Raw genomic sequence first — 255,126 nt, 5'->3', positions numbered from 1 at the left:
GGCCCAAATTGGGCCTTGAAATACAGCTGAGCAGGGTTCAGACAACCTCTACTCATCAAAGATGTTCTCGTGTAAAGGCACACATTGATTTGTTCTGTACCCTGCTGACGGGGCGGGCGTTTTATTGATGAGGATAGAGAAGACTCGGGGAACTGTATCTTTCTTTCCTCTCCAACAGGAGGTGAAATAAGATCCAGGCTGACACTTTGCAGGTCCCTTTGCTGCCTGGTGGAATATATGACAGCTCTCCAAGGATAAAGAGGGACAGGGGACTTATCATATACTTCGGTTCGCTCCCTGCAGTTCTTTATGTGCAGGTCAGGATGCTCCTTTGGAGCAGGGTAAAAACTAAAGGCAAAGTCTGTGCAGGCTGCTGCTGCTGGGTCAAACCATATTTGGAAATAGTTCTGAGTCTGTATAAACCTCAACAGAATGGAATATTTTTCATTTTTTTCCCAGTAAAAGCATGTCAAATCGAATTTCAAGCACTTTAAAACTACAGAAGCTGGCAGGGAAACAATAACTGTCTTGATATCAAGAAACAATGCTGCATGAATAATAGAAAAATACACAAAAACATGAATGTTTACTCGTGGCTTGGTTCTGTGGGTTGCAGTGTAAATATGTGCTTTGTCCTTCAGAGTGAAATATCTCAGCAAATATTGCACAGACATTTGCGGTGTCTCACTCTCTTGGTTTAGATCCACACATAAAAAACATCCTATTGTGATCAGTCTGAGCACTTTATGTTTTACTGCAACCGTCAAATGTCTTCATGCTAATGTGCTAAACTTAGATGGTGCTCGGCACAAAAAAAAGACTAGCTGCAGAACATCAACATGTTCAGATTATGATCATGAGCTTTTTAAGCTTAGAATCTAACCCTGAAGGAGCAGCTATTGGGACTTTTTTATATGCAGAAACATTAAACATGAAAATACTGAGTCTTCTTCATCCTGGCGTTGTTCCCGCTGGTGCAGGGTCCGCTCTTCAGCAAAGGTTTCTCCATTTGGTTCTGTCCAAGGCGTCCTCAGGTTGATGGTCTTAATGTCCTTCTTAATTTTGTCCATCCACCGTTTCTTCGGTCTGCCTTGAGGCCGGCATCCTTCTGGGTCGATCATCATAGCCGTTTTTGCTACAGAGTTCTCATCGCTTCGAATCACGTGTCCATACCACCTCAGGCGGGACTCGAGCATGTTTTCCTTAATTGGGGCTACACCTAGTCGCTTCCGTATGTCTTTGTTCGTAACACGGTCCCGTCTTGTAATTCCCAGGCTCCATCGGAGCATGCGCATCTCCATGGTGTTTATGGCCTGTTCATGTGTGGTCAATGCGGGCCAACATGCGGAGCCATACAGGGCTACTGGGCGGACCGCCGTTTTGTAGATTTTTCTCTTGAGTCAATCTGGCATTCTTCTGTCGCAAAGGACACTGGTGACCTGTCGCCATTTTAACCAGGCTGCATTTATTCGTGGTCGGACATCGGAGGTGATATTTCCATCGTAGCTGATGACTGAGCCCAAGTAGCGGAACTCTTTCTGTCTTCTTCAACTCTTCGTTGTCAATTATGATGGTGCCGTCAGATGCGGGCTGGTCCGGTTGTTGGAGGGCGCCGATGCTGTCCAACATCTAGGTGCATATCTAGCACTAGCAGCCAGTGTTGCGGGGCAACATTGTCAGATGGAATGACCTTTGCGTTTGAGATAAGGTTTATACTGCTTCGGCAAGTGAGCCAGTAATCAATCTGTGTGAACCGTCCTCCACTGGCATAAGTTATCATGTGAGACGGGCGCTTTTTGAAGTAGGTGCTCGCTACAATGAGGTTGTGGGCTTCTGCAAAATCCAGGATTCTGCAGCCTTCTTCGTTTTGCGTACCGTATCCTTGTCCACCGTGGTGTTGTTCATAGCCATCTCTTCTGGCCCCCACATGACCATTCAGGTCACCGCCTATGACCAAGCATTCTTCTGGCCGGACTGAACGTAGATGATCTTCAAGTTGTACCCAAAATTCATCTTTGGACTCATCGGAGCACCCCACTTGTGGGGTGTAGCAGCAGACCACTCACAGAGCTGTCTTTCCGGAGTGTATTTCAATTGACATGAGACGATCACACAATCGGTTGACGGTCACGACGCTGTCTTTGAGTTTTGCAGCGATCGCGATACCCACACCATTTTGGGTTTTTGTTTCTCCATTGTAATAAAGCTTGTACCCTTCGCCAATTTCCTTGGCTTTTGCTCCGCTCCATTTTGTCTCTTGGACACAGGCGATGTCGATGCGGCGGGTCTTCAGGGCAGCAGCCAGTTCGCGAATTCTTCCAGTCATGGTTCCGACATTTATTGTTCCAAGACGAAGATGGACTCGTCTCTTTAGCCCACTCCGTCCATGAGTGGGTAGCCCTCGCTGATTTCCCATGTCGTTCGGGCGAGAACGGCACGCGTCGCCTGCGGGGGACGCCCTAGAATTTCCCGAATTTTGACGTTCCATTGCGATTGGATGCGAAGCTTTGAAGCTTCGATCGACTTGTCGCACCGCCTGACCGCCGTTGGTTGGTTATCCAGGAGGCACCGCGAGGAGGTGGTGATTGGATTTTGCCCCCCATGAAAATACTGAGTCAAATCAATAAAATACTTCACTGCTCTACCTTTCTGACAGCATCCATACCTACGTCTGCAACCCGATGCTCCAACACTTGCCTCTTTCACTGCCCTACTTTGTGATTTAGGTTGTTAAGATGAGTGCTGTTTGAGTGCTTTGTTAAGTATATTACTTTTACATAAAATCTGTCGCCTAATGCATTGGTAAGGCACTCAGGGCACTCCAGTGTGCCATACTTTGCGGCAAACACCACCTACACATTTGTGATAAAGTCAGTTGAAATAAAAAGATATTTTGTGCACCTGCTGAAGTGCAATAAAATCTGCCCATGCAGTTTGATGCTGCTGCGCAAGTCCTGGCCAGCTCGTTCTCCTTTGTAGAGGTGATTTTTATTCATTCTCAGGTATATAAATGACAGGCAGGGATGGAAGAACGTGGGCTAAGAATGTATTCAGCTGTGACCAGCCAGCTGCCCCCGGGGACACAGACATTATTCACATTTCACCAAGAGGCTAAATTTGAGATGTGAATAAATCACTCAAGTCAGCAAAAGCTCGGAGGAGATAAATGACAGAGTGTGAAGAGGAAGCAAGAGCGAGCTAACTGGGAGAATTCATAATGGGCCAAAAGATATTTGAAGGGGGAGAAATAGCAGAAATTGCAGGAGAGGTGAAGATTTCATTCTAATGAGCTTGCCTCATTTTAAGAATTGATTACACATCTGCGTATTACAAAGACAAATACTCCACAGTCCACTGAATGGTAGCTGTTGAAAGGCCGGACTTAACATGATCTGTTTGCAATATGTGAATTATTGCTTTTCATATAAACAGCCATAATGTCATGATTCATATCGAATATTTCCATCTGCAGGCTCACTAAGCAACATGCCAATTACCTAGAAAACTGGAAGCAGTTCGCCTCCATCAGCGATAGAAAAACATCCCGGCTAGTTGAAAGAAGGCTCCGGAGGCAGGCAGGAGGAAATAAAAATGGTGATTGAGAATGTATTGCTTTTACTCCTCCCAAAAAAAGAGGCCTGATTGCACTGGGCAGAGCTGATGGCTTCATCTCCCGGTCACAATGCTGCTGTGTGTAGAAATGTCAAACATTTCTTCATCCACAGCATCTCTTACAGCCTGTGCATCTGCTTCGAGTGAAGAGCTCTCATAGCTGACATTTTGATGGTGTAGGTGTGAGATAAATGTGATAATACTTCTCCCAGATTTCCCATTAAGAGTTATGTTCGTGTAATCAACGAGCATTCGCGTGTATTGATTGTTTCGTTTACTGTAATTGATTTATCATACCTGATATAACCCTGCATGTTGTTCCCCTAAGTACTTTAAAACATTATTAGAACAAATGCAAAGCTACCAGCGGGTGAGCGCCAGACTGCAGAAACCAATACCTAAAATGTCTACAGACAGACTGGCCTGTCTGCCTTTTAATAACATGCTTTTGTCCAGCTGTAACATGTTTTGAATTTTGATATTTTGGGTACTATGCTGAATTCCTCGCCAGGAGTTAGAGGGGATTCAGACTGAATAGCCCTGCAAGGATGGTTTGTTGCTTAAGGATGATTTGTGTGGTAGTCGAAGTAATGTGCTTAATAGCTTGAAATGAGCATAATAAGGGATCTGTTATACTCAGTTCAACCTCCACATTTTTATTCTTGAACTCTACGGCTGTAACTTTTCTTGTTCAACATCATCTTTACCATGTTTCACTGGATCTTGGTGCAACCGCACAGTTCAATCACTCTCAGAAACAAGCAGGGTTTTTCTGTTTGTTTGTTTGTTTTATTCTTCTCCCTTTAAGTCAATTTTCCCCTAATTGGTTGCCTCAGGAAAATAGGAGGTTTGTACAGAAGGTGGGTGGAGCTTAGCTGTGTGACAGAGATTACTTTTTCCGCTCTGTTTGACATCAAAAAGAACCAAGAGCTACATCTCAAACTCTAGAGGCCTCTGTTGGTATATTAAAAATTAAAGTTCATAACAGTTCAAGATCTTTTTCTTTAGAAAAATATTGAATAAGTATAGCTTGTTTGGAAGGGCTACCAGGAAAAAGCCTCTTCTCTCTATAACAAAAAAGGATGGCAGCATGACTTAGGTTTGCAAAGCTGCGTCTAAACAAACCACTAGACCTCTGACACAATTTCCTTTGGACGGACGAGACAGAGTGGAGAAGTTTGGATATAATGCGCAGCACCATGTTTGGCAAAAACCAAGCATAGCACAAAGATTTCATACCATCTGTTGAGCACTGTGGTAGAAGGGTGATGATTTGGGCTTGTTTTGCAGTGACAGGACTTGGGCACCATGCAGTCTTTGAGCTGACCATGAACTCCTTTGTATACCAAAGTATCCTAGAGCCAGTGTGAGGCCACCTGCCTGGCAGCTAAAGCTCGGCAGGATTTGGATCCTGCAACAAGACAATGATCCTGAGGACGGCAACAGAATGGCTAAAAAAGAAAAGAATCAAACTGTTACAATGGCACAAAATCCAAACATCAAATATATACCTGAGCTGTGCATAAAGGAATGCCTGCAAATCTCACGAAACATAATCATCAAAAAATTCCTCCACATGTAAGATACTGATAACATTTTCCAGTTTTAAGTCCTGTGAAAACTTTCTGAAAGTCTGGCCTATGTCTAATATCAGCATGTAGCATCATGTATCACTACATAGCTGTACGATACAAATGCGTAATCAGTCCAACAGGTTTTTGCAGCTCTGGAAAGTGACTCCTGTTGTATTGTTCATCACAAAAATTGCCACGTAAATAATAGAAACACAACATTCCAGGAGGTATGAATGGGCACAGGTATACTCCAAGCACCGGGAAGCACATTGCTGCACAGCCTACATTGCAATTAGCTGCAGTAAAAGTTAGCCAGGTTACACTTCTTGCCTGATGACGCTGCATTATTTCATCAGAGGCTTTCGTACACTGCTGTGTCAACAGACTGGATCCTATTCTAATGAATAAATGCATTTTTTTTATGCAGCGCTTAAGTCAGTCTGCAAATCAATACAGTCTCATTTGTTCACATCATTTGTTTATTAGCAAAGCAAATAAACTGGAAGTAGTAGCCTCTTCCAGTAGCAAAATACACAAATCTATACAATCTCTAGAGTATGGATTTTATAAATAAATATGTGTCAAAAGAAATAACATTGAATTTTCAAAATCTACTAAGAAGGTAAAAAGTGCTAATTAATGACGTTCCAGCAAAATCTATTGGAAGTGTGTGTGGGAGGGTTGAAGAGCTTCAGAACCCACATCTGTCTGATTTTGGCTTTTGGGGAAATGTATCTGACAATTTCTGAAACTTTTTGAAACCAGTGTTCCATTATTTACCGATCCTTTATCCATACTTTATATAACATTAAATTTGGGTAAGGGTTTGATGTGAACTTGTTCTTTGCGTTTTCAAATTGTTATAAAGTTCTTTTTAAAGTTGAAAGCAGTCAATGCCAATACCTTCCAGGCCTTCTGCCTTCTAAAGTTATATACTCAAACACATCCTTGCCAGATTTTAAATGTTAGAAATCAATCACATGGAAATATCCATAAAGTTAGAATAAGATTAGGTGCCAAAGATTAGACTCAAGAAGTGAAATCTGCCTTTTAAACTCTCTTATATCCAGGGTCTGGTTTTCTGTTTGCTCTGAAGTATGTGGTACCATCACGCCAAGATCTAAAGAGCTCTCCAAGGATACTTGAGTCTGGCAAAGACTTTTAAAAGATCGCCAAATTATTTCAAATAAATCAATACGGATTTCAGTCATCATGCAAAATCAGTCCAAGACCAGACTGATGGAAAAAGAAGTTTGCAGGAACCTGAAAATTTAACAAGACTAGAGGTAACTCTTATAATGTTTGGTGCCAAAGTGCATTTTTGTTTAACAAGAAAGAAACTAGATGAGTCTAAACTGCTTTGGGAGGTGTGCCAGGGCAAAAAATAATTGCTGTCAAAACATGAAGATTAGAAGAAAAAGAACAAAAATATGTTAAAAACACGACGTTTTAGAAAACTTCTTTGGACAGACAGATTTTTAAAGTATTTAGCCACAGTGACAGGAAATAAACTAATATAATTTGAGGCCGGTTTGGTACTGCTTTGCCTCAGGGACTGGACAGCCTGCAGTCATTTATTCATCTGTGAATTTTGTCATATCAAGTCGTGCTTAAAAATAATGAGGCTGTCTGTCTGAAAGCTGAAGCTGAAGCAGAAGTGGAGCTTTCAACAGGATTATAAGAACACTAGAAAATCCACCAAGAAAAGCATCAAAAAGAATAAATGGAGGGTCATAAAATTGTGTTGAAATGCTTTGTTGGGAATTAAAATGCAAGAATACAACACCCTTAAAACATCAAACTTGCAGCTGAGGGGATCTTTAAAGCAAGATTGGTCAAAATGTCGAGTTAGCTGATGTCATGGAGCCATTAAAAAGGCAAGAAGTACAAGAAGTAAGGATAAAAGGTACAAACCTGCTACCAATTTTCATTGGTACCTTTACTTTTCACATGACTTCATGATGCAGGTCATACGAGTCCATGTCTGTGATTGAAATAACAAATTATACTAGGTCACTCATCTAAGACATGGAAGCACATGGCTAACCATCACTGACATCATTAAGAAACACTCTGTCTTTGACTGTCATATTAATGACTTAACAATAGTGGCGACATGTTTATTTGTGAATGTAGTCCTAGACAGTCAACAATTAACCCAATACAGGAAAGATAAAACAGTAGAAAGACACAGAAGGTTTCTCTGTGACTGAGTATGGAACAGCCAGCTTTGGTCAGAACAAGACACACTTCTAGAGGTTAAAGCAGAGACATCAAGAGCCACTCCTGTTTCTGCTGCTGGAAATGAAGTTGATTACAATGAAGTGCCAAGAACAGCTTCATCTCTGCAAATGCTGTTTAATTAAATGCTAATAAGGTCAGTGCAGTGTGCCAAAGGACAACAGATGGACAAAAAAAGCCAAAAAGTTTATAAAGGAGCACAGATGGTTGGAAAGAAAATCTGTCCCACTCTTCGCTGACTGACAGTTCAATGAAGTGTAATTATCATCATGGATTAAACCCAGCACATTTGGTACTCTATATGAAGACAATATTCTTCTTCTTAGCATAACATAGGGATTATCTTTCAATAAAGCCAGCGATGAAGGGAGGTAAAATGAGACACAATACCGTATCACAAAAGAAAGCAATAATAAATAAATATGTATAAGGGACAGCATGTATACAGTTTATAACACATTAAACACACAAAGCACTTTACAGTCAAAGTTTTGGGGGGAGTTTTTTGATACATGCACTTTGGGGTTTGTTTTGTTTTGCTCCAGGACAGCTGGATATGAAAAGTGGAGAAGGCAGAAATAAAACCAGCCAGTCTGAACCGGTCTATCTCCTGGACCACAGCACTCATGCTGTGTAGCTCTACATGTGTCGATAAATCCAAAAGGGAAGCACACAACAAGTTTCAAACTCATCTTGCAGAGAGCATAATGGTTATTGCTGTTGGTAACATAATGCATTTATTATTTGCAAACCTTTTTTTCCAGAAGTTTTAGGAGTGTATGTATGTTACTTTTTTTTTTAACCAAAGTGCATTTGTGAGGCACTGATGTTGGATGAGAAGGCGTGGATCTCAGTCTCCGCTCTAATTCATCCCAAAGGTTTTATAACAGGTTGAGGTCAGGCCAGTCAGGCCAGTTCTTCCACACCAAACTCACTCATCTATGTCTTTATGGACTTTGCTTCATGCACTGGTTATGTCATGTTAGATTGGAACAGGAAGGGGCCGTCCCCAAACTGTTCCCACAAAGTTGGGAGCGTGAAATTGTCCAAAATGTCTTGGTATGCTGAAGGATTAGGAGTTCCTTTACTTGAACTAAGGGGTCAAGCCTGAAAAACAAACCCACCCTCTTAGTCCACCAGATTTATACTTATATTTAATGCAGTGAGACAAGTACTGTTCTCCCGGCAATCGCCAAACCCAGACTCATCTGTCGGATTGCAGAAATAGAGAAGCATGATTTGTCACTCCAGAGAAAACGTCTCAACTGGTCTAGAGTCCAGTGTTAGCGTACGTTACAGCACTGCGTTGACTCTTGACATTGTGCTTGGTGATATAAGGTTGTGATGGAGCTGCTTGGCCATGGAAACCCAGTCCATGAAGCTCTCTACACACTGTTCTTGAGCTAATAAATAAAGTGGAAGCTAATTCCCAGTCGCTTCCAATTAACAGCTTAAGGGTATGAGAGCAATTGTGTGACTCGCAATTGTGACAAAACAACCAAAAATTAAGAATTTATAATCTCAGAGTTAGAAATTATAACAGGCAGCAGCATGTAACTAAATAAAACATCAAGCATACTGAACGTCAACCTCTCGAGACAGCCTGAATCCCTTCTACTAACGCGTCCTTGAACGAGACACTGAATCCCAGTCACTTCCTGAGGCTCAGTCTGAGCCTCTGACCTGTATTCTGACCTTCCTGCAGAGGGGCAAAGTGAAAAAGCAGCAGGACACATATATAAATAAACTATGTGAAAGATACTGCTGATATTCTGAGTGATCAGAGACTGGGAGAGTGGCACGGTAGGTTGGATGAGGAGACAAACTGGCACCGCAGCTGACAACAGAAAGAGGGTAACTAATGGTGCTGCTGTTTCTTTGTAATCTGCTACCATGTCAGTCGTTGAAGACAGAAATAAATTTACATTATGAAGGATCTTATTGTTTGCCATTCAAGTGTGTGCACTGTGCATGATTCTTAATTCTCCACAGAATACAGAATCAAAGCATTCTTTGTACATTTCCATGATAGTGACCAACCATGCAGACAGATGTGAGATTTGGATTTTTATCACTCGCACAGCCCTGCCTGTCGGACAGATGCAGCGATAGACTTTCTCATGAAAGTCATAAGGCGTTCATTCGGTAGAAAGTAAATTGATTTGCCTGGGGAAAGGTGGAGGAAGAAAATAGGCACGTCACTCAACAATAGACCCAGCACTTCTTGTGTCTCAGATTTCCATGAACTGTTCCAAGCCTGGCATATGACCAAGTCAGACACGTGAGTCTCCCAGCTCACCTGAGCTCACCAAGTGTTGCCATGCCAACAGAAGACACGGCCACATGGGTAATGTACAGACTGCACCAACCACTGGTCATACTCACATTAAGTTTTTATAGTTACAAAAATTCTATGGTTAAAATTCACACAGAAAAACACAACACAGAAAAAATGTTTTGAGGGAATGTGTGTAACTCATTAAAGATATTAAAGAGATATGTGACCAGTATTCTGCCTATGATGTTTCCTTAGCAGGTACTAAATTTATATCCTCAGATAAAGAGCTCATAACATATCAAACCATTATTTATTAGACAGAATCTAAGCCAAAATGCAGAAGCAGTGTGTGGAAAAACTAAGCACACCCTGACTGTTTTCATGGGAATTAAGAAGGGAAGTGGACTTCATTAACTGATCATTAGCAAATGTGAGGGGAGACATCAGCGATGATCTGAGAAACAATTCTTGCTGTCCATCAATTTGGGAATCCACAAGTGGGGGACATTCAAGACAACTGCCAATCTTTGTAAGAGTTCCAGACTTCCCAGCAAAATCACCCCAAGGTCAGACTGTACAATGCTTCAAAAAACCCAGCAGCTACATCTCAGACTCTATGGGCTCGATTTACCTTGCTGAATGTTGAGGTTCGTGGCAGTACAAGATTAAACAAGCAGTCTTTTTCTAATTGTACTAGAGAAAAACTTGCCTCTCAAAAAAGAAGCTGCATCTGAACAAAGCGGAGATGTGTGGGCATAATGCAGCGCTACATCTCATACCAACTGTAAAGCACGGTGGTGAAGGTGTGATCATTTGGGCTTGTTTTGTGGTAACAGGGCCTGGGTACCTTGATGTCACTGAGGTGGCCATGAACTTCCCTCTAGAGTCAATGTGAGGTCATCTGTCTGACAGTTAAAGCTTTGCCTAAAGTAGGTCAAGGAACAGAAGAAAGAACAGAAGTGAAGCAGCAAATATACAACAGAATGGCGGAAAAGAAAATAATCAAGGTCTTGCAATGGTCCAGTAAAGGGAGGTGTGCATTCCTGCAAACCTCAATGAACTAAAGCAAATTTCTTTCACAACGATGTGAGAGACTTAGAATATAATTAGTTTAAGTTATTGCTGCAAAAGGTGGTTACACAAGTTACTGAATTGTGGGGTGCACTTAAAGATGATGCAACCTATCCATGTATCATGACTGCACATCCAGTTCAGAGTAGCTGGACCATTTCGTAAAAATAAAAATGGTTTAAAGGTGACTTATTATAGTCATTTACATTGTGAGATTTTACTTCTTAGACTAGAGTAGCTTTGGATGATGGACAGATCAAAACCTTTCGAGTCACAATAACTACCTCCTGTTTGAAAATGTGGTCACATAATATGAACAGTTTTCATTGTAACAGCACAAAAATCAGTAACAGAGCAGAATTAAATACAATTTTAAACACAAGAATGAGTTCTTTAAGGTTAGCTTGATTCTTAGGATAAGACTATTTTTTGTAGTTATGCTCTAGTCTTTGCAGCCACTAGAGTAGCCAGTAGTGCATTCAATTAAAAAGAAGTTTATTCAGCCTGTTTGAAGGAAAACATCAGATCAAAGACTTTTTTAACGAGCAGCCCGTGACACACTTGTCTTCTTTACACCAAAACTGAAATTTAGTATCTTTGGCTACAGTAGCTAAAATGTTTAAATATAAAATAATCAGAGTATTTGATAGATGGATTAGAAAGCACAGCTGCACCTTGAGAACGTTTCTGTTGTAGAGAATAATTTTTGCATCCAGATGGTTAGAAGAGTGTTTGATAATTGAGGAAAAACCTTGAGAACAACAGTGAGTGCTGTTTCTCTGTGATTCATATTGAAAGGTTATACATAGGAAGTGTAGAGAGAAACCATAGAGACACCTAATTATGCCATGTTACTGTACCATAGATGTAGATTTTCATATGCTCCACAGAGCTACAGTATCCCCATCAGTATAATGAGAGTGTTTGACTTATCTTGAGCCAAGAAGTAAAGGTCGACTCAGGCACATTGCCCCATGAAAAATGCAAATTGAAGTGGTTACTGGTCCTAGCTCAGTAAATGAGGCAATTTGTGCTGCACGGCCCTATTATTTCCAGTTCCACAAAGAACAACCTTTGATGTGACCTAGAACAAATTTAAATGTTACCAAATATCAAACTTTGAAAGCGAGCTTGTTTAACTTTTAAGGGGGCTAGCACAAGGTCACCAGCAAGTAAAAAACAAAAAAAGAGAGGGAGACACAGCGGAGGAGGAGTGACATTCTGTGGCATTAAGAAGACAGTTTAAGTGGAAGTCTTGCTGCCTTCCATCTGTTTGACCATCTCTGACCCTCAATAATTTCATGCCATTCCACTTTCTTCCCTGACAATGATGACAGATAAAAGCTTGCAATAAAAAGGGAGAGCGCCGACTCAGAAAGCTTTGCAAATAAGACCTTTTTTAACCCACTTATGGTGCTACTTTACTATGAACGAGCAAAACAAAGAAGCATGTTCCTACATTTGCACTTTTCTTAATACTTCCCTGGGTTTAGATCTCTTCTAATTAAGTATTGATTTTAAAAGCTGATTTGAAATTGATTGTAAATATCCAGGCGAATGGCTTTCTTTAGTTTGTAGGTAATCTGTTCAGGTCAAAGAACTACTGGATACGAACAATGTGTTTCCCAAAGTAAGCTCATTACTTCCCAAGTGCTTATAGTCATTTCTCTGCCTTTTCAGTCACATCGACTGAGTAATTTATTACCGTGCACTGACATGCCACTGACATGGTAATTAAGGGATTTGATTCTATTCCCATAGACACAGCAGCCAGATATAGAAGAGGGGATCTTAATATGAAGACATTTTGACAAGTAGACACTTTGGCTGTTATGTTTTAGATGTGGGAAACAATGGGGATCATTAATGAACACCCTGTCCCTTTATTTAGCCACACAGTTTTTTAGGGCTTCACATCACATTCATTTTATTCCTTGAAGAAGATGTGCCACGTTGTTCTACACCAACATACTATGTGCTCTCAGCTCATCTTATTGAGGGATAACAATTCCAGAAAAGCTTGCTGAGCGTGGCTGACAGACCACTAGATGGACAGGGAGAGGAGAATTTAATTATCCCGACTGTTTAAGCCTCCTCCTCCTCTTGATCTCTCACAGAAATGTCTCGCATCCTGCCTCCGTGTGCAGGCTAGAAAGGAGTGAGAAATAAAGCAAAACCCACGCAGGGTTTGTGATTACCTTTGGATCGTGTGGCTGCAAGTGTGAAATTGCTGTCATGCTTGGCTGGAGCACCTGCTCAGATTCGGGTTTCTTAAATGTTTGAAATTACATCAATAAAAGTCAGAAGAAGCTGTTGACATTGTGGGGAAATGTTTTTGTTCAACTATGTAAGAATAACTGTAGCCGTTTTCCCCAGGCCCCATTTACACTTTGATTTGTTTTCAGTTATATTACATTTGCTACTTTAATAAGTTTGTATCCACTGTGATCCACAGACAGCTGTCCCTGAACCACTGGCATTCAGTCGCTCGACCAATCATCCAGAAGGAGTTTCTGTAAATACCACTTTGATCCCACTCAATGACGTCAACTGCGCAGAACCCTAGTCAGAATAAATGAGCCACAGACTTTGCAAAGAAAAGGACAATTTAGCATCTGCTTCGGTCTGCCATCCTATCAGGGGTTTGTGCCAAAGGCAGTGTTTGTTGTCAGTAAAGCTCTCATGCTGTGGGAGCAGTCAAATTTAAAAGTTAGCACGCCAACTGTCACCTGTTGTGGGGAAACACATCACCCACTCACACACCTGTGTTTCTATTTAAAGCCCCATGGGAAGAATCGTGGCACGCAGTAACGTAGCTTTGGAAACTCTGACAGTTTATTCCAGTAGAAAGACAAATGAGTCACAACAGGAGCAATAAGGCTTACAAAGATGAGATATGTAATCTGAAGATTTTAAAATCAAATATTCAAAATAGAAACACTATACAAAATATTTGCGTATTGATCATCATTGATAACTTGCCTACCACTTAAAAACGTTCTCATTTGTTGATACATCATCTCAAAACAAAACCATAGAAAATTCTGGTCTATTAAAAAAAATATACTACCAGTGATTGACTGTTACATGTAAGGCATATTGAACAGAATTTCTATTTATTCCAGTTCTTTCAAATGATATAAAAATCACATTTATAGATCTTTGCAGAAGTCAGGGAATGTACGCAGTGTAGGACAGAACTATCATCCATGAGAAAGTTACACAACAGCGCATTTTACTGAGATAGATTAACACTAAAAAAAGGCACCACAGATTGATGAAGTTTGTAAATTAATCAGCAGAACTGATATGGTGCTTCTGTGCAGTTTAAGACTCGAACAGATCACAGATAGACAAGTGTGTTTTAGACACAGAAAAGGCTGGGTAAAGAGGATTAGTAAACCTCTGCTTGTAGGAATGCATTAAAGCTAGACTGCCCCCTGGTGTCACATTAAAGAATGATAAAATACCATCTTCAAAGTCAAGGAACACTCCTACCCTTTGCAGTCCATCTGAATCCACAGGAACTGATACTTTATTATGGAGGGCTTCAACCTTCCTTTTGTCACAGGCCAGGCACCAGGAGTAACTGTTGAACCCCAGACGAGAGTTGTCCTTTTGGCCTTTCCTCTCTATCTGAGCCTCACACAACCCCACCTTCCACCGACCATCATCCACAGACACGCTCACCTCCCAGTACCAGCGCCCCCCCTCCAGTGCTAACGAGGAAAGGACCTGTGGGAAGGAACTGAAGCGAGCCTCGTGCTCCGTGTAAGCCTGCTGAGCATCGCTGTAGGTCACCGTTCTGTTGTTATCAGACAGCTGCAGCTTAGGATGGGCCGTATCTGAATCCAAGAGGGGTATGGTGCCATCTGTGTACACGATTAAAGAGGAAGAATTTAGATGAGAAAATTAAGACTAACTGAATATCCTACCACATGTATTTAGTGCTGTGGCGTAATTAGCTGTGTGAGCTGTATAAACAGGACATGACTTACAGAGGAGCCTGTTAAGATCTCTATCTTTGCTTTGTGTATTGACGACAACTGTGTCCAGTCGCTTCTCTGTCCACTGCTGCAGACACCTCAGCCGGGGACGATTCACTTCCTCCGGGGCCTCAAACTGCTCCACATAGCTCCCCATCTCACTACTCCTGATGAAGGAGAACAGAGTCAGTAATGAGCCCAAAGACTATTGTGCAGCGAATTGCACATATAAATCCAATCTCCATTTGTTAGATGTGTGTACTTAGTGTGTGGGATTTGTACCCACAGCACAAAAGTGTCACATCGCTTTCCAAATCAGCATCCCTGCTGATTGCATTGCAAAAGAACTTTTAAAGTCAGCTTTTACCAACTAGGGTGAGCTAACTAGTACTTTCATTAAAATAAAGTAAACGATTATGCAGCATGTTTACAAAACTGTGATTTTCTGGGAGCACATTCAGCTAGTGAAATGTTCAACAAGCGGACAATTTTACCGCTGCAAAGCAGAAGTTAAAAGCAAATTACTTACAGCTGGGCAATCTTGCTGTATTCCTGCAACGTCAGAAACAACAAAAGGCATTTTACTATGTGAACATTAATAATTCAGCAGTAAATATATGCATATATTTTTTAAGCCAACAAAAATGATCTGACCATGATGAAGGCCTGGTCTTTAATAGAGTTGTCTCCTCTGGTGTCAGCCAGACTCTCCAGCGTGTGAAGGCCTTGTTGGATGGATTGAAGGGAGCTATGGAGGTGGCAGAGTTTCTCCTCTAGTCCCCCCAAAACTCGGTTCTCTTCCTTCTTCACACACCGAAGAGCCAGTTGCTCCTCCTGCTCCAAGGCCTCTTTGATGGTACTGTACTGCTGTTTCACTCCTGCTTGTGCTTCACTCAAAAGCTCCTAGACAGACACAGTATACATATATGATATGTATTAACATAATCTAGTATTGCATTTCTTTACTGTTAGTTATTATGTATTTCTGATCACTAGTATACCGTACAACAATTCAGAGATGCAAAGATATCAACTTAAGATGCTTTTCCAGTTTATTTAAATTTCAAAAAATGACATTTTTATCTTTTCCTTTTTGTATTAACTGGTTTCCTCAGCTCAAAATAAAATCCAGATTGAGCAACAGAAACGACTATATCAAGGCTGCCTCCTAAGAATCCATGAGTAGAATTAAAAAACCTGCAGGAAGTGGCAACACTTGGTCAGTCGTAAACAGAATGGTCCCTGTGGTTAGTAAACGATACCTAAACATTAGTAAAGGGTGATCTAAGAAAAAGACATCCAATTCCTCAATTTCAAACATCAGTTTAGTCACTTAAGCCTTGATTGAACTCAGTTGCGGACACAGACATGGATGGCTGGAGACACCGTGATATTATACTTCTTTGAAGTTTGCTGTCTGCTCTGCATTGGAATGTAAAGTCTCTGCAGAAGAGTTTGTACGGTCACAAATAACAGGCAGGGAGACGGACATCTGGACCCTCACACTCATTAGCTGATGGCAGCATTTATCCCACTCAGACTTTAGCATATTTGGAGATGTGAAAAGTATTTCCCTTTAATAGTATTACGGCCACTCACTTCAGTGATAGATTCTATTTAAGAGTTTAAGACAACTATCAGCTAGTCAATTAATCACTTGAATGAATGACTACTACTCAAGGAGAAGTATTTAATTGGGGGCAGCCATCAACCATGTAACCATAACCTAAAAACTTTAAGCTTAATGTCTTTACATTTTCAATCAAAGCCACCTAATATTTGTGTTATCTGTATAAAGTCTTCCCATTCTGACATGAAACAAAAAACTGGAGAAGTTTATTAACAAATTTTAGCCAATTATATGTGCTTCTAAAAAACCCTTAAATTTCAATGCAATGGGTATGAGAGAAAATCTCTTGTAATTCTTAGCGGCTAAGCAGAACGTATGCATATTTAACAACAGACTTAGCCAACTCACTTTGAAAGTCTCTTTCTTTTGAGCGAGCTCAGTCACTCGGTCCTTCACTTGCTGCTCAGCCTCTTGCAGTTGTTTGATCTCCTCTTTCAGGTTTCCCTGAGGAAAAATGTCCACAAAGATTAAAAACAAGTCACGAGTCTATGGCTTTGATTATGTCTATATTTAGCCACAAGTGCTGTATGCTCACAGCTGGACAGTTAGATATTTTTTGTTCTTCAGGCTATGTTCCTCGCCACTTTGAATTTGAAGCAAAGTAGTTTGAGCAGATTCTCCAAAATATAAAGTCCTAAGACGTATTTTAAGAAAAGCCTAAAATGATGAGGGTTATTTAGAAAATGTTTAATAAGCTGGTAGCTTAGATCTATTGAAAAACATTATTATTTTGTACTAAATTAGATACAAATGGCTGTTGCTTGCAAAACCATTAAGATACCCCTCTAAATCTCTGATTGTCGTGTTTTAAGCTTGTGAACCTTATACATTTTCCATGTGAATAAACAGACCTGTGTTTTCTCTGCTAGGGGCAACAGTGTAAATTGGAGGATAACAGACTTCCTACAATACATCTAGAAGTTACATGACGAATGATTAGTTAAAAATGGCTGTCAAAATAGCAAGTAAACTCATAGGAAAGGTCATTCGATATTCAGATAATCCGCTATCATAAATGGTCAAACAAAAGACTGAAGATATATGACCAGACAGAAAGACAAGAGAGACAACTAGATAATTTTGAATAAAATCAAGAAACCAAATATCAGGAAACAGAAGCAAAGATTACTTTAGAGACCGGCTCACCATTGCCAAATATAACCCTGCTTACAGATCATTATGGGCACAAAAAGTGATTACAGTGGTAATGATTTTGTTTGTTGTCTATCTGCCTTGTGTTTGTGTGTTAGACTGCGTGTTATTCATGCAGTGTTTGTTGTCATGTTATGCTTGTCGGAAAAAGCAGATGAGTTGAAATATTTTTGGATGTGTGCTTCTTTTCTACTCCAGGGGCGCATTAACGCAACCAGTCCAAAGTTAACCCAGCTCAGCACCTCATCTTCTGATATCTATCAGATCAAATATTTCAGATGCTCGGTCACTGCAAAGAATTTCCCACAAAACACTGTATGTTTTTAACCCATGTGTATCTGTGTAATTATTTCTCATCCGATTATCTTCAGGTACCATGCACTGAAATCAGATCTCACATGCATTAAGTCAGCAGCACTCACCCTGAGCTCTCTCTCTGCCTCCCTGATGCTGACGCATTCATGGTCACGATGGGAACCTATGACGGTACACACAGTGCACACACACACTGCACACTGCCGACAGTAGATACGGTTCATCTCATGGTGATCCTGACACTTCCAGAGGGAAATGTCTTCCACTGGAGAAACCAGGGTGTGATTTTGGAAAACTGGGGTGTCCAGGTGGGGGCGCAGGTGCTCTGAACACATGGAGGCCCCGCACACCAGACAAGTTTTCACTGCAGACTGACACCGAGTTTTAGGACAATAATGACAGGGCACAGGGGTGGTGCTTTTGTTCTCTGCCCTGGAGACGACGCCAACATGACTTGAGGATCCTGAAGCAGGTAAATTAATTTTGCTTGGAATTGGAGATGACTTGCCAGCATGGTGCACAGGAGGCTTATCTTTTCCTGGAGTTGAGGTTGCAGGAAAACTGTGAGAGGTGGGAGTTGACAAAGGCTTCTTTGGTGTCACACATACCCCTGTTACTTGCGGGTCTTTCTTGGGGGTTGCAGGAGGAGGTGCTTCACATATGTCGACTTCATTGTCAGAGTCATCCAGTATGACGACCTTTTCTGATTTATGCTGGACTGAGATGGCTTGTGGCCCATCGCTTGCAGATGATCCACTGCTGTCAGAGTTCTCTTTGGAGGTTGAGCCATCACCCTTTTTAGATTGGGAAGATTCTGGTTGTACTACTTTCTTAGATGTTTCCACAGCAGTTGACTCCCCAGTGTTATTTGACAAGGAAGTGGTGGGAATCTCTGTGTCACTGAGCAATGCACAAGGGCTCTCGACAGTTGCTCTCTTTGTTTCAGGCTGTTCAGGTACAGGTGTGCTGGCCTTCCTCTTTCCAAGGAGTCGGCTGGTGAGCGATGGCCTCCTTAAACTTGCGTCAGATGTACTTTCTTCATTGTTACTGGTGGATGAACCTTAAAAAAACACAATAAAAGATAAGCAAAACTGTTTTTAGAGAAGGCTGACTTTGCACTTTCATAGCAATGTTTCATATAAACACCTGCATGCTACCTTCTGCAAGCAAGGAAGGTAAGCAACACAGATGTAACTGTTCAGTGCACTAAAGGTTTAAAGGTGCTGCTTACACTCATGATCACACATCAAAAATAGACTTTTAACCCTGCTGTCTATTTGCTTTAAAAGAGTTCAAACTTTGACCTCAGAGTTTTAATTGGACTTTGATCTGAGACACTGCAAACAAATGCCGAACACTGCTCCCATTAAATTACACAAGAGCTAATGTTTTGTTTAAGATATTCTGTTTTAAACCTTGTGACAGCAAGAAACAAGGAAGGAAATTTGCTCAAGCACTGTAATACAATCAAATTCCGAGGTACCTGTATTTCACTTGAGTGTTAAATGTTATACTACTTCATAATTAGACTTTATTTAAGAATGCATTATGGGTTTTCGATTCCCCAACTTTTATTTGAAAGGCATTTTACTGGTGATTACTAGGTGAATAAGTTAATTAATTAGTTATAGCTTTCTCTCTCTGTTAATCCTTGCAACCTATCCAGGATGTATCTAGTCTTTCACTCGTTGTCAGAAGGAATAAGACATTGAAATGCTGAAAATTGTTGCTTAGTACTCAAATCTAAATCTAACAGTCTCACAAAAAACAGTTAAAGATGAATATTTCTAACTACGACAGATCAGAAGATTAGAGCCCAAATGGTATAGCAGTTGGTGATGATGTATGATGTATCACAGATGGAGTGGTAGTCCCCTGTCTGTTGTCCTTTTTAACAACATAATATAACACCAAAGAAATGCTAGAAATAGTATTATTGATTTTCTTTCCTGCAGGTTGCATCCATTATTAATCACATGTATTTATTTACCAGCACATCCCACTGAGATCAAATTTCTTTTACAAATGAGACCTGGCCATGCAACATGATACAAAACGCAACAACTCAGCACTGTTTGCAGTAGGGATGTGCATGACTAGTCGACTAGATGACAAACAGACAAGTGGTGCCTTCTTCTGAAGATGCCAACTGGTACTGAAATGTATTAGTGGAATAGTATTGTTGAAGGTTCAACTGAGCTCTAAAACAAAGACAGCAAAAATATAGTCTTTTAACGTAAACTGCGAGTTTTTACACAATGACGCTTCATTGTTATCCATCAATAAATTAATACAATCGAAAAATATGTTAATTTATCTGTCACTGGTCATAGATGCACATAAAAAACAAAGTTTTGGTTTGCTAAAACCTTTTTTTCTCTCAAATTAAAGATTAGACCACCATGTGCTATTAGTTTTATAGCACTTTACGTCCCCTAAGGTTGATCAATTGGTATCTTCCATTTAGAAAGCGCAATCTATTTGGTATTTATTAAGGTCTTTGGATTAGAATTAAACTAGTGAACATTTACTAGCTACAGCTAGAATGCGATTATAAGTATGCAGTAGTCTGTTTAGTTGTCTAGTTTACAGTACTTAACACATGCCCATTATGCTTGTGAGCGGGAGACCTCTGACGTTAGCAGCTAGCATTAGTTTATAATCCCGCCTTCACGTTTGTCGTTTTAAGAGTCGTTATTTCACTCGTTCGGTTACAATTTCAATGTTAACCTAACCATCTTAACTGTACCTGCAGTGCTGCGAGGCGGTGCCTGTCCTCTGGGAGTTGGTGACCGTATCAAACTGCTATGAAACGGCAAAGTCTGGTACTCGGTTTTACACCTCCACTCCGGACAGTGGTACGGCCCGTTCGGGTTAATGCTCCACAAGTCTCCAATGCATCGCTGGCAAAAACGGTGGTTACACTTCAGAGTAACCGGGTCCCGGGTCAGCTCGTTGCAGAGAGGGCACCTCGCTGGAGTATCCAACGATGCTCCCATTTTGTTTGTTTAGTTTAGTTTCGATTTCCGCGACGACATGCAGTAGTAGCAGAGGCGGAGCCAAATATTTGAATCTCGCTTCCCCTCTTTGACAGTGAGTTAAAGGTACAGTCTGTCGAATGTAGATGCATGCAGATGTGATATCTGCTCTGAAGTTTGATCTTTCTTTCTTTTCTTTTTTTTAAAAAAAGGGGGAGGGGGTATATTTTTAATATAAATTCAAGTACATGGACTGGTTCTTTAGCACTTTTTTACTCTACTTAAACACTGAAGCGCTTAATACAACATGCCTCATTCACCAAGCCATCAACCTTCTAGATGGGCTGTTCTCCATCCTGAGCTACACCACCCCACTTAATATCTCAGCAGATGAATATGAATAGAGCCTTTTTATGCCAAACTCATTATGTGGGATATCTCTTCCACAGAAGCCCCAAAAGCAGATGGCTACACCTTCCAGAGCCTGGTTCCACCAGAGGTTTCTTCCTGGTAAAAGGGAGTTATTTAATTCCCACTGCTGCCAAGTGCTCACTCGGGTTCATCTGAATTTTGTTTTTTGCTTTTTCATTATTGTTATAGAGTCTTTACCTTGCAATATAAAGCGATTTAAGGCAACTGGGTCTTTTATGTTGTGCAATATTTTTTAAAAACTGAAATGAATTAAGCAGCGCTTTTTATCTTTGTCCAGAATATCTCAGATAGGATGCCTACGTATAGGACTGTCTAGCATTTTTGTCTCTCATCTCCCTGTCCCACAGTGTGTTTAAGACCTTTATCATGGTTTAAGTCCATAAGTCCAATTCTCTGCCCAGTGGGTGAAGTTGCAAGTTACCACAAGGTCAGAAGCTGTACTTGAGCAAATATGATGAAAACTACCTCGAAGAAAAACCATTGAGGTGACAATAGATACCCAGATACTGGTTATAACTGACTGAAGTTGGTGGAAAGAAATTCCACGGCAGGTATGTCATAAAGAAACACACTATATGCTCCAAATTGTTAGAAATGACAAATGTGTTGAAAAGAGATGTAACCCCCCCCCCAAAAAAAACCAAGGTGATTATCAGCCACTGGAAATAAGTTACCAGAATTCCTAACAGTAAGAGCATAAGAAAAATAAGACTATATGAAGAGCTCCTGTTATCCTTATTTACTTAGCAAGGGTGTTGGAAAAGTTGAATTCAAATGACATATACATGTCTTTGGCATACTAATGCAAAAACTACACACATACTTTGTTGTGTGTTTATTTTTCTGAGGTAGGGATGTCAACATTTCGGACTAAAGCACAGCACTGGCAATGTATTCCACATTGTCCCACACAAACACACGCTTGCCCTACTTTTAGCTTGTTGGGCAATTGCCACCCTAGTTCCTGTGCAACTTCCTTCCAGTTTTTCTCTTCGTTTCCTTCATGACTCATCCGGTTGCAGCAAGTTTGACAGAAACGATATTTTACATTAAATGATCTGTGTTTAAAAAAAAGAAATGTTCTGTCACATAAAAGCGCAACATAACACTTGATCATTCAGTTAAAATAAAAATTACTGCAGTGATTTTATGCCCTCACACGCTGAGCTGCATTGGAATATAATTAAATCTAAATGAAGCTATTCCTCATCTCACCCCCATATACCCCACAGATTCCCATAAGGCACATAAGCCACACGCAGCACAACTCCTGAGTTGAAAATCTGGCAGTACTGAGTGCTTGAAGTCTGAGCTGCCATAAGGGGGTTGTTGATGTTACTCCTTAAAGCACCAGATGGGAACAATAATTCTCTTTTTTTCTTTCTCTCTGCGTGGAATTTCTTTTGCTTTTGCGGTCAAAACATGTGACACGGATAAAAAAAAAAGGACTATTGTGAGCGAGAGGTTAATCTTTCATAATCTCATAGTGGTTGTAGCTCTCAAACATAACTGCATTTTTCATTCGGGTTGCCTACAATATGAAGTGAGACGTGGCCTTTTATGGCAGCTGAATTATTAAGGAAAGTATTTGGGTAAAAACTATAACCCTTTTACATTTATAAATAAATAAATAAACATAAATATAAATAAAGAAATAAATACATTTATTTTCAAATACTAATGCAACTGCTAAACACTTTATATTTTTCCTCTCAAATCTAAATTTGTTCTTTCAAAGCTTTTATTTTGTAGTAGCAGCTCATCTCATTCAGTGATAGAAGAGTTCAGTGTACTGGCTCCTTAACTTCGATTTGCATTTAGTATTTTTTTTTTTTTTTGGAGTGTAGCTGTTGCAAAGAAAATTTCCAGAAACAAGAAGTGACCCAAGTGTACCCCGTGCAATTGCAGATGTAGAAACCACATCACTGATGTAATTCTGTTTCTTTTCAAAAGAAAAGTAATAATTATGAAAGAAACCTCTATTGAAAAATGCAGTGCTTTAAAACTATAACAGTAGTTCGATATTAGTTCCTTGTAAGTCCCAATCCTTCAAACAGCAATTCTTTCTGCCACTCTGTGCTCCTGGAAAATGAAGGAATGATTGCACAACCAAAACAAGAAGATGGTGATTGTATGTTTTGTTAGTAGCTATTGAAAGCTTACCATAGATAGCTCAAAGGTTGGATGGTAAAACAACTGGAATAAGTGTGGAAATTCTACCTGCAAAAGAAGAGCAGCTCCAATATTGAGTGAATTAAGAAGTTTAAAGCACGTGTTACATTTTCAGTGTCACTGAGTTGAGCGAGTCCACTTGGGTTTGAGTAAATTTAATCACTAGAGCCTGAAAGTGAAACTGCATAGATGTCCATGTACCAATTAATTTTTTGTGACCACGCTGACTTTTCTGCAACACTGTACATTACAGTGCACCAATTATGCATACATCCATATCCCTCCAATAGAGCTCTTTGATCCTAGATTGCTGGCTGACTTGTACTTATGAGATTATCTAGTAGCAGAATTAAGGCCTGTCTTCTGTTTAAACAGCTCCTAGTTTGGATTCCTACTCTTCCACAGCATGTCTTCTGTCCTGCAGCCCTCCCCTCACCCCCAGCTGCTCACAGCAGATGCCTCTCTCATTGTAAGGTCTTTACCTTAGAATATAAAGTGCCTTGAGGTGACTGCTGTTGTGATCTGGTGCTATATAAATAAAATACAATTTAATTGAATCCTTCTTCCAAACTCCAAGCATATTTGAAAACGTAATAATGAAACCTACTAACCATCTGTGCTGTTTGCAATTGTCTAAATGTATACAATGCAACAGAGGAGCCCAAGTCCCAGGAGAAAAGATGCTCAAAAGTGAGCTAGTTTTAGTTTTATTAGTAACTAAATCGGCATAACCTAGAAGATACAGTGGGTAAATGACAGGACAGGGGGGAGGGTGCAAGGCTGCGTTTAGCCATTTAAACAGCAGAGAATAAACCATAATGTGTATTTTTTATTATATATATATATTTTTTTACAGTATTTGTGTTTACAGCTACCTTAAAGATAATCACAACTGTCACATGTCTCATCCATTTACATGGTTTGCCCTTTAAAAACTTCATAGCTTTGGTTGAAATAATAAATTTTAAGAAGCACAACAGAGATTTACAGTGAAAACCTTTATTAAGTGTTAATATTATTTTTTAAGGAATCTCTTTCAATGCTGTAAGTTAATCACCTTTTCCATATTTGCTAATTGGCATCTACAGAATATCTATTTACACAAGAACACACCCACAGGTGAGGCTGGGACAGGCCTTACTAATTCATTATTACTTGAGTTCAATACTCAGGCACACCAGTCACCCCACGTTATACTCCCACCCCCTTTATGTTACCCTGTATGTCCCAACAAAACAAAGAGACAAAAGGAGTCAAAGAGGGAGAAACAGAAAGACAGACCTGGACTAAGACATAGACCCACAGATTTAGATTAACAACAGGACAATTGTGTGTGAGGCTGGCATATTGGTTCACTAGACCAACAAACTATTGCACACACCACATTCACACCAGCACTCACATACGTGCATGCACTCGCTCAAATACCCACCGACCTCCTTACGGTATGCACTCATACAGAACCACACAGTCATACAGTAGCTAGGAGTCCTGCAGCAGTCCTAATAGCCACCATCACAGTGTAGATACACAAACTATAAAATATTAGATTTCTTCTTAAACTGAAGCGCTGTGCAAAGTTAGCTAGCGGGGCATTAAATGGACTTAGTTAAAATACCTATAACATCTTAAATATTTACTGTACATACTTTGTAATACAAGTTGTGTCTGTTTTAGGTGACAATATTCTTATAAAAGAGTCTTAAATATCTTTTTCTCTAGTAAAGTGAGGGGGAACAAGGGGGGTGGGGGCACATAAGCAAATAAAACTCTCTTTTAAGTGTCAAACCTAAACACAACAGATTTACATAAACCCGATATTATCTGAAAATGAGAAGTTTCTTTTTTTCACAAATAAAACATGATAGGCATTCTGACGGTGACACACACAGCTAAGTGTTAACATACTTTAATACTTGTAATTACAGAATTTTGTTTATGTTTTGTTTGAATGTAAAATCTTGTGTATGAGTTGTAGTGTGTGTGTGTGTGTGTGAGAGAGAGAGAAAGTGTGTGTGTGTTTGTGTTTTGTCTGTGCTCACACTGCAAGTGTACAATGTCAACCCTGTGTCTTTGCAGGTAGGTAGTGGGTAGTCCATATACTTGTCGACAGATTAACAGTCTCTGCCCCTTGCCATGGTCTATGAAATGTTGTGCAAGGCTCAGACACATTAGGATAGAAGTGCTTTGGGCTCCATCTAAATGCTGGGGATGACATAAGGACTGTGAGCACAATGGTGAGCACAACATCAAAGGTAGGTTACATTGGGGTTTTTTGGCAGGTAGTTGCAAAAGGCAGGCTGGCTGGTTCAACAGAATTCCTCTCCACCACACACTCGGACCGCCTCCCTCCTTTTTAAGCTGATGTTGATCGACTGGTACTTTATGAAAACAGACACGTGGATCTTCGGGAACCTGCAACAAAGAAAGTGAAAGACATAGTGTATTTTGCAAGTATCTGCTATTCCGATTTTTACAATTGTTAGTCAAGAGTTTTGCTTACGCATTCGTACACCATGACCTTGTTAAGATTAATAATGCTGGATGGGGAAAAAACATTTCATCTATACTTCATTGCCTTGCAGGGCAAATGTGTGCAAAATATGCTTAATTAGCAGTGTTGCTCATTTGTCTTTGTTCTGTTTTGCATGGCTGCATGTAGAGAATTGTGAATGTAATCACTGAGCTGTTTTTTTGCTCATAATTGTTACTCTGCATGCTTTGTGAACTGTTGCTTGCATGCTTCTTTTTAATCCTTTCAGTAAGGTATTACTCATTTTTGAATTGCTTAAACACTGTACATCGGTAGGACTTTATAGAACTTTATAAATGCAAACGACTGACATGCTGCAGTTGCGCTGATTCACTGATTTTTTTATATTCATAATTGCAGTGGTTGTATTTATGCATAAAGCATGGTTAATTTGTTTTACTGAGATTAAAACATATCAAGTCATTACATTAGAGCAATTTATGTCAGTTAATTTCTCAGTTGGCTGTCCTTGTGCTCTATATTGTCTGCACGTGAATCTTTGTCTTAAGACATTATAATGTTTTTTGAGTACCTTTGTACGGTACCGGGGTTCTTTTTGTCACAATGTGATTTGAATGTGGACCCAAATGCATATCTGAGTCCTGCACTATAAACCCTGAGGTTACCTAATTATGCTGTGATGCTAAACGTCTTTGGACGAGGTTATGTTCTAGATTAGACATCAATGGATATGAACTCACCACCTTGTGACCAGTAAGTCCTCTAGAAAATGCCATCACCATTCCTGGAAAGTCCCTTGGACCTTTGTATCTAATGTCTTTTTGTTTTCCTGATGAGTATCAGCAATAAAATATAGATTTTTGAATCCAACTTTATTTCTTTATTTTTTCTTTTTTTTGGCTCCAAACAAATTTACATCAGTTTTACTCTTTGATAAACAATATGATCTTCTAACAGGGCACCTATTTGTGATCACTCACCTTACGTTAAATTTGTAGACTAAGCTTACAATATAAACCTTGTACAAAAAATTAGGAAGTTTTTGTTTGATCAATGATTTCTAGGTTGTAACGATCCTTCATGGCGGAAAATCTTCTGTCATTGGAAAGTCTGTTTATTTCCCCTTAAATGGTGCCAAGTTTGTACGGAAAATACATTTGTGGGTTAGGCATCTGAAGGGAGCCATGGTACAATGTCCAAATTAAAGGAAAAGTTCCATATAATGAGTGATGTCAGAGACGGGCCGCAAAGTGGGCATCCTAAGAAGACCATTTCCTCACCCTGTTAGTACTTAGGAACTGCAGGCGGTCGTCTACAAATTTGCAGTCAAGTTTTGCAGAATGATGCAAGACTGCACAAAGCCAATCTCTGGTCTCATAGGACTGCCAGGAGACCTGTCATAACTGCCCTTCATTGTTGTGCCCATTTATGCTGGTGTCAGCAACATGTGCACTGGAACCTGAACACGTTATGTTCAGCGATGAGTCCAGAACAAGACTTGTTATCATTGGAGGCAATCTCTCTTCAGAGAGATATCAAGATGAGATTTTGCAGCCAGCAGCAATCCCATATCTCCACAGTCTGGGCCCTCAAAGATGACAAGTGTCCCCCACAGATCAGGGTTTAACAGAGACTACCTCCAGAATTGGAAGTGGAGAGGTTGGAATGGCCTGCCTACAGTCCTGACCTCAACCTCACTGAGCACTTGTGGGATCAGCTTGGGTGTGCAGTTCATGCCAGAGGGACCAACAAAGCCACACTGGCTGACTTAAAAACAAATGTTGGTTGAAGGATGGGATGCCATTTTAGCATGAGGAGGAGGTACCAGGCTGTTGTGGCTGTGTACAGTTCTTCCACATGCTACTGAGGCAGCTGTGTGGTAATTGAATAAAATTGTTAGGTTACCAACATCTCTTGTTTCCTCAGACTTCAATCGTCCTAACCCTAACCCATACACCATTTAAAGGGGAATAAATAGACTTTCAATGGTAGTTTTATTGCCAAGAAGCATTGTTACATCAATGATTTGTCAGCAGCAGCTGTGTTGCAAACTATTTTATGTGTTTAACCTCTTCATATATTACAGTTTTATCTTCTTGTGTGACATTTTTGGTTGATTAGATCAGGGGTGTCGAACTCCAGGCCTCGAGGACCGGTGTCCTGCAGGTTTTAGATGTCACCCTGGGTCAACACACCTGAATCAAATGATTAGTTCATTACCCGGCCTCTGGAGAACTTCAAGACATGTTGGCTGTGTCCCAATTCAGGGTCTGCACGCTTGAAGTACGCACACTACGCGTACTACGTACGGTGCGTACTATAAGTACGAGAAGTGCGGAAGCGAGAGGCTTGTGAAATGGGACGGTTTAGCCTCCGTCGAGCTGTTCAGGTTGCCTAGCAACCATGATACTAACCGCGAGAAACGTTTCATACAGCATTGTATGACATAAATGAAGGAGAAAAAAAACGTGTTGTTGGTCATTCATTTTTGTCATGACATCACTTTGATTAGTTGAGTATCTGAGGCTGAGACCACGGGACTGTAAAACATGATTGTTGGGCTTCATTTCGGTACTGAACAGTCATTTCAGGATCAGTTAGTAAATAACAATTAGCTTATGTTGTTCATGAGACTAAAATCATCTCACTGTAGTAATGTAAATATAATATGGCCAATATTATATGTATTGTCAGACTATTATGATATCTATCTATCTATATATATATACATATACACACACACACACACATTATATACATATATATATGTATATATATATATATATATATATATATATATATATATATATACATATATACATACATATACACATATATATATATATATACATATACACACACATATATATATATATCTTTGACAGTGTATAGATGCATTATACATAAGAGACAAATATTGTTCGTTTAATATGTTGGCATTATTACATTTGGCCCAATGCTTACATATATGTGTAAAAAGGAAAATGTACGAGCTGTGAAAACTGTTTCTGATAGAATGAAGAGTAGACTGATATATGAAATATTCCTTTATTGGGTGAGAAAATCATACCATGTCATAACTGCTTTAAGTCATACAGAATAGATATCAGAGCCTTAAACAGGCTGACTTCTGCTAAATGGGTCAAACTGGGCAGAAAGTATACAAACACATAACATCCTTATAGAATATGATGTAACACTATAGATCAACTTAGCTCAGAATATATAAAGCATATAAACAACTAGAAAGCGAAAATTTCAGAAGAAATTTTATGTGTGCCTATGCCGCTGCTAATCACTGTAGTTGCCATTCATACGGTTACAGAGAGCAAAACTCAGAAGAGCAGCCATTCTCCACCATGAACTATGGTAAAAACAAACACCGTTCACACTTCACAGATGACAGCTTACAGTTTTGTGTAAAGATGAAGTTACTTTGTACAGCGCCGATTTGCAGACGCTGTGCACACAGGTTCATGAGCAGAAGTCCCATTGTACCACGGCAGACCCGACAATGTTTGCATGAACACGCTTTGAAGCATTACATTATGGACCACTTTTCACACATGCATTCACTTTTTGTTTTTTGTTATTTTTACACAGTGTTCTGAATTATGAACAATGGTCTACAGCCAATCTTGTGTATTATTATACAAACTTTGGTTGTGAGATTCAGATAACTATTTAATAAAAGCTAAATATTTTATATGAGAGTAAGAAAGAAAAGTATATCTTTGTGTCCACCTTTCTCTGTTAATGCCCTAGCTGCCCCCCCCCCCCGGCAAAAGCTTTGCTAGATCCGCCCCTGCACAGTTACCAGCTGTCAGCTACACAAAAACAACTCATAACTTCCCTTCAACTCATTCATGTCACCTAAAGTGTAAACCTGTTTCTCCATCACCAGTTCAGCTCTGATGATTCAGTAAGGACATCTCCTGATTTCATCTTCATGCTCCAGCAAACATCAGCTGATACTAGAAATTAAAATCAAAAGAATTCTAACAACAGCTGATCAAGCTTAAACGTGCTGCTGTTGTTTAGCGCGATAAATAAGAGCGAACAGCCGATCATTGATCAGTTTCATGATTGACGTTTCAACACGCGAGAGAATGACAGGGGAGGCTTCGTAACGACAGAATAAATCATGTTTTCTCTGAATGTGGGACGATTCCGTTTGTACGGCACGGCAACTCTATGAACTAACCCTAATGAATAAAATAAAGTCCAATGTCAGTAACTTAGTGCGCACACAGCTGTATATAAACTCCCGTGGCAGTACGATTGTAAAAGGTCAACGAAAATAAATTACACCTAAACTCGGTTTATATCTGACCCAAATAGAGTGCAGGTCATAACTTCTTACCTGAAATTCAGTTCACCTCACGCTCCTGCCTTCGCTTTCCCTGATCCACGATTGACCTCCGCGTTAGCAAACACCGGTCAATCGGCGGTAGCCTCACCGCCTTTTATGTCTCGTTCGCGGCATGTCCTTTCTGTCACACACCGGTGGATAGCTGCCCTCTGATGTAGCTCCACCACCAAACAACTCAGTTATTTTTTCCACATCGACCAGCATCATCGGCCCATATAAATGAAAAATAAGTCCAGCTAAGACACAGACCCTTGCCGAGCGATCGGGCGATGAAACAAATTTTAGCCACCTCACTATCAGCCAAGCCTGGGTGGTTTTTCACGAAGGGTCGCTAGCAGCGCTAGCTGGCTAAGCTAGCGGCGCTAGCTAGCTAGCCGGCTATCAGCAACACGTAAGAGAAATGTTGCTAAATAAACTACACCTAAACTCGGTTTATATCTGACCCAAATAGAGTGCAGGTCATAACTTCTTACCTGAAATTCAGTTCACCTCACGCTCCTGCCTTTGCTTTCCCTGATCCACGATTGACCTCCGTGTTAGCAAACACCGGTCGATCGGCGGTCGCGGCATGTCCTTTCTGTCATACACCGGTGGATAGCTGCCCACTGTTGTAGCTCCGCATTATAGCACCACCAAACAACTCAGTTATTTTTTCCACATCCAGCTGTAACTCCGATTCTGTGCGAGCATTTGCGAGAGACCGGGGAGGTGAAAGGAGAGAGAGAGTCCCCTCGCTGTGCATTTGTAGCCAAGTGCGGCAGCTAGCTAGGTAGCCGGCTAGCTGTCAGGCAGGACCGAGGTCGTCAGAGCACTGTCGCTAATATGATAAAACAAGCAGATATTTGAAGTTTACACACCTACATTCTCGCCTGAAAATATCTTAAAAGTTTATTTTGTGACCTAGAAACACTAATAAAAGACATATAAAACGAAGTGGTGGCCGCCATTGTTTAACTCGGCAGAGGTGTGCTATGAATTGTGGGATATGGAGTTTTCCACCAAGCATAGAAGCCATTGTGTTTACCGTAAGTATTCAATGGTTCGCGCAACCTTAAAACCTCCAATGGTTCCTGAAAGCAGCGAGGATGTGCGCGCCATTGATATTGTCATCATTACGGTATCCAAATAAGGGTAGACAGGCTGTACCACTCCCGGCATACCACTAGAGAGAGCCAACACACCACAAATGAAGTTTGAAATTTGTTTCAATGGGACCAAAAGATGGCGCCAACACACCACAAATGAAGTCTGTTTATTTGGCGCCAAAAGATGAATTGGCCTAAATTTGCACTAAAATATTAATATTTAAAAAACTATAAAAGTCATAAACACCAAAAGTCATGACATAATAGTCCAGCTCCAGCCGCACAAAATGATCTAACATATGTAACCCTAATGTCAAAACTGTTCGGCAGAGGAGCGCGGGAAAATTTTCACTAAAATATTAATATTTAAAAAACTATAAAATTCCTAAACACCAAAAGTCATAGCACACCATTCCAGATCCGGCCGCACAAAATGAGGTAACATATATGAAGCTTGTCTCAAAACTGCGGGGCGAGATTCGCTGCAAAATTTCAGGCGGAAACTGGAGAATAATAATAATAATAACTAGAAAGCGAAAATTTCAGAAGAAATTTTATGTGTGCCTATGCCGCTGCTAATCACTGTAGTTTGCCATTCATACGGCTACAGAGAGCAAAACTCAGAAGAGCAGCCATTCTCCACCATGAACTATGGTAAAAACAAACACCGCTCACGCTTCACAGATGACAGCTTACAGTTTTGTGTAAAGATGAAGTTACTTTGTACAGCGCCGATTTGCAGACGCTGTGCACACAGGTTCATGAGCAGAAGTCCCATTGTAGCACGGCAGACCCGACAATGTTTGCATGAACACACTTTGAAGCATTACATTATAGACCACTTTTCACACATGCATTCACTTTTTGTTTTTTGTTATTTTTACACAGTGTTCTGAATTATGAACAATGGTCTACAGCCAATCCTGTGTATTATTATACAAACTTTGGTTGTGAGATTCAGATAACTATTTAATAAAAGCTAAATATTTTATATGAGAGTAAGAAAGAAAAGTATATCTTTGTGTCCACCTTTCTCTGTTAATGCCCTAGCTCCCCCCCCCCTAAAAGCTTTGCTAGATCCGCCCCTGCACAGTTACCAGCTGTCAGCTACACAAAAAGGAGCTTGGTCTTTGTCTCTCAGAAACAACTCATAACTTCCCTTCAACTCATTCATGTCACCTAAAGTGTAAACCTGTTTCTCCATCACCAGTTCAGCTCTGATGATTCAGTAAGGACATCTCCTGATTTCATCTTCATGCTCCAGCAAACATCAGCTGATACTAGAAATTAAAATCAAAAGAATTCTAACAACAGCTGATCAAGCTTAAACGTGCTGCTGTTGTTTAGCGCGATAAATAAGAGCGAACAGCCGATCATTGATCAGTTTCATGATTGACGTTTCAACACGCGAGAGAATGACAGGGGAGGCTTCGTAACGACAGAATAAATCATAATGTTTTCTCTGAATGTGGGACGATTCCGTTTGTACGGCACGGCAACTCTATGAACTAACCCTAATGAATAAAATAAAGTCCAACGTCAGTAACTTAGTACGCACACAGCTGTATATAAACTCCCGTGGCATTACGATTGTAAAAGGTCAACGAAAATAAATTACACCTAAACTCGGTTTATATCTGACCCAAATAGAGAGCGACCGGGTGCTGACACGAGTTTCACCCGCCTCAATATAAGCCAAGCCTGGGTGCTTTTTCACGAAGGGTTGCTAGCGGCGCGAGCTAACTATGCTAGCGGCGCTAGCTAGCTAGCCGGCTATCAGCAACACATAAGAGAACTGCTGCTAAATAAACTACACCTAAACTCGGTTTATATCTGACCCAAATAGAGAGCGACCGGGTGCTGACACGAGTTTCACCCGCCTCAATATAAGCCAAGCCTGGGTGCTTTTTCACGAAGGGTTGCTAGCGGCGCGAGCTAACTATGCTAGCGGCGCTAGCTAGCTAGCCGGCTATCAGCAACACATAAGAGAACTGCTGCTAAATAAACTACACCTAAACTCGGTTTATATCTGACCCAAATAGAGTGCAGTTCATAACTTCTTACCTGAAATTCAGTTCACCTCACGCTCCTGCCTTCGCTTTCCCTGATCCATGATTGACCACCGCGTTAGCAATCGCCTGCCCGGCCTCATATGTCTCGTTGGCGGCATGTCCTTTCTGTCACACACCGGTGGGTAGCTGCCCTCTGTTGTAGCTCCACCACCAAACAACTCAGTTATTTTTTCCACATCCAGCTGTAACTGCGATTCTATGCGAGCATTTGCGAGAGACCAGGGAGGTGAAACGACAGAGAGAGTCCCCTCGCTATCCATTTGCAGCCAAGCGCGGCAGCTAGCTAGGTAGCCAGCTAGGTAGCCGGCTAGCTGTCAGGCAGGACCGACGTAGTCAGAGCACTGTCGCTAAATATGGGATGTCTTGATAAAACAAGCAGATATTTGAAGTTTACACACCTACATTCTCGCCTGAAAATATCTTAAAAGCTTATTTTGTGACCTAGAAACATGAATAAAAGACATATAAAACGAAGTGGTGGCCGCCATTGTTCACTCTGTAGAGGCGTGCTATGAATTGTGGGATATTGAGTTTTCCACCAAGCATTACCGTAACTTTTGAATGATTTGCGCAACCTTAAAAATTCCAAGGGCTCCTGAAAGCAGCGACGCTGTGCGCACCGTTGAAATTGTCATCATTACGGTAATCCAAATAAGGGTACACAGGCTGTACCACTCCCGGCATACCACTAGAGAGAGCCAAGACACCACAAATGAAGTCTGTTTATTTGGCGCCAAAAGATGAATTGGCCTAAATTTGCACTAAAATATTAATATTTAAAAAACTATAAAAGTTATAAACACCAAAAGTCATAACATAATAGTCCAGCTCCAGCCGCACAAAATGATCTAACATATGTAACCCTAATGTCAAAACTGTTTGGCAGAGGAGCGCGGGAAAATTTTCACTAAAATATTAATATTTAAAAAACTATAAAATTCATAAACACCAAAAGTCATAGCACACCATTCCAGATCCGGCCGCACAAAATGAGGTAACATATATGAAGCTTGTCTCAAAACTGCGAGGCGAGATTCGCTGCAAAATTTCAGGCGGAAACTGGAGAATAATAATAATAACTAGAAAGCGAAAATTTCAGAAGAAATTTTATGTGTGCCTATGCCGCTGCTAATCACTGTAGTTGCCATTCATACGGCTACAGACAGCAAAACTCAGAAGAGCAGCCATTCTCCACCATGAACTATGGTAAAAACAAACACCGCTCACGCTTCACAGATGACAGCTTACAGTTTTGTGTAAAGATGAAGTTACTTCGTACAGCGCCGATTTGCAGACGCTGTGCACACAGGTTCATGAGCAGAAGTCCCATTGTACCACGGCAGACCCGACAATGTTTGCATGAACACGCTTTGAAGCATTACATTATAGACCACTTTTCACACATGCATTCACTTTTTGTTTTTTGTTATTTCTACACAGTGTTCTGAATTATGAACAATGGTCTACAGCCAATCTTGTGTATTATTATACAAACTTTGGTTGTGAGATTCAGATAACTATTTAATAAAAGCTAAATATTTTATATGAGAGTAAGAAAGAAAAGTATATCTTTATGTCCACCTTTCTCTGTTAATGCCCTACCTGGCCCCCTGGCAAAAGCTTTGCTAGATCCGCCCCTGCACAGTTACCAGCTGTCAGCTACACAAAAAAAGGAGCTTGGTGTTTACAGGGAGTGCAGAATTATTAGGCAAATCAGTATTTTGTCCACATCATCCTCTTCATGCATGTTGTCTTACTCCAAGCTGTATAGGCTCGAAAGCCTACTACCAATTAAGCATATTAGGTGATGTGCATCTCTGTAATGAGAAGGGGTGAGGTCTAATGACATCAACACCCTATATCAGGTGTGCATAATTATTAGGCAACCTCCTTTCCTTTGGCAAAATGGGTCAAAAGAAGGACTTGACAGGCTCAGAAAAGTCAAAAATAGTGAGATATCTTGCAGAGGGATGCAGCAGTCTTAAAATTGCAAAGCTTCTGAAGCGTGACCATCGAACAATCAAGCGTTTCATTCAAAATAGTCAACAGGGTCGCAAGAAGCGTGTGGAAAAACCAAGGCGCAAAATAACTGCCCATGAACTGAGAAAAGTCAAGCGTGCAGCTGCCAAGATGCCACTTGCCACCAGTTTGGCCATATTTCAGAGCTGCAACATCACTGGAGTGCCCAAAAGCACAAGGTGTGCAATACTCAGAGACACGGCCAAGGTAAGAAAGGCTGAAAGATGACCACCACTGAACAAGACACACAAGCTGAAACGTCAAGACTGGGCCAAGAAATATCTCAAGACTGATTTTTCTAAGGTTTTATGGACTGATGAAATGAGAGTGAGTCTTGATGGGCCAGATGGATGGGCCCGTGGCTGGATTGGTAAAGGGCAGAGAGCTCCAGTCCGACTCAGACGCCAGCAAGGTGGAGGTGGAGTACTGGTTTGGGCTGGTATCATCAAAGATGAGCTTGTGGGGCCTTTTCGGGTTGAGGATGGAGTCAAGCTCAACTCCCAGTCCTACTGCCAGTTTCTGGAAGACACCTTCTTCAAGCAGTGGTACAGGAAGAAGTCTGCATCCTTCAAGAAAAACGTGATTTTCATGCAGGACAATGCTCCATCACACGCGTCCAAGTACTCCACAGCGTGGCTGGCAAGAAAGGGTATAAAAGAAGGAAAAACTAATGACATGGCCTCCTTGTTCACCTGATCTGAACCCCATTGAGAACCTGTGGTCCATCATCAAATGTGAGATTTACAAGGAGGGAAAACAGTACACCTCTCTGAACAGTGTCTGGGAGGCTGTGGTTGCTGCTGCACGCAATGTTGATGGTGAACAGATCAAAACACTGACAGAATTCATGGATGGCAGGCTTTTGAGCGTCCTTGCAAAGAAAGGTGGTTATATTGGTCGCCGATTTGTTTTTGTTTTGTTTTTGAATGTCAGAAATGTATATTTGTGAATGTGGAGATGTTATATTGGTTTCACTGGTAAAAATAAATAATTGAAATGGGTATATATTTGTTTTTGTTAAGTTGCCTAATAATTATGCACAGGAAGTGTCACCTGCACACACAGATATCCCCCTAAAATAGCTAAAACTATAAACTACTTCCAAAAACATTCAGCTTTGATATTAATGAGTTTTTTGGGTTCATTGAGAACATGGTTGTTGTTCAATAATAAAATTATTCCTCAAAAATACAACTTGCCTAATAATTCTGCACTCCCTGTATGAGAGTAAGAAAGAAAAGTATATCTTTGTGTCCACCTTTCTCTGTTAATGCCCTACCTGGCCCCCTGGCAAAAGCTTTGCTAGATCCGCCCCTGCACAGTTACCAGCTGTCAGCTACACAAAAAAATGAGCTTGGTGTTTGTCTCTCAGAAACAGTTCATAACTTCCCTTCAACTCATTCATGTCACCTAAGGGTAAACCTGTTTCTCCATCACCTGTTCAGCTCTGATGATTCAGTAAGGATATCTGGTTTGGAACAGCCGTTTTTACAGCTGTGGCTGCAGCAAACATCAGCTGATACTAGAAATTAAAAGCAAATGAATTCTAACAACAGCTGATCAAGCTTAAACGTGCTGCTGTTGTTTAGCGCGATAAACAAACAAGAGCGAAAAGCCGATCATTGATCAGTTTCATGACTGAAGTTTCAACAGGCGAGAGAATGACAGGGGAGGCTTCGTAACGACAGAATAAATCGTAATATTTTCTCTGAATGTGGCACGATTCCGTTTGTACGGCAACTCTACGAACTAACCATTATGAATAAAATAAAGTCCAACGTCAGTAACTTAGCGCGCACACAGCTGTATATAAACTCCCGTCGTGCTAGCTAGCACGCAGTACGATTGTAAAAGTCAGCACAACGAAAATAAACTACACCTAAACTCTGTTTATATCTGACCCAAATAGAGTCCAGGTCATAACTTCCTACCTGAAATTCAGTTCACCTCACGCTCCTGCCTTCGCTTTCCCTGATCCATGATTCTAACAACAGCTGATCAAGCTTAAACGTGCTGCTGTTGTTTAGCGCGATAAACAAACAAGAGAGAAAAGCCGATCATTGATCAGTTTCATGACTGAAGTTTCAACAGGCGAGAGAATGACAGGGGAGGCTTCGTAACGACAGAATAAATCGTAATATTTTCTCTGAATGTGGCACGATTCCGTTTGTACGGCAACTCTACGAACTAACCATTATGAATAAAGTCCAACGTCAGTAACTTAGCGCGCACACAGCTGTATATAAACTCCCGTCGTGCTAGCTAGCACGCAGTACGATTGTAAAAAGTCAGCACAACGAAAATAAACTACACCTAAACTCTGTTTATATCTGACCCAAATAGAGTCCAGGTCATAACTTCTTACCTGAAATTCAGTTCACCTCACGCTCCTGCCTTCGCTTTCCCTGATCCATGATTGACCACCGCGTTAGCAATCGCCTGCCCGGCCTCATATGTCTCGTTGGCGGCATGTCCTTTCTGTCACACACCGGTGGGTAGCTGCCCTCTGTTGTAGCTCCACCACCAAACAACTCAGTTATTTTTTCCACATCCAGCTGTAACTCCGATTCTATGCGAGCATTTGCGAGAGACCAGGGAGGTGAAACGACAGAGAGAGTCCCTCGCTATCCATTTGCAGCCAAGTGCGGCAGCTAGCTAGGTAGCCAGCTAGGTAGCCGGCTAGCTGTCAGGCAGGACCGACGTAGTCAGAGCACTGTCGCTAAATATGGGATGTCTTGATAAAACAAGCAGATATTTGAAGTTTACACACCTACATTCTCGCCTGAAAATATCTTAAAAGCTTATTTTGTGACCTAGAAACACGAATAAAAGACATATAAAACGAAGTGGTGGCCGCCATTGTTCACTCTGTAGAGGCGTGCTATGAATTGTGGGATATTGAGTTTTCCACCAAGCAGTACCGTAACTTTTGAATGATTTGCGCAACCTTAAAAATTCCAAGGGCTCCTGAAAGCAGCGACGCTGTGCGCACCGTTGAAATTGTCATCATTACGGTAATCCAAATAAGGGTACACAGGCTGTACCACTCCCGGCATACCACTAGAGAGAGCCAAGACACCACAAATGAAGTCTGTTTATTTGGCGCCAAAAGATGAATTGGCCTAAATTTGCACTAAAATATTAATATTTAAAAAACTATAAAAGTTATAAACACCAAAAGTCATAACATAATAGTCCAGCTCCAGCCGCACAAAATGATCTAACATATGTAACCCTAATGTCAAAACTGTTTGGCAGAGGAGCGCGGGAAAATTTTCACTAAAATATTAATATTTAAAAAACTATAAAATTCATAAACACCAAAAGTCATAGCACACCATTCCAGATCCGGCCGCACAAAATGAGGTAACATATATGAAGCTTGTCTCAAAACTGCGAGGCGAGATTCGCTGCAAAATTTCAGGCGGAAACTGGAGAATAATAATAATAATAATAATAATAATAATAAATCCGACGAATAGTAATATGTGTGCCTCTTGGCATAGGCACACATAATAATAATAATAATAATAATAAATCCGACGAATAGTAATATGTGTGCCTCTTGTCATAGGCACACATAATAATAATAATAAATCCGACGAATAGTAATATGTGTGCCTCTTGGCATAGGCACACATAATTACAGTAATATGATGCAACAAACACAGCAGTGCTACTAATCCAAAATACTCAAAGCTTCATAGAACTGAAACAAACATTTATTTTTAGCTCCATTCTGCTGCTGATACATACTTTAGGTTTCTAAATATTAAACTTGTTGCTGCCTTTCATAGTGTGTAACTTGAAGGCCCTGAGTACTTTCTCCCACACTGAAAACACTGGAATGATAAAATTATTTGAACATTACCTAATAAGACTGATTCAGGACAGACAATTAGTTATTTTAAACTTTCCTAGCAGTCCTTCACAAACAGGGAACAGTCTGTCTATTCTTTCCATCTGTCAGCTGCTGCTGGCTCTTCCTCCTCCTCTTCCTCACACACTGCTGAGTTTGTCCTGGTGGATCATCAGGGGTGCAAAGCCTCACAGATGATGTGCAGCAGTGGGTCCCTCAGTCTGTCCTCACTCTGGACACTCGCTGTCGTCACACATGGAAACCAAATGTGTGATAAGCTGCAGGATTCAAACACAAGTGTAACTTATAAATACATGTTCATACTTTTATTCCACAATCAGAGAGAAAGAAACAGAGAGAGAGTGCAGGACAGACAGACAGGTGACAGTCTCAGGTGTATACACTGCTACAAAACAGCACAGAGAAGGAGGATTTAGTGTTTGTGTTATTACGAGTGCTAAACAAGAAGAGTTCCCAGATGTTGCAGTGGACACATGTGTGACTCCTGTGATTAAAGCATCTTTCTTTCAGCTTAACGAGTGAACCGTCAGCTCGTTCAAACACACGTTAAAGTCCGTTTGACTCGACACCACCGAACAGAGGCAGCAATATAACATAGCTAACATTAACAGTGCAGTGAATCCTGCTTGTGCCGTGATATTCAGGACTGCAAACCGAGCAGCATCACTGACTTTCAGCTTGTTGTGTTTGTGGATATATGACTGACTTTAATTATCTATAAAATCATCACATTCTCTGTAAGATTAAGGTCAACTATATGTATATTTAGAAGTAAAGGCTTTAAAACCAAGCTGACGCTGAAAGTACAAACATCACTAACGTCACACAACTTTGCCGACATGTGGCCAACAGTAATGTTTTAATGTTCTTCGTTATTAAACATTCGCACATAAATAAGTGACATAATATTCAGTACTTACTTTTGACAGTTCACTCTTCGGCCGCTCCCGTCTGCCGTATTTTGCGGCAAAATTATCCACACCCACCGCCGCGCTATGAATTGCGGGATATATGGGACCACGAAGTGTGCACCGGACCACGCTTGATATTTGGGGAAATCGACGGCGCATTTGGAGTACGCATTTGAAGTGCACTTTGAATTGGGACAGCCGTCGTCGCGTGGCGGTGACGTAATCGCACTTAAAATGCGTACTTCAAGCGTGCAGACCCTGAATTGGGACACAGCCGTTGAGGAGGTAATTTAGCCATTTAAATCAGCTGTGTTGGATCAAAGACACAAATAAAACCTGCACGACACCGGCCCTCGAAGCCTGGAGTTCGACGCCCCTGGATTAGATGTTGCCAGTGTCACCTCCTTCATGTGAATGTGCAGGAGAAACTCTGGGTTAACTGGGTTAACGTTATCAGGTTGATAACCAGCTTGAAAACAGAACAATGAGCACTTATCCTGATTGCCACTGTTAGACTAAGTGAATCCAGATAACAGAAAGATATCCTGGGTATGCTGAACTCACTTTGTGCCAGAGGACCCAGGACACAGCATAAGAAACAAAAAGCAAGCTATACTGCAACTCTCCTGAGAGTTCATGAGAAAGCACCACCAGGTAAATAAACAAAAAAATATCTTCAAACCTAACTAAATACAAAGAAACCCACAAGGGACACAGAAGGAATAAACAACACACAATCCAACAAAGGCCACAGAGAAGACAGGAATGATTAAACACAAACATCTGATTACTGATGGGAAACAGTAGGAAGGAAAATGCACTTAACAACAGGTAAAAATAACCAGGGAATCAAGGGAGGCAGTCAGGGAACAAAACTGATGCAGGAAATGAAAGAAAGCAAACCTTCAAAGTAAAATGGGAAACAACCAGGGGGGATGAATACCAACTTGAATACAAACACTTTACAACAAGTACAGGGACAGGGAAACACAAAGGGACTGACGCATGAACACCGAGCGGGACACGAGGGATCAGATAAGGACACACCGAGGAAACCAAAACACAGAAAATATAGCAACCTCAAATAGGGACCCACTGATGCTTCAAGCCAAGAAACATTTATAATCCAAGATCTTTCCATTGATTTGATACATCGTGTTATTGTACTTTAAATTAAGGATCCATTAAGGAGTGAGGTATAAATTACTTTTTATTTTATATTTTACACCTCTATGGTGCCTAAGGACACAGATAACATTTCAAACATTAAAGCACAATCAGTTCATTTAGGAGGCTTGTGCAATATAACATTTAAAGATGTATGTTTGTGCTTACCTATTGATTCGATTAGGCATTCCCTCCATCTGAAAAACAAACAAACCAAAAAACGAGAGAAAAATATTAAACACATCTAAAAATATATGAAAGCATGTCCAACCAATGCCATGTATATGATTTGATGCATTGCACACAGACACCAGTAGATGGCACCAGGGATGAGCTAACAGGTTAAAGACTATTGAGCTATAATGAAAATATTCTCCCAAGCCCTGAAGTAAGAGAGAAGTAAGTGGTGCATTATCATCATCAGAGTATTATTGGTGTGGTAAAGCTACTGATAACGCCAAGTTTTCATTTCTATGACTTTGTCTATAAATCTTTTATCATTTATAACCTTTAACTGTAACTCGAAGGTCACCAGAGTTTAGGAGAAGATAAAATAAATTGCAGATCTGAATCATTTATTATTATTGCTATTTTTATTATTACCAGCTGCATTCACAGGCCATCAAACACAGCACTTGATGTTACACACGCCAGTTTTTCCAAATCCCTTCTGCTCCTTAACAAGTCTTTTCTTTCACTAGTTCATGTCCATCCTTCCTCCTCACCTCTCTTTAACAGTTTGCCCATGCCTGTCTGGTTCCATTACAGACTACAGGGCATGGACATGCTAATCGCATTTCCCACTGGGAGACATTCCTTTACCCAGGCCTTTCCACGGTACCTCACTGTGTCGAGCTGTGATAGTGATGCAGAATTACATACAGTATGCATGCATGCTTACCAGTACAAGACAAGCCTTTTGTACATGTTTCGTAAGAAAGTGAGGTTATATTTTGATAAGAAGTTTGCCAGATACTCACACAGTCACAAAACCGTTGGAGACGCAGCAGAAATGTGACTTGCAAGTTTGACTAATTTGGAAATATATCTGACTGTATCCTGACACATGTTCAGAAGCTCAAAGCTCCTGTTATAATATCCCCAAAACAATAATACAGATCAGTTAAAAATAATTAATTTACCTTGACAAATAGGTGCAAAACAAACTAGCAAAAGAGATTACCATGGCATTCTCTTACAGAAGAGACAGTGTTCATAACTGTAATCAAAGGAGAACAGGAATCATTTTTTTTAGCTGCCTAACTCACAGGGATGTGGTGGGGGGAAAAAAAGCTTATTAAGGGGTTAAAATGGGTGCTCATTAATGGTTGTAATTATCCGAAAGAAGGCTTATGCCAGTCCCTTCGTTATATTCAAAGTGCGCATCTGAAGCTTTCTAAATTTAGCTTTGCTTTTAAAAAGGCTGCATCAAAAGCTCATTACTTCAAAACTTTCACTGGGCGTGAACGCAAGAGTGCACTGACTGTAATCCTTTCATGGATTTAGTTCATCTCATCTCTTTTCAAGCCTTGTTTATATTTTGTCACCTTGTTAATGAATGTGCATTTTCTATTTGCAGTCTGGTGAAAGTCACTTGGGCTGTGATGAATCGCGACTCTTGAAGTAAGCTTTAAAACGTTCTTGCTCTGTGTGTGTGTACATTTGGCAGTCCCCACCAACACAAACTGCATTAAGATGCACTTTCAGAGCAATTTATATGGCACCGCTCTGCCAAAAAAAACAACAACGAGAAAAAAAAAAAAACTGATTACTTCTCAATTAATGATAAAAATGTTAAAACCTAATTTTAAATTTAAATATTTGGAAATTTAGTGGGATCAGTGCCTAATTCTAGAAATATTTGCTGTAAGTTTAAATACATTTTTCAGAAAGGAAAAATGAGCTTCAGCTATTTGGTGCGTCATGGATGAGGAAACTTCTCCAACTATGATGGGTTTAATAACTTTTTTCACATCATCTTTTATGAGTAAGATGTTGCTTTAAGTTTTCAAATGAAGTCAGTCATGTCTTATTCTCACCCTTGCTTTCAGCCAGCAGCTCCTCTGTCATGAGGCCGTCCTGACGGTTCCCCAGGACGAAAGCCAAGAAGGAGAGGATGAGGGCGTCCAGGATGCCCATGATAGCCAAGATATAAGCCCAGCGAACGGAGCAGGCGCCCAGGCTGTACTTGTCAGTCTGCTCTCCGCACATTCGCCGGACCTCGTCACTGTCCCATCCATCAGGATAGATCATACAACCCAGCACCAGACAGACACCTAGTCGGAGGCAGAGATGGGCAACGTGAATCAAACGAGGAAAAATAAGGACAGGCCAAGAATACATATGGGCATAAAGGAGGAGAATATCAGGGTGGGAATAATGGTGTTTAACAGCAGTGACAGATTTAAAGTGTTTTGACTACTCAAAAACAACCCAGGACTGTGTGGCATTCGCAAAGTTTGCTTGTTTTTCTGCACAACATTATGGATTTCCCAGCCTCCTCAACCTTTTACAAATTATTGGTGATAATATTAGATTTGTGGCTCCTAATTCTCTGTTTTGGCCCAAAGTGTTTAACTTAATTTAACCTAACAGATTCTTCTCTAAGGTAATGCTGCGTCAGAAAAGCACAAGAAAATGAGGAGCCCGTCTAATTCTTTCTCAGTTATTGCCCAAAGGGTAAAATTTCTCTCATCTTCACTTTGAATGAGGTCCTCCTCTGAGGTGGTGCTGCAGCAGAGCAGCAGTAGACCTGGAAAAAAAAAGCTGACTGCACAATTATCCACAGCGCATTGCACATTAATAATAAAACAGACTCCCCACTTCTTTATTCCCTGAACACCTAGTTGCTTTCAATGTTTTGCCCCTGAATGCTGTTTGTTTGTGTATTAGGTTTGGGGTTTTTGAGCGTTTTTCTAGTTTATTACCCATGAACTTTAAATTTTCAAACACTTATCTGCTATATGTGTGTGCCACTGTTAGGTTTGGTATGGTATTACAATATACCAGGGTGATTTTTTCTTTTTTTACACTACAGGTAAATCAGGGGCACATCATGTCTTGATTTTTGGGGGGGCCGTTGTTAGCATTACGATTCACAACATGAAGAGTTGTTCAGTAGCAAACATCTCCGAGAGGTAGTTTGATGCTGATGGTGTAAAAGAAAAGAACTACAGCTGCCTCTGAGTTTCATTGGCTTGAATTTAAGACTCTTAGACTCACATTGTCTTAGTTGATTGATTCCTGTGGCCATTTTGGAAAATTCTTATCTTAATATTTTCCCCCTTAAAAAGAAAACACACAAAAAAATAACCCAATCTAGGGTACATGACACTTTGCTTTAACTCTTAAATGTTAACGCTTTGATGGGTTTGTTTGTTGTTTAACTGACTGATGTTGCCTTAGTGCAGAAAATATAATAATAGTTTGTAATAATATTTAATAATAGTTTGCCTGTGATTAGTATAAAAGACATAAGTAGCTACCGTGAAAGAGATGAGCATTGCTTACTTGGTTGTGAAAAACCAGATGTGAAAATGAATGGCAGGTCTGACTGGTAAACTGGACACTGATTGGCGATTCACAAACCATTAGCCAATGAGCGTGCAGTTTTGTACCACAGATCCACAAATCCTCCAATTTGAAATATTTATTTACTAACTAACTTCATTAATTAACGTTATTTTTCTAAACCAAAGCGACATCTATGTTTTTGTACCATTTGTGCTTATGTCAGATCTGTTTCCTGCATGCGGAGCCTGTGCACAGCAGCTAACAGTCACTCGCACAGCCACACGCTAAAATGTCGTTAGCATGGAAGCTTTTCACAAGACACACCAATTCACCAAAGTGAGCTAAACCCAATCAAACACCTAATGAAATCACCCCTAACCAGCCAAATTTAGCATTTTAAAGAAGCTAACTAAGGGAAAGTGGCTAAAGCTAAATAATTCAGAGTCAGTCAGAAGCTAGCAGGCTTGTTATGAGCAAAGGATCAAAAAAGGCATAAAGCAGAAAATAAAGGTGGATGTCAGTTATCTGATGAAGTTATAAACATACTGGAGAATGATGCAAGCAGATCACATCTGTTTTGTTGCATAAATCTGTTGCACCTGCTTTTGTTTGATAAGGTAAAATGTGCTAGGTACAGCGGGTGTACAGCAGCTTATTTTCCATCAATTATTTGTACCGCTTTCTGAAAGCCGAGCACTTTATTATCAATTGTATTTAAGTGAAAACAGATCATGTAAACTAGTGTAGTTTTGAGGGAAATGGTTAATCATTTATTTTACTATGAACCTTTTTGTTTATTTAATTGTACTTATTTTATATTGAAGAAATGTAGATTTTTGTTTGTGTACACAGTCAGCTATAGTTTTTTAGAAAGAAAATCAGTGAACTCTTACCAACTGTGCTTCTCCAAGCAGCATCAATATTTTGCATGTTAGGGGGGTAGGGGGTGTGTTGTGTACGTTATTCATCGAACAGAGGGAGTACCAGAGAAGGCCGTTTTCGATATTCACCCAGTCAATACACATTACTATTCTTTGTCTCCTTTTTGATGTATTTGCTACAAAGGTAGCAAACACTTTTCTCGATCTTTCTCGCTGTCTCCTGTGTCGCTTTGGCTCAGTTCAACAGGATCATGAATATTAGATTGGACCACAGGAGGATCCCTCTTAATAGTTTTGCTGCCAGTAAGATGGAACAGGAGACAAATACTGAAAGTGTGATGGGAAGAAGGATAAAAGATAACACGCACAGTAAAATATTTGTCTCAGTCACTACTGAACTCTATTTACTACAAAGTCTGCCTCTGCTGATAATCATCTCAGAGGGATGCACTGGACAGGATTATACCAACAGAGGGTGCCACATATGTCACTCTTGTTTCCAGAAACAGCTTGTGGTTAGAGGAGGAGCACATGTTCCCTTCATGCACTGTAACAGAATGCCTGCTATGAACTAATCCATAATCACACAACACTACAGAGAAGCCCCATCCAGCACAGCACTGCTTACATAATGAGACCTTTTCTGTGAATTTGGATTCCCATAAAGGTTACCATCAAGCAGTCTACACCCATATCATAATAACACCAAAAATAAGCAAGAGGGTTGACTTCTTTCAGTTAAGAGGCCTTTAATAATAAAAAAAAGATTATATGATTTACGAATGCTCTACAAGACATGTGGGAATTCTGTTAGTGGATCAATTATTAATCTGAAGTAATATGTAAATAATACATGTAATGGTGCTTTAACTGTAATTATGGGCATGCTGTAGAGTGACAGTGGATTCATTAACACAGGAATTCTAGAGAAGAGAGAATATATGGAAATTATGACATGGTCAAACTTTTTATCTACACTGACAGGCCAAATTCCACCAAACAACTTGCCAAACATGACAACATGTCAGTACATTAAGTGATATAACTTCTAGTACTGCCTAAGATAATCAGTGCTGAGTAGCTCATTGGGTTTTTTTTTACCCCCGTGCTTAGAAAAACTGTTGGTTAGCACTTGGGCCTTACAGCAAGATGGTCCTCGGTTCGGATCCACCTTTTCACATAAGATCAGGTCAACTGGCGATTGCAAATTTGAATATGGTACCCTGCCGCTCGCCCTGTGTCGGTTGGATGGGTTTCAACCCTCCTGTGACCCTGAACTAGCGAAAGAGAATGAATGGACAGACATAAAATGGTGGAGCAATGGAAGGTTTTGGCTTTCCCCAAAGGGACATCACCAGGATTTATTTTCCATATGCAAGTTACGTCCCCTCCTCTCAAAAAGAAAAAAAAAGTTGTTATAAACCACATGAAATAAATGAAACTAATAGACTAAACAGACTTATATACTATCTTGCAGTACCATGCAGTAAATGGCTGCCTGGTTACCTGGTTAAAGGTTAATTTGAAACTCAAAAATTACAATGGGTGTTCATTAGGTAAACTGAAAAAGAGAGGACTAGATAGCAAAGACAACACCCCCCCCCAAAAAGAAAAAAAAAGCTGATTGATTGTTTGTGTTCACAGTTTTATGTGATGCTAACTGGGTGTTGAGTGTTTGGTTTGTGTACTGTTAATGGTACAAACCAGTAAAAACACATCACCTTAAAAACTGTGTTTGCCATTTGTAGCCATGCACTCGAAGTTCATAAACGGTTAATAAATTCATTAAAAACAAACAGAGTTGGCTTGCGGATATATTAAAGTGGGTTAAAAATAAATTTGCTGAATGCTCATAAACTGCCCATGAATGATAAATAGGCTCTCATAAAGTTAAAAACAAGAGACAAAAACCATCTCATTATCTCTGTGAATCTGCTGGCTGCACCCGCTTGCACTGCACTGAAGCAGAACTTCATGCTGCAGTAATAAATGGTGTGCTCCGGCTCCTCGCCACAGAAATAGCAGCACACCTGACAGAATGCAGCTGTCAGTCGGAGCGGAGACGAGACATTAACTGACGGGCATTATCCTCCCTTTTGGCTTTTTTCCTTGTCTCCATCTCGTTCCAGCTCTCCAGAGGGAGCAGGAACGAGATGGAGCGGCAGACAGGCGCAGAGAAAGGGAGAGACGGATTATGAGGCAGGGCGAGGCAGAGGCACGCAGAGATATGTAGGGAGAGGATGGAGGAGGGGACGGGGCGAGAGACTGAACCCTTGCCATTCTCCACTCCTGTGTGCAGCCGCCAGCAAGTACCCAGCACCACTCCAACGTCATGAGCGCTGGCTACCATATGCTGGAGCCCCTCGGCAAGCAGAGCTATTCTCAGCATTTACTTGTTTTTTGTTTATTGGTTGGAGGGTTTTTTTTGTTTTTTGGGGGGGGGGTTTTTGCAGTTTCCACACAAGCACACACCTTCCTCTATTTGTCTTCTCCTTTTGGGGAAAATTGGGATCAGGCAAGTGTAAAACTGGACTGTGAAATGCTTGTTGGCTAACAGCAGCTTACGTAAGAGACTGTAGGTAGGGCAGATTAGGTGCAAACAGCACTACAGTAGAGTTTGAGAGCAGACCGACAGATGGTACAGAGCCGTGTGATGGCAGCAGATTTGTCAGAAGCACATTGGCTCATTTTCCCAAAGAGACAAGTAAATCCCATCTATACGGAAAGACCTTTTACTTATACTTTTCCCTTTTCATAATCTCTGCATGTCATTTAAGAGTAGTGAAGGTGAGCAGAGGTCTGAGCAGAGGTGTGACCACCAATGCAGCAGCTTCATTGGATTTGTGCATCTGGTTTGAGAACAAAGAAAAACAAACCTGTAATCTGTTTTGCTGTAACGCTGTCAGTGCAGCTGCATGTCTGACTGCATCCTTTCACTGTTACGGCATGTCATTGATTGACCTGGAACTAAACAGTCGTGTGTATCCCCGACTCCCTCCATCACTCAAACGCCTGCGACATATCTAAGCCATGAAAAGGGATTGACAATTTTCAGCTCCCACAGTCCTTTGTGGAATGTGTTTTCTCCTCTCCTCATTTAAACAGCTGCGACAAACTTAATTATGCATGCACGCATCGTAAACTGTGCTATCTGACGCTGCATATGGATCTGACGCTCACACATAATCGAACACGTGCACGCTTCTTTTTGTTTAACATAGTAACACTTCATGTCTTTTTCACAACGATCAAACCCCGATGATGAGTGTTGGTCCAGGTTGGTTTTCCTTGGGATACTAATAGGTAGGTTTGTTTTAATGTGATAAGTAATGCTGGAACTCGCATTAGTGAAATGGTGACCTAATTGTTGAGGAAATCTAGTTCAGCTCAAGGCGTTTATTCTACGCTCTTTTATGCTCTTTCATATAGAAATCAGCTATGTTCAAAGTGGAAGCAACATAGTGACTTAAATCCAAGCTGAACAATTTTATATCTTGTAATTGTCCTTCATTGGTTGAGAGCTACTATTTCTTAGGACATAATTTGTCTGTGTTGCTTCTCATCTACATTGCTGTTGTCAGCATTAAGCTGAAGACAGTGAGATTGCTGAGAAAATTGGGGTTGGTATGGGATGACTCACATGAGACCCAGGCTGAGGCTGGAGACCAAACTAAACACCACACTGTGTGTAGCAGCCCCAGGCTAAAGCTGATGGAGCACAAAGTTTGGTTCTATTTGTTTCCAAAACAAAATGTTGTGTATTTATTTTATCATATTTGTCATCAAAGAAATTGTAACATTAGACAAAGATAATCCGACTAAAGAAAAAATGTGGGTTTTGACTGATTTCATTTATTAGAGGAAAACAGTTCTCCAAACCTACCGAGTCGCCCCGTGTGAAAAATTAATTGTCCCTTAAACGTAACAGCTGACTGTGACACTGATTGCAAGGACAGCAATCAAGCATTTGTGAAAACTGGCAATGAATTAATTTTGGCTCGCACTCTTCTTTGCAGAATTGTTTTAATTCAGCCACATTGGAGGGTTTTTGAGCATGAACGGTCTGTTTAAGGTCATGCAAAAACAAGTCAGTCTGATTTAAGTCCAGATTTTGACCAGGCCACTCCAAAACCTTCATTTTGTTTTGTTTTAACTTCAGTGCTTGAACTCCAGGGCGTGAATTAATGGCTTGATATTCACCTTCAGGATTTTCTGGTAGAGAACAGAATTCATGGTTTAATTACAGCAAACCGTCCATGCCTTGTAGCAGCAAAGCAGCCCCAGATCATCACACTACCACCACCATGTCTGACTGTTGATATGGTCTGTTTATGAAATGGTGTTTTAGTTTTAAGGCAAATGTAACGATACCAAAACCTTCCAAAAAGTTCAACTTTTGTCTCATCAGTCCACAGATATTTTCCAAAAAGTTAAGCTCTTTTCTGGCTCACTGTTCTGGGCTGTTCTGTGACCTCCTGTGTTGTTTAGTTCTTGGAGTAATTTTGGCATGCTGGCAACTCCTGGGAAGTTTTACCACTGTTCCACGTTTTCTCTATTTCAGTGTAATGGCTGTCACTGGGGTTTGATAAGTCCTAAATCCTTAGAAATATCTTTGTAATCCTTTCCAGACTGATAGATGTCAATGACCTTGTTTCTAATCTGCTTTTAAGTTTCTCTTGATCTCGGTGTCATGTGTTGCTTATCTACTTCACTTTCACACAGTTTTTATTTAACTGACTTCTTGATTCAACGGCTCTGGCAATAATCAGACCCGGGCTTGGCTATTAAAATTGAACTCAGCTTTCCCCCAAAACTTGGTTAATCACAGTTAATTCATGATTTAACATGGGTGGAAATTGCTTTCCACACAGTGCCAGGAAGATTTGGTCAGTGTTTGTCCCTTAAATAAAATCATCATTTAAAAACTATATTTTGTATTTAATCAGGTTATATTTATCTAATACTAGAATTTGGTCATCTGAAACATATGTGTGTTGGTGTATCTGATATTCTTGTGGTGGTGTTGTTCCTGCCTTGTAGGGAAAAAATCCTTTGTTTATATAAAACTCTCTTATAGGATAAATAGCAACTATTTCAAGTGTTTTCTTGATTAATTTATACAATATAATGAATATATTATCAAGTTAGGTTTGGTTTTAGTCAAATTTACGTTACTCATCTTGGCTTTCTCGTGAGTGTTTTTAATAGCATTAGCCAGACTCTGGGCTAATGCTAACCGCATGCTCAGACAACGTTATTGGTCGTGGCAATTTTTTTCCTGGATCAACATTATTATGATGATAACAGCAATTGGATATCAGTGCAGCAAGAATGAAAAACATGCAGAAAGAAAAATAAATAAATCAGAAACAGGGTAAATACTTCTTCACTGCGCTGTATTTTTATTTGTAGTCTACATCTCATTTATCTCAACAGATTACCAATGCCAGAACTTCTACATCTGAATCCAAGAGCAAGTAAAGCCTCATGGTACCATTGAATGATCAGAAAGAAACATATGTAGGCCTTGATATCCATGTGACGATGATCTGCACTGTCATAATTTAATACTTAATTTACTCAGTCCAATTCTGTAAGCTTAATTTTCAAATGATGAGGTTGTAAAATGAGACTGATTAATACAATCTTTCCCATGGCAAATTCAGCCTCTAATGTGGGCATGATGAATCCCCTTTTCACACTTGACAATTAAGACTTTTCTCTGGCTCTATAGATGAGTGAATGAGTACCCAAGAAAGATGGCCCAAAACCATGACAATGATATGCCATAATTGCTATTAGATAAATGGGGTAATTAAGGGTGTATGATCCATACAGTGTGGCTAAACGGAGTGTGAAAGTGTGTCTCCACACAGTATAAGCTTACTTCATGATGCAGGTTTATGAGGAGGAATTATACATATAATGAGAGAGCTATTAATAATATATAGATAGAAAGTATTACTGTTGCGGCGTTTATATGTGGCTGTAGGAGAACTGATACTCTTATATCAGGATCTTGATATACTTTAAGACACCCCAGCTGGGCACAAATATAAGAAAGTTCTTTAAAAGCATATTTCCAAAGTGTCTGGGATACAGTGGAAAGTGGAGCAAGATAAACTTTTAAAACTTACTCTGACAAGCTCCCCTGGAAGATGAGGAACATGCTCATCGAGATGAGCTGTCTACAGTCCAAATCTATTTCTGCTTCAGTTGCTGGCAAAACTTGATGGTTGCTGGAGGGGAGCAAGGAGCTTCCAGGCACTCTGAGTATTCCCCTCTGTCAACATCTTCAGCAATTTTCTGCACATCGAGCACATAATACCCACAGCTTACCTATCAATTCATTTGAAAGGATTAGAAGGAGCGGGCGATGGCTTATTTCATCGCGTTATCTCCGTTCTGTGTCAGGGCAAGTCTTGCAAATACTTTTTAACCATCTTGTAATGTAGCAAATAACCTTCCTTCAAGAGCAAATTGCATTTACAGCATACAGGATATGCTACAGCAAGCACTCTGACTTCTACTACAGGGAATAAAACTCTACAAGAAGGAAATTTTTCCCAATATAATTTTGGCTACAGCTTCAGAATAAACCTGAATCCAAAAAAACTGAGATGGGGGGAAAAAAAGCATCTCTGTCTAAGCAGAGAGGACAAAAAAGATGCAGTGTCACTTCCACCACCTACGTGCTAATACACAAAAAAATCATTTAGTCAATCACTTACAACAGGCAGCTGGATTGCACTGAAGAATAACTCTATTGTGCGCATGTGTGTGTCTATTCCTCCCTAGAGCACTTGTTTTGGGTCAAGGTCAAGGTCATATTTGTTATATCAACGCATCATTTTCAAAGGTTGAACATTCCCATAAGAGGCTGCCCACTATTACTATGACTAAAATAGATGTATGATGCGCTTAATTTTCTGTTGCATCAAATCTGAAAGCACTGCAGTTCAGGCTCAATAACATCGGTGATGCAATTTTTATTAAATAAAGTAGATATACTAAACAATAGATGAGGGGTTAAAGGGTTCAGTTCTTAGTAACTGTTATTCTAGCTATCTAGGATATTGTTTAAATCCCTCCTCCCCGACAGAGTGTATGTCCCCTGATTCTTACGCCATCTGGTCAGAGCCTCATTATTACACATTGATTGAAGTTAAAAAGAAGATCAGCATGTAAATGCCCTGCAGCAAGCTAGACATACAGTAGAAAAGGCTTTTCTTGGAAATTATCAGTTGACTGCACTTAAGAGATATGGCAGCTTAGGTGAGGATACAGAGGTAGAGAATGCAGGCAGCGGGGGAGAGGAATCATGGGAGGAGCGCGGAGTAAACTGCAGTGAGCAGAGCAGGAGGGAGTCAGGCTGGGGTGATGGGCTTATGTAACAGGTCCAGATGCAGCTTGTACCTCCACAGAGGATAAAGATTGGCAAGGGCAATGGGGATCAAAAGAGACCTTTGAGTTCTCTGTGACAAATACTCACTGGGTCACCCGTTCGGGGACGATGGAGGCAAAACAGCAACGGCTTAGGCAGGACTGTGCTCTCTCAGTGAACATTTAACAATGGGAGCATTCACCCAAGACAGAATGAGAGTCCGGGACAGAGCATCATCCAGCCAGGAGACAGTGGTTGGAGTCCAGCTGGAACCTTTTTGTTTTGGGTATGCTTAGCTTTTTTCCTCTTGCTGAGTTGTTTAGGTTTTCACTTTCACTCACTGATTAGGATTAGGCACCAAAGTTACTGGTCAGGTTTTACTTGAGTTGGTCTAAGCAATTATGAAGCACTGATGAACTGAAAATGAAAATAGGCTCGTCAGGCCTGCTGTAGAGAGAAAAACCTGTTGATTAAAATATGCTGATTATGCATGGTCAGTGTTAATGTTATCATATATATATATCTGCTGCATCTGCACCTCCAAAGCAAATAGTATTTTTAGCTGTTAGACAAATGCACTGAGAAGTTACATGTGCATCACATATTCATCACTACAGCATGCAAAGTTTTTTTTAACACTCTAGGTCACTGTGCCCTTGCCATCCCACCTCATCCCCCCCCTGTGGAATAAATCAGCAGCCTCCCCTGCCGGAGCTCTGGCCTGAGCCAGGCCACTTCTGAGATCACAGAGATTAACTCCGGCAAATCTATACTCCACACCCTGCAGCGCTACAGGGACACTGAACACAGGGGAGTCATGATGATGACTTGGCTGGCATTTTGAGTTTTGTATTCCACGCTGCTACATTCAAACTCACAAAGTGTGGGCTAATTAATCAGCATTGATCTGCTGGTTTTTATCTCCAGATAGGCAGTCTTGCGGTTTTTAAATTAAACCAGCTGTTCTGTAACCACATAGTAGAATTAAATCAGCAAGTATGCATTACAAAAACAGCATAGACCTCGCTTTGGTATGTGCTGTAATCACTGCAAAGAGGAGCGCGTGCATTGCATGCATGCAAATTACCATGCTTCAATGTGCAATGTGCATGGTGGTGTGTAGATACGGACTGGCAGTTATATGGGGCTTTTATAGTCTAACTGACCACTCGAAGCACTTTAATCTATGCACTGTGTTCATCGCTCATTCACTGCCAGCAGTTAACCAAACATGTCTCTGGACTGTGGGAGGATATCAGGGCACCCAGAGACCACGTGGGCACAGGGATAACATGCAATGTCCACACTGGAAGGTCAAACCCAGAACACTTGTTTCTGTGAGGGAGCAGTGCTGACCACTGCACCACCACGCAGGATAATATCCTTCATCCATCTTCTTCGCCTGTCCACAATCAGCAGGAGTGTGAGCTGCATACATGATAGTTTAGTTGCCTCCCTCTGACTATAATTAGATGGTTCAAGTGACCGTGTGTTTTTTAATTACAAAACACTGAGAGATGGAACAGTGTTAACGGAGAGGTGATTTGAAAACAAAGTACCTGGGTGGACGTGAGAAAAATGGGTAAGAAAGCAAGCAGATCGTTCCTCGATTTTTTGATGTGCAAGGAGGACAAGTGTGCCAATTTCACCTTCGACTGTTGAGCCGGGTGCTGCAAAGGTGTGGATTAGTGCATAAAGCAGTGTTGAGCATCCAGTTTATTTTGCTGCAAAAAGGTTGAGTTTCACTGCTACGCTGAGAAGAAACAGCAAGAGGATAAATCAGTTCTGTAACTCCTGAGCCAGTTTATTTCACTTTACGACCTCACCGCTACTGCCAATGTTCCCACACGGCCATGGTAGATTTCAGCCAATTTTCAAGCCATTTTTAGCCTGAAAAAGATTCATATATCTGTTTCGAAATCTCTCAGATCTCCTCCTTTCGTTTGTCATTTCATTCCCGGTCCCCTGGCATAAAGAGGTATGCAGTTTTCCTTTCTCACCGGTGTTATAGTGAAAGGCACTACTGTGTGTTACTGCAGTAACAGCAGAGAGTACTGTCCTGTGTTGTTTCAAGTTGTTTCTCAAATCTGCCACAGTGGGTTTCTATTTTAATGTACTGTTGAGACACATTACTCTGTTTAGTACAGAGTTGCAGCAGTGCAAGTGACTGGGCACAGTTTCTGTTTCTGTCACGTGGGTAACAGACTGCAGCAAAATCTCAAAAAGGTCTAAAGAAGGATAACTTTCTGTCACAGCTGCAATCATAGTTACACAAATGGAGTTGTGTGGATGACATGAAATACTGATAGAAAAAAAGAGATGTCAAAAATGGACAAACAACAATTGCCTGGAGATGCTGGTGCACTAATAAGTGCAGGTAAAGTATAGCTGTAATATGCCATAAACCCAATTTAACCTGCTGTAACAAAACAAATTTCCCACGTGTAGGACTAATAAAGGTTATCTTATCTTATCTTATTTTAGCAAACAGTGATCAAACACTTTGAAAATGCTGAAAGTGAATGTATAATTTATTTTTGCTTGTTTCTTTCCTTTTCTTTATAATTTTGAAGAAAATGTATTATCACTTTTTGAAATTAAATTTAAATCTTCTAACAATTTGAATATAAATGTAGGTCGTTTATATGCTGTATGCTGCTATAGCATAGTGACTCATAACAGCAGCTTGAAGGAGTTGGACTTCTTTAGCAAAATGCTAAAAAAAGTGTACCAGTCCCTGAGGAGGGATGGACATGCATTAACATGTAGAGAAGTGGAACACATCTGAAATGTCTAGGAAAAGCATCAAAATCAGCCTTTTCCTCAGATTGCTTTTGAAAGTCTGATTTGTATCTGGACAAAAGTTCTCATTTGCAGCATTTACTCTAAAGAGCTGGAGCATTTCTGGTCCAGCGGCAGTGACAAGTGCAGCTTAATGACTGCTGCTCTCATGCTGAGCTCCAACCACTTTCCACCTCTACATTCAACCAGGATTTAAAGCTCCTTTCACAACAAGCCTCTCAATAGAGCAAATGGACTATGGGAGTAAAAGCCAACAACAGCGAACAGAGATAATGATACAAAGAGAAATATGTGGAGAGAGACTGAGGTGACCAGAAAGACCAGCTCGTCTTCGCTGAGCTCTGTCGTCTGATTTGTTTTCTGTCTGCCTTCTGTCTCTGACCTGGATTTTTTGTTTACCTCCAAACCTTTTACTATTTGGTCTTTATTATTTTTTCTTTTTCTCATCACCTCCGCTTGTTCCTAATATTCTCATTGTCCTTTTTCACCACCGCTTGATGCATAGAGGTTTGAAGTTTTGATGTGATGATCCTGTTTGATCTGTTTGAACTCGGTGACTTTGGTTTGATGAGAAACTAATCCCATATTCAACATGTGACACTTTGTTCCTTTTCTAGCTTTCTGTGACTCACGCTCAAGTACTGTGACTCAGTGTGCTTCAGTGAGAAAGTTATTAACGAATGGATCAGGAGTTACCAGTTAGTTAGGCAGCACGGTGGCATGGTGGGAACTCTCCGTGTACTCCGGCTTCCTCCGACATTCCAAAGACATGCAGTTAGTGGAGATAGGTTAATTGGTAACTCTCAACTGCCGATAATGGTTGTCTGTCTCTATGTGTTAGCCCTGCGGCAGACTGGCGACCTGTCCAGGGTGTACCCGTCCTCTTGCCTAAGACAACTGGGATGGCCACCACCCACCCCCTGCGACCCTGACAAGGATAAGCGGAAGAAAATGTCTGGATCAGGAGCTGAAAAATAAACTTGGGGTGTGGTTGAAAAAACACTTGCTAATAAGATTCCTACCTGAGTGAAGTGACCTAGAAGTCAGTCAGAGGAAGACGACCAGACTGCTTTGAGTTAATAATAAGCAGCTCAAATAACTGCTCTTTGCAACCAAGTCATGCAGAAAATAAAGAAAATCTCTGAATGCATAACAACTTCAAAGCAGACTGGCTATGGCAGCAGAAGAGCACAGTGGGTGATATATTCCTGTCAGCTAAGATCTAGAAACTGAAGCTGCAGTTCACACTGACTCACCAAAATTGGACAGTAGGAGATTGGAAATACATTGCCTGGTTTGATGAGTCTCGATTTCTGCTAAAACATTCAGATGGTAGTGTGAGAATTTGGCATAAACAACATGAAAGATGGATCTATCCTGCCTCGTATCAGTGGTTCAGACTGGTGTTGGTTCAATGGTGCAGAGGATATTTTCTTAGCATACTTTAGACTCCTTGGTAAAAAACTGAGCATTATTTAAATGCCACAGCTTACTTGAGTATTGATGCCTTCATGGCCACAGTGTACCCAAATTCCGATGCCTGCTTCTAGCAGGATAAGGCACCATGACACAAATCAACTCATCTTCATTCTTCATCTTTGAAGAAGGTTTCCAGCACCTTGTTGACTTCATGCCACAGAGAATAAATGCAGGTCTGAAGGCAAAATTGGGTCCAACCTGATTTCTATCTAATACAGTGTCCAGCGAGTGTATATATTAAATATTTTATCTAATTAAGCATAAACTGTCTTTTTATGGGACACTAACTTGTCATATTGGGAAAGCAGGAATACAAGCCTTTTACTATTATTTTTAATTATTGTGATATAGCAACATCTTAGGCAAAATAGGGCTACCTCAATATAATAGATAGCAACCTCTTGAAAACCTATGACTCCGGAAAGTCGGAAAAGTAGAAACCTGACCTCTATGAAATTGAAGTCCTTTGAAAACGAACCTGTTTGTATATTTCCAAATAGGTCACCCTCTGTCTGCCCATTATTTCCTGCTTTACAGAGCTTAGGTGTTGCTCATTCACGTGTATGACTCACACTGTTTCTTCTCAAAAACAGACACTGCAGCGCGAACTACAGAAAAAGTCTGTCAGCCCAGCCGACAAGGCAAAGTACGCACGTCAGTCTATAAAACAGTGAAGTAATTATTGCTGACCTCGCTGTATATGTAGTTAATTGGTGTGCAGACCCCTGAAGAACTGCAGTTAAAGGCCAGAAAAGAGGAAGTGAGAGGCAGCGGCACATTTTGCAGTTCTCAATGAAACAACGTTTTGAAAAGGAGACTGGAAAATGGCGTATTTGTGTTTGTGCGTGCATCATATATTTTGCTATCTTATGCTCTATGAGGGGGAGAAAAAGGTTGTACACACTTATATCTACATGCCATGAACCTGTGCAGGTGCACAGACAGAAATGGCTCTGCTGAGGAGAGTATAGAAGGGTACGAGCCCATCTAAGGCCGGCTGGATGCTGGAGCACTCTCTGCACTCAGCTTTGTTTGGCAACGGTGGGCATTTTGAGACTTCTAATGTGTCCTGCTGGTTCCCCTTCTCATCAAACATTCAACGTTTCTACCTGGACTTCACAGAAAAGATGGCTAGAGATGCGTTCTCACACGCTGATTCGCTGGCCAGGAGCATTGTGCAACAGCGTGAGTTTTCTATGTTAAGTGTTTTATCCACCAGCCTCTGACTTCAGCCCAAGGGGATTTATGAAAGCTGCTGCAAAACCGGCATACAGAGTATCACTTAAATTACGTATACGCATCAAGTATGACCTTGATTTTCAGTTAGTGTGCCTGAATAGACCTTTTACTCAATGAGGCATGGTACTGTTACATGCTGTGTTTTCATACCAGCCATATCACCCAGTAAAAATGTCTATAAGACACCCATAAGGATGATTGCTGAAGCAGAGAGAAAGGCTGGTGCCATGGAGCGGAGAGTGCTCTGAATACTGACTGTGTCCTTGGCCAATCTAGCAGCAGGGATGGGTGACAACAAGCTACCGCTGACCAGCTGACAGGTTTAATTTCACTTTGCTTTACAGGTATGAGATTTGTCATTTACCGAGCTACCAAAATGTTTTAAAGTGAAAAATATAAGATAAAGGAAAAGGAATTAATAAAGAACCCTTTTGTATTCACTTTATTTTGTACATACATACTCATTCCTGAGCTGCCATTCATCACCATCTATGACTTGCACTGTAACTGCCAGTGGGCCACCTGTCTTCTATAAGTGAAGTCAGCTGAAGGTTAAGCTGATTCTAAGTGTAACAAAGTTTGACAGTGCTAAACAGTCACGCTTGCTCATTAGGCATCGCTGTGCCAACTTGCTGTGGTCAGGGTCTCTACTTTTGGCTTTCTCTTTCATCTCTTAGCTCCAGAAGCACAAAGCCCAGCGGTCTTCTTATTAGACGGGTTTATTGCGTTAATTCAGCCCAAACATAACACACTGAGCTGGAGCCTTTCCAAATACCCCCTCCCTTCCAGTTTGCCTCATTTCTGTTTGTTGCAAACAGCAAGCCGACTGCTTCGACCACTAGTGCAGCTGAGCTAGAACCGATGTTTGGCAGCGTCTGAACTCTTCAGATGATCAAGGCCTCTGCTGCCACTGACATCAGCCCACCGTTAGTGAGAATACACTGCCAACAGCTGCAAGACTGACCTCGACTTATTTTGAAAACCAGCTCTGACATATAAGAACACACACGTCTTCTGGCTGTGAGGACAGGCTGAAGATCATTTGCATATAGCAAGTTACATTAAATTGGGCTGCATTGTAACTATACATGTGATATACTATATTACCAACATAGCATGTGATTTAATGCTTATGTTATGTTGTTCTGCGGCTTTCAGCTAAAAGAAACTTTTTAATCTAAATTTGTGTGTGCCCGGCTAGCTTCCTGCATCATGCTATCTAATGACTGTGGGAATAGGTGTGCACTTTCCATGTGGTTTTGCATTACAAATAAGACAAGATTGCATATAAACATTTTTGGCTGGTTACGCTAAAGCACTGGAGACTCTGCTGTGATTATATTATTACAATACATCCCATGAAATCCAAAACACTGGAGTTCTCATTGATGCAGGCACAAGGTTTTTGAAATTGTTCAAATGTAAGAAAAATACAAGGAAGAAAATCAATCAAAGTTTTTAATGGCTATTAATAATAAACAGGGTTTTTTTAAATTTATTTTTAATCGTGAGCTGGACGATGTTTCATATGTTACTAAAACTGTAATCCATGCTTTCAGAAAGAAACTTGTTCGGGCTGTAAATACACAAGCGATGTTGGTCATGCATTCAGCAGCCCTTCAGCACCATGGACAGCACGGTCTGCTCGGGAGGGCTGACTGCCAGCTCCCGGGGAGATCCTGGAGACTGTTTATTTTCACCCTGGCCGCTCCCAATTAATTTATCTCATCAACTCATCAATCAAAATTTGATCCATCCCAGTGTTTTGAGCCTAACAGAGCATACACAGAAAACAGTTGGCCAGCTTCTAAGCTCTTCCAGGCATTTTACATTTAGATAATATTCATACTTAAAAATACCTTTAAAAAAAAAGCAGTGGCGGTGAGCTAGCCTCCAAAAGGACACTTACCTGATGCTGCTTGCATCCAGCCACAGATCTTGTACACGGTAGATGTGCTGAGGAGGAAGAAGAGACTGAAGCAGCCGATGCAGGTGACGACCAGCATCATAGACATTCCAATGAAGAAGGAGGCGGCCTTGAACGCACCAGAGGGGATAGCGGAGAACTCGGTGAAGCTACCCTGGCAGGTCAGGTCTCTGGAGACTCCATCTCCAATACAATAATGAAAAAGGCCGAAGTAGCCGACCTGCGGCGTATCCATGCCATCTCCAATCCAATAGGGCTGCGAGAAGATGGTCACGTTAACAATACCGAACAGAATAGTGAAGATGGCCCACAGAAGTCCGATCACACGGGAGTTGCGGACGTAATTGGTCTGGTACAGTTTCGCGGCTTCTGCTGACGGTAGCATTGATGCGGCGGATCCAGGTATCATTTTATGCAATCACAAAGACTAAATGAACGCTGCGATCTGTCCGAGAGCAAAGCGAGGGCTTAACATTTAGAATATAATCAGCTTCTTCTTATTATTATTATTATTATTTAACCTAATCAACGCTTAAACAGCAGCGAGAAGAACGCGAGGAGCGATGCCTGTGCATCTGCAACACAGCAACATCTGTCAGGCGCGATCAACTCATGACGTCGCATAAAACCAGGCGGTGAACCAAGTGAGGAGCTGAAGCGGAGAGCCTGAACCCTGCCTGTGACCGACAGCTGAAAAGTCAAAGACTACAGTGGCACAAACGGTCTCTCACTGTGCTCGCTCCGTGTGGCCGTCGGACGTGCACATCGCTGCCGCACTTTTATAGCTCAGTACTGCCCTCGGAAAGCCTCCCGACATCTAAAGGCATGTATTCACATGGACCTTAGCTATAGCCTATAAAATATGACGCGCACGTATCCTCGAAGAAACGGCTTCAGCTTGTAACGAGCAGCCCGTTATGCCTCCGAAGGTGGTCGCACATACATACATAAGGCCCGTATTCTGCTTAGGAATCAATGCAACCCGATCACAGTTACCATTCAGAAAACACGGCAGCCCCTCTCTGCGTCGTCAACGATAAACGTGTTGGTTATGACAGCATCGCGGGGCTGTCGGTGATGCTGGGACTCGGAGAGGGAGGGGCGCAGATGGTAGACGACGCAGAGGCAGTCCGTGCACATAGTGACACACACCTTCTGGATAACGCTGCGTCAACGGCCAGTGGACTGATTAAATATGAGTGCGACTTTAATGGTCTAAAAGTGGAAAGATTCAACGCGTATAAATGTATTTTTATTGCTGGATGACACCCCACCGCCATCCTCCCGACCTCCCTCCACCATAGGCACCTGCCGTGTTGCAGGGGAGGGGCAAAGAAAGAAGAAAAACGACTAACACTCCTCGGTTTCATGATGTGTGCTGGTCTAATGCCGAGAGGTTATGTAACAGTTCATGAAAATGCAAACTGGGGGGTAATGCACAGTTTCTGTTTTGCTACTGAAAATGCAATAAAATTGCAAAGCCATGTTGACTTTCATGGATTTAATACTAAAAAAGGGGGGGAAATGGGTTACACAGTCCCCCTTCTTGGGAACTAAGGGAACGATCAATGATCAGGTGAAATAAACATAGAGAGCACATTGCCAATGATGTTTTTTTTATGCCACCCTTTGTGTAGTTTCAGGGTTTGGTAAGACAAAAAAAAGCAACTAAGCAACTAAAACAATTCAAATATGCGGCCGTGGAACTAAAATGAGCAGCAACATGCACAGCAAGCTATGTGTGTCATATACTGTTGGACACCTATAATAAACATGGCAGAATTATCAAATAAAGAGGCCAGCCTATGAAAAAGTCATCCCTGTGAGCCAAAATATGGTCATTTTTTCTTTCTTTTTTTCTTTTTTTATGGTCAGAACAACAGGCCCACACACCTGTTCAGCCAACCAATCAACAACCAATCAGAAGAAAGCTGACCTGAAGGGAGGAAGCTGAAAGGAGTTTATTTTTAGACAGTGGATGAGTTGATGGGCTACATCAAGGTCTAGTTTAAGGTTTATGAGGCTTACATTGAACTGTGAGTTTATGCAAAGCAACACTGTAAACCTGAAGAAGTTAGCAGAACTTCTTCAGGTTTTTTAAGCTGATGAACTTAAAAGGTGAAGCTTGTCAGAACTCCAATATTTTGACTATATTTGACATCCACTTTTTGACTAAACTAACTTAAAATGCAACCCAAAACAACAAAGCAAAAAAAGAAAGAAAGAAAACAATTTGTTAAACTTAGTGCATAATGTGAGCAACTGATAAAAGACAAGAACATTTAACTTTGACTCCACTGTCTTTTCTCAGAATTTAAGTCAATCCAGCTGTTTAATCGGAGTAAAAACTAATAACTTTTAGGTTTAGGGTCAAGTCAACCTCAGGAATCAAAACTCCCAAATATGACTGCCACAGTATTTAAATAAATAAGCAGTGTTGGGTAAGTTACTTTAAATTAGTAACTTAGTTACATTACTAGTTACTTCTATAAAAAAGTAACTCAGTTACTTCAAGTTACTCGTTACTTTCAGAGTAACTAGTTACTAGGGAAAGTAACTTTGGTTTTACTCAGAATTCTCTTGTTAATGTGTTGCTTCCGTAACTGGATACCCAGCAAGATTGCCAGTCTTCTAGCTTGCTTACTTGTCACACGTGCACTGTGCCACCTACCAATAGAAAGGAAAAAATAATGTGCATATTTCCACGAGAGAAATCCCACGCCTGGACCGTCGTTGACCGCCGCATGATTCTAGCCTGCTTTTTACATCCAACACAAAAACTGCAGTTGTGGTGCTTTCGATTGTACTCAGAACTCGGAAATTCTGCCTTCTGAATAGGAAGATGTAGGTAACACCAGACTGCAGATGAGCTGCATACAGAGCTGGACTGGGACAAAAAATTGTCCCGGGCATTTTAACTAGAGACCGGCCCCCATTATAGGAAAAATCATAAACCCTTTGAATGAAAACAAACGCTGTTGTGACAGTGATGTACACTGTTCTGATGGTATATATGTATCAATCTATCAATCGTTTGTTGTAAGACTCAGATAATTATTTTTTTTAAAAGCTAGACATTTTAAATGAGAATAAGAAAGAAAAGTATTTCCTTGTGCCCCCCTTTCCCTGTTAATGCCCTACATGGACCCCTGGCAGCACTTTGCTAGACCCGCCCCTGCACAGTTACCAGCTGTCAGCTACATAGAAAAGCATCCTGGTGTTATTTGTCTCTCAGAAACAGTTCATAACTTACCTTCAACTCATTCATGTCACCTAAAAGGTAAACCTGTTTCTCCATCACCTGTTCAGCTCTGATGATTCAGTAAGGACATCTCCTGGTTTCATCTTCATGTTTCCCTCTCACCAGATAACTAAATCGATATCATGACCTGCAGCTTTCACAGCTGTGGCTCCAGCAAACATCAGCTGATACTAGCAATTAATATTAAATAAATTCTAACAACAGCTGATCAAGCTTAAACGTGCTGCTGTTGTTTAACGCGACATCCGGCGGTTTCCTCTTTCTGGCGCAAAGTGGGCGATAAACAAACAAGAGAGAAAAGCTGATAATTGATCAGTTTCATGATTGAAGTAGAAACATGAGAGGGAGGGGAGAGAATGAGAGAAGAAGAGGCAGCTGTGCAGCGTAAACACAGAATAACTCCAGCTTTGTGTCTTTTTCCCTTGTAGCTGAAGTCCGGGACAAACTGTTCCTTTTCACATCAATACCAAACGCGTAATATTTTCTCTGAATTCGAGACGATTCTGAGACAGTTGGCAACTCTAATAATTAACCGTATGAACAAAATAAAGTTCAACATCAGTAACATAGCACCCACACAGCTGTATAGAAACTCCGTCATGCTAGCTAGTAGGCTACGCAGTACGAAAAAGTCAGCATAACGAAAATAAACTCCACCTAAACTTGGTTTATATCTGACCCAGATAGACTGCAGGTCATAACTTCTTACCTGAAGTTCAGTTCACCTGACACGGCGGCCGCTCTCCTTTTGCCTCCCTTTTCCTTCATCCACCTGCTGGCTTCCACCACTTGCTAATGTTATTGAATCTGTGGAAGCTCCGCGATGCCACCACACGAAGTAACGAGTAACGAGCCTATCTAAATCCCAGTAACGAGTAACGCGTTCCTGGTTTTGGCATAATAACTAGTTACCGTGCTCGTTACCACAATAATAACGTAGTTACTGTAACGCGTTACTTAATAACGCGTTAGTCCCAACACTTTAAATAAGTAAAATGAAATTATGCAAAAATAACTGTTGATCAGAGTGGTTTAAAAATAATAAGTTGAACTATTTCAAATGGATGAAAATGTTAGATGAGTATAAGCTATTTGAGTTAGTAGGCCTGTTTAAAAAAAAGTTTACATTACTTAGTTTACTTAATTACTTTGAGTATTTGGGTTCACAGTGTACTGTTTAGGTCAAGTGTGACAAATATGCAGAAAATAAGAAACCAGGAAGAGGGCACTTTTTTTTACAGCACTCTAATGATAGAGTAAAAAATAACATGAAGGCAGTGAAATTAAATTATGCAATTTTGGTTATTTTAAAGAAAACAATGAATAAAATCTACCAGGTTCAAAAAATAAAAACAAATAAACAACAACTCAAACTAGTGTAGATATTCCATGTTATGATCTATGCATTTATGCCTCTGTTTTTGAGTAAAATTAAATACATTAGCACTTCTTTACCGCTTTAACAAGGCTATCATGACTGCGTTTTAAGTCATTCTAGAATAAGGGCTACATTCTGCATAGAAATCATGGTCATGTTTTCACTTGGTGGCTAAGGGATTAATGTGTAAAGGATTTACTGTTAAATGCAGAGTTGTTGAAAGCACAGATGGAACGCTGTGCATTCATCAGGCTGAGATGCTGCCTCATGACATTAGTGGTGTCACGTCCCCGCTGATGTTTTATTCCTACAAAAAGGAAAAACACATAATTCAGCCACAATATAAAAATCTCTGACAGATGAAGTGAATAAAACCGATAGTCTTACATTATTATGATGATTGAGTGAAAAATCTTGGAATACATATAGATGTTGACGGTGCAGATCTCCTGTCCATACTCTGATGTGTTCAGTAGCACAAAGGGGATGTAGGTGGTTTTAATCTTGTAGCTAATCTGTGCATTTTCCACCTGTTGTGAAATGAACAGTGAGTATATGTGTTTTCATCTTGCATACCCCGTGGATGCTTTAGCCTAACACAGGCATCCTCTGAATGGATGCCAGAGAGATTTAAAAGCAATGATGGAAGAATGTTTTGTTAAGATTAAAATGCATTCTTGAAAGTTTTATTGAGAGATATTTTACATATATAAAACTACATACAGCATAAACGGCTAAACTTCACAGCAGCATAATGTCAGAGCATTGTGTAGTGAGGACTTAAAAGCAGGACACAGCAGACAGATTACCAAACCAAATCAAGCCTTTATTGTGGATAACTCAAAGCCCCCCAAACTGAAGTCTATATGGAAAGAGAAGCCAAAAACATACTGCAGAGATAAAATCCAAAGACCATCACAGAAAAAACTTGGCTGAAGGAAAGAGGGAAACAAAACAGACATCTTAACAAAGGAACCATGAAAGTCTGGGCTATATGAGACCAGACAGAGGGAACAAGCTGTAGAACCAGCTCCCAGGTTGGATTTGGGGGGCAGGCATCCTCTCTACCTCCTCTCGATCAGGCTTAAATCTTTCCCTCTTCATATATAGTTATTTAGCACATGTAGTCATGGCTGGATCAGGTGGCCCTGAATCCTCACTTAGTAACACTGCAGCAGGCCACAACTTCTGGGGGCTTCCCATGATGAACTGTTTCATCTTCACTCACCTTTTTCACACCTTTCTTCATTTAATCATTAGTTATTATTAATCTCAGGCTCTCTTCCACAGTATGTCTTTGTCCTGTCCTCTTCCCCTCACCCCCAACTGTTTTCTCTGTCACGCAGGATGTCTGCACCTCCCTGAGCCTGGTTATGACGGAGGTTTCTTCCTGTTAAAAGGGAGTTTTTCCTTCCCACTGTCTCCAAAGCGCTTGCTCATAGAGGTCACCTGATTGTTGGGTTGTTTTTCTGTTTTCTCTATGTTATTGTAGGGTATTCATCTTAAAATATAAAGTACCTCTGGGTAATCGTTGTTGTGATTTGGTGTTACATAGATAAATCTGATATCAATAAACAGAGGTGGACCAAGGCATAAATATAGAAATAAGACAAAGGGAAGCACAAACAAATATTAAGGAAACTAATGGCAGGCATAAACTAAAAACCAAACTCAACACCAGGATATATAAATGAACATAGTAAGAGCATTTCGCAGTTGCACAGTTGACATGAAATTGAAGGTTGAATTTGAACCTAAAGCCAAAAGTAGAAACACCAGTATGCTATTGCCCATCATCCACTTTAGTTCCTGTACCAAAGTCTTTTCCTTTTAAGATGATGTACAACACTGTGCACCTGGTCTTGCCCAATAGTTTCCCAGGCTTTCTGCAGGTCTTCCAAAGTTGGACAGTTGGAGATTTTTAGAGGACATTTTTGGCAAACCACTTAACTTTGACCAATAAATGACTCAAGCATAAAAAGGCACCTAACTCATCAGATGAAGCTTTGTTGTATTCACACATAAAAAAAAAAAAAAAAAACTTAGCAAAGGTCCAGTACCTTTAGGCACTGCAGAAACACATAATTTATTCCCATTTCTTTGCCAACTGAATCTATGGAAAATGTCAAAGACAACACCGTCTGACAGACTTAAAATAGTATTTATGTATCAACAAGGGGATTCTTCATCAGTGAAAAGATAAAAAATGAATTGTCTTAATACAACAACAACTAAACCTTTGTGCATCAGATGAACAGTATCTGAAATTCAAGTCTGTAAGAAATAGTTGAAGCAGTTGGGCATCAAATTCAAGGCCAGACAGTCTCTCTACCACATATCATGTGAAGAAGGCTGAAGATAAACGCAACCTAAATCGAGGCAATTGTTAAGCTGTGTGTAATTTTCCCGACCATCTCTTAATAACAGAATCGAATATGATGTAATGACCCAGAAACACAAAGCAGCAAAGTCAAAGTCAGATTTATTGTCACAAACCAAATGTACAGATCATACACGGAATTTGAAATTGCAGTTCTACCACAGCCCTCGGTGTTACACTGAAACAACATAAAGGATAAAAATCTTATATACAATACAGTCTTATATAAACACCAGTGTCCAACACAATCAGAGACGTTGTGGGCAAGTGGGGTGGGGGAATTAGTGAAGGGTGATGGTGGAGATTCAATTCAATTCAATCCAGTTCAATTCAAGTTTATTAAGTTAGTGCCAAATTACAACAAAAGTTACCTCAAGTAGCTTGACCACGTAATGTCCAGACTCTACAATATTGTGGAGAAAACCACAATAAAAAAGAAAAAAACATGACAAACAAAGACATGTTAAAAATTTAGAGCAACAAATTATTAAAGTTAGTTTGGAAATATTGATAGAAGAGGAAAAAGTCTAAATAATTATCAGCAGTTATTAAAGTAGCATTAAAAATGCTTGCACAGTAACGAGTTCCTTACTAAATGAGTTTAGAGGCTGAGAAAGTGCTTTGGCACCGTTTTGGTACTTATTAAATCAATCCTTATTTCCCACTGAGCACTACGGTTTATTTTGACCTCACCACCCGCTTTCATATAGGCCTGAACATCTCACCAGTTTTAACCCACACATTTGAATGCCTTATTACACTTTTTAATAAACAAGCAGTATTATATGTAACACGGAGAAAAGAAGAATATATATATATATAGATATATACATAAATGTCGTCCAGATAGAGTTGGTCTGATAACCATCTTGCACACATGACATAGTATTTGCCAATTTTAACTGCCATTCTCTCATATTGTGTACAATTGACCCTGATTTGCCTAATTTTTATATTGCTGTGTAGAAAATGTTTACAATTTAAGTGAGCTGAGGATGGGAATTTGCAGTGTAGGCCAGCCCTGCTGTACCACTGAAGTATCGAGTGGACTGGTTGGAGCAAAGCTTAGCTTAGAGTTATTTACGCATATTATAATACTGTACAATATAATTTTAAGTAAACGTTTTTTAATTACGTAAAAAAAAAAAAAATGCATTTACTATTTTTAATCCACGTTTTCAGCTTTTTATCCATCTGCAGAGGTTCCACCCACAATATGGAAACCACTGCATTTAGCTAACTTTTAGCAAGGGAGGGATAATCGCTTGTGCAACAGTGGAAATGTGTGTCCAAAATGTCTCCACAATGCAGGTAAGTGTTGTCAAGCCTGCACGACGTTTCAGAGTTTATATTAAAAAAAGAAAAACTAAACCAATCACAAAGAAAAACAAACATTTAAGCTAACTCAGCGAATGAAAATGTGTCAATCATGACTGTTATCAGCAGTGGAAATAGCCTGTGAGGGTAAGTATCACAAGTTTGTTTCTTTTGCCTAATTAATGGATGTTGACAAGTGTTTCCACCACACCAGATTTAAGCCACAGCTGCTGGTTTTCAGAACAACCGAATTAAGAGTTGGCCAGACTTTTTAGAGCAAGAAAAACACATTTTTTAGTTAATTACCTGATACCCTTATGTATGTATTTATTGTCTCGCATGTTAGTCTGCTGACAAAAATAATAATAATAAAAAACAAAACACAAAAGACTATGTTCTTTTGCTGCTATTTCTGACAGTTTGATGAAAAAGTCTCTTATGCTGGAGCAGATGAACACAGTTTTAAACAAATCACATTAAGCTAGACCTTTATCACGGCAATTATTTTGACATTTGAGGTGGTAAACACAGGTGTCTAACAAGACAAATCTTTAATTTATAGGCAAGGAGGCACATAGTGATGTTAACAATGAAGTAGGAAAAGACGAATCATGAGAATTTAAACAATTCACGAAACGGGGAACAAAATAAGAAAAACCTGGAAAGCTTTACTGGAGAAAAGCAAAAGGCAGTGATTGGCTAACAGGAGACAGGTGTGGAAGGCCACACAGGTGAGACTAATCGGGGTGGGGGCATATAATCACAAAAGAGCGAAAACTAAAAAAAAAAACCACGAGGTGTAAGATTAACAGGACTGTGGAAGAGTTATAAAGTAAATCAGTATACCCCTCCGCTCCTGTGCTCTCTTCAGCTGGCTCTGCTGTTTTAAGAAACTCTGTCGTCAGGAAGCTTCCTTCAGAGTGTCGTGTTTGTTAATGAACTGCTGAAAAACAATTGCACAGTCTCTGACGTGTCTCTCCGTTTGTGATGAAAGTCATTTTTTTTCACAGCTTTGGAGAAAGAACAGCTCTCATTTTAAGCCAAAGATAGTGCTTTCCTACTAAATCTGCCCATTATTTTTTAAATTACATTCCAAGGAAAAAATGTGTTGGGTTTTAGAGTCAATATATTTATTTAAATATAAATATACTGAAATGTTTTAAAGAGATTTTCAAAAATTATTTAAGATCTTCAATCATCTGAAGCTTGATGCAATACTTCTTCTTACCACCAGGGATCAGTATAGCCTAGCGTTAGATGGCTGCACACGGTAGACTCAGAGATTGCATATATACATTATTGCCAGAGCTCAAATACAGAATAGTTAATGTGCAAAACTGTTTGTGTGGCAAGCTTTATGAAGCTTTCTCTAGAAGATGATTTATGATGTCACTAATCTCTTGTAATCTATCATCTGATCTGTGTGAGAGTTGTGGCTCAGATAGAAAGGTCGTGCCCTTCGTGCTCTGTGCCTTCTGGACCATGACGCTTCTTTAAGCCTGGTGCGCTGCAGAACAATATCGGAATAAAGAAATTATTTGGTACCAGACTTGACTTTCCTTTCCATTGCATAATGATAATCGGCAACACAGAGCAGTTAATAGTACTGTAACAACGTGCAGGTGTTGACAACACGATTAGCATGATTTTGGACACATGTTGCAAAGCAAACATGCACTTTCAGATGCTCACGGGGTCAGAATTGTCTGGTATTGAGAAAAGTCAAGCTACTCACAAGGCTTCTGCAGTTAAATTAGATTACTTTAGTTGAAAAATGAAAGTGGGCTGAGACAAGGTAGAGAAAGGAAAGGATGCAAAGTGTGTTATGACTGTGAATCGGTCAGTGTTGGCTTGGAAATCGGGGAGAACTTAGAGGCAAGGCTGGGAACAGTGCCTGTGGGAGTTGAAGAGAAAGAATGGTTGGTGGAGGATAAGAGAGATCTGCATCCAATTTTAGGATGAAAGATAGGCTTGTGTGTGTGTGTGTGTGTGTGTGTGTGTTTGCATGTTTGAGAGAGTGAGTGAATGCCAAAAAGAGAGAGCCTGGGCATGCTGAGATAAGCATTGGTCGTTGGGCGGTTGTTGTTTTCAGGGCATATGAGCACATTATGGTTATGGTTAATTGCTGTGTAGTGATATGGGGCTGCAAACAGCTCTTTCTGAAATGTCGACCTACAATGGCGCCATTCTCGATAAGAGTCTTCCCGTACTCTGTCTCTCTCTCTCCCTCCATCTGCTGCTTCTCCTCTGCGTCCCACAAGCTCTTTTTTTCTCCAGGAATTGAGTTTGTTTTTTCTGCTGTTATTTACTTGTTATTTTTAAGCGTAGTCACAAATGTTTATCTTATCATCTTTATTCTGGGAATAGTGCATGTTCCTGATCTCTTGCGGCGGTGCTGCAGTCACTACTGACAGGTCCACTTCATTGCGTAAATCCTGTGCTGAGACTATTTTGGACAGTATTCCAGTGCTCTTGTTTTGCTGTGAGCAGGCACAAAACACTCAAAGTCATTTGCTCTGAATTGCCTCCTGTGCTGAGCCAAAAAAAACAAGGCAAATCGTCCTGCTTGTTGTCCTGACCTGTTGCACCATCTCTGGTGTGGGTTCTTCCAACTGTGGGTTCTTCCATTGGAAACTGCTGTTTGGTCTCTGATTTGGTGAGTCTGAGACAGAGTTAGCTGAACTCGAAGGGAATGATGTAAATATATGTATATTTTTTGCTGTTTTATGGGCAGAATCATGTTTTTTCTATCCAGGTATGCCTTTTACTGCATTGCCAGTGTGTTTGGGATCGTTGTCATGTTAGAACATGAATCTGTTGCCAATCAGACACTTTCCAGGTGGTACTGCATGCTGAATCAAAAATCTGATGGTACTTTACTGCACTCCATCAATTTTGACAAGATTCCCAACACCACTGACTTAAATGTAGCCCCAAACCATGACACATGACCGTGTTTTACAGATAGCTGTAGATACTCGCTGTTGTGCCTTTCTCCTCATCTCCTACATAGATATTAATTTGGCCAAAAATGTCAAATTTGGATTCTTCAAAGTCCTCTTGCCACTGATTTTCAGTTTAGTTCGTGTGTAATTTGTCAGATCTCAGACTTTCTCCCTGTTTTTCTTCCTTAAGAATAGCTTCTTGACAGCCACCCTTTGCACTGAGACCATTTCTGATAAGAGGTTGACAAACAGAAGATGGATGAGCTGAAGGGCCAGATGCATTTTTCAGGTCCCGTTAGCTATTTCTTAAAGAGGTACTGTTCATCTGCTGTAGATAGTTTGTTATTCCTGCTATTTATTTGTCCTTCACTTTTCCACTTTCCTCAGATGTTTTTGAGGACACACTGCACACTATATTGTTTTTGGCTAATAGCTCTTTGTGATTCAACTTTTTGGCGTTCAAACAGACTATTTTATGTCTGTCTAATTGTGTTTTCTTTGGCATTTTTGTAGATTTAGGAAAAAGGAAAAAGTGGTCTCTTTCTGTATGTGTAGACACAACATCAGTTCATCCCCAGAGTATGTTTTTTGTTTAATGCTCGAATGATTCATTGGTCAGTGTTGTGTGGCTTTCCAACAAACAAAAAAAATTCCTTTGGAAACTGAAAACTGGGTGAAAAAGCAGCCGGTGTCCAAAGAAAAAGACCTTCGGAAAGCTTGGAGAACCATTGCTCAAGACCACTTTAGAAAATGACAGGAAACTCTGGCTACTTGGAAGCAAAATAAGAAGAAAGAAAGTGGCCCCAAGACTTGGGGCCACCATTGCTTTTATCTACTCTGTGAGACAAAATATCATTAATGTTTAGCAAATCAGTTTTCTTTGTCCACTCAACATAAATATAAATTTTAAAAAATAGCTGTTTTGGTTTCTGAGAAAAGTTTCCAGACTTTTTGAACTCTCAGCTGAAAGTCAGACTCGTCTATTGTAGAGGTGACCCCCACTGTGTCACACAAACACTCCCTCGCAGACTGTTTACCATCACAATGCTGACACTGGCACTTTCCCTCGCTGTCAGCAGGACTCATAGTTATGTATTTTTATTGTAATTACATGGCAGTGTTTTTATATTTCCAAAATGCCCTTGTTTTCCCCCACTGGCTCTTTCCATCCACGACCGCAGATCAAACTGAGCTACTGCCAACACTTTGCTTCCCCGAGCTGCTGAGAATAAAACAAAAAACACCAGTAAACAAAAGATAAAACAGCGAAATGAAAGCTGGTGAGGGAGTAAAACCAACACAATGAGAGGGACTGTTGAATGATGGTGTTGGTAGGAGAAGGGAGGGGGGGGTGCTGTCTAATTCTGGCTGGTGTTGGAATTTTATGATTATAGACGAGGAACGTGTTTGAGAGCATGTGCATCTGCTATGTTGTCAGATAGACTCCTATGCATGTTATTCTGAGAAGAAGTTTTAGAATTTTATACATAAAGTTCTGACTTTACTTGGAATTAATTTACTTTGTGATGACAGACGTGGCAGGGAAAATGAAAAGCAATGACAGGTGTACTCTGGTGTTGTTGGTTTCATCTTTTCTGTTGGACTTGCTGACAGTTATAAGATGCGGCCTGGTTGTACTTTACGGGTTAAATATGTTCGTACCATTCTTCGCTGCCTTGTGTGATGAGGGAGTCTGCCTTCCAAGACGCTGTCTCCCTCTGATTAAAATGTTTACACTGGTCTCATTAGACTGATAACACTCTGTGCCATACTAATGAGTCTCGCAGCATCGGTGTGTGTGTTTGTGCGCTCATGATTGTGCAGTTTGCTTTTGTATGTGCGGGAAAGAAATCTATTTTTGCACTTTTAAATTAAAATTGATTTGGGTTTCATGAATAAGGGTAAGGACACCTTGATATAGAAGAGGTGTTATCAAAGTTGTTACCTCTCAACTGATTGCGGTTGATCAGAGTAAACGTGACGTGTACAACGATGGGTGTTTGTATAGGAAATTTAATTGCTCAACCCTTAGAACACTGTTGCCATTTACTATAGGCTTAGCATCTTCCATAGTACCACAGACATCAGCACATCATTAACAGGAAAAATAGTTTATGTTCAGTATCTCAAAAGTCCAATTCTCTGGATTCCTTCAAAGACAACAGAGTGTATGTCTTTTAATGTACCACTAGATGGCATCCCGAGAGAAGCCTTTGTAATCTCAGCGTCACTGTTTTGTTTGTAGTGTAGGCTACAAGAGGGATGTTATAAAATAGCGCTCATCTCCATAGGCGTATTTTTTATTTGTTCTTAAAACTGCTCGATTTGCTGTAGGCCTTTTCTGCCACTTTAATATATGATTGTAATATTGCCTTTATGTTCCTTTGCGTCTTGTGCAGCATTTTGTTGGATCTATCAAAGCACAAACACTTGGGAGTTTTTTTGTTTGTTATTTGCTTGCATTATTATAACGAGAAGTCTTTTGCACAGATTTTGGCAGTTCAAACGTCTACACATGAAGTCTCCATCTCCATCTGGAGAGTTAAGTGATAGAGATGAAGAAACTTGGCATTTTCACAGTAGATTTTTGCTGTTATTGACTGTTAAAGAAAAAGCGATTGTATTTTCTTTAACTACAAGTTTTGTTTTCTGTGATTATCTGCGCTTCCAGAGACGTACAAATCTGTGAAACAACTGCTGTTTATCAGCTCTCTACATTTGCGTGGAGGGTCTTCATCTACTCTAACCAACGAGGCTCTGACAATTACTGCATTTGGCTTTCAGGAATGTAATAAAGGGGGATTTTTAATGTTTTTCTGTGATAGATAAGCCCTTGAATGGAGGTTTCTTTATAGCCATAAACTCTGCGTATTTCTTTATATGTGTGTGTCTCTGTGTGTACATATGTGTATTTGATGTTGCACACCTGCTGTATGACTGACTAAGAGACAAGCAGTGGGAGCAGTCAGCTGTATGTGCCTATGGTTAAAGGCTGCATGTGGAACAGGAAAGTTTCATCACACCAGGTCAGATCACCTTGTACATACTTAGACAGTCCCCTTTCCTATTCCTGTCTATAAAACTGCAGGTCAGCAGCTTCTCTTTCCTCTCAATCTGTCTCTATCCTTTCTGCTAGTTACTTACATACATCATTCCCATCATACCTCTCGCTCTCTCTTCCCTTCAGCTCAATCGCACCGTACTGGCTCTCTTTTCTTAGCAAACCTTTCTCTCATCCATTATTGAGACTTGTTTTTTTTCCTTGGGTCTCAGAATAAAGAAGGGGAACAGATCTTTTGAATTTTTAATGCCCTGCATAAAAAATGTATCATCTGAGCGATACGAACTGGTAAACTTTTAGCAGGACACAACACGCCAAGTCACGAGATGATGCTAGACCGAAGAAGAAAACCATGGAGTGAAATCCTGTTTTCAACAGAAATCGCAAAAAAAAATATATAAAAATCTTTCGACAGTTAAATGGGAGTCCACACAAGAAGAAACAACTACCACCAGTGACTGTGGATGTCACCTTCGAGGAAAGGGGGTGACTTGTAGTGAAGCCGGGTGAAATAACTTCTAGTGACGCAAAGTGGGTGGGCCCTGAGTTAAATTTGTCCCAACTTCGACGCAGGGGATTGGAGTGACTAACAAGACGCTGCAATGGGATGCTGTTGTTTGACACATCATGGGGTGCTAAATACATTTCAGAGTTACCTACACAACCAGAACCGGAAATTTCCGTTCCGACTGTCGGATTAATATTTATCAGCAAATTTCAACCATGTCTACGCTAAGTGGGGAAAATTTATTCTACCCCCACATTTAGATATGTTTTTTCCTGTGGAGCTCTGAAAAACAGAGCTTTTTGTCTTTGCATGCAGTTCAAATTGTGTCCTTCCTTTGGATTCATAAGGTTATTTAATGAAACACTAAAACCTGGTATTTGATCTGTAGAATAACAGTTTTACTATGTCTCTAACAGGCATTTTCTACCACCAGAAAGCTCTCCAAGTGGCAGAAAAGAAACATGGCAAACTTCAGATTGTCACACTTAGTGGAACAGGTCTGTTATCAACATACACTTAACTAGAGATATCTGTGTAAACCTAAAGGCACAGGATGTCATTTCCACAGCTGGAAGTGTGTCTATCAGTTTGATGTTTATATTTGCGTCCATAAAACATCTTAAGCCTGGATTATCCTCTGTTGGACAGCTGTAGACCTGCTGTAGTCACTGCAGTGAGGTCACAAAAACTAGGCAGGCATGTGGACAGCTGGACGGACCGTCTTCTGATGAAATTTACCTTACTGGGATCCAAGCGGGCCCTGGTGGTCTGCCGTTAGAATGTGTTGTACCATGTTTCTCTCTTGTCATCTCTCCCAGCACCCACTCTGACCTCTCCTCTCACCAAATCAAATGTCAACCAAGTCAAGTTCAGCTCTATGAAATGGTGCCAGTCTTTGTTAAGAGACACACATTCCTGCGACTGAGCAACTCATACAAGTTCATGCTTTGCTGGTTGGCTCCAGGAAGACAGGAAACCGAGAGGAGAGTGGGAGTGAGTATAGTTAGGAAAAACAATTGAACAATCATGGGATTATATATATTAAGGTGTTGTCCTGCTTGCACTCCATCTTGGCTGTTTGCTACTAACAACTAGAAAAGTGGATTTATGGTTTGGCAAAATGCAGAAAATGCTGAACATATTTTCACGATGTCTGCCCTGCGGTGCATCACTCATTGCAGTTTGACAGCCAATAGACAAGCAACCTGAGGCAACGAAAAGAGAGCATGTAATGCGTTCTGTAGCTGCAGCACAGCGAGCTTAGTGAAAGATATATGTTGCCACTGTGGAACCAGTTGGGTAAACTGCTCTCATCTGGTTATCCAGATCATAAATTTGAGTCCATGGATGAAGCTTCAGTGCGTCTTCCTCCATCCTTTTCCATACATATGTACATCGGAAAGCTCAAGGTGGGGGAAGAAGCACAAATAGGCCTACAGCCTGAGGGAGGGTCATATATTCTCACCATGGAGCCTGGAGCATGTCATCTATATTTATGCTCTCGTTAAGCTTATTGTGTTTACAGATTGGCCACATCTTTTTGTTGTTTATAAATCCACCCTGGGCAAATTGATGTAATATACATTACCGTAATCTCAAATGTGAAGTTAATGCCTTATGTGTGTGTGTGTGTGTGTGTGTGTGTGTAATGTATATGCAACAGTTTACGTGTGAGTGTATGATCAGTAATGATTCCCACAGTGACATCGTGTCTGTAGTGCATATTTTTGCACTTTTAGTGCAATAAGTTCTGCATTGGTGGCACTTATGAAGAATGCCTAATGCTTGTTATTTGGTCCTCTAATGTTGGTTGCTTTTATTGTGTGTTTGCGGTCTCTAGTTGCCTTGCCCAGCTTATCGCTGACTGCCAGCCATCCATCAAGGCCAGCGAGGTAGTCTAGAGGACAGGGGCAGGGAGGGGTCCATTGCTCTAGTTTCAGGACTCAAACTGAAGGCAGTTTCCGCCACAGGCCTTGGCTGGTTATGACAGTCAAGAGGATCCATTAAGGGACCGACCCTCATCTATAACAGTGTCTCTGTGTAAACCCCATTTAGCCAGAGGCAGCAGAACTGAAGGACATTAGGATTGTGGTGTACAGTGTGGTTCACAAGCTAACTAATTGGACAGACAATGATCAATCAAGACGAGTAATAGAAAAATCACTCATGTCTTTCAGCTACACACCTTATCTTTAAATAATTAATAGTTTGCCAGGCTGTAAAAGAGATTTCTTCTTTTTGTAGTTCAAAAAAAAAAAACGTGCTGCAGTAAGGTCTCGTGCTGAATACAGTGTAGAAAGCAGGTGTTTCATATGTGGATATCTGTACACACACAATATGCAGAATGTATAGCCTGCGGCAATGGACAGAAATAGAACCGGCAGCCTGGCAATGAAGTGTCAGGAGACAAGGAGCAAGAGGTTCAAATGAAGAGGAGGAGGAGCAGTATAGGCCCAGAAAATGAAAGAGGGACTGAACCACTGAGATTCCTTTATAACAACAGGGGGGAACCAGAGAACATCCATAATCATATCTGACAAAGGTGAATGTCTTCTGTCTTCATTTTAGCGCCATTTCGTTCCTTCTCCCATGGCAATGAAGTTCTAATAAGGAATTGATTTTTGGCAGGCAGTTAAAAGGGTGACCTCCTGACCCCATTGCTCACTGTGGGTGTGGCAGGAGATGGTCCTCATCCACCGAGAATCGATGCGGCGTACCTCATAACCACCCTCGGCCGATTTCAGAGGCGCAAATGTGTCATCAATGTGTCGTAGAGCATACATCTTTGCTGGAGGCGACGGAACCTTCCCCACCTGCCCGCCCCATTCGGATGAGAGGGCGGAGAGTGGCATTTCTCCCAATTCTGTGAAATGGTGCAGAAAACGGGAAACAGGGACACGCCTCCCACTGTCTGTCAGTGCTGAATCTGAGGAGCTGACCTCCTGTGAAACTTCATTGAGATGCCCTCATCTATCTGTCAGTGAATAGGAAAGGAGGTGAAGAGAGGGGGGGTATCGGAGCCAGCAACCAATCTCCCCTCCCTTCTCAGATGCATAATTCAGTATTTCTCTCACAACAGCCTGAGCTTCGAAGGGCTCAGCTCCCCCAGCCATGTGGCCAGCAGTCTGCTAATATGAAAGAAGCTCAGAACCCACTCTGTTGTTCCTTCAGGCTTTCTGGGTGTACACACTCTCAGTCATACTTGTATGATTTATTCAGCTTGTTCATCCATGGCGTGAGACTCAGACCTCAGTGGACAAGTTGGGAAACAATTTTTTTTTGTCCTTGGCAGGGGAAGTGTGTCGGCTTCACCGCGGGTTGCCTGAGTGACACTGGAGTAGCTTAACCTCCCACTGGTGGTTAGTTTTACTGCTCATTCTGAGAGGCCTGCTGCTGAGCCAGTGTACAGCAACACTGCCTTGGCCTCAATAAGCAAGCAAGGAAAGAAGCATGGAGGACAAGAACACAGAGTGGTGCTTCCTGTTCCTCCACATCCATCCAATTTAAAATCCCTTCTTTGATGTTCAGTGAAAATAAATGAACCTTTGCTACTTTAAGCTCATCTTTTTTTGTATGTATAAACTTGAAACTTGCAGGTTGTCCACTGTATCCAGAATGTGACCAAAAATTTCCCACATGTGAGAAATTTTCAGACTGGGGCGGTTTGTCGGCTGTGGTAAGGAGGCCAGTTTTTATCGAGTGAGTTCTGCAGCAGGGGAATAATGTTGGACGAGACCCAAAACTCTACATAGAGTGCCTCCACACGGAGCCACTGGACTTTTTTTTTATCTCCTTGAAGGGGTATATTACTGAAACCTGGCACCACCACAGCGATGAAACTGAAACGGTATGGATAAGTTTGTCTGCTTCCACACTGCAGTGGCTTGGACGAACGCTTGCCAAGTACCAGAGGTGAATTTCTAGGACAAGGGTCAATAACCAGTCTACAGTTATTGGGAGGTGGAACATTTGTATTTTAGAAAAGACATTTGCAGGTGGATTTGACTAAACTGTTTTAGCTGAGTTAATCTTGCAACTGCTACTGTGCACACCACTGTCCCTTTCAGTTATAGGTGTATTGTTGCTTGGGGAGAGAGAAACAATGTGCTTTTGCTTTTTTTCTTCCTGTAGGGGATAAGGATATCTGCAGTTTGCATAATCCTGTTGAAAATGACATACATTTTTAAGCGCCAGCAGATCATACTACTAATTACATACTAATGTTAAAGATGTGGTGATTGATTGACAACAATTTAACAAATAATTATTGTGAAAATTTGGCAGTTGATCAGTCTATTAAATGAAAAAAATGAATTTAGATCTGGGCCAAGGCATCACTGAGCTCCTGGACAGTCAAAGGTGCAACATGGTGGTGTCAAATGGACCGAAACATAATGTCCCAGAGATGCTTTGTTGGCTTTAGCGTGAGGGCCAGGAAGTGGTATAAATCCTTTCACAGGTGAACTACCTGTGTGACCTCACAGGTATCACCTCATGCTACCAGTGACGTTGACCCTGGCCAAATGTTATAATTGTGAAAAAAACCAAACAACCCAGAAAAGATAAGGAGAAAAAAAATGTCAGTGGCCTCCACCTGTTTGTGGGGCTGTCTCATAGTTGCCCCCTTCCTGCACCTGTTGTTAATATCATTACCATAACTATAGCTAACTAACAATATCCTCTGCTGCTCAACTGACTAGATCAATATCTAACAGGTTTCACTGCCTCGATGCTATACTCTGATTAAAAAAATATTTTGTAATGTAATTTTTTCAACAGTCTATGACTTTTTAAATATGTTTGAAAGTCTAAAAAATACAGACTATGTTAGATTTGTTTTGGGGTTAAATAATCTTAGCTGCTTACACAATTTGGCTCCTAAGTAGTGATTTGTCTCTTTCTGTGTGTGGGCTGACCTTTAACCTCTCATTATGTGGTTGCTTCCCTTGTGCATACGAGGTATTACTTCTGTTTCTGTTGGGGCCTCGCTGATAATTATGTGGACAGATTTCTGGTTCTTATCTCTTTTAAAGAGAAAATGGTCTCTTCACTTGAGTGCTGCCAGTGTGTTTGTGTTTTGCTTCCGACTCTGGGGACGGTGATGATTCTTAAATTTTCATTCTAACCTCGCCTCCACGTGACGCTCCAGGTCGAACGTCCAGCCGTGACGTCAAGTGTAATAGCACGCTGTAATGGTTTGGTAAATAGCTTGGTTGTAAATGATGGCGAGCAGAGGGGCAGTTTGGGGTGAGTTAGTCTGGTCTGGCCCTGTGACAGCACCGCGCAGTCTCATGAGCGTAATCCATCAGCCTCTGCAGATGATGAGATCCCTTTTCCCAATTCATGATTGGAAATGTGGTTTAATTGCACGGAAAGTTTCCACCCCGGTCCAAGCAAATGGATTTGATCTCACTCATTGTTGTCTGAGCACTTCATATCTCTCTGTCTCTGGTGCTCTGTGTTGATCTTCTCTCTAATAGAGAGGAGTGTAGCTTGGGGAGCAGGTTAATTATGGAGGAGCTCATTATTCATGTTTAATTATTGTAACTAGATTTTTAGATTATTAAAATGTTTCCTCTTCTTTTCATTGTCTAAAGTGGAATTAATCATTTGTTTGTTTGTTTTAACCTGTTTTCTGAGCGCTTCACACTTTGTTATTCCACTTGTGCAAAATATTTCATTAAATATCTTCTCAGTAATATTCAAGGACTGTAAAGCATATCAAATAAATGTTTCATTCAAATTATATTAAGATATAAAATATTCAGTATCTACAGGTACTTCATAGGCCTATCTGTAGATGGACCTGCTGCCACCCACTGTAGCTTATGCAAAGTCTTTGCCCTGTATCGGCTGTCACTGAGCTGCCAGGGTATAACTTGGTCATTAGCTGGCAGTCATTAGCAACTTGTTTAATTGAACTCATTTACAGGCTGTGCTAATCTGCTGAGGTGACCTTGATTCTGCGTCTGCGTAATGTTTATGCCAGTGAAGCAGAGGGTGTCTCTTTCTGTATGCCATTATGAGCACAAATGCAGTTAGGCCCATGTTTGGCCATAAAAGTCTGCACTTCATTAGTCATAATTACCTTTGCTGTTGCCCAGAGAGGTGATGAGTTTTTGTGCTTGAGCTAAACTAATGCCAGGAGAGCAAAACTCATCAGCAGAGGTGCCGAGGGATTAGAGGGCTGAAATATCAGTTCTCCTCTCTTTCTCATTCTGCCTCTTCCATTTTTTTTCTTCTTTCACTGCTCACTGTATATCAGCCAAACCTCTGCCCATGAGCCAGAGCAGCTGTAAATCTCGGGCGTTCGTGCAGGATATGTAGCAAGTGCGTGGTGGAGGAGAGGAATGAGGCTGATGGGGGAGCTTGTTGGAGTGATGGATTAATGAGGCATGACCTTGTCTTTGTGGGGTGTGTGGTCGTCTGTATGGAGGAAATAAATTTTATGTTTTTTGTAGCCTTCGTGTGGCAAACTATAGGTCCCTTTACCCAAGATTGTAGATGGTTTTGCCATCAGTCATTTGGAATTTGTTATGTTTTAACTTATCTCTTGTTAAAAGTAATATACATTTAGGTGAGAATATTTATTAACCCTCAAGATGAGTCTGAGAGAGCATACCTCTGAAAAGACCATAACAAGCATGAACTGAATACCTGGTTCCAGAAGGATATCTGGGTTAGTTTGCTGTTTTTAACTGCAAAATGAATGTGTCCCTTTTTTTTTTCTTATTTCATTTTGATACAGTTCTGTACAAAAGTCTCAAGCCACCTCTCATTTCTTTATATTTTGTTTCCAAGGAGCCAGACTTTCTTGGATGTGTTTTTTAAAGTGGTCTTGGCTGCTTTTTTCACTAATTTTGATACCAGTCATTCTATTTCATGCTGACCCATGAATCATTTCAAACATAAAAAATGCACCTAACTCAAGAAAGGATTCAGTGTTTATTTTACACACATTATTTCCATTTGATTTTGTTGAATCTACAAAAATATGGCAACAATAACAGTTTGGCAGGCATAAAATGGTGTTCTTTTGCACCAGTCAGGTGATTTTTAGGAGACAAACCGGACATATCTCAGCATTTTGCGGACTGTGTCCGTAAAAATGGACAAGTAGAGGACAAAAAGAAGAAGTGACAGGCCTAAAAACTATCTACAGATTATGAACAGTTTTTGAAAGTCATGTCTTTAAGAAATAGGAAAAAATGAAGAAAAAAATCCCAACACAGGACAGAGATGTATCTGGCCCTTCAGCTGATTCCTCTACTATCCACTGAAGCCTCATTGGATTTGGTGTCAATGGAAGGGCAGCCAATATTAAGGAAGGGAAAGTTACACAAGAACTGGAAGTCAGTGGCAACAGAGTGAAAGACCCAAAGGTTTGGTTCAGTTTTTAGTGAGGGGTGCTTGTGTTGTGGATGATGTCAAAATGTAGTTATTATAACTGAATTATGAACGCAGAAAAGTGCTTTCACATTCTGATTCACCTGTCTGAAAAGTGCCTGATTGGCAACAGCTTTATTTTTCAGCACGACAATGATTTTAATGCATTATAAATCCAATACGCTGCATCTTTTTCCATTTTTCCTAACAAAACATAAAGTGCATGTGTTTGGAAAAAAATTAGGCTTAAAGTTGAATTTTGCTTGTCTTGCAGGTTTACCCCAACCTGCACCTCCAAAACATGGGCTAAGCCCCATCAATGGCAAGACGTTCATTGATATTTTTCCAGAACTTTCTGAATAATTTTGCTAACAACCAGGAGACAAACACAAACAATCACATATGATTTGTGGCAGAGGTAATAAATACCAGATTGGCCTAGGTTTGAAGATTATTTTTTACATACGCTGTACAATAAAGCCAGTCCTTTGTTGACACAGTGACACAGTAACATGATGACATCTGCTTACCCGGCTGGTTACCAGAAACAGATACAGTGCAGTGACACACGGTGTAGGGAGGAATAGCTTTTTGCTTTCTCTGGGTCCAGTGAGTTGAAAGGGAGAACTTCCCTTAGGGCGTAAGCTGGAGTTTTAACATGTGATAGGGAGCGAGAATAAGGAAAGAATAAAGGAGAGAGTAGGAGCGAGTCTAAGCGAGTAACAGTGGAGGAGCGTAGGAGAGAAAGCTCGGAGAGAGGGCAATCATTGAGAAAAGGGCAACCACAGAGAAAATAGATTAGCTGAGGAACTGCAGCAACAACACTGGGAGCAATATGGGATGCCAGAAGTTTAAAAATTTTTAAAAGAGATTTAAGATTTTTTTTTTTTTTTTTAATGAAAGCAACAGTGCTGTTTTTGTTTTATAAGATATAGGATCACTCAGAGCAGTGAGCCTGTGATTGGCAGACACATTTGTGATGGGGGACAGACAAAGAACGACAGCCCTGTGAGCACAGTCAATAGCCATTTAGAGGAGACGAAGTGAGAGATGACAGCTGAGCAGAAGGGTGTGAAGAGAGGAGGATAAATGAATGAGGGGAATGCTGGGAGGATGGGGAGAAGTGAGTGGGGGGAGGTCCTGTTGTATATTGTGGTAGGATGGGACCGTCTTGTGACCTCTGACCTGTAATTGGATCAGTGAGTGTGTGGAACACTGTGTTGAAGGACCTACAGTGGAGGATTCAGTGGACCATTATATTTTGTGTAAATCGTGTGCATATCTGCATGGATGTGTTAATTGTAACGTACGCCTAAACCTCGCCGTTAATTACAGTCTGTAGCCATCATGATGATGGTGGAGCAGGTGTGCAAGGAGCACTTTTCTCTTTGTCATTGGTACAGTGTTGCACATAAGTGATTGTCCTTGGTTGTTATGAGTAAACATTGAGTGCACAACATCATTTTAAAGCTGAATATAAAGTCAGGAAACAAAGGCTGCTGGTTTCCCTCTGTTTCCTGTCTTGCTTTGTAAAATTTTGTCTTGTAAAATGCTCATGAATGCGTCATTATTATGAGAGGAAATGGATTCACTTGACTGCATGCGTGTGTGTGTGTGTGTGTGTGTGTGTGTGTGTGTTGTATTTGCAATTTGCATTTCTCTTTTTAAAGCAGGGCCCCATCATTGATTGACTCGAATCAACTCGCTCTCTGTGTATGTCTGCATTTGTTTGACTTGTTGATACCCCCAATGTGGGACCACCAGCTCCTGGTCTGCTGACCCATATAATTAAGGCCACAGGGGTTCCTCCTTCTATTCATAGTGACAAAGATGAAGGTCACATTATCATCTGTATCATCTGGCTCACTCTGTCCTCCTCTCCATACAAGGGATGTTCCTTGTGACTAATTTCATTGTCAATTAAATGTTTGAGAAATGGTTAAGACTGTAATTTAATTACTTTTGTGCAAGTATTGTGTGCATAGCCATTTCACTCTGTTAATTCCACCCTTTTGCTATCAAATCATATTTAAAATGCCTCTGAAATTTGTGGAGCTGTCTGCTGTCTGTATCATTGCACGCACATGTCATTTTGGCTTGGCGAGTGTGCTGCCACCAGCAGCCTTCTTTACTTGCAGGATAATGTCCACATGGCTGTATTGGATGTGGGTGACAGATTGCTCTGGTTCAGTGGTTATAGCCTGACACAGCCTAGACCCAAGCATTTCTTTTCTAGATCAAAATACTGCCAAACCACACAGGTTTTACAAGATGTCATCTGTCTTTCCACCTTGCTGGTTTACAGTATTTCATCACAGAGAGAAAGGGGAAGACATTGTTGTAAGTGACTGCATGACATCCCACAGCTCGTTTTGTGCAATCTGAGCAATTAGTCGAACAAATGAGTATTTCTGGTACCGACTAGCGAAGGCAGCTTAAGCTTCTAGTCAAATGATTGTTCACATCCCTGGTCCGTATCTCTTCAGTTGTTGACAGTTGGTGTATGTGCACAGTTTAAAAGATATTGTGTCATGTCTGCCTCAGTACGTTTGGTTTAACCAATCCAAAGCAGGATTTTCATCCATCTGTGTGGGGTTTATACGCCAAAACAACCATCTATTGTGTCTCTCCAGCATCCACACCCACAGATCCACATGCCCACAGCCGCTACTTATATCTGTTTGTTTGCACAATCAAGCACAATATGGATATGGCGACAAATTGGCTTAAATCAGTTAGTATGCTGTAGTGTCTCAGCGGGCTAAACCTATGCGGTTCCCCTGACAGCCATGCCTTTCTCTAATTGGCATCATCCTACCTGCCATGAAGCCTGACATAAACTCTGGATTATAAAATGGAGCCAGGTGCATTTGTTACAGTAGATTTACACAAACAGATACAATGGTCTGACAACCTCTGGCCCTTTTGCCGGTTGATTGCCAGATTCTGGTGTGGTTGGGTACTGTCAGAGCTCATCCTGTGGAGGGGGGAAGAAAATGGAAAGCAGAGCACACAGCCAGCGCAGTGCTGCTCATCCATGTCTCTGGACCCCTACGATAGGTGGGATGGATGGAGTTGAAGAGATGGATGCTGGGCAGCCAGTCTTTGTGCTTCTTCAGAATGAAACCTTGATCTGGGATATGGAAAGGAGGAGGAGGAAAAGGAGGAGAGCTGGGAGGAGGAGGAGGAGGAGGAGGAGTGGGCTCCAAGAGGGGGTGCGAAGCTTCTGGTTTAAAATGAGATTTTCATTTATTTATTTATTTAGCTGAGCTCATAGCTCAAGGCTGTCTGCTTGCTTTTTGTTGTATGTTCTGTGGCCTCAGTGCCCCCTTCCCCCTCCTCCCGCCTTCTTCTGTGTTTCTAATGTGAGTGGATCTGCAAGTGCAAATATGTGTGTGTATGTGCGCTCATGCACATTTACACCTCTACTACTACTACTGCCAGTGTTTGTTTGACTGTGCACGTGTGTGAATGCTGTGTGAGTAAGACTTTTTTGCGTATCTCAACAGTGTTTACTGCTATATGCGACTGTTAGCACTGCATATGTGTTTATTTGTAAGAAGTGAGAGTCTGTGCTGGCCGTCCAGGGATGAATGGTATCTTTTGGAATAGATCTGTTTTATTATGTGTGTGCCAGCCATGCTGTGCAGCTCTCACACACACAAGCAAAAGCAACTTATCCTAGCTGCTGAAGAGCGCAGTGCCCGAAAACAGCTCGGATTATGCCACGGAGTGAGAACAAGAGCTGTTTTGTCTTACTTTTTTTTTTTTTGTTACAAGTTCACATTGGCATTTCCACCAACCACACTAAAATCAATACTGTATCTATTAGGCCATAAGAATGTATGTGTAGAGAGACGGCTTTTTGATGGCCTGCGTGTAGGATTTCAGTTGCTAGAACACCTCTCTATCATTTATCAAATTGATTTTCAGCCATGGTGATAGCCTATTTTCTCCCGAGTTCTAGACTCTGAAAAGCTTGTGTCAGGAGGTCGGCTCATTGATCTTATTTGTACAGTGAACAAGTCCGATCTCAGCAACAGACGAAGGAATGACAGTACGGGACCCTAAAGTACATGGATTCGCCTCCAAACAATAAAATCTGTGTCCAGCAAGAACTTCCACTCTGCTGCTGACTGCCTTGCAAATACTAGAAATCTTGTTTTTCTCGACTTGCTGTGTCCCACATAACTTCTGCCTCATGTCCTTCTTAATTGCTTGCATGCTGGATGTCAGGATGGGGAAATCGCTGTCTGTGGTGTCAAACCACTCGGCATTCTCTTCGTCTGTCTCTGTCACAATGTGGCCATGTGTCTGTCATCCTCCATGCCTCATATTCCTCAGCTTGTTCTTTCACAGCTCCGTTACCATGACTGCAGGAAGGGAGGGGGCTGCTGTGATGACAGTGAACTGGGAGCTGAACTGAAAGCGAGGAGTTTGGAGAACAGATTTTGTGTCTAACAAATGCAAAAGAAGTACGAAGCTAACTGTCTGTGGATGGAGGCAGCCCCGAGCGACGCACTTTACCTTGCTCAGAACTCAGAAAGAACTATGACTCACAGCTATTGAAAAATGTATCACACTTAAATGGTGCCAAGCCATGTGCCTCCACCATTTAAACTCACAGATATATAAAGACTGTATTCACTGCAGGCAGCTCAGTGTTTGACTATTTTATATATTTAAAGCAAATGTGCGGGATAGCATTATGCCAGAAAGTGTGCAGAAAAAGGACATCGGGACATGTGCACCTGCATTTCTTTTTCTTTGACATGTCTTTTTGTGTGGATTTTGTTCGGTGGAACGAAGCTCCTGCAGTTAATGCCAAAAACTGCAACATTGCATCATTAAGCTGTCCAGCTTGCAACCTGCTATGAGTCATTCTTATCACTCTCACAGCATTCATTTGCAGAAAACCACTGCTTTCATCAAAAAGCTGTAAAACCTTACTGCACACTACCTTCTTAGTACCAAACACTTAGCCGCTTTAATATTTCCGTCAGGCTTCAGTACAGACAGCAGTTATTACATTTACCATTCATGAAGATCCCAGAAACACAACTTCAAATTAGGGGAAAAGTTATTTTCCATGAGTACAGCCACACATTTACCTTTTATTTAAGCATGAAAATGCACACAGATTCAATTATTATTAGTTAAAGGCATTTTAGCTAAGGTAGCAGGTCTTTTGACTGTTTGCTTAAATCTCTGCTAATCATTAAGTTGCTTGTTTAAAAAAAAAAGAAAGAAAAGAAAAGAAAAAGAAAAACAGTAACTTGGAGCATTTGCCAGAAATGGTCTGAGCTGTCATGCAGCAGGCTGGCTCATGTGTGTCATTTGATCTAAACCCCAAATATTTCCAAACTGAAGCAGAGGCATTTATTATCCCCACCAGTATTTACCATTGAATTAGTTGCGTGCAGTATGTGCTGCACACGACAGTCTATTTGGTTTATAGCATCTCTGTATGAGTTTTACAGGACTGGGAGCATATGTTTGAACCTTTTAAAGCTTTGATTTCTAATCACTGTGATGTACCTTTATTCTGTGATGTCTTTCAAGCCAAACTGAAGTACCTTTCTTCACATTTCTCAGCAGCAAATGCTTAATGTGCAATTATTTAAAAAATACTGTATCTTACTGTTGTTATGATTGGAACATTACATTATAAACAAACCAACTGATGTCTGCTTTGAGTGTTAAAAATTAACAACGGTAATTTAGGGTACAGATTCTTGTGATATTCTTTTTGATTAATTAAAAACTTGCAACATACAATCTAACAGATCAAATCATTGTCATGTTCCTAAGAATTTTGCATTTTAATTGTTTCTTTTCTGATCTTAAACTCAGCTTTAAATGTTGACATTTCTAAACACCTCAGGTGCTCGGTGATATGTGTACATACACATAATGTGGTTCATAGTGTACTGTGGGAAAGTCTTTAGCTACACCTTATTTCTTCATGCTTTCCTAAAATATGGCAAATAGGAACAACAATTTATTTAAAGATGTGGAAACATACAAGGAAAAACAGAGTTTGTTCCATTCTAATGAGCTTAAACGTCAATATTTTTTACGACCACCTTTATCCTTCATCCTTCACAGCCTGAACCCTTAGGCATGCTTTCTTGTAGAAGAAGTTTACTTTCGGCTGCTCCCTTGCCACAAGGGGGTCGCATGTTTGATTTGGCAGAATTTTTTACTGGATGCCCTTCCTGACACAACCCCAAGGGGGATTTGTGTCTCCAGCTGGAAGCGAACCAGCAACCTTTTGCTTGCCAAGTGATTGACAAGCAAAAGGTCTCTGCCATTGGAAGCAAGCTTCCTCGCAATGTCTTTAAATAGTTTGCAGAAATAGTTCTTCTGGCTTCTTAAAGGACATTCAAAGTTCTTTTTTGGATGTTTGCTGCCAAGTCTGGGCTCTGGGGAGGCCAATCCACGACTGACTGCATTAGCGATATGTTTGTTAGCATTGTGTTGTTGAAATATGAAGCTGTTTCAATCAAATGCTTTCCAGATGGTGTTGCATGATATATCACATTCTCATGGATATTTTCTGTATTCATCTCAGTACTGGCAAGATCCCTAACACTGCTTCCTGAAATGAAGCCGAGAGCCTCCACCGTGTGTCAAAGATGGCTATAGACACGCACTATTGCAACCTTCTCCTGACCACATCTGTACATACTGATGATAAGGCCTGTGTGCACTGATTTTCAGTCCACTTCTTGGGTAATTTCTGCCTGTTTCCCTTCCTTAAGAATGACCATTTCAGATGAGGCTTGAGTGAACAGTAGATGGATCAACTGGGGGCCAGATGCATCTCTCAGGGTCCTGCTAATTGCTAATTCTTCATTTGTCATTTTTCAAAAATAAAAACAACTGCCATGGGGAATTTAATACCAGTAACTTGTTTAAAAGTAGGAACAGCGTATCTGTATATTTCATGTTGGATACTCTTGGCAATTCTTATAATTTAATAACAAGAAAAATAAAAGCCCAGCTTGAAATAGGCCAAGGTTTGCAAAGGGCACTGTTAAATTCTGATGAGCAATGACAGGTGTCCAAAACTGAAAGCTGCTTTAGATTAATGATCTTCAGGCTGCACATTTTTACCAAGTTCAAAGCCATACCTGCGTGTTTCCCCAACATGTTTTTAGTCATGCAACGAAAAAGAAAAATGTTTGTGCCAGTCGTTTAGCTTGAAAATGTACTTCACCTTGGTAGCAACAGTGTTGGGCTTTCTTCTCGCAAAGAAAAACAACTCTGCTGAGTCCCAGTGCAAAAACTAGTGTATACTGTATTTCTGGCTAATAATGCTTCAACAAGAATTCATGGAAACTGATTCACATGTGAGTATTGAAAGAGAAATTCTGGAGAAAGGGCACAACAGGAAAATCAAATGAAAGACTTTAATATAAGTTCCATGGTGTACAGTCTAGGAACCTATGCATCTAGTCTTGTATAACTGAATAATTAGTCTTAGATGTTTACTTGCTTTTAACCATAACAAATTAAATGCCATTTTACTTTCTTTTTCATTTTTGTTCTGTCCAGTGTTTTGGTTCGTAACATGGCCTCACAGAGTCCCACACATATTCTGCTACTCTCCACTGGTAGCTTGCAGATTAATGTGGCCCTAAAGTGGAAAGCAAAAACAACCGAGTCACCCCTGAACTGAGTGAATGAACTGAGTTCTTTTATCAAAGATCTTTTTTTTGCTTTTCTTGTTTTTCCTGTCACTTTTAAACTACATATAATTGTTAACTCATTGTGTCTGCAGACCCTCCATGAGCAGATGTTCCACTTAAACAAGTTTTTATACGTCAACTTTTATCTCGCTTTGTCCAAACAGCAGGTTTGAGTTTGGATTTTCAGTTGTTTATGTGGTAGAAGAGAACCATAGAATGCGGGGAATGTTGATCCCACTGTTGTTTAAAGGATGATGCTGTACTTACTCTGCATGGCTTACTCATTCATCAAGGTGTCAGTGTAGCCACTTCCAGAGGTTTTTGTCCTAATTGAGGAGTGGAGGACTGAGGACATGGGATTTTTTTTTAGCAGCCATGAGGACTTATGCTTGACTTTAAGAGGGAAAACTTCTGTCTTAGTGTGTGAACACAAACTCTGAGGATTTAATGCCTTCAGTCTGAGACTGCATCTGTTAAAGCAGAGGATGCATGAATGTTTAGATCTAAAAGGATGATTCTAGCTAGCTTAGCTTGTGAAATTTTCCTAAGAACATCAAGACGATTTTTCTTAGTTTGATTTTATATATACACCCACTACCCACTTCAGCACCCCAGTTTTCTTGGGGGGCATGTAGAAATGGTCAAGATAAAGTTCAAACCCAACGTGAGAATGGGCAGAAAACCAATTCAAGTGACTCTGAACATTGCATGGTTGTTGGTGCCAGACAGTCTGCTCTGAGTATTCCAGAAACTGTCGATCTCCTGGGATTTTCCCAGAAAGCCATCCATAGGGTTTACAGACAATAGTCTACAAAAGAGAAAATATCCCATGAGTGGTAGTTTACTGGGTGGAAGTTACTTTTTGATGTCAAAGGAGATTGACCAGACTGTGTTGAAACTGCAACAGTAACTCAAATAACTACTCATTACAACCGTGGTATGCAGAAGTGCATCTCTGGCTGCGCAACAGGTCGAACCTGTAGTAGAAGGGCTACAGCAACAGTTTCCCGTCAACTAAGAACAAGAAACTGAGGCTACAATTCAATTGTAGCATGAGAATTTGATATAAATGACACATGCCACAAAGCTCATGTCATCAAAAACTGTTTTCTTGAGTATGACAATGAGTTTACTTTACTCAAATGGTCTCCACAGCAATTAGATAACAGTCCAATAGAGGACTCCGTTTGGATGTGATGACAATGGAAGTTTGCATCATGGATGTGTAAGTGACACGTCTGCAGCCAACTGTGTGATACTCTCATGTCAATATGAACCAAAATCTCTGAGCACCTTGTTGAATCTATGCCATGAAGAAGTAAGGCAGTTCTGGATGCAAAACAGGGTCCAACCCAGTAGGAACAAGGTGTAATAAATATATATCTATATCCTGGATATAGATCCATATCAAATCTTTACATTTGATATGTTGATGTTGAGGCAACCTCCTCCACTGCTCAAGTTGCAATTCCATCTATAACTTAAAGAATAATCCTGCTAGCAAACAAATAAACCAGTTCAATCACGTAACTTCTTTGGCAGAAGCAAAATAAAACAATTTTCTGAGACCATTTTCTTATGTATCATTGTTTTTGGAAAATACTTTAAGTTGTTCAAAAACCAATGACAACCCAGTGCAATGAACAACTATAATGAAATACAAGATGAACTTTTTCAATTCAGTTCAGCTCAGTTGTCGTTAAATAGCAGTCACCTCAAGGTGCTTTATTTTGTAAGGTAAAGATCTTATAAAAATATAGAGAAAACCGTAATGATCTGATGTTCTTTGAAAAGACACACTGTGGATATTTATAATATTTCAAAGATAAGTCTAATAAAAAGTTTTACTGTAGGTGAAAAAAAATCAAGAGGAAGATTTTCTAAATATCAGATGGCTGAATTTTATCAGAGATCCATAAATTTTAACTGCTTAACAAAGACTACATTAGGATGATTGGTATAGATTAGATGGAAATAGATACAATTGCACACAGCAGTAACAGAACTAGACCTTCAAATGATCCAAAGGAAAACACCGCTTTTTAACCATTTTAAATTGATGAATATTTATTTGTAGTTGGAGCAGAAGTAAATCACTACATTGATTTTGCAGTCTTTGCACACTGTTATGGTCAGTTTATGGTTAAAGGTGCATTCATTTATTTAGTTAGTGTCAGCAGTGTTTTTGGGGTTTTTTTGGTTGTTTTTTTTCTTTTTTTTGTGCCCGCTGAACCTACGTGTAATATGTACAGTACAAATAACAAAATTAGTGTCATTAACAAAACAAACATGAAAACTGTGTTTTCATTGTACGTGGCCGCAGCTGAGTCCCAACAACCAGTGAAGTTGTTCCTTGTGCAGTGGCCCAGCAAGAGAGTTTTGGGGTGAATATGGCTGTTTTTATTTATGCACTGAGCAACTCACCCCTTCTTTAACTCCTTTCTAGGGAGAGAAGCTTTTCATGGGACTAATTGGAGTGTGCAAGCCATCACAGCGCCGAAGTGTTCCCGCAGGGCCTCGCTTTCAATTTTTCTCTTTCCTTGCCTTCTCCCCTCATCCAACACCCAGGCTGTTATTATCATTCGCCATATCAAGTAAACAACCTGTTAGTGTAAATTAGGGTCCGGTGAGTGATGAGGCGACACGTCCGACCCCTCCGGCTTCCCCTGTCGCCCCTCTCGCTCTCTGTCAAACTCTTTCTATCCCTTTGAGCTCTTTTCTTCTTTTGTTCCCCCATCCTCTGTTCTGCCTTGTTTGGCACGTAGCCTTTTCAAAGACACTGGTAGTGATGGTGGTGGTGGTGTGTGCATGTGTGGATGTTGGGGGCTGAAATGAAGATTGAAGCAGACAAAAAAGCCCCGGCGCAAGCTTGAGGTGGAAATTAATAATGATAAAAATAATTACTGCCCCACTCCACTCGCCCACTCCTCCCCGACCTAGTTTTCATAATGGAGAACGATAGCCCCCAGTCGCACTCTGTGTATGTGTGTGTGTGTTTTGTGTATTAATACATCTGTGTGTGCACATAGGGGAAGGGGCTGTACAATAGCCACGGTGTAATAGATGTGGGACAGGACCTACATGAGGAATATGGAGAGATCACCAGGTTCAGGGGTGTGAATTTTTGTTACTAAAGCCTGCTACAGGTAACAAATGGCTCTCCTGGAGCACGCCACCGGCATCAGAAACACTTGTTCCAGTGTTCATTCTGTCTTAGAGCGCTCTGATTTTAGTCATGTGTTAAATTCTTCATTTTGTGCAGATGTATTTGTGAGAGTATGAGCATATGTATTCAGTTTCTTTGTTTCTTTTCTTCATGAAAGTTAGTCAGTGTTTAGGATGAACTATGACACAATTTATACTTAAAGTATGCAGTTATTTAGACGGCTCTCATATAGTAGCGAGTTGTCAAGGTAGCCCTAAAGCATGCTATGATGTGTCATCCTTTTAAGTATGAACTTTATTTAGCGAGTGAACATTACATTGTATTAAATGTGAATTAAAACTACCAGTTGAATCAACAGGAAAGTGTTTAAGTCATACTGCGAGGCATCCAAGGGCAATTTTCATTTAAACTTCTGCACAAGCCTTTTTGCAACCAGAGGAGTCGCCCCCTTCTGGCTGGTAATAAGAATGCAGGTTTAAGGCACTTCTGCATTGACTTAACTCTGCATATAAAGCTAATGTTGTTGTTAATCTTTAATGTACAGTCTATGTTTTCAACCACAATACCTATTGTAGTACCTATAATTACAGTAAGAGGGAGCTGCTATCGCTAAACATCTTGTCATAAAAACGTAGTTTAAACTTTTAAGCTTCAATACATCATCAATTAATACGTCAACTAAAAGAGTTCCTCTCTACTTCACTCCTTACAAAACCACAAAGGGTTAAGTCTCTTTTTTCTGTTTCTTATAATAATTTGTCATAAAAAATTGATTTTAAACTTAAAGCAAGATACTACTATGAAACATGTTCTAATGATAATATATGCTAATGGTTTCCATCATAGTAACTTGTTCTTTTTATTTTACTGCGCTCAAAAAAGATGGTGTGACCAACTGAGAAAGTTTGTAGGACCAGTGGTACCAGTGGAAAATTTTGTCTGGAGCCTTTGCTAGACTGATTTTTTTTTTTTCCCTTGAGTCCACTGCATCAGCAAACCCATTGTGTCAATGCAGTCGTCGCAGTGAAATGAATGAAAGGGCTCGCACACTGTGCTTTTGTCTAAATAAGTGGGGCTAATTAAAAATAATGAGCTGCGTGGGCCGTCAGTGTACCGGTCATGTAAACTATACTGTGGAAAGAGCAGCCATCTACTTAATTATTTGTGTTGCATTATCCATCTAGGATATAAACAAGTTTTTGTATAAACCAAATAAAGAGGTTACACTTCATGAACTTTACAGTTTTCTGTTTACCCCAAACTGTTACCCCCATCCTGGCCCGCTGATGCTTTACTGGAACTTCTTTGAGGAAACCAGAAGACGTTTTCTTGGTTTCTTCTTGTTCTTATGCGATTCACTCCTTCTGCCTACCATTCCTCGAATACTCGAAAAGCAACATCTTGATCCAAGTGACACAGCAGTACAAACTGATTTGGGTTTTATTGGGAGATTTGTTCACCTCTTGTTAAAACTATAAACTTGAGGAGTACATTTTTGATTGCATACTTCAGGCTGGAACTACAGCAAAGCATCATTTTGTGCAAAATGCTAACTGCACTTAAGGAATTAAGTTTCTAAAAAGAAATCCCACCAGTGACTTAATGCATTTAGATTAATTAAAAGTGCTTCATTAAGCCAACACAGAGCTGTTGGGCAACTGCAGACTGTTTGAGAGGAACAGCATAGGAGGACTGTGATAACCTCTGATCTCACTCTCCAGACTCGGCAGACAGGTCCACCGAGCTGACCTTATAAAGAAACTGGGGACGGCACACGCTGTTTCTAAAAAGTTGCTGCCGTCCAGTAACTACCTGCACTGTCTTGATGTACTGGTTTTCCATCGCAGTTCTGCTGTGAATGTGCCAAAACAAAACATAACATTACAGTACAGCTGTTCATGGTAAAGTTGCTGCTATGCACTTTAGTCATCCTTTTAATGTGTTGTCCCAGCAGTGGTCTGGTCACATGATTATCTTGGATCCTATATGAGGGAAATTGTTTTTTGTGCGTGACTCCACAGCACTCAGTTTTTTAATGATTATGAGAGAGAGAGAGAGTCTCTGTAATTTGCCTATGCATTAAAAAAAAGAACTAAAACTCAAACACATGATCTCATCTAGCATGAACTATTCTTAGTGGAGAATTGACCGAGAAAAAGTTAAACTATGGCGAGGAGAGCGCTGAATTTAACAGAGAAAGAGGGTTTGTTGTTCAAGCCTGACAGTACAGTTTGTATTAAGCTTATTTCAAACCATGTCATGTTTTCCTTCATTATCAGGCTGGATGTAAGCGTAGCTGAAGCTTCTCTGGGATTTGTGGTTTTGTCTGGCACTTTTTCACAAGTTATTATAAATCAAACTGACCACTATAATAGAAATCCACAAAGTGAGTGAAGCTTCCCTTTACAGTTGCATAATATTTGTCTTTTTGCCCAGCCGTCTTGGATGTCTGGACTGCAATGTGGATAAACACGCTGACTGGAGCTGGTCTGTGAGCTGCAGCTGCCCTGGCAGGTGAATAACTTTGCAAGAGCCAAATATAAGTCATTAGATCAACATAGAGATAACAAGAAACTGATAGAACCACATACTATGTTTCTTAGTGTGTTTTTGTCTGTAAATAAGAGTACTCTTTAGTGCATTTTGATTCGTTGTGCAACTGTGTATTTGTATCTGTATATGTGCATACATATGTGTGTCTGGTGCAGTGTTTAAGCTGTGAAAGCAGCTGCCCATGCAGGACTGGTTGTGCGTTCTTGCTGTGGGTCACCCAGGCTGTTTGGACATGAAGCTGCTGAGTGTGAGTGTGTGTGTGTCTGTGTCTACCTTGCTGGCTTGGGAGTGTTTATGTCTGCAACAGGCACTTAACCACACAAACCCAGCAGGCAGCTAAAGAGAAACACCAGAGGAAATAATTGGTGGTGGTAACAACGGCTTCTTTGCCTCCACCCCCCCTTTATCATAATAATTTATTTCATGTTTCTTTTTTTCTTTGGCCGTGTGCCATGAAAGGAACTGTGCAGCCACTGGGACAATTTTTTTGTGTTTGTCATATATCTGGAAAATGTTTTTGTCTCCACAAGGTCTGAAGAAGGAATGCCTGTTGGGTGGGGGGGTGCAAAGTGTATCACTTACACACAGAGCAAGAGAGAGATGAGCAGAGAAAGAGAGTTGCATGGCTGAAATACAGGTTCTTTGTATTTACTCCCTGGTGAAAAGGGAAAAGGGAAGATATGCATGTGCTGGACGAATACTTATCCATCAGCTGGTGGTGGGATAATGCAGAGTGGAACGGTGGCGCGGGCTAGTCTGACAGGGGAAAAAAAGTTGGAGAATCTTGTGGAAAAGGAGATTCTCATGGAAAACCCATGAAAAAAAAGCGACAGAGGAGAAGAAGAAAAACACATCCTGAGCACTTCTAAAGATGAGAGAAGAGACGGAGAGGTAGAGGTTTGGAAGAAGAAGGAGAGGGAGATCGGGGGGCAAAGTGGGAGAACAGCAGAAAGAGAGAAAGGGAAGGAGAGGGAGGTGAAGAGAGCTTAATAGGGAGGGAGAAAGGAGGTGTGATAGTGGGTGGGAGAGGAGGAGACAGTCTGGTGGATGGGCAAAAAGACAAAGGAAGAGAAGAGTGAAAGGGATCTGTCAGAGGGCTGCTTAGGGATGAAGAAACTAACAGATGCATAGAGATAAGGCCGCCAAGGTCTCCAGAGAGGGATACAAGAGTGCAATATGGAGTAACAGAATGGTTTAGTGAGAGGTAAAGAGGAGGAGATAAGAGAGGGGGAGAACGAGATTAAGGAAAAATTCAGAGTGATAGACTGGCGGAGAAGAGGGAGGAGAGAAGAGCTGGATGAGAGAGAGGAGGGAGGCCGTCTTGTAGAGCGCATACAGCACGCGTGGAGCTGGTGTTGGAGCGAACGAGAGACAGAGAGAGGAAGGGAGGGAGGGTGGGAGGAGAGAGGGAAACAGAGGGAGGGGGTGAGGTATTTAAACGCCGGAGCAGGACAGCACAGGCGAAGCTCTGAACTCCCCGAGAGTGGAGGTAGGACAGGGAGAGGAAACAGAAGAGCAGTTTTCCTGACGACCAAGCCCACACACTCAGACACAGAAATACTGCACATACAAGCACACACAAGACGTGCACACTCTCACCCACGCACTTTTGGACTTTCGACTCATCTCTGGACTCCAAACCTGTCCTCTGGAGCTCTACCCGCGCCTCCCTTGCTCCCAGCCATCACTCTCCTTACCACTTCACCCACCTTCACTCCCTCAGCCCCTCGCTTGGTGTGAGGGCAGATGGCCATGGCGCGGGCCTCTCTTGGGGGTGCTTTAGGCTGTGCCCTGCTTGCCCTCGTCCTGGGGAGCAGCAACATGGATTTCGGGGCTCCCCCTGCGAGCTTCTACCCCCGTTTCAACCCCTTCTTCTTCCTGTGCACCCACCACGGTGAGCTGGAGGGAGCCGGGATGGCAGAAGGTGGGGGAGAGGTGCTTCTCACCCTCCAAATTACAGGCAACCCCACCACCTACACCCCTGGACAAGAGTATCAAGGTGAGCACACCCCTTAAGGTGTCCACTTTTTAAAAAAATTTTGCATGGAAAAGAGAATGGGATGTGTTTGTTTAGCAATGTTGATGTCAGTAAGGAATCAGTAAAATAGAAATGTCTTGAATTGATAAAACTGTGTATTTAAAAAAAAAAGATCTCTTTTTGATGATTCATTTCTACAAAAATGCAATATGCATAATATGCACTTTGCATTAAGACATAAAACCAACTTATCGAACAGAAATTATGCACACTGGGGGTGCAGTTAATTCCTTTTCGTGCAGGTGTTTCGTGCGGCTGTTGCGTGTGCACATGGGAGTTAACAGGTTCTGTGAGGTGGCTGTTGTTGGAAACCAGCATTTATGTAACTGTAATAAATAGTGATGCTGAGTGGGACTCCTCTGATCCCGATGCTCCATGTGTAGGTGGCTTCTCCACAGGACTAATGGCGAGATCCCTCCAACTGAATGAGAGTGAGAGAGAGTGTGAAGGCTGCGAGTGCGAATGGACAAAACAGAGCACCACAGAAAGAGATGCTCTGACTGATAGGGAGAAAAGATTAGGAAATCAGTGAATCATGCTTCGACTAGAAGAGGAGACAGATACTTGTGTCCCCTTTCCCACACTGATGTGCCGGCACCTGGTCCTGGAAAACAGATCCCCTCTGACCTCCCCAAACTCTGCTCACTCGCTCTCGCCTTACTTAACACTGGGGACAGTGACCCTAACAGGCCACCACAGACCGACTAAGGTTACATTCCCACGCAGCTATCGTCTTAACAGAGAATTGATGTATGCACATTTTAATGTGTCCACCATATACGATTTCCTAAATATACATGCATTGCGTGCACCTTGCTGATGTGTTTGATTTAATTTAATACATTATTGTTGACGACTGAATCTTAACTCTCAATTCAGAGTTTGTATTACTGTATGAAGAAAGGAAAAAAGGGCAGGAAAACAGATCAGGAAAGGATGAAGCAGTATTATTCTATGTCGGAAAAATAACAGCCCGGATCAGCCCTTCAGTCAAGCACCTTTAACTGGGGCCGGGCTTGTAAGGAGAGCGGGTGGGGAGAGATTTGAATAACTAGCTGGTGGATGGGAGGGAAAGCGCGCACAGAGAGGTTTAGATAATTAGCATTAGAAATGTGGTGGACTGGGAGGAGGGAGGGATTTAAATAGGGCCAAGGCTGGGATCGGATGGAGTAGGGGGAGATTTAAATGACGATGAGAGGATTGAGCCGATAAGATACCAGCAGCAGGGCTTGCACAGAAAAATGACAGGGTTCCAAGCTGCTCACTTTTTTTCTCTCCCCCCCGCCTCTGTCCCATGTTTTGGCACATGACAGCAGGTCATTGTTACATTTCCAGGGTTTTGACTGAGTTTGCTTGGGGATGGAAGGGAAAAATGGCAAGAGAGCAAGTGAAATGCTGCTGGCTGTGTGCATAGTTGTGCAATCGTGAGCAATCCCAGTCTCGTCTCTTTTCCACCTCTCTCATCTTTTCAAACCTTGATGGTTACAGCCAGCCTTGCATGTTCTTACCACAGCCATTGCCAGGCTCATCGTGGTAGGAATTGAGTGGATTTTGAGGGGCTACACATACACAGCAGTGAGACTGAGGACGGGCATCTATCTGCATGCCCTGCTAAATGTGGAGTGATAGGAAAAAGACAAAAAATGACATCCTCTCATGATATGATAAGAACAGGCAAAGTGTTTTCTGGGAATAAGCTTGTGTATTTAACTGGTTTACATTTTTCCCCTGTTTTTATGTGCTTTTTGAACCTCAGTTTTGGATTAGATTTTGGTTTAATCTTCTAAAGCAATGTGTGATATAACTATCGAACGAAATGGGGGTGGAAAGTATTTGAGGTTCTGGCTGTATGCTTGTTGAAGAAGCTGTAGAAAAGAAAACTGAAGAAAGACCGTGAAGGAGAAGAGGTAGAGGTTAGTGGATGGAGGTAAAGTTACAGAAAAGGAAAGAGATAGATGATCTTTTATAAAAGAGACAGGAGGTGAGTGTCTCAGAAATCTAACTCGGCGTTTGGCGCAGAGCAAGAGGAAGATTCAGTGTGGCCGCACAGTAATTGAGTTTCCAACCTGACCTCACTGCCTCTTGCTTCTCTGTTGCTTTTGAGTGATAAGACCATGTGTGGGCAGTGTACTTTTGAATGTGTAGACAAGATTACGGTGTTTAGCTATCAGAATGAAATGACCAAGAGAGGGTGAGAAATGTTTGAGAGGGTGGGTGTATTGGCAGGGTCATAGTGGACAAAATAGAAATACAGCACTGTGGAGACTTTCTGAACTGCTTGGAAACAAAAGGGGAGAAATGAAAAGGTTTGTTGAGATTTGTGTGCTCACATTCAGACTCTAGGGTCACTTCTTATACCAGACAAATGGAAACCAAGTGTGCACATACTGCCTACGTAGAGCCTTATCTTTTAATAAAGAGACAGAAGCAAAAAAGAAAAAAAAAGTGAGGTCACACTGGGATTTAAGGCTGTCCTCCAAATAACCAAATGACCCTTTTGAACTACTTTTGATACACTCGGGAAGCAGCTCTCTTTATTTCAGTGATGTTAAAACATTTTTTTATTCGCCGCCTGGCCTCTTTTAACACTGCTCTGGGAGTCATCGACGGTCTCCATACAGCAACCACATGTTTATAAGAAGCAACATCAGAATACAAAACCCAGAGCACGGTTTCTAAACACAGTTAATCAGAGAAAGCTGTTTTGCATTTCTGTCATTTCTCATCACCCTGCTGTGGAAATTTTGCGTGTTCGTCTTCACAGATGAACAATAACATTAAGAAAACACGGTGACACAGCAGAGAGAAGAAAAGGAACAGGCAGATTTGATCTAAACAGAGCATTAGATTTAAATCCGGAGTTGAAGGGACATCATTTCACCGGATCGTGGAGTGTTTGGGTCTTCATTAGAAAGCACAGATTGGCGAGGGGACAGAAGGGCTGTGTGGTGTCCTCTGAAAGTCAGCAGAGAACAGCCAGACAAATGGAGGTATATAGGTAGAAATGGGGCCAGTGAGATTGATTGGGGTCTTTTTCATGTCAAGGTGTTTGCACCAATTTGTTTGTGTTAATGGCCGTACACTCATGAAAAAAAACCCCACAGTCATGTTTATCGTACCGCGACTTTTCGTATGGACATCTGCGTTTTGTTTGTGCCACAATAACACAATGTCATGTGTGTGGTACTTGAAAGTGTGAGTGAGTTGTCTGGAGCTTGCTTTTATATGCACGGTTCTTGATGACATTGTGAAGCACTGAGCCACTCACGCAACCACGCAGGTTCCAAACAGCCCATACAATGGTCTTTTTCAGTGTCGCTCAGGAGGAGGAAGGGGCAAAACAAGACGGCTGCTTAGAGAAGGAGTTGTCAGTAGATGCTGAAACAGCCTTTCCTAATCTGTCTATGGTTTAGTCCGTGGACCTTTTCCATGTGCAAATGATTGAAAAAGCCAGAGAAACAATCAACATTTCAAGGAGATTTGGACGTTGCCACTAAATGACATTCTTAGTGGGAGTTTGGCGATAAATTCATCCTCACAAAATGCCATCAGCTCATGCCATGATAACCTATGAGATTAGGCTTAGTGAATTGCTCCGTCCGCTCTCCCGTCAGCCGCCAGAAACAGCTCATTGTGCCTCGCAAAGTGAAAGAGGCCATTATCTATCTGCAAAGTTGATTACTCGTCATGGTTAGGGGAGTTTTTCTGCAAGTGTGCTGTTGACTGATGTCTGTAGAACAACATGTTGAATTGAAGGTCACAGGAACAAGGCCCCAGAAGGGTTGTAGAAAAGCAAATATTATCTTGCCTACATCACATTATGCAAGTAAAACCCCAGAAAGATGTCTTGCAAACATAGTGCCCATCTTTAGACTATCCAAACAGGCACGCGCTGGCTTCAGATTGAATGCCCAAATGACATCAATCTGCTGTGACTATGGCAGCCGTGTGGATGTCATCAGCACCTTCTGCAGTACTTAACCTCTGAGGGGACTGTTAAGTGTCTGCTTTCTGACCTCTGACCACTTCTTGTCAGTGCTGCATTGTTTAGAGTTCTGTTCCTGAGAAGATTAGATTAGAACTTTTTTTTCTGTCCACCTTACATTTCTGTTCCCCTTACATGTAATATTTTGTATTTATCGCTTCGCAAGACTAAGAAAACTTGAAGTAACCTTGGTCAGCGAACCATTTAAAGGCTGCCCTAGATTTTATGCAGTTTTGGGAACAGCGAAAACGTGAGCAAGACTGGGGAAAGAAGTGAGGGGCAAGGGGCTAATGGTTTAATAGGGCTCTCTTGTGAGCAAAAAGCAACATGTGGACAGCACAAGCACTTTCAAGTGGTCCAAACCGGTGCATTCATTAGCTTCCCGGCCCTTCAGCCTCTCTGCCTCCTGCTGCTGTGTTTGAATAGGTCACTTCAGTGGGTAGAGAGAAGTGTGTCAAGTGTATTACTGTTTGTATGGGCGTTTTTGGGTGTGTTTGGGTGTTCTGTCTTTGTGGACACTGAATGATGAACCATTTAAAAACCATTGTGCTCTCTGAGTTATGCCAGTTTCCTTTATATCAAGGAGCAGATGGGCGAGAAATGAGAATGGATATTCATTGGGAATCTTCCCTTTGTCACACATGCACGCCTGGCTGTGTGCACAGCACTCAGCTCTTGGTGGGTGATCCATCATGACATAGAGACAGGTCAGATGTTCCGCTGGCTAAACACAAATGTCCTGATCAGCGGGCTATTACAATTCTCTGTGGCGGTGTTACAAAATGACATCGCAACATAAGTTAGTATTTTCCTGCTGTCATGTGCTAAATTGCTATGCCAATATATTTCCTTATTAATGTTCTTAAGCTATTATAACATACTGTACAAACCCATGACATTGCAGAAATAATAACTTGCAGCGACAAACACACTTCTCTGTTGCCACCTTTGTTTTCTTTTTTCTCATAAAGAGTCAATGAAAGGCTGCAGCAGAGAAATTCAAGCCGTGATAGTTGAGATGGCGCAGATGCCACCTATAAGCTACATTTCTAGAAAATTGATTTACTGCATCAGAGCACAGAGAATCTCCTTAGATAGCAGTTACATTGTTAGCCGTTGCCTGGCTGGTGCCAGAATGATGCCAGCGTGGTGCCAGGTGTGGTAGAAAAACTAAAATTGAAGGCAGTGAGTGGATCCCTGCCAGGTGGAGGTGCGCGTCTGTGCCAGTCTTATCTGGCCAAGCGGCACAGAGCTGCTACATCTTTTATTTTCAATTTCCTCAACGGATTCATTTTCCAGCCAAAACAAGAAAGCTCTTAACAAGCACATGTGAGTTGTGTTTTCATTAACTTTCACGAGTGGGCAGATGAGTGGCTGTTTTCAGGATGCTAGAGTGCATGCTTGTCTGTCGGGAGGCAGAGGGGGGGCTGATTTGGAGTGTCTGTACGTTGATAATACGAGATGTGATGTGCAGAAACTAGACTCCTGTTGTCCTAACGTGTCCTCAAATAGTGCATTTCCCATGTGTCTGTTTCTGATGTGTGTGGGTTTCTGTTTTAGAAAGCACAAATACCAGCATGTTCCACTCCTGGCACACATTTTGCAGCCAACGTAAACCACATCAATTATAGTGACATTATGAGCTTTTCCACCTTTGATGCACTTTAGCAGCATTCTTGGTGGTGACTTTCTCAGGATTTAACAGTAAACAAAGCTAATGGAAGCCACAGTGTGGGCAGACAATGGCTGTACTTTATGAACACGATTGCTATTTGCTTAAAAACTCATTCAGGCATGTCTAATTTGTCATCATTCTTAATGTAACAATTAGGACACATGAAAAGGAAAATGTACAAAAGACATTTTGCAGCAGAGCAGTTTCATTTTCAAAACTGCGTAAAATAGCGTCCCTCTTTCTCTATTTGCACCGAGTTACAAAAAGTTTATTTATCCATGTTACTTGTAAACTTTATTGATTTCTTATGTTTGCTTTGACACAAAGCCTGTCGCTTCAGCTCACAATTCTCTGCATGTGTTTGCTCTGATTTCAACTGGAAGTTTTTGGTGTCTTATATATTTGAGTCATTGTTGATTCTTTTAAAATGCTGGCATACTAGTCCTTTTCGGATATGCTGTCTTCTTTATTTTTTCCTTGTTCATGTGGAGTAGAAAAGTTTGTGCACTGAGTAACATGCCAAATTTAGTTCCATAGATCTGTTTAGCAAGAGGGTTTGTGGGTTCTGACAGCACAGAGGAAGAATCAAACATGTTCTATGAGTTAATAGATTAATCTATTAATTAGATTAAAGACTAAACAATAAATAAAGAGCAAAATGTCTTCCAAGCATCCAAGCCAGCCAAACTAGCATGCTAGACCTACATCTAAGATTTAAAGCAGACGCTCCAGCACCTTCAATTGATAAGCATGTAGGTTTGACAGGCTGGTTACTGTCAAATTAGGGTTTTTTTTTATGTCTTGGAGATACTTACTCAGTAATAAGGCAAGAGTGATATCCCACAGCCTCCTAACAACTTCAACACATCCTTTCTTTCACCTCATCCTTGTGTTTATGGTGCAGATGTGAGGAAAGTTAGATACTTAAGAAACTAGCTAGCTCCACAGAAGAGGAGCAAGCATAAATGGAGTACAGCTTTTTTTTTTTTTTTTTTTTATGTCATGTAATTTTCGAGCAGCTCAATATATCACTAAACTCACAAACTCTCTGGGCAACGTTTTTGTTAGCTAAATGTGCAGCTGTTGTACTTTCCGGGGAGATGAAAATGTGACAGTTTCAGATATGGAGAAAGATGTAAGACAGGAGTGGAGAGATGGGAGAGAGCTTGCTTTCAGAGGTAACTGCTCAACATGTGAAATTTGATAAACTGGAAATTTGAAGCTTCTGTTTATTGTCCTCATTCATTTTCGAGGTTTTAAGTCGGATATTGGATGTATACAGCATGTTACTGAAGTTGTGTTCTTCCATTTTTGAAACATCTTGCAAAACAAACTGAAGTATAATAATTTTGTGTTATTCAAAGGTTGCTTGAAAATACCAGGCAGTTTATTGCAGGATATGCTGGTTAGTTTGCAACAATGTTTCAGGTTTACTGTGATTCAGTATGCTTACATCAAGGGTAGCAGACAGCAATTATAGTAATTATTATTATATATATGATATTTCATGGGATGATGTTTATTAGTTTCACTCACCTAATTTTACCTTTTATACTAACATTATATGGTCAAGGGTTTGGAAATCAGCCGTAGAGCTCACAAAACATCTCTTGCTGAATTCAGTTGGAGCCTTTAATTCACAAAAAAACTGTGAATATTAGAGTAGCAGGTCAGCTGATCACAGCCTGTGCACAAAGAGAAATCTACAGTAACTCACAATGCAAGTTATTATGTGACTTATTTTTAAGTACTCTTTTCCCTGCACTGCTACACCCAATCTGGGGGTTCTCCAATGTGCCAAATCCCACTTTACCTCCTGTCTGCACCCATTTTGGGTATAAGTCCCATTTTGGAAACCATGCTCCATGAATAACAAAGCTAGCAAACTACCTTTGCAGAAACACAGAACTTTGGACAAAAAGTAAAGGAAAGAAGTCTGGTAACATGTGGAGGGAATGTCAAAGTCTGATGAATTCATAAAAACTCTGAAGTGCGCTGGGGATTTTTGAATATAAATTTAAATCATTTCTAAAATTATTCAAGTGAGAGACTTGGATATATTTTTTATTTTTTTGCAGAAAGGGTTTCCAGCATACCCTGCTGAGGAGAAAATTAAAGTCTTTTATTTCCATTGAGCACCTATTGTATACCGTGGAGAAACAAAAGGCTCCGGTGCAGTAGGTGAAACATGGAGAAAACTTTCAGTGCAACTGTTTCAGCTGAACGTCAACCAGTAAAACTGATTGATTGAGTGAAATTCCGTTCTGCCTTTAGTGGCATTGGTATTGAATGAGAAAACATTTTACCCTCATTGTGTGCTTTATTTCTATTTATTCTCATTTAACGTCTTGCACAACTTCTTTGTGCAGAATGTTTTTTATTCACAGTTGTTGTTCATTTTTTAACACAAATGCCATTTGCTTTCACATGTTGTCGTCGAATGCAATTATCTCGTGTTTTAGAAGTGAAGTTCAATTGCATAAATACTTCCTGGGGCAGCTGCATGTATCAGTTTCTATGATAAAGTATAATGAGAAACAGAGCGTCAACTCAAATAGCCAAAATACTCGAAACCCTGAGGGAGGGAGCGTATCAACCGCATTGTATTTACTGCTCAAGTTTTTTTTAATAGAAAACATGAGTGACACGCCCTTCTGCAGTCTATTCAAATTATCTATATTATTTTATAATTGCACACTCCAGTTCTCCCTTTTCCTCTGCCTCTTTGATGTTCACTTTCAACTAACATGTGGTTGTAAATATATTTACAAAGTTATTTCCTTCTCAAGTCAGATAACAGGGCTACACATGACATTAAGAGCTCTCTGTGTCTATTCAAACTCCCCCTTACCACTCTGCCTCATAACAGTGTTGGTGATTCTCATCAAGAGGTACAAAGTGGCTCATAACTGGATGAGAAAAGTGATGAATCCTTCTGTTGTTCTCTTGGGATCCTTTACCAACTGCTGTCAGTTTTGCCAATGGCCTCTTCCTTTAAGAGAAAGGAGGCCGCTGATGGAGGACTGTGCACCTCCGCCTCTTTCTTCTACTTCTCTTTTTGCTCTAGACCCTCCTCCTGGCAGCTTCATTGAGAAAACTGTAATCCCTGCTTGGGGGGCAGTGTGTCGTCTGTGCTGATAGCATTCAGAGGGACTTGTAGCGCTCCAATGGGCCCACTACAGAGGAGGCGGCGTGGTGCAACTGGCTGGGTGCTGGGCACACGCCGTGTGGCACAGGCGGATTAGTCCCAGCCCTGGCCCCTTCCCCCCCACCCATTCAGCATCAACCTCCTTCAAACAACTATCCCACTCTGCCCAGAAAAACACAGCAGGCTGGCAGAAACAGATTACAGATCGACACATCGAAAAGCACATATTCCTTCCTTGAAAATGCTTCCCATTTCCCCGCTGTTCCCAGATATGCAACCTCAAACCTCCAGCCTCCATTACGCCATGTGTGAGTTCTGACTCAGGAAAATTGAAACTTTCTCAGAGCTTCTTCCCGTGGACGCCAGCAACAAACAACATCTATCTTGCTTTTGGTGGTTCATCAGCTGCATTTCTGAAATCCAAGCTCACTTTTAGTCATTACTTACTTTTGTCAAGAAGTCTTAAGAAAAGAATGTCTTTAAAATCAGTCCAAGTAGATAAGAAGCCTGTAAAACAGGGAATATCAATGAGCCAGTGACATATTTTTTTCAAAAGATAAAAGAAGGTCTCTTTTTGCCAAGGAATACCCAGTTGAGCTGTGTCTTACACCCCTGTGGATCAGGTGTTTGATTGTATCTTGCCTGTCAGGGAGAACCGGGAACTGAAATCAAGAATGATAGAGGTCTAGACTAAAGATTAAGTGAGACCTCACCTTCCAGACTTGCTGCACTCGAGGGAGACTGACAATATCCAATAAAAAAGACACGGTTTCTCTCACCCTTGTATTTTTCATTTAAAAAAAAAAATTAAAGTGAAGGTGTGAACTCGCGGTAAACACAACTTTAGCACTCCCGAAGCCACAGCTCCTTCTCGAGATTACATGTTTATTTTTTTTACATCGTATGTGTTCACTCAGTGAAATAATTATAATAGGTTAAACTTAAATAACATGTTAGTTACAATAAATCCCAGGGAAACACTTCTTTGCCTAACTCTCGTTCAGTGGATCATAGCTAGCCGAGGGTGATTTGGAGTCACAGGGAAAGAAGACATGACTCAGAAATGTGGTATAGTGTTTTTGTTTTTTTTGGGAGGGCCCAAAAATCAGACCAGCGGATTTCAGTGTCAGTCCACATCAGCTGGTGGTTCAGGTAATACTTTTGTATGCAAAATTCATGTAGAGCATTTTATCCAAGCTGTTTTATCTTGCTTGAACTTGCTGTGTATCTGCAAGCCACTTTGCAGCCCACCCCTAGCAGAGCTCCTTCTTTCATGCTGTATCTGACTTAAAAAGTGTCATTTTAATCATTCATTAGTGTTTATTAGCCCATGATCCTGTGTTCTGTTCTCCTTGTCTCTACTGCTTTCCAGCTTTCCCTGTGGAAGGGCAGGGAGGTCCCAAAACAGAGCCATACTGTCACTTTTAAATTACCGCAGACTGAAATATTAGACTTGCTTTCATAATACTATTTAACTGAAATACTTTTGGTTGCAAACACACCAGATACTTATTGCACCAGCTTAGCACATTCCACTTTGTCTGAACATAGACATCGCGGTGCATTTGTCAATGACTCAACACATTAGCTTATTTGCATGTCACTGTCACATGCAGAGCGATAGTAATTGAGTGATCCCTGTTATCAAGTGAAAGCAGAGGTCTGAGGTGGAAGTTAAGACAGAAAAGAGGTGGGGATGAGAAAGGGGAGATGGTGAGAGTATGAAAGCATTAATTTTCAGCAATAAGTGCATTCTTAGCAAGCTGTGCTGGTGTGATTAAGACTGGATGTCACAGGAAGCACTCCCCATTGATCCGCTGCCAGTAGAGACCATCTAGTCTTTCATTATGGCAACCAGCTTGTTAATTAGAAATCAATCATCCCCTCTGCTCTATGCAAGCCCCTTCCCCAGCAGCGTGCCACTCTCCTTCCACCAAGCATTCATACCCAAAAGCTACAGAGGCGTGTCAGACTTTGACTGATGTCAGTACTTTTTCACTTAGCTGGCCATAATTTGTAACTTTCACGCCAAGAAAGAGCAGGGAGCTGAGAGCAAAATAGCGTGGCACTTCCTTTCCAGCTGCCAGGAAGTCTTTGAGTTCTTGAAAGACTTTGACAATTGGAATTCATACTCGCCAGATGAATAACAGCTATCATGTTGTCTTTTGGCTGTGTGCACTTGTATATTTTCAGGAAGAGACCTGTAGGTTCAGAGGAGACTTTTTGATGACTGTTAAAGTCATTTTAAATCTCATGAACTGTTTTTACTGTTTTGATCCATTAAAAAAAAATCATGGATAAGTCAACGTGTTGACGAAGCATATGGTTATGTAGTTTACTGCTGTTCTGAATAAAAGAAGCGTATTCTACAAAGTAACTCACAATTAAAAAATAAACACGGTCCCCCAAGTATATATATAGAACAAGTGTTATTAATAGAGGGAAATGTTGTGTAAGCAGAAAGGCGTAGGAAAAGTGGGTGTGGAAAAGACGCTAAGATGTAGTGACAGAGCTGGGATGAAAAGTGAACCTCTGTGAAATGACAGTTCCATTATTCATATTAGCGCTATTAAATCTGTGATAGTGGGAATATGGTCGGGAATGCTGTCAGCCGAGAATACACTAAGCATGTGTGTGAGTTACTCCTGTGTGCACATATCAGCGCACAGATGTATACATACTGTTTTTGTGCACCCGTGTGCACATACATCCAGTAGTGGTACAGTAGCAGTAGTAGCAGAACAGCTGGTTTTTCAGAAAGCCATGTCCAGATGTTCCTGGGCAGTAGGCATTAAAAACTAGGTTAGTGTATTACAGGCACAGGTGGAAAAAAAAGAGCCATTGTAGACTAATTCTGTGCATCAGATTAAAAACATAAAAATACATTATTTTTTATCCTGGCCTTGGTTAAAAAAATATCTCATTGTTACTTTTCATCACTCTGCGTCAAGAGCTTTCCCTAGAAGACATAACTGTATTGTGTAAAAACTCTGAGTTTTAAAAGCCATGAATTTTGCATGCACAGAGAGCTGACCTGCTTTTTGGAAGTCATAACAGCTGAAGTTCAACATGAAGTGGGCACATTGTGTTTTTTTGCTGTTGATGAGGCTCAAACAGTTCAAAAGTCCACGTTCATAGCCTGATTAAAAACTGCAGTTTGATGTGTCAGCCCATGAGGATGGCTAAGACGAGGGCAGGTGCACCTGGTGTTACTTATTCTCTTTCATCTCATAAGCCTTAGTGAGTCTGGAATATGTAATGTTGGAAATATGAGGATGTAAATTCAGGGAAAGACTAAACAGCAGGATTTTATTTAAAAAGATTATATATATATTTTTTTTCACAAACAATATGAAAATATTCACTTTTTAGGCTATTTCATCTCAGTTGGAAATAATTCAATATAAGCAATGTGTTTCATTTTAATAAAACATGACGGCTCCAAGACACTGGCGTTTATTAGGTTTTGTCTATTTGTCTCCTTGAAAGTGAAGTGAAGTCTGTGTTGTGTGTCTCCAACAGCACACTATCTCTCAAATAAAACTTTTCACTACCTGACTCATTGCGTACATCCCAAAAGGTTGATTCTGTTCATCTGGATGTAGCGTTTTCAGTGGGAGAATACTTCTTCAGTCTCAGCCGACTACAGGTTTCAACAACCTTAAACAGTACATTTGTACAATGACTGAAACCAGCCCACTGAATGAACAATGGGCTGTGAGGTCAGTTCCTTGATCACTAATATGCAAATTCTCATGACCATTGATCAACAACCACTGATCAAAGCCCATCGATCAAAGACCAAATGGCCATGACTACCATTCACAGAGAGTTGGGGAATGACTGCAATCACAGCACTTAACAGTACACTTTATTACTCTGTTTGTGTCGGGGGACCCGATCCTTGGGGTGGACCAAGTTTTGGTGCAACGTGTTTTGGGGTTTAGAAGCCATGCAGACTCAGTGTTTAGAAAAAATGTGTCTCAACTGTTCAGATACTCCTGACACATACATTGTGTATAGCGCTATCCGTTTTTTGGAAAGCGGTAGAAAAACTGAACCCAGGAAATTATAAAAGGCGTGTATTTTTTTGTTTCTCTTCATTTGTAATTGATTCCACTTAATGATGAAGATTGAGATATTGATTTCCAAATCTAAGCATCTTCACACCAAAGAGTGCAAAACAGACATACATTACAAATTGTATTGTCTTACTTTGGATTTACCAGCTTGTCACTTTTATTGATGCATTGATGCAAGACAGAAGTGTTTTGGATATGCAGGCCTGTAGGACATTTTTAGAGCCTTTGAAATGCTTTAACTTTCATTTGAGAATGATGTGAGGTTTGGTGTTTGGTATTTCAACTGTTGGTTGGTTGATTGACTGGACAGAGTACAAAGTTTGTGCTTCATAATTTTTACTTTTTTTCTGGCATGTCAAAAAAAGTCGTAGTTTGGTAGGCCAAACTAAACAGATAAATGTTTCAGTCATTAGTTTTAGTCTCTGTCATTTTAAATGCCCATCTAAATCCCTGCTCTACATTGGGCTAAAGTCTCAAGGCCTTGCTTTGACAGATGCCTTCCTGGCACAGATGACTCAGTTGTGAAACAGTTTAGTTTACGCTCCTTGTGGGAGATAAACCAGTTGTGGAAATATGATAAACAACTTTTAAACAAAGCAACCTGGTGTCCCTGACTGGGACAGCAAAACTGTCCTTGACGTTATGCCTAACAGTTCACAGCTTGGCCTTCATTGTCTCCTTCCTTTTTTCCTATAGGGTAGCTCCCAGTGGAGCAGGTGAAATGGAAAGCGAGTTATGCAACAGTGCTGTGCATGTCCAGTGTCTGGATTTGGTCTGTGTTTTTGTCTGTGGTTACTATTTGTTTGTATGTTGCCGTGAAAGTAGATTACCATACGATCAGGTGTCTTTCTGATGAGTTTAGAGTCAAGTTTGTATTATATTACAGTCCACATTTGTCAGTGTGTGTTGTGTGTCTCAGCCCTATGCAAGAAGTTGTGGTTTGGGTTTTACCCAACTTTTCAGGCTTTTAATGTTTTCCTGCATTCCTTGGATTTTCTCTCTGGAAGGCAGTCGCAGCTTCCTTCTGTAACATTTTACCGACATTAATTATATTTTGTCAGTTTCATGATTAGCATTTTGATCACCTTGGCTTTTCATGTCACGTTTGCATGTTCAGGATGGCTTTGACAAGTGACGGAAGACGCTTTGCTTGTCAGGCCTGGATAGCTAAAGCTTTTTTCTCTGTCTACAGAACACATGGTGTTGATCATAAGGACAGCTCACTCTCCAGTCCTGGCAGCCACCATGCGACAGAGGGAAAGAATCATGGTGTTCTTGAACCCGATTACAATATAACCCTTTATAGCAACCACCAATTATGCATCTGACGCTGAACAACATTCCCTTTACGGCGAATGTTTTGGATTTTGTTTTAGCAGTTGTATTTATATAACACTTGCCTGCTGCTTTAGGTTACAGATAATTTGTATTAGGCTATTTCTTGCATTTTTTTCCCTTGTACCTACAATCACCTTCTTATCTCATGCTTCTCATCATATGAAAACTCCTAACAAGATGAAGACCAGGTAACAGAAGTGCAACCTATCAAAACCTATTTAGAGTCTCAAAGCAGAGCTGGGTAATGATACGGGATCTGCGTGCAGTTTGAGGCCTCTGTACAACGAAATAATGAATAATGTTAAAAGCTCAGAGAGATGATGTGCTATCAAAGCTAATCTCAGGTAAAGATAATAGCCTTTGAGTTGTCTAAGCTATGAAGTCTCTTCTGTCATGACTTATTTTGCCTCGCTGATTAGTGGACATGCCTTCCCACTGGGGTTGTGTATTCCTTCTAAGTCCAGTGTAAGCATTTTAGCACCACGAATAAAAAGGACATAAAACCCTTGCAGATGGTTGAAGTGGTACTTAACAAAGGAAAAGTCCCTAAAGTAGAAACATAAATATTACAATGTGAAAACCTTTGATTATTGGAAAATAATTTACCGAGGATCCTTTTTGTGGATCCCGCACACACCTGTGCCTGCTCATGTTTTCACACTGAACATTGTATGCATTGTATGAGAGCTGCACAATGAAGTGTGATTGTGAGGCAGATTATGTGTGAGGAACAGGATGCTTGTGACAGAACTGCCTCTTCGCTCCTGTTTTTTCTCCACGGCTGTTGCAGGGGTGAAGCCAAGTTAGGCAGGCAGTAAAGGCTTCAGCTCCCCTCGTTGGTAAACAGAGTAGAACCTCAATAGAAGAAACTGGATCGAGAACAGAAATTGGCTATTATCTCTGGCAGTGATCACGAAAGGACACGTGTCCTGCTCCCAAGAGGAAAAACTGCTTTCTCTGAGCCTTTTTGCAGAAAAGGTTATACATGTTGTAGTTAAGCAGACCTGTAGAAGCTCTGTGGCTGATAGGTCGTCTGTGATCTAGTGTTTCACAGCAGCAGATGGCGGTGCCAGCAGGCCAGGATGGTGCCAGAAGGTTACGCAATGGAATGATGCCTCTAAAACCTGACTCGAACGCCACATGACACATATATGTGCAGAAACACACTTCCCACACAATCTTCTGAAGCTGTAAGGAGAGACTTAGACTTGGGTAATTCAGCTGGCCTGGGTATTCATGAACACGCTGTCCGTTTAAAGCTCCAATCTTTGCTTTCTTCATTGTCATTGGTAACAGCAACCTATCCTTCACGGTGTCACGGTCAGGTGACTGACAGTTTGAACCATTTCAGGAAGCTCAGAGTGAAGTGGCACCCCGACACTGGCATGGCCATGGAAACAGATGGAACTATAGCTTCCCTGTGATCTGGCCTCCATTTCCTGGTCCTCTCTGGGGCACGTGTGTGTCTGCCAGTGGGATATGGGTCAGATGGTCGGCTATCTTTATCCAGATCGTTGCCAGGAAAACCTCCATCCATTTGGAAACAAAAAGGGCATCCTCCTGGGATGGAGGGAATTTCATTGATAATATATTCTCTTGCACTGTCTGTGCTGTGATGTCTTGCTAAAATGACTTTTTTCAGACTCTTGCTTCTTTAAGCTGTACTTTCAGCCCCCGGTATAAAAGGGAGCAGCTGTATCAGATTTTGTCAGAACCTCCTTCTAAAGTCATTTCTTTCCATTTTTAGGTATTTTCAATAGGTTTATTTGAGACTTGTGTAAGTGAAGTGAAATTGGGTGAGGCTAAAGACTGGTGGGTGTGTCTGTACACAAAGAGCAGAAAGGAGCTGTTCAGGCCATGCCAACCACACAGACACTTCAATGCAAACACACTTGTCCGTGATGTAAGTCAGGTCTTCTTTGAGACCTCCAGGACTTCCTGTCCAGCTCTAGTTTAATCCCTTCCCATGCTTTTTTTTCTTTATTTCTAAGAATGAGCTCATGCCACATGTTGCCAAGTACAGTACCGATTATGCTTTGCTGCACCATAAGGAGACATTACCATGGCTTTTAAAATGCCACTGGGTGCTATTTTTCTGGACCCTGTTGTAATTGCTGACCCAGCATACAGTGATCCATTCACATTAGTTTGGAATTTCCAGCATGAGCATTTGGTTTGTGTTTGACAGCTTAATACACCCATTTTTTTTCTCAAGGAATTGGCCAAACCTTCTATCATTCATGGCTCCCCTCTCACTGTTTGTACTATATATAGGAAAAAAAACAGGTTCTTTGTCTAGCACCGTTACAGTCATGTCTAAAGGCAATAGCACACCTCTGGGACTAGTGTAAAACCATACTGTAGTATCTTGTAAAATTTAAATACCTATTCACTGTCTTCTTCCAGTGCCTTGTTGTTCCCACGTTGAGAATGCTTTTATAGGATTCAGGAAAGCGTAATGCACTCAGGCGATACGATAATGCAGCCCTGTTCTTGGTTAGCAGCTGGCTACAAGAACTCATCGAGAATCCTAGCTGAAAAATTAATCATACGAATTCAAACCAAGATTTGCTCAGACAGAACAAGTAGTGTAGCGTTTAGCACATGCATACATTTAGATGAAAAGCAGGCTTTTCTTTTATTTACTCGCAGTTTTTTGTGAACATATTTTTGCAGAGTAGACTGTCACAGAAGATTAGTTTTACATTACCAGTTAGTCATCACTGGATGTGTTTTCTGTGTGTGTGTGTGCCTACTTGATCTCTGAGAGACTTGTCAGCAAAGGATGTGTATTTTGTTGCGTTGTGTGGTGCTCTGATACTTTGTGCCCTAACATTACTCCTGGTGGATCCCAAGAAGTGAAGAAAGCCCTGGGCCCATCAATAGTTGAGCAGTAGCACGGTTGTGTGTGTCTATAATGAGGCATACCACATCGCACCATCAATATTACATACTGGCTTAGGGCCAAGAGATGTGCTCTGTGGTGTGTTCCAGTATAAAATATGAGCCTCTGTATGTGGGTATGAGTGCTATGCATACAGTGTAATGAGGATTTTGCAAGATCTGAGTCAGAAGAACTTGCAGGCATGACTCTTGGACCTAGCGTGTGCCTCTTGAAATTTGAAACATGAAGGTTCACCAACATATGCAGGCCTTGTTAATGTTTAGTAGCTCATTTGTCTGTAGAAACCTTGAACAACTCCCTCCTTCTTCCTTCCTAAACACAACAAGAATCACATAACCCAAAATTTAATTAAGAACCGAAGCACTTAAAAACAAGTAGCGGCCAGGCCACATGCTGTAAAATACCAACTTGTTGTAAAGCATTAAGGTTTATCGAAAGGAAACATTATGGCAGGGTTTTCCTGTATCCTGCATGGTGATTGAGCGAGGACATGCACACAGCAGAAACTGCTCAGACACATGCTAAAGCATGCTAAAGATCTGCTGACCTATCCCCAATTATTAAGCTAGCAGTCAAAATTGATACAGCAAATACAGAGTTAACGCACACGTATTGTTCTTTTTTTTAAGTGTGCACTTGACATGTAAACCAGAGATTAGTCCTTACTACAGGAAAAAGCCTAGAGTTCAATCTAGAAGTTTGCATGAACAGCACTAGCCTGACACTCGGTTTGTTTATATGTGAAGAAACAATGCACATGGAAAAATACATACCCAAAAACACAGAACCTGCCTACATGTTGAATGAGACTATTGGTATTAATTTCACCTCTTTTGCCCGCCTCATGGCTCCTCATCCCCCTCGGCCAAGTGAACATTGCTCAGAAATGAAGTATGGACAAGAATGTTAAGGCTACCATCAAAGGCCTCCCTTTAGATCTGTGTGCGTGTCTGTGTGTGTGCTCGTGAGTGAAGCAGCCCCACAGGTGATTGGATCTGATCTCATCTCATCTGATTGGCTCATCTGTCTGATGCATTCCACAGGCGAGTGAGAGAAGGTTGTTAGAGGCCTTTCTAAATAATTTAGATCCTGGATTTGTATTGATCAGGTAGTGCTGCTCTCCACGGGCCACTCCAGTACCCCTTCTTTCTCCATCCCTCTTCACCCCTGTTCTTGTTTTTCTTTTTTTTCTTTTTTCGATTGTAACCTCGTGCCCCTAGCTTTTCCTCCTCTCCGCTCTTTCTCCCCCACCCCATGCTCTACATCAAACAGAGGTACACTGCTGCGAGGGAGCAGAAAATGCATGAGAAAGGAGTTGATGGGGAAAGTGCAGGGAAGAGGATTTTTCTTTTACAGCGATTCCTCAATGGGAGTGAAGCTGTAGGAAAGGTGTAAAGCGCGGCTAAAGAGAGAAATGGCACGATGAAGGCAGGGGGAAAAAAAGTCTTTTGTTTGCTGTATTTGTGCAGCACATGTAAAGTTGTCTGTGGAGAGTAATGGAGTGCACGTAACCTTGGTGATGCAGGTCAATGGAAGTGCAGAAATGAGCGTTTTGTGCGTACTGATCCTGGTCCAACTTAGTCCATTAAACTCAGTCATTACTCCATTAAATACTGCTTCATGCCATGGCCTTGGATCAATACTGCATAATGTAAAGACTGATAACATGTCTTAACCACACAGTGGAACGGATTTGTTGAATGGGTAATGTATTCTTGGAGGGATAGAAAAATAGCACAAATGAGGAGGATATGTATGCATAGTATGAACATGATAAGTGCTTCTTTTTTTTTGAATAAGAAAACCCTTTTCTTTGCATTCTGCAGATAGGGACGTGTTAGAGGTGCACTGAGCAACATGGAGCGAATATGATAATGCTTCTGTTGCCAAGCAAAATATGTATCTTTCTCAAAATACAGCTTCGTGTACACGCTGTACATGCTGATAGAATTTGGCAGTGCTCAGAGCAGACAAGCAAAAGGAAATTACTTGTTGCTCACAGAGCGTTATTAGAGCCAGCTATTTTTTTTGTGGACAACCAAGCATTTCTAATATTAAATTAAAAAAAGCAATCGTCTATATTTTAAGTGTAAGGCTTTTTATATTGACCAGGAGGGACCGCAGACAGCTCTCCCTTTTGACTGGTTAATATTTGCGACCATGATAACATTTATTTCTGACATATAAAACAAACAAACCAATATCCACACATACACATTCACACAGATATGTGGTCAAGAAAAATAAACATAATCTCATTGCCATGAAAAACCACTCAGTCATCAAGGGTGAAATGGAAATAAAGCATAACTGGTGTTTTTATTTCTTGTTTACACTGTGCTGTAGAAGTTTGCAAAGTGGAGTGGATGACAGGGAGTATAAAAAATTACTCCTCCAAACACAATTAATAATATGAACTGCTATGTAGGAAGTGTCAATAACGCATTTTAAGCGCGTTCTCATCCCAGTGCATCCCAGTCTTTCCATCAGATGCGGCTGGGGTTGCAGAGCTGTGCAGTCCGATGGCTTCAGCGGACGTTGAGACGTAATTTTCCTTCTTTATAGGGCAATAAAATCCTCATTTGGAGGTTGGCGAATTGGCAGTGAATTAAATCACTGGAGACGGTGGTTTGTGTCTGGTTTGTGAGCTGTGTGTTTTGCACTTTGTTTTTTTCCTCCACTCTCTAATTAGTTTTGTTTTCACTCTCTTGCTCTTTTTTTTTTTAAACTTTTGCTATTACTCTCTGATTAGGTTTAGACAGCAAAAAGTATTTGGTTATGTTTAGGCACCAAGAGTTAGATAACAAGAACAACAAACCTTTTTATTACGTCCCAAATTACAAAACCATAGAGAAACAAACAGAAGTCCAAAAGTAATAATTGGGGCTGGGGAAAACAGAGAGAGCCTCTGGAAAATATGTTACTTCAAAAAGGGACAAAAGGTAAGACACAAGTGTGTGTATATACATGGAGGACTGAGACAGGTGGAGCGCGAGACAGCTGAAAACAAATGGGGAAGTGGAAGTGGAACTAACACAGGACATGAAGGATAACTAACCGTCAAAGTAAAACAGGAAGTAATCCAGAGACAAGACGCTACACACAGAGATAAGACCGACATTAGATATTAATAACAGCCAGAGAAACAGACAGTAACAGAAAGATGAGACAGAAGGAACAGAGAAAGAAACACTGAGGCGACTAAAATAACTACAACAAATAAAAAGCAGATCATTAACCGAAACACGCTGTCTACAGTAACAAGAACAAAGACTCACTGTATGCTGGAATAATAAAGAAATCAAAACAGGAAACAAAAAGTCAAGCTAACGATAATTAAAAACTTTGAGCACTAGAAAAACAAACTAAATAATAAACATGATTCCATAAACTGTAAAGCAACTCAAAAAGCAGACCAGGGACCGTGACAAAATACTTAGTTACCTGCATGGTTACCTTTAAAATAAATGATCAGAGAAGCATTAACAAGTATAAAACCGACTGTTTTATACTGTAATGGAGCAGAGAGAAGTTGTATGCACAGTGTTTATACTATTACTAAACACAGTATATACTCCTTGTGGAGCGCTGGATCCCTGTGTAAAAGTTACGACAGAAAAACGAGGGAGGAAACGTCCGGATACAGTAAGGAGTGTTGTGGGATGAATTATTGAGCCTTTGATATGGAGGAGAGAAAGGGAGGGAAGAGATGGACTGAACTCTGCTCCTAAGACAGGGTGTAACACGTCCAACATACACAGACACGCGGAGAACACACACATTCAGAGACACACACACAAGCGTCTTGTGCGAGGACATGTTAATGGAGTCGCCCAGTCAGACAGCCAGGCAGGCAGACGGGGCCACACAGGAGTCTGCTCTGCCCAGAATTCCTCAGTGTAACGGACCAAACCCAGAAGAATGAACGCCCTGAGACCCAACTGACATGTTGCTATTCTTACTAAAACACAGTCTCGCTGTGGGTGTCGCCTCATTTTCCCATTCAGTTTTCCTCCATAAGCAGGGGGATTCCAAGGCCAGGAAACAACAATGCCTTCATCTTTCTCGGCCGCAAAGGATTTTATTCCCTGATGTGTAAAACGGTTTTGTTTTCTGTTTTTTTAGTGGGGTGTGTGTGTTCCTCCTTTGAGCCACGGGCTGTTCCTTTTACCCTGCTCTGTCTGGCTGGAAACAGTCCAGTGACTGAACCCTCTTCCTCCAGTGATGCAGCTGACTCTGTGGTCCCATCACTCAGGGCCCTTGTTTACCGGGTGGATCAATAGTTAACGTGCTGCGGGATACACTGAGCTGTAGATGTGTTCAGCTGGATAACACACTCCCGGGAGTTTTCTGATCTGTGGCTGTTTGTGGTGGGCTAGAAAGAATAAAGGCTTAGCAAAGCTATCAGGGTTACAGCCAATTAGCTCATCAGTCTGTTCTAATATGGTTGTCAGTACGACAGGCTTTGATTAAAGCGCTGTGATTTGTTGAGGATGAGGTAGATTACATCCTGCCACTCTTTTTCTCTGTAAAAGGTAAGGTGGGGATATTCTGCTGTTTTCTCATTCAGCAACCTTTAAAGTAACTCCAACCCTGGTTTAGCACATGTTTTAATAATGCTTCTACTTCTGTCTGAATATATTTATATGTGTGCAAGTGACCTTCTAGATTTTGCTTTAACACCTCCCTGTGCTCTCCTCTCCTCCTGCAGGGTGTTTGGTCTTGTTGGCATCCCATTTAATTCCAGTTTACCTTTCCATGTGCTAACACCTGATGTGATTAGCAGCAGGACGTTAGTGAGCTGCTCTACATACTTCCAAACATCCTGTCCACACACGTACATCACGCCTGCTAATTATCTGCTTAGCCTGCAAATGAAGCGTAAATGCAACTTAGTAATTGCGATCTCTGACACCTAATTGGCGTTCACAGTTCATCTTCCTGTATTCATTTGAGGTGTTAATACAGGGGTGGTGAAACAAATAAGAGCTGGATGCATTATGTTTAAAATGTTTCTGGGAGTAACTCTCAGCTTCACCAGCAGTAAGCATGTTCCTTTTTTCTCTCTCTTCAGTAACCATCTCCACCAGTGTATCCTTCGATGGTCTCCTGGTGACTGGCCTCTACACCTCAACGCCAGTCCAGTCGGCTCCCATTCCTGCTCCAGCTGCTTTTGGCTTTGGTGAGTCTTGCTTCTTTTGCCAATACAAGCTGCTTTTTTTTCTTATGCTTTTTAGTACTAGCAAACCCTCAGATACCCCGAGAAGTGTCTGCTGGGACCACGGAGTATTACGATCCAGCTCAGTGATCCACATCCGTTCCCAGACTCAGCATAAGACCACTTCCCTTCTCTGGTTATGACAGGTCGTGATGGATGAGGAGTCAGGATGATGTGACCAAGGGTTCGGTCAGATGGGTTTTCATTGATGTTTGAGAGAACAAAAAAAAAAACCCAAAAATGAATATGAGATAGATATGAAGAGCAAAGCAGAAAATGTAGAGCCTTTTAAAAGATTAAACTTAAAATAACGAGTGATCACCAGGTCAGCTTGCCAAATGTTGGAGTAAAGGCCCAGTGGACGGGCTGATTTACAATTAATTTATCCAGAGATGCAAATGTATCGACAGTTTAGGTGGTCGATGTTGCTATTAAACTGGATGAAGTTTGCAAACAACTTATCTTATTCTTTGTCTGCCTTTCCTTTGTATTGTGTGCATGCTCTGCTTTAATGATACAAATTGAATCTCTCTTTAATCTTAAAAGATTAAAGTTAAACTTATAATTCTTTAAACTTCTGGCAACTGTAATCGAATTACACTGTAAGCATGCAACTGAAATGCATTAAGTGCAACTCTTTTTTGGACACATAACCAAGATTTTAGACTCAGACGAAGTATTTGCGGATGGAGCCCTTGTGTGCACGGATGGGGGCTCTTTTGGGGCAGTGGAACAGCTATAAAGAACTCCTTAGAGAACAGGGCTAGTGTCCCAGAACTGCTGCGCAGTGGGCTCCCTTATCCTGACTAACTCCACTGTTCTTCAGACATTGACTTCACTCTGGCCAGGGCAGTTCTTCACTCTTGGCAGCTCTGTTTACTGGGGAGGCATCCAAGCACGGATTGCGTCACCTTAGCTTCACTCTAATTACTTGAAAAGTTTTAAGGCTACGCCTACCCTGATAGGCAGCAGCTTGTGGAACGGTGACTTTCTGTAAGATGTGTGTTTAAGTAAGTCTGCAAAGTCTTCCGTTACAGCATGTGTAATCTGTCTGGGTTTCGCAGTGCCAGTTAGACATTTGGTCCTCAGCTGAAGAGCTTTCTGCACTTTGTCTCTCTGCTCTAATTCTCCAGCCACCCCTCCCACTGTGGGATTCAGGACTCCATGGAGCAGCAGGCACATGCAAAAGCAGTCTTGTCATAGAGGAGATTCTGAATGACGATTTAATAGATTTATAGTTTTATTTTCCCTTCGATTAATTTTTCTCTGCATTTTTGAGGTAGATTGGGATTTTTTTATGATCAAGTGATAGAAACTCAGCTAGTTTGCAGAACATGGTGGTCCACTTAGCTATTGAAGGCTCCTCAGCATTGGAAGGGCTGAAGACATTCTCCTAGAGAGAACGTCCTTTATTAATAAGCTCATGGAAACTTGGTGACTTAACAGAGAGCCAGCGTTTGACCAAAATGCTTTGAAGATAATGCAGTGGAACAATAATACAGTGTGATGCCTCTTCATATCCAGTGTTGTGACAAATATAAATGGGCCTTTGAGCACAAGAGGGTCACGCAACTCCACGAGGGAGTTTTATGAGCATGGTGTTTATGAGCAAGAGGTCTTAGATAAGGTGGGGCTCTAATCCCTCTGAATGAAGCCATGTGGGGGACACGGTTACACAATGGACTGCAACATGCACACGTTCAATAGAAATACCACCAACTTTCACTCAAGAGCACGCACACAGTCCAACTGTTCAGCTGTAGTGAAGTGTTGGCTGGCTGGGGGGAACATGTGGTTGGCAGATGTATCAGTCCAGGAACTAACATGAACTATAGCACAGGGAGAATGAAACCACTGTAGCGAGAAGATCGCTAATAAATCACTGAAAGACTGAAACGGCAGCTTAAGATGAAGCGCGAGAGAAGATTTTTTTTTGTTTTTGGCTGTGTTTGTGTTGTTGGAGGTGAAGAGCAAACCAAAGAGATCCTAAGAGAGAGACGAAGAAGGAATCAATGGTTTTAAAAAAGACATGAAGTGGATTAAATAGACAAAGTCAGGGAGCTGTGGACACAGAGGTTAGTGTTTTTACTCGCTGCGTTGGGATGTCCAGTGGTTGGTGTGGTCAAAGCTGTGGTAGCAAGCAGACACGATGACTGCCCAATAGCCTCTAAAGAGAGAAATCCCCTCAGTCTTCTGTGTCATCCTTTGTTGCTTTTTACACACGTCATAAAAACAGTGTGTATGTGAGCATGACGGAATTGCATGCTTCATCACTGGTTCTCTTTGTGTGTGTGTGTGTGTTTATCACTCCTTTTTCTTTTTGTTGGTCTCTTCAATTATAACTTTAAGAAACAAACACCTTAACATGAGGACAGCAGTGATTTTTTCATTATTTTGTCTTCCACTCCACTTGAATTGCAGTGCTCTTTGAACTACGTTTGTAACACATATGTTTTAGTTTGAGGCTTTTCACTGCAGCGTCGCCCACTGTTTGTCAAATTACTGTAACCGATGTGTGATGCAGCAGTTGGCAGGGCAGTTTAAGGTAGTCTAAGGAATGCCATGTTTTCGGCCGCTGCGCTGAGTTGTGGTTCAAGTTGCTCAAGGCTCGTTCCTCCACTCCCTAAAGGCAAGCGACCTTCTACTTGCTGCTGGCGGGCTAACCACAGACCTTTACGATGCTGTAACTGCTCTGCTGTGGCAAGTGCAGAATCAGACGAACTGGAGCTAAAAGCAATGTTGTGCTTTGGGAGCCATGCCTGCTAAATACAGGGAGAACACGGGAGTGCAAATTGATTGTGGTTTTCGTAAATGTAGCCAACACAGGCCAGCAAAACTAGTCTGGGTGCATTTATTTCAAGGTGCCAGAGCTGAGAGGAAAGACTTGACATTTCATTTTGGGATTCATCTACTTACAACTCACAGTTAATGGATGAGGTATGACGTGCAGCTTCATTTGAGTCTACTTTGTAGTCGATTTTGACAACCCAAGTACTCATTAGAGACCTTTTGAAATACTTTAGAGTGAAACATGGAGACTTTATATGCATGTTTGAATGTAACGTGGTCAAAACGGATGTCTGTACACACTGCCAGAAATGCAACATGAGTCTGGACTCGAAGAATTCCAACTCCTCAGTGTTTTTCCTTTCTTTGACATTTATTCCATTAAGAGGTCTTTCTTTCCAATCCACCCTCTTGGCGTTCTGAAGCTTTCAGCTTTGGCAACCAGAAAGATTAAATGATGAAACCAATAACATAAGTATATTGTCATAATTTTGATTTTTGTTTCAGGTATCATAAAATCTGCTTGCTGTTAATGTCACATAGCAGTAATGAGGTGATATATTAAAACCCATAGGCCAGAGCCTGGATGGAAAGTAATGTCACTTGTGGTCTGATTTGTATTCCCTGATAGTAAAATGTTTCCCATCACATCATTATCCATTCAAACACAAAGACAGACAGAGCAAGTATTCATTCTAAATGTGTCCAGCTAACTTATAATCACAATGATGAACAGGCACTTGAAGGAAAAGGAGAGCTTTGAAAATAGATGGGAGGGAAATTTAGAGCAAAACGCCAATATTGGACTGAGAAAGTGTATGAGATCGAGGAATGAGTGTGAGAGTGGAAAAATGTGTACATACCTCCTCATTTCTTATTTCTTTTTTCATATTTCACACACTTTTATGTTTCAGACCATCACTCAAAACTAATATTGGACAAAGATAAACAGAGCGCGCAGATTTCTTTTTTTACAGTAAAAATGCTATCCAAAGCTCTCTGGCCCTGTGTGGAAAAAATAATTGGCTTCCCTTGCTAAATCATGAATTTACTGTGATTAACTACATTTTTTGGAAAGCGGAGTTCAATTTCTAAAGCCACACCCAGGCGTGTTTAATGTTTGACAAAACAAAGAAGGCTAAAAGATCTCGGAAAGCAGTCCTTCATGTTGCAATCTAAAGAAAATCAAGAAAAGATTAGATAGTTTCATTGATGTCTATCAGTCTGCAAAGGGTTACAAGTCTATTTTTGACGTTTGGGGAATCACGGTGAGAGTCATTATTCACTAATGGAGAAAAACAGTTTTCAACTGGAGTGGCCGGCCTACCAGAATTAGTCCAGGAGTGCATGAGCAAGTCATCCAGGACGGCTACATCTAAACACAACATCTAAAGAATTGCAGGCCTCACTTGCCTCAGTTATGGTCAGTGTTCATCATTCACTCGAGAGACTGGGCAAAAATAACTTCCACAGGAGAGTTACAGGGGATAAAACCGCTGTTAACCAAAAAGAACGCAAAGGCTTGTCTCACATCTGCCAAAAAACATGATCCCGAAAAGACTGACAAGACAAAACATAAACTTTTTGAAAGGTTTGAGTCCCTCCACATCTGGCATGAAACTAACACATAAAAAGAACATGAGCCGCAGTTAAACATGGTGGTGGTAGTGTGACTGTCTGGGGCTGCTTTGCTGCTTCAAGACCTGGATGACTTCAATTAAAAAATGATTTCTGCCCTATACCAAAAAACCAGGAAGGAGAATGTCCAGCTATTAGTTCATGCTCACTTTATGTGGCAGGACAATGAACCAGACCACACCAGCAAGTTCGCCTGTGAATGAATCAAAATATATAATGGATGTTTTGGAGTGACATAGTCACAGTCCAACTTAAAATCTGATTAAACAGGCTGTTTATGCTCGAAAACCAACCAGTGTGGCTGAATTAAAACAATTCTCCACTGAAGAGTGGGGCAAAATCCCTCCACAGTGACATGAAAGACTCACAGACAGTAATTACAAACACTCGACTGCAGTTCTTCTGGTGTCACAACCAGTTATTAGTTTTATGGGGCAATTACTTTTTCACATAGGGCCGGGTAACTGGATAGCTGTTCAACATTTAAAACATGCATTTTGAATTTACATTGGCTGTCTTTATCTAATATATAAAAGACACAAACACACTTGTGCGCACACACACACTTTCTTCTTTACACACACATATGTATATATATATTTAGAAGAGAAGGAGGATGACAGGATGTGATGATGGGATTTCATCACTCCCCCTAATGGGGGGCCTGATTGGTGTTGCCTTGCCAGCGCTGAGCTGCTGAGAAACTGGTCATTGATGGATGGCTCGTTTGCAGGGTGATGTTTATTTTGCTGTTAATTTGCATATTTGTATGTATTTGCGGGGTGGTTGTCTTCCGCTAGCGAGGCTCAGTCCCCATCTCAATATGATGGATCTGGCCGTCTGACAAAATGGACAGCTTAGTGACAGGGACATCCAGCCGCCACTCTCTTGCCATGACGGATGGGCTCATGCTAACACACAACCCAACTGATGAAATCCTGCTGCACCTTGACCTGTGTAGGAGGGGTTGCCAGGAAAGGTCTTCTGCCAAAAGAATAATCAGGTCTTGCAAACATTTAACTCTCAAATTAATTCCAGGGGACCTGGTACTCTGTTACAGCCTTTGTAATATTTTTTTAATTAGACACTCAGTTTTAAGGTATTCCTCAAACTGTTGCCTTGTTAGTAAATTTCATGCAAACAATTTAACAACTAAACATTTTTTTAAATTATTTTTTTTTCCCTATAACTTTTTTCCTATGCTGGGTTCTTAGTGAGCTACAAATGAATAATATATGAATAGGCTTTAGTATTCATTCATCTTTGCCATTTAACATTAAAATGATAAATGACAAAGATGCAGTTCGCAGTTTATTCTCATAGCGGTGTATCAGACAATAACAGATGAATTTCTAAGTTGTAGATTTCATGCCGAACAGCATTTTATGTAATATTGGAGGATTCTGATAGCCATACACTACAAAGATGCACTAATGTCTAGTTTTTATGGCAGTCAGAAATCAGATAATTTAAAAGCACAACTGGGGCATGAAAATGACAAATAGTATACAGTGGAATATACTAACCTCAACTATCTCATCCCTCATACTAAATAATATGCCATTAGTTTCCGTGTTCATTTTCCAACTTGGGAAGCATGAAGCTCTCACAAACTTGCACTCTGCTGGAAAATATTGCCATTCAGCTGCTGCGACCACAGAGTAAGAAAAAAGGAAAAAAATGCCACAACTTCCAAAAACTCGTCAGTGCTGCTGAAATCAAATTGTGGCATCTGACTGTGGAGCCATGCAGGCTAATTACTTTGTATAAGGCTGCTACTGACCCATAGTATATAATCTTGTTTGCAAAATGACCCATGCATTAGCAGGTTAGCAGAACTTGTTCTGAAACAGAAAAATATTACAATTTTCTTCCTTTTTAATATACATAATTATGCATTCAAATCCAGATATCCACACACTCATCCATCTCGGGGCTGAAGGTCAGCTGTCAGCCTCCTCTTGCCACTAAGCCAGATTGAATGTCAACCAGAATGTCAGACTATGAGAGATGGCAGCTCATCATGTCAGTATTTATGGAGACACACTCGCAGGTGTGCTTCCTGCTGAACAAAGCCTTGTTTGGGAACCTCTGTGTTTTCTCAAACAGTACCAACAGTCCCACGAGAGCACAAGTGTTCTTTCGCAAACCCACCCCTCCCGAGCAGGGCACAGACTGTGAAGGAGATGCTATGTATGGAAAGATGAGGATAAAGAGGAATGATATAGAGAAAGGGTGGTGCAGGGAGCAGAGAAGGGGTGAGAGAAGGGGCTCCCAAGGGGAGAGAAGCTGTCAGTCCCTAGGAGACATCAAACACATTGCAGCCCTGTGATCAGCGTGCTCTCTGGCTCTCTGCTGACAGCTCCCTGACTGTGCCGCTTAGACTCCTTCATGCGCTCATAAATACACACATACACACACGTATATACACTCGTTTGCTCCCATAAGAGCTCTCACACTCACCGACTTATCCATTCATACCCCAAACACATTCAAATTCTATTGACATACGCACACTCGCGCTGATTCTCATACATAGGATACACATCTGTGACACTTTTGCTCTGATATCCATCCTCACAATAACCTTGAACGCCAAAGTTTGCCTATAACATCTCTGTCAAGGACACTTTACAGTCCCAAACTGTTGCTACTGAACTATGGGCCAAACAGAGACAAGGAGGAGTTGGCAGCAGTGATGATGTTAATAATGATGATGATGACTTATCTAAGCCATTACTCCTTCTCTGCTCAGGGCTGGGACACCAAAGGCATATCCCTCCTGATGATGAATTCATTAGTGCAGAAGATGAAATGAGTTGTCAGGAGGCGGGTTATGTATGGTAGGTGATTTGTGTTCTCTGCAGCAGCGTGTCAGATCACACTTAAGATCGACTGGGTCGGCTTGTTGTAAATCTCAGTGCTTTGCTGGCGCAGGACTTCCCCAACCCTCTCGCCCAGGCTGTCCCTTTCTTTCCTAACACATATTCCCCCCACTAATATGCAATGCCTGGAGGCTGCTAACAGGTGGCTAAACATTCGTGTACTCCAGGAATCCAGTGGAATGCTTGGGTAATTATGCACCAGAAGTCAGAAGTAACTTCTCTCCATGCGGAAAGCGTCCTTAGAGGCCAAAGCAACCCCACCATTAAAGAATTCAAACAGAATACACGATTCATTACTAATTCATGTTGGACCTAAAGCAGTGGCCACAGCTGTTTGGCCATACATCCCAACAGCCTCTCAGGTGTGATGGTGCAGCAGACCTGTAGGAGCACTACTGCTGGTGCTGCTGGGAATTTACTGGTTCATTGAATGTACACTAGCTCTATTAAAGGAAAAAAAACAGTGCTTTTTTTGAACTCCCATGGCTTCCCCAGGTGTGCTTACATGCCTGTGTGCATCTATTTGTGCCCTAGTGTGCGTGTATGCGTTCATATTTTCATCATATGAGAGCACATGTGTATTTTTATACACATTTTTTCTTTTCTTTGCTGTATGGTAAATCCGGTCCAGGGCTGACTAAGAGAGCAGGAATAAGGAAGAGCAGGAGCTGGACTCTCTGTGATAGAGATTTCAAAGTGGTGTGCGAGCTGTTGGGCAGTTTTATTTTATTATTATTATCTTTTTTTGTTATTATTCTGCAGGAGAGAGCAGCAGGCGTAGGCTGTTTCTCCCATGTGTGGTCTCTCTTGAGCAGAGCAATGTTATTTTCTGCCATGCAGAGAGGGTGGTAACATGCCAGAGCGAATGAGAGAGAAATAAAGATAGAATAAAGACAGAGACAGCTTTGACTGCTCCGATTGACACATTTCTGTCAACGCTAGAAGGTTTGCGTCATTTTAAGTTAGAGGCAAGCTGACTTTGAAATTTATCTTGCTTAAATTCTATGCCACCACTAGCACCTTGCAAGCGTGTGGGTATTGGTGTGCAAAGTGAAAGGAAGTGATTTTACAAAGCCTTCCCCACAAAGTGCATGCCATCCAAGCTGCACTCTTAGGTCTATTCATTTTTAAAGTTCCCTTGAGTATTAGAAACAGTGGAAGTGCTCAATCTGACTCTGTGAGCTGAGGACGCTTAGTGGTTTTGCTTTTTTCTTCTGCTGTAGGGCCCTACCTGGGTTTGGCCCTCTACCCTCTAAAAGCCTCCGAGACAGAACAGGGATGCTCTATTGCATGGCCACTTTTTTCCCCCTTTTACATTATATACAAGTTATCTGTGAGGAACTCACCCAGATCCACTCTGACCCATATTTTGGCTGTGAAAATAGTTACTGACCTTCTCTTTGTTTCGCCCTCCTTACGAGAGCCAGTCTGTTGCTGTGATTAGTTCACTGCCTCCCAGCACTTCTCTGTCAGACCAGGCTCATCTCCAGCCTCCTCCATAAACACATTTAGCTACACACAACACACTCGACATACACATGCATACAAAGGCAGCACAGGCAGCACAGGCACCACGCTACGTTTTCCAAAGGCTTTCCGTCGGCTCCTCACCTGTCGCCCCAGGTCTCTATCTCTCTCATGTGTGTCAGGGCAGGGCCTGCGAGACCACGGCCTCACCAGTTTGTTTATTTGCTGCACTGACGGGTGGAGACCGGGGACGTGGGTGCAAGAAATTAGCACAAGTCAAATCAGATTAATTAATCCCCAACTCAAACTATTAGCCGAGGAGTCGTGTTGAATTAAAAATCAAATTAGCCCTAGCGCCTGCCGGTAAAGCTGTGGTGTGTGCCTGCCAAGCTACAATGACACACACCCACAGAAGGCAGCTGCTCATAGGCTTTGCTGATGGATGGATGTATGGATGGAGAGTTGTTAGAAGAAAATGGTGCTCAAAGACTACAGGGCTGGGGGAAGGGGTGTTTAGTGACTTTGCCACCCAATGTGGTAAGCCTCTCCTGGGGCACGAAGCTGGCTGTCCTCCACTGGTTGCTGCTGCACAGGCCCCACACCACCACCACTCAGCCTTTCAGTTGCTGATTTAGGGCTTGAAGCACCACTTCACCTTCATAGTTTACATAACACACATATCTTGAGCCTGGGACTTCTTTTATTATCATAGTTTTGGCTGTCCTTCCTATCAATAATTATAACCTTGTGTTTACCGTAATAAAGCTTCAAAAAATGTCCTAACATCACTACAAATAAGCCCAATCTAATAACAAACACAAACAGTCAAACATAAAAGAAAAGAAATCCATGTAAAATGGTGTTTCACCTCCAGAACTCAGACCTACAGTACTTCTAGCAGATATGTGTTTTTTCTGTGTAATTACAGGTTTTTATTAAGATCTAATTCACTTCTTTAATGTCTAAATATACAGTTAAAAAAGTATGAGCGCACTTGAAAATGTTTTACTTTTTTTATGTGCTTTTGAATCTCAGGCTGATGATCTTGGTTTTGGGTAAAGTTTGGCTCATACGCTTTTTCCTGATCCAATACGATGTAGCTCATGTTTCACATTTTAGTCTGTTCTTCCTCCAAAGCAAAAGTATGTGACTTCTCTGCTCAAAATTCAAACAACCACCCAGAATTGACATATCACATTGAAGTAGTGCTGGAGAAGTGGACCAAAATATTTTTATCAAAATATTGATAACATTCTGGATCCAACAGATACTGTATTCAGCAGTGTAGATGGAATATACTCTTATACATGCATATGATGTATGATCTGTGCAGGCTTGTGAATATGGCTTTTTAGGCTTTTGTAAAGTAGTCTAAGTCTCATCTATCATACAAGGTGCGGCTCCAAAACACACAACACTTGTTTGATTCAGAACAACATTCATTTCAATTATGGGACATTAGTTCTGGAGGGTCTATTATGCTCCACTGGTGTTCCTGTACTCCATTTATCATTTATGCTTGCATGGCTTGTAGCTCTTGATCACAGCAAGGAAGCCAGGAGCGCACAAGCAACGAATTAGATGTTTATTTTCGTCTTACTTTAACTTTTCAGTTACCAGTTTTGACACAAGGAGCATATGTAGAGCGTCTCACAGAAGCAATTTTTACATGTGTTGAGTATTTGTGTTAAATAATGTAAGCGCATGAGCATATGCTTTTCTGCAAAATACTCCCTCTCTCTCTTTGTCAGCTGGGTGGAGCCATACTGGCAGCTCCTACAACAAGCCATAGATTTGTGTTTTTGTGGGTGGGTGGGTGCAGCTATGCCATCAGGAGTTTATGGATGATGGATGCTGTGAGATACAATAGAAGTCTAAATGAAAGCGAAACTGCTCTATGAGCGCATGCACATAAGCAAAAATTGGTCAGGTGTTTCCAACACATTTTTCTACTGTGCGGATATGGAAACATTAATGTATACACATGCACAATAAGCCTCTCTTTGCACTTCTTCACCAGCACACATTTGCTGCTTAGCAGACCCCCAGGTGTTCTTTAATACCAGTTAAAGTCTTTCATTGATGTGGCAAGCCTCTTTCCCTCACATTTTCCCACAGAGTTTCTTACTCTCTTTCCCCCTGGCCGCTGGCATCTTTCACCACCCATATTAACACACAGCTTCCTCCTGGCAACGCTGTGCCGGACCCCCGCCACCACCTCAAAGTTGCCAACCTGTCTCCATGGTAGCATGATTGGCAAAGGCAAAGATGGATGCCATTTTTGGCCAATGGCAGAGCAGAGTGGGTCGTCATGTACCACGAGACCCTGCAGTGGTCCGACTGACCAGCTGAGGATGGCACTGTGGAAGAAGGGGTGAATGCACCACATCAGACACACAGAAAAAAACCATACATCCCATGGGATCATTCAGCAGCACAAAGCGTATGGGGTCCCTACTCGGGCTGTCACTACTGTTGTGATGTATCATTTATGTGGCTATTGTGTGGCCTTCTCTTGAAACGTGTTGACAGAGGCATTATATTCCAGCTTTTGACAGATTCCCATACATTCACAGGCTTTTAATAATACATGTTAATGCTCCAATAATTTTGTGACAGGTTAGAATTACCGCATGAAATATGAACCTTTAATTGGCTTTCTCGCCAAGTTATTTGGCGTGCTTTGCATTAGCTTTTTAAGTCTGAGCCAGTGGTAGAAAGATGGTTGCAAGGCTATTATCTGTCTGAGAGTGAGGATACGCAAGGTGATAAACATTCATCTCTGCTTTTTATGTGAAACTGACTTTTCTCTGTTAAATTAAGTGCTTAGTGACAAATATAAGATCCCTAGACAAATAATGGAATAACCTAATCTCTTTACAGCACATTACACTGCTTTGTAGGGTTTTAATGCTTTAAGCAAGCTGCTGTGCATACACATGCATTCGGATTGCACTTGTTTCTTGTTAGTTCAAGCGTACAGAGCCACATCCATGTCTGTGATTCTGAATGCATAGTGCGCGCGCTGTAGCGTTTTAAGCAAGCCAGACAAGTTTACAGCATTTATTGTTGATGGCAGGGAAGCAGCTTAAACACGTTGTTCAAGTGCCTTTGTGTCAATCATAGCGGGAAAAGCATGTTTAACTGTCTTGAACTGATCTTAAAAAGCACTTAGTTGGACACCATTAGACATCTGCTAGGCAGCAAATGGCTACTGACCAGATGTCAAATGGTGCGTATGGATTTTGGTAAATGTGCATTTCAGTTTGAATGGTGCCTTTTGAATCCCCAAAACTCTGCCACGTAGCCTAACTACCATCTCTAATGCCAGTTCGACCGGCTCCTGCTGGTCCTACAGTGTTAACTTGCTGCCAGGCTGAGCCACCGATTGCCCATCTGCTCCATCGGGGAGAATTCTCACTCCATCTATTTGACTTGTTTCGAGCTTGGCTGTGGAAAGCTCATTAGCTTTGCAAAGTGAGAAATAGAGAGATTTTTAAATAGGACATACACAGATGTGAACTGAAGTGTTTACATATTAAAAAATTAGAATGGAAAAATGTGGGGAAGTCTTTGTTAGCGGAGACATGGGCAGACGGAACATGAATAAATAAGAGGCGGTCAGCTTCCCACTTCTTTTTTCTTTTTTATGGATGGCTTTAAAAATTCACTACAATTACCAGCAGAGATGGACGTCGGAGTGACATTCCAACAACCAACACGTGACCCCTAAAATCCAGACACACCCATTTCCTGTGTTTTTGTGTGTGCGATTGAGTTCGTGTGTGGGCACGCTCGAGAGCGCATGTATAAGCAACTGCGTGCCCGTGTGCATGTGTGTGTGGGTTCATATTTATGAAACAAGGTTTGGCCCGTCATACCGTGGGAGTTAGCAGGTCATCTTCCCTTGCCATTAATCACTTCCGACAGCTCTTAAGTATCCAATCTACATGTGAAAGAACTGCATGTGTTTGAACGTGTGAACGCGCATGTATTTGCATGTGGGTATTTGACTGACAATGTGTGGATGGAGTATTCCTTCAAGATCCTCCTGAGGCTGCTTATTGAATGGACTCTGCTGATGCTAACGTGCAGCGTTAATGCATCACTGGTGGCATTTGTAATGCACTTATAAATTTACAGCTCATTAGGCGAGTTCTGCATGTAGCTGATGGCGTGATAATAGGACCCAGTGCGGATAATAAAATATCACAGTTAATGAAGCATAAAATGATTTCTACTAAAAAGTAGTAGTTTTGAATCTTTTTTACAAAAATTTGCTTAGAATGCTCAACCAAAAGCTTTTCTCCCAGTCACAAAGTAAAAGATGCTTTTTAATTAACACTGCATTAAGGTTATCACATGGAATTCAGGGGAATCATCAGCGATAAAGGAGGTGTTTTTTTACCAGATTTGGTATTTGCCAGCTGCTAATTTAACAAAGAACTCAGAGGTCAGCTGAGTTAAGAGTAATTTAAGGTCACAGGAGGGGCTTTTTCTTTCATATATTTTCATTTCACAGGTACAAAAGAGGCTGTCGTGCTGTTTTTCTGCTTCTTCCCTGGACCGAATCGTGAATGTCAGAGCTTCTTTTATTTTTTCCTGTCCAGGTTCACTAAAGCTTGTTGCTTTACTGGAACATTTGAGATTTTCACATCGAATAATAGTGATTTTTCTCTCCCCCTTCACACCCAGACATGAAAGGAATAAGAGATCGTTATTTGCATTTTTATGCCTGAGTGTATTTTTCAAGTGGGAATAGAAATTCTGTGAGCGGTGTCAAGTCCCAGTGCTGCTGTGTCCTGGAGTGCATCAGACTGCCTTTTCATCTTCACCATAGCCTAAGTGCTCTGCTTTTCTTTAGCCGTACCTTTAGCTCTTCGAGAGCAATCGCTCTCTTTCATACTTAATTTCTTCTATTTTTTTGTCATTCTCTCATTAAGTTATGCCTTTTTTTAAAGCGTTGAAATCTGTGTGTGTTTTCTTTCATTACTTCAGAGTTGTAGTGCAAGAGTTTGTGAAGTGTAAGTTTCTAAACACACCTCAGTGGTGAGTGGCAACACTGCAAGTGCATGTAATTTTTCATTTAGTGAAAATGGTGGCTAGTTTTGTCTTTTCATCTCCTGCTGATTTCTCTGCTGTTCAGTCCCATCACCTCACTGCTCTTTTTTTTGTCTTTGTGGCCATCTACTAGTGTCTATTAGCCAAAAGAGCTAGACTTGTATTGCACATCGGCAAGGAATGCTCAAATTATGGGTTGGTGGAAATAGTCAAAGCTTTTTTTTTCTTAATCTGCAGCAAAATTGAACAATTAGAGCGAAACCTGTTGCCTTGGCTGCCTTTAGCTATGCCGGTAAATATGTGGCACATATCTGCAGTGAAACTGGTCTGGATTTGTGTTAAAAAGACAGAACGATGTATAGGTATGTTAAAGAGGGATAAGGCCTGCACAGAAACTATTTCATCTGCTCTGTATATCAGCAGTAAAGGTTTAATCATTGATATAGTGTGTTTATGTGCATTTCCTTGTGTGTATGACTGTGTTAGTATATGCTCAGAAGTAAATTGTGGCCATTACGCAGAGAAATTGTTGGTGATTTCAAAATAATAGCATTACGAGGTGATTAAATCCCATTCTGTTATTACATACCAGCACCTCCTTAGCATGGTTAAAGGCTGCGCTGCTGAACAGCTCATAAATCTGACACATTAGGACCACACAGCGCATGTACTTGCACGTAACAGCACAATATGTTGTCACGTTAAAGCGCTGTAAATGATGTTGCTTTGACGGCTGTTCAGTTAGAAGTTGAAAAGCATGATGTTACTGTGCTTGTTTGTGTAGGGGGGAATCTTGGGATGTCCCATTGGGTGCAGAAATCAATGCCTGGTCCTTGGTGTAAAAACAAGTGGTTGTTTTTCCTGAGCTTTTTAACCGACAGCAATGATAAGTAGATTTGTTTGTACCACGGCGCGCACATACACTTCAGTATAAATTTTATGCAGTGATACAAATGAAGCTCTGCACAAATACACACACACACACAGCTGGCCTCATCAAACAGAAACGTTTATGGTGCTGTCAACATTGTGTATATTTATGGATGCAATCTGTGAGGTCAGATTTATTACTGTCAGAAATGGGTGAAATTATTTCTTTTCAAATAATGAATTTTCAACCACACACACATACATACACAATTTTTACTTATTGATTTGCACATTGATTCTGGGGATATTAAAGCTTCTCAGTTATTAATCATTGCTGATTATACTTTCAGTGAAGTGAGTTATGATAGCAGAGAGGAGATGGTGTTTTGCAGGTTATACATAGAGGCGAGCCACTGCTGCTTAGAGCACATCTTTGTAAACAGATGGGAGAGTACGTACATTTTTAAACTGGCTGAATGTGTGTGGCCTCGGTGCTAGAGTGACTTACTGTTGTAATATTATGACAAATGCATTGCTGTGGAACGCATTTATGTCTTTGTGAATTGCAGCACAGTTTGGGCACGTCTTAGATGACACTACAAAGTCAGGTACAGTAGATAATTAAACTGTTCCAAATGTGCATACGATGATTGATGAGTCTGGTGGTGTCCTGCCCTTGGCCTTTGTGATATAAAGCAAAGATTGTGCGACACGATGTCATTTCATCGGTGCAATCATAGCTGGACACAGATGCTCATTAATAAGAGCACTGTCAGATTGTCAGCTCACAGGGAAAGAGGAAAGAAGTTGGTTGAGAAAAAATGATAAGGGAAATAAGTACAGAAAAGAGAACTGCTGGATGATTGTGGTTTAAAAACAACACGAAAACGGCATGAGACTTAAAAAGTGGAGGAGCAAATGAAAGCAAGTAGAAATAAGTGAGCGGTTTATTTGCAGTTCAAATATGTGGACCAAAAACAATACCAGGAAAGTTTTTTAAAAAAAGTTAAAAGGTGGATGAAGACTAGATGTACACAAAGTGCTGGTAAGGGTTGTCAATCAGAGGTCTGTGATATGAAGAAGAATTTGGGTAGATCCAGGTAAGAAAACACCAGCAATAAGAAAAACGCTGCAAAAGCACACAAAACACAACAGAAATAGGAAGAACAAAAACAGAAATAGGAAAAAACACAAGGGAAGTGTTTCTGGGGAGACAATAACCCGACGGACCAGTTGCAGGAACCCAAAACATGGTAGGCGTGTTTTATCATGAGTCATATAATACTGATGACGGATTTTTAATCTAATAGTTAGGCTAACACACTTACCTCTCACAAAACCGATCCTCCACTTCTTTTAAGTGTCTCCCAGCGCAATTCTTAGCATATTTTGGTTCCTGCAACTGGTCCGCCAGGTTATTGTCTCCCCAGAAACACTTCCCTTGTGTTTTTTCCTATTTCCGTTGTCGTTTTTCCTATTTCCGTTGTGTTTTGTGTGCTTTTGCTGCATTTTTCCTTTTGCTGGTGTTTTCTTAAGTTGCAGTCCGTTTGGCCTCTCAGGGCCACCGTAGAGTTCACTTCCTAATAGCATATATCACCATGGTAACTGCTCCAGATCAGTTTAGGATCGAGATTAGAGATCAGCAGGAATGAAATCATCACCTGAATCAATTAATTCCCTGTTGTTGCCAAACAATCATAAAACAAGAAACCTATTTGTACTTGTTGACCTCATGTGAAATTTACACATAGACTGAGCCTGTTTGAATGTTTGAATTCTGCTGAACATCACCGAGGTTGAAGCTGTAAGAATTAAAACTAAATCTCTCTTTTAAACATTAATTTCACTCTTTACTCTATGAAGACCTACTAGGACTACTGATGAAGCTTTTTCTGAACTGAGTGGTTTCTATTTGCAGGCCTGCCCATAGAACAAAATAACTGGGTGTGCCACAAGTTAGCGAGGGGGTTATCTCTACCTATGCAGCTACCCTTGGAAAAACCTCTTTATTGATATTTATATACTGAGGTCATTAAAGGTAGAGGGGAGGTTGTCACATGTTATCTTTATGGGTGAAAGAGTTAATAAAATACTTGATTATAATCCATCAGATTCTTCCATGATTTAATGATAGAGTTATGGTATTGAAAAGCTGAAAACTTACACAGTTGGCATTTTTACCAGATTTACTTGATAAAATTTTACTTTATTTTACTTGATTTACTTTATTAATAAAATAAATCTTTTTCAGTCATACTGACCAAAGTGCCCAAGTTCATACAAAGTTCATACACTGCTTTTAAAATGACCCCTTCATATAAATGTGATAGTGTGATGGAACCCTGGGTTCACTTAGCGAGGTGATAACCAGCTTTGTGTGGCCACTGAAGGGTATTTTGAACTTATTTTGTAGTACAAGGTCCTAGAAAAGAGGGAAAAGTAACAAAGGCAGGAAGTAAAAACAATAAACCTTTAAATCGCTAATGCTGAAATGCATAAAGGCAAAGACAGGAGAACATAGAAAGCACAGAAAAAAACTGAAGCACAAAAGAGCACAACACTTTTCCACCACTGATAGTCTCTTATATTACACGGTTGCTTGTGGCTCTGTCTTCAGTGTTTGTGCTATAAGAAATTATTAAGAATCTCTCTTGCACTCTTTGAGTGTGCTTTGTTTCAGCAATTATTAATGCAGCATTTTATTTTATAGCAGTGCTTTGTGCAAGACAACACAGAAAAGTCAGTGTCCTTCGTTATTGTGATTTTATTTTTATTTATTTTTATTTCATTTGTTACAGTATAAAAGCAGCCTGGACGGGCTCGCTTCTTAAAACCTCGGTTCATCACAGCGACATTATTAACATTGTTTTTATATTGTAGTAAAAGTAACTGTGAGTGTGCAATAATGCAGCTGAGTGTGGATTAATTGAGGATTAGCTGACGAGCGTTTGCTACCAAAAAGCATTGTAATGCAGAAGGCCATGAATTAAATGTAATCCTGGACACCACATCTGTTCTCTTGTAATCGTTTGTCTTTGAGTAAGGCTGCTCGACAGATTAGCTAATGGATGCGATGTAAATTTTGTCAACATAAAAGCAGACATGACATTTATGGCTTTCCAAGTTCCTTTTTCTGTTTTCGTGAGTGGATAATCTAAGTTTTAGTACAGCGGAAAAACAAATGGAAACCAGCTGGTACCTATAAAACAGGAAATAATTCAACCATAGAAAACTGCAGCAATTTTTACAGCCTTTAAATTGCAAGCTGAAAGGAAACAATTCCCCCCCAAAAAAATCCATCAGCTGAACCTTCACTGCTAGTCCTCGTGTCTCCTCATGTGTCTTGCTTGTCTTCTGTGCCGCAGGTGTGATGCCAGATCGTCAGTTTGGTGGAACCCAGTTTGTCTGCAGCGTGGTGGCTTCCCATGTCAGCCACCAGCCCTCTACGAGCTTCAGCTTTGTCTGGATCGCCCCACCACCTGGGACTGGCTGTGTCAATTTCCTGTAAGTCATATGTATTGAGACAGAAATGGCAGGCGATGTGATCTTTTGTTGTGCATCACTTAGACAGTATCCAACCATGCTGGTGTTGAACTTTAGAACTAAACACCTTTATATTTTATTGAACAACTATCACAAACTCACACGCATCTTTATTTTATCATTATTTCTGATGCATTTTCTTTAAGCGCAATAGATTTTAAATACCAAAGATGTTCTGAGAAAACAAACATGCATGGATTATTGCACAAGGTTAGGCTTCCTCTACCATTAGAGGAAAGCAATTAATATTGAGCACCACTGTTTCACCAAGGAAAGTTGCACTTGGCTGGGCTTTATGTTGACGAGATGTTAAAGTGGGATTTGGTTAGTGAGAATGATGCCTCTGTGTATCTAAAGTAAAGTTAGAGTGTATAAAGTCAGGAAAATGACCATAAAGCTTCTTTGATCGACGACCTCAGTTAACACTTTCCTGATAAGTTTATGGTCTCCAAGTCGTATTGAATACAGCTTTTCATTTCTTTTGTAAATCACGGTCTCTGTTGCACAAGAGAAGATCATCACGTCTTATTTTAAAATACCAAACTTCAGAATCCTTAGTCGATTAAAGCATTAGCAGAGATAATGTGTACAGAGGTGCAGTAAGAATAATAATACTCATGTGAGTTGTTTGAGTCGCGTGCTCTGCTCCTTTACTCGCGTGCATGTAGATAATATTTTGGCACTGTACTGACTTTATATATGTATCTAACCCAAATATAAGCTATAACTATCTGTTAATGTTGTGTTGCCCCATATTGACCCAGAAAGCTCGAGAGAGGTTTATCAGATGACATCATGGGTGTTGCTCTCTCTGAACCACAGAAAAGATGTTAAAAGGCCATCCTGTCAGAGAAAGCCTGCACGGTGACTGGAAAGAGGTTAAACTGGGGACATAGTATTTGTTTATATCCTAATTGCCTTGCTCAACGTGACCTGTGCATTGGCAGGTGCGATGTGTGCCCTGCTGAGAATTCACGGAAATACCTCCGTCCTCTTATTCACTGTGACCATTTCTCATCGGAAAACGTTTGACTGGCTCATCAGATCCACCCATCCCGGGAGGATGGGTGTGTTACAGATAGTAAAGATACACACACATATCCTAACACATTTTTTGCCCCCCAAAAAACCATGATACTCATCTTCTATGATTTTCCATAAGGGCATAATATTTATTGGAAGCTTTATTGAGATTTATAACCCATTGCAACAAATCTGGAGCATTGCACAGCAGCTCAGGGCCACTGGATTGGTGATGTTGTAAATAGTACTCAGTCTGTTTCCCTGGACACTGCAGGTTGTTTGATTGGTGTAGGTGGAAAGAGCTCTAGCCAAATATGTTTGAGAACAGCCTTGAATTTTCCTTTTTCTATTTTTCTTTCCGCCTCTGTCTTGTCTTACTTTTGAGCATTTTCCTCAACTCTCTACCTTCAAAACTACCACAAACTTTCTTTCCCTCCTGTTCTCTTGGCTTGGTGATTTACAGCCCCTTGCAGATAGTCAGTCAAAATGCAATTAGCAGCTGTTGCGGAGAAGTGTAGAGGAAAAGAGAGGATTCCTGTAAATCCAAAGTCACCACAGCACCACGTTAGAAAAATCTTTGAGAAATCGACCCACAAATTTTTACATTGCATATAATTTTTATTAGGGTAAATGCAAATGTTTGTGTAGGTTCTCAGTCATCCAGGTCATGGTATTCTGAGGAGCTTGGAAAGTAAACAACAGGACTTCTTTAAGTTTCCTGAAGATGTTTCAGCTCTCATCTCAATGATTATATTTACATCAAGTAGAGTTCAGTGCTTTTTCTTTTTTTAACAAAATGAAAGAAAAGGAAAACTCATTATCGTTCGATGATTTTTAATTCACAGATAGTCTGCAGTTTGACTTGGCTAATGCCTGATATTTTGCTTTTTTATTACCAGTCATCCACTTTTAAACCGTTTTATTTTCAAGGGGATTACAAAATTCCTATCAATGCTTCATAAAAAACACAACTAAATTAAACAGTTTGGCTGTACTCACAAAAAATCCCTCAATGAATTCCTGGAGGGACGCAGTCGTCTATCAGACGGAGACTTTTGTGGACAGACTTGCATAAAAAGATTCAGCTGGGGAATTTGCTAAAGTGGAGCAGCCATTTAGACAATATCCACTGAGCCAAACAGATTTACTGGCTTTTTTTGTCTGCCAACAAACACATTTACTGTTGAGTGTGTGTCAGCTTACAAGGACCGTGTTTTTCAGTATATTTGTGTGTGTGTCCATGCGTGTGCTGTGTGTTTGCATTTGAGTGTAAACCACTGAGCAGCAGTGTGCCAGTGCGGATGACAGTGGGGTTGGCAGGGGGCCATGATTGTATGACAATAAGGGCCCCTGCGGCTGACCTTATCAAAGTCAGCCAGTCACACTCCAGCTGGCTTTAGACTGTTCCTCACACACAGACATTTAGACAAACACTCTTACCGCACCCCTGTTCCAGTTCGCAGCTCCCATCTCCAGCAGTATATCCTGGTCTCCAGAGCTGCCTTCTCTGGTTTCATTCAAGGAATTTAAGATTCAAGGCCTTTCTGGCAAAGGCCAGGGACACTGTTGGTGCTATAATTGATGAAAAAATTGTCACCTTAATGGTCCATTCCCTGTGAAACTCTCATCTGTCATATAAAATTGCAATAAAAACCTCTCTAGACACAAAAAATCTTGAATCCATCTTCTTTACAAGTCAAATTCCAGTAGTCCCATAGGTCCATAAAACTGTAAATACCCAATATAAATCCGTAATCTTTTCTGTGGTGTAACATCAGCAGCTCTGCAAACAGTCTATACCATATCAGAGATGAACATGACAGTCGTGACATAGCAGATTGGTTTTTGACTCAGCGTTTTGAAGCCACGACATTAGCATTTAGGTAGCTGCCATGTTTTATTTATATGTTGTTTCTTTGAAAGACCCATTCCCTTCATACAGTAGCTACTGAGTTAGTTATATTTTAGTGCTGTTTAGTTGGGCTGCATGTGAGTCTGTGGGGATTAGCTGGTTTTTGAAGCCAGCATCAGGTGGCCTTTTGGACAAAGGGCAGTTCTGGCACTTTAGAACTGGCTTCTTTTTTCAGTCCTGGTGGTTCAGTACAATATTGTAGCCTCATCACTGACCAGCAGGTGCTCTGTTTTCAAGTCCGACTATACACTTTGTACCACTTTATTAGAATTAGGCACTCTGCAAATACCAGGTTGGAGCCCATTTTGGCTTCAGATTGCCTCATTTCTCAATTCATGTCATAGATTTAACAAGATATTGTAAACATTCCTCAGAGATTTTGGTCCATATTGACATGATAGCGTCACACAGTTGGTGCAGATTTGTCGGCTGCACGTCCAAGATGTGAATCTTCCCCTTCCATCATATCCCCTAGTTGCTCTACTGGATTAAACTGGTAACAGTGGAGGCCATTTGAGTACAGTGAACTCATGATTTGAGTTTTGTGACATGATTGGTTTTCCTGCTGAAAGAGCACACTTTGGTCATAAGAGAATTGGCATGTTCAGCAACAATAGTGATGTATGCTCTGGCCTTTAAGTGATGCTTAGTTCGTAGGAAGGGGCCCCAAGTGTGCCAAGAAAATATTCCACCCTTACACCAGCCTCACCAGCCAGAACTGTTGATACCAGGCAGGATGGATCCATTCGTTCATGTGGTTTACACCATATTCTGACCCTACAGTACAAATCATGACTCCTCGGTCCAGGCAACATTTCTCCAATTTTTCATTGGCCAATTTTAGAGAGCCTGTGTGAACTGAGTTTCCTGTTTGTACTGACTGGACTGTCACCTGCTGCAGTGGGTGAAGAGATGCTTTTCTGCACACCTTGGTTGTAACGAGTGGTAACTTGAGTTATTCATGCCCACTAGCTCAAAACAGTCTGGCCATTATCCTCTGACCTTACTCATCTACAAGGCTTTTTCACCCAGAGAGCTGCCACTTTTTCAGACCATGCTATGGAAACCTTAGAGATGTGTGGGAAAATCCAAGTTGATCAGCACTTTTTAAACAACAGACACCGACAACAACCGCATTCAAAGTCACTTAAATCACCTTAGTCCTAGTATTAGTCCTAATAAGCAGTTATAACAGTTGTACCTAATGAAACGGCTGGTAAATGTACTTTTTTATTAGTGCTGTCAATGTAATCTCGTTAAAATGACGTTGAACTCGCTGTTTTAAATGTAATTTCTTTTTTAAAGTGATTGAAGTATTTTTCTTGAAAGAACTGACCATTTTTGAAGTATTGGAATTTAGTTAGAAGTTATTTGTCTTTGTATCATGTGTCACATTTCACTGACTCAAACACTGTTTACACCGTTTGTTAATTCAGATAAGATCTTATAGATCAGTGAATTTAAATATAAAAGAAATAGCTGTTTTTTTTCTAGATTGTACAAAATGTAAATAATGAAGCCTCCTGCCCTTGCCCATGGCAGTACTTCCTTGATTGATACAAGGGCTATTTTCCACGAGTGTTGTCCATCAGTGTTTAAATTAAAGCCAAAGACGCGACATGTCCTTCAGAGAACTGGAGCTGGTCCACCGGTGCATTAATATGGGCCCTGTGAGCAGTTTTATGGGCTATATTGTGGGAGTGTTCCTGGTAACTGATCTCTAGCAGGAGTGATAGAGTGCAATGACGTGGGCATCCAGAAGAACTCATTTTCTGGGTGGCTGTAAATTCCCACCTAAAAAGAAGGAGAGGCCTTGGTGTAGAAGAGGAGAGCAGATGAAAGGAAGAAGCAGAGGTGGAGGGGAGAACACAAACTCTCATACAGACAGTCCAAAAGTGCTTGTACCCTTACACCTCGCTGAACAACGCTACTTTGTCAAGCAAATTTGCATGCCTTTGTTTTGCCGCTGGAGCAGAATTTTCAATTTCGATGAACAGACAGAAGTGATGACACAGAAATGGATCGGATTTCCAGCAGTCTGTTGTCTTCAGTTAGTGTCATAAGTGTCTTCGGTTTGCATTCGGTCATTCAGCCTATTTAAATGGAAATGTATATGCAGATCATTATATGCAATGTTCTGAATATATACAAGAGAAAAGGTTGTCGGAGGAGAAACGGAATATGTCAAGGTATGAAAAAAGAACAACCGAATATTCCTATGATTACTAATATTACTGTTATTTAGTGTAATTACTGTGGGCTCGAAGCCTTGGTTGATGCTTTGAAAGAGAAAGACTTGTTAGAGAAAAGCGCAGGAGGTGTGTAATAGGATTGCTTTGGAGCAGGACACAGTGAAAACTAAAGCTTGCTGAACTTTCTTTCCAAAACAAACCGTCAGGTCAGGGAGCTCTATCCAAGCTAGAGGTCATCAAAAATCAAAAACAATCCATTAATATATGGAAGTGAACAGTGGGTCGAAATGCAACTCTTACTGTTACGCTGAAAGTCAGGATTAAACTTTTTTTATACACGTGCACGCCAACTCACAATTCAACAGCTGCACAAAACAGTCATGGCCCACTTTTGTTCTTCTTGCAGACATGAGAGTCCACACCGTTGTATAATGTACTAATTACTTTGCTGTACTAAGAGAGGTGAGAATGGTTAATAGCTTCTTCTGGCAAAAGCAAAGATGCACTGGTGTGTTGCTTTCATTCTTTTGCTCTGTTTTGCTTCACTTATAGCCTCGAGGCAATCAGTGTGAGTGTTTGTGTGTGTCTGTGTGTCCATGAGTGTTAAAAATCTGTTCCAACAGATAGCTTCAGAGAAACATGTTTAACAAAAAGCTTAGCACCGTGTGTAACTTTTGATGTTATAGATTGCACATGTGGATGTGTATGCACGCTCATGTGTGTTTGTATGTGTCGTATGTATGTATATATGTGCGTGTGTCTGTGTGTGTGTGCACGGGCGTGTTGCGGTCCTTTGCACCGTGGCCCTGTGGGAGTCAGACAGCTGCTGGGATGAAGATTGCTTTAATTACTGCATGCGAGCCCCCTTTTCTAAAGTGTTCCCCTGGGGAAACGGATGTCTGCAGATCTAATGGCACACTCTCTCTCATGGCATACTGTTATGTTTTATATGCACGCATGTGTGTGTGTATATATAGATCTGCGTTTGTATGCAAACACAGATTTCATTCTTATCTATATCTCTGCTACCTGTTGTTTCTTTTGTGGACTGGAGACAGACTGAAATCATTGTTAGGGGCAATGTGAAAGGTATAATTAAAAAAAACAAAGTGAAAGAGAGAGAGAGCTCATACTCTCTCTCTTGTCTTGTTAGCTGTGATTGAAGAGGAATGGTTTCTGTGCTGTAATTATGCCGGGTGTTGTGGTGTTGTTGGTACTGCCATCTGCTCAAAGTAAGCAGGTCTGTGAGAACATAGAGTTTGTGAAATATATAGTGCACTATTGTATATACTGTACAGACTGCTGCTGCATGGGAAGAGCATTATTTGCGTGCTTTTGCAGCATTTGCTTAGCTCTCAGGGAGCTACATGTGAAATAATAACAATGGTTGTATTGTTGCAGTGAGCTTTTAGGCACTCTAAAAATGTTTTAACATCCAGAAATATTTAAGTTCGAGTTTTTATTTCACCTTATAATAATTTGTCTGTGTCTTAAGCATCTAGCAGAGTAATATTGACAGAGAGAATGATAGACAGCTAATCGGAGGTCAAGGGTCAAAGGACTGACAGGTGATCTATCTCAGCCAGCTTCTAATTTCTCTGGGTATTCGTCAGCTCCATTGATTTGTTGTTATTCAAGTCAATCTTTGAGTCTGTTTTAAGATATAATCAGTAGTTAATGAGCTCTCCTCGTCATTAAAGCTCCACATTGGCCCGTAGCCTGTGGCAGATTAACTGTAGACACTTGGCCAAGGAACATGAGGGATCGATTCAGGCCGGGTAATCTCATTTTGGCAATGTAGATACAGATATATGGGGGAGAAATGTGAACGATGACAGAGGACATAAATCCGACCCTTTTTTTTCCTCCCGCCAGAACCAACTAGAGCTGCAAATCTGACACAGTCCATCCATATAATTCCAATTTTCATATATCACAAATTCCCATATAAGACAGCAACTCTTATATCTAACATATTCATGTTCTTAACCTTTCGTAAACTTTTCAAATATCACAGTTTCTCAAATTTAACGGTAAATCTTGGACATTTTCTGGACAGCCCAAGCTCCTGTTGCTGTTGACCGTAGACGTCTTTCCATTATTGATATTGTCTTATTTCCCCAGGGACGGCCCATGACCCCTGTAATTATGTACATACCCCTGTGTACACAGAGGCACACATACACACAGATATGTATGCATCAGCGCTCTGATCAATACTGCCACATATTGTCCACAACACATAAGTGCTGTACCGTCATCGCACGGTCTTATTATCAAGAGAGCGGGCGCTGTCCTACCTGCTGGGATGTTGACCACCTTAACAGTTCCAGGTGAAATAGAGCATGAAGACTGAAAAAAGGCAAGCACTTGATTTTAAATGCAGCATAATGAACCAGGGAGAGCTGGGCTGCCCCAAATGTATTTCGTGTCAAATTATTCATTCGCATTCTGCACTGCCCGTTCTGTGAGCGCGCACGAGATATAACAGACACGGTCGGTCAGGAATTCATCTCCGTTGCTGTTGACACTGGGTAATTACAGCTCATTCTTCCCCATCTCCTCCTTTTGTCCTAAAGAAAAGGGGACATAGGCTTTAAGATTTTGTTGAATTCCTGTATTTTTCAGAATTTTAGTGTAAAATAACATTTTACATCATTTTACTGCTGCTTTTTCTCAAGTTTAGAAGAAGTCAGTTTTTAGCAGCACAAACCTTTGTCTGCACTTAAAAATCTGCAGTTTTTACAGGCTGCTTTTTTTTGCCTTCCTTGCATATTTACTCCTAAACACTGTTGTTTTCCTAATCTTCCTAATTATTACTCGCTAACAGTAGTCAAGGTCAATTGCTCTTCTCCTCAAGCTGTATACCGAGCAATAACCGCTCTTCTTCTGGCTGTATTCTGAGCCATAACTCTCAATGACCCTGTGCTAACAAGCAGGTAATTTGCCAAACAACTCCCAAATCCCTCTTCTGCGGAGCTTCATTAAATTTGCATGTTCTCCGAAAGCCTTTTTCAATTAATTAATTTAGGGGCAGTCAGAGGGATAGGGAGTAATGTGATTCCACAAAGCCAACTGCACCTTCACAGTAACGAATCAAGACTACATTTTATTTTTTATCAGAGCTCCTGATTGCCGAATGTTCTGGAAGACACCAGAACGTGGATTTTGCCCGTCTCATTACTTCTTTATCTTTTTCTATTGTCCCTGATTGCTGTGTCATAACCACAGCTGGTCCTCAACATGGAAGATAAATCAACCAATTAGCGTGTATTATTTTAAGGGCTAGGTCCAAATGCACCAAATCAGTGCTGGCGACTAGAACTCTACCCCACTGAAAGTCCTCGTATTAATCATGATTACCAACAGGAATAGTGAGCCGGGAGACAAAATGAGCTTTTAATTGGGATTTGAGGAAGAGAGGATGAGAGTGTTGACTAAAGTCGTATCTTGTAGCTATATTTAATATGTATATGGGTTCGTGTTCTTGGGTAAATCAGCTATATTCGCACTGTGTTCATATAAATATATGTTTATGCGTGCATGTGAGAGTGGTTTAGTAGAGAGCTGTCAAGTTGGCTCCTGGGGGATACTTATGGCCGACAGCAACATGCAATCTAACATGGAAGACATGCTTGGTAATTACCCACTCGGAGCCCTTTTGGGAGCTTTTTGAGTGACAGCCTGTCCATCTGCATACATGTTGAAACTCGTATATGGCTTCAAGTGTGTGTGCCCGTTCCCGCCTTTACTCCAATGCTTCGCTATTTGACAGCAGATTGTGGACTTTGAAAGACAAGGCCATCTAACCCCCCCCCTCCCGTCTCAGTTTTCTCGAACCTTATAACCCAACCCCCTCCCCTTCCCCGTCCATTTTTCCATCTTTCTTTCTCTCTTAGATCCCAGCTTTTTCTTCATCTTCCTCAATCTCCCCCTTCTCTTTCCCGTCTCAGATTTTCTCCTTCAGACTAATGAGAGGAGTGAGGATGACACTTATTCTCAGAAGATGAATGATCCCTCGGTTGAATCAGAGAAGGGAAGAGAGTGGAAAAAAACCACCAACACATTAAGGCCCTTAATTGCCCCACCCACCCCACCCCTCAAAGAAAGTCAAATTAACATTTAGATGCGCAGTAATTGTTTTGCATGTATCGGTACTGTTCCCTGCCTGTGTGTGTGTGTGGCTACCAGAGTGGAGACGGTAATGAGAGACACGCTGAGGAACCACTGGAGTGTGACGGCAGGACAGAGACGGCGTCGTGCTGTGCTGATCACACAGTTGTCGGCTCAGACTAAATGCCCTCTCCTGGCTGCTGCTTTAATGACATACATCTTATTAAGTCACACCAACCTCTCACATACTTAAAGGAAATATCTCTTATTGCTATTGAATATCTGCCATAGTAATTGTTCTATTATTTGTTTTGTGTCTTTTGGAGACTAAGAAAGCATTTTAAATTTTATATTACATTTGCAAGTCGCCCCCCCCCCACCCCCCCACACACACACACACACATCTAGTGTACTTGAGCAGAGAGTGTGTTTAGTAAATATTTAAGGGCCTTGTTCCTACATCCCCACCCGCTGTTCGTTACGCGCCATCTTTTATTCATAAATACCAGCCTCAAATTAGTTTTCACCGAATTCTGAAATATGAGTGTAATTAAGTGTGTTTTCTCCCCACTCTGCGCAAGCACAAGAGGTCTTTATTAATTAATAAGGGGCTCTATTCATTATTCATGAGCTGAGACAAACGTGTAAATGCCTCGGCACCCATAAAAGGCAAGTTTGGTGAGGTGAAAGACAAAATCCACGTTGGACTGTAGGGAAGGAAAGAGGAGTGATGAATAAGGAGAAGGAAGCGAGTCTGTGAGCCTCACAGGTGACTCAGACATCCACCATATCGTCTACACCCTCCTCTCCTCCTATACAGTATGTTGACTGGGTGTGGCGCAGCATACAGAAAACTGAATGGCTTCAATCAAGCTTTTGATTTCTACTTGATTGATTTCACATGAACAGCTGTAGTGCACTGTAACATCTGTACAGTACGTTGCACACACAGTGTGAAGGAGGCCTCTTACAAGTATCCCTTCAAGAGACTAGATCAGTGTATGCGGGTGGTGTACATAGATGTGTTTGAGTGTGTGGGAGGTCGCTCAGATTTACAAGCCACGTATGATGTTAATAATTAATGCCAAAGCCTGATTAGGGCACTTTTGAAAGTTTTATCTGTGCGCCCAGTGAGACAACTTTTCTCCTCTCCTTGATGGACAAGCAGTAACAGCGCGAGCAGACCCACATTAGAGCTGCGATATTTCTCCCTTTTTATGTTTTCGACCTCAGTCACACCGCAGTTGTTTTTCATCCGTATATTATGTGGGAAAAATGTAGGTTATATCGTAGAAGTGGGGAGTTACGGCTTTTACTGGCCATCTAAAAGTGTAGTGTTGTTGCGCAGAAGTTTCCTAACTGGTCTGAGCTTCAAAGGGCTCTAAAACTTATATTTTTCCCCATAACTCATTTCAAGGTCTCTCTGAAAATTGCAGCTTTTTTTTCAGACCCAGTGATCTTTGCGCCTCATTCTCCCTCCTGATTTATGGGCTTGTGTGTTTTTTCACGTTTTATTATATCTGTCTTCTCCTAAGCTTTTACATAAACAACATACCAAACGTTTTTCTTATACTGTTTTTACTACGATTAGTACTACTACAGCAGCAGTAGTATTATTTTTTTCGTGGTTATTATTTTTTGAATGGACAAGGTTTCTGTACAGCTTCTTCGGCATGCTCGCAGTGTCATTCTGCTGTCACAGATTACAGTGGATCTCATTCTACAGGACAGTAGAGCATGTCTCAGTATCTGTGTAAAATATCTCGGTGCACTCTGAACAATTTCACCCTCTTAGGTTTTTAAAGATTCTCCATTTTCATATGAATAAGGCATTTTATGGCCACCTGAAGGAAATTCATATTACGTTCTCTATGAATGACACGCTGCATACAGCTAGATTTACACAGACGTGCAAGGAATGCAGTGTGTCAGTGCGAGGAATGATGATATTGGATATTGTATAACCCATGCTCTATTTTTACTGTAATGGCCTGTTTGGTACTGTTTGTCTGTTTGCTCAGCAATGCCTTTTCACTTGTTTACCATTTCTGTCGATATAAGTATATAAATGCATCTATCTGCCTTTTTTTTACCTTCAGAATTACACCATAATGCCCTTCAGGAAAATGCCCCTGCTTAAAATATGAATATCGAATTAAACATTAGAGGAAATAAGTAAACTTTTCATCTTTTTGTATTTTTATTTTTAAATAATGATTTTTCTCTCCTTCTCTATTTCTCCCGTCTTTCCTTTCGCTTTTTCTCAGCGCCACGGCAACATATCGAGGACAGATCCTTTTCAAAGACGCGTTGGCCCAGCAGCTCTGTGAGCAAGGAGGTGAGTATCAGGGATGTTGCATGCATACCTCTCTTTGCAGACACATGCATAATGAATGTGTGGGCTCTTACAGATATATTTTCTATCTGTGCATAGTACTATATGTTACATGTGCACCAACTTATATGCATAATGCTCCTCTGTCTCACTTCCTACTACTGTCTGTCAAATTGTACGCATACATTATCGAAATATGGCAAAACAGTTGATGCGCTGCTTCTTCATGACTGTGCCATTGCAGCACTTCCTGGCTTTCTTTCTGCCTAATGATGCAGCCAGAGTCAGAGATATTCGGGTGTCCTATGTTGCCAGCTTAATTTCAGCTTATGCTAAACTCAGTCCCCCCCCCCCTTCTCTCTCTCTCTCTCTCTCTCTCTCTATGCCGGAGATTTATGCTTTATGGCCAACACATCTTACATCCACTTTCTGTGACAGCCTTAAGTAGCTATTGACAGACAGTGCAGTCCCACTCTGCACGCTGAGTGTGTATAATTGCTTGTTTACAGGAAAGAAGCCTCCCTCCTCCTCACTCAAGAACTCCTCCTTTTGGATCAAAATTGGACTTTAATGCTGAAAGTAGAGACGTACAGTAACTGCAGTCGAGGGTGTTTTTGCTAACTGTTTCGGAGTAAAAATTTGAGCCGCATGCTGAATACTTAGAGGAGAACTTGGTCTTTATTACATTCAAAGTAATCGTTGTACTTGGTCTCCGAGGGCTCTTTATTACAAGTGCACATCCCAGTAGGTCATTGGAGACGCTATCCACAATTGCAGCACATGCCAAGCAGAGAGTGTTCAAATTCATGCCTTCGTGCCACTTGGAAGAGATGAGGCACAGAGCCCAGTCAGCCCAGTCAGGCCTGGAAGAGCGACAGAGAGAAAGAGCGACAAGGCTCCTCTCCTTTGTCTCCTTGCCCGAGAGCTCATCCTTTCACTCCCAGTGACACACTGCCCCAGTCTTTTCCCTGTGCACATGAAATATCTACAGCCAACAACAGTCATTTACTTGTTTAGTGCCAAGGCCCTGCGGTATCACACTAACACACAGCTACTCACAGCAGACAAGCTGAAAAGCAGAGATTTAGACGTTACAAGGCCTTGGAGGACACAAGCTGTAAATGGAAATGGACAGAAAAACCAGCAGTCAGGTAACACACTAAATGCAATCTTCAGGGAACGTGTACAGGTACGACAGGGAGAGAGGGAACCGAGATCGGATAGAGGATGGCGAAAGCGATGAGAGGTACAGGGGAGAGGTAGTCGAGGAATGGTAGGGCTATAAATTGAAGGTGTATCTGCGACATTTGGTGATGGAAGATAAAAGGAAAAGGATGTTGGAGATGACGAGACGGTGTTGATGAAAAGCTTGAAGGTCATATATTCCAGATTTAAGTGTTTTGTTCAGAGAAGGAGGGGTAATTAAATGTCATCACCAAAAATAAAGAGTAGATTTGAATGGTTGTCCGACCTTGTTGCAGGCTAATTGACAGCAAATGGGGCATCACTCATTGTGATGCCGCACTAATCCCGAAAATCTGAATTATAAATGAGAAATGAATCTGCCACGGGCAACAAAAGTCAAAAGGAGACAAGGAGAGAAATGAGGGAATAAGTGAGCTTCTGATTATTTTCTTTACATGAAATGATTGAAGCTGATTTTATACTGCTATAAACTGCATTTATGTAGTGATTAGTGATTTTACACCCACATAAACACATTCATCATTTTTTATTTTTTGTCCATACGGCTCGCTCCATTACACATACACTCAAACACCGGTGTCGTTTTGGTGTTCAGTGTCTTGCCCAAGGACATTTTCTGAGCCGCGGGACACTTCCTGAGCCACAACCACCCCCGCTTTCGTCTCCTTTGGGTTGTCCTAACACCGACGAGCATCATTTTTCTTTTCACCACTGACCTAACTCACAGCCAGTCAGATTCTGTTCCCCTTTACAGACCAAAACCTGCCATGCACCTTTAAAAACACACACACACACACACACACACACACAAAACTGCAAGGTTCAGACATTAAAATGAAACTTGAGAAATACTTTGACCTCACATAAACCGTGTGGTTATAGAACCAAAGCTGTTTAACCGTACAAAGTATTATCATGCCAAAACCAAGTCAAAAAACACTGAGGAGACTTGGACATAAATCATGGTTACTGTCTCATTTTCCCCAACAAAATCTGAGTTACCAGCAGGTAAGACGACTGTCTCTAGATTTTTCCTTTCTGCCAGAACCAGAGGTTATTTTTCTGTTTTCAGTGGCAAAGAAAGTGCAGGGTTGTGGGGGGGGAGCTCCGAGCAAAGTTACTTCAAATCTCCACATTAGCATTCAAAGTGAAATAAAAGATATGGGGCCAGCTCAAGCCACTTTAGAAGTTCATATGCTTAAGACTCCAGCTTTGAAGAGCTGAAGAAATGAAAGCTATCTAAAACAGGGTTATGATCCACGGAGGAGGGGGAGGGAAGTTGAAAAAGAGAACGTAAGGATAGACGGAGCGAAGCGGAGGGCAGGCAATCAGAACCGATCAGATGGGGCGAAGACTTTAAGAACAAATGGACAGATTAGCTAAAGAGATAGAAAAGAAGGTCAGAGTTTGAATTAGATGGCCAACACAGATAATTCAAATAAATTCTAATGTAAATATAAGATTTAAGGATAAAGAATGGAGACGGGTGATATAAGCCTTAAACGCCTGACATGCAACACTTTGCTTCTCAGTAACAGAAAGCCGCCCAAAAAGCCTGCTAAGACATAAGCAAGGACTGGATTTGTGTGTGTGTGTGTGTGTGTGTGTGTGTGTGTGTGTGTGTGTGTAAAATAATCTGTCTAGCAGAGTTGGGGGATGCCTGGTCCCGACACACTGCTCCCCCCTGTGCTTACAGCTCCTTTCTGCTGTGCCAGCACACTTCTCTACCCCATCCCTTCAATCTGCCTCCAATTCATTCCTCTAACATCCCTTCCAGTTTGCTTTGATCTACACCCCATTACTTTACCCCAACAACCTGCACGGGGGGGGGAAAAATCCCCATATTTTGTTTTTATATGTGGATTCTGAAGTCGGGACGTAATGGGAGTCTGACAAATTCTGCTGCAACCAAATGAAATGCTCAGCACGGCGGAGTAGTTTGTGACACCAATCAGCACAGGCTCTTAGAGATGCTTTAAAGCATGATGTGGCAAAATTCAAATTACCCCTGCAGTTTCAAATAACTGAAGGTATAAGAACAGATTGGGGGGGAAGCATCTAATGAGTGACCATAGAAAGACTTATTAGCGGCCAAGGTGGGGGATGTAGAAAGGTAGGGAAGGGCTACGAAAGGGTGCTCTCTGCTAAAGGGTGGAGTCATTGAGGGTGTTGAATAGCGCTGTAGGCCGTCCATTAGTTCTATCACCTGACAGCAGGGCCAGCAGTCCCTGCTTTCTGCACAGCATCCCCAAGTCGTCTCATTTCCAGCAAGAGAATAAATCAGATCTTTATGGGCCTGGCCAAGTGCACTGCACCCCAGATGGATTATTAAAGGGACATATAACTCAAAGAGGCCACTGCTCCCTAAGGGGTGCCTGATCACAACGCAATAGGGAAGGGACGGGTGGCCTAGCCTCTCCCACCTCCTCGCCACCCACCCAGTCTGCCAGCCAGCCTGCTTCCCTGGCTGAGTGCCATCTTGCTTGCCATTCCATATTGCTCAGTGGCACAAAAAAATTTGCGACCTTGGTTGTTGGTTTGTCTCCCTCGCTTGGCCTGCTGACTCCCTCCTGTAGCCATGTTTTCTCGTATTTTCTGCTCTTATCTGTTCTTCTGAATTAAAAAAAAATAATAATCTTTTTCCAATTTTTGTTGTGTAGTTTTTGCTGGAATTACTTTCATTGCTAAACATTACCAACCGAGGGGGGATAACATGTTAGAGAATAATGCTTCTAACACACTGACAGGAACAAGAAGACAAATAAGGCTCTCTTGTTTTTTGATTTTCTTCCATTTTTGTGAAGAAGCATGTGTAGCAAAGAAAAACAAAGATAACGTGGGCACTGAGGTGTGAGTCTTACTTCTTTGGTGGTTCAGACCGTAGACCTGTGATTATTGTAATAACTCCAATTAGAGCTCACTCGGCCGCCCTGTTTTTGCTGAGTGGACTGGAGTGGCTGCTATCTAACCTTGGAGAAGCGCCTCTTTTTAGTCACCGCAGATCAAAAACAACAGCTTCCTGCAACCTGGCGCGTTAGTAATTGCAACCACCGGTTAGACGAGAGCGACATGACTTCAAATGCACTTCGCGTCATCAAGGATGTGAGTCAGACGAAGGGGGGAAAAGCGCAAATAAGATGAGAACAAGGGAGTTTGGAAGAGTGGATGCAGTTTACAGGGTGGGGAGAAAAGAGGAGCAAGAGGAGATTAGAGCTGGAAGGCGAGGAGACGGAGGGGGAGAAGATTTAACATGACTTGTGCCCCGCAATCTTTGTGCCAAGATGTCTGAGTCTGCCAAAGCTTATGCTCGTTTAGCCCCCCATTGTAGCACCCCAACCCTGCTCATCAGCACCCATGTGCTTTGAGCACTGGTGCATTTTACTGAAAAGGCACTCTTATTTGTTTCTTCTGTTTATTTGTGTGCATAAGTGTACATGTGTATTACAGAGAATATCAGAGAGGGTTGGGTCAGCTGTGGAAGGCAAAGTCATCTGTGTGTGTGTGTGTGTATGTGTGTGTCTCTGTCTCTGCATGCCTGTGTGTTTAAGCCCTGGCCAGGGAGATACAGGCATTAGCAGAGATGAGCTGCTAATAGAGGAGGCAGTAATTGAAGTCTTTAAGAAAGTGAGAGGGGATTAATCCAAGTGAAATGAGCACCACTGTCTGCTCTCGATGCGCAAAGGGTTAGGCAGGGAGAGACAGGACGGGTGCGGATGGAGGGGGTGAGAAGGAAAGAGAGATTGTGATAGAAGAGAAGTGAGAGAGACAGCAGGAGAGTGTGATGAAGCAGGGAGAAGGAAAACTGTAAATGAGGCCTTTTTGGAAGCTTCAAGGGATTATCCACCCAAAAAAAAAATCTTCTGGGCCTTTCTCCAGCCAAATGGCCTCACTAGATAGACTGGAGGAGATTTAGAAGGGTTTGTTTAAGCGCGCAAGAGAGGAGAAGACTATACAGAGCAGAATTATCTACCAACCAAGCGTTTGCGACTGCCTGTTTGAGAGGATGGATTACGAGGAAATGAGTTTAAGTACGTGCTCTTTTCAGGTTGAATACGTAAGATCAGCACATGGCCATGTAAACTGAGCACACAATCGTATGGATCATTTTTATTAGAGGTTAATAGGAATGTAAAGTAGATACAAGAAGCATGAAAGAGTCACACATGCTTGAACTGTTGGCTTCTCTAAACATGTTCTGCATGAGCAGACGCTGGAGGATTAGAAAAGAACAAAATAAGATGGAGAAAGGGGGGGAAACAAAACCCTTTGATCTGCTTTTAATGGGCTACATCACTAAGATGGAGCTCTGGCCTTAGCTAAGCTAAGCATCGGGGGCCACTAGAGCAGCAGCAGTGGTCACAGTGACTGAACCAGCCAGCTCTCTCACACAGGCCACTTAAACTTCTACAGTCAGCATGAAACTTTGCCACCACTGTATGAATAGCAAATCCACTTCTAAAAGCCCGGCATTTGGATCCAGTGGCGAGAAATGAGGGCAGCTAAAGAAAGTGAAAGCTGAGCTTAAAGTAAAGACGTTTCCAGAGCCATTACAATTGTAAGAACACTTTTTTGTATAATCCCTCATCTCTCGATTCAGGTTCCGTTGTTTATAAGGGGCTTTAGGTGGGCTTTCTCAAATGCTTGAAAGAGAGTCTTAAGTAACTCAAAGTTAAACTTTGGAACAAATCCACGCTGCGCTATCTCAGACCACCTTATCAGGTGGGCAGGCTCATCCTGGATGAGAATACAGCTGATTATGTTTCATCAGTCAGGAGTAAGGTTGTCTTAAAACCCCCCACCATCCCAGAGCAGAGTAAAGTAGTGCAACGGAATTGAATGGTGACTTTTTCACTGATGAGATCAAAGCCTATTTGCAACTTAAAAGTAGAAATGAATCTCTCTAAGAGATTTCCTTAACCTGATAAAATAAAGGTGTGCAAACTATATTCTAATTTATGATTGCAGTTTGCACCAGTATCCTTTTTAATGCAGGTCTGAGTTTATGCACAACTTTATTTGTCACTTCTTTCCTGTTTTTTATTAAAACATGAGCACCAGGTAGTGAAACAAAGCTTCCATCAAAGTAATCTATCAAACTTTTCCTCAGTTTGATTTCTAAAGTTTTAAACCTCACTGTGTGTCTATGTATTTTGCCTCCATCTGTTTCAGCACAAAGGTCACATCGAGGCTTTGCGACTATTTTTTTAAGACCCATAGTTGATTCATTAAATCCTAACAGTCATGACTTCCCTCCATTCACCTCCCGCCTCTTCTCAGAGCTGCGTATATACCCCAGGAGAGATTGATGGTTGAGTGTGTTAGCTAGGCAGTGGCCACAGATTACAGCACAGAGGGCGCCTCTGGGGAGGAAGGCGGTTAATTGCCATTGAACCATTAATCATAGCAGCCCAGCCTTTCATTACTGAGAGGAATTAACATCAGTAGGCAAGAGACCGCAGCCGTGGCTGACCAGGACACAGCGAAAGTTTGTTTCACTCGGAGATGATCGCTTAAGATTGGACCATTTTCCTAGCTTCTTCTGACAAATATGCACGTGTGGTCTGCGTGTTTAGTTTTGTCCATGATGAAAACTCATTAATACTCTTTTTTTAGCTCTTCATGATTAGTAAGCTTCTGCTAGATCCAGATGCAACATGATAACAGACATGCAGGTATAGCTTAGCAACACTCACTCTGCTCTTCTCTGTCTGTTTCAGCTCCAACCGAGTCCCCACTGAGACCGAGTCTTGGTCAGTCTGCATTCCACTTCTTGCTGTTGTTTTTTAAAATAAAATTGATAATGAAAAGTATAGTACAGACGATGTTTAACAGTGAGCATGTGCTTCATGTGTGTAGTGGAGCTGCATGGAAAACATGCTGTGCTGCGTGACGACTTTGACTCCAACCTACAAGGAGAGCTAGACCCCAGCATCTGGTAGGTTAAAAGGTTATGACTCCTCTTGTAATGTTGGGGTGCAGTCCCTGTCACTACTTCTGCAGTGCAGTTTGTCTAACAGCTCGGCTTCTCTTCTCTTCTCTTCTCTAGGTCTGAGTGTAGCAACTGTGAGGTTGGAGAGCAATGTGGCGTACTGATGCATGGCAGAGCGGTCACTTTCTGCGAGCCCTTCGGAGAACGCGAGCTGGTAACTGCCATGTTTGACCACACTGCAGCCGCTGTACATTTTACGGCCAATTGATCACACATCCAAAGCAACCACACAGTCGCCACAACCACACTGACAGTACATTACACCATGTTTGCTCTAACCACAGTTGAGTCTCATGTTTAAATTTGTATATTCCATGAACACTAAGCACACACTGCTAACGCAGGAGATGTTTGATTGTGGTGAAGGAAGGCAAATTTACCTGACCTGGTTTTTCCCGACGGGACTTCATTTCTGTGGATTAAAGGATTAATTCAGGAGTAAGGAAGTACCAGATTTTGCATTTTGTTTAACGTGTAAGTAAGAGCAACAGCATTTGTTATCATTTGTTAAGCATATGTTAACTGATGGTTAGATTAAATCAATTCAAATATGCTTTCTCAGTTTTTACCTCAGACAAAAACAACTAAAAGTGAACACTTCCAAATAAAACAGTCTCGTACATGCCTCTTGAAGCATGCTTAAGAGGTGCAGAAACAGAAGTACAAAGTAGTTTTGGTGTATTTCATGATTTCTTTGTTCAAATTAAATTTTTGATGTCAACACGCCACAAACACCCTCTTTAAATCCCTTTCAAATGCTGCTTACTACGATTGCTTGCTTCTAGTTATCTACCAGCAACCTGTTCAGGATGTTGCAGCACCTGTTTGGCATTTATCCTTTTGCTAAAACTTCTCATGCAAACTACAGCACAGCCACTGTTATACTCTGAACACACTATAGTACAAAACGGCAGATGCTTTGGGACACAGCAATCATTTTCATGCTCTCTTCCTATCTTTATAAACTCGATTTCAGACTGTTTATTCTGTTGTAGGAGATTAAAGCCAGGCTTCAGCATAGAAGTATTTAGTGGCTCGTGATGCTATTTACTTCTCTGATAAGCATTTGCTTTGTTTGTCACTCTTCCAAATGTTTGATGCCGCTGCCTGGCAGCTCTTCTGTCAAGCGCAACAAGCGTGCGCAACCAGAAACACAGAAACATTTACACACAGTGACAAATAAAACAACATCAATAATGGCAGCATACATTCGTGCGCACGCAGCCTGCTGAGTTATTTGCTTTTGTAAAACGCACACGTGCACTCAAACAGACATTTAAAAGATAGACACAGTGGTTTAAGGTCTCAAATGACACCAGCGTGATTACTCTTAAGCTGCTAATCCAGCACAAAAGATTAAATAATTTTATAATATATTTACAAAGCCTAACTTAATGTAACTCTTTATCCGCAATATCCTAAATTGCCTTGTGTATCATTCCTAGACTACTGTACCTCTGAACACCAGCACTGCCTCAGTCCTGCAGTTTTCCCTGGGTGAGTATTAAATCTCCACATTGTAGACAATGAGTACATTCAGACAGCTTATGTGTGGGATATTTATTTTAACCTTGGTAGCCCTGTCTTAACCAGTCAGTGCAAGGATCCCAATGGCATCCTCAGGAAACAAGCATCTTTTGCACTGTTAGATGTCAGCCCCCCCCCGTCACAATAATGAATGATTTACAATATTCTGGAAAGACACCCAGAAGGCCGTGGCAGAGTTTTTAGAGGTGTTGTATTTTTCATGTCCATTACATGCATCCGCCAGTTCTCACGGGAACGTGACTAGGAGGAAATAAGAGTACATAATGTAGAGCATTCTGTCTGGCTGCACTCTTGCTTGAAGGTCCTCAGTATGAATTTGTGTTGCGTATTGAACAGTTCAGTAGAGCAGTACTGTGAAGTGGCAGCGGGTTAATGCATGGCTGTATTCAGCGGGGATGTAACAGCATGGCGCAACATTTTGGAGGCATGGACAATACACACCGTCGGTGAAGTGGGAGGAGGGGGAGAAGAGAGGAAAGGTAGGGATGCTGCGGGGGTTACCTGCCTCCCTCCATTAGTAGCCTTTGACCCTCCCTAATCCCGCAGCACCCACACGACACCATATTTTAAAGCGGTCCAATCCCTTTCTGACTCTGCAAATAGAAATGCGCAGCAATAATGACACACACATGCACGCGCGCACACACACAGATGAAGAGTTTCCGGCTGGAGTTAGTACTGTCGTCATTCTGTGACTTCTCCAGTCATTTCTGCCCAGCCCCATCATTCAGCTTCCTGATGTCACTGAGCCCTGTTAAGCTGCTGATCAGTTAGTTCCACCATGACACCATTTAGACATTATTTTCCGTTAATGGAGGCGATGTGGGAGGAATCACTGGAAAGACAGCCATTGCGCATTGTGCAGCCTCACATACAAAAGCTCATTGGCTGGCTGGAAACAACTCAGCTGATGAAAAATAATAGCTAAACGGCATATTTGTGAGCTTCACCCTCAACACGAGTGTTAACGATCATATACGCGTGTCCTTGCTGATGTTTTGTTCCTCAGGCTCAGGCTCCTGCCGCTTCAGTTACTCGGACCCCAGCATCACTGTGTCGTACAGCCTCGGTGGCAACACCAACACCTCAGATGACTGGATCACACTGGAGAAGATCAGGTATTTTTCTCCTTTTCTTCCTTGTTCCTCATCCCATCCCACAGTCCTTCCATCTGTTACAAACACCCGCCCTCTTTTTTTTCCCCCCTTGTTCACACCTCCCCCTCTTAATTTGTCATCCCTCTCCTGTTTGTCTCGATGATCCACCTGTTTTTTAAATCCCTCTCTCTCCCCGCCTCTCTCTGTTTTGTCAGCTTTCAAACATAAGCATAATGTAATAATAGACTTCTTAATATAATATTTAGCAGCACTAAGTGGATGTTTTGCTTTCACGTAAACACTTCGACTCATTCTGAAAGCTGCTTTTTAAAGCTGCTGTGTCTCTCCTTATTTGGTTATTTCAGCCACGTTGAAGTGATTAATGATTGTTATTTACTCTGTAAATATTGAACATCATTACATAACCACAACTTCCACATTTAGAAAGTCACTTGTTTTTCAATATTTTATTTTCCTCCAGAGCTCCTACCAACAGCAGCACCATCATCCACCTGCTTCCACTTCCACACTCCACCAGAGCCGATGGAGTTCGTCTCCGCTGGTCTCAGGAGGCCCCCCAAGGCCCTGAAGGCTATGAGTCCTGCTGGGGGATGGACAATGTGCTTCTGGTCAACGCCGCCCACAGGACCCCCCTGATGGAGGAAAACTTGGATCCTCCAGACACCGCCAACTGGCTCTTCTTCCCTGGAGCTACTGTCAAGGTACACCAGTCAATCAATGCATACTCAAGGATTTTGTTTCCCAGTCATTTGCTTAGAAATGTGGTCAAATGCTCAGATAGATTAAGATTATATAATCTTAGATATATTAAGCAAGAAACTACAACAACTCCAGTATGAAAACAATAAATAAATGTAATCATGTGGTTGTATAAGTGGCACAGCTTCCTATTTTTCATCTGTATTCTTATTGTCCAGCATGCCTGTCAGTCAGAAGGCAATGCCATGTATTTCCATGGTGGTGAGGAAACTGGACACAGCTTTGCCACCACCAGGGACATTGATCTGCACCGTGAGGAGGGACGGAGCTACTGGGAGGAAGACTTTGAGAGCCTGCCGTTAAAGTAAGTCAAAGTAGCGAGTCATTTGATTTATACCTACCTTAACGAGGAGTTTGATCCACTCCAATAAAGCTGAAACAGTAAACTGAACTTGGCTTCCAGACCAGACTCTTCTCTGTCATTAAAGGATTAAAACTGTCCGTACCGTCTTTACTGAGTTATTTGATTTATATTTATCTTAATTTCTCATCTTTTTTTCTCCTGTTGTTTCTTTCAAAGCCAGAGAAACAAAGTGCTTTACATACAGCAACACAATCAAGGAAATGTCAAGTCAAGATGAATGAAGAATTAAAGATTTTTAAAAGCTTTTTTAAAAGATACTGAGAGAGACTTTACTGACAGGGAGTTTCATCCACCGCAATAAAGCTGAAGCAGTAAACTGAACTTGGCTTCGAGACCAGACTCTTCTCTGTCATTAAAGGATTAAAACTACAACAGAGCCAAACCACAAAGGGCTGAAAGAGAGTCAACAGAATCATAAACTGCTATCTTATGCGCAATGTGATTGGATCAGAGGGACGGGATATTACCAGATAGATATTACTGTGTCTATGTATACACATAAATGCACTGACACCTGTCACTTGTCATATGTCAAGCGATTAAACATGCAGCGTGTCGCACAAGATCAAGTCAAGCATGGGGACCGACACAGGTGAACGCCGTGCCTCTGACTGCTACAGAGATGGCAGTCCATCTGTTCAGAGTAACACACACACACACACGCCGGACAGCAGAGAGCACTGTCTGAAGCGCTGCAAGAGGAAGAGAGATGAAAGGAGAGAGATGATAGATAGCGTTACTGCCAGGGAGTGATTAACAAGCTCCATGCACCGTGTCTGTCAGCATGATTTTCCATTAATGAGAAGGACCGCAAACAGGAGTTTGCTTCTACAATCGCCCCGCACCTTCACACCTCCTTGCAGCATGCCAACATGCTGCACTGCATGCTAGCTCTCACCCATCAGGCGTCAGGCACTGAAACATGTGTGAAGTAGGCAGGGAGATTTTTTTTTTTTTTTTTACGTTGAAGGTACACTCCGCTCCGCCAAGTGTCATTTAACTTAACACTGGCAGTGACAAAGACACAGAAAGTAAGGAGTGACAGAGGGAAAGGAAAGGGGAGAGGAGATAGAAGCCAGCTTCTGTCAGAACTAATAAGAGTCCTCTCTCTACTGTGCAGAAATATGTTTGTGCATGCATGTGTCAGTGCGTCCTGCATGCCTCTACCAAGTAGCTTAAGCCATATTTCTGACAGCATGTGTTTGTTTAGCAGTTGTAACTCTTTCCTGATTTCAGTAAAACTCCAGAGGGAGATGCAGGACTTTTTAAAATTATTCACAAATTTTCCTTAATAACTGTACTGCATAATGGAAGGCACAGTTCAAGACAGGGAGGAGACACAAATCCCTGCGAGTCAACAGAGGGTTGTGTCAGGAGGGGCATCCGGTGCCAAATCAAACATGCAGGTCCATCTAAGCCCATTGTGAGAAATAGAGCTGCCTTTTTGATGTAAGCATTTTGTGTTTAGATCAGTCTTTTTCTCACAAACCCTTCACTCCTTGTTATTTTTCACTCAGCTGGGACATAGAGGGCGCCGTCTATGGGACCCAGTGTGGAGAGATTGAGTCGGGCTCAGCGCTAGTGTTTGACAGAGAGGGCCGGAGGCGAGTGTGCACCCCCTACCTCGACACCACGTCTTATGGAAACCTCCGCTTCTACTTTACCATGGGTATGGAAATCCTCCATCTATATACTCTCTGTCTAGCTGTAAGTAAAACTGAGTCAATTTTTATTTATATAGCACCTTTCAAGATAAACACCGCAAAGTGCTTCACAAGAAGAACATCAAAACAGAAGCTTAAGCATCAAAACAAAAGTTACCCAGAAGCAAGTTTAAAAAGAGGAGTTTGTAGCTGCTTTTTAAAAGAGATCACCGAGTCCACAGAACTCAGGCTCAGAGGAAGAGCTCCAGAGTCTGTAGTTGCAGTTAATAAACCACGGTGTGCAAGTGTTTTGGCATGTCTATAAGCATAATAGGGCATGTTTGTGTGTAGGTGGTGTGGACTGTGAGCCGGGAGAATCCCATGAAAACGACGTGATTCTGTTTGGACGGTCTGAAGGAAGGAGGGAGCGTGTGGTGCTCGACACCCTTCCGTACTCTTCTTACAGGGTGAGATACACCAAAAACTGGGCATGCATAAACTTTGTTAGCCTGAAGCGCTCTGTCCGATTGAATAGTATTAGATTAACAGCTGTGAGGCCTTTTGATAACCGATTATCATTTTTAAAGTAAATATATTGTTTACTTGTTTCGGCTTCACATCTACAGGATTTGCTGCCTGCATGTCATACAAAAAGTGACTATTTTTTTTACCAAACTGCTTGACCAAAACAAGCAGTTTGATAATTAGAAATGACCTTTTGTGATATTTTTTTAGACCAAGCAGTTAATCGACTGACTAAATAATTAGCAGATGAATCAAACGTAGGAACAATCATAGTCACAGCCCTAATTTGAGCCTCCCCTGTGCTCTGCTCTCTTCACTGTATCGGCTATCTTTCTTCTCGCAGACTCCTGCAGTGGTATCTGTGGCCTTGCCAACTGAGCTGCAAACACCAGTCACCCAGTTCTGCTTGGAGCAGCGGTCACATGGCGGTGCCAACCGTCACGTGTGGGCCGTGGACTTCATGCAGCTGCTCCCCGTGCTGCCTGGCACCCACACACATGTTGCTCAGTTCTCCATCAACCTGGGCTGTGGCTCCTACCAGCCTGCCAACAGGTGTGACTCACTGTAAACTAGGCCAGGCGTATTGTGAATGTGAACATCTCCATTATTTTCAGTCAAATACGTGAAATTTTGCAGCAACAAAGGAGTCTCGCAGATGCCAGGTCACTCAGTTATTTTCATGATGCATACATAAAACTTAAAGTAAACTTCTGTCTATTTAAATCAAACTGCAGCCCTCAGATGTATTTAAATGTGGAGTGAGGGATGGTGGAGTTAACACCACTTACACTTACTTAGTTTTTACCTAATTTAAGTTAAGAGAAGCAATTTAGGTCACTAAGATGTCCTGTGATCCTTTTCATTTTAGTGTCAGTCTGGAATTTTCCACCAACCACGGTCGTTCCTGGTCTCTGCTCCATACTGAGTGTCTGCCAGAGCTCTGTGCAGGACCCCATCTACCTCACAGCACCATATACTCCTCCGACAACTACAGCGGGTATAAATCAGTGTGCATATCTCCATGTGTGCATCTGTGGGGGGGGTTTCTGTATTTCTTTCATCTTACTATTGTTTGTCTGCACAGGTGGACCAGAATCTCTATTCCTCTGCCCAATGCCGCCCTGACAGAGACAACTCGGTTTCGCTGGAAGCAGTCTGGCTCAGGAGCCGGCAACATGTGGGCTATAGACAATGGTATGAGCTGCACATAAAGGCCAGATTTTTCTTATCACATGTTCCATTGAAGTATACACAGATTGTGCGTATGTGCCGATAGGGCATAATGGAAATATTAATTATGCAAATAATGTAACTCAACAATAAGCAATATAAATCAACATAATCAGAGCTGTTGTGCAAACTGTGCTGATGTATAAAGTGCTGATGAAAATTACTCAGGATACCATGCAATATATTTGGTGTCTGCACAAGTGTCATGAATAACCTTTATTTTAATTGTCCTTGTTCAGATGTGATATATCTTAGTGACCACACATTTGTGGTTTATGCTAACACCATTATACATGATGTGATTAGAGTATCTATTAATTTAGTATAGCAGATATTTATATATTTAATTGAATACACACATAAAAAGTTTACTCAAACTGCTACTGCAAACAAGTCCCATTACTTGGCAGCCACCTTGATTACGCCTCTGGGAAGTTACTTGGCTCTTTGGGGGACAGGGGGAGGACAACATGTCACCTGTAGCTTTACAGAAATCTCAGATGGATTTCCATCTGATTTCTTTGATGATTAATTACAATTAATTTGTTTCTCTTCAGTGTATTTCGGTCCAGCTTGCCTTCGTTTTTGCTCTGGAAGAGGACACTGTTCCCGCACAGGCTGCAAGTAAGGATCCACTTTTTATTAAACCAAATAAATCCAGAACGAGCCTGCTCATCCACATAATGCCTTACAGCACCAATAACCATTCAAAATTAATCAGATCGTACATGTTATGTTTGACTTATTAACAAATTTTCATTATTTCTGTCTTTTGTTCTCATTGTTATCGTTCACTCTTTTTTTTAATATCTATTATTAATATTAATATGTATCGTCTCCTCTCTTTTTCTTTCTTTTCCCAGATGTGATCCGGGTTTCAGCGGTCCAGCTTGTGAGCTTGCCTCCCAGACTTTTCCAGCTTTTCTTTCTGAGGGTTTCTCCAGCCCACGCCTCTCCTCCTACCATACCTTCTCCTCACTTCGTGGGGCTGAGGTCAGCTTCGGCTGCGGTGTGCTTGCCAGCGGAAAGGCTCTGGTTTTCAACAGGGACAGCAGGAGACACTTGGTCACGGCTCCACTAGACAGTTCCCAAGCCAGGTAATTGTAGTACTTATATACAGCAGAGCAGAATGGAAATGTACTGCATATAGAAACATGAGCAGAGAAATCAGGGAGCACAAGTTTCCCCAGATTACTTTGGAAAACTGTGGCTTGTCTTCAGCAGGTGTCTGTACCTGTGATTGATACTGCAAATGTTCCAGGCAGCCATCTATTCTCCCTCCTCCTCTGCCCACCCCTCATTCCCTCATACTCTGTATTCCTGTGCTCCGAGATGGATTGTGATCATGGGGAGGACTGCAGATGAGAGAGGAGATGAAAATATGAGAGAGAATGATAGAGAGCGAACGATGGATTTAGATATGGCATCTGTGTTAGATTGATTATGCCTGTTGCGGCTCTCAGTGTGCCACCTGATGGCCATATTTAATGCCAGTTTCCTGGCTGATTGAGTGAACAGCTGCCTGGAAGAGGAAACTGCACTGCTAATGAAAGCACAGCTCAACCAGCAACAGAGAGCAGGGGGATGACTGGCAGCTCAAGACAGATGATGGAAATTATAATAAATTTTACATTAGTATAGATGAGGATATGTCTGCCAAAACACAAATAAACATAAGATGACAGAAACTCGCTCTGTATTGGGACAATTTACAGTTTACATGAATACATGGGTATAAACTGTGACTCTCATTCACACTCTTGCTGAGTCTTTATTTTTTACTCCTCTCATTAAGTTTTCTCTTCATTCATTTAATCATCCCATCCATCATCCACCTCCCTCCCACCTCCTCACTCCACACGAGTGTCTATTTATCTGCCTTTTTAACCAACTCTCTCTGCTCTTTGAAGACGCTCTTTGTGACCTAGGTTTTCTTTTTCTCTAATTTTTCAGTGTGCCCTCTTCTGTCTTTCTGTCATTTCCTTTTTGTACACTTGTTCTGTGCTGTTCACCGTGCTCCTTAACCACTTGACCCTACTTGTTCTTGCTGTCATCTTTGATTCCCTGCAGGTATCTGCAGTTCACTCTTCGGCTGGGCAGTCGGAGCATCCTGAGCTCATGTCCTGCTCCAGACCAGCCAGGGGAGGGCGTCCTGCTGCATTACTCCTCAGACAACGGTATCACCTGGACCTTGCTGCAGCACTATGCATATCAGGGCTTCCATGAGCCAAGGTACTTCCTATATTTAGATCTTTTATTTTCTCATGAGTTGGTGTCTGTTTGTGCGACTGGTTGTAAACCAATAGAGTTTCAGTGACTCCATTAACACACACGTATGTGCTGTCAATGTTGTGCTGGAGGTGTTTGCTGATGGGACCCATTGAGACAGTTAGTGGCATCTTTGTGTGTAATGAAGAGTGGACAGAGTGGGCTGGGTTTCAGCTGTGTTCAGCTTATGTCACACAGCTCTTCATCCCCAGGTCAACAGAGGACAGTGATTCAGCAACTACATAACATAAGTACTGTAACAGCATACTTCAATCAGGCATAACATTATATGTTCGATTACAGATGCTTGATTGGATTTAGATCTGAGGAATTTGAAGGCCAAGTCAACACCTCAAAGTCATTGTTGTGCTCTTCAAACCAAATGAAACAAACTGATGCACTGTGTGCTCTGCAACAGCTCGTCTGTTGGCTCAGGCCACACAGATCAGTCTTCGCTCTCCAAGACCCTGTCGTTACTTCACAACATTCCTTCCTTGGACCACAGATACTGACCACTGCAGATTGGCTATAGAAGAAGCTGCACTTTTGGAGAACCATTCACCCAGCTGTCTAGCCATCACAGTTTCTTATTCAACTAACTCACGCTTGCCCATTTTTCATGCTTCTAACAGATGAAATTTGAGGACAAAACGTTCACTTGCTCCCTAATATATCCCATCCACTGACATGTGCCATGATGACAAGATAATCAGTGTTTTTCACTTCACCTCTGAGTGGTCATAATGTTATGCCTGATCGGTGTATATGCTTGCATAAGATATCATCATGACATACTAATGATTGTTGAGAAAGAAAAAATAAACGCCTTTTGTGTGCTAAAAATGAAAAATAGCAGCAGCATAACATCTGTATTTATAAATCCAGGTTAGAAATAGAAATCCTGCCCATGCATTTTGTCCAAATGTACAAACAGCAGATGTGATTGTGTGGGCTCAAAATCCAAGTCAGACCTGAGTCACAGTTCAGTCAGCCTGTATGATTAATATCAGCTGACCAGCTTAGCTTTATAGACACTATATCCAGATATGTATCACTTTACACTTGCTTGTTTGTGCCTACGTACTGTTTATGTGAACTAACGTCAGCAATGTTCAGTTTAGGGGTTTTTTTCTTGCTAAAGAATGAACGCGTACAGAAGTGTGAACATGGCAAACAGTAATCATCAATTCTGTGACAGTAGTTATTAATTATCCTTCAGATCATTAATTCTAAACCATGCCTGAGTTTTTCTTTCTGCTATCTCAGCTTTTAACAAGCTATAGGTAGTTGCGTTGTAAACACACACATCTATTAACCGTTTCCCTTCCTTCATCAGGATTGTGTCTGTCGAACTCCCATCCAGCGCTCGCAAATTCGGCGTGCAGTTCCGCTGGTGGCAGCCGTACCACTCGGGCCGTGGCCACGACGTGTGGGCCCTGGATGAAATCAGCATGACTTCTGTGCTGTTCAACACCATAAGTCTTGACTTCAGCAACGTGCTGGACGTCACCCAGAGTCTTGGTTTCTATCTCGGCCATGTCCAGCCGTACTGCCAGCATGACTGGACCCTCAGGTGCATAATGCTCTTTTGCCATTAATACATTAGTCTTTGCTTGGCATTTGAAGAGATTAATTTCCACTCGGTTCAAACATGACTGAATACCTTAATTACGCTTCACAATGGTCATTTATAACTGTGGTGGTATAAAAATGATTTACTCTTTAAATTTTATCAGGATTCTCTTTATTTCTACAAACAGTATTATACCATTAGAGCATATATAAGGTTTATATCTTATTTCTTTTCTCCATGTCGTACTCTAGTTTCTCTGGTGAGCCCAGTCCTGGCTCCAGTATCCGCTATGTGGAAACTCAATCAATGCAGATCGGAGCCTCCTACAGTCTCCAGTTTTCACTGGTCATGGGGTGTGGCCGCGAGCCCTCCCCTCACATTGACACTCAAGTGCGACTGGAGTTCTCCACCAATCATGGTCTCACCTGGCACCTGGTGAAAGAGGTAAGGAGACTGAAGCACAGTCACCTTTATTTCCTCATGTATTAACAGTGGCTTTTGTTATCGCAGGCCGGTGCACATGCAGTATCTGTTTGTGACTAAAACTTGAGATAGTCATCCCAGAGAAAGCCACGGAAGCATCATTTATTCATGATCATGAATATTGATTTACTCATTACAGCCCTGGTAATAATATGTAAATAATGTCTTTAAATGTGGTACTTTGTCTCAGATGAGAAATTATCACAATTACTTTTAATCATCCCACTATCAGCAAATACACGGCAATACTTGAATCAGCAAGCAGATTATCTTCCCATGATTCAACAAAGATTTTCAGTGATCATAACTGGCTCATAAATATTCATAAAGCACCAAAGTATCTGCCAAGACTTTTATTGCTTTTGGAATTGAATAGAGCATAATGAGTCCTCTATCAGTGGATTTTCTCTAATTCTCCCATGTGCATGAAAATGCAGTCGTTTGGCAAGTGCAGAATGTAACTCACTGAATGTCCTGTACAGTTAATCCTTTGCTTGTGTTCAAGGTCAGAGATACTCTAATCCTCCATTAGCCTTTTATATTTATATATTGTGTGAATGATGAAGCTTTGGGCTGTATCTGCAGCTGTTTTTCAAGAATTTTACTATGAAGCACAGTCCACAATGGAAAAATTCCTTCTCGGTAATTGCTGTTTATCAGTGCTCCCCCCGTTGGCTGTATGAGTAAAAATGTGTAGTAAGAAGCCGCTCATTTCTTTTGCATAGGCCTGTCTACCTGGCATGCCAAGCTGCTCTGAGTTTACAGCTCCCAGTGTCTACCACCCATCAGAGTTCAAAGACTGGAGACGCATAACCCTTTCTCTGCCTCAGAAGACATGGTAAGGATCACACGTAGAGACACAGAAGAAAATTTTTACAAATTGCCCTTTGGGCAAAATTTTCTCTGATGTTAATTTCATGCTTTCTTTGTATTTCATAAGCATGCTGTGCCATGAATGCAGTCAGAACCATAACATACAGCAGAAAATCAGAATACTGGAAAGCGCCCATACTTATTACCCTTAATGCTTTTCCGTGTAGACATGGACATGCATCTGCAGCTGTGCAGCTTTACACGTCAATAATGTTGGATAAAGACAGGAAAAGAAAGCAACACATGAGGATTTGTTAAAACCCTTGTATAGCAATTAATACGACAGTTCATTTTACAGCATTGCAAACAGAACACTTCTTCACGCCCTCAACATTAACACAAATCTGTTTTCTCAATTGTTTGTTGTAGCCACCAAAAATTGGCGTATGAGTCATTTTTATTTGGCATGCAGTCTACAAGAAAACAAAAGTTAGCATGGCTGTCCTTCTGCAGCCTAATTGCAGAGCTTTGCAGACATGAAGCGATTCTACAGGCGTGATCAAGCTCTTTGTGTTTACTAATTATAGTGATGTAGCCGAAGCCTCAAAAGCTTGTGTTGTCAAGAGGGGTGTGCGCTTAAATACAGCCAGTTCCTAGCAGATAATTTTACCTGACGTGAGGTGGACAGTGTTGGCACACTTTTTCAGTCTGGTTCACTACTTTTGTCTGGTAAAAAATGAAATCATCCCAAACAAGTTATCTAATGATATGGGGGAGTTCTCAGTCATTTGCTTCAAACCAACATTTGCCGTACAGTACCAGTGTTAACTGTGTAAACTGGTGTGGTCTGACTAGTGTAATATGTACTATACAAAGACTGCAATGTCATTGCATTAGGCTTGCAAGACATATTTGATAAAGAACCCCTCGGTTTAATAAGAATTCAAACAAGTCCCATAGTGAATCAGTCACCCAGTGCCGAATAAGAGAAATAAATATATTGTTAAAGCCTTAGCTCACACATATATCAGCTCAAGTAATCACGTAAACCTTCCACACCGAGCGCTGTGACCTCCACCTCCATTTCATTCTGCTTCCCAGCTCCTAAATAAAGGTGGTCTAATCTCCTGCAGGGTGTGATGACAGGTCAAAGGGTCATGGCAGTAAATGATAATAAAACAGTCGTGGTCAGGTCAGAAAGATCATGAGGTGGTCTCAGTTGATTTGGGTCACTAACACATCAGACGAAGGAACCGCTCTGCTATATAATCCCCAATATAACTGCCTATCTGCGCTAGCTTCTGCTGCCACTCATCATTTCTGTACATACAGCATATAGTAAAACCCCCACCGAAACATTTGCCAACACACCGCACACATTCACATCCACAATTTACCTTCCAACATGGCTGTTGCCCTCTATGTGACATTACTGCAGAACACACACATAGACACATACACTGGAAAGTGCACATTTAAGTTAATCTTGACCTTGCAAAATACATTAAATCTACAATTGTCTGCCCCAAGAAGCAAACTGTGATTGACATGCTTTTTCAGACCATTTTATGCATTTTTTTTAACAATCAGTGACCTTTCTAATCATTTTTGCTCGATCAGCCAGGTGCACAAATACCATATTTCCCTTTTTCCCTTCCATTTACATGCATTCTCTTTGGTATAAACAGTATAAACATTTTACAGCTATGAAACATTCAGGATGCTTTCTGTGTTCAGGTCCAGTGCAACACGGTTCCGCTGGATCCAGAGCTACTATGGAGAGCAGGATGAGTGGGCCCTGGATGACATCTACATTGGCCAGCAGTGTCCTAACATGTGTCATGGGCATGGCTGGTGTGACCATGGCCATTGCAGGTCAGACGTGCAATAAACTGACTACATTTTTCATACCTCTCAGTAACACCATTCCACTGGTGTTTTGTTAAAATCTGTATTAAAGTTCAAATGAATAAAAAAGTTCAAGCACTCACTTCTCTTACAGGTGTGATGATGGATTCTCTGGAGCAGACTGCCAGCCCTCCTCCCCACTCTCCTCTAGCGTACTTTCTGACTTTGAGTCCCAGGATGCACTGCTCGCCACATGGCAAGAGGTGATAGGTGGAGAGGTGGTTACGCCTGACATGGGCTGTGGTGTGGTTTCATCTGGATCATCCTTGTACTTCAGCAAGGTAGAAATACATTAAAATGAACTTGGGGGGGGGGGGTATTGTGTTTGTTAGGTGTTGCATCCAGCAAGTAAAATTAAAACAGTAGAACAAACATTGTCAAAAAAAACTTCCTAACACTGCAAGAATGCAGCATTTAATTTCTTCATTTTAGCGCTCATTAAAAAGAAATCTGAGACACATTCTGTTATTGTCTTGTGTATTTAATCTAGATCTAAATCTAGATCCAGATTAAAAGTGTAGTTAATTTGTTGTTATTAAAATAATCACTTCATAGATGTGTGTAAAACTTGGCATACGCTATCCATTTCCTGATTACTTTCTAGTGTTTGCTGCCAAAAATTGCTACCCTTTGAACTCTGCTCTGCTCGAAAATATTTTTTATTAAATTATTCAATAGCTCTGAGAAGTATTGCACATGCTTTTGATTTGATTGGACAGAGGAGATTCACAATTTCCAGGCAGCTGCACATCGCTTGTGTCACATATTGCGGCAGCCAAAAATTAGTATCCACAGCTGGAACGTTGCTTTAGCAAACAACTTCTCCTCATTCCAAGTTTGCTTACGAAGAAAATGGCAACAGATTTCCCATCTTCAACATATAATTATGTTTTGATTACCGGATCACAACTGGCCACAGATACCATGTGTGGGACATATCTGATCCATCTATTCGTTGTCTTAACCACTTTTCCTGTTCAGGGCAGGAGGCGTGGCCTATCTCAGCTGTCATGGAAAGGCAGGGGTACACCTTGAAAGGGTTGCCAGTCTTTTGAAGGGCTGAAACAGAGAGACACACAACCATTTACACTCACTTTCACACTTAGAGCGAATTTAAAGTAATCAGTTCACTTAATAAGCATGTCTCTGGACTGTGGGAGCAAGCTGGAGTACCCGGGAGTACCCACCCTTATTTTAAAATTATGTCAGACTGTAAAGTGTGTTTCTAGCTGATCTTCCCACACTTAATTTGTATTCATTTATTTGTATGTTCCTCTCAGGCTGGGCTTAGGCAGCTTGTGAGCTGGGACCTGGACACTGAATGGGCAGAGTTTGTCCAGTTCTACCTGCGGGTGGGTGGAGACTGGGCGGAGTGTAACCAGGCAGACAGCAGGGAGGAAGGAGTTCTCCTGCAGTACAGCAATGATGGAGGCATCAGCTGGGGCCTCATTGCTGAGATGTACTTTACTGACTTCACCAAGCCTCGGTGAGAAACCTGCAGAGGAAGAAAGGAGGACAGAGCTCATGAAGTGTTTGTTGCATGTCTTATAGGAGAAGAAACATTTATAACCTGTCTCCCCTCTTTTGCAGCTTTGTGCATTACGAGCTTCCCTTGGCCTCTAAAACCCCCTCCACAAGGTTTCGTTGGTGGCAGCCTCTTCACTCGGGGGAAGGCTATGACCAGTGGGCAATCGATGACGTCATAATTTTGTCAGAGAGGGAGAAACACATCATCCCTATGGCTAATCCTACTCTGCCGCAGGTCAGGAATCATCTTAAGGAGTTATTCTAGTAACTTGTAATTTGTGCTGTGAACTTGTATAGCAGCTATGGCTTATTCTTAAAATGGGAATTTTATTTGGTGTACTAGAACATGTCAGCCATGCTGACATAGAACAGTTATGAACTCTTAAAAATCTAAAAAAACAAAACAAAAAAGACTTCCATTTATCTTTTTATAAATCCTTTTTCCTGCAAAAAAAAAATATTAGCACAAAACAGAAAAATAACTCTGGTATCTTCTGTTTCTGAAGAACTTCTACGAGAAACCAGCATTCGACTACCCCCTGAACCAGATGAGTGTCTGGCTGATGCTGGGTAATGAAGGCATGGAGAGAGAAAACAACAACAGCTTCTGTGCCCCAACTCCCTCTGCTATGGTGTTCGGGCGCTCTGATGGGGACAGGGTGGCTGTCACCAGGGACCTGGCTCTGCGCCCCGGCTACACCCTCCAGTTTAAAGTAGGTGGAAACTACAGAAATTAAAAATGTAAAAGTTGGATGACATTAAGAAAGACATTTCAGGACACAGTGGTGGGTTGCAAAGTGGCTTGTGGCGAAGTACCCACTGCAGGAATGTTAAACCTACTTAAAGCAAATGTGAGATTTCCTAAGATGTGCAATTTTTCCCCTTTACTCCATCCACCTTCCCCATGCCAGCTAAACATCGGCTGTGAATCAGAGTTCAGTGCTTCTGCACCAGTTCTGCTGCAGTACTCCCATGATGCTGGTCGCACCTGGGCCCTGGTGAGAGAGGGCTGTTACCCAGGCACCCCAGGGGCTGGGGTCTGTGAGGGCAGCGGTCGTGAGCTGAGAGAACCAACTGTCTACAACACTGGAGATTATGAACAGTGGACCAGGGTCACTGTGGTTATACCACGTAATGTTGCAGCCAGGTAACTATGGTAACAGGCATGTAATTTGCGATGCAAGGCTGTACTACTGGGGTTTTTTTGTTTTTTTTTAAGGGGGGGGGATTTCTTTTTACATATTTTTAGACTGAAAATATTTGAGAATATTGAAAACTCCAATTAAAATGGCTTCACCTGCCTAATTTTCTAGTAAAACGAGGTTCCGGTGGTTCCAGGAGAGTAGTGTGTACAGAGATGCTCCACCCTTTGCTCTGGATGGGGTCTACATCTCTGAGCCCTGTCCAAACCACTGTGGAGGACAAGGTGATTGCATCTCTGGAGTCTGCTTCTGTGATATGGGATACACAGGTAAGGTAGAATTACAGAAAGGAAATTAAAAGAAAGGAAAAACAAAGGAATTTGGGGGAGTTTTTCTGTTTATTTAAACTTTATTGTCTTCATATTTTTCATAGTGGAGCAGGATAGTTGTGTCCCGTCTGTGGCCAGTCCCACAGAGCTCACTGAAGGCTTTGAGGGGAAACTGAGCCCACTTTGGCAGAGTCTCAGCGGGGGACACATCGGAGGAGGCTGTGGCATCATTGGTGAGGGCAAGGCCCTTTACTTTAACAGTCCTGGAAGGAGAGAAGCACGCACAGTTCCTCTAGACACCACCAACACACGGTGAGAGGAAAACTACAAATCCCTTTAACCCTTTATCACCCAAGAATCAAACAGGCCGCCTGGACTAATTTTCTAATTTTGGCTGTAAAATTACAAAATAATTGTCATCTTTCAGGGCCGATGGTTGGAAAGAGAAGCTAAACACTCAAGACTGTTTAATGTGTAAAAATGTTGGAATATGAAATTCACTTTTATTAATCTTTGCATACAGGTTGGTTCAATTCTACATCCGAATTGGCAGCAAGAGTTTAGGACCCACTTGCACCAGGCCTCGCTCCCGCAATGAAGGTAATTTTCAATCCACAGAAGCCATGTGTCAGTGCTTCATGTGTTGTGTTGAGGCCCTCTGCTGGATCCACGTGGCTTGTCCTTAACAGTGCAGTCTGTAGAGAGAGCAACTCCACATCTGCTCTGATCACTTTACCACCGGCCTGTCTCCATCTGTTCCTTCTTGCTCAGTCTTTGATCAGCCTTGTGATCCAACCAGAGCTGTGCAGCTACAGATCTCATCTGTGCTACCTGTTCTGTCCATCAGCCAGCACACTGTGCATTTTTAGCCTGCAGCATTGCCAAAGGTTCAGTTTGTTCATTTCTGCTGTGTCAGATCCAACACTGCCAGCCTCCTAAACAGTTTGTCTGTTATCCTCAGGGCTGCCATTACATTATTTTGTGTTTCATTCATTTAAAAGGATCCATTCACTTTCTTGTGTGCTTTAGGTGTTATTGTCCAGTTTTCCACCAACAATGGCGTCCAGTGGCAGTTCCTGAGGGAACTGGATTTTAGTTCCTTCTTGGAGCCCCAGGTGGTGACCATCGAGCTGCCACCTCCAGCAAAGACCTCCTATACAGTGTTCCGGTGGTGGCAGCCACAGCAAGGTTAGTGTGCTGACTCAGGAAAACACAGCACAAAACTGCCATATTATTGGAGAAGAAATTTTGATTGGTTGATTTCTTTTTCATTTTCATTTTTTGTCCCCTTTGTTGTAGGGAAACACTCTGCCCAGTGGGCTCTGGATGATGTTCTGATTGGTATGAACGACAGCTCCAGGACAGGTTTTCACGACAAGTTCGACGGCACAACCCCGCTGAGGCACAACTGGTACCGCATTCAGGGTGGGGAGGTGACCGTGGACTGTTTGTCTTTGGACACGGCTCTTACCTTCAACTCTGAGGCCATTGACAGTGAGTCACTCAATCGCAGTGCCGGTCCTAAGCACATACACACATTTAGTCGGAGATACACTGTTATGATTGCAGAGTTGTTGTTTTAATTGGAAGACTGTGTAAGAAACTGTATGCATGCTAAAAGGAGACTTAAGCAGCTGCTACACCAACTTTGTCAAGAGCTCCCTGAGTAAAACGCTACAAACACTTTGAAGCTGCTGTGTTTGTAGTGTGAATATTTCGAAGTGCGTGAATGCAAAGCAAAAGAGCTGCACTACTCAGTTGCACAAGAAGAAATGGAAAGGCGTTGAAATATTAAACAACTGGAACGCGTATAGTACACATTGTGATTATGATTAAGCTCATCCAATATTGTGGACTTACTGAACATTCCTACTCACAAGTGCCTCAAACAAGCCACACAAGTAGCAGTGCAGGGACATCACATCATATTTTATACACAACAGACTGAAATTGAATCACCCATTTACTGTGGCGCCATGGGTCCTGCATTATTAATGAGAGCAAACCTGATTGAACATCCTGCCTATTATTTATGCTTGCACCATGCTGTGAGCGGATTTACACGTAGCGGATTTACAAATAGTACATTACAACTGGGCCATTCATTACACGGCCACAGCAAGAGCAATTTGGCAACGCATCTATAAACATAAAGCTCCCGTGTGCCTGTGCGAAAACACGAAACACTGATTGTCAAGCTCTTTTCTCAAAACATGAACACATTTCAACATTTACCTATTGGAATTTTTACATAAGAAGTCTTTATAAAGTATGATAACCAAATATAATTCACAACATTTTGACATTTACAGACACTGAAAAAAATTAGTATAAGGAACTGGATACATGTTACGTTGTTCTTATGCTATGCTTACAGAGAAACCCAGATATGCAGAAAGCTGGGACTTTGAGATCACAGGCTCTTCATTCCTGCAGTTTGAGCTGAGCATGGGCTGCAGTAAGTCCACCTCCTTTTCCCACGGTGTGCGACTGGAGTACTCCACAGACTGTGGTCGCCACTGGTCTCTCATCACACCAGAGTGTGTGCCCCCAGCCATCGGCTGTGCTGGATATACTCAGAGTTCCATCTATACATCAACGCAGTACAAACACTGGAGGAGGATCACCGTCTACCTGCCTAGTGCAGCTAAGTATGTGTTTTTATGTTCTAAAACACAGTAGAGAGAATTGCTGTATTTTTCTTAAGCTACTCTTCTGAGCTACAAACTCTTGGATCTCAGTTCCCCTAGAACTCGCTTCCGCTGGATTCAGACCCATTTCACCCCCGGAGCAGAAGGATGGGCTCTAGATAATGTGCTACTTGCTCCTGGCTGCCCCTGGATGTGCTCTGGACATGGTCTTTGTGACAACGGACACTGTGTGTATGTAAAAGATTGCTTTTCTACACAGTTCATTCATTTAAAGTCGCTCTTTTTACATAGATGTAAATCCTTCTTAACTTTGTTTTCTTCGGTGCTCACACAGGTGTGATAAGGGTTATGGGGGGGCGCACTGTGTGCCTTTGGCCCCACTGCCATCTGTGCTAAAAGAGGACTTTAATGAGAACTTGCAACAGGAAACCTGGCCTGAAGTTTATGGAGCCGAGAGGGGAACTCTGAGCGGAGAGCCTCTTAAGTCTGGCACCGCTCTTATTTTCAAAGGGGTAGGCATCCTAAACACCACGCAGAGAAGAGGCAGCTGAATCAAACAGATACAGCTTGAACTCTTTAGATCACTGATATTTCCGAACTGACCAACAACAAACTTGTTTGTTTGCAGGATGGTCTGCGAATGATTGTGTCGCGGGATCTTGACTGCACGAGTACTCTCTATATCCAGTTTTCCTTCAAATTCATCACTAAAGGTACTGCAAAACTCACTTTTTATAGCTACATTTTTGTAAACAACACATTAAAGTCATACGAGTATAACAGTACATCCTTTTGGGTCTCTCTAGGTGTGCCAGAGCGCTCACACTCAGTGCTGCTGCAGTACTCTGTGAATGGAGGAATCAGCTGGCTGCTTTTAGATGAGTTTTACTTCCCAGCTTCAACTGACACTCTCTTCCTCCACCTGCCACTGCCAGCCAGCGCTCAGACCAACGCCACTCGGTTCAGACTCTGGCAACCCTACAACAGCGGTGAGTATGAAACCACCACTTTCATGCTCAGATTTCTCTCATCCATATTACAACTATTGTTCTCACATTTGCTTTCCCACTCAGAAAGTCAAATTTTCAGAGTGAGTGCTTAATCTCCACAATATTATCCCCTTTAGGCAAGAAGGAGGAGGTGTGGGTGATAGATGATCTCATCATTGATGGCAGCTCCTTGCACAACCCCCCAGTGGTGATAGACAGTTTTGAGGAAGGCCCCAATGAGTCCAACTGGCTGTTCTCTCCAGGGGGAAACACTGGTCTCTACTGCCCCTACCAGAAGACTGGCCTGTAAGAACTTGTTGACAGTGACAGTGTCATTCATGACTGTGTTTGGGTTTTTGCTTCGTCTGTGCTTTCATTGATGATGAAACATGCAAAATATAATTTTACCCTAAATGAACTTTGTGTGTGTGATTGATGCAGGGAGGAGGATGAGTCAGCTATGGTGTTTGTCTCCAGTGAGCTTGGAGAGCACTCTATTACCACCAGGGATATTGATGTAAATGAGAACACCATCATCCAGTTTGAGGTACACTGACTTTTTGATCAAAGCAACGGCTGTAAATCTTACAGTAAAAACAAATAAATCCTGGCTTGTCATCCTCACTCATGTTGTTTGTATGTGTCTCTCCAGATTAATGTGGGCTGCACAGCTGAAAGCTCCTCTGCTTACCCCGTGCGTCTTGAGTTCTCACGGGACTTTGGTGCCACGTGGCACCTCTTGGTTCCACTGTGTGCAGGCGGACCACAGCCCTCCTCGCTTTGCTCCACAGAGCTTCACCCTGCCAGTATCTATTTCCCTGGCACTACTCAGGGCTGGAGAAGGGAGGTCATTCAGTTTGGCAAACTCCGCCTCTGTGGGTAAGGACTATAACGGTTTAAATACATTACAAATTTAACAAATTTGACTATACGTACATAACAAATACATACATAACAAATTTGAATATACGTATACCGTTCCTTAATGAGTTTCTTGCTGCATGCAGTCTGTTTGTCTGTCTCTCTGCCTCATTAATCCTTAGTTTTCTTTTTTATTTCATAGCTCAGTGAGGTTCCGTTGGTATCAAGGTTTCTTCTCAACTGGTTCTTCTCCTCCAACATGGGCCCTAGACAACATCTACATTGGCCCACAGTGTCAGGACATGTGTAATGGTCATGGAGCCTGTGTGGGTGGTAGTCACTGCGTATGTGACACTGGCTACTCTGGACCTGACTGCTCTGTGCCTGACACCCCCAATCCTGACTTCCTTAAAGAGGACTTTGAAGGTACAACAACATATAGAAGCATATTAAATCTTACATTTAAATTTAGATTCTAATTACGGATCCGAGTCATCAGAAGTCAAGTTTATACTTTTATGGCTGCTTGAAATCACCTTCTGTCACCATGTGAAATAGCATGTGAGCATTTTGGCTGTTATTTCACTCACTGTAGTGAAAATTAGTTAATTCCAGAACATTTTAAGGCATTATTTTTCCACTTTTTTACTCTTGTTATGTTAATTATGTTTCATGTATTGTTTGCAAAAAAGTTTTGCATGTTTGTAAATTCTACACACTTTCCACTTCCTCTTTTGTAGGGGGAGCCGCTGAGCACTTCAGACTCCTGAGCGGTGGAAAACCATCCAGGAAGTGTGGCATCATGTCAAGTGGGAACCACCTGTTCTTCAGTGAGGATGGCCTACGCATGTTGGTCACCAATGACATGGACCTGTCAAATGCCAGGTATACCTACATCTGAATGCAATAAACATTTATGTTTTTTTCCCAAATAACTGATCAGTTGCATCAGTTATTTGATGAGTGGGTGATTAATTTTTCTAATGACTTACATGATGAACTGGGACTGTTGTGGAGGGCCCCACCAACAGGTTGAACTCAATTCTTCTCATTATTAATTTTATGTCCTTATAAGGTTATTGGGGCAGCCCTCCACAACAGTCCCAGTTCATCATGTAAGTCCTTAGGAAAATGAATCACCCTCTCCTGCATTCTTTGAATCTCGCTAATTCCCATATGTTGATTGTTGGGCTCTTCAGGTTTGTTCAGTTCTTCCTACGCCTCGGTTGTGGTAAAGCACCACCGGACCCCCGTTCTCAGCCGGTCCTGCTGCAGTTCTCTGTGGATGGAGGTCTGACCTGGGGACTCCTGCAGGAATTCCTCTTTAGCAACAGCAGTAATCAGGCTCGTCTGGTGGCCCTGGAGATCCCACTGCGAGCCCGCACCACGTCCACTCGCCTCCGGTGGTGGCAACCTTCTGAAAATGGACACTTTTACAGCCCATGGGTCATTGATCAGGTACACTGATAATCATCCAAACAGCCATTCATCAAGTGTTTCAATCATTTATAATTAAATACTGGTTTGAAAAAAGATTATTATCTATCTAAACTATCCTAAAACTTTTAATTTACTTTTTATTCCTTCCTTGTTTGCATTGACCAAGGAAACATTTGCTTTTTTTAATCTATAGGTGGTGGTAGGTGGCAGCGCCAGTGGCTGGGGACCACTAGAAGATGATTTCTCCTCAATCGATGGACGTTCATGGCTCCTCCACCCAGGAGGTACCCGAATGCCTGTTTGTGGCTCAGACGGACCCGCTTTTGCTTTTATTGAGAAGTCCAACACACGCTATGCCGTCACCACTGACATCAGTCTGGGTCAAGATGCATTCATCCAATTTGACTTTTCTGCCTCCTGCTCTGTCACAAACTCCTGCTACTGTAAGTATTATTAATAAAGCCATTATTGGTACAGTATTAAAAGAAAATAAGTGGAGTAAAGAAATTAACCTCTTTGGTTTCTCTGCAGCTGTAGAGTTAGAATATTCCCTGGATCTTGGTTTGACCTGGCAGCCTGTGGTCAGAGACTGCCTGCCCACAAGCCCCGACTGCTCTTCGTACACTCTGCAGCGACTTCTGGTTTCTGATATCTATAACAAGTGGGGTCGTGTCACCCTGCCTATCCCGTCATATGCCAGGTCAGCGCAGGCTGGTTCTTTTATTCAGAAACAGGAACAAATGTATCATCATAACTCTACAATATTCTCTTGTGTTTGAGGGGGAAAAGAAGTGGCTGTACTGTAACAGTTACAGTATGATCTAATTCAGATGAGTCGCATTTGAAATAACAGCTGAAAAAGATAGTTCCAGTTTAGCATCTATATGTGCCAACTCATCACTCCCAACAGACATAATATGCAGAGTAATTGGGGTTTGATAATCAAACATCGCCTCCATGGGTGGATGCAGTTAAAGCAGCAGGGAACAATGGAGCAGCAGCACCGACATGACAGAAGGAGAGAAGAGAAAATGTGCAGGTTAAATAGACTGCCAAAGTAGGAAGTTGTTTTTGGTATATTACATTACAGGACAGTGAGATGCGTTACAGAGTGTGTCTGGTACACCCTGAGTTGTCTGCTTGAACTAGCTTGCATACTTTGCTCCAGTATGATTTATTCTTTTTTAAATGATGTGTATCTCCGACTTTAATTTATATTGTTAGGTCTCCAGCCACAAGGTTCCGATGGTACCAGCAGGCTCCCTTTGACAAGCAGCAGACCTGGGCTCTGGACAACCTCTACATCGGAGATGGCTGCCCAGATATCTGCTCTGGACATGGACGCTGCCAACAGAGCTCCTGCGTGTAAGCGCCAGCAGCACAATAAGTGTTCTGCTTAAAATTGCCTAAATTTGTATATAGAATAATATTTGGGCTGCTTTTATTTACTCACAGTTGTAAAAAAGGTGTTTTTGTTGCGATGTTTAACTCATCAAGTTCACTATACTTTGAAGGCTAGCTTGTATTAGTATCTGCTGATCTGTGTCTGCAGATGTGACCCCGAGTGGGGTGGAGAATACTGCGATGAGCCCGTGGTCCCTCTGCCCTCCCAGCTGAAGGACAGCTTCAGTCGAGCTCCCTCGCTCAGTCACTGGCACGTACTCACTGGTGGGAAACTCAGCACTGTGTGTGGGGCTGTGGCTTCTGGAGCTGCTCTGCACTTCAGTGGGGTAAGTCTACAAAGCACCTTTGTTGTTTGAGTCTCCGTTTTCCTCATTTTATGATATAAAAACCATTAAACAATAGGACACAAGCAACGAATGTCTGTAACCCTTAGCTGTAAACCATTACCTGCAATAGCTTCTTTTTTTTCTTTTTTTTTACCTGATGAAAAATTTCAAGTGGCTCCACAAGTGTTGTGGGTTCACACACATTCACCAAACAAGTGAAGGCTTCAAGCCCAGGAGGTGATACAGATCCTTTGGGGATTGTGTTAGGAAACATATAATATGCAGAGCTACCCACTGTGGTGACCCCTCATGAATAAGTGAGCTGAAAGCAGCTATACTACAGGGGGCAGTGCACACAGGGGTGAACACAAGTAAATGTTCTCATTTGTGCAGATTGAAATTGTTAATCTTAGACAGACATGTCTCTTTCTGCACATTTTTTTCCTGTTTTGGTAATTCTCTGATTGTCTTTTTCTCCACTGGGTCATATCTTCATCTGAACTTTATCTGAACAGATTTTAAAGGTTAAGAAAAACAGTGCATAGAGGTGGCAAAAAAATCCAACAAAGCATCAAAAACAAAGGAGAAACAGGGAACCATCAGAATAAAAAGAAGGGGATAATACAGGGACTGCGGGAGGAGATGAGATGACAACTGACAGAGACTGAAGAAGACAAATAGACTAAATTGATACAGGTTTAGAAGGGTAGGAAAGGACTGGTGGACTGAATCAGACACAAACAATGGAAAAGGAAGAATTAGACAACAATGGAGTAAAATAAAAATCTAAAACATGACAAAGACTGTGGCAGACTTTGCAGATGCAGTGCAGCAAACAGATGATTGAAAAAGAAAACCAGAAAGTAACTAGCTGTCAGCCTTTACGAGCAGCTGAAGCTTTCCCTAGACATTTAGAGAGGTCTTGTAAGTGAATATTTATTGGAAGGCTGATGTTAATCTGGGAGGAACACGGCCAGAGAAAAATCATGAGAGCAGCTGTTTACATCTAACATTAGGATCTATGATGATTATTTACACCTCGTTATACTGCTTTTGTTATGTTCTGTAATTAAACAACAGATTGTGATTGATTGCATGCTGATTTTTTGATATTTATTTAAAAACGTCATCCATTTAGAAACACGATTCCAAATATCCAAATGGCTCAAATTTCTTTATGTGTGCACAGAGCTGCAGCCGTCAGCTGGTAACAGTGGACCTGAACCTGACCAACGCCGAGTTCATCCAGTTCTATTTCATGTACGGCTGCATGGTCCCGCCGAGTAACCGCAACCAGGGCGTCCTGTTGGAGTACAGTTTGAATGGGGGCATCAACTGGCATCTGCTGACGGAAATCTTTTATGATCTGTACACCAAACCTGGGTATGGGTTGTTTTTTGTTTTTTTTTACCTGCCTCCAATGGACATACCTGCTTGCACACAGCTGGAGAGAAACGGGATACGTGTGAATGTCTTTATCTTATCATCTGTTCAGGTTTGTGAATGTGCTGCTGCCCCCTGCTGCCCGTCAGGAAGGAGTACGTGTGCGCTGGTGGCAGCCTCAGCATGACGGAGCAGACCACAGCGATTGGGCTCTAGATAACGTCCTCATCGCTGGCTCTGACCCGCGGGCACAGATCTCTGATACATTTGGAGGGGTGGCCTTGCCTAACCATGAGAGGGCTCCTGCTGATGGGACTTTAGGAAGGATAGGTCAGCTGAGCGAGCAGGAAGAAACGCCAATAGGTATTGTTCAGTCAATCACTGCGTTTTAAATTTTTTTCTTCTTAGCAGCAACTTATGTTTTCTTCTCTTAACGTTCTTTGTTTTCAGTGAGCGATCATTGGTTGTTCTCAGAGGACTGCTCGGTGCAGCGCTTCTGTGGCTCTCCTGACGGGGTCATGGTGTGCGGAAATGCCGACGGTAGAGAGGTGTATGCTGTCACTCATGATATTGTTCCAGATAAGGGCTGGGTAATGCAGTTCAAGGTAACCACTGATTCTAAAGTAACCTGTCAAATCATTTATTTGTTTTTTGCTCTACACCTTTTTAATCACTGTTTGTTAATGTCTGTGTTTTCATTCAGATCGCTGTTGGCTGCAGTTTGCCAGAGCGTCACGCAGATCGGCAAGTTCACATTCAGTATTCAGTAGACTTTGGAGTGACCTGGAAGTACCTGGTCCCTCAGTGCCTGCCTGCTGACCCCCGCTGTGGTGGTCAGGTCTCCCAGCCGTCAGTCTTCTTCCCCGCTAACGGCTGGAAGAGGGTAGTCTATCCTCTGCCTGAAAGTCTGGCTGACACGTAAGTCACTTCACATCAACAATGCCACCGGAGCTGCTACATGTTTAACTGCAGCACCATCACATACAGTTATGAATAAGTTACATTACTGTTGCTGAAAATTGTATGCATGTTACTCAACGAATCTATCTTGTCTTTTTCTTAAGTGCGGTGCGGTTCCGCTTTTACCAGCAGCACTCAGACATTCAGTGGGGTGTGGAGAACTTTTACATCGGGCCAGCGTGCGACGGTCACTGTGGGGGGCACGGAGACTGTCTGGATCAGCGCTGTCTCTGTGATCCAGGATTCACTGGACCAAACTGCTACGCTAGCACTGCTCTTAAGGTAGCTTTGATACATATTTTTTTCCTCCTGGGAAAGACAGACTAGAAAAAAAGAAGCAGGTCGTGATTTAAATACATGCGCATTTGTGTGTGTTTACCCTGTAGGCTACTCTAAAGGAGCGTTTTGACTGGGAAGGGGCAACAGGTCCTCAGTGGCAGGTGCTGGAGGGTGGTAAGCCCTGTACAGACTGTGGTGTGTTGGTAGAGGGGACAGCCCTGTATTTCGGTGGGGCTGATGCCAGACAGGCTGTCACTGTTGATCTGGATCTACGGGGAGCCAAGTCAGTATTTAACTTCTTTCAATGACAGCTTTAAGTTACAAGAAGAACAGGTTTATTGTTAAATCCGTGTTTATTTTTTGCAGGTTTGTGGAATACTGGGCGAGGATTGGAAGTGAAGATAACATGACCATGTGCCACCGTCCAACATGTCGTAAAGAGGGAGTGCTGCTGGATTACTCTACTGATGGAGGTGGAGTCACTGTGTGTTTTTTCCTTTTTTTGTTCCTCTTCTATCTGTTTTTGGTCTTTAAATGTCTCATTCTGCCTTTAATTCTTCTTCAGGTGTGTCCTGGACGCTGCTGCATGAGATGGACTATCTGAAGTATGTGTCGGTGAGAAGAGACTACATCGTGCTGCCCGAAGGAGCTCTAACCAATGCTACTCGCCTGCGCTGGTGGCAGCCTTTTACCATTTCCTCTGGCCTCGCCACCCCGAGCCTGGAAAGAGCTCAGTGGGCCATAGATAACATATTAGTGGGAGGGTCGGACATCAACCCATCCACCCTGCTCGACACGTTTGATGACGGTGAGTTTGTATGATTTTATGCGATTAGGCGCTAATATGGCATGACCAATGAGTAAATATGATGGAAACCACCTGTTTCTTTGCCCTTCGCTAGAGGGTGTTTCCCACGAGGAAAGCTGGAGCTTTTACCCTAATGCCGTTCGTACAGCCGGCTTCTGTGGAAATCCCTCTTTTCACCTGTACTGGCCCAACAAGAACCAAGATAAGACACACAACATCCTGGCCACTCGAGAGCTCATTGTGCAGCCTGGATATATTTTACAGTTCAAGGTACAGAACTGAAAGATTACTGTAATGTCGGTCTTTTATCTTACGTCTTTTAGTCTTAGTTGGTGTCTTATACCTCTTGCTGTTGTAGATTGTTGTTGGTTGTGAGGCAGACACCTGTGAAGACCATCATTCTGTCCTGCTGCAGTACAGGAAGGATGCAAGGTAAGAATATCACAGCCTGATGCTAGTAATTAAATGTGTCCCATTTCCTGCTAGCTCTGGTATCTAGTTGGGTTGGGACTCCGCAGACACCCCACCATACAATATTATCATAATACTTCACTCACAATACAATTTTATTCTGATTTCTAACATTATGCCATCTGCCGAGTATTGCAATAACAAATATTGTGATTTGTCACCTTTTTTCAACTTCAAATTATGCCCACTAAGTTAAACTTTATAATGCCAGTGATGCTTTGAACTCATGTCCATTTTGTTTATGTTTAAATATTTAAATATTTCCACCCAAAAAACAAGTCAAGAGTTAAGAAACACATATTTATTTGATTTATTTGTAATTCATGTTAGTGGATATAAGCGGGTTGCTTCTTTTTTCCCTTGTTTCTGGGAAATGCTGCTTGTTTTGATATGATCAGACAGAAATCGGACGAGACGAGTTGTGCTCATTGACAAAAACTCATTCAAACTGACGTCAACATGTCTGCATTCATAAATTAGACACCACTTATTTGTAGACCTTGGACAATCTCTCTGAGAGTGACTGCAGTCAGTCCAAGTCAAACTGTGACTGTCTGCAGAAAGGTTGCCTCCTTTCAGGCAACTTCTAACTTAACCTTCTGCAATAAAAACTGGTAAATGTGCAGCACCCTCAAGCTCTGTGCCATCATTTAGTCACCAATAAAATTGCAATGAGTTGCAGGATGTGAAAAAAGTCAATGCAATCCGCAGACGGCAGCAATTCTGTCCTATCTTCACTTGCACGACTGAGCTGTTTAGCATGCTTTTACATCAGGGGACACCTTTGTGTAGCTAAGCGTGTCCAGTGTTGGATGGTTTTTTCGGTAGAGTTGATTCAATGTAAGTTTGCTCTGCTAACATTATCTCAGGATTTCGTTGCCCTCTGTTTTATTTTCAATTTATTAAATTAAAAAAAAAAAGTATATTTTGGGGGCCCTGTATTAATCCAATATTGCCACACAAAATATTGCAACACCATGCTGTATGAATGTATTCCCCTCACTCCTAGTATCTACTATATATCGACTGTTTCCCTTCTTAGGTCTGACTCATGGCAGCTGGTGCAGTCGGAGTGCCTCCCTTCATCAGTTAACAACGTGGGCTGTTCCCCTTTCCAATTCCACGAATCCACAATCTATAGTCCAGTCAACAGCTCAACATGGACCAGGGTCACGGTCCAGCTACCAGATCATGTCTCCTCAGGGTACACACTCTTTTTTTTTTAAAGTGATACATATCAACAGCTCTTTACGTTGCAGTAGTAAGAGGCTTTTGTGATTTGTCCTATATTTCCAGGGCTACCCAGTTCCGCTGGATTCAAAAGGATGGAACAGGAGAGCGGCAGAGTTGGGCAGTGGACCATGTTTACATCGGCGAGGCCTGCCCGGGGCTCTGCAGTGGCCACGGCTACTGTACTAGTGGAGTAGTCTGCATTTGTGATGAGGGGCACCATGGTATGTTCAGTGTATTAGAGACACAGCTTTTTTTAAATCAGTTGAATTGTTAAGCAGAAATAGGCTCTGTGAAGTAACATGATGTAGAAAAAGGTCAAAGGGACTAAATATTTGTCTCTTCCCCTCTGCTTCTACTTATTCCAACAGGTGACGATTGCTCCCTCTCCAGCAGTGACCTGCCCAGCTCCATCAAGGACAACTTTGAATCAGGCAGCGTGTCTCAGGAGAGCTGGCAGCTGATCCAGGGTGGTGGAGTGGGCAGTGGATGTGGGCAGCTGTCACCGCACGCCCACGGAGACTCACTCTACTTTAATGGCTGTAAGATGAGGCAGGCAGTTACTAAACCGCTGGACCTCACTAGAGCTAGGTACAGGTACTACCAAAACATAAATAAACTCACTGCATACAGATACAGGCCAATTTGCTTCAGTCAGAAGCACAAAAAATAGTTTTTCCACAGAATACGCTTTTTTCTAATCTTTTCTATTCCTTTCTTCTCTTCCTTTACAGTAAGATCATGTTTGTGCTGCAGATCGGCAGCGTGGCACAGACGGAAAGCTGTAACATAGCTTTAGATCAAGCTGACACAGTTGACCGGGCCGTGCTGCTACAATACAGCATCAATAATGGAGTCAGCTGGCATGTAATCGCCCAGCACCAGCCCAAAGACTTCATAAAGGCTCAGAGAGTTTCCTACAACATTCCTCTGTAAGTGATGCACACAAATCCAGAAACACATTGTTATATACTTAATTTAAATGGAGCAATTCTTCATTAATGCACGGTTTTATAGGATTTTTTGTATTTGGCCTTTTAAATGTTTAACTAATACCGTGTGCTTTTTATTTCATCATTAATAAAGTGCAATGATTTTCTTAGTTTTAATAACCCTCCGCAGCAGCTAGTAAGTCATACAACATTCATGTTGAGTAATTCTTAATAACTACTATGCTCTAAAACGTAAACGTTTCTGAGAAGTGGCCTTTTATTCATCTGGGAACTTTTAACTCTATTTATAACAAATGAATAGTTGAAAAAACTCTGTAAGGTAGTAAGTACAGTGTGTTTAATAAACAGTTACCTGCATGATAAACGCCATTAGGTTGGTGTAACACTGATATAAACCCTGACAAACTTGTTGCCCCTCACTGACACTTCAATCATTTCCATGGTCTCTCCAGTGAGGCGAGGGTTAAAGGGGTGATGCTGCGATGGTGGCAGCCAAGACACGATGGTGCAGGACACGACCAGTGGGCGTTGGACCATGTGGAAGTAGTTCTGTGAGTACCCAATTCCCAGCTGGCATCTGGCTCTTTCCTACCCCCACCCAAACTGGCCCCCCACAGAGCCCTGATCTGCCCCCGACGCTACCTTTGCCTCAGACTCAACTGTACAAATGGTTCCCTCTGCACTCCACCCTCACACAGGGATAGAGATAGCACAAAGGTGTGCGCTGATTGCCACCCACAACTAAACTCCTGAGAAATCCCTTTCTTTTATATGCTAATCGCAGCTTCTGGTGTCAGGCAATCAGGGCACAAATTTTAGTGCAGCATGCTTTGCGGTGATGGGTAATGTCTGTGGATGGCTGTTCTGTGTTCAGCAGATCAACGCCTGCTGTTAAGTCATCATATTTTCAGTGTTTTGTAGAATCCATGCATCTTCCACGCAAACAGCTTATCAGTAATTTTTTTTTTTCCACTGAGTTGTCAAGAAGCAGTTACAACATATTATACACCTTGTGTCATTTATTTTTTCACTAAATCTCTTATTAAATGGAAATCACGTTGACATATCCACCCTTGATTTACCGTTACTATCGCCATTTTGCAGTTATCTGTCCCTTGTGCATCACTGTTCAGATTCTCCGTGAGGTCCTAAACACAGACTGTATATAAATGATGGATGTAGCCTACTGATCTGAGACCTAAGCCTGCATTTTTTTTGTAATGCCCATCAGTAATGGGTTTGTGGTCATACATGTATCTGGGTTTCCAAGATGCATCCCTGCTGTCATCATTTTTCTCCATGGGATTTTTCTCTCACCAAAATTGGACAGTGGAAGATGAATTTTTGCAGGAACATAGGAGAGGTAGGATAGAATTTCACTTAGACAACATGAATGTATGGATACATTCTGCCTTATATGATGGTGGTGATGTAATGGTGTGGGAGATATTTTCTTGGCATTTTGTGCCTTCTGGTATCAGTTGAGCATTATTTAAATGCCACAGCCTACCTGAGTATTTTGCTGATCACAACCATCCCTTTATGACCAGCGTGGACTGATCTTGTAATCGCCTCTTCCACCAGTATAATATGCTATGTCACAGAGCTCACATCATCTGAAACTGGTTTCCAGAACTCTACAACGAGTTCACTGTACTCACATGGCCTCCACAGTCACCACATGGAGTGGAAGATTTGCATCATGGATATGCAGCTGGTAAATGTGCAGCAACTGTGTGATGTTGTCATGTCAGTATAGACCCATTGTTAAATCTATGCTTTGAAGAATTAAGGCAGTTCTGAAGGCCAAAGGGGATCCAACCCAGTACTAGCTAGGTGCCCAGTGAGTTTACCAGTACAGCTGCTCTCTGTGTTTGTGCTTTTATCACTAGTTTTCTTTAATATATGATGCTTGTTTGTAAATTATGATCTGACCTAAGGTACACTAGAAAATAAGATGTGGTTTGCATCATTCGATGCTAGCTTGAAGTTAGCAAGTCGCTACCTTGTGGACTAGGAACACAATGCTCAGCTCAAGGCTTTAAAATTAGCAGGACTCTGCAAACTACTTTCAGTGCAGCTACATCCGTCTTTAGCACGGTCTGTGGTTCTGAGATGATTCTTGTTGTGAATGGCACTCTATAAAAAAATGCAACTGAAATCATCCACATGTGGTACAGATGGAGAACAGGATCGTTCTTGTCTTCCATGTAAAACAGGGGAAAGTGTGATGGCCACTTCACATCTATTAAAAAGTGTCTTTTTGTTCCGCTGTGAACTCACAGTCTGACCAGTCTTCTTTGTTTTTAGGTGTCACATCCATTTCATCTAAAAACTACATTACTGTATTTCTTTCTTTTAGGTAATGCGCTGTTCTTAAATTTGATTTCACTGAACTTGTGGATACTGAACCTTTTCACTGATTGTTTTTCTCTGTCTTTCATTCCCATTTTCTACATGTGTGTTACATTGTAGCTCGTAACCTGGATGAGTCTGTTTTAAGTCGATTCCAGTGTTTAAATCTAATGACAGGCTTTTTTTTTCTTTTTTAAATGGAGAAGTGGAGATTCTGCAGGGCACTGAAGATATCATGAACATGGTCTATAGCATATTGTTAAGCATGTTCAATACATTGTCTGCATGTTGTTCTGGGAAATAGCTTAAATTCCCTCACATGCAGGTGCTGATTGGTCATTCAGATGTTCAACCAAAGCATTTCAGATGGTGCATACAACAGCCATGTGGTTTCCAGATTATGCAAAGTTGCACACAAACACAAATAACGACCCATAAAGACACACACATTTATGCCTAACCTGAGCTGTCCCTGGTCTACATGGCCGCGACCTGTCCCACTCCCTCCTTTGCACTCGCTCGGTTTCAACAGTGTCTGCTGAAAGGAGTGACCGCGATCCTCACATTTTGCTCTGCTGTTTATTTCTCTCTGTTCACCACTCCTTCGCACATTCTCCTCTCAATCCTCCTGCTCAATCTTTTTCTTTTGCTTCACACGCTTTTCCTCCCTGCCTCCTTGCTCCCCTCACCTCACCAATGCCTTCGATCATGCGGTCATGCTCGCTCCTTTTGCTTGTGCCACATTTATATTCCTACCGTACTTCCGCATCTTCTTCCTCCTCTTTTCCTTTCTTCCCATCTTTCCCCTTTCTTTCCCTGTTTGTCTTACCATTTTGGCATACAATGGATGGATTACTGCTGTGTATCTTGCTCTCTTTCTTCACCTCTGCCTGTGGTTATATCTCCATCTTACATCTCTCTACTGTTTCCTCACTTGTTCTGCCTACTCTTTTGTTCTCCATTTTCTTTCATGTTTTTTGTTTCCTTCCTCACTCTCTCTGTCTTTCTCACGCTTTCTTGTTTCTTCCTTGAACCTCTGACTATCTTTCTGCCTTCCTCTCTTCCTCCCTTCTCCCCACTTTGGGCCCCTCGCCTCCCCAGGCTGGGGCTCATACCCTCCCAGACCTTTCTACGAGACAGCAGTCCCTTCCTACTGCCTCTCCCCTCTCGCGCTCTAACCTCTGCTCTCTTCTGTATTCTGCTCCCTCTGGCATGGCTGTAGTGTCAGGTAAGTTCTCCGCCTCTTCCTGAATGCAGCCCCCTCCCTCATCCTCCTCCCAGCCCCTTTTGTTCTCCCTATTACACCGCAGACACCCTTGATTTCACATACACACCGCAGCCCTCGCCATCACCACCATGGTCATCTCCATGCCCTCTCCAACACGTAAGCCCCCACAGGCAGGTCAAAGGGCAGGTCAGCTGCTCACAGTGTTCAGCTGGAGGCTCGCTGACAAAATGACCCAACACACAGTTTTTAAAAGACAGCTCTTAGCACAGGGAGTACAACAATATCCATGAAAATTCAGTGGATGGATGGATAAACAAATCCTGAACAGTGCTGGTAAATTTTCTGCTGACATGCATTTTTTTTTTTTTTTGTAAATGGTTCGACACAAGGTCACAAAAGTTCCAAATAAAGCGGCTATGATTTGAATATGCAATCACTGCGGCATTTAAATGTAACAATTTACATGCACAAATGTCAATGGTAGTGTGTTTGTGTGTATATGTGTGATGTAATCCATCACTATACTTGTATCTGTCTGTTTTGTTCTTGCTGCCACCTCAACAACAGGCTGCTGATTCACAAGCAGACCTGAAAAAGATTACTGTTTGCTGAAGTTTATTTATTATCACACAAGCCTCAGCAGTGAATGACGATGTATCTTTTCTTCCATACATCAGCATCAGTTGCAGTGCAGGGCATCTCACATCCTTATCCTCAAATGAACTCACAGCTGACCAGAGTTTCATTAGACTCCTCCGTCCTTGCATGGCTTTAACGGATCGACTGTCGCGATAGCCCTCCATCGTTTTATTTTTCATTCATGGCTGTCTGTCCGAGGACGACGACAACATAACTCTGAGCCAGGAGCTTCCTCCTCACTTCTTTCTGGTTTCTGACCACAAGTCAGAAACACACCAGCATGCACACGTGCTCTCAAACACACACATCGCTACCATTCGCCTGTACAGCATCAACCATCACACCCACTGGCATCTACCTACCTCGCACTATCCTTCCTGCCCCCCTCCCTTCCCCCCTGCTTCGCAGAGGCCCCCCCTGCCTGCCCTGGCTGCACTCCTGGCTCACTGGCACCGCCCTGCTGGATGGAAGAGGCAATGAACAGGCTAAGCAAGAATGATCTACTGCAGCTTTTCTCTGTTACTTAGATTTAAAACCACCCGTTCCCCCTCACCACCCTGCACTTTATGGCTTTTTAAAATTATTTTTAAAATTCTTATTATTTTGTTTCCTCTGACCTCAAACACTCAGTGTCAGAGTTTCTCCCTAGTATATGTTTTAGTGTGTCTGTAGACTCCTGTGTCTTCTGTCTTGTCGTGTTACATTTGGTCTAGTCGATGGATACATGTAGCTAATTGTAGTGCCATATTCACCATCTAGCTGCCTCTCATTTGTGCAGAGTGTAATGAAATCTAGTAGCGCCACCCATTCTCTGAGCTGTGGGATCCATGCAATCGTTGAGTGTTTGAGGTTGTGGTTGAAACGTGACTTTAAAAAAAAAAAATAGCCAGCATGACTCTGGATGTGAGAGAGTGCGGAAGCTGCATTCGGCCATTTGTGCGTGTGAGTGCATGGTTTCGAGTGCGTGCATGGGAATGTGTGATTTTTGCAGCAGCTCTTTACTCTGTCGCTAACGTTCACACCCCTCCTCTTTCCCTCCCTCTGTTTTTGTTTTTTTTTACTGTCTTTGTATCCCTGCAGCACACGTAAACAGAACTACATGATGAACTTTGCCAGACAGACCGGCATGCGTCACTACTATAGCCGCAAGAGGCGGGCACTGCAGCGCCGTGCTTGAACCCAGCGAGTAGGGATTTCATCCTCTGACGTGCCAACCACACATCGACCTGCCACACACCATCCTTATTCTCATCCTGTTGAGACCCATCCAGTGGATTCCAGTCAGCCTTAGAGTTCCCTCGCCCATCTTTACCCACCCCTCTGCCACAAACACGGGACATCCAATCAGTTTACGCTCCAGCCAATCAAGGCCTTCCCAAACCCATGGGTCGGCGGGATTGAAACTCAGAAGGAAGGAGTGAAGAGGCTGTTTTGTTTACTTGTTCCCATGGGATGGTCGGGATTTCTAGTTGTTTTGTAATTGTTGCTGTGGTTCCTCCGATTCCCATTCCCACCTGCTCTACCCTTCCCTCTGGGTCCCAGCCCCCTCCCTCTACCCCTTCTTCACCTTCTCCCTTCTTTTCCTGCCGCACTGTGAAATTAAGAGAGATAATATATCACTGCTGAACTGACCAGCCGTTTGGAGAGCAGCCTCCCAGTTCCACTGAGCCACCGGGTGGGAGGACCGCTCCACCGCTGCCAACCAGTACACCCGGAGAGAACGACTGCAATGATGATGCTGACCATTAGGAGGAATGATGGTGATCAAGCCCTAAGAAGAAAAGAAAAAAGAGAAAAAAGAAAAAGGAAAAAAAAAGTACTGTGTTCTTGCTGTTCTGTGTGTCTGTGGGTTCTTTTTTGTGATGAGTTGACTGTGGTGTTCTGTTCGTTTGTTCGTTCGTTTTATACTAATTCATATGCTTTTAAGGGGGCGGGGAGGGGAGGGTCGGTTTGTGCTGGGTGCTGGGTTCTGTTTCCTTTTCCTCGTTTATCCACATCGGGGCGGGGCAAGAAAAGCCCCGGCTCCACACGAAGAAGAAGCAAAAGAACGATTTGCAGACGACGGAAAGGAGAAAATAAGGAGAGAAAAAAAAAAGAAAAAGACTGAACAGCAATTGTTTTTTTTTTTTAATCATTTTTTTATATATGTTGGTTCCCGAAAAATACAGATATTTATGGTAAATGGTTCTTCACGTGACCTATTTAAGATGCACTGTGCGTGAAATCTGTATGTTTTTTCTAGTGTTAAGTTATTAGGCAGTCGAGTCAGGCTCTCGGACTGCATCATCTCCCCTCTTCCTTCACTTCCCTCTTCTCTTGTGCTGTTTCCCCCTCACCCCTTCCTCTCTCTGCTGATTTCTGATACCTGGAGGTGAGGCTCTATTAGTGTTGTTTTTTGAAGTCTGTGTAATATGGACCCTCTGCCCTCAGTGTAACTTCAGTATAGCAATCTCCTGTATATATATGTATATCCACTATGGGGAGACCCAGCAGCCTTATAAAAGGGAAATAAAGAACTGTCCAAACCTCATACTGTACACATTGCTTCAGCTGCTCTCTTTCATTCCTGCAAAATAAGCCTGGATTTTGTTTGCTTTAGACTTCACCCTTTGCCCATTTGTGGCTCTCACTCTCAGATCCCAACAAAGATTTAAAGCCATGTATGGCTGACCCTAAATTATCTATTGTATACATATCAGTAGTAAAGAAAGATGCAAGCCAGTGAGTGGCTCCTAAATGTGTACTTAATTCAGTGATAGAACTCAATGGCATAAAGAAATCACTGGAAACTGACACGTGAGAGTAGGAATCAGTTAATTGTTTTGATTTTCTGTAAAATTATGACAATAAGAAAAATACAGAACATAACCATCCTTGCCCCATATCTGTGTGATGTGTGTGAAAGAAGCGTGTGTGAAAACATTCAAAAGGCATCAAATTTGACAATTTATTCAAATATTTATTCAGAAAAATATAAAAACAAAACACCTGTTTAAAAAAATAAAAAACATAAGCCATCGATCCAACCGGGGTTGTAGTGGGCTGGAACCTGGCTGATGACGATGGGCAAGAGGTGGTGTACATCTTGGATATGTAGCCAAATTTAATAAGACATTTATGATCAAATTCTCTCTTTCACCTGAGTGCACACCTCAGTGTCTTCAGACTGGGTGTTCACCACACATCATTGCAGACCTTCAGCCTTACTCCAGGCTCAGGCTGCAGCAAGTCTTCTGAGCATGTTCATCAAAGTCTGTATTCACAAACCATCACCGATCATCACCCACACTGTTACAAGTGTTAAAGTGAGACAGAGGGGTTCCAGTGCGATGTTCAGGCACGAGTTACAGTACGGCTGATCACAGCAGCTGTAGCTCACGGTGTAGGTTGTCCCCTTGAAGTGGACTTTTTGCTTCTGGCTGCAGTCTTTTTTTGCCACGCAGCCCCTGGCTGACAGGACGCTGTGGTTGCCGTAGCGGCCATCTGCCTTAAAGCACACCTTACTGGGAGGGCACTCTGTCACGACAAACTCGGGTGTCTTGTCTTTCTCCAGCATGGGGCTGTAGAAGCAAGGCAAGTTGTCACAAAGCACAGAGGGAAGGAGGAAGTAAAGCCACAAACCAGCGATATGCAGGATCTTCAACATGCTCAGGCTGCAAAGAAAAGCGAAGCATCTGTTAAACTTTGGGTAAAACACATACTTAGTACTACAGTGGTTTAGTTTTTGCACATCTACACCAAAAGACCACTAGTAAAAAGAGATTTTAAATGGTTAGTTCACTAAATCAATAAATCAACTGCATTTTTCTCTCTGGGCTGCAAAGCCATTTAAAAATTAGATTTCTTTTATGCAAACCGACCAGTTAATGGAAGTCTCTCAGCTGCAGAAATGTCTCCTTCTCCTAAATATAACTGGACTAAACGACACTCTCCAGAGTGACTCTGGTCAGCACAGTGAACTTTCTCCAGGCACTCTAGCTTCCTCACACAGCTCAAGGACAAGCTCATTAGGTTAACAGGTGACTGCAAATTGGCTGCAGGTGTATGAATGTGTGGTTATCCGTCTCTGTGTTAACCCTGCAACAGACTGGTGGCCTGTTCAGGGTGTATGTCCCCGCCCGCCTGGGATAAGCTCCAGCACCACCTGCAGTAAATAAGTGGACTGATGAAAAACTGAAACTCCGATACTCAAAGTGCTAAAAAAACAAAAACAAATTTGAAAACCTCAGTAGCAACATCTTTCCACAGTTTCATAGAAGCCATTTTTTCCCCGACACCTCCAAACTGTAATGCTGTGCAGAGTGAAGCACCCCGTAAGAGGCTGAAAAGTGAAGGTGACAGGATTCATAAGTCACTGGCTCCTTAGCCGAACTTACATGTTAGTTAGCTGCAAGTTTCTATTGTTTGGTAAAAGCTGAATTTAGATACTATATTTACCACGTTTAATAGCTCACAGATAAAATGTTACAGATTATTGAGCAACTGGGTCATAATTACTGTAAAAGAACATTACTGCTGAATTTTTCTGTGAAGTTAGTGCCATTTAAATCAATTATATTAAACAGACAGACAACACCTTCACAGCTATCGTCTTTAACATAGGTCAACTTATACCCAATTTTAGTGTGAAGCTTCGCACAGTCTCATTTAAGAGATTTTAAGTCCAGTCAAAACGTTTCAGAGCTTCTCCTGCTGAACTCCAATCTCATCACTGACTCCAGCTGGACAGGCCACACCTTTGATTATACCTGCTTGTTAAATTCACACAGAGCAGCTACACCAATAGAAGCTTAATAATGATAGTGCTTTTATTTATTTTTTTTAAACTCATGCATATGGAAATAGGCATTACAGAAAGATGGTTGACAAGTCCATCTCTTTGGAGTATAAATACAAGTCACACAACACATAATGCATTTTTTAAAAATTATACAAACTTTTTTTTTTTAAAGTAATGACAGACATTTGACTGAATGCCTTTCATCTTCTGAAGATTTAAGTACCAGTGGCTAACAGGACTCTCCCCAGTCTTCAACAATAAAGGTGCCTATGCATCAGTGACAGGTATTGTTGTTCTTGTGTTATTTGGACATGAATCCAAAGGCTCTTCCTTAAGACCATCTGTGTTCCCAACATGATCAATTTTTAATGCAATCAAATCCAGTAGCTTCTTCAGATTGCTGTCAGATTTGGGCGGGATGTTACACTGACTTTTACAGCAGCACGTGTAGCTGACATTGTATTTGACTCCCTGGTAAGAGACGACTTTATGGGAGCCACAGAGTTTACTGTCCACACAGCCCTGAGAAGACAAGATGTGGAAGGAGCCATAGTTGCCTCTGGAGATGGCGCAGCGCTGGTCGGGCATACACTGGCTGGTGGTTTTGGGGCAGGGCTTGCTTTTCTGCTGCAGAGGACAGTAGTAGCACAGCAGGCTATCTAGAGCCAGTGCTGGGAGGATCGCAGCTGAGACCAGCAGGACAGAGATCAAGAAGCAGCATGGACTAAACAGATGGATGCCCAGACTAATGTGAATTCACACCAAAACAATACATACTGAAATAATAGTTCAATTAAAGGCATTTATAGTTCTTAGTTATTTGCATGCATGTGCTGTTCACCTGGTCTTTCTTTGTGATCCCATCTTTTTCTGTAAAATCCCACCAAATGTGAAAACGTGTCCACTCAAGCAACCTTCAAACTCCAGCTTCTGATTGCTAATCAGAAACAGGTGTATCTTTAATGTCATTGCACACACACGTGAAAGAAGAAACACACAAATTCACACAAACAGCTTTCAAGCTTTAAACTTCCAGTTTATTGCACAGGAATAACATTTGCTTTGTCCTTTAAAATAAAACTCTGTGCAGCCTATTAAAAAAAATAATTTCAGCTGAGGTAAAAAGGCAATGTTACATCGCCATCTGGTGTTTGCTTTAAGTCACGTTTCAACCACAACCTCTATATACACTTTGAATCCAGGCAGCAAGCTGCTGCTGTGCAGCATGTACAGCAAATGAAGATTTATTTGCTTAAATGAGTTTCTTCTGAAATTTGTGATCATGTTCCGTAGCCAGAGGAAATGGTGAGCTGTGCCTCCTTGTACAAAGGTTCCTGTGAAGAAAATCAAATTCTACATTAGCTGAAATGGTCAATGCCACCCACGTGCATCACAGGAAATGAGGGTACGAGTATGAAGTTGAAAATCGAAGTGTTAAAACTGATGTGATTGGTGGGGTACTTCACTGAATCATACACATGGGTACTGAAGGTGACAATTTAAAGTAAGACTCAAATGTAGCTGGTTCTTATATAGCACTTTTCTACTCTGCTTAAACACTAAAAGAACTTTATACTATAAGCCTCATCCACAATAGTATTTGTTTCCCTATGCTTACGTGTTTTCTATCTAATGTTCACACTCAAATGAGTACATCAGGAGGACTTTGCAGTTCAGTATCTTTCCCATAGATTCTTTGGAAGATACTGGAGCAGCTCAGGATTTAACCCACCAACCTTGGAATTGGTAGACAACCCATGCTACCTCATGGACCACAGCCCCCATAAAAGTAATGGGCAGAAATAGGTAGCCCGAGGATGAGAAAGTGAGCACATGCACAGTTAAAACAGATTCAAATAGAAGTATTAACCAGTCAAAGCAAATCAGTAGACAATAAATGACAGACGCCGCTAGCTGCAGAAAAAGTACAGCTGAAGTATAACTTACAGTTCAAATTGTTAGTGGGATGCTAACATGGTAACAAATGATACAAGAGCTGTTGTATGTGACTGATTATAGAAATTCACCAATTAACATGGACATTAGGTGTAGTTTTAAAAGGCCCTGTATAACTGTATCTGTAGCTCCAGAAGTAGTGAATGTTATCTACAATCAGAAGGTTGGTGGTTCAATCCCTGGCTGCTCCAGTCTGCATACCAATGAGTGCTTGGGCATGTTTCTAAATCTCCAACATGCCATCATAAGTACTTAGACAGATGGAAACATTTTATTTGTATTAATGGTGTCCCTTTTGTTCTGTGGCTATCTATTCCTACCCAGTTTAGGGTGCCTGTGGTTCTGGAGGTAGTGTGGGTTGTCTACCAGTGTGTAGGTTTGTGGTTCAAATCCCTGGCTGTTCCATTGTCCTTAAAAGACTCCCTGGGCAAGATCCTTAAGTTCCTTCTGCCAACTGTAAACTTTGTAGGCTTTAAACTGCAGGTGGTGCGAACTGATCATATACTGACCTCAAAGATTTTTAATGTTGACACTACATAAATGAAAATCAAAACAAACATATAAAGTCTCGTTCTAATGCCTCTGAATCTACTAGAAGAATGTGCCTACATTGAGCTCTGCATCCTCGTCCTCCCTGCCAGCATCACCCCAGTCTTCCTGTTCCTCTGCAGGGTCGTAGGTGTACAGAGGAATCAACCTATGCCGCAAATCGTCCAATCTGAAAAACAGAGAAAGAGAAACCTGAACATAAAAGAACCCAAACCGAGCTTAAGATGATGCTTCAACTTCAGGAGCTACCTTACCTCATTTTTCTTCTGATATAAACAACCTAAAGAGAAGCACAAGCCAAACAGAAGTGCAATTATAATAGATGTGTAAGACATAATTTTGAAAGTAAGCTGTGCAGAAGTAGATAAACATTTTTACCACTGCCACTATACATCCAATCAGTATGAGCACAACCAAAGGGATGAGTGAGTAGTAACCAGGAAATACAGGTTTGCTGGGTGCTGGTGAAATATGGGGAGTTGTGTGGTTCGGATGCATTTCTTCCTGCTCCATCGTCCCTTTTATAGCAGCCGTCTGTGCTGTGCTCCCGTGTGACACATTCAGTGTCGTGCCTTTGCTTTCATTCCCACAGAAAGACGCAAAAACAAATGTCGCCGTGGCATGTAGGATCCAGCAAATCTGTATGTACAGTACAGTAAATATTTACGTGCCCCAAACTGAACTGAAAAGGCGGCTGATTAAAGGATACTACAGCGACGCATTTTAACATATCTGCGTTTTTCTTTCTTGAATGTATTCTTACCTTATGTGCTACCTGGGGACTACCTGAACATGCATGTCGTTCTCGATCCTTTCAAGTCTTTGTGACCCACTGAAACACAGTGATCGCATTTCAACTTGCTCAATAGCATTCCTCCATGAGGAGTGTATTCAGTGTAGTGCGGTGTGTTGGTTGAACTGGACAGACGTGTTCATCAATGTTTATGATCACGTTTAAAACATTTTGACACACATACAGTAAAGTCAGAAGTTCAAAGTTAATGTCACGTATGGTTTTTTTTACTGGTAACTCGTGAAAAACACACACGCAAATTAAATCTAATCAGCATTTTCTCTGTACAACTTTAATATACTGAAACATACAATGAAAAGTCAAGATTGTTTTGTGTTTTCAAATTTTAATGTAAGACTAAAAACTAACTGGAATTAGTTCACCTGTACAACCACAGCACACGCACACATATGTAATACACAGTTTTGTCCAGCAGAGGGCAACCGTGTGACGCGGGAGAGGGAAGAGGAGGAACAGTGGGAGGAGCGAGCAAATCTGTCCAGATCTCTTACAGGTCTAACTGGCTGGGCATGGCTTCGTTCAAGCATTCACCTTGGACAGGATACGCGCCAGACATCAGAGCTTTCACGGTAAGCTCACAAAAATATACCCAAGACTTTGCAAAAGATCAATCTTGTTATTCACAGCTAGTCTTAACATTTTACTATAGAGCCTCTTCTGTGATATGAAGGGAAGACACTATGTGATATGAAAAAGTACCAGGCTGGATTTGAGTTTGATTTAAATTCAAAATTCCCTGCTGTTCAGCTTTATACTGTCTAAAAATAGAATTTAAGGCATAATGTGTTATTTGTGGTGTTACTGATATATAGCCAGGCATTGTTGTGGGCTTAGTGGTGTGCTCTGTTGGATTTCCTGTTAAGATTTGAAAGCTTGTTAATAATTACACCAGCCTGAACCTTCAGATTCAGTTAGACTCTGCTCATAAAACCCGCCCTACCTTCAACAATTCGCATTTTCTAATGTAAGTCATCAAGTATCCTAACTTGTCATTATTAATAATACCACCATGTAGGTTTTTTCTGTTCTGCCATGCTGTGAACGAAGGCCGTGCGGAGTGTGAAACACCAACATCCAGAAAAACTTGTTTACATGAATAAAATGCAATGGAAAGCTCAGCTGGAACACTCCACGGACAAGATGCGAGTGACACCGACCTCCCCATGCCTTTGAGGGACGATCTAGAAGCAATGCACCTTTATGAGTGCATTGATGACATATCACAAAATGATGGATCTAATTTGTACGAGATCCCAGAATCTCCCACTTTAACCGAGCCTAAACCTGGAAATGAAGTCTGGAATTTTGAGGTCGGAGGTCCTGGAAATACCAACCAGCAGAGCACAAATGGTCGTCCCCCAGTACCCCCAAGAGCTCCCAATCTACAAAGATGTAGGCTTCCTAGTGAATGTTTGAGAGGAAAAAAGGTCCTTCGACTTCCTCCTCCTCCTCCTCCTCCCAGGCCGGGACTCAAACAGCAGCCTCCTCAAAGACTGACTCGCTCCAATTCTGAAGTATACAACAAAGTAAGCATCTCCAATACTCAGTGTAGACAAAAAGCTCCTCAATGCTCAAGATTGAAACCCAAAATACAGAGAAAAGGCTAAAGGGTATCTCTTGTATTCTTTTCCTCATCAGGATATATGGGTCCTCAAACTCATAGACACTCCGGAGGGCAGCACCAAGACAGTGGTTTCGTTTTCTGCTGCAACTGCCAAGTATGAAAATGACCATAAAATTAACTTGTGTGCATGCAAACGAAATGACTATAAAATGCTTTTGTTTACAATATTCTCCTTTACTATGACAGAAATCAGGCAAACAAAATGAGTCACTGGACTTTAAATGTTATATGCTGTATATTTACTGTAAATTGTTTTGCTGCTGGACGGCTCCTTTGTAGTTCCAGTTGGTTTCTAATTGCGATCATACTTTCATTTGGCATTTGCAACCTGTTTTTCTTCATTGTGTCTGGCAGCTTAATGTCAAAATACAAGCACACAGACAGTCTTTACAACTCCGGTTTGGTATGCGGTCGACTGCTGGACATCAACCGTGCCCTGCTGCAGCAGGTCGAGGTGACTATCAGTGTGGTGTGGGACCAAAACCAGATCCCCATCCCCACCTCAGGTAACATTTATATATACACCAGTTCACTTGCTTCTGTTAGCTAGCAGCAGCTCCCGTCCAATGTCACAAAATACCGGAGGGAGAGAAATCCTTTAAAAGTGGCTACAATAGTGCAATGTGTGATTTGTTCCTAAAAGCATTCAAAAGTTTAAAAACCATCACTGTATTCATTGCAAAGCTTCTTCTGTCATCATGCACTGACACTGAGATGACAGTGCAGCCATCACACATGGTATTTGGTCAGAAACATGGGCTAAGGATCTTTCTGAGGTCTTTACTGAAAATGAGGCCTAACACAAATGTAAAAATATTTTCTGTTGCAACATTTAACCACAAATCATTTTTCTTGCTTTTTGTCTGTCCTTAAGTATCTGCAAACAACTTAACAGCATTTGTTGCTTTCTCCGTCTTCCGGTTTCTGTGGCAGTTAAATGAATTTAAAACAGGAAAAATGATCATAAAATGTTGCTTGTTACTCGTAGTCTGTTTTAGAAATTATGCATGATTGATGTTTCTAACTTAAAAAAAATAAATAAGTGGTAAAATTGGCATAAAGTGTTAACAGACTTAATAGCTATTACCCAACCTCGCAAACCCAGGAAACTGTGCTGAACAGGGTCATTTGTAGGTAATATCTATAAATGCTTCATAAGTTTCTTCATATGTTGGCATGTGTGGCGTCTCTGAAGTCTAATCTTTTATCCAGTGAACAGGACAGTGAAGAGTCTGATCGAGGACATCTCCCAGCTTCTAGACATCCCTCCCAACCAATCTGAGCATTGCGTTTTAAAACTGTGTGACTCCGAGGAGTATCTCCAGAAGTACGTTTATTGCTGGATTTTACTGCAAAAGCTCATGATGTCCTCTTAAACCTGCATCATTTAATCTGGTGTAATGCGCCCCATGCACTCTTTCATCTCTGCCTTTAGTGAAGAGCTTCTCGGCATGCATGAGACAATTCAGATCTACTACAAGCTTAATCTGGAAGTCCCCGTCCGACTGGTAGACATCAACAGTATCAAACGCGGACTGGCCAGAGATGTGAGTGGCTCAAGGTCCTTTTCCGTTTCCTCTTACAGAAAGGATCCTTTGGCTTTGTCCCAAGTCTTGAAACAATGTACACCTCTTCCTGTTCCCTGGCCGGTTTGTTATCGTGAGAACTATTGTAGCTGTAAAAATCTCCACCCTGAGCTCTTGACTTTGCTCTGTGTAAACATGACGCCATGACTGGTGGCATTTAGCGTGAAGACGTAAACAGAACAAAGGTGAACCCGATGTGCGCTTAGATTTAAATGGATAAAAGACAAAATGTACATGTTCAATGTCATGAAATTGGTTAAATGTTTCATGTAAGCTACATATTGGATGTTATTTATGGAAGTTGTCCACATATAAGCAACACCATAACCATAAAAATCCAACATTCCAATCTATGTCGATCTCTTTAAGGCCGAGGATGACAACACTGAATGCCAGCTGTTCCGGTTCCTTGCTTCCGCTTTTGTCTTCAATACCAGCAAGTAAGACAACCAGCAGCACTGCATACCACCAGCTCTGAGGAGTAATTTCATTAACAATGACAGCTATTTGGTGGAGAGACAGTAGGATGGTGTCTGTTTGCAGAAAACATAAAGAGAGCTGGTTTTACTACCACTACTTTCCACTTTTTCCTCCCCTCTCAGGCCGAGTCTTCAGAGTGTGCTCGACACCTACTCTAGAGAGGCAAAAGATCTCTTCAGTACTAAGGTCAGTAAAAAATAATAAATAAATACAGGGAGTGCAGAATTATTAGGCAAATGAGTATTTTGTCCACATCATCCTCTTCATGCATGTTGTCTTACTCCAAGCTGTATAGGCTCGAAAGCCTACTACCAATTAAGCATATTAGGTGATGTGCATCTCTGTAATGAGAAGGGGTGTGGTCTAATGACATCAACACCCTATATCAGGTGTGCATAATTATTAGGCAACTTCCTTTCCTTTGGCAAAATGGGTCAAAAGAAGGACTTGAGAGACTCAGAAAAGTCAAAAATAGTGAGATATCTTGCAGAGGGATGCAGCAGTCTTAAAATTGCAAAGCTTCTGAAGCGTGATCATCGAACAATCAAGCGTTTCATTCAAAATAGTCAACAGGGTCGCAAGAAGCGTGTGGAAAAACCAAGGCACAAAATAACTGCCCATGAACTGAGAAATGTCAAGCGTGCAGCTGCCAAGATGCCACTTGCCACCAGTTTGGCCATATTTCAGAGCTGCAACATCACTGGAGTGCCCAAAAGCACAAGGTGTGCAATACTCAGAGACATGGCCAAGGTAAGAAAGGCTGAAAGACGACCACCACTGAACAAGACACACAAGCTGAAACGTCAAGACTGGGCCAAGAAATATCTCAAGACTGATTTTTCTAAGGTTTTATGGACTGATGAAATGAGAGTGAGTCTTGATGGGCCAGATGGATGGGCCCGTGGCTGGATTGGTAAAGGGCAGAGAGCTCCAGTCCGACTCAGACGCCAGCAAGGTGGAGGTGGAGTACTGGTTTGGGCTGGTATCATCAAAGATGAGCTTGTGGGGCCTTTTCGGGTTGAGGATGGAGTCAAGCTCAACTCCCAGTCCTACTGCCAGTTTCTGGAAGACACCTTCTTCAAGCAGTGGTACAGGAAGAAGTCTGCATCCTTTAAGAAAAACATGATTTTCATGCAGGACAATGCTCCATCACACGCGTCCAAGTACTCCACAGCATGGCTGGCAAGAAAGGGTATAAAAGAAGAAAAACTAATGACATGGCCTCCTTGTTCACCTGATCTGAACCCCATTGAGAACCAGTGGTCCATCATCAAATGTGAGATTTACAAGGAGGGAAAACAGTACACCTCTCTGAACAGTGTCTGGGAGGCTGTGGTTGCTGCTGCACGCAATGTTGATGGTGAACAGATCGAAACACTGACAGAATCCATGGATGGCAGGCTTTTGAGTGTCCTTGCAAAGAAAGGTGGCTATATTGGTCGCTGATTTGTTTTAGTTTTGTTTTTGAATGTCAGAAATGTATATTTGTGAATGTGGAGATGTTATATTGGTTTCACTGGTAAAAATAAATAATTGAAATGGGTATATATTTGTTTTTTGTTAAGTTGCCTAATAATTATGCACAGTAATAGTCACCTGCACACACAGAGATCCCCCTAAAATAGCTAAAACTAAAAACTACTTCCAAAAACATTCAGCTTTGATATTAATGAGTTTTTTGGGTTCATTGAGAACATGGTTGTTGTTCAATAATAAAATTATTCCTCAAAAATACAACTTGCCTAATAATTCTGCACTCCCTGTAAAAGCAGGTAGTGGATTTCCTTTCTTAGTACAATTGTCCAATATTTCTCCTCATTTGTGTCTCGTCTTATTATGGTCTGCAGTCTGGGGTGAATATTGGTGTTATTGTGAGGCATGCTCGGACCATCAGCAACCTTCTGTGTGGTGTCACGTGCCAAGAACTGGAGGATGCCATTGGCAGCCTCAACAGAATCAATCCAAGACCTCTGGTAGGTTATATCGCAGAAACACAACCTACAGTATAACTATAAGTTAGTATCACACTAACCTGAAAAATTTGCTTCAATCTCATCTTTTTTCTTGGACCTTTAAAAACCTGCAAAAAATGCCTCCTCACATTACAAATTACAGATGTTTAATTTTTTGTTTTGCAGAGTCATGAGGAGACAAGTGAGTGTGCAGATGGTGAGTATCTATACTGGTACGTGTGTGGTTGTGTGTGGTGTATATTTACTGTAAACTTTTTTTTGTTGCTGGACAGCAAAGAAGTTTTTTAGATTATATTTGGCGTCAGGTTTATTTCCATAAGGAGAATCTATTTGAAAGTTGAAAGTTATTTACTCATTAAAGTGCTGGTGACTGGACTCCAATTAAAAAAAAGAGAGGAGATTAGTGTCAATAGTAGAAGTGTCTGTATAACAGACAGGGTGAGGCATGTAATGGGTAAAAGATCCCGGAAATAATGGTGTTAAAGGCAGAATGATAAAATAGCAGTTTTAAAGAGCAGGAAATAGCTTTTACTGTATATAGCAGACAAGAAGATGATTGGATCAGAGTGAGGAAAGAAGTCTGATATGATACCGAGCTCCCTAAACAAACTTGCCCACCAACCCACGTGGTTATGTATTTTTAGTTTTGTAACAATGTGCTCAAAAACTTTAAAAACATATTTGTTATTTAAATATTTACAATTTTTGGAAGACCACTGTCAGGCATATCAGTTTTGCCTCTGGCGCACAAACATGGTGTTATATGTACACTACTCTTTACTAACACTCCTTCAGTGCCATGTTTTGCATTTTTCCAATGCCAAAGAAAAAAAGAGCAAACTACAACTCTGGTATACTACACCTATTATTGATACATCTACATAAAGCAATGACGATCATTAATAAATGTTTCAGCTAAACATTTTGCTGTAATGGTTCTACTAAAAAGTTGGACTCTCTTAAGTGATGTTTATTATCTGTGCTCTAGCCATGCTCATGCTCCACGGGGCGCTGCAAAAGCTGCTGCAGGTGTTTTTTGAAAACTTCCAGTCAGACTTCAGCGCCCCGAAGGTAACGAGCAGCTTGCAAATCTGTGACGTAGACCACAACCGCGACATCCTCCAGCTCAAAGTTGCTGCTCTCTACAAACTACACCCCGTCTGGGTAGACACGTACGTGCATGTTTATTGTATTTTTATATATTTATATATGCATGCACAAACTCAATTCAGGCGCTCAAGCATGAACAACCACACCGTTGATATTTACTGGATTCTTCCCTGCTTTATTTTTCCTCTTCTTTTAGTTATGAGTCATTCTCTATTTCCTGTGAGCTGACGTATGTAGGAAGGAAGCTCTGCGACAGTGGAGTTTGTGAAAATATCAGCACTGCCTTGTCTCACGGAAACACGATCCAGTGTAACCGCATGTAAGAGTTAGATTGTGCCCATAAGTATAAATTTTATTTTGTCACATCCAACTTCCTCTTTCCTTGTTTACAACCAGTCCAAAGTACGATAATGTAAAATAATTGCAAGACAAACAACGCGTGAAAATGAATAATATATAACCTATATGTTCTTTGTGTTTAGGATAGTATTCCCTGTTTCAATAAATCAGCTTCCCTATGAGTCCATGCTCACTTTTCGCCTCAAGGGCTCCAAGAAAGGCAAACCTGCTGAGCTTTTATCGTGGGCTGTACTACCTCTTTACAGCGATAGGTAAGTTGTCATTAAAGCTTACATCTCTATAGCACCCATAAAGTTTTTGTGTCTATTTGGATTGGTTTAAAATTCATATGCACACTCATTGGACTTTACAAGCACTTGGAGAGGGTGGGTAGGAAAAACTCCCTTTTAACAAGAAGAAACCTCGAGCAGAACGGGGCTATTGTAGCTGTAAAAATCTAAACCTGATTGGCTGATGAGATACTTGAAGTGATGATCAGCCGGAACAGGTGTACCTAATAAAGTGACTGGCGAGTATATGCAACTGTGACATAAATCATTGAGTGAGGAAACCCCAGTTCCACCGTCTCTGTTTGTTTTCACCTATTAAAATGAAAGTGCTTCATTCTTGGAATACATTAAAGACTCAAAACAACAGATGGAAATGTGTCACTGTGCAAAAACAGTTGTCAAATTGCTTTGCACTGCATGTGTTTAAAGGCTGATTGTGTTTTTACAAGCTCAGTATAGCTCTGTTGCAATAAGTGTCTTCTCTCTCTGTGTGTGCAGGACTCTCGTAACAGGCACCGTCTTGCTCAGCATGTCCACTTTGGCTGAGCTGTCTTTTCCTCCGTCCGCTGCCCTCTTTGACAGCCACAAACAAGCCAGTGGGGTGATAATGCAGGTGAGTAATACTGGACAGCTCTGCCCTCTGTTGGCCAAAAAGCAGAACAACAACACATTCCTCAACTCTTTATCTTCCTACCTTTTCCCTCAGCTTCAGTTTCAAGACCAGGTTGAGTGGGAGTATAAGAGGCCCATTGCACTCCCTGGGTCAATATTGTTCACACAGGCTTGTGAGGAACTGCAAAAGAAAATGCTGGAGGTTTCAAAGAAGCATTGTCTCTGCTTGTGAGTAGAATGACTTAATACCTGAGTCATTTGAGAACAGGACTAGTCAGAAATACCTTGGACTACGAGTTCTCGGTAATTCTTCAAGATTGCTGACTGGGTTTTGTTGTCAAGTAACACATTCCTGAAATAATCTTTCTTTCACCAGTCTTACAGACAATGAGAAAGCTTTCCTGTGGACGAAACGTCACAGCAGCGACAAACAAAGTACGTTCCTCCACCTGCTGCTGGGCGGAGTCCCCCAGTGGTATCCTGAAAACCTGACAGAAATCTACACTGTACTGGAGAACTGGGCTATCTATCTACCTGAGGAAGCCCTTTTCCTGCTTAGCGACAGGTACAGCGTTTACATGCAAAAAAAAAAGTGCTGTCACTTAGAAAATCACACCAAAAAATATATACAACATATGAAAGTAGTTATGTAGTAGCTGTAGTTGTAGTTGACTGGGTACCCTAAAGCAAGGTCAGTGTAGTCCGTTTCTCTGGTTCTGGCTTCCTTTAGCCTAACACTGATCGTCCTGGATCTGGAATATCATTTCTTTAATCTTCTTAATATTCCTGGCCACCTACATTATCATCATAAATGAAGCACAGTGCATTTGAGACATTTGAGACAATAAACACCAAAGAAGAACCTTTGTAATAGAAACTGATGGATATCTGGTTAATATTTCATTTGTAAGCTGATTTAGAAAAAAACCCATTTAAAACAAAAATGATCTGAACCCTTTCCCACTGATCTCACTTCCAGCTTTCACGATCAGACTGTACGACAGACAGCCGTTCAGTACTTTGAGCAGATACCAGATGGGGAGCTGGAGGTGTATTTACCACAGCTGGTCCAGGTGAGCAAACTAACACACATTCAAACCTTTCAAAAGAGATCTAAAAAAAAATATGATGTTGAAGTAGTTTAATTTTTCAGATGATAAATTGGACAACTGGTGGCACACTTTGCACGCTCAGTAGTTTTATGCGTGATTGATGAGTGTTCCTCTCCTGCAGGCACTGAAGAATGAGTGGAAATTGGATGGACCCCTGGTAATGCTGCTGTTGGAGAGATCACTTAGGAACATACGCATCGCTCATCAGCTCTTCTGGTGAGTCAGACACTAAACTGATGAGGAATACTACTAAAACTATTGTCATTTCATTCAGGTCAAAATGTTTATTGCCATATTAACATGAATAAAACTGAAAGACTTCTGTCTTTACTCATAAAATATTGATTTATTAGTTTTTCACTCTACTTGATTTTGTGATCAAATAGTGATCACATAAGAACAAGTCCATAAAAACTTATCAAATTTAAATCTTACTCCAAGTCATTTTCTTCCCCCTGAATTCATTGAATAGTACAAATAGAAACTATGTCTGTCTTACTGTAAATGGTTGTGTAACATGACTTAAACTAGTTTTCCCATAACATACGAGGAACTGCAGGATTTCCTGCTAACTCTTCTCTCCCCAGCTGGAGAACTTGCCAGGTTTGCCTCCCTGCAAATTCTTCTTGAAAATGACAATCAGGCTAAAGGAATTTTCAACTTGACACTGTGCACCGCCCACTGTATAATAAGCCATCCAATAAGAGATCTAAAAATAGCAGCTGGTATAAAAATGCAGCTGCTATTTTTAGAGCTGATATCATTGAATATGATCAAATTGTATTGTTAATTATCCAAACCGATGAAAACCGTAATATATAAAGAAGTACATTTTGTGCATGCTAAAAGAGGTGAATTTTAGGAAACTGCCTTTGTATTCTAGTGTGTGTTAACAAAGCAATTCTTCACTGGCCTTCACGCACAGTTAAGATGCTTCACTTATCAGTTGACCTTATTTCTTTTAGTTCTAGACTCACTGTATTTAGGTTCAACCTCTATGATGCTTTTAGGCAGTAAGTGACAACGTCATGCATGCAAAGCTTTACAACTCATGCTAGAATATAATGTCAGGCTGCTGGAGGATGCCCGCAATGACCAACACTACCAGAGCTGGTTCAGTAAAATTCATGCTGCCCTGCTGCAGTGCTGCGGCCAAGCACTGAGGGAGGAGCTGCAGCGTGAAACCCAGCTGATGGCCGTGCTCATACAGGTGGCTAGTAGCATTCGCAGTGCTGACAAGGCTCGTCGTAAGGTCTGTAACTCTAACTTTAACTCATTGGTGTATTCACTTACTGGCTTATAATCCTTGCAATCATTGTGGCTGTCGATGTACAAGAAATGCATTTAATTTTTTGTTTTGTTTTGGGTTTTTTCTCCCGCTTTGCTCTTTTGTCTGCAGAGTGCTTTGAAAAAAACAAGGTGGAGAATTGAAGACTTCTTTAAGAATGGGATCAGCTGTTGCCTACCACTAGATCCTGCTGTCTGTGTGAATGGAGTGAACCTAGAAGTAAGATTGTTACCCACCACATCATATATCAGTATTTTTTTTATGCAAACACACAGCAACGTTTTATTTCAGGTGTTTACTCTTTGATGTGTTACTTCCAGGCCTGTAAGGTCTACAGCTCATTTGCTGCTCCTCTGGGGATCCCATTTATCTGCACTGACCCTCTGGCCAAGAACTACAATGTTATCTGCAAGGTGAGTAATGATATGCCATTAGATCGATCCACACTGTGTTTTTGCTTGTTCTCTTCCAGGGAAATGAAATCTGTCTCAAAACTGCTATTACATAGCTATGAATATTAGAGGGCACTCTAAGGAAATCTCAGTTAAACGTGTTGTTCAGACAGGAGATGACCTGCGTCAGGACATGCTGGTACTTCAGATTGTCCGTGCGATGGACAGAGTGTGGCTCCAAGAGGGACTCGATCTACAAATGATCACCTACAAGTGTATTTCTGCAGGCCAAGCTCGGGGTCAGTATGATAGATTTGTTTGTGCTTTTGAACGTCCATTAATAGTCTGGGAATTTGTTTTTTTCCAAAGCTTGTTATTTTATGCTTGTCAGGTCTGGTGGAAGTGATACCAGAGGCAGTGACCCTGGCAAAGATTCATAAAGAGTGGGGTCTGAGTGGAAGCCTCCGAGAGGACACTCTGGAGAAATGGTTTCACATGTTTAACAGAACTAAGGAAGACTACGAGAAGGTTAAAGCCTTTTCTTAACGATGCACTTTCACTGCTCCATCTTTCTCATGCATAACACATTCTGTTTACATGCAGGCTGTGATGAACTTCCTGCACTCGTGTGCCGGGTGGTGTGTCGCTACCTTCATCCTGGGCATCTGCGACCGCCACAATGACAATATCATGCTGAAAAAAAGTGGGCACATGTTCCACATTGACTTCGGGAAGATAATGGGCAATGCGCAGATGTTTGGAGGCGTTAAAAGGCAAGTCAGCGACTCAAGGAAAGCAGCATTTTGAAAAAGGAAGGAGTGCTGTTATGTATGATTCAACAAAAAATCTTTTCCCGCTCAATAATAGGGACCGGTCTCCCTTCATCTTTACATCTGAGATGCACCACTTCATCACTGGCGGAGGGCAGAAGCCTCAACGCTTGCATCGCTTCGTGGAGCTCTGCTGTGAGGCTTACAACATAATCAGACAGCGTTCTGCACTCATACTCAGCTTGTTGGAGCTTGTAAGACTAAATAACGTTACAGTCCCTTTTTAGCCTTGTCTGCGAACAAAAAACATCCCGTAAAACAGGTTTCTACCCATTGTGTAAATTTCCAGATGCTACATGCAGGAATGCCAGAACTGAAGGACTCTAATGACTTGCAGTACGTCCAGAACAACCTCAGACCTCACGATACTGATCTGGAGGCCACCTCCTTCTTTACAAAGTAATGTGACGTGTGTGGCACATCAACGTCTTCCTAAAAATACATATAATCCTTCCGCAAATAAACAAACTTGCATTTAATTTCTGCTGTTTGTGTTACACCTGTGGTAGGAAGATCAAGGAGAGTATGGACTGTGTTGCAGTCAAGTTTAACTTCCTGGCACACAACATGGTTCAACCCAAGAAAAAGGACACCCTGCCCCGGGAGAGTGCTCCTGCCCCTGCTAGTAACATTCAGGAAGCTGTCATTTTGGGATACTCTGCCACGGGAAAAGATGTGGTAAGCCTGCAACTGCACTTTGGCCTCAGTAACAAAACACACCATTATAAAAGACATTTTACCTGATGCACCACAGGGCTGTTTATTAGGTCCAAATAGCTGGAGGAGGCAATAAAACACTTGGAACTGACAGCAAATTCACACATTTTTTTGATCTGAGAGGAATAGCCCTCACTACTGCGCTGAAAGTGTGTGTGTTTGCTGTCACTTACAGCTTGTCAGAAGGCAGTCTTGTGCTTATAAAGTCTTTCCCAAGGGTTGGGTGAGGAGTATTTGTAGGCATTTACTACTCTTTGATCCGAAGAGCTGTCCTGATGTCTAGTGCTTGTTCTTCTAGTCACATTCAGTCTATAGTAGAAATAACAGCAAGGATCAAGGATTCAGGTATTTGCATAAATGCAGTGAAAATGAAGGAGTTTGCATATGAGCATTGATTTGAGCTACTAAAACAATCTCCTTTGGAGCTTTAACACAGTTCCTGCAGTCTCTATCTAATGTAATAATTGGTCATGTTTGATTTGCAGCTCTATGACCTAAGGATAACCATTGACGATGGGTTTCTGACCAGTGAGAAAACATTTGGACAGTTTGAGCTGATCCATAGGGAGCTGCAGAAACACTTTATTGAATCAACACTACCACAGTGAGTGAATAAATTAACATAAATCCTGCTCACATGTATTATATTTTGTCGCACAGCTCGTTCTCATAGTAATTACATAATTAGATGCATGACTTTGCTTCCACTCCTTTGCTCCCAAGGTTTCCGAGCTGGTACCAGATGTCATTCACCCCAGGCAGGAAGATGTCTCTGCTGAATAAATACCTAAAAGAGCTTTTTGAAGGACCTTGCAAAGGAGTGAGTTTCTCTTCCTTCCCTGGTTTAGTAGTCCTTTGTGATTAGTTTTTTTTCCCCCCATTAGAGCTGAACTTGAAAAGTGTCTCAATTTGCCACCCGCAGAATGAATTTGTCTGCAGCTTGTTTCTGGATGGTCCAGGACATAACCGAGGTCCAAAATGTGCAGGTAAGAACAATGGAAAAAATATCTGAATGTGAGCGTTGATTGCGTGGTATATTGAGAAAAGTGTGATATTAGTTTATTTATAAGAAATCCTTTGCTGTGATCTAATAACTTGTGTGATTATCTGTTGCAGAAGAGCAGGCTCAGGTCCAGCTTTACATTACTTACGCCAACTACAAGCTCTCTGTAATGATAAAACACCTGAAGAACATTGTAAGTTTTATTTATTCTTATTACTGTCCTGCAGCATTTAGCAAGAGTAAAGCATGTATAGTTAAGGTTCTATATCAGATATATACTCACTGGATACTACATCAGGTTCACCTCATTAACTTAGTCATATTAGTATGAGGTTGGACCGTCTTGCCTTCGGAATTCCTTAATTCTTCATGACGTCTGTGAAGGTTCTCAGTCATCCAGGTCATCGTAGTCAAAGGAGTTTGCAAAGAAAAGCGTCTGGACTTCTTTAAGTTGCTTGAAGACGTTTCACCTCTCATCCGAGAAGCTTCTTCAGTTCTAAGGTCAAAAGGCCGAGAGTCCCAGATTTAAACCCAGTGGGAGTATCCCCCCAAGGAGGGACAAAGGACCCCCTGGTGATCCTCTAATCACATGCGCCAAGGGGGAAAGCGGGTGGGACCTAATCACCCAGGGTTTCGGGTGGGCTCATTGTGAAACCTGGCCCCACCTTGTCATGTGAATTCCTGAGGTCAGATGGCCCAGGATGTGAGTGGGCGTTAAGGCGTCTGGGGAGGGAACTCAAAACTGGATTATAGATGGCAGACAGTTGGTGTCGTAAACCACCGCCTCTGTTCAAAGATGGTCGCTCACAGTGGACATAGATGGCCTCTTTCACTCCTCTTTCAAACCATCTGTCCTCTCTGTCCAAAATGTGAACATTGGCATCCTCGAAAGAGTGACCTTTATCCTTAAGATGCAGATGGACTGCTGAGTCTTGTCCCATGGAGGTGGCTCTTCTATGTTGTGCCATGCGCTTGTGAAGTGGCTGTTTGGTCTCTCCAATGTAGAGGTCTGGGCATTCCTCGCTGCACTGTACAGCATACACCACGTTGTTAAGTCTGTGTTTTGGAGTTTTGTCTTTCGGGTGAACCAGTTTGTGTCTGAGTGTGTTGCTGGGTCTGAAGTACACTGGGATGTCGTGCTTGGAGAAAACTCTCCTGAGTTTCTCTGATACACCGGCTACATAGGGGATGACAACGTTGTTGCGTCTGTCTTTCTTATCCTCCCTCGCTGGTGTCTGATCTTCTTTCCTGTGCCTCTTTGCTGACTTTATGAACGCCCAGTTCGGATATCCGCATGTTTTCAGTGCTTCCTTTACATGTGTGTGTTCCTTCTTTTTCCCTTCAGGCTTAGAGGGAACAAGTTCTGCCCGGTGGTGTAGGGTCCTAATTACTCCAAGTTTGTGTTCCAGAGGGTGATGGGAGTCAAAGAGGAGGTACTGGTCCGTGTGTGTGGGCTTCCGGTAAACTTCAATGTTGAGGTTGCCATTCTCTTCAATGTGCACAGCGCAGTCCAGGAAAGGCAAACAGTTATCCTTTGTGTCTTCCCTGGTGAACTTGATGTTTTTATCCATGGCGTTAATGTGCGCAGTGAAGGATTCCACTTCTTGTGTCTTGATTTTGACCCAGGTGTCGTCTACATATCTGTACCAGTGGCTGGGTACTCTCCCTTTAAAAGAGCCAAGAGCCTTTCTTTCCACTTCCTCCATGTAAAGGTTGGCTACAATAGGTGACACGGGGGAGCCCATGGCACAGCCATGTTTTTGTCTGTAGAAGCCTTCGTTGTATTTGAAGTATTTTGTGGTGAGGCAGAGGTCTAACAGTGTGCAAATCTGATCGGGTGTGAAGTTGGTCCTGTCTTCCAAGGAGCTGTCTTCTTGTAGTCGTTTTCTGACAGTCTCCACTGCTTCCGTGGTGGGTATGCAAGTGAAGAGAGAGACTACATCAAAGGACACCATGGTTTCATCTGGATCCAGGGTAAGTTTCTGGACCTTGTCGGTGAAGTCGGTGGAGTTCTTGATGTGGTGTGGGGTGTTCCCCACGAGAGGTGCGAGGATGGTAGCAAGGTGTTTCGCAATGTTATAAGTGGCTGAGTTTATGCTACTGACTATGGGTCTGAGTGGGACCCCTTCCTTGTGGATTTTAGGAAGTCCATAAATGCAGGGTATGGCATCCCCTGGATAAAGGCGGTGATATGTGAGGCGGTCAATGATTTTGTCCTTTTCAAGGTCTTGAAGGCAAGCTATAACTTTCTTTTACCTCAGGAATTCACATGACAAGGTGGGGCCAGGTTTCACAATGAGCCCACCCGAAACCCTGGGTGATTAGGTCCCACCCGCTTTCACACCTTGGCGCATGTGATTAGAGGATCACCAGGGGGTCCTTTGTCCCTCCTTGGGGGGATACTCCCACTGGGTTTAAATCTGGGACTCTCGGCCTTTTGACCTTAGAACTGAAGAAGCTTCTCGGATGAGAGGTGAAACGTCTTCAAGCAACTTAAAGAAGTCCAGACGCTTTTCTTTGCAAACTCCTTTGAATTCTTCATGACATAGATTCAACAAGGTGCTGGAAATAATCCTCATTTTGGTCCTATTGACATGATAGTGTCACACAGATCCACTTTCATGTTGTGAATCTCTCATCCCAAAAGTGGTCGACTGCACTGAGATCCTGTGGAGGCCATTTGAGATAATTTAGGTTTTGTGTCACAGTGTGTTAAGCTGTAGAATCCTTAGTTGGATCATGTCCATTACACCATCATGAACTACCAGAGGTTATTCTCCTCTTATATCAACCAGGTATTTGTGTCCTAAGAACTGCTGCTTACTAGATTCTTTGTCTTTTTGGAACCTCCCTTATAAACCATAGAGAAGGACATGGTGAAAAAGCAGATCAGCAGTTTCTGAAACACTCCTGTCTGGTTTGAGTGATTGGCTGTGGCTCGGGAGATCGAATCGGTCATCTACTAATTGGATGGATGGTGGATCGAATCACCAGCCTTCCGGTGCATTCATCGGAAAACAACTAGTGTAAATGCTAGATAGCCATAAAACAAAGTGCTTGCATGAATAAGGCAAGTTCTTTGAGTGTTGAAGTAGAGTAGAAAAGTGCTTTGTAAGAACCAGGTCATTTGCCATCTGGCACCAAGAACCACGCCACATTCAAAGTCTCTTAAATCACCTTTCGTCCCCATTCTGATGCTGTTTAATCTTCAGCAGTTTGCAAAAATGCATTAGTTGCTATCATGTGATTGAGTGTACTTGTGGCACGTGCTCATTCTGCTCTGACTTCCTGTCCATTTGCCTCTCCTCAACAGAAGCACCCAAACGGCTCTAATCCTGATGTCTATGTTATCACATACCTGAGGCCAGACCCTCGGCAGCGCTCCAAGAGGAAGACAAAGATTGTCCGCAATAATGTCAATCCCACCTTCAATGAACTGGTAGTGCCATCATTCCTCCTCTCTATCCATGATTAGACACAGTCAAGACATCTTTTTTTTATTTAGTATTTAGCTGTATTACAGGGTAGCTAGTACATTTATAAACTTTTTCCACTAGTACATAATGGCTTGGCTTGGCTTGGCTCCACTCAGTTTTTGGGTTTTCCATTAGGTGGTAGTACGTGGCACCAGGTGTTTTTTTTAATATCTACATAACTGGGGTTCCAAGTTATCTGAGGCAATCCAAAAATGTGATCAACTGAGTAGCGTCAAGTGGAAAATCAGCTAATAGTACTTAATACTCTTAGTCTGCGTGCCTTTCACATGGGTAATTTGTTTTCAATTTAACTTCTAAACTGAAGTGTTTAGTTTGAAAAAAAAAAAAAAACAACAAAAAAGAAATTGCGCAGTACAGCCACAATCACAAATTTCACCTAATATGATGGCGCATCCTTCAACGCTTGAGCTGGATTTTGTCATCATGCATTAGCTGTCACATGTACAGTTAATTGTGATGAAAAAAAGTTTGTTTTTCTTTTGCTTTGTGTTTTGAATACTTCTTCAGATAAATTGTTCTCACTCAGACTTATAACTAAATGTATGAATGTGTTTATATATTTCATTATAATGAGAGTTCCTTCTGTACTGCTGCAGTCTGATTTGCAACATGATCTTTGACCTACTAACCATCATATTCAAACAAATTTATAGCCTCTTATAACCTCTTATTTAGAATCTCATGCATTAAAAAGTTTTGTAGAATTATAAAACCACATCTAGGTCACTAAAGTGTCTCCTTCATACTCACAGGTGGAGTACACTTCAGTCACACAGCTGAATGGGATAGTCCTGGAAGTGGTAGTAAAGAGCAAGAAGGCTTTTGTGGCTGCAACTAACATTAAACTGGACGAAAAGATGCTTAATCAGGAAATCTGGTTCCCTCTCGGAAACTCTGCTGTCTGACCTCAGAGCTGCACTGCAGGCTTACTGCCAGCAGGGGGTGCAACCACATCGAGTGAGGGACCACATTCATGGATTTGAGAGGGAGATGCCTGAGAAGAGGAAGAATGCACTGTATACAAAACAGTGCATGCCAGTTATACTTATTTATCAGATGCAACTTAATCTCATTCCAGACCTGAAAACACTGCCAGCAGATGGGAGTGTGTGGATAAAGTTACAAAACAGACTGAAAGAACACGGCGGACTGTTTACTGTGTGACACAGGATTTATTATTTCTAAATTTTTATCGAATGAAGGCCTTTTGTTCACTAGTTTTTCTAATGTTACCTTGGTGATGGATGAAGGAAACTTATTTTATAATCACTGTGGCACTTTCGTTTGCACTTGACTTTGTTTTTACCGAGAGCAAAAAGCAGACCTTGTAAACGTTTACGTCGCCGAGGCTGTTGACGCGACAGAGGAGGTGATGCAGCGCCGCCGGTTTGTTACCTGAGTGTGTTTGTCCCCTCAGGCTGCGTCAACTGCGCTGTCCTTGACCGGTGGGACTGGAGGCGTGAGGGGGTGAGGGAAAGCGTGTGAGCAGGATGACAACTCTGCCTTTTTGGCCCATGGGGCTGAGTTAACACTCGCCCCCTCACCAGCTTTTGCCTTATCCATCAGGAGCATTTGAGCACCAATTTAGCACGTGTGTGCACGCGAAGGCAGACAATCACATGATGACAAAAAAGGAAAGAAAAATAAGACACACACTTTCAAGGCACAACCAGGTCTTCGTGTTATCTTAATGCTGTCCTTTCTCTTGACAGGCCTGCTGACCCGTACTTTCCTCTGCCTCATTCATAGTGATTTAGTGGCGAAAGAGGATGGAAATAGACTTCCCTGAACTGGATCTGGTTAAATTATGTATACCTCTGTGAATCTTATTTATATTATTCCCTGAAGGGTCTCTCACAGGGAAGTAGGCCTGTAAGATGGTACTCTTTAAAAACCGTGCTCATGGAGTATTAATTTATCCTGGCGCTACAATCCGTTTCAGGCCTGATGTATTGTTTAGCTGATCATTAATGATAAACACCTCTTTCCCCCACAAAAAATGTGGATGTGCAAGACCCTTTTACAGCATGTGCAATCAAGTTTACCACATAAAAAAGAAAAGAGATCAATCTACTCCTCTAAAATCATTACTCTAGGAATGTCTCTATTACTTTAGAGATGCAAGGAGAGAACTATTATGTGTCTTCAGACTCACTGGAGCCTTCTGGTCTTTTCTTCTGCAGCACTCAGTTGCAGGCAGTGGGGAAAAATAAATGCACTTCTATTTTCTGACAATAAAAGTGGTATTTATATCTGAGGAAATGGTTCTTTTTGATTTATTTATATATTTTCATTGTTGCTGCCGCTGCTGCTCCCACATCAGCTACGCTTCTCTATCTGCTGGCAAGGTGTGCGTGTGTGCCTGTGTCGCCATGTGAGAGAGTCTGATACTGAGATGTGTTTTTTAGGAATGCGAGATATAGACAAATAGGGAGGCTGGATCCAGGCTGAAGCCGTCTTTGGATAGGAGAGGCACCCACCTGTAGCCTGGAGGTTTGAAAAGAAATGTACAGTACGTATGGTCATACGGGATCATTTCCATAAAAACTCAACCGACACACAGATAAACCTTCAGTAATGCTGACACTGGGAGTTTAGGGGAAATACAATGATGCCCCACATTGTCACCTGATGTAATTTAGCCCTTCATCAGACTGCCCTCCACCCCTCCACCTTCCAGCACTTGCTGGCTCACCTTTCTTCAGACTCTTGAAGGGCAGGGTGTACTGGCCTACAAACTCGCTGCTGAGAATGCCGGTCTGATCTCTGACACAGAAGCGAACGAGGCACAGTTCAGGCAAGCGAATCGTGAAGGACATGTCAGTATCCCAGCGAGGACTCAGAGCTAGAACAGAATTAACAACTTCATTAGAGTCAGTTAATGTTTCTTTGAGGTGCTAATTAATATTTTTGGATCAAACACTGGATCACACGACTACCTGTATGTGAAAGACGTCAACTGTAATGATGAACACAGAGAAATGTATCACCTGCCTACAAAGATCATTGTTTTGGGTTTATAATATATGGTTTGGGGTTTTGAGTTTAACCAGTCTCACATCATTTAAATAACACGGCTCTACATATCCACTGAAGTCTGCTAAAACTTAAGACAGACAAAGAAAAGTGGTTAGCTAATGAACCTAGCAAAGCATTTTGGAGCCTGTAAATATATTTTTGTCATAAGTTAGTGGAGCCCAAAAGCAGATTTCAAAGGCAGAGTATGTGATTTATATTCACCTGGAGGCCAGAAACACAACTTCAAATGAATTCTAATGTACAGTGGCAGATAAATAACAAGTAAACAAGTTCTGTTTTACGGGGTGATAATATGACAGTGTTGGCTTCTCAGCTTGTTCCAGCTGTCTTCAGGCGAGCTCGAAATATTACAAACTTCACTTTTACTTTATCATGAAATTATTGTCAAAAGTGTAGCTACGCGTTAAAATACTTGTTTGAAGAGGTGGTATTAAAGTTGTCACCGGCTTTTGAAATTACACACCGCCTGAGCTCATCTTCAGTGCTCTGACGCTAAGACACACTGACAACCTGTGCAAGAAGTAAAGTTACCCGTAATTCAGCTTATTGTTCAACCTGAGTTAATCACTTTCACTTGCTGCTTTGAAACAAATGCAGATGTCACAATAAGAATAACAATGCTACCGTGCCAGTATTTTTGCAGGTACAAACCGCTCTTACCACTCAGCAGCTGATCAACCAAGTGGCAAATTAACAAACACAGTATTGCGCAATATTGTCGAAACACCCCTTATTTCTTTACATTTTGTTCCAAAGAGCCATACTTTCTTGTCTTTTTGTTAAAGTGGTCTTAAGCAATAGTTCTCAAACTTTTTGTAACCATCAAATTTTGATCATCTGGAAAGAATCTGATTAATAATGGCCTTATTTTTCAGAATTTCAACAATCCCAAACATGCTGCCAATACAATAAAAGCGTACCTGAGTAGCCGAACACACAATGACCTCTCTAGAGTATGAGTATGGGATCATCTTGACAGAACAGAATAAAAGGCAGCCAACATCCAAAGAAGAGCTTTGAATGCCCCTCAAGAAGCCTTTAGAACTATTCCTGGAGACTACTTAGAGAAATGACAAGAAACGCTGCCTAAGAAAGTTCAGGCTGTGCTGAAAAATTAAGGTGTTCATACCAAATACTGACTTTCAAGTTCATTAGAAAAGTGCACTCTTTTTGCCGTATATATAGTATATTTCCAATTTTGCATGTTCCATTTTCTGAGCATGTTCACAGTAACAATGTGAACATGCAAACTGACATCAGCAATGGAGGGCTGACTCAAGGCTTTTTTATGATTAAAAAAAACAAAAATATAAAAGATTTACTAGTTTTGTCTCCCAAAGCTGCAGGTTAATCGTTTTTTTCCTTCTGAAAGTCATAATTTTACCACTAGTGCCAGAATTTTTCCAAGATTCTCTGAGTATCATGTCTCTGTCGCATAATGTTTCTGGAATATTAAATACTTTTCCTTCAGCATACAAGCAGGGTTGAATAGTAACAGATTAATTGAGATAGATTCCAGATACCAAAAGAACACAGAAATAATCAACCAGAATTATATTTGAAATTAGATTGCATCTTGATTCTGTCTTTAAAATGTTTTAAAAAAAAATTTCTATAATATTTAATACTATTTATCAACTCTGCCCAACTGAGCCTCACTATGAAGCAGGGAAAAACTACCTTTTAGATGGTTTACCAAGCAGTAGTCCCTCCAAAACAGCCTTCCATTCCTGACAATCCTGCCATCATTTTAACTTCACCTGTGCCCAGTGCAATGTGTGCAAGCTAAACATAAAGTGGCTGTCGCCTGCAAAGACCTCAACTTCAAATGTCAAGCAACATTTCAAGTTTCTGTCGCAGTTAGCAAGCTAATGTTGCAGAAAAATGTTGACTGGACTTTCAACCATTTTCACTGCAGTGCTCTGTAGCTCACTAAGGTGAGCGACCACAAAAAACACAAACACTTGATCTAACAGTGAATTGAAAAGCTGTTGGGATAACTGACCAGCAATCAGCAGACTCACAGATGACAACACATGACGAGTGTTGACTGGATTTTAAAGGGTTTGCTGAAATTTTTTAAAACAAGTTTCTCAATCCAAAATAACATTTGTATTCACCTTACCTGTTTTATTAAATGATTGTATGATTAATGTTCATATGCACATCATAACAGAGTACCAGATGTATTCACTCCAGTGCTACGTCTGGCACTCTGTTTCCTCCTTCTCTCCCTCCTTGTCTCGTCTCACTCCCATGTACAAATACACACATGAAATCTGTCCTTCCTAATTTCTTGAAAATTTAAAGTACGCCACTTTGAGCTGAGTTTCAATGATCTAGAGTTAATTCTGACAAAACACAACTTGAACTGATCAAAGTGAAGCTAGATCTAACATAATGGAGAACAGATTGCTGTGTCTTGGTACATTGTGATATGCGCAGTTTGTGCTGTGGCACTTACAATTGTTTTTGACAGTATGTGTGTTTTTTCTGCAGGAGTCTGATGCAATCCCATGAATCTCCACTCTCACAAAGGGGTCTAGAGCTTTTCCACTCCTGGGTAGGGGTAGGTTGGACCCACTGATCACCTGTGGACAAACACACACAGAAGGAGACAGTAAATTTAAATAAATGATTAGTGAGAACCTCAGAAACAATAAGAATCAGTAAGAATCAAGAATCAGTAAGAAGAAAAGAGTAGAGAAGAGAAGAGGAGGGAGGCTTGTAATTACACTAGTCTGGAGAAAGGCAGGCTTATCTGCAGTCGTCTCACACTGAGCCTTCCCTCACTGGCCCTGATCAAAGACAAACCTGCATGTACTTATCACGACATGCCCCGCTTGGCACTGATGTAGCCTTACAGTGTCCAGCCTAGAATTACAGTCCCTTTCCTCTTCTGTAGTCACGCTACAAAACCACAAAGGCTCTGATACTTCACAGTCACAATGGTCCCTACTTGTGAGTTCATAGCTAGCAGGTTGGAGTCATCATTAAATAAAGCTTTTGCACATACTTGACAGTTTTATGCTAAAAACTCTTGCGAAAGCTCAAGGGGAAATATTGTTTTCCTGAACAGATGAATAATTTAATGCTGAGATTGAAGATTGAAAACCCAAACACCCCTACCTAAGTTACAACACCGTCTGCTACTCATGAGTCTGATTCACTGAGTTGAGGGCTGTGTCGAGATTGCGTGATTTTCCCCGAAGTTATCGAATAATACAGAGCGATGATGTGAATAAATAAAGGTGGGGCCCTGGGCACACTAAAGCACAGCGCACAACATTCATATTTATGCATCGTGATGTGTGTTGTTGTGCATATTCTATTAGAAGACAATGTCTGACATGCATTTGTTTAACTTGAGCATGTCCTTGTAAAACACTGTCTGACCAAGAAGTATTTTCTTCGTCAGATGTAAGATTTACAAAGATTTTCAAAGATTTACAAAAGCGATGTGACAGGAGTTTACCAGATATTCTATTCAGAAACATAAAATAATAATAAGTTAAAGACTGCATAACTCAGCCAAGGCTGAAAACTCCCTCCATACCATGCATAAATGGAGTCCCTGGATGCAGAAGATTATATGTGAAAATATGATGCAAGGTGTCAAATATTAAATCCTTCCAAAAAGTTGGATCTGAATTCCAATCAACTTTGACAACCAATCACTTCTAAGTGGGTCTAATATTCATGCTAATCCATAATATCCGTGGTTGCTGTTTTAGCAACAAATAAAAAAAAGAAAGAAAAGCAACACTGTGCATATAAAGCCATGCTGGTTATGATGTGAAAGTGTACTGATACATTCTACATGCTAACTTTAGCATGCTTTCATGTGTCAAATGCTAGTGCTAACATGCCACTTAGGGTTATAGTAGGTAGGTAATGTTTACTGTGGTGACTCCTTTCGCTAAAAAAATTCTTTGCACAGCTGAAGCTGAACACAACTTCAATAGTTGCAGGCATATGGTCGTCAGGCATTTTGAACATTTAAAATCAGGTATTGAAAGAATTTGCTGATAAGTATACTAGTATAAAATACTTATTGGCAGTATGGTGGCGTGGTAGTTAGCACTGTTGCCTCACAGCAACAATGTCCTGGGTCTGAATCCGGCATCTGGCCGGGCTTTTGTGTGTGGAGTTTGCAGTTTGCATGTTCTCCCTGTGTCTGCATAGGTTCAGTCCCAAACTCCAAAAACGTACAGTTAGTAAGGTTAGGTTAATTGATGATTTTAAATTGCACATAAGTGTGAATGTGAGTGTGAATGATTGATTGTGGCTCTATGTTAGCCCTCCAACAGACTGGCGAGCAGTCCAGGGTGTGGGCCCTACCTCTTGCCCTAAGGCAGCTGAGATAAGCTTCAGTCCCTTTGCGACCCTGAATTGGATAAGCGGAAGAGGATGGACGGATGGTATTGTATACTAGTGCTAGTCTGGTGTTTCTGCAGATAAAGGGGGCTTTTTGTTTAGTGCTACAAAGGTTTAATAGGAATGAATGGACATCTCAAGCCTATGTGACTAGATTGTTTCGTTGTTGTTTGCGCTTTTAGTTTAGTTGATATAAGCTTTAAAGAATGTTTTTATTTTTATACCCCTTACGATCGATCATGAAACTGAGATCAGCATAATGATGTTCCCTCCTCTGCCTTTACTTCATGTGATCCCACACTGTTCCCCATGCTGTTTCAGCAGTACAAAACCTCGATATCTCTCAAAACTCTTCTCATAAGATCAAATCGTGACAGTTCTCCTTATGAGCTCAGAAAAAGATTTGTGACTGTGCTTTTTCGACAGCTTCTTTCACTTTTGCTGTGTGGCTTTGTACATTACAAGTGCTGCTATTACTGTCCCCCAAGATGCTTAAAATAATGAAGGAGAGATGATTTATTAATTGGACCCCAGGTCTAATTGCATTAGATCACTCCTGTCTCTCTTTTCCTAATTTTCTAAAGGAGATAATCTAATTAAACAGACACTCTTGGGGAGTTTTACATCATTGTTGGTTCAGAGCATCCGGCAGGAAAGTATTTAACTGCAGGCAAGAAGTGCAAGGAATAAGATGAGCTCTGCTTCACAGTGCCCTACATTGTGAGGGATATCCACACTTATACATGCACGTAAAGCACACATACCCACAGACAGTCCGGTAACGTTACACCTTAATCCATAAATGCACCATGAGTGGATTATTCAGGGTCTAGTGCTCCATAGCTGTACCTTGAGCAGCAGGGATGTTGATTTACGCTTGTGCTGGCTGCTGCTGGGATCAAAGCGCATCTGGGTGGACATGAGAACCGCTGGCTTCAGGACGTAGCCACAACCCCCGTTGTCCTGGAAAAGTCCATCATTAAGGTCCATAGGCAAGCCCGGAGACTGGAAATTGAGTGCCACTGCAAAACACCACAGGACAGTCTCTGAACAATGAAACAAGGAGACACAACACAGTGGAGCAAAAATTGCAAATGCCTAAAGCTTGTTAAATAAAACAACCAGCGTGAGATGATCCCTGCAAACCTTCTGTTTTCTAAAGCTCATTTTCATTCTGCAGGAGAGAGTTAAATTATACAATGACTTGAAATGTTTCTGCAACAATGGCTTTCGTTGCATCAGGGAGCCATTCACAATTACCAACTGTGCAATGACTGAATGCGCAGTGGGCTGTTCTACTGTGCACAGTTATGTTTTGGCATGTGCACTGCACACATCATCAGTGACTACAGATTTCAGGCATCAGAATAGAGTGCCAGATTATGTCTCTCTCTGGCCGGACAGAAATCATTGATGAGGGTGGAATAACGTATATAAATAATGCAAAGAAACAATTCAGTGTGAACCCCCATGTTGCTCTGCAGCCTTCAGCTTCTCTTTCTGTGCTCTCCCCGTGTGTTGCCGAAGCCCTGTGGATGTTCTGCTCGTCTAACAGCAATTGATCCTTCTAGGCTACTGCTTTGTTCCGCAGACTCCTGCAGCTTTGATCACCATCTGCACGGCTCAGCGATCAGCGAGGCTACATGTCAGAGTCAGTGACTGGCTGGCTGACTGATGAAGATGTATGAAGAGTATGTGTTAAGACAGAGTGACGGGAACACTGGCAAAGACAGTGTCAGACAGATAAGGCTTGTGACTTTAACCTCATGGGCAATCTGTTACATTTTTAACCAGAGCTTAAGGCCTGAATGCAGATGTACATGCTCAAAGGAAACGCGAAGAGCGAGCTATATCGAAGAGCTGATAAAACCGGGTCCAAAAGGTGACGAAATTTCAAACAGGCACGCACTGGGGACAGAGATGAGGAAGAAGGAACAAGTACAAAGGGAAAGACAAGCCTATATTTACACAGAGGGCGGATTAGGAATGAGACCCATGTTGGAACAAGACAGATGGACACAATCAAACACAGGTGAATCCCTGTGTTTGAGGATAGGGAAGGTAATAACCAACGAACAAGAATTAAAACCAAAACAAGGTAATTAGAAAAAACCATGTAAATATGAAACAGAAAGAACGCAAAAAACCCCACCAAGCAACAAGACACTAATGATGACAGAGACAAAGGAATGCAGAAGGCAGTGGCAAAAAACAACTCTAAGAATGACTAAGAAACTAATGGAAACCAAGGCGACCGCAACAAAATCTGGAAATGCATGACTTGCAATCCAACAACTTGGCTCTGGGGACAATGTCCCGGGGCATTTGGGCATAGTTCTCTAAAATCCGGGCCAAAGTTCCCGAAACATGTGTTGTCATTGCTTACAAATGCATTTACATTTTAAAGAACTGAGTCGTCACCAGACAAAAACCGTTGGTGTCGAAATTGCATTTTGACAAATGCAATCCCCATTTTGCGCTCCTCACAACCTGTTTCCCTGCATGCAACCAAAGCTTTCTCCAATGCGATTGGTCAATGCTGTTTGCACTGCAAAAAGACTGCAAACGAAAACCAGAATGCTTAGAGTGTTGCAAATATCGTCCTTTGCCAAGAACCTGTTTACGGAGATTACCTCAAGGATGAATCATGCACTAATGCATAGTTACTCGGGGAGGACAGGTATGTCATATGGAGGGGGAAAAAAGAGCTCTGACCGAAAGCCAGCCGTAATTTAAAGAAAGGGGGCATTTAGTGGGGTGCAAATCGATTTGAAAAAGATGTGATAACGGCCGGGAGAGGACTTGCTCTGGGGGAAAACACAGATGAGGCAGTCAGGCTGTAGATTGGAATGAAATGTTCTTTTCACAGGTAATTGTCAGGACACTGGGCCAGGTTGTTCCCTTTAAAGTTTGACAGTCGGTCTTCTGGGCTGCAGTTTTCTTCATCTCAAGAGTTCATAGTGGACCAAAGTAAAAAAGCAGTTTGTTTGTTTGTGTCAAAGGCGTTTTGTTTCCTGTTGACACAGTGGGGGAAAAAAATTGTTTTACACATTAAAATTGATATTTTTAGGGTTTCGCTCAAAGAAACATAAGTGAGAGCAAAGCAGTGGTTATTTCATTAATAATCATTAACTCCTAATTATTACTTGATATGTGATCTTTTTTTATTGCCCATTAAGATATCAATAAATACCTAGTTGTTGAATTAGTGTCTTTAATTATTCTGAAATTAAAATGTTTGGGAACCATCTATTATTTATGCCCTATTCATTTCTGTAATTAGATTGGTCTAATTAATTAACTGCATTCTAAATATTTCCATAAGTCTGGCAGCCTTCTTAACTGCATAATAGATAACACTGCATGCACTTGGAAAATTTTTCTAAACTAAATGTATCTCAGATTCTCTAAACAAATAGGAATGTGCATGTGTACAGTATATACAATCACTTTAGTAATTCCCACATAACAAACCAAAACAAAAACTTTATGCAAGATCTCCCATCTTCCCCCTCTGGCCTGTAGCATCCACCTGTAGGCTCCAGGGGATGTTATCTCATCACTGCCCAGTATCTCTACTGTATGTAACGCATTTGTGAGCTCAGACGTCAAACTCTGACTCTGCTTTGCTGCTGTAATGAATCAGCCATTTCAAACGGGAGCTGTCTGACTAAAATATCTTTTGTGTACATAATGAGCGAGTATCTGAGTATTCCGTGTGAGTCTTCCAACTCACCAAGCTGAGAACCGGCATTCCAAAATTCCACAGGGTTATAGTTTGAGGATGACATCCTCAAGCCCGTTGGATAAATCCTACTGAGGAACCTCTGGTTGTGTTCAACAAAATCCGAACCTGAAAGAGAGACGGGACAAAGAATGCATCAATCACAATGGTCACATTAATCAGAATGCCCACCGATTAAGACTTCACAGCTGTTGATTTGTTTAATGGAACCACATGACACATTATCTGTAGGGATTTGATTTGTCCTGAGCAGATTATAGACATATCCCACTATTTCTCATTGGAAAGATTAAAATTCATTACACTACAGCTCAAGCTTTTGTTTTATCAATCTTAATGTGTTGTTTTTATTCAAATATAAAGAATTGTGATTGTGAAACATTGCAGAAAGTGAATTGCTATATCGTTTAATGTAAAAAAAAAAAGGAAGATAATGTCTCAAGAAATTAAATTTTGATCCATGTATAATTATCCTCCTTCTGAGGACTGAAAAGCATGGCACACAGCTTCAGTCTATACATTATCTTTAACACAGTAGCTGTTTGATTTTCCTGCAGAGATTGTCGAAACCACCAAGCTTTTGAGCTAGATTTGCTGAGACTGCTCATGGTTGCTGACACCCGAGTCAACCAGCTCATAATGTAGCTGTATGTGTGGAAAAGTGTCATTCCTCCTCAGCAGGAAACAGATTTCATTTCTCTCTATCACTTTGTTTCTCCAGTATGCTGCGGCTCAGCGGCGTGCTGACACTTTAACTGATTATCTGCTGATTTGAACCTCTGAGGGCTCTTTTCACTTCCCCAGCAATGAAAGTACGAGTCACATTTCTGGGTTTTTGTTCTCATGCTTTATTCCTTAAAAACTACTTCCTTCTAACGTATATGTCATGTTCAATATGCCTTTGCTGTTCTGGGAATTTATAGCCGGTATACTGTAATTGCATTTTCCATCCGAAGACTCCTGGATGAGAAATGCAATTATGCACACTGAGCACTTTGCAAAAGTGGGATGGTAAATCAAGAGAAATCTGCTGGGATCACCCGAATAATATTTTGTAACATTTACAATTACGAATACACATTCTTTATTACTTTAATCTATAAATCCTTCTTCTCCTGTTTAATGATTTCAAATCAATAAATGACTCTACCTGAAGCTTTGAGTAGCTTGCGAGCCTTCTTCTCTTCCATGGATGTGTTCTCATAACAGTTTTGATTGTCCCTGGAGTGACTGAAACTGATGAACTTGACAGACCTTGTGTATATAACAAGGTCAGACAAAGCCTCAGCTACCACCACCTTCTTCTTCTACTCAATGCATTAAGGGCAGAAGAGACAAACAAAAAACACCATTGAAATTCCAGTAACAGTTCCAGGTTGAAAGCTACGCCTTTTTGCCCTCATGCAAAATGCCTTTACCTTTACATTTCAAACATTATTTTTTTGTAGATAATTTCTTTTTTCTTTTTTAGCTGACTGGAAAAAATAAAATAAAAACAAAAACACCCTGACTTACTTTCTTCTTTGACCCTGCCTTTCTGGGAGACCAGAACTTTGCTTTTGTTTGATGATCCTCTTCCTCCTCATCCTGCTCCTCCTCCTCCTCCTCCTCCTCACCCTCATTTGCACTCTCCTCTCCCTCTGCAGCATCCTCTGTCTTAATCTGACGCTTGAGCTTTTTATTCTTGATGAGGATCTTATACTTCAGGTCCTGGCAATCCTCCACAGGATCAAGTCACACATGAATGAATGCGAACTAACATCCACACAGCACTTTTAAAACATGCCACATATTTGCATCAGCCAAACTGTTTCTGTATCTTCAAACTTTGGGCACAAACACCAAAATTTTTTCGTTTGTTGCACAAACCACCCCACTCCCACCGCTATGGTCTGCCACAAAGACGCTGTTCTTCAAAGAGTCACATCCACAGCGGGGCATACAGTACATACACACAGTTAGAGCAGATAAGAAGAAAAGCAAGAGAAGCAGCAGGTGTATCGAATCACTGAATCGAACATCTGCTCCTGCATTTCACCGTCCGGACTCCATATCTGTTAGTACTTTAAAGGGCTCTCTTTTCCAATGAGCAGCAATATGCTAAAAGCCAAAAAAAAAAGAAAAGAAGAAGAAACATGGTCTGGAGGAAGCTCCACGTTAAGTGAGTGTCAATGCATACTGTATGCACAGGCAAATTATTCAAACTAATTACAGATATGCCAGCATTAACAACCTGTAAGAGACCATATGGTCTAAAAATTACAAGCTTCATAATTTCACTTGGCCCTTTCACTTCTTGAAATTTCCATCATTTGTACACAAAATTATATAGTCTGCAGAGCTAAAATTGAGGCTTTGCTTATGTTGATGCACTTTAGGAAAGAATAATTGGTTCTTGAGGGGGGTTTCGCCTCACGCTGACAGTAAAAATAGAATAAAGTAGCGTAATAACATGTTAATTAACTGTAGCTTATTTCTAATCCCACAATAACTCTGGATAATTGAAAAATTGAGCCAAGACAACTGGCTTTACCATCTTTTCCACAGCTTAGAAAAGTTGTGTAAACAGCTTTAAAACCTTTTGATGTAACTAGTAGGAGTAATGAGGGAATCCTGAAAACCGCAGATTGGTTCCACTTTTATAATTAGATAGTAACTTGAGCGTGTGTGAAGCTGCATAATTTTAAAACATGAAAACTGACTGAGTGTCCCAGCCGCAGGGGTTAATAGTCAAGATGAAACCGTTAGAGCCGAGGCTCCTACGTAAGCCTGCTACTTCCAAAGTCATAAAGATAAAAACGATATGGAGAATATGTGCTCTAAGGATAGAGCACAGCTCATTTTTGCAGCAGAAATCAGAAGTACCAAAGAGATTCTCATGAGACTGCACACATTCATCCACACTCTGAGAAAAAAAGGGGGAAAAAAGCCTTTATCCTCCTCGTCATAGTCAGTATACTGCAGTCTCATTGTCTTTCATACTGGTCACTTCATAATGAGCTGTGACAGATGCTTTCAAAGGAGAAGTCGGCTCGAGTGCCTCAACAGTCTCAAAGTGATGGACACTTATCAGGGTCTACTACGTTACGTTAGATTTGTGACTCTCTGAGATTAAAGAGGCTTGCAAATGCAGATGTCCATTTACCCCGCATGCTCGCGGAGGACAGGGAGCCTGGAAAGCCTAGGAAGGGAGACTAATGAGGCCCTCTGTGACGATGAAAAGGTCTCACTTTGTTCTTGTTTTGTTTTGCTATGGCAGACAATGAGGATTTATAGGTGCAAACACCATCATTCTTCCGCTTGCAACAGCTGTTCTACTGTTAAACACAGATTCATCTCCTTTTCTTTCTTTTTTTTGCTCCTCACACAGCCTAATTCTCACTTCTTCTGAGTCTTACATTTGGACTTGGGAGGTCTCCAGCAGTCGGGTGATCCAAGGGAGCTATCAGCAGGTTTTCCCCCAGGATACAGATAAGATACTGGGCCATGACCTCCTGCTGCTCCCGGGAGCAATGGTTTTCCAAAGAGAGAATCACTGGATAAGCAGACACCTGTCAATAAAAATCCAAACCAGAAAGAAAAAAAGTACATTTAGACCCCATTTCCAGCAACTTGACTCTCTGTATGGTCGTACATCACAGAGAATGGCCTGAAATGCTAAATCAAAGGCAGTTTGAAGGCAAGAGAGGTTATTAATGAGAGCAAATGCTGCTCGGTAGGGTCTCTCGGCGCCCGCAGAGGCAAGAGTGAGTGAGCTGGCTGCTACGCCAGAAGCAGTAATCATGTAACAAACTACATGCTGTTACCTCAAAGGCGTGCTGCCCCACAGTGGTGATGACATCCTTAAAAAGTATCTTGCTGGTGAGGGTGTGGCCATGGTAAACTACGGGCTCCATGTCTGGCCCATCCCAGCAGTCAATCTCCAGGCAGCGACAGCCTTTCCTCAGAGCACTGTTCCAGACAGAAGCACACACATGCATACAGAGAAACATGCAGACTGAGCTGCAGCAAGGCCATGCTAAATGAAAAAAAAGCACTATGTGACAAACTATAAGTCAAGTTTGAGGAACAAACTTTACTACTTTCCTGCGATGGTGCTTTACATTTACATTCCTGTGTTTTTCTTTATGTGAAAATAATAATAGGTATTATATCTATATGTCTGTACAGACTGTATCTTATACAAGATTGCTTTCTCTCAGTGGAGGAAAAAAAGTTAGATCACTTTCACAAAGAGGTTGGGGCAAATAATCACTTTGCTTATAATATATTTTTCATGCAACACTGACACACAGTTATATCCGCCTTTTTCTCCAGACATTTTCAATCAGTGCTTGTTTAGGAGTTATTTGTGTTTTAAATGGAGCCTGGCGCATGCAAAACAGCTGCAGTCTGTGTCTGCTTTCAGGTGCTTTTCTTTGTAGTTATAAACTGTCACATAAGTGTTAAATGAGGCTCTGTTATTGCAGGCAAAGTTCATAGCATCACACTGTCAGTCTTTTGCTTTCTTTGGTAGAGTTACAGCAGACAGTAAAGTAGTCTTTCCAGGTGTGATGTCATCATGCCCTCACAAGCACCTGTGCTCACCTTCGGTATCAGGTAACCTGCACTGTAGTGCTCTGAGTTAGTTACAACATGCCCAGCTAAAACTTTAAACAAAGACACAAACAAGATTGCATAAATATGGGTTTTCTGGCAGGGTGAAATCAGCAGTGCAAAAAGTCAATCATAGGCAATTCACACGCTTATAAAAAAGTCTCAGTCACTGACACAGATTGCTAGCTGACTACAACCACTGACAGATTGTACATTAGTGATTTTGGGTGAAAATACACTTTTTTAAACAAATCTTTACAAGTGCCTTCGGAAGCATTTTTGAACTTCTGAGAGAGCCAGGCTAACTCTTTTCTTCAGCTTCTATTGTAATGCTGAGTTCCAAAGAAGGCTTACTCATCTTTTTAGCTTTGATGCTTTGAAATAAAACTAGTGTCAGTTTTTTCTGGAAAAAGGGGACCAAAGTGTGCAGTTCTCAACATTTTTTTTTACAATTTACCTAACACAATTATCTCATATCACAGTTTTTGAAGTGAGAGTTAATGTGATACATACACAGCCACAGTTAAGCAATCTTCATTTTAACAAGTACCAGGGTGCATATTTTAGTATTTCTGATGCATTCCTCGTAACTCGTATACATTCGCTTCATGTTATTTTCATCCCTCTCCCACCTGTGAGCTAGTGGGATTTCTATAAAGCAGCTTACTGTTCCTGCCAGTTTGCTTTCCTCTCAAGATCATTGCATCATTATCTAAGTAAACCAGAGCTCTCGGGCCGCTGGGTTGAAGGGTTCGCTCTACCAGCCAGCCAGGGAACTCAGCACTTTCACTGGAACCATAAATACAGCACTTCTGCTTCCATCAGCCTCTTTTGTAATCACCTCCATTGTCCCATAAAGGCACCACAGCAATTTCACTGTCTGCCTCAGCACAGGACTGGGTCAATGAAACCAGAGCGCAAAAGAGTATCCAAATGACAAACGTGTAGGCCTGGAGAGGGAAACTGATGTTGTGTTGTAGGGCATTTAGAGCTTCATTTCAGCCAGTTTTTGTGTTCTACTATTTTTGCTTTTTTTTTAAAGATTGTTTTTATTTGTCATAATATTTTACCGGTTAAATTTGCTAATTTGCAAGTAGGCTTTCACCAGTATTGGCATAATTTTTGCAAAGATTTTACGATCTATAGATTATGTATTATATGACCTTTGCTATTTCCTGTCACTAAAGGCAATTATAGCACCGAAAAGTGACAATTTAAGAAGTAAAAAAGAGAAGAGCAAAACACCCTTCAACTATATTTTGGGTTATGACGTTAGATCATTTGTCTACAAGAGGGCACTCTGCAACTTCCCTGTTGGCAACACATGTTTGAAAAGCCACATATACAACAACAAGTCGATTCTGTGCAATGCAACACCAGGCACCTCAAGGTACTTTATATTGTAAGGTTAAAACGCTAAAATAAATGAGAAAAAACACCAGACAATCAGAAGACCTCCTATGAGCAAGTACTTGTTGACAGTGGGAAGGAAAATCTGTAGTGCTTAGTATGTGGTTCAACTTGTCAAAGAATGTGTGTCTGTGCAATGAAGCCATGCAGTTTATGAATACAGTTTGCTAACCAAGCTTGGAAGCTGATAACTTAGAACTCTATTCTTCTCATTTAAAGTAGCTCACTTCTGCCCCCCCCAAAAAAACAAACAAAAAACAACATGGTGAAGGCCAAAAAGATGAGTCAGAATTAAGAAACCGATGGGTAAGGTCATATTGACTACATCCATCTTTTATCTACAGGCAGAAAATACAGCATGAATCATAAAAAAAAACTATCTTCAGAGGCAAGAAGAACAAAGAGTCCAAGAACCGTTGATATATCCCCCACAGAACCTTGATCTCCATTTCATAGAGTCAGTCTTGGATTATATGAAGAGACAGAGGGCACTGAAACTTAAAAGCAAAGGTTGGATACACCAAATATTGATTAGATTTTGGGGGGTTTTGCCCATTTGCTGTGCTTGGTATAGCTCTACAGTCGACTTATCCACTAAAACCTATTTATGATATAATCTATTCAAAGCATTCTCACTTTAACGTCAGTGCCTTAAAACATATTCACAGTACTCCCTCTGGCATTGGGCGTGGCTTTTTAAAATGCTGCTAAGTAAAGAGGAACACTGTATGTAAACATTGCTTCCCTACCTAACATAGGCATCCAGGCTGCTTTGCCCTACTAGCTGATCTCCGGTCAGGTAGGTGTTGTGTGATGTGGAGATGAAATAACTGGTAAGAGGCTGGTCCATGTCCTGGTACACTGACGTGTGGGCCTGGTTGAACACACAGCACTCTTTGGACTCCATGTACCTGAGGAACCCTTCAAAGGTCATTGAGCTGTTTTCTCTGGCTGGAAGAGGAGGAATTGAGAAGACTTAAATTTCATCTTTAAGGATTAAAAAAAAGAAGAACAGCATCTACAATCAAGCCAGATAACTGCATTTAATTTCTATCTATACCATGTTACTTTAATAGTAAAACAAAAGTCCTTCTTATAACATCTCTGGTAGAGTTACGACTGGTGTGTTATAGATATTTGGTCATAAACCTGTTTGATGATCATGCTAGATAATACAGTTAGGGGATCACTAAAGTCATTATAAGTCATCCTCCTACAGCCACAAGTAGCTGGGTGAAATTTCATGACAGTCCATCAAATAGCTGTTTAGAAATTTGAAATTAGATTACAGCAGAGGACTGACCAGTGGAGCGTCTCCAGAGCCATGATGTAGCCTCTGTGAAGTTTCTGCTGGTAATGAATTGTGATGTCACGAGTGTACTGTAATTATCTTTAGTCTGAGGTGGGAATAAAACTCATTCAGCTGAACAGTCAGCTCAAACGATGAACTTAATGGAAAGAAATCTGACATTAAATTAAAAAAGAAAAAAAAAAAGACTGCATTTCATTTGGGTGAACTAGCTGTGGGTTCCTGGTATTGTGTAAGCTGATACAGTGCCATGTCTAACTTCATTAATAAAATATCTTTCACCACCATCAGAGCTCTCCCTGCTCTGACAAACTGTCTGCTGTGAAAACGGTTGATTTTACTGACTACGCTGCTGATGGTTCATACCAACTGTACCTGCTTTTACTTTCAGCAGTTTGGATGATTTTTTGATTTATTCTGAATAAAATCACCAACTATGGTATGATTTAATATGTTTTTTTAAAAATTGCAATTGCTCTATGAATAACTGAGTTTGTTGAGAGAAATGTGTGTTACGGTTATCATGCAAGTGCAGAAAAAGAAAAACATGAGCACATTTGTTTATGCAAAGAATGGCAGAAAGTGAGGTCTTCTGTTAGGGCTCCTTCATTATGGCACAAATCTGTATGAAAATCATTGGACAAGCTTATTTAGTTCAATTACTCTCAAACTTGGGCAAAACAGTGGGTTTATTACACTTTTAAAAAGAGCAGAAATATATCTTTGAAATAAAGTGGAAAGACTTTTAAAACCTATTTACTGTTTTTAATGTTTCACACCACAGCTGGCATGTTTGCAATTTTGTTGTGCTTGTACAATTACAATGGAGGTCTGGAAACTTGATTTACTTGAACTTTAATAATAATTCAGAAGACTTAACATCAAAATCATTTTAAAAAACTGAAATGAACTCAACTTTAGTAAACTAAAAGTACATGTTTCTAGAGCTCTTGTTCTGATAGTTAGTGGAAGACAAAATTCTAACTGAAATTAAAATTTGATTAATTTGGACAGCCCTGTCTTCTGTGTATTAATGGCACAGACTATTTGTAAGTCTTTTATCTTCTCTGTTTTGCTGTTTGTGTTGGTGTGAATTAGTCCACAGTACACGGGACAACATCCATTAGCCAGGTCCATTAGCCTGAGGCTGATGTGCCTTACTCTTCCATTTGTTTTTCTTTCCTTCTTTCATTTTGCCAGCCAGGCATTACAGCCTTTAAATTCTCTTACAACTAAATTTGCAATTTGAAAACACCAAAGAATAGAGTATTTTTTCCCATGATGATGAGCAGCAAGCCAAAAGACATTGTCCACATTTCTCCCTTTACTCACCTGTCTCGTTGATCTCAAATCTATCGATCAAACTCTCTGCTTTTTCTTCATTTGCTGTGAGTTCCTTCTGCTCCTTGTGGAGGAACATCAGCAGTGCACGGGCACTCAAAGTTTCCAGTCCTGCGGCATAGACTTGGTAGAGTTGATGGATTTCAGCTCTCCTGGAGGAGGGGGGCTTGCTTTTCTTCATCTATCCCTGTGCACAATTATACAGCCTTGCAATCTCTTATTGTTACTCTTATTGCTCTATTTATTCTTAATTCCAGCTCCTACAGATTGGCTGTTTGCCCATGTAAAACACAGATTATAATCAATCAGCTGATTACAGATCATTCTGATCTCAACTCACTATGTGTCTAAAGCCTGTCCACGCAATCAGTTTCTTCTGTTTGAACCTCTCCACCAGCGTGGGTAAGACGAGGGGGATGTCAAGAGATGTTAGGGACAAGATTTTAGACCTGCAAAAGGCTGGAATGAGCTACAAGATCATCAACATGATGAGAATGTGGTGAAAGGTGGTGGATCAGCCCAAAATTACCCAAGAGGAGTGTGTTAATGATTTGAAAGCAATTGGGACCAAGGTCAACAAGAACACCATTGGTAACACACTACACTGTAATGGCTTGAAATCTTGCACTGCCGGCAAATGTTTTACTGCTCAAGAAGGGTCTTTCAGCATCCTGGTCTTAACTTTGCCAGTGAACACCTAAATGATTCAGAGAATGCTTGGGAGAAAGTGCGGTGGTCAGATGACACCAAAATAAACTCAACCTGCAATTTTTGGAGGAACTGAAATGCTGCGAATGACCCAAAGAACACCATCTCCACAGCATGGTGGTGGAAATATTATGCTTTGGGGCTGTTTTTCTTCTATTGGTTCATGACAACTTCACCGCACTGAGGGGCCAATGGATGGGAGTACTGTAAAATGTTGGATGAGAGCCTCCTTTCCTCAGCCAGAACACTGAATATGAGTCATGGATGGGTTTTCCAGCAGTTCATGGAGTGGTCTAACTTCTGTAAAGACTAGTAGGCCAAAATACCTCCTGAGATGTGTGTAAACCTGGCAACCACCTACAAGAAACAACTTACTGCTGTACTTACCAACAGTGATTTCTCCACCAAGTACTAAGTCATGTATTGCTTGGGGGATCAAATACTTTTTTTTAACTCAGTGACATGCAAATCAATTCATAACTTTTATGTGATGTGTTTTTGGTTGATCTCTCTCCATTAAAACGGAACTACCATAAAAATTAGAGACTGATCATTTCTTTGGAATTGAAAAAATTGCAAATCAAATAGTACGCATGAAACTTAGGAATGCTCATGACTTTCAGCAACACTTAATGTCCATAATGATAGTGTTGAAGGAAGAAAGTGTAGATTTAGGCCCATTTAAGACTTAACAGCTTAGAATATTTTTCATGTCACCTTTTAGATATTTTACCTCCCCGTTTCAGAGACACAATGCATTGCTTGCTCTCTAAAAATATACAGGAAGTAGTGAGTAGAAATGTCAAGCCTGAGATGCATCTCAGCATTTACCTCAGCTCACTGTTAAAATACCACTTTTTTTTTTTTTCAAACTCAGCATGAGAGAGAATAAAAGAGAAGCCACGGTGTTTGCTCTAGACAAAGTTCTCCCATCCTCTCATCCTCCATGCCTCCCCCCCATCGCCCCCATCTCCTGTCTGTATCTCTTCCATCAAATACTAAGGGTACATCTCTGTGTAACTTTCTCATTTTGGTCCCTCTCCTCTCCCTGTCATTCCCTTCAGTCAGTGAGACAAAAGTGTCTGTGACTTTCTCTGACTTTGTGTGTCTCTTTCCCTCCACGGCTTTCATCTCTCTCTCTTCTGCAGCCCTTCACATTTCAGACATACGCCTCAGCCCTGCAGTGGGCTTGGTACCCCACTGCATCTGTCACCACAACGAGAGCAGCACGACGGCACCAGTACTGCTATCTCCGTCATTAACGTTTCATGCAGTTACGTTAACTTTATCAACAGATCCCTTTGATTAATAACTGTCCAGGAAAAGTTGGCAGTCTTACATAAGATACGCATATATATATATATATATATATATATATATTCTCACACAGACTTGCTGCACTATCTAGAAAAGAGCTGGGGGAGAATTAGCTAGCTTAGATGCTGTATCGATTTGAGGCTGAAATGTTTCAGACAGCTGTTTCCTGAAAACTCGATGTCATAAATAAAAGCCTACCTCGGATATGGAAGCTCTTGGAGTCTCTGTAGTATAGGTATTTGGAACAATATCGGGGTAAAAATAAATTAATAAATAATCTCGGGTTTCAGCGGGTTTCTGGGGTAGTACACAAAGTTGTTGCCATAGTGACAAGACGTTGTCGTTATGAGGTCAAGTGCGGAAAAAACACATAAATACACACAGCTTACAACAGGAGGATTATACACCCTATGTCTTTCTAGCTCGCACAGTGCCAGGCATCGAGGGCGGACTTGCTGGTACCATAAACAATATAAGAAAGACACTTGGCACCTGAATATGAGAGAATTTTGCATCAGAGAAAAAGGTAGTGTAGGGCCAACTATAGTCTCCAGTGGACACAGCATTTTAAAATAGTCTTTATGGGCAGTCAATGAATTATCCAACTGCTGATTCTTCACAAGCAGTGTGTATGTCCTGGTGACCCCTGAAATTGTAATAATTTTAATAATGCTTTGCACTGAATGTCTGCCCCTCCCTTAGCCTGATTCTGCTGGAGGTTTCTTCCTGTTAAAAGAGTTTTTCCTTCCCACTGTCAGCAAGTGTTTGCTCATCCAGGGCCATTTGATTGTTTGGGTTTTTTCTCTGTCATTGTAGGGTCTTTACCTTAAAATATAAAGTGCCTTGAGTTGACTTTTGTTGTGATTCGGTGCTATATAAATAAAACTGGAATGAATTGAATTAAAAATAAGTATCTGGAGGCTCCAGAGAGCCCAGACTTTCTTTTACAACAGGGTGACCATGCTTACTTATATACAGCATAGTTATCCCTCCTTTTCACCCATATTTAGGGCTGGGACTGGTTCTAGTTAAGTTAGAAAATACAAGTCTTACAAGAAACAAACCAAAAATATGATGATATATGAATGTATTTGCCAAAGATTAGTACTAGACAGCAGAACAGTGAAATCAAGACGAAATAAAAATTGAGCTTCTTCTTATGTGCACTGCATATGCTTAAAGAGAAACTCATATCTGCCCTTCTCACAATTAAAGCCAGTCCTGTAACTTGCATAGCATTAGGAATCCCCCATTGGATGGCACAAACATACTCTTTACCCCACATTTACTTTGCTAAGATCTTCTCGCCCTATTATCCCTTTTATAGAAGAACTCTGATAATAAATTATGTAAAAGAACTTTTTGCCTTCATGTTCCTGCCCGCATTGGGACAGTTTCACAAAGACATTTTACAGTTTCAGACTGCTCAAAAATTTGCATTTTCACAGTTCATTTAAATGTACTTAGTAGTGCTAGGCAGCAACCTCCTCTAGCTCATTTACCACGTTTTATATTTTAGAATCCCCACTATGTAAATTAAATGAATTCTATAAGGTATACATAATTAGGGGCGTGGCTTTTTGAGTGACATTTAACTAATAACAACAGTTATTTACAGCTGTTGGTATCAAGCAGGTGTTTGTTCCACCACTTTCATCAACTAAGTTCATGCCAGTGAGTTAATGGAAAATCTAACCTTTAGTTCATCTCCTGCGACTGTTGATTAAATTAATGGTATATTATTAGCCTTAGCTGCTTTATACTTCATGTACATTCTAATCTGAGATGTGTGAAGTATTTTTCTTCTTGCCCATTCCCCCAATCATTAAGTCTGATTGCTCTCAGATTTGGAATAAAACAGGAAGTGAATGATGCTCCCAAATTAAGTCATGTTTCCTCTGTAAAACTGGAATATTATAATTGTGCAAGTGTAGCCGTGAGATAAATGTGTTCTTCACACTTCACTTTTGATCTGGCTCAAATGCATTCTTGCTAACAGTTTCCTCCAACAGGATGGTTATTTGAAGCCTTGATATCTTCAGTGTCTGCTACAAGTGCTACAGGGTGTACTGAGCTACTGTATGAATATATCATGCAAATATATGCCGATAGAACAAGACACTGATTTCAGCGGTATTCGTTTTGTGGAACAAAGTCCACATTCTCAAAAATGCCACAGTGGATGAAAGTGTGAATACATCATGAAACTAATCTATGCATGTGAATGAAGTAAGCATATCCACCAACTCTGTGTTGGTTTGACAAGCACTTCCTTCCTGGTTGCCTGTGTAAATCTGACTCCTATTGGCTGGTGTGAATCACTGGTGCACAACAGCAGTCATTGCCCAGTCATAGCCCTGCGAAGTAATTTCTGTCTACACCAGGCTTTAATGGTTTGGCCTTGGGCTTGTCAGAACCATTGGGCATACAAGTTTGATGTGATAATTCCCAGGCAGTGAACTTGAAGCTCCGTGTATGGCCCCATGTCTCTGCATCACTGCACCTCCCTCTCCACAGTCTGTTAGCTGGGCTCACTTGGGAGCACACTACGCTTGTGTACGTAGCTGTCAGGTTTTGTGTCTCTGCTTGTCTGCATCTGTGCATTCTGGAGTGTTGATGATGGTGAATACAAGATTAGCAGTTCATATGTTCGTGTGTGTGTGTGTGTGTGTGTGTGTGGGTGGGAGGGTGGGTGGGTGTGAAACAAAGCAATACTGTCCTGCACTAAGATCATGGTTTGATATCATCCCAGGGCTTAAGTGCAAGAGTGTGTCGAGACAGAGTTACGGCCACACCTGTGGGAGATGTTTAAGATGAGAAGAGCTGAAACCCCCTGCACCTTTTTTGAAATGTGACTCTGCAGATGAATAGGGGGTAGTGTTGGTGGGGGTGGCAGCGAACCATTTTTCCTTTTGACAGTGTATTCCTGGCTGTATTTAAAAGGGCTGATTTGGTATTCATTGGCCGATTGGAACTTTGAGTCAGACAGCAGAATGCCAGTGGTAATGCCTGGTGTCGGGGGATAGCTACAGCGGTTCAGAGCTGTGAAGCAACCAAAGCTCTAGAATACACTAAAGCGTCTATACGCAGTTAGAGCTTATGTGTTTTTACATTATCATCTAGTAAAGAGGATTACTACAATGGTATACACTTCATTAAAGAGTCATGTCTGCTTTAATGTAAATAGGCTGTGGACAATACTTAAAAGTCTGGGAGATGTAGCTCTCAGACTGCTACTTGGACTGAGGTTGAATTGCCTTGCAAAATGAGAGTAGATAGGTAACTGTGAAATTGAGGAAGAAAATAATGGGACCAAAAACAGCCAAGATCTAGATATAAAGTAACAGAGGTAGTTGGCATGCCAAAAATAACAAATGAGTACACAGAAAGAAAAAATCCCACAGGTATCACAGGGAAACTAAACATGGCAACCCAGTAGACTGAGGAACACATCTTGTGATGACCAAAAAATTAACAGAAAATGAACCCAAATTCATAACTGCTTAGTATTCCTACTATCTCATTCCAGTGTTATTGTTATTGCCCTGAGCAAATGGCCATCTGTTGGAGAAAAAACTCCATTCAGCAGCATGCAAGTTGTTGAGGCATCAGAGTTTTCATTCTCTGACAGTGCTGCTGTGTTGAGGGAGGCAGGCAGTTGGTTATTAGGAGAAATTCCAGCCCAGGGAAATCAGCGAGTAAAAGCTGAAGGCGGCAGAGATGTTCATTTGTTATTCAGCTCAGGATCAAGACAGTGATACAGATCTGAATATATCCTAAGGAATGTGTAATACTGATACATGCAAACAGTATGCAAGCGTGCATGCAGTGACAGGTCTGCCAAATCCAGCTCATGCCACTAAAGACAAATAATGGTTACAGAGAGCCAGTCTGACAGAACAGGAATTATGAGTTCTATAGACACAGACAGGGAGGTATTATCAACACAGACACAGAGGCAGGGTATTATCAAAGCCTGTAGAACGTCTCTGGTGTCTTACTGCAGAGTTCAGACGATGCCACAAGTTCCTCTTTAGTGCCTCTCCTGAACACATTAAAATCTTTTAAGAAGGAACTGTTTATTTAAATGGCTTTGCCTTATGTGTTACTTTGCAGTTTGTCAAAATATTCCAGCTACTTAAACTGAACTAAATAAAATTAGCGCTGTATGTATGTGCAAAACAGTATAGCTACAAGATAATTAGAAAGCACCTCTATGAAGTGTTAATTTAATTATCCCGTTACAAATTATAGCACAATTGTCAAACTTTTGCTGACTGCTATTTTAATTATAGCTGGTTTCAGCCAACGTGCAGTGATCCCCAGCAAATTACATATCCCCTTTCTGTCTCAGTGTGCTTTCCCCATCTATTTTCTGGGCCCATAATAGCCATGGGAGATTAATTGGTGTCTTTTAGCCTCAGTGACTGCCAAGAGTGATGTGGGGAAAAGGCATTCACATGACTGGGAAAATTGGACCATTTAGCTTTCTAACATGGTTCATATACCTTCTCCATCCTCCCAGCTAATTACAGTCCTCTTATTAACCCAAATGGAGTTGGGCATCAAAATATGACCTCCATCCTCTATTAGACAGCTTTGACTCTACCGCATGGAAGAACTAATAATGTCTGAGGTGGGTCAGTTAAGTGTTTGAGCATCTGTCTTCATGTGTTTGTGCGCACGTATAAGTGTGACCCACTGCCCTGTGGATTCAGGCCATTTCTGGCACAGAAAATGCAAGCTATGTTTGTTCAACTACAGCTCAGCCAGCTATGATCATTGGAAAAAAAGAAAAGAAAAAGAGGTTTTTCTCATCCACTTAGACTGGCAACAAACTGCCAAAGCCTACTTCATAGGATGCCTTGTTTAGCACCCAGTACATACCCAGTCTCATGCTATGATTTACTCATAAAATTATTTCTTTTCAGTCCTTTTAAATAAAACATATATTTACTGGATTCGTAACTAATTCTTAAAACCATGCCGCACAAGAAAACTGCAGAATTTGGACACTTTCACAAGCAAATTACAATATGAGATATATATAAGTATTGGAACATCCATCCATCCATCCATTGATCCATCCATCCATCCTGTGCTGCTTATCTAAAGTGAAAAACAAACAAAAAAGGGCAACAAATTTAGAAGCAGGATATTTGTCTCTGTGGGAAAAAACCCCCCAAGTAAACAAGTAAAACGTTTCTTCCCTTTTGAAATGTGTTTGTTGCACAACAAGGCCCATCTTTTACATGAACTTTGAAGGGAAAGATTTCGTTTCTGGCTTGCATTGCTATTGTCACCATCACTTGGTGAGTAGTTGCCCAGTGTTTGCAGATAAGTCTGCATCCAAACAATGGAGGAACGTGACAATCTGCTAGCAACCAAGCAAGGTTGGATGAGGTTTTTGGTGCAGCGCCCTCTTTGTGACTGATTTCACCTGACACTTCCAGCACCCACCAACCACCAGTCTATCAACTGGAAAATACACAGTTTACCCTGGCAATCTATGGTTATCACTGACCAGTCTCTAGATCTGAGGCCTAATGTAGCTTCATATATTGCCTTTACAGAAGCAATTAAGCCATCTTAAAGGCACGGTGTGTTTAAATAAATAGATTTTTCCCTCTCTTGGTAAAAATGTTTGACATTTTGGGAAATAATGATAACTTGCTTTCTTGTGAAGAGTGAGATGAAAAGGTTAATACCCTCTCACTACTGTTAAATCACCAGTTGTTATTTTTTGCAAGCATAAGAGAGAAACAACCAGGCGTTTTCTGACTAAATGTAAAAAAGGAAAAATAAAGTTTCCACCAGCAGCTCTAAGAATCACTAATTAAGAAGTATATTATTTAGAAACACGTGAATATTTTCATCACTCTGCAGTTGGCAGGTAACCAGTGGATTAACTAGTCCAGCATATAATGCTTTGTGAAATTAGCGACACTAAGATGTATTCGGTTTAAAATTTGGACGTTAATCAAACCAAACCACCTGCTGTGTCTAACTCTGCAGAAGTCATACAAGTATGAGAGTGGTAGCCACATTCTCATCTAACACTGGGTCAGAAAGCAAATAAGTGCTATTTCCTAAATCATGTACTCAAGTATCCCTTCAAAAGTCTCCTTGTGGATATAAAATAAATGGCTCTCTATGTCTGTTAAGGTGTCAAAGCTGGTGGAGTCTTTGGACCACTGGGACTGAAATGAGCTCTCCCATACTGGCTCCACTGCTACTCACTCAGGAGGCTCTGCTAATTAATCAGTTGCTTGGCAACATCTGGCAGGGACATGATTTATGGCAAACAGCCTAAACACTTGTTATACTGAGACAGGAATGGGTGGAAGTTGAGTCACTGTGCAGCCCATCAGGCCCTCGCACAGGATAAATATCTGGCAGCAAAATTTGGCTGGAGAACATTTGAGTTTAGGCTTTACATATTTAGGCCTCTTCCTGTGGATTTGAACAGATGATTTGGTTTGTATTGTAAATGAACACAATACCCTGAAGGATCTTTCAGCTGAAGTCATATTTACATTTTTTTTCCACCAGCATCACTTCATCAGATCACTCACTGCGTGCCAGTTGTGGTTAAATGAACAGCATGCAAAACATTTCTGTTAGTACAGCTGAGATAAATTCCGGCTTTGTGGCTTTACAAGTGTTTCCCTCTCATCCTCATTAATAGCGTCATATTCAAACAAAGCTTAACTACAAAGCAGAGATTTCCAGAGGGTACCCCCAATTATCACCAACCCGCGTCCTGTTTCCTTCCCAAATCCTCGCGTTCTTGTACCTGCAGGGACATGGCAGCCGTCCAGGGAATCTTGCTGTCTCACATTTTTCAGACTGCTTCCATGGCATCTGTCTCTTTGAACAAACAAAACAAAACAAAAACAGAGATAGACCGTGCCCTCTGCTTGACACTCATTCCACAACATAGGCTTTTCAGTCACTGTTTTGACATCTGTATCACCCCAAAGAGACCTTTGGTTCTTATTCTTACGTTTAACTTGGTGTGTGTCGGGGAGTTTAACACATTTTATTCTTTAATGTACAGCTGTAGTCAGAAGTTTACACACAGTCATGGGTGTAATTTCAGGGTTTTAATGATTTCTTTGACTGTTCTTTTCCAGGGTGGAATGGTTTTGCAGAATACTTCTTTAAATACTTAAAAACAAAATAAGAATTGGGTGCACAAGTTTCAATTTATTTTGGATTTTCTCTTACCTACACAGGGTCAAAAGTATACATAGGACCCTATATTTCAGGGGTACGGAGCTCCAGGCCTCAAGAGCCGGTGTCCGGCAGGTTTTAGATGTGTCCTTGATCCAACACAGCTGATTTAAATGGCTAAATTACCTCCTCAACATGTCTTGAAGTTCTCCAGAGGCCTGGTAATGAACTAATCATTTGATTCAGGTATGGTGACCCAGGGTGAGATCTAAAACCTGCAGGACACCGGCTCTCGAGGACTAACGTTCCCTACCCCTGCTATATTTAGTTAAATGTCCATTAGAAAGTTACACCTTGACAAGTCACTTTTGGCAGGCATCAACAGCATTCTGCCATAATTTGTCTGGATATTTGATCACTGTTCTTGGCAAGATTGGTAGAGAATTTTTAAATTGGTTGGTTTCCCAACAAACACCAGGCTTTTAGGCGTATGCAACAAATTTTCAATAGGCTTCAGATTGGGGAGTTGGAAAGGCCATCACAGAAGCCTAATAGCAAACAATTCCAGGATCATCAGTTCAAACAGTTGTACATAAGTACAAGTTATTCAGATGTGTCACTACCAAGGTCTCAAAGAAGACCCTAACCATGACTATCAGAAAAGAGGGAATTGGTTAGGACAGGGGTGTCTAACTCCAGGGCTCAAGGGCCGGTGTCCTGCAGGTTTTAGACACCTGAATCAAATGATTAGTTCATTACCAGGCCTCTGGAGAACTTCAAGACATGTTGAGGAGGTAATTTAGCCATTTAAATCAGCTGTGTTGGATCAAGGACACATCTAAAACCTGCAGGACACCGGCCCTTGAGGCCTGGAGTTGGACACCCCTGGGTTAGGATGTTCAGGGACAACTCAGGAACCACCAAGGTTCAAGCCTGCCATGAAAATTGACATTTGAAATTGGTTGATTGAAATTTGAATCTGCCCACATGGACAAGCCAAATGCCTTCTGGAGAAAAGCTTTATGGTTATATGAAACAAAGATTGAGCTATTTGGCCACAGTGACAAGAGGTATGCTTAGAGGAGTAAAGGTGAGGCTCTCAAACGTAAGAACACTGTTCAGCAAAGCATGGCGGTGGTAGGATTATGCTTTGGAGCTGTTTTGCTGCCAGTGATACTCGTACATTATTACACAAGGTGGATGGACTAATGAAGGAGGTGGACCACTGCCAAATTATTAAGCCAAAATTATCCCAGAAGCTTGTTGATGGATACCAAAAGGATCTGGCTGAGGTTCAACTTGCCAAGGGACATTTAACCAAATATTAGTTAGGGTGGATATCCTGGAAAAAGAACTGTTTAAAGAGTCCAAAACTGCCATGACAGCCATGCCCAGGATGAGTGTACGCAAACTTCTACCACAACTGCAGCTACATATAAACTTAGAATTATTTAAATGTACTGTTCCTTTTTTGTTTTTTTGCACATCCTTTAAGACACACCTCGTGCTTATCCAGTGTGCATGGAGTGTATACTGCATTCTGTCTCAGTGAGCTCGCTCATCACAGCTCACTAAATAAATTATGAATCCATTAATTGCATTTCACAGCAGTCATGATCTGCGAATTAGGAATCAGGGCACTCATTTTGTGTACACTGTCAGCGAATAGTACTGTAGTCAGAACTGTAATTATTGCCATGGTTTCTGCTCTAAATCTGGGCAAGTTTGTGCTTTTGCTGTCATTTCCTAATAATTTATCCATTATGAAAGGTGTATTATTTCCTTTGAAATTGCCCACAAAGAAGGCAAAAAATGGTTAAACGGGGTCAGATGAAGAAGAGAATCACACTCTGTCATTTCAAATAAATAATTTATTTGAGCAGTCTCACCGAGTAACAGCTGAGGAGTTCAGTTTCTATTTCTCTCATCACCAGAGGCTAGCTACAGTTGATATTACATCTCGTGAATCCAGGAGGAGCAACCTGTGGATAACTTAAACCAAAATTCTAAATGTTATGTTAAAGATTTTATTCAGACTCAGTACATATCTGTATATTTATGTAGATATTTCCCTTAGTGAAATGATTAGAAATCATTAGATGAATTTTCATCTATTCATTTGTATTTCTTCAGTATTTTATCAATTTATCAAATATGAGCTGTGGGGAGAGCGCAGTTATGACGTGCAGCAAAGATCCGACTGATGGAGAATTACGCCTGAAACCCTCAAGGCTATTTGTGCTCACCTCTCGTGTATTTTTTTCCCTGAAAGTGATTATTTCGAGAACCACATGGTTGTACTCCACAAGCCAAATTGTTAACATCACTAGAAAATCTGCCTGTCTCTAAACTCCATAAATGTTACATTGGCTCATTGTCCTTGATGTCAGGGACATGTCAAGGGAGCGGGATTGGGTCAAGAGGCACTACATTTATTTTACATTTCTGATTACAGCTACCAATAAATTATGCTACATTATTATAGATTGAGCTGCTCTATAGTAAACAAATCATGTCAAATTATTACCAGCTTCAACATTAAAGTGAGAGATAAAACTAATTCATAATTAATATTCAGTGATGATAAAACTTCTTGTACTATGACAGTAGGAGGGGATAGTCTCCTGTCTCCTCCCTGACCCCCCTCGCTGTATAATGAATACTTTTACTTTAAATGCTTTGAGTATATTTTGATGTTAATACCGACTCATGTAGAATTCTGAATCTAGAACTTTCACTTGTAACAGCATATTTTCCTCTCTAGTGTTCCTACTTTTACCTAATTAAAGCAAAACTGTTGTTTATCAATGCTGTTTTAATCTTAAAGCTCCAATAGCATGTTTCGTACAATACCATTTAGATTGGGGTCATGAACAACAACCTGTTTTAATGGTATACCCACAAATGTGTCACATTTATAAAATATTGAAATACTGGTGAAAAGTCTGTGTAATAAAATCTCTCTTTTATAAGCAGTATCCTATATAATTGTGTAAACACAATTACTCGAGATTTCAAGGCACAGTGAATACATCACATATCTGCATAGAGTCAAAGACAGTGATAGCCAACACATGTCTGCAAAAGGAAATTCAAACGCATATTTCTTTATTGTCGCACTTAAGAATACTTTGAATTCTGCTTTTCAACACATTTAAATCTCCATATAGTGAGGATTGATGGGAAAGTCAAAGGAGTTATGATATACTGCACATAAATATGTGAGACAGTAAATAGAAACGGTGAAAAATTGGTCAATGTTTAACATTCAGTGCACAAAGTCACAGTGGGGGATTTTTCTGTGGTACCAAACCATCACCTTCCTGTGCTCTGCAAAATCTCCTGTCATTGAGCTCTTTGATCTGTAAGCTATGGAGCATTTGCATCCTCTTGAGCTTGCTTTTTGTGGTGTTTCTGCTGTTTTATTGCCACTTGGAAAAGTGTTGATTATCTTGCCACTGCTACTGCTATTCTAGCTAGTTTTCCATTACTTTTACTCTAGATGTGAGATCCCAAAAAGGCTTTAAAAATAGGATATTGTCAAAGGTCGTCATTGTGACTTTGCAATCCATCTATCTGTGTGACTGTCAGTTTAGAGGGGTTGCTTGCTCTTTATTTATTTGAGCTGTCTGCTGAGCGCAGCAGTTGCGGTGAATGTGATCCATTCGGCCGACAATGCGCTTATTAATTGTCTGTCTGCATCAAGAGAGTGAGAGCCACAGCGGGATGAGGTTAAGAGATGGACAGTAGAGAGGATAGGAGCGTAACTGTCCATGCAAGGTTTGTCACATCAAACCTGTAAAAGTTGATGGTTCACTGGGTGGATAATTGCAGCCTTCCATTGCATGAATATACAATCTCAGTGTAATTATGCCTGCATGTTTGTTTCCTTAACATTACAGGTATGCAAGTAAAATTTTTCCCCTTTTGTATATGTGAATGGAGTATATCTGTAACACAACACCATGCCTACCCAGCTAGCATCCCTCATTCCCCTCTCCCTGCAGGAGGTCAGAAGTGTGACATCTCATCAGCTAGGCTGTATTTGAGATAAGTGACGAATCAATAGCCATTGATCAGGGGAGCTGCGACATGAAACTCTTTTTCTTTCCCCGCCTGCTTTGCCTGAACGTTCTGGTATAGGAGACAGATGGCCCTTACACAGTGTTGCTTAGCACACGGGACTTGTTTAGTGGCCCAGACACAACCTCTCCACAGCGCTCAGCTGCGTCCTAATGCCTCTCCAACAGACTGACAAATTTAGATTCTCATACAGACGCTCTCTTTGGCACTCTGATCTAATCTTACGATTTTGAAGAATCTTATGAAAAGCTATAAAAGCTGTTTGATATTTCATGGGGAATTTCATTAAAAAGCTCTTTTGTATTTTCAACATCTTGTCCTTCGGGTGAGTGAGCGCAAACACCCCTTTACATCTCTGTGAGATGTGCAGGAAATGTTGACGTACTACCCTTATATTTACTGGACCTTGACAAGGGAGGGAATGAGCTCAGATTTCCCACAACCCAACACTCCCACTCATCAGTTCAGAGTCAATTTACTGTCCCAGCTCTTTTGCTGTTGCTGACACCGGTCATCTTGCCACATAGCTCAACTACGAGCACTCTGACAATGCCAGCTGTAACCGGGAGCCTTGTATTCAGCACTCCAAAGAGAGCATTAAAATCACTACACCTGAACAGGTGCAGAGCAGAAGGGTGACTCAGCAATCTGCCACATATGGAGAATAAATGAACCACGAGATATCTTGTGCACCAGGAAACAAAGGCAGACGAGACACTCAAAAAGCTTTTAGATTTTAGGATATTCTTAAAACAATTTCATTAACTTGGTTTCTAAAAATAAAACTGTTTATCTGTTTGGATCAAACTGTAGCTGCAAATGACAGTAAATGTAAATTCTTGCGTTTGACACATATATAACAAATTAAAACATTGTGTAGGAGTTTCACTAGTGTCTTCAAATGCAGAATAACAGAAAACCCCTGTTTTTCTTTGGTTGTATGAGCACCCTGTAAACCTTATAAGGTCTCTACAGAGAGCCTATTTGTGGCAGAACATTAAATCCTTCTGCAGCCTGTCAGCATAATATGATGTCTGCTATAAAGCTGTGTGACTTCTGACTGCATACTTCATCAATCATTGACAGATCCATCTGAGAAAGTTACTACAGAGTGTGGCATCATTATATAAACAAATAAATACAGCAACGAATCTCGCGCTCAGATCTCTCCCTGTATCAGTGGAGTCGGCGGGGTCGTGAAAAATCAAGCACCTCGGTGACAGTTACGACTTCGCTCAAGTAGATTTAAGTCAGTCGTTCTCTTTTTAAACTGTACAGTGAAGAGCGTGATTAAGCACGTAGAGGCATTCACGAGGAGCTCTGCGGATGAAAGGAGTGACCAGTTTTCTGTTGAAATCCAAGATTTCACAACAACTTCCTGTGTCTGACTCGTAGGAGTAAAGAGTAAAAAAACAAAACAAATGAAGAAATTCCCCTAAAAGGAAAAGGGATGCATTTTAACAACTTCTCATTTAAAACAAAATAGGGAACCAGATGAAACCATTACAGTATTTTCAGTATGAGGAGGCTTGTGTGACTATTTCAGTTTTTCCATGACCTTGAATTTTAAAAACTTCAGGCCAAAAATAGCCCCAGAGAAGAGCAGATGTTCATACATAAATATGTGCACTGTGATGTCAAAGACTAGGTCACATGTTTTCTTTCTTTTACAGAATATCTAATTGAGATTTTGGTTTTAACTTAATCAAGTACTTCGGAGAGGTCAGTATTCAGTTGTACAGTGGTTGGCATAGCCAAAAGACCCTGTGTTTGAATCTGTGGCCTTTCTGTGTGGAGTTTGCATGTCTGTGTGGGTTTTTTCAAGCACTCCAGCTTCCTCTCACAGTCCAAATAGTACGAATGGTTGTCTGTCACTCTGTGTTAGCCCTGCTTAGAAAACCTGGTACAAAAACATGTACAGGCTGTACGTCACCTCTCGCCATATGACAGCTGGGAAAGGCTCCAGGTCTTCCCCGACCCTGAATTGGATAAGCGGAAGAAAATAGATGGATGGATGGATGGAAGTACTATTGTGCTTTTACAAAGCCAATGGTCTGTTAGGCATAAGAGTCAGTTTAATTCATCACTAAAAACTACTTTTGTGCTCCTGTTTTTAGATACACACCCTTTTTTATTCTCGGAAAAAGTATCTGTTCTTTGGCGTGCAAATAACTAAGCGGTTCATTTCATTAGTAAACATGAATTTATACAGATCCTCTCAAATCCTTGAATTGGACGGCATAATAACAACAACAACAAAAAAATAGAAAGCAAGTTTACAAAGTCCAGCATCAGTGTTGTCCTTGAGGAGTTCCTGCCTTCCGCCTTAAAGAGTTATTCCGAGCCTTGAGCCTTTCTCGCTGTCGCTCACATGACCCCAGCTGCCCCGAGAAGATGCTCATGACCTGTTTGTCACACTGCTCTGCTTTCCCATCAAACACAGGATATGTGTGCCATCAGGGGAGGACTGCATGCTGAGATTTCCTGAATGTTGCAAAGCCCAACAGATGTTGTGGTTGCATTGTTGTACAGTACATGTCATCAGCTTCTGTGTTAAAAACAATAAATAAATAAATACAAATTCTCCTCTGGCACACCACCTTATTTAACGTGCATGCAGCGGAATGCGGCCTCTTCCATTCCCGCCACGCAAGATAATCACGCCTTTGAAAGAGCACTTTTGCATTATACCAGCACTTGGCCTCGAGTAGTTCTCCACGAACTGCTCTATATCCTGCTACTTAAGCAATAAATGCACTGCAGGGTGAAGGCGCAGGCTTTGCACTCATGAAGATGAAACCAGGAGGTGCTGCGTATCAGAATCTGTGATGTCAGCACATGCGATGAGCTTTAACGAGCGCTGTGTGTTGGGGAATCGCACCCATGTCAGGTTATTTATGCATTACAGCAAAGTGGAGCTTGGATCCCTGATCAATGTTAAGTAGCCCTTCATCTTAATTAATAATCTGCTCCATTACTTAAATTACACAGCTGGGTTTTTTGAGTAATGACACCATCTGCAATCAATATAGAACCCGCTCCGGTTACAAGCGGATATACTTACGGTAGCCTTTTGTAGCACTTACCAAATGCAGATAGCAATTAATAAAGCAGTTTATGAAGCAGGGAGAGCCTCAGGGAGGCCGGCTAATTTCATTATCTAAACACAGAGGTCCTTGTCTAAACCAATAATGAGTAGGAACGACATGTAGGTAAGAGTATGATGACTTTGTTGAATTAGATATTGAAAGACACATGAGTGTTGAGAGGTTGAGTTCTGGACCATCTTTCACAGATGAATGGAGTGTGCCTGGTTCCATCGTTAGTCTCGCTGCTTGGGGTTCCTAAAGCAAAATAGTAAAACATTTCTGTTTTGCTTTACATAGCAAAAATAAAAACAGTACATCTGGGAAGAAACACAGACAACACCCTCCCTCTTCACAGTCATTTACTTACAACCGAGTCAGGCCACTTGCAGCATCCTCTAATTACAAAATAGCATATCCACTCATTCATGCTTAATGACACATATCACTAGTGGAAGTGTCATAAAAGTTGGAGAGAAAAAATATATTTGGACTGCACCCAAAAATCCAATGGATCCAGTGAAGTCGTCACTCTGGGGAACAGAGAGTCATTTGTGGGTTGGGTTTTTGTCAGGCTGTGACTAAGAGTGATTCAGGGAGGTGTGTTTAATGATTCAGAGTGGAGTTGTGAGAACTAAAACCGCCCGGCAGAGTCATTTTTCCACAAGCTCTCAAAGCCTAGCGACTCCTTCCAATCATCCATATTGGTACTTGTGCATTTGTGCGGCTACAGCTGAATTAAGCGTTAAACCATTTTTCCAGAGTTGCCAATTAACCTGGTCTGCTGACTTGACTGACCCTTATGGCTTTTTGGTTTGTGTGCTGAGCAAGCTAATGCGAAAAAAAGTGCTGTGCTGAAAGTGGATGACAGCGTATTTACATCACAGAATCATCTGGGAATCATTTCCATCGGTGATTTGGTAAAAGAGTGCAGCAGGAAGTTATTGTGGCATGTGTTGATTTTACACTCTACTTGTGGGTATTATTACTATTATATTACTCCCTTCAAGCTTCAGTAGGCAAAACAAACAAAAAAAATAGTGACCATGTTGAA

General features: G+C 41.4%; 7 protein-coding genes, 1 long non-coding RNA gene and 1 pseudogene across 17 annotated transcripts; 2 read left to right on the top strand and 7 right to left on the bottom strand.

Annotated features, from left to right (window-relative positions):
• Positions 1–990: 990 nt before the first annotated feature.
• LOC102079050 (uncharacterized) lies at positions 991–2,488 on the bottom strand (annotated as a pseudogene).
• An 11,101-nt stretch (positions 2,489–13,589) lies between these two features.
• Positions 13,590–20,934, bottom strand: si:dkey-29p10.4 (E3 ubiquitin/ISG15 ligase TRIM25). The gene is made up of 7 exons (XM_005450899.4): positions 20,609–20,934; positions 17,967–18,919; positions 16,741–16,836; positions 15,417–15,665; positions 15,292–15,314; positions 14,775–14,929; positions 13,590–14,648 (listed from the first exon to the last, which is right to left on the bottom strand). Exons 1-7 carry the CDS (start codon positions 20,856–20,858, stop codon positions 14,104–14,106), a joined length of 2,271 nt encoding a protein of 756 aa, XP_005450956.1. The 5' UTR covers positions 20,859–20,934; the 3' UTR covers positions 13,590–14,103.
• A 3,352-nt stretch (positions 20,935–24,286) lies between these two features.
• On the bottom strand, positions 24,287–61,785 carry LOC109194158 (LHFPL tetraspan subfamily member 3 protein). Its single transcript, XM_005450900.4, has 4 exons — positions 60,649–61,785; positions 43,481–43,717; positions 41,610–41,638; positions 24,287–25,856 (listed from the first exon to the last, which is right to left on the bottom strand). The coding sequence occupies exons 1-3, from the start codon at positions 61,073–61,075 to the stop codon at positions 41,622–41,624; spliced, it is 681 nt and encodes a 226-aa protein (XP_005450957.1). The 5' UTR covers positions 61,076–61,785; the 3' UTR covers positions 24,287–25,856; positions 41,610–41,621.
• A 35,964-nt stretch (positions 61,786–97,749) lies between these two features.
• On the top strand, positions 97,750–195,470 carry reln (reelin). Of its 6 annotated transcripts, none has more exons than XM_025908652.1 (65): positions 97,750–98,315; positions 120,562–120,669; positions 138,779–138,917; positions 150,464–150,534; positions 157,455–157,487; positions 157,594–157,672; positions 157,784–157,880; positions 159,172–159,223; positions 160,284–160,392; positions 160,853–161,093; positions 161,310–161,455; positions 163,033–163,184; positions 163,510–163,625; positions 164,027–164,235; positions 164,552–164,680; positions 164,768–164,877; positions 165,471–165,537; positions 165,777–166,010; positions 166,984–167,145; positions 168,518–168,754; positions 169,006–169,198; positions 169,963–170,075; positions 171,788–171,925; positions 172,053–172,239; positions 173,239–173,444; positions 173,549–173,720; positions 173,992–174,198; positions 174,397–174,632; positions 174,799–174,956; positions 175,061–175,268; positions 175,480–175,556; positions 175,986–176,144; positions 176,256–176,450; positions 177,334–177,607; positions 177,698–177,838; positions 177,942–178,119; positions 178,236–178,320; positions 178,414–178,596; positions 178,734–178,902; positions 179,038–179,143; positions 179,249–179,475; positions 179,660–179,883; positions 180,198–180,342; positions 180,657–180,915; positions 181,091–181,340; positions 181,429–181,597; positions 182,122–182,262; positions 182,450–182,627; positions 183,817–184,010; positions 184,123–184,373; positions 184,461–184,615; positions 184,714–184,928; positions 185,075–185,252; positions 185,357–185,532; positions 185,616–185,722; positions 185,815–186,057; positions 186,152–186,327; positions 186,416–186,489; positions 187,571–187,732; positions 187,825–187,982; positions 188,130–188,355; positions 188,493–188,690; positions 189,164–189,262; positions 192,168–192,294; positions 194,014–194,025. In XM_025908652.1, the coding sequence occupies exons 1-64, from the start codon at positions 98,063–98,065 to the stop codon at positions 192,286–192,288; spliced, it is 10,455 nt and encodes a 3,484-aa protein (XP_025764437.1). In that variant the 5' UTR covers positions 97,750–98,062; the 3' UTR covers positions 192,289–192,294; positions 194,014–194,025. The 6 variants fall into 6 exon arrangements, with proteins under 6 accessions (XP_025764437.1, XP_013126038.1, XP_013126037.1 ...); XM_013270584.3 differs by having other exon boundaries at positions 97,751–98,315; positions 188,130–188,349; positions 192,289–192,294; positions 194,014–195,470; XM_013270583.3 differs by having other exon boundaries at positions 97,751–98,315; positions 192,289–192,294; positions 194,014–195,470.
• A 389-nt stretch (positions 195,471–195,859) lies between these two features.
• Positions 195,860–197,391, bottom strand: LOC112841668 (uncharacterized). Of its 2 annotated transcripts, XR_001224253.3 has the most exons (4): positions 197,371–197,391; positions 197,158–197,254; positions 196,794–197,077; positions 195,860–196,586 (listed from the first exon to the last, which is right to left on the bottom strand). It is a non-coding gene; the product is annotated as an uncharacterized LOC112841668 (long non-coding RNA). The 2 variants fall into 2 exon arrangements; XR_001224254.3 differs by lacking the exons at positions 197,158–197,254; positions 197,371–197,391 and adding an exon at positions 197,310–197,324.
• Positions 197,392–197,723: 332 nt separating this feature from the next.
• Positions 197,724–198,703, bottom strand: bncr (bouncer). 2 transcript variants are annotated; one of them, XM_005450901.4, is made up of 2 exons: positions 198,555–198,703; positions 197,724–198,437 (listed from the first exon to the last, which is right to left on the bottom strand). In XM_005450901.4, the coding sequence occupies exons 1-2, from the start codon at positions 198,680–198,682 to the stop codon at positions 197,981–197,983; spliced, it is 585 nt and encodes a 194-aa protein (XP_005450958.3). In that variant the 5' UTR covers positions 198,683–198,703; the 3' UTR covers positions 197,724–197,980. The 2 variants fall into 2 exon arrangements, with proteins under 2 accessions (XP_005450958.3, XP_013126046.1); XM_013270592.3 differs by having other exon boundaries at positions 197,724–198,458; positions 198,555–198,670.
• Positions 198,704–198,732: 29 nt separating this feature from the next.
• On the bottom strand, positions 198,733–201,320 carry LOC102081556 (small integral membrane protein 29). Its single transcript, XM_025908654.1, has 5 exons — positions 200,982–201,320; positions 200,597–200,857; positions 200,473–200,498; positions 200,279–200,387; positions 198,733–199,047 (listed from the first exon to the last, which is right to left on the bottom strand). The coding sequence occupies exons 2-5, from the start codon at positions 200,729–200,731 to the stop codon at positions 198,994–198,996; spliced, it is 324 nt and encodes a 107-aa protein (XP_025764439.1). The 5' UTR covers positions 200,732–200,857; positions 200,982–201,320; the 3' UTR covers positions 198,733–198,993.
• Positions 201,321–201,468: 148 nt separating this feature from the next.
• On the top strand, positions 201,469–219,779 carry pik3c2g (phosphatidylinositol-4-phosphate 3-kinase catalytic subunit type 2 gamma). Its single transcript, XM_005450902.4, has 33 exons — positions 201,469–201,601; positions 202,048–202,558; positions 202,671–202,750; positions 203,011–203,162; positions 203,869–203,983; positions 204,092–204,203; positions 204,612–204,682; positions 204,845–204,908; positions 206,570–206,695; positions 206,861–206,891; positions 207,684–207,867; positions 208,002–208,124; positions 208,288–208,416; positions 208,933–209,047; positions 209,141–209,274; positions 209,423–209,611; positions 210,026–210,119; positions 210,280–210,374; positions 211,230–211,410; positions 211,558–211,665; positions 211,767–211,859; positions 212,008–212,137; positions 212,230–212,366; positions 212,442–212,611; positions 212,706–212,862; positions 212,958–213,067; positions 213,178–213,346; positions 213,871–213,989; positions 214,109–214,205; positions 214,308–214,371; positions 214,502–214,581; positions 217,702–217,827; positions 218,638–219,779. The coding sequence occupies exons 2-33, from the start codon at positions 202,139–202,141 to the stop codon at positions 218,788–218,790; spliced, it is 4,128 nt and encodes a 1,375-aa protein (XP_005450959.1). The 5' UTR covers positions 201,469–201,601; positions 202,048–202,138; the 3' UTR covers positions 218,791–219,779.
• Positions 219,120–240,221, bottom strand: LOC100699197 (1-phosphatidylinositol 4,5-bisphosphate phosphodiesterase zeta-1). Of its 3 annotated transcripts, XM_013270591.3 has the most exons (13): positions 239,926–240,221; positions 238,043–238,151; positions 237,694–237,889; positions 235,802–236,003; positions 232,853–232,997; positions 232,445–232,597; positions 230,562–230,765; positions 230,197–230,353; positions 229,038–229,154; positions 226,151–226,323; positions 223,389–223,515; positions 220,581–220,730; positions 219,120–220,372 (listed from the first exon to the last, which is right to left on the bottom strand). In XM_013270591.3, the coding sequence occupies exons 3-13, from the start codon at positions 237,881–237,883 to the stop codon at positions 220,290–220,292; spliced, it is 1,701 nt and encodes a 566-aa protein (XP_013126045.1). In that variant the 5' UTR covers positions 237,884–237,889; positions 238,043–238,151; positions 239,926–240,221; the 3' UTR covers positions 219,120–220,289. The 3 variants fall into 3 exon arrangements, with proteins under 3 accessions (XP_013126045.1, XP_013126044.1, XP_005450960.1); XM_013270590.3 differs by lacking the exon at positions 238,043–238,151 and having other exon boundaries at positions 239,926–240,219; XM_005450903.4 differs by lacking the exon at positions 238,043–238,151 and having other exon boundaries at positions 230,562–230,756; positions 239,926–240,216.
• Between the last annotated feature and the right edge of the window lie 14,905 nt (positions 240,222–255,126).

The sequence above is a fragment of the Oreochromis niloticus genome, linkage group LG7 (genome assembly GCF_001858045.2).
Source record: "Oreochromis niloticus isolate F11D_XX linkage group LG7, O_niloticus_UMD_NMBU, whole genome shotgun sequence".
In the NCBI taxonomy this organism is placed as follows: domain Eukaryota; kingdom Metazoa; phylum Chordata; class Actinopteri; order Cichliformes; family Cichlidae; genus Oreochromis; species Oreochromis niloticus.
Note: the sequence above shows the minus strand (reverse complement) of the source record. Positions and strands in the feature narration are given on the sequence as shown.

Coding starts and splice junctions, on each gene's coding strand:
- si:dkey-29p10.4 (XM_005450899.4), bottom strand. CDS start 20,858: ATGGGAGCATCGTTGGATACTCCAGCGAGGTGCCCTCTCTGCAACGAG. Junction 15,666..16,740: donor AAAAGAAAGAGACTTTCAAA/GTGAGTTGGCTA, acceptor GTGTCTGTCTAG/GAGCTTTTGAGTGAAGCACA. Junction 14,649..14,774: donor AGATCTTAACAGGCTCCTCT/GTAAGTCATGTC, acceptor TCGTGTACACAG/ATGGCACCATACCCCTCTTG.
- LOC109194158 (XM_005450900.4), bottom strand. CDS start 61,075: ATGATACCTGGATCCGCCGCATCAATGCTACCGTCAGCAGAAGCCGCG. Junction 43,718..60,648: donor CTGGATGCAAGCAGCATCAG/GTAAGTGTCCTT, acceptor GCCTCCGACTAG/GTGTCTGTCTGGTGCTGGGT.
- reln (XM_025908652.1), top strand. CDS start 98,063: ATGGCCATGGCGCGGGCCTCTCTTGGGGGTGCTTTAGGCTGTGCCCTG. Junction 173,721..173,991: donor CTAATCCTACTCTGCCGCAG/GTCAGGAATCAT, acceptor CTGTTTCTGAAG/AACTTCTACGAGAAACCAGC. Junction 177,839..177,941: donor TGTGACAACGGACACTGTGT/GTATGTAAAAGA, acceptor GTGCTCACACAG/GTGTGATAAGGGTTATGGGG.
- bncr (XM_005450901.4), bottom strand. CDS start 198,682: ATGACATTAAAGATACACCTGTTTCTGATTAGCAATCAGAAGCTGGAG. Junction 198,438..198,554: donor GGATCACAAAGAAAGACCAG/GTGAACAGCACA, acceptor CCATCTGTTTAG/TCCATGCTGCTTCTTGATCT.
- LOC102081556 (XM_025908654.1), bottom strand. CDS start 200,731: ATGGAGCAGGAAGAAATGCATCCGAACCACACAACTCCCCATATTTCA. Junction 200,499..200,596: donor TTGGATGTATAGTGGCAGTG/GTAAAAATGTTT, acceptor GCTTCTCTTTAG/GTTGTTTATATCAGAAGAAA. Junction 200,388..200,472: donor TATATCAGAAGAAAAATGAG/GTAAGGTAGCTC, acceptor TCTGTTTTTCAG/ATTGGACGATTTGCGGCATA.
- pik3c2g (XM_005450902.4), top strand. CDS start 202,139: ATGGAAAGCTCAGCTGGAACACTCCACGGACAAGATGCGAGTGACACC. Junction 211,666..211,766: donor TGAATGGAGTGAACCTAGAA/GTAAGATTGTTA, acceptor TGTTACTTCCAG/GCCTGTAAGGTCTACAGCTC. Junction 213,347..213,870: donor CTGCCACGGGAAAAGATGTG/GTAAGCCTGCAA, acceptor TTTGATTTGCAG/CTCTATGACCTAAGGATAAC.
- LOC100699197 (XM_013270591.3), bottom strand. CDS start 237,883: ATGAAGAAAAGCAAGCCCCCCTCCTCCAGGAGAGCTGAAATCCATCAA. Junction 236,004..237,693: donor ATTTGAGATCAACGAGACAG/GTGAGTAAAGGG, acceptor CTCCTCTTCCAG/CCAGAGAAAACAGCTCAATG. Junction 232,598..232,852: donor TGGGGCAGCACGCCTTTGAG/GTAACAGCATGT, acceptor TTTTATTGACAG/GTGTCTGCTTATCCAGTGAT.